General features: G+C 37.3%; 2 protein-coding genes across 4 annotated transcripts; one reads left to right on the plus strand and one right to left on the minus strand.

The window, feature by feature from the left end:
* Window positions 1-8,210: 8,210 nt before the first annotated feature.
* On the minus strand, window positions 8,211-219,825 carry SLC9A9 (solute carrier family 9 member A9). 2 transcript variants are annotated; one of them, XM_074912504.1, is made up of 17 exons: window positions 219,530-219,825; window positions 210,185-210,387; window positions 206,096-206,173; window positions 205,414-205,490; window positions 170,508-170,623; window positions 162,472-162,577; window positions 136,080-136,218; window positions 135,133-135,238; window positions 125,079-125,167; window positions 104,906-105,019; window positions 103,480-103,591; window positions 98,071-98,224; window positions 69,680-69,728; window positions 64,756-64,763; window positions 64,189-64,266; window positions 11,847-11,952; window positions 8,211-11,352 (listed from the first exon to the last, which is right to left on the minus strand). In XM_074912504.1, the coding sequence occupies exons 1-17, from the start codon at window positions 219,699-219,701 to the stop codon at window positions 11,131-11,133; spliced, it is 1,929 nt and encodes a 642-aa protein (XP_074768605.1). In that variant the 5' UTR covers window positions 219,702-219,825; the 3' UTR covers window positions 8,211-11,130. The 2 variants fall into 2 exon arrangements, with proteins under 2 accessions (XP_074768605.1, XP_074768604.1); XM_074912503.1 differs by lacking the exon at window positions 64,756-64,763 and having other exon boundaries at window positions 64,189-64,268.
* A 34,871-nt stretch (window positions 219,826-254,696) lies between these two features.
* Window positions 254,697-275,510, plus strand: DIPK2A (divergent protein kinase domain 2A). 2 transcript variants are annotated; one of them, XM_074912600.1, is made up of 3 exons: window positions 254,697-255,373; window positions 269,421-269,724; window positions 272,335-275,510. In XM_074912600.1, the coding sequence occupies exons 1-3, from the start codon at window positions 254,720-254,722 to the stop codon at window positions 272,664-272,666; spliced, it is 1,290 nt and encodes a 429-aa protein (XP_074768701.1). In that variant the 5' UTR covers window positions 254,697-254,719; the 3' UTR covers window positions 272,667-275,510. The 2 variants fall into 2 exon arrangements, with proteins under 2 accessions (XP_074768701.1, XP_074768702.1); XM_074912601.1 differs by lacking the exon at window positions 254,697-255,373 and adding an exon at window positions 268,961-269,018.
* The last annotated feature ends 12,848 nt before the right edge of the window (window positions 275,511-288,358 follow it).

A 288,358-nucleotide genomic window follows, 5' to 3' on the forward strand; every position in this document is an offset into this window, starting at 1 on the left:
CCATTTTCTCTGTAAGGGGATAAAATGAATGTGCTTGCCAAATGAACAGCTTATATGAATGACTTATGATTTTAATTTTTTTCTACAAATCTGCCAGCTATGTGCAGCTGGGTGTTTAATTCATACTGAATAATTTTATGCAAGAAATTTCTCGTTTTTGTATTCAAACTCTTAACATAATCTTAATTTCAGGCTTAACTCCAGTTTAACAGATGCTTTTGCCCATGAGCATATTAATAGACAGTTGTCCTTCCTTTAACTAGTGTGAGTTTCCTGGCTTTGTCGTCATGTTCCTATTTAAACCTCTGGAGGTTTTGAGGCCTTGTCATGGAAAAAGATTACTGTTATGGGATGGAGCTTATTTGGGTGAAGCCTACAGGGAGCCAGTGAAGAGAGGAAGTGAGCTGGTTTGAGAGTGCTGGAGTTCATGAGATAAATGACATTCTTTACTACCCTGTCACTGCTGGAGCAGAGAGATACTTTTCTAATCTGGGAAGCCCTGTGCATGTTCTGTGTCCCCGGTGGGGCTGTTGGCCATAGTGGTTGGGATCTGGGCCTGGAAGAAGCATAAAAAGACTCTGTTAGCGAATCGAGGAGACACGCTGGTGTTTTTATAACAGCTAATCTTGGGGGTGAACACACACACACACAAGATCCTTCTATCTGAAATCTTTTCCTCCTTCTGAACTAGAATGAAAACCTGAAATTTCTTATGAGACCTGAACTGATATTTTTCTCATAACTTTAATCTTTTTAAAATTACTTTTGAATTTGGGTATAGTCTACACTGTCAAATATCCCTCCGTGCTAAGGATATCCCTCTGTGTAGTAAGGATATAAATGTGCAAAATTTTAACCAAAACAAAATAACAATCGACATGATTAATACAGACGTCTGTTCCAAGGAGCTTTTGGTAAAATCAGCACAGTATTTTGCAATGTTTAATTTTGATGTGAAAATGTTTTTTTTCTTGTGAAACATTTGAGCAGTATTTTTGATCAATTCTACAGCAAGTGTCCTGCGACAATGAGAACTAATTTAACTGTGCCTGAGTCACTCAGAATTCTGTAGCTTATGGATGGCACTGCAGTGGAACAGCAAAGGTAAAGACTGTCTGAGGGGAAATGAAATAATAAGGTGCAGAAAATAGTCCATCAATGAATGTCAGACCAGAGGACTCTGTCCTGTGAACTCTTGCACTGGCTTTGCCAGTTGTCTGCATTATTGAGACAAGAAAGAATATTTATATATCGAGGGGAAAAAAGGATATGACTGATTCTGAGGGCAAGAGGGTTTATGGCTACCTTCAAAGGGGTGATGCTTGCTGACCTTCATATGCATACAGTATTTTTCAAAAGTTTTGAGGCAGATCTGCCCCTTCTGAACACACCAGGGAGAGTGGACCATTGCAGGAGGACAGTTTGCCATCTGCAGGGAAGCATCAGCATAACATCGTGACAGGCACTGGGGATAAGTGCTGGGAATATGTGCTTTGTTTCTCCAGTCTTCAGTGGTGGTGTCATCTTTTCAAACCAGTTTACCCTGGAGGAAAACATGGAAATGCAAGTCCCTGCAGGAGCAGAGTGGGAAGGGTGTGTTTCTTCTCTGCCTAGGATAGCTGTTGTCCATGTAGGTGCAGCCAGGGTCTGGACAGGCTCCTGCACCCTTGGGAGCTGATAGAGCAGGTCATCTTTGGGAGAGGCCTTCACAGAAGCCTACTCTAGGGAAGCTCCAATGCCTTCTCTCCAGCACAGTTACAGGAAACTGGTACCTAAAATGTTTGGGGAACTGGGTCAGAGTTTGAGGCATGGTGTCGGTTCATTTCCACCTACTTGACAAGAGTCAGGAATAAGGGCTGGGAGCTGTACTTTCAGGGAGGTAGATATTCATGCATTTTCTTCATGTGGCTGTCTTGAAACTGTTTAATTTATCTTGTATCTGTAGCTTAACTTGCTAATTATTTGGATATAAATTTCTAGATAGTACAAAACCTCTTTTAAGGACTATGTGAAAGTAGGTGATAAACTAGCCAACTTCACTAATATATCTTTAATTAGTAAAGTCTTATAAGCCACCTTAGTTTCAAAGAATTTGGGCCTTCACTTAATACTGTGTCGCTCTGTAATGGCAAATTCATGTAAACCAGAGAATTGTTTCACTGTGGTGCAAAATTAAAGCACTAGAGCTTCAATCCTCAATTTGTGCTTGAGGGAGAAACCTCATAGATCTTATGAACTGTTTTCCCTGTATGCAGTATATCCCAATATAAATTGCAGAGCTCATCTGTGTTTGTAGCTGCTTCTGGAGCATATTCTCTTCATGTTTTCAGAATCTGGAAGAACAGATGGTGGAAGCTTAGTCTAAATAAACTGAGTCCCAACCAAGGCTCTCAACATGAGTAAATTCTGGGTGTTAAAACCACAAAGAAGCCAAGAGCTTCAGGCATTACTTAGCTCTAACAACCGCATCTCTTGCCTTCCCCTACTGTGTCCTGAAGTGATACCTTTCTGTATGGGAAGTTTCTGAGAAAATCCCTGTCAACTAAGGCTGTTATGAGCAAGAGACCAATTCATGTAGAAGGCATATGCTGAAGCAGCTGTGGAGAAGTAAGCTGCAACACTCTGGGCTTTCACACAAATCCTGGTTCTCCTGAGAAGTTTTACAGACTGCTCCCCAATGCCTTGGCTGGGAGGATGAACAAGAGATGAGGTCACTGCTCCTTGTGCTTGTGCAGGTCTTAGTCTGGTCTTCCCTGGGTAGCTTCAACTTCAAAAAAGAACAAGGAAAAAACCACATCCAGCAGCAATGGCCTAAAGGGGGTCAGTACTGTCTAGGTCTCCAAATTATTCCTTACACAGTAGCTGGTCATGCTGCGATGGGAATAAAATCCATCGTTGGATTGTGGAGCTTATTGTGCTGATCAAAGTAAGATGTGCTTTATGCTGCGCTTTGTCCTACAAACCCTGCTGGCGGCAATGAGCGTTTTGGCACTTCCTATGAGATAATTTCAGTGTGACTTTAAGGCTGCAATAGCTTTCAGTCTGAGCTGCTGGGTATTCATCACTTTCAAAAAATTAAATTATTTAATTAGGAGCTCATGAATTTTAGGGGCTTAAGTTTAGACTCACTTTTAAAAATCATGTCTCAGTTTAACGTGAAGCAAATCTTTGGACAACCTTGGACTTTTAAAAAATTAATTAGGTAATGGAGATGTACTGGGTGCTTTGCTGATTCAACCTATCCTTGATCAGGTTCCTCTAGGAAATGAAGAAGTTGAGTAAGGGGAGGCTGTGCACTGCTGACAGCATCTGATCTCCCCTGCCCCAATAACTGAGACTGGAGCAATGTGACTGCACAGACATTTTGCTGGTTCAGGTCCTCCACTTAGCATTGTGGTTAGTGCAGCAGATTGAGGGGTACTGAAATAACTTTCTAAGTAATAAGAAGACATTGATCGGTCTAGAAATCATCTGGAAAGCCCTAAAGACAAGATTCCTTTCTGTAGTGGTGGTCTTTACTCCCATTGCATACTACATTGACTTTTTTTCTTAAGAAAACACCTAATGAAAGTCTTTGAGGTCATTTAGACAATACTCATGATACAACTATTTCTAAATTTTTTTGAAGAATGAAGACATTAAATCAGTGATGAGCTGTAGCTATTTTAAAGGGCACCAGTGGATCTGTTTCTGTTTTTCTTTATTAAACCTTGTTAGCCAGGGTTTAAGTGGTTTCAAAAAAGGGTGTCTGTGAAATAAACCAGTTTTCATCAGACTTCTGATTACGGTGAAATGTAAAACTTAAAAGTATATTATTATTACTTCATGTAACTGCATTCAAACTGTGTTTTGGACTGCATATTAATGGTACACACTGTGTCACCATTTGTTCACTGTGGATGTTGCACAAGCATAAAGGAATATTCCAAGTGACTTCAGTTGTATATACAGAAGATGAAAGCTTCTGTAAAATGACCAAAGTGTTATTTCTTGGGAAGTTTAGCTGGAATACCTGCCTCTGGTTATGAACATATGCAGATAGTGCCTCTTATGTGGGGTTTTTCTTGAAGTGAAAGTTAGTTGTTGGCAAAGGTGGCTTACAGTTACTCTCCCAGAGCTACCTGAACTACGCTGAGTCAGGGGATCTGCATCCATTTCCCTGCCTGTATACTGAAATCCTCTTCCAGTGCTTTAAAATTTCAGTTTAGGGGTAGACCATTGCATTCTCCAATATACCAGATCAGTGTGAAACCCTGTCAGATGGGGGGGCTTGTGCAGAGGGGAGGATGTTTGTTCTGAGCCAAATTTAGGGAGTTTGAGCATCCATGGCAGATTTCCCATTACTGGTGTTCAGGCTTGTAAATGTCAGGGTCTTGGTGTCTGCAGACAGATCCTTGCAGTAAACCAAACATTTAACAGTGAATTTATATATATATTTTTATATATATATATATATATATTTTTTTTTTTTCTTTAAAAGGCCTGATTGTTCATTCAGCAGAAACTAGAATACTCTCAAGTGCCCACTTCACTTTAGCTTCCATCAAAAAAGGTGCTCTAGTCACTTCTCAAATCAACAGCGGTAGCAAGGCTCTTGGAGTACCAGGAGGCAAACGTGCCTGGAGCACAAAATGGTAAGAGAGCAACACTGCTTTCCCTACTCTGCCAGCTGGTTTGTTAGTTGCAGGTAAATATGAGCTTTCCTATGGTGAGGGAGCTTTCCCTCCAGGAGCTGCCTCAGGCTGTGGGAGTATGCACAAAGGAAGAAAAGGCAGTGGGTTTGCATTTAGGGTGTGCATTGGTGCTCTGCAGCTACTGTTTGTGTGCTGGCACCCCCCGGCAGTGGGTGTAAGCTAGTGTGCCCTTGCTTTTGAAGGCCTCATCCTTACTGTAAGAAAAAGAACATGAGGATTGTATGTTATTGCTCTCTGGCTCTGATACCATGTCATGTCTGCCTTGCTGAGAATGGATCCTGTGGCTTTTCTTAAGCTTTTTTTCCTGTTGTTTTTTTGTAGTTAAAACGTGTGAGCACTTAACTCTCTACTTCGCTAGCCATAGTGAAGTGCCTAAAGGATATTGCAGTGTGCTTGACACACCTGTCTTTGGGCGTGATCTGGACTTGGGGTAGAAGTTATATAGTTCACACTCTCTTTTATCATATTGGTTTCTTTTTGAAGAACTATTGAAATTGTGTTGGGTGTGCGTATCATGCAAAGGCTGAAAAGGACTTTACTTTCCCCACCCCTTGGGCTAGAAACATTTAAGTTTTCACGTTAAAATAAAGGTAAAACAGAGAAGGTGAAAGAGACAATTTGGTGAAAAAAATGAATAGCTGGTGAGGGAGGGAGATAAGAAATAAGGAAAACTGAAGAATTTATATCTTCAGTTGATTTTTCCACACTTCTGCAAATATCAGGCTTGTGTTGCTTTTTATTGCTTAGGAAACAGTGCTGTTGAAGGAGTAGCCTTTCACCTTGGGTCCTTTTTCTTCATTTTCTTTAAATCTGGTCAACCTTCCTCTGGCAGCAGTGGGTCCCTTTAGGCCCGTGGAATGCCCAAGTGGAGTAGTAGTGTCAGGGATATGGCTCTAGCAAAGTTTTTAGGAGTGTTCTTCAAGCTAATTCTTAGTTTCTCACGCTACTGGCAAATACTTAATTTGGGTTTTAGTCTGCAGTTGCTATGAATATCATTCTGATCTTTTTCAATTTGATATCTTCTTTGGCACTGATTTCTCCCCCCTTTCCTTCCTTCATCATTCATTTATTCATTTCCTTTTCTTATATTTTCATTTCCAGTCAGGCATGTATTCTGAAGTGCTGGGTTATATTTAGAAAGTACTGTACCTCTAGAATAAGAAATCTCATTATGCTTATGGGATATTATCCTATTTCAACTTGCTTGTGTATAACTTGTCCTAGACTTGCATAATGCCTGATATCATGCCATAAGGTTATTTCTTTCAGTGTTTAAATTGTTAGGCATAGTGCTCTCTTTAGTTTCAAATCCTTATTAAATAAAGTACTAATATTTTCTTTATGTCCATCTGCCTTTGCTGTAGCACTCCAGAAGCAGACAGCTATGTGGTAAAGAATGATGTAGAACAGTATCTGGAAAACACTCCTGGGTATTTTCTGCTGCTTCTGGCACCAGAATTTCAAGCTCTGCCAGGTCCTCAGAAGGATGATGTTAATTTGACTTGCTCAGTTTTGTGGTCCTCTGAGGCCTGAAATGATATTTGTTCTTCCATATCTCAGATCTGACTTTTTGTAGGGAATCATGTTGACCAGTGACAATGAATTAGGCGAGGAAAATGTTGCCTCTGTTCTGACTCTGGTGCAAAAAGTTTATTTGTGGGCAGAATAATTCCTGTTACCCATGTTGTGCAGCAGAACTTATGCAGCTTTTGCTGTCTTGTCAGGTGTGCGGAGGGAAGACTGCCCAGAGCCAGGGTGGGCCAGTGTGGGAGGAAGCCAGTGTGGTGGTTAGCAGTGGGAAAGCTGGAAGGGTAAAGTTGGAAACGTGAAGACTGGGTTTTTCCTGCAGAATTCCATGGAAGTATGAGATAGTCTTTGCCAGTGGGCTTTCTAACAGTGTAGCTGCAGTGGCTCCATGTTGATGGTGCCAAGGGGCTGTTAGGAGCAAAGATGGAGATGGAGATTTGACACACCTTGGGTTAACTGCAGCAAAGTCCCTGTGCTTTTCATATGGGAAGGACAAACCTGGGCCATTGATTGGCACCATGGAGCTGACAGGCGTTACTCTGCTTTTTGAAGAATTTGTGCTTCTTAACACACACCAGGATGGCCAGTAGGTTGTTTTAAATCTGGAAGTGTGACTTGCACCACCAGGCTATTGAAGGGGATGTTCATGGGGGGATGTCTATCATTGCACTATACTGTCCTAATCCTTTAATCACTTAAAAGGGACGAATAAAGAGAAACACAAGTACTGCATTGTCCAACAAAGTTTTCTTTCATGCTGTTCAGAAACTTGCACTCCTGTATGTGATTATGATATAAAAAAATGTATATGTAAAAAACCCCGACATCTCCCCCAACAAACCAGTATTCAGGGAAAAATGTTTAGGTGTTTTGTCTAACTCTCCTGAACAGTAATATCTACCATAGCAAATAATCATTGAACTAAAGGAGGGGAGGGGATTCTATGATCTGAAAATTGACTTTTATTGGGACCAAGGCTGTGGGTTAAACTAACATTTGCTTAGGGAATTGGGATCAACTGGAGATTTTTCAAGTTCTGAAAAACTGTTTATAAAATAAAAATGTTGACAAGTCTTTTACAGTTCACTGAGCAGAACTTGTGTCTGTTGGGATTATATTGCCAGAGATGAGCTTTCTTGTTCTAAGATATTTAAAATGATCAGAACTGGTTTGCTTTAAGATGTTGAAAAGGGCTATTTTCCATTTTGCAAGAAGGAAGTGGGGGGAAAAACAACTTTGTCTTTAGAAGTAGCTTCCAAACTCTTCAGTGGTTATTCAGGATATTTCCTTTGTTCTCTGAAGTCCATAACTATATCTGTGAAAATGAAGAATTTTGAAAGCACGTGTGTAATGCTCATGTGTATCTGAAATAGTTATCTATATTTCTGCATTTGTTGTACGCAAATGTACACTGCAATCTGGATTTTACAAGCTCAGTGTTACTTGATGGCTGACAGCAAAATACAGACCAGCTTTCAAAAGGAAAGAGACCTATTGTACAGACTATTCTCAGCACAGCAAGGAATGTAAATAAATTGCTAGGTGGAACGGGTGTGAACTGCTCTCATGGCTTCAATCCAATTAGTTTAGCAGCTTAAATTATGCACAGGGTTAATAAATTTGCGGAAGATAGCCCTAACGTGGTTATTGTGGAAAAACTTGTTTTTAACGCAGCAACATAAATATTTGCTTCCAATTGCCTCTGCTTTCAGTGAGGTTACCAAATGTTAACACTTCTGTGTAGAAGTTATCATAGTGACCTGATATTGTTAGTACAGTGTCTTTCTGGACTGGCTTTGCTGTATAGTCAGGATTCATTCTGCAGCTTCCAACCTAAGCCCAAACACTCTCTAGTTCAGTATGAAATTTCAGTTATTACTTCTGGAATCTGAAGGTTTAGCAATATTGCAGATTTCCATCTTTCCTAACATTTTGGCCTTTGTACTGAGCATGCAGTCACTACATTTTGACAATATATTTTGCATTTCATTTTCCAAGCAATATTTTATTAGATTAACTCAAATAGGAGGAATAGCTTCACATTTATCAGGAGAGTGACTTGTAAGTTCAGTCAAACACTGTGATATTGAGTAGTTTAAATCTCCAGTGTATGAACTGTAAATTAACATTAAAGGTCTCTCTTAACATCCATTGCTCTGTTTAAACAGTCATGCAGAATTACTAGTTGCTAGTAATTTCTCCTTGAGTACAAATATATCATCTGTTCTAACGTTGTTTTAACTCTTTTGATCTGCATGTCATGAAAAGAATATCTTAAAATTAGGAAATGGCAAGGCTGAATAGTGTAATAGATAATTGAGACTTTTATTACTATTTAGCAGAAGCTTAAGGTTTGCTTGCAGCTCAAATTACCAATTTTCCTGAAATCCAGTGATACTTTAGTTGCTGAGCATGGTCGCAGAGGATAAATACCCATCCTGCTGGGACTACTGATTCAGCCTCTTGATAGTCTTAGCATAAAAATCACACCTGTGAAAGATTTGAAGTATGCACTCTTCTGTTGCAAGGGATGACTTTCCTTACCGAGTAGCACTTTAAGGCATCCAGGCAGAACAGTACTCACTACAGACTTCTTTTTGATAAACAGAGAATTTCAGACTCCAGAGCTCCCCATTTATCACATTGCACAGGTGTGAGACATTTGGACACAGGCACAATAAATAAATTGGTAAAACCCCCGTAGAGTATGCTGCAGGATGCATTTCAGAGTAGAATCTAAGAGCAGAACTGTTGGTGAAGAGTTTGTCATTTCCAGTTCATGTAGCAGTTGTGAAAAACAGCTTTGCATCTTCATAATACTGTAGCACGGTATTGATTTGTACTACAATCTAAGGACAGGGATCTGTGCTTCCCAAGAAATTTAGGAAGCCTGGTAACATGCACTCAATACTTCTGAAGACTGAAATCAGAAACTTTGGCTACTGAAATCAGGACTGTGTTAGCACCCATCCATGGTAATACCTTCTCACTGTGTTACCACATATTTACCTCACTGCAGTGTGTCTCTGCCTGGCTATCCTGCTTTCTGTCATCTTTGTTATCTCCTGCTGCATGTTGTAGGGTGGATGGCACTACGCCATAAAACTTTACTTCCTCATCCATTCTCCATCCTTTCTTGCTACCTGCTGTGCATCTTTTCCTACCTCATGTGGCTAAGCAAGGCAAAGCAGGGAGCTGGAAATTGATTAGTCCTTCTCAAAACTTGTTATCATGCCTGAATATTATTTGTTTTAAACCATATGGGGATTAAGATCCTTTGAAGTTCCTTGATTAATGTTTAGGGGAAAATAAAATGCCAGTTCAAGCTTATGATCTTTTGTAATGGCATGTAGAACTCCAGTGTTTAAATTTATGCTTGAAACAGCTGTTCTATAGTCACATTTAACCAGAAATTAATTAGCCTGTAAAAGAATGACTAATACTTGATTATATTTAAGTTTGTATTTCAGCTTCCATCTGTGGTGAAATCAAGATCTATTCAGCTTTATGATCATTCATGGAAACGGCTTGATTTTTATTCTTAGACATTATAAATTTCTTGCTTGCTCATTGTCTTTGTATAGTAGAAATGACCTTATTTAAAAACTACTCATGATTTAACTTTCTTAGGAACCTTACGATGCACAGTTAGTGGAAACTTCTGCGGTGAGAAAAGGCATGTGCTCTGACAACAAAAGCCTGGCTCTATCCCTGTGTTTGCACTACTTAACTGATAGCGTAAAAGCTGATCTGTGCTAATGCTTGATAATAGTATATGACAGCTAGCTGTGTATGGTTGACCAGTTGTTTATCCAGTCACTGTGCGTATGCAGGCAATTACTACTTTCATACTGAAGAGCACTCTTTTTTTTTTTATCTAACCACCACTGTCCTCATCACTAGTGTGATAGTGTGTTTGCTAGAGTGCCCAGCACAAATAGAGATGGACAAGATTACCCTTGGAGCAGCTAGTCTTAAGATACAGCTGTTATGCAGAAATATTTGATTAAAAATAACTCACTTTCCTTGAACAATACAAAATGAAACAGTTGACTTCTTAAAGCATACACTCAGAATGATCTTGCAAAACAACAAAATTTCTCCTAGCATGTAAGCTTTGTGTGCTGTGAAGCTGTAATGACTAATGTCTTGTGGAATAACTGCAGTTTAAATAGTGGTCATGCCCATTCAGTGCTGCAATAAAAGGGGGTCTGTTGCTGATTTCATAGACCTCAATATCTGCTGTTGATTTTCAGTTTGTGGCAGCCTGGTGTGACCCTATATAGAGTAGGTTATAAGATGCATTTAGAAAGCAAATGTTGGGCTGGTTGTCAGGAAAAATCTATACAGTGAGCATGAAGGAGCTTGATCTATGAAGACTGTGGTGCTGCAATGTGTGTTTTAAGTACTAGATCACATGCTTATTGGACAAAGAATCTTCTGCTTCATTCTTATAAACATAATAGCTACTGGAGTAGTAGCTAGCTATCTGTGGATGTGTTCAGGATCAGCTGTATGCAAAGTGCTGTCATCATCTGAGCAGGTCTGTTAGGACGGTATTTCTCTCTGTTCTAGCTGACTGAAGGCTACAAGCAACATCTGAAGACCTGTGAGGTGCATGGTACAGTCAAGCACTATCTGAGACAACATGTGACTGCGATAGATTCAGTGAACTGGCAGTGCCCTATACCTTTACTAAAAACTACTGCAGTCAGAAAACCTGCATACTGTTGTTAGGTATATGGAAGATGCTAGTAAGCTCTTTCCTGGGGGGAACAGGCATTTACTTGGTAAAATCTAAGTTTTCTTTGATTTCTGTGCTTAGTACATTTTCTAACCTCTTGTTCGCATAATAGTATCTTTTATTTCTTTGTTTTAGTCTTATTTCTTGTGATTAACATTACACTGTTCATGCCAATGAATTCACATGGGGTTGACCTGTGGTGTGTTCAAGCTGGAGTTTGTACCCTCCTAATCCTAGGTCTCCTTCGTGAATATCTTCCTTGCCTGTAGTCTGGGTGGAGCCTGTTCTGTCCTGTGCTGGCACTGGTATGTGAGCAGACGACTCATAGTTTTCAGTCAGTTCATCATTATTTATGATATAATCTGTGTCATCATCCTTCAGTTGATCCTGTATTCAAACAAAGAGAAAGATTGGTGGAAGAGAGACTACTGAGGAGGATTTTTGTTGAAGCTTAGATGAAGAACATGTCTGCAATTCCACTTTCATTTTATTTCATTATTTGCTTATTTTTTCAGGTGTTAATTTACCATCTTGATGTCAGTTAAAGCAAATAGTTACTGTGTTCTGCTCTTTAGTAGAGTTGAGAAACATAACCTACCCTTCTGATCTTTAAGATAATTTCAGTGCTTAACTATCACTGATGGGTAGTCAATGCTTTCAGCATCTGGCTGAATTTTTTAGAACATGACATTCATATTGGAAGATCACAGTATTAATGGCTATTCTTGAAGATGTAGCACTGCATGTGCTGAGACCTCTTCTCCACAACCCCAACAAAATTGTATAATTCTTAGCCTTAAAAATAATAAGCTTTGGAAAAAGGACTTTTAGTAAAGTGTTGGATTGCACCTTAAATACAATTAACCAAGCTAGGTACTTACGCCATATGCACTGGGGCTGGTCAGGAGCCTGGCAACAGGATTACACCATTCAGGTAATGTTGTTGTGAGAGGTGGACCAGCATGGGTTAAGATAGGTTTTAGGTATCTGAAGTCTGTTAAAGAATATTTCCCATACAGATATTGATACTAACATGCTTTTCTATTATGGAAAGAAACTTCAGTTAGATGATTCCCTTATGCTTTAAAATGAATGGAAACATAGAAAATACCATCTCTTTACCCACCCATTACTGCATAGATTCACCTGTCATCAGTCTTCTCTAATGTTTTTCATTAACAACAAAAAAAAACTCAAGCCCCAAAAAACAAAACCCAAAACGATGCTCAAAATCTGTCTTGAAGGGTGCTAGAGAAGGGGATGTGTCATGTGATACATAAATGGAGTAGGATCTGGAAGAGAATAAATGTGTACTCGAGTATCCTCTTTACTATTCTCATTTACTGTTTGCTGTAAGTGCAATCTCTTATGCAATTTGAACAGGAAACAATTCAAGATGCAACTGTATCGGCTACCTCATGTAAGAACAGTCATGAATCCTTTCTTAAACACACTCAAGCCTTCTGTAAAATGAGTGCATTTCTTCAATAGGCAAAGTGTATTTCATCAAATAATACTAAGTTTCTTTATTGCTGGGAGTGTACATTAGTTCTTCTCTGTAATACTTTTTCAGCATTCAATGCATTTGTTCTACACCTCATACACCAATGCTCCTTTATATAAAATTATGTAAATAAGTTAGGAGCAGGTTTTATGGTATTGTCTCGCGCCTGTCTTTCCAATCTTTTCATCCGAAAGTGCTTTACTGAGATAAAAGGAGAACCTGCTCATCTCGAGCAATTATTATTATCCTTGTATCTGTCAATAACAGCTCTCCCATGAGTCCTTCAAGTTGACTTATCTGCTCTGCTACTTTTACTCGCAAAGTAATTTTCAGTGTTCTTTGGGAAGCAGGTCTGTCAGCTGGTTTTGCTGCTAGGGAACACTTTGCTTTATTGTTTGTTGTCCCACTCTCTCCCCCCTGCTCCTTTCTCTTGCATTCTTGCTTATGCTCCCTCACTTTCTTTCTGCCTCCTTAAAGAAGCAAGGAACAAATGTAAAACTGAATAGTGATTTGAGCTCTGCAGCAATGTTGTAGAAATACTAAGTAACTGACTCTTAAATTAACCATTCCAGTGCCTCCTTTTCTTTCATTATTGGTTGTTTATGTTAACACTGGTTTACAGGCAAAGTACAAATTTTGTATGCTTGAAGAAAGTGTTATGTAAAACATTCTTATCTGTTACAGATTGAAAGGCTTAAATAACCTGCTCTGCTGTCCTCTATTCTACAGCCATGAAAGTTGTTCTATATATGAGTTTTGTGTGTGCATGTTAGTGTTTTTTAAAAAAAATTAAAATGCATCTGTCAGATTGTTGTTCCTTCATCCAATGTCATATCCTGAGTTAGTGTGAAAAACTGAGTCTACTTCAAAAAAGATTATAAGAATTTATATTAAAATCTTATCAGAACCATGAACAAGGTGGGAATCTAATGAGATCAAATTGTGCAGGGAAAGTTTTGATCCTCTTGCTTCTGTAAGAGTAAAATAAACCCAAACAATCCTTTTCTGATCAACTCCCAATCTTATTTGAAACCTCAAAAGCATCAAGCAGTTAAGAGCTATTATTAAAAAGCTGTGTATAAAAGCCCTCAATTAGAGTTGTGTTGTTTTTCAGCACTTCAGAAAAACCTAATTAAAAGGCCAGAAATGGAAGTCAGAGGCTGATTCTAGGTTTTTAATCTTTGGAAATATTGGCTTTGTTATTACAAACAACTTGAATTGTTTGAACCGAGTTGTCAAATCTCACATGAAAAATACTGGCTTGTAATGGAAGTTGTATTTGATTATACTGAATTCTGTCTACTCTGTTCTTTTATTCCTTTCCAGAACAAGTAACCGTAGATGAATATTACTCTAGTTTCCTTCTTAATCTGATGATCTCTGAGCTAGACCCTATTTCTAAGCAGCCTTTGAACTTTATAATGAGCTTTTATGCTTCTGAGTAAAAATGGGTACTGTTTTCCTCCCATGCTTGCATATGAAGCCAGCACCATGTCAGATAGGAATAGGGGGTGCAGGCTCAAACACGCAATCTACTTGGCCACCACAGTCTTCAGTCTTTTGTGCCACCATTACTTTTAAGATAACCTTTTTGTCTGGCGTGTTTAACTGGTTGGTATGTTTGTACACTTATGTCTTTAAGTTGAGTGGCTTCATTTTGGGCTGCAATGGGTCTTCTAGGTCCCTTTCCTTTTGTGTTTGCTCTAACATGTTCATTGTCCATGCTTCTGCTTTCAAGACTCTTGAGTGCAGTTTAAAGACAATTTCTTGTGCTTGTTGTGATGCTTCCGATTCTCTAATACATGACTTCTCTTTGTTTCTTACTTGTTTATTATTCAGCCCTCTAAAGGAACTTAAATTGCACTAGCCTATTTTTCATTGTTTTAATAACTTATGCCATAAATGTTTCCTCTTTATTGTTGACACAGTTGCTTCATAGTATTGCAGACATAATCACATTGTTCAGTGCAGCATGAAAGAGGAATTCTAATCCACGTGCAGTGCTGGCATTTGAAAAGTATATCAGACATGGGTGTATAGCATTTTAAGGCTGGCAAGTAGTCTCATCACACTCCAGCTGCTCTGGTTGCATCTCCAGGGAGAAATAATTTAAATAGCGTAATAGAAAAAGGTAGATTTTGCACTAAGGCTGCTTTAAAAATTGGAACAAACTAAGTGTAAACCTCTTAGCATAACTCAGAAATTATTGCTGAACCAAATTCGTGTCTGCCTAGTTCAGGGATAAGGAAAATATAGCAGGAAAATATTGTATCAATCAGTGCACTTCTAGATTGGCACTTCAGTCCTCCATGGGCAGAACAGTCCAACTGCATGTCTCAGATTCTACGCCATACAATATACTGTGTTAAAGAATGTTATTAATATTGTAACGGTGGTAACTTTAAGAAACTGAATTCAGGATGCCTGTATATGCAAGTATATAGAATTTAAATCCGTATACAGTGCTGGCACATTAGCATACCTTACTTTCATAATCAAATACCAGTTTTTTCCAATGATTCCCTACATCTCCAGGCTTCTACTCAGTTCACATGCCCAGAAATGTTTACCCTGGGTCTCCTTATTGATATTTTGAACATCTCTTTGTTTAGGCCGTTCTGGTCTTCCCTTGCCACTAGCCAGGCACAGTTCCTCTCACTGACACCAGACTCAACATCTAAATCTGTAAATCTTCCTGGTTCAGCTTCTCTCTTCTGAGTTTGACTTATATGATGTCCTCTTCTGTACTGCCCAGCAATAAGCAAAGAAGGCAATGTCATTGTGACAAGATTTGGCAAGTGCCTGAACAGTGCAGTCTAAAGTTGAACCACAGAGAGGTTTGGTGGGGCTGAGGATGAGCCACTCAAATGAGGGTTGTGGGAGAGTACAGCATGCTCAGTAGCAACAGGACCAGAATTTAGCTCTTGAGACTGAAGAGTTTGTGGGTTGGGTTTTTTTGGTGGGTTTTTTTTGTGTTTTTTTTTTTTTTTTTTTTTTTTTTTTTTGTTTTTGTTTTGTTTTGTTTTTGTTTTTTTTGGAAAGTGTGTGAATAGCCAACTTTGCAACATTTCACAATGTGATCTAGTTTAGCCTGGAGTTTCAAACAAATGGTAAAAGGCATCTCCAGGGTGGAATATGAAGTCTTTGCTCTGAGTACAGTGCATTTAAAAATATCACGAAGACTTATCAGGAACAAAACAATGGAACTGTGTCAATTCTACACCACCCCCCCCCCCACCCCTGCCAACATTACACCCGAGACAAATATCTATTATGGAAATTTTCCTCCTATATAGTTACTGTTTAATACTGCCACTAGCCATATTGCAGAACATATAGGATTTTCATTATGCAGAAAACTCTGAGATTTCAAAGTAGCGTTTGTATCATATCAGGGTGAAAAAACGGAATCTCAAAATTCCTGTTCTTTTAGCCAATAGCCATCAAATGGCCTCAATTTGTTGTTAAAATGACATGTTCTGTCCAAATCTTGAGAATGTTAATAATCACGATTTTTTTCATAAAGTAGTATTAGCATGTTCAAATAGAGAAAAAAATTTTGTCAGACATGCTGTAGCTGTTTGACTCCGACTTAAAGGAGTCTCATTCTTCTTTTGTGGGAGGAACAGAGTCCTAGTCCAACTGTGGCTCTGCTGAAAAGCATAATAGTAAGAGAAATATAGTTTGGAAGGGTGGGGCACAGGACAAAAACCAGCCACAAATAAACTACAGCAACAAAAAAATCCTAAAATCACTCATCCTCCCACCCCTGAAACACAAGATGAGACCAAAGTTAGATATACCTACGGCAACTCTGTTTCAGGCCTGTGAAGCCCAGATGGTGTTTTGTCTTTTGCCTCATGTAACATGGACTCTGTAACTCAAGGTAGTCCCATCCTCCCCAAAGGCAAATATGCTCTTGGTATAATAATTACTGTTAAAAAGACCCAAAGTACAGGAACTCTTATGTCACTAGTCAAAATTACATATAGCAATTTTTCCAGACTGCTATATTAAACTGTGCTATAAATACACATTTGCTGAAAGCATGTTGTTTAATATTCTAATGCTAGGTGCTGTATTTCTGCTGTAGACACATCTCTAGGTGTAAATGTCACCACTCCCAGAATCCATCCTTTGTGCAATGTTTTTAAGGTTTCTTGAAGTTTGCAGCCTTTTAATTTAAAGTGTCCCTTTAATGAATATTTTTATTTGAGTCTGAGTTTAAATTAGTTATGTCATAAATATAATATTACTCTGTTGTATTTATGAAGAAACATACATAAGAAAGGTATTAAAGAAAAGATGACACTTCTGTTCATTCAATCTATTTTCTGTATTAAGGACAAATGATGTTTTGTTCCTTGGTAGAGTTTACTTATTAAAAAAAGTGGTTTTGATGTTAGCTATGTGATAGCCTGAAGAGCAAACATTTTTGGTAGTGTTTGAGCAGGAGCCGGCAAACCATGAAACTCTGATTATCTGGCTAAGATCTGCACGTGGCTGATTCCCGCTAACAGCTGACTGAGATTATTTGATTACTTCACAACAGCTTGTGTGCATGACTGAGCTGGTGAGGCACAGAGACATCTCCAGGTTTTAAGTGCATGAATAGCACAATAAAATCGCCCAAAGGAGAGTTTTTTTTTTTTTTTAGAAGGGTCTCTTGTCCTGACTCTTGCAAGAAACGATGATGTTTTCTCATGTACCATGGAATTATCTTCAGAGGATGGGAAATTATCAGTGTAGACTGGTTAAAAAGTGCAGGGCATGGTTATGTTAAATTTAATTGTTAGAATAACATGTATGCTTTTGAAAAGACCATGAGATCTACAGTGATTTAACATGTAAAGATAGCTTAATCTGCACTGTGGAGAAAGCTGAGAAGGAATTATTAAATCTGGTATAAATGATGTTTTAAATTATAGTTGTTAATGATTTCTGCTCAAGTTCGTTGACTTTTTTCTCTTATTATGGAGTGGTTTAAAAAAAATCTTCCTACTTTTGTAACTTAAAATAGTAAACAACTGAGGATAAATAGAATCATACTGTAGTTCTGCAAATCAAATCATCAGGTCTCTATTTTTAAAAAGATTAATTCTTTCTGTCTTTGTCTTATGTCTGAGAGCAGTGAGAGGGGATGAAAGATGGTGCTAATAAAAAACAGTTCAATGCATCCTTACAGGAAAGTCTGCCTGATTGTCAGATCCTAGAGCCAGATGTAGCGTTAAAAGAATTAATTCTGGATTTTATGAAGAATATGGCTTAAAATTTACTGCTTACAACTTTGCAACTGGAAGTATTGCAGAGGTGTGGACAAAATGGAGGGAGTTAGAATTTTTCTTAGTTGGGTCTTTTCACACATAAGTAGCTGCAGACTGAGAAGTGGATTGTTCTCTATGCACTGAGTAAAATGTCTGGGATATTTGTAGACCATGGGCTGCTAGTTGTGAGCTCACTGAAGCAGAGAGAAAAATTGAGACAACTTAAGTTATTTGAGGCCTATTATATCCCAAATATAACAACTCCATGCAAGGAAAAAACCAAAGACCTAAAAGATTTGCTTATATAATAGATAAGTGGGTAATACAGCTACTCTTGAAAACAGAATGGTTGGGCATGCAAAAGGATAGAAGAGTACTCATAAAATTCAAAAGGAAAATATGAACAGGCATTGATGTCAGACAAATTAACACTAGAATGAATTTGGGAAGATGCAGACTACCTGAGGCTGCTAAAGAGAAGAAGAAAAAAAAACGTTCCTGACATCAGTTGTATAATCAGGAAATGACCTTCCATCTAACAAAAAAAAAAAAAACCCAACCAAAATACAATTGACTACAAAAAATGGACCAACAGGGATTCATAGGAGTCAGCTACACACAATGAAGAGAACTGTTGCACTAGTGACATCAGTATTGATGACAGCCATGTCATTTTTCAGAAAAATGTGTGTGATTCAAAGTTGACATAACTGGTAGGATTTGCTGCCCCCCCCCCCCCCCCCCCCTTATAGTAGGATATCTGAGAGAAATGTAAACTACCAGTCTGTCTTTTTCATCAATAAAGAGAAATGGCTGAATCACAAGGCAGTTAGTCTCATCCTGCAGTGCTGGAGTTAATTGGAATGAATAGGAACTAGAATGAGTTTCTTTACCTCTATTGACTATAAAAGAGTCTGAACAACTATATTAGATGTAGATGGATAACAATTAAGTATCAAAAGTTTGGTGAGGTGAATCTCACTTCAGGACATAAGAAAATAGAGCCCCTGAGGCAAAATATAAGAAACCAGACACAACATACTCCATACCAAGGAAACCAGGAGTGCATGAATGGCATCCATTGTCATAATTAGGAAATACTATATTAAATGCATTTAGAAGAAAAAAATGTAAGAAATATGTAATAAATATGGCATCAAAGCCAGCAGCAGAAATAAAACCTTTACAATCATTAAGCTTGTAAAACCCTGAATGACCATGGAATTCATAAAAGAAATTTTACCTCAGAGAAAGCTTAAAGCTTTCCTAGCATGCTTGAAGGCATGGAAAATTTCTCAGGACATTGCAAAACTGATCTACTCATGGCTTGGCAATAGGTTTTCTTTTCCTGCAGAAAAGGAATTTCTGCATATGGTACATCTTCAGTGTGGTTGCAGAACTAGAGATACTACTGGCATGAGTAAGCTGAATTATTGCATTAGAAAGGATGGACACTGGTGTGACCTGGCTGTGCGTAGACCCTTAAGGCTTTAAAAAGACTCTGATGCCAGCTGCCTCAGATGAGATCACTTTCAAGCTCTTCACATGAAGTGCACGCGTTGTAATAAAATGCCTCAGCCCTGGTATTGTCAGAGGGAACAAATGTAGAAGAGTAAGCAAGTTAGCCAGGATTTCCACACTGTGTGGAAGATTGTTTTCATGAGAATATCCTTGGCATTACTATCTGCTGGAGGAATAGTCTAGAAAAGAGCTGTGTGAAGAATGAGGACTGGCAGTGGTTACACATCTTGCTAATGACAGTCTAATACCAGTAGCACCACAAACCTAATCATTTGTAAGATGCAGGGAGAGTAAATTTTAAATGTAGTGAAGTACAAGTACAAATTGGTTTTGATCAAATGAATTACTTAAATTGCATCCTGGAGGAAGAGAGAAGAGGCTTGATCCAAATAAAGTGAAAGCTATAAAGCTTTTAAAAACCTGTCATCAATAAACTGTATCTGATACGATGAACTCGCACCTACTAAGGTAGGTGCTGAGGGTAGCAATGGTTGTAGTGTCTCTACTCTAGGAGAAAAGATCTTGGGGGCCAGGAGGGTGGTGGAAGGAGAAGGTAGCAATAGAGTAATGTGAACAAGACTTTCCAAACAAGATGGGCATCATTCTGCTCAAACCAAACTACTACAGTGAAACCAAGGCAATAAAATGGCTGCTAGTACTTTAGCTCTTGGTTACAATATTCTTGCTATGGCCCTCTTGACATGGATTGAGAGCTAAAGCCAGTGCACCAAAACTATACTCAAATAAGGAAATAATTATTTGGCATTTTGTCAGGAAGTCAGATCAGATATTTCATCATTACACAGATATAGTTGCACAATAACGGTTAAAATATTTTGCAGCTTTGTGGGGACTTGTTTTTGACAACCTCCAGCTTCTGCACTGCTAAGATTCAGAGGATGCTCTCACAGTTGTAAAGGTATCACTTAAAGGGAAATATGGTCTCCTGTGAGAAAAGCCTGTAAAGAACTGTTGCACAATTTGGTTGAAGGGTGAGCTGTGGACATGGAGGAAGTCTTGGAGGAACAGTATGTCTTATTCTGATGCTTGATTGTGTTTGTGAAGATGCTAACAAAAACAAACAAGTGATATGTCACTGTGTCTTTTAGAAAAAAATAATAGGATAATCTGTATAAGAACAGAATCTCTCTTCCTCTATCGGCAGACTGTAGAATAAAGAGTAAATACAGGTGTCAAGCCAGAAGGGAAGAGAACAGTGGCTTCAAAGAAAATGAAAGTACTGAAAAAGTTTTCTGAGGACTGGGTGGTATAGTAGCAAAGATAGACCAGAGAGCTGTTTTCCTGGCCCAGTATGAGTGCACAAAGGGAACTGTGATCAGGGATGTGTGTATCCCTATAGAACATAAGAGTGGAGCATGAAGGTGACCTGTGTGGGGTGAAGACCATGCTAAAGCTGACAGCAACAGGATAATATACAATGTATTAATGAAAACGTATTATTGCTTATTTGTACAGTTATGAGAAGACATAGTAATTCTATATATGGAAGTAGGTTCAAAACCCATGTGATAAAATCAGGACATGGTTTAGCACTTTTGCAGGAGAGTATTTTACTCAGAAATGCGTTGTACTTCTGGCACATGTACTGTGGTAATGGGTAAGACTTTAAAAAGTGCAGTCTTTTAATCTCCCTATGCTGAGCTGAGCCACTGAGAGCAGGATAGCCTTTTTAAAGCCTTGTTAATAGAAAGCTTGTTTAGTTTAATATATCCGTTGAGAATCTCTAATCCTGTGAGCAGATTGGTCCAAAGATTATGTCTTCAGATTCTCCAGCAGCTTTTTCCGATGTGTAACCCATGTTGTATGCACAGTTAACTAGCTAGATGAAGTTGGAAGGCTCTAATATCTTTGTGAAGAAAGCACATTAAGAAGTGGAGGGCTCAGTGTTGAGGAAGGGACAACATACTGCACAGGAATAGGTTCTGTTGTAATCCAAAGAAAGCAGCCTCCTGGCAAGCCCAATCTTTGCTTTTGTAAAGGTATTTTAAAACAGAGAAAGACCTGTTAGAAAACCCTCTAAAAGAGGTATGCAAATTTTAATGCAAAGAACAATTGAGGATAACGAATTATGACAGATATCCCAGGAAAAAAAATAATTACTGAACAAGAATGAGATCAGTTTTTATACTGCTAGGAGTGAAAGAAATGTAAGGTATTTAACTTAATATTACAGTTTAAAGTTCTAAATGGGTAAAATGATACTCTGTTTAGGAACAGTGGCAGATTACAATAACAGTACAGAGGATGCATATTAAGAGACCAGCCTTTTGATCAGCAGAGAAGCTTATCAAATATGAAACAGAAATAGGAAAACCTAACACTAGATTTCCAGTTGGGATAGTTCACCTCACTGCTCCTATCACTATAACAATCTTGAGCAGTATAACCAAGCTCTTAATATCTGTCTGCACAAAAGGCTTTCCTGTGAGCCTGTGAATGCTAGAGAAAAGTATGTTGAGTGAGGACCATGTGCTGTGATGGAGAAACTGAGATGTGGGGTGGGAAAAAAATAGATTTGTACAAGTGTGACAAGTGACTTTTATGGTTTAGTTAGAAATATAGTTGGGCAAAGGTGGAAAAATAAGATTATTTATGCTAGAGTGCAAATTTGAAGAGGATATAGTTTTGCAAAGCTGTGGTAATCCAGATAAGAAGCTGCAATGAGAATTTGTAAGCCTGTTGTCTGTTTTACCACATTTCTAAGGAAATGTGGGAATTTAATGAAATTAAGCACACTCACTTTCAGGCAAACAGAAGGATGTATGATTTTTACAGCGGGCATTCAAGGTGTGACAATCATTGCCTGAAGCAATCATGGAGCCTGTGATAAAGGGAAGCATAATCTGATACTGTAACACAAGGATAGCTGTGCAGGCCAAGGCAACAGCAGGTGCCAGGTCTTAGGTCTCAGGGGGGTGAGGAGAGGGAATTCCCCCACTTCTTTCTGTACCACCCACAAGGGAGGGTTTTGCTGTTTCCATTTGCTGCTGGAACATCAACATGATGGTGAATAATGGATCTGCTACAGAATGAGGAAATCTGCCCTGGTAATGTTGTCATTGCTGTGTTTGGCTGAAGTATATAAAATGCTTTTGTAATTCTTTTTAATGGATTATTTTGACGTGTTATTAGAGATGTTGCAGGTATTAGTTCAGGCATCAGTTTTGGAGAGGTTACGCCAGTCTCTTAAATCTTGCCTGCCTCATGTCTGACAGTTCATTTTGTTTCCAGTGAAAGATTTTGGAAAGAAATTATGAAAGATATTTTTGTTTTAATTTGGCATCATTCCCTTCTATGTATTGGCACAATACACTGCACATACATACTAATGCTGGCACTGACCCAAATACAGGCAATAACAAAGATGGGGAAAAGTACAGAGCAGCATGAATGAGCATGAGGTTTTCTCATTCTCAGTGTTTCATTACAGGTGGAGAGGTCAAGCTATTGGGGTTTCAGTCACAGGTTGTTCATAACACAAGCCAGCTATACTGTGCATTAGCATGTGTAGCTGTTCTGTGAATGTGATCTGGTTAAGATACACACTCATTGAAATCACTGCTTTTCTTTTTCTTTTCCCATCTCTGACAACTCCTGCACTCAACTCCTAATCCAGACATTATTTCAAAACTGTTTGCCACTCAGATTTCACTCTAATAGCTTGTTTCCAAATACTTTGACATTTTAATTGATTTAGAGCTAGATTTGTGTTCAGAAGCCTAACTCTGTGTCAACTTATGTTCAGTTTATTTCCTTTTCACAGCTATTTTTTCCTCCCACTGAACTGATGTAGTCACTTGCTTGTCTCTCTCTTTTTTTTTTTTTTTTTTTTTTTAATAGAGGTATGGCCTGTTCTGATCGAACTTTAAAATTATTGCCTGGCTATTCATGACAGCTTGATTGGATGACAGCATTTGGATACCTAAGTCCATTGATCTGTTTCATCCCTGTGAGAAAGAACAAGAAGGAATTTGGTCATTTGGAGGCACTTGACTTCTCCAAGTTCTTCCAAAATCTTATTGCATGCAGAGGGGACCTGTTTTCAGCACTGCGGTTAACTCTCTCCAGTATGTTTACATAGCCCTGCTGTGGAATGGAGGCAAAGCATGGTCTTTTCTTCTCTGGGGCTTCAGCTTTCAGGATTTATGTTAGCAGCCTTGCTTGCTTTGGTTTTAAGGAATGCCTGTGACTAAGACCTGGCAGATATCAAAATGGCTTCTAAGTTTGTGAGAGGAGCATGGATAGCCTAGCCCTATAAATAACCAGTTTTCTGCAATGGCATGGCTAGAACTAATTCCGTAACAACCAGAGCGCTCTAGTGTAGAGGACAGAAGATCAAGCAAAGATCTGAAATCTTGTCTGGACCTGTGTTTCAAAGTGTGAAAGTGCTTTGAGCAGCAGCAAGGTATGATATGCATCCTGCTTTGCTGTATGAGCTAAGGCAACAGACCAAACTCACTGTGTGCTAACTGAAGTCCTTTAATGTGTTTGGAAACTGTAAATCTGAATAGGATGTAGGTCAGTTTGATTTGCCCTTCTAACAGAGGTGGTGCTAGTTATATGTGGTCTAAGGACTGAATTGTTTATGTTAAATAAGCTCTTGCCTCGAGCTTCACAGTTATGGCTTGCTTTGGGAGTCTTTCCTTGGCATGTAAACCAGAGACTGGGGTCACATAGTCCTCTGACCTCCTGTCAGAGGCATGCGATACTGCCACAGCACCTGAATTAGCAAGGCTTAACAGTATTCTGGTATGGACAACTACATGTAGATTTCTGTCATCTTAATAATCCAAATTTAAGGTTGCATTACTTATTAGGAGGGTGATAACCTCTAATAGTTTTTCTTAATCAAAAATCCATGATGGTACCTTAAAATAACCAAACAAACCCCCCCAAAAAATCCCCTTTCAGAAAAAACAGGCCCAACCTCCTGAAAAACCTGTAGAAAGTGGGGGAACTTAAAACATATTGTGAAGCTCACAGCGTATCTTATAGTAGCAGTCATATTTTTGAGTACTTAATGAATTTTATGTAACACTGCAGTATAGAAATGACTGGCATCAAGGTACTCTCTTAGAAGACACAGGGCTTGCAGTGCTGTGCCAGGAAATGAGCTGCCTGAGAGGTTAAAGTCAAATTCTTCTAGAAAAAAAAAAGAAAAAAAATAAGGAAAAGGGTCAAATGTTTTTGGTTTTGCCGAAATTGGAAATTGTTACTATCTTGTACTAGACATTATTTAAATATTCAAGAAATTATTTTGATCTAGACTACATTTATCTTCACCCTATTTACTGTGGAATCTGGGGGCTAAGTATCAAATAGGCTTGATATTGCAAATTGTAAAATAATATAGAAAAAAAGACCAGCCTAGTGTTAGTGAATCAGAATTAGTTTAAAATCACATAATATAAATTTTAAAAATAAACTCCTATTTTATAGTGTTAGGTACTAAAAACCTTTTCCAACCTCTGTGATATAGCCCTTGGAGATAGATCATTTTAGGCTGTATTTGGAACACTTTTCCTGTGTCTTTCAAGGGAGAAGAGAACTGTAACACAGTGACAATAATGTCTATTTGACCTACATATAAGGCTGTTGAGAATGTTTATAGAAAATAGATCTTGTCAGACAAATCTAATTTTATCCTTGGGTGAAATTACAAGTCTGATAACAATGACCTGTTTTTAATAAGCTTTGTTAAGGCATTTGAAATAGCATTATGTTTAAAAATTAGCTCTCTACAGCATCAATAAGACATGCATTACATTGATTAAGAATTGGCTGGTTGATAGAACTGAAATAGTAATTGCCAGTGGAGAACTGCTATGAATTAGTGAGTGTTTCAATGCAGGTTTTAGAGGGGTCAACAGAAAATTTGATATTCAATAATTTCACCACTATGAAGTCACTGATTATAAAACACATGGATGATGCAGACTAAATCACAATAAGGACAAAGCAGTCATGCAGACATACCTTGATTGCCTAGTAAGCGGGTCTCTTTCAAATATATTTCCTCTAATAGCATTCCTGAAAGCAAATAAGCAAGGAGGGCCAAACTCCCCTGCAGTTTTGTGGGTTGTAGTGTCAAATCTTTTCATGAGCTCTGAGGTAAGTGATGCATGCAAACAGTGAGAGGAGATTAAAGCTAGTGTCCCAATACCTCTGTATTAAACATAGTGAGACTAGTGCTGGAATTCCATGCCCAATGTGGTGGTCCATGTTTTAAAATGGTTTTCAAAAAGTTGGGAAGGATGTAAGAAAGAAAGAGCCCCTTAATTCTTCCCACAAAATACTTAAAAAAACCCCAAACAAACAAACAAAAACCCCTTAATGAACTCTTCAAGTATCTCTTAATGAAAAAATACATGGTACTAGAATGTTTATTTTTTAAAAAATAAATTCAGGTAATATGCTAAATATCTGCTAAAATATACAAACCAGATGTTTTAACAGCAACCAGCCAGTGGAAAATACTCCTAAAAGAATTAATGAACTTTCCATTGCTGTTATTTTTTGATTAGCAATGGATACTTTCCTGATACCTGGTATTCTTTAGCTCACACAAGTTTCTGGAATCAATGCAAGATGAAATTTTGGTGTCTGATGTCCCGGAGTTCAGACCTGATAATGTAAAAGGCCCTATGCAGCCTAAAATTTAAGCTTTATGAATTTAATTAGTTAACACCTTAAAAGCCCTTTGACACTAGGGAAGAGCTAGAAGTGCTCACTCAAGTTAATTCCCTCTGGAAAGGTAGTTGCTGTAGTATCTTCAAGTCCAGCATTTTTTAATTTTAAAATTTATGGGCCTAGTTGTCCCAGGTTATGTCTGTGTGACTACACTTACTAAACCCTGTTTTTCTAGTTATCTCTGCTTTGTTTAGCTTGCTAACAGATGATGTGTCTCCATAGAATAAGCTTCTCTTTGTTCTCTACCAGTGGAATAAGTATTTAATTATCTTTGTGTGTGAGCCTGTAGTTCTTGAATGAGTTTTAGAATATTGTATTGGCTTTGTACTCAATTATAATAATTAGCTTCAAGTTTGTCAACAACAGACTTTAGAGGATGCTTAACTTATTTAGCATGTTGAGAAAATTGCTATGTGCAAGGTATTCAGACTTAAAGTAATTTTGACTTTTTTAAAAAAACCAAATCTGACATATATGAATGTAATTATAGTAATGGATTATTTTCTCATTCTGAAAGAGTATCTTTGGAGATGTTAGGGAAATTGAAACCAATTCAAAGATTTGTCTACCTTTTTGCAGAACTGTTGCAGTTAGTTTGCTGTGGCAAGGCATTTAACAGGCAGGCAAGGCATAGAGAAAGCACTATCCCAGCCAGTATATGATTAGTATATGGACAGAATCATCTAGGTTGGAAAAGACCTTGTAGATCATCCAGCCCAACCATTAGCCTAACACTGACAGTTCCCAACTACAAATCTGACAGCTTTCAAAGTGTCAAATATTTATTTTGCAACAGGTGTCCCAGGCAATAGATACCTTCAGTACTGTTACAGAAGCTGATGTTAAAGCTGTGTTAACTAGACAATCTTCACGAACATCACGATGACAAATGTCTATGACTGAACAGTAGTAAGATTTACCAGGTTGTGGCTGTATCTACAATACAAGTTTTGTGTGGAGCCCCATACCACCCCGGATAGCTTGGGACCATCCTCTGTCCCTGCTGTGTCCTTCACTCCTGTGCTATCCAGTTCTCATATTAGTATTTTGCACAGCTTTTGTTTCTCCTGGAGAAGGGCTGCTTTCTGCCTGGCCAGTGGTGCTGCTGAGTCTGCTCCCTAAAGAGCCAGAGCAGATATGTGTGTGTGATCAGCTGAGGATGTGTGGACCTAGGAAAACAACAGCAAAGGAGGAAGCTGTGTTAGGACAGGGTGTTCCCTGTGCCTCTGCCCATGACAGTTTCTCTCCCAGGGACAGACAGATGCTCATTTTCTGGGGAGTTAGTGCGATTAGAGAGATAGTAGGTACAGTCTCCAGAAACCTAATTAGAGATTTGTGGGTATCAGTGTCATAGAAGACTTAAATGAGGTTGCCTCTCCTCAGTTTGACTTCAGCAATGCTAAGGAACCCCTTGAGGATACAATTTCCTTTCGTCCATTTGGATCACAGGCAATACCATGATCCAGGTGAGGAATTGACACCTTTACAGAAAAAACATTTTTTTAAAAAAATCTATAGCTAATATTTTTCTTCCAGAGCACGATTGGAGCAGCACTCTGCTATTTTTGGCATACACACCTCTAGACTGCAGACAAGAGCTCTCTGTCTGCCCCTTCCTAAATTATGATTTTCTGTATCTGAGTGTGATGCTGGGTGTCATTCTGGATTCTGTCACAGCAGTTCTCAACCACTGCACATCCAGGAAAGCTCTATTTGAGAATAAGGGACTCAAAGTACATTTTCTATGAGATGCTAAATTAACATTTATAATAGAAATATCTTTGTTTTTTTAGATGAAAATGTTTCTGGGTTTAGATGCCTGACTTCTAAATGAAATGTCAGAATTTTTCAAGGGCATTTTCATTCAATTGAAAGCTGTTTTTTCTGTTGAAAACAGTTTTGAAGGAAAATATTTGACCAGCACAGTTAAGGCCCAACTATATATACAAATACAGCTTTGTCTGACCTAGGATAGTAGTCAAGGACAGAAGATTAGAAGTAATTTGGGGTTGAAGATGACTATGTAAGGCTGACCTCAGTACTTAGCAAAGTCTTTGAACACCTTTTGAAGGAAAAGGGTAATCCAAGGACATGAAGTTAACTGGAAAATTGGATAAAGTACAATGTGTTTTTAACAAAAGCCAGTTGTGTCAAATAGACCAGTATCTATCTTTGATAAGATAACTAATTTACTAAAGTTGAAGTAACAGATCAACTATATATGTAGATTTAAACAAAACATATAAGGTACATTGCCTCGTGGAAAATATTATTCAAGAGAGACAAAAAGTAATAATACACATTAGAAGAGAGATAAGAAATTAATTGCCCATTTATCCAGCTTGGGTCATCTTATAAAGGGCATTTAAGAATGGAGAGAGGCTGTATGAGGTGTGCTTCAGGCCCCAGTCTTGGTAACAGTCCTGTTACACATAACTGAGGTGGTTGCATGAAGTAGTGTGCGTAAGTAGATTTCATAAACAAGTTCAAACCAAAATCAGGATGGTGTCACCAATACTGAGGAGGATTAGATTACTTGAGCAAAGAGATAATATTGAGGACAGCAGTAATAGAAAGGAAAGAGACTTAATAGTATAAAATACAGTCAGGCACCTAGTGACAAATGAAATGAGAACACACTACAAAACATTTAGTCCGTTTCCTTAGCTGGCAAGCCCTTATTTTTATATAACCAGTAATGTCACCTTAATGCAATGAGAGCTTCTTAGTAGTTGCAGTGCAAAAGGAGCATGGCTTTGAGTGTCAGTAAACAGATGCAATTTGCTCAAGAAATGCTTAGAGAAATTACGTAGGCACATGGAGATTTGTCGTACCTCAAGAACTGCTTTTCATGCTGTTGCGTTTAGTTTTATAATTTTTTTTAGGTGAAGATGCCACTTTAACAATATGGACTTACATTTGTTTGTAACCCTGTGGATGTGTGTACAAATATTCAGAAATTATTTTCAGTGGGAGCCATCAAGCATTAGAGTGGAGAAATTGAATTAATTTCATTTAAGCTTGTGACACATTTTAAAAAGCAAAAGCATGTAAAAAAAATGTCTGTTTAAAAGCATTTGACAACAAGGTTTTCCTGTTTCCAGTTTGATTCTTAAATGTTTGGCTTTAATATTATTTTATTTGGACAAATTTGCCAAGTGTTTAATTCCTAGCTGCTCCTTGCATACTTTTTACTAGAAACTATACTCATGAGGTATAATCATAATTTACATTTCTCTCAGGCACCATATTTCAGTGCTCCACAAATATTACTTGAACTTTATAAAAATATACCATGTTCTCAGTTCAGGAGACAGGCATCCTAGTTCAGCCAATCGTTTGCCTTGTAAATGCATTTTTCAGTTTATCACTCTATAAAACAGGATTACTAATGTGATATTTGACCTACTTGACAGGTATGTTGTAATCTGCTCTGTTTCTGAGAATTTATTGACACAGCGCTCTGGTTGATTTCAGTATCTTTCAAATATCTTCAAAGAGCTACCATTTGAAAAGTGGAGGCTTTAATATTAAACTCTAGGTAAGCAGACACATTTTCAAAAGAGCATGACTTCTTATTGAGTATTGTGGCCTGTTAACTATTTTTAATTCACACTGTGATTGTCCAACAAATGAGATTTGGGGGGGGGGGGGGGGGCACTAGATTTTTCAAACCTTGCTATTATGTATTTTTGAAACTGAAATAAATTCAAAAAAATAAAATAGGGTGACTTTTAATAAAAACATAAGGTACTCTACCATTGGAGTGACTTATTTCCATCTTGAATGCCAAGCTTTTAATATCAACATCAGTTGGGCTGTTTTACAAAGTAGACAGAGGTAAAATAAGGCAATTAGCTTAACATTCTGGCAGTCTCAATCTGAGACAGCATTTGAAATGAATATGTTTTTAGACGACAGATTCACATGCAGAGTATGGTGATTTGTGTCTTTATCTGTGGTAATGCCGTCAACCTAAAACTTGAAATTTACCTGTCTCACTTTACTCAACTCTTTAAATTCACTTTATTCGTCTGACATGCAATAATGGGCCTCAAATAGCTTAATCCTCAACCAATCTATTGAGAACATGGTAAGAGGCACTTTCTGTTAAAACCTCTAGAAAATGTCATTGGCACAAGTAAGCGTTATCTGATTAGATCTTTTTCGTGAAATAAACTCTGACAGCAAATTAAGCTGCATGTCATAAGGTTGTTTTCATTTAAAAAAGAAAATCTTCCCTCTTTTTGAACTGTGTGGTCTTGTGTATTTGTGTGGTGGTATAAAAAAAATTGCACAATACTAGAAGTATGAAATTGGCAGTGGTGGATAGGTACCTAAAGCGAAAGGGTAGGAAAGGAATCATAATGCAATGTGAACTCTTGTTTGTCATAATTATATGTCAACTTCCTTATTGTAAGAGTTAATCCATATGGCCATTGATCCTGCTTGTTCTTAAGTGACATAAGCGGTACTTGGATATCTACGCTATTATTGTTTCATCCATTGTTGGCAACAGGTTGTGTGTACAAAGTGAGGAATGGTATTTGATACATCTGTGTTGGAATTAGGAAACAATTAGTTTGAGCCTTCAGTAAAAGCTAGCTATCTTTAGCTTTAAATCGTTTGGCCTGTTTGCAGATGTCTGTGTTGTTTCCTAGTATTTGTGTTCATGTGCTTATGCAATGGACAAAAGCATCTTTCATGTGCCTTACAGCAACAAAAATAAGAGCAGCTACACAGCCAACAATTAACATAGTTTTAAGGATACTCTAGAAGTTATCCATCTGAACTACTTCGCTGGTTTTTGTTTTTGCTCTCTTCTTTAAGAATGGATGCATAGTATGTGGAATTTACAGACTTCCACATTTTTTTATGGATCATGGAAAAGAGTCATTAATCTTAGTTAATGTGGATTTATGTATATACCAGGTAGGTTTTATACCAACTAGGTTTTATGCAGCAATTTTCTTTCAAATGTCTGATACTCTTTGTAGGGTTGTGTATAAGATACTTTTTTGGACCTACTAGAAATTCTATGAGACTTCTCAACTTTTGTTAGTGTATGTCCTAAGAAACAAAGTCCTGAGTTGCTGTAAAGTACTTGATTTGATTTTTTTTTTTAATCCTCTTTACTCACTGGCTCCTGAATGAATTCATGCAAGCTTGTTTAAGTTAATGGTATTATTGCAAATGAGTAGACACAAATCATTATATGCAACATATGAATCTATAATCTAAACATACTTTCATTTTAAATGCTGTCTCAGATTAAGACTGCTGAATTGCTATACTGCCTGCCTTATTTTACTATTATCTACTTTGCAAATACTTTTACAGGATGCTCAAATATTTACCAGTTACGTGTTAGCTTTTTTTTCATGCTGCAAATGAATTTTCTTACCAGGACAAAGATGAAAAAGGCAAAATTAATAATTGATCTGCAGTTGTAAATGACAAATTCCAGAAAAGTGTGTTTAAAAAGAAATTAAAATGAAAGGGCTGTCCCTTAAAATTCAAACTTCTTCCAGCCAAGTTACTGTTCAGTGATGCTGCCTAGCAGGAGGAGAAATTGATTCTCTAAAAATCTGTAGACTATGCTCAGTAATCATAAGTTGGTGGTTTTAACCGGTTTTGCTAGTAAGGTAATGAAAACAATACTGGAATGACAGTAGAAACTATGGCAATAAACTGTCTGTTAAACTATTTGAGGTAGTTACTGGGGTAATATGACCCTGTGTTAATACCATGAGATGATATTTTGGTGTCCTGTGGTAAACTGGTGAACTCACATGTTTTCCAAGATGACAGGTCTGCCACATTAAAAATAAAACAATTTGACTTTCATATGGTTCACAAGGCAGGCAGTGAAGTGTGTTGGGAAGTGTATGATACAAGACACTAAAAGGTCTATGTTCTTCCTAGTCTTCTACTGTCTTTGTTTCTGATATCTGACATGACACCTAACTTTAACTATCTTCTCTTTTTTGGTCTCTGATATTAGTGGTAGAGACAGTTGTCTCATCAAGCACTTTGAAATTTATGGGTAAAAAATTTGTTTCATATGATTCATAGGTATTGTTTTTGAAAGGTATTTGTGGAGGAGTTCATGGGCTGAACTGGAGGGGGGTGGTGGTGTGTGTATGTGGAACTAAGCCACTCTTGCTGCCAAACATGTTCCAAGTCAGAGCTGAACACAGGAAGGTGGTGGTGGTGTACTGTAACAACGTATAGCTGTCCTTTGTTGTGTTTGTATCAGTTACTATAAATATAAGTTACACTGATTTTTTTTTTATTTTTTTTTTTTTAAATTTATTTCTAGTTATTTCTCTCATAGTATCAGGCTGATTTCCCTTACAGTGAAGCACTCTGGCAATGTGAGAGAGATGCCTGAGAAGTGCATGTTTCCACTCCTGTCACTCTGGGACACAGAGGTGTCCTGTGACCCTTGTCAGGTGAGCAAACTGAAAGGTGTCTGTGTCATATGAAGTGGAAGGAACTTAAGACACAAGTTTAATAACAGAGCACTCTTCTGACCTCACAGTTTTGACAAACTCTCACAACACTCTCTTATCTTGAGAGGCAAGTGGAAGCCTTCTTTTCTGAAACAAAAGATGACAGTAGATTATCTCTTATGGTCGCAGTAACATTGTCTGAATGGGTGAATCAGGCTCCCGTGTTTGTTTAAGGATGAGACAGAACTTTGAACAGACCTATCATCATTTTGAGATGCTGTGTGTCAGGCAGTTTTATTTGACTGCATCTGAGTTCTATCACTAAGGAAACTGAGACAACTCATTCAGTCTTTAGCCATACCCTGCTGAGCTGCATCAACTTCAAGTTCTGTCCCTAGCGTCAACAATGTACAGAAAATACACTTCAGTTTTCTTGAGGAATTGAGACTGGCAGGTCCCAACTCCCAGGTAGTATTTGTGGCCCTGCTGTATGAAGTCATTCTGTTTTACTCTATATTGCACGGTCTTTACATGCGGAGTTTGACTTTCACTTATGATCTTAGTAGTATGTCCCTGTGTGTGTGTAAATGGGATAGCATTATGGGATGGCCTAACAAAGGGTGGAAAATTCAGGTACTCAATACCAGTACTAATATTATTTTGATTTTCTGATTGGTAGTTTAGTGTTACCTAAAAGCTCCCTACTCAGACTAGACTGTGTTCTAATCTAAATAGTAAGCATTATAAAACACCTCATGATCAAGTGAAACACTGTTTCAAGGAAACATTCATAATGGTCATAAATTAGTTCTGTAGTACTCATTACAGTTTCTAGTAAGTTTTACTTCGTGGAACTCCTGTGACAATAGGAGAGCAGCTAAATTATTTGAACTCATGTAAACATTTCTGTTTTGAACACATTTTCAATAACCAGGGGATGATTGTTTTAGGAAAGATTTGTGGTTCACTTTCCTCCCTCCTCCAGTTCCGGACCTGTCCTAATGATCTTTGTGTCTCAGATGCCAAGATAAACTATTGTACATGTGCATTTGCGCTTACACAATAAAAATTACTGGGAGCTTGAAGGGATTGGGAGGTACTAATAAGGGATGAGGAATAGTGTAATTGGATGACTTTTGCATTTGGGTGTCTGTCAGGCAAGCTAGATGGAGGGTTGGGGGGAAGAGGCTCATCAACATAGTTGTCTTTACGCTTGCTACTTATTGGAGAATCAGGAGGTGAGCAAAGTCTTGCAATGGGAAGGTGAATGGAAAAAAGGACTAGCATGTCTACTGATCACAAACATGAATGAAAGAGGTTTGAGAAAAAAATGGATTTTGTGTAAAAAATAAAAAAAATAGTTTGTATCATAGTGTGCACAGCATACACAAAGGGCTGAATGACAATAGTAGAGATATTTTTCCAACTTTTGAAGTTGTAATACTGCAGCTTTAAAAAGAGCAAAGCATTTTGGTGTGCTGCTGTCAGTAACAGTGAGATAGATCCTGCTAAGGGGTTGCTGACTTATCTACTAGATTTCAGAGTTGGTGATGACTAGTCATGCTAAATCCCAGGGGTGTTTGCGTACACAGTCTGTCCTTTTTTTTTTCTTTTTTTTTTTTCCTGTTCCTTTGGATTTTGTTTCCCCAGATTTTCCAATTGACATAATCTTAATGGATTTGCCACACCCCATGGTTCGTCTCTCACTCCGGACTGAGTTGTTCTTCCACCTCTGTCAGTATCTTTGCTCACATTACCTATTAAATTTTCCAGAAAGCATATTCTTTATTTTGTGTCGCCCCTGACACTTCCACTGAGTTTCCTCATTAAAAAATAAAAAATTTAGAATGAATTTTAACTATTTAAATTTCCTTTAAATATTTTCCTAAAACTCTGCTGCTGTTACATCACAGACACCAATCTCCACCACGTTCTCTCCAAAATCAAACAAATCCTATACCTAAATGCCCAAGTAAATGCAATGATTGTTAATTATCAATGTTTCAATACCCCAATCTATTCTACTGTTACATACTGTCTGATAGCTTCCTTCTACATCTTTGTCTGTATCTTTATCTGATATTATGTCTTGCAGGTTGTTATCCTGTAGGATGTGGGGGAGCTTTCTGTTCAGTTTCTGTGCAGTGTAGAGCACAGTGGAGCCTCCAGTTAGTTACTGAAGGTTCTGAGAACAAATACTATAGAAATAATAATAAAAATAAACTTATGATTTTGCAGTTATATTGTGCAGGCATTTTCTATCACGATGTTTATACACATGCTCTCCTTCACACCACACCCCCTAGATTTTAGGTATGAGATTTTAAAAATAAAATGGTGCCCACTCGTACAATTTTAGATGGTTCAGTAAAAGAGCAAAATTAAAACTAGAAAAAGTAAAAAAAAAAAACCCCACCAAACCCTAAGAAATAGCAAAGAAACAATGTTTTTGTTTTTAAATTTTGTTGTATTTCAGCTTGCTCTTACTCAGTACCCTTCTACAGTGCAGGAGTGATGTCGTCAAAATGACTTTCCCTCTGGCTTTTGGGCGTTAATTCACTCATTTTCTTTCTACTACTGAATATTATCTGATCCTGCTGACAACGAATTATAGAAAATTCCTGTCAATTGCAGATGTTTATCTGAGTCTTACTGGGGCTGAAATTGAAAATTCCTTAATAGTGTGGTGTTGGAGCATAGGTATTCTCTAACAAGGGCCAAACTGTGCTCCCTACCTCCTTGCCCCTCTGTATGCATTGCACCCGTGACCAGCTGCAGTGGTTATAATCTCATGCAAAGTGTTGGGGTGAGTCTGTGTGTGCATTTCATCTTGTAAAATGTGAGGGATGCAATGGTATGAAGCAGGTGTTAGTTGGGGTTGGGAAGTAGCTGACTTCATCAGCTATTGATAAGCACTGCAGCACCACTGTTGATGCAGCAGTTGCTGAAAGGTGGGGCTATTGCTGCCATATAATGCATGAAGGAAGATTCGGACCCAACGTACACAGCCTTTTCTGGGTTTTTCTGGGATACTGCTTTCTTCTCCTCTACCTGCCCAACTCCTAGGAGATGTTAGAGTAACATAATATTCAGATATCTGTTCCTAAACTAACAACTGCCATTAATAATTTATAATTTTGTTTGTAAGCAAGGTTTGCATTTACAAGGGCACTATAACTTTAAATCATGAGCAAAATTTAATGAGAACTGTACTGGGAAAAAAAAAATAGAAAGGTTTTAAAGTGATGGTAGGAAAAGAATTTATAAAAAAAGAAACTGAAACAAAATGCAGTTGTGAAGTATGGAAAAAAACTTGACACACTAAATCCACCATTTTCCTTAACCTATATGACAGAGCTGAGTAAGGGTAGTATTCATTTTTTTCTATTTAATCTGTGTGCATGGTGCATAACATTAAGTCTAATTTCTGTCCAACTAAACTATTGATCTCTGCTTCGTCAAAAAACCTCATAAAGATAAAATATCCTTTTTTAAGTTTTCATGCACCTTCTGTTGTATATTTTGAAATAAGTAGTCTGTGTCATACTTTGTGGAAAATTTGGTTCAAATTGATGAAATGTAGCATAAGCCAAAGTAGTCATGTGACTTCTAGCACAGCACACTCTTGCTGTTTAGGAAGTGTCAGAGTTAGCAAAAAGGCAAGATTCAAAAAAGTTGTAACGGGGAAATAGTCTGCCTCAGATTTTCAGACTCACTTCACTGTTTGCATTTTTGAGTAAATAAAACATCTTAGGAAAATAAGTAGGCAAAGAACCTCTATGTGTTAATGAAAGTGTGATAACACATTAGCACAGCTGAGCGCAGTACTTTCTCATGAGACTGTAGGTTTGTGCTGGAGGCACCTGAGAGGTGCCTGGAAAATAAAAGGTCTTGCAACTGTCTGTCATGGTCTAAAGACAGAAGGTAGTTATTGATAAACACCTGTCAAACAGTCTCTGTGAAGGGAGATTACCTTGTGTTACAGGCAGAGTTCACTCTTTCATCCTTTGGAGCACTGATAACTTTTTTTAATTAGATTTTTTAAAGTGGAGTAAAATCCTTCCTTATTTGCAGCCAAAATGACTAAATGTCACCTAGTCTCAAAAGTCTTTAAAAAAATTCTTAATCTGGGTAATTAAACTTAATTTATGTGATTAAAGGATTAATGAAGCCTTGTAAGCTTTGCTTACAGGAATGGAAAGATTGCAAAAATATTACTGAAACCACAGGAACATTTCCACACTTTGACTCTAAGGATTTAGTCAATTTATTCCTATTAAACAGTTTGCAAAACAGGTTAAGTAATTGTCCAGTTAGCTTCAGAGGAACTTTTGGAGTCCTGTTCACATTAGAGTTTTTGATGTAGGTATAGGATGCTGATGGGTATTTGACAGAATCCCCATTAGTCTACTTGTATGTGTGCACAGATTAATCTATTCACACCAGCAGCCAGTGCAAAGCAGATATGATCTTTGAAAAATTGATTTGTTCATAAAGTTTATTTATTCTGTTTGGGTTATTAAATATTGACATCTCTCCAAAGAACTACTAGAATGCTCAGACTTTTGTTGTGTTTTGCTACTTGCTGGTTTATGGCACATTTATATTCAGAGCTGCACTACTGAAACTTAAGTAATTCAACCATAAATTAGGTATGTTGAGGGTCTAGTGCACTAAAGGTGTCCACTCAAGGTTTTGCACCACTTTGAATCAGTTTTAAAATACCACTACTGAGCCAGCATGACTTTGAATAAAGATTGGGTGTAAGTTCTGGGTAATGCTGAGAACAGGGAAAAAGATTTTTTTCAGAAGTAATGCTAGCAGACCAGCAGTCACATAAAATGAACTGCCAGCTGAAAATACTTAGCAAGCTTATGCAGCACAGTCCTCCAAAGACGTATTGCTACTCTTTTCTCTTATCCTGTCTAGCCAGTGTGATAGGGTGGGACCTTCTGTTCTGAAACAGGAATACCCTGTGGGACTACCTAGGCTGGAAACATCTCTCTTGAGAACAGAAAAGGAAGTAACTCATTTTTGTAATCAGCTGTAAACCAAATGTGGTGGTAGCTACATACTAACTTAAAATCATGTTAACGAAGATTTACATGTAGTTGTGACACTACTTTGTTATAACAGGTCAAGGGATTCAGTTCTATAGCTTTTGCTGATAATCCATTTTCTCACCAACCCCCCTGACACTACTCACTTGTGTAGGTGCCACATAGCATGCACAGGAGTTACAGAACTGCATCTCCTGAGGTACTGTATAATCCTTATCAAAGCTGTTTCTTAAACTCATTCTTTCGGGTACTGGCATGTTCTAACACTCAGCACTGCACCACCAAACTCCAGGATCCTGAAGTGCTTGCTGGAATCATGAGCTTTGCACTCTGTAGTAACAAGATTTAGGCATCCATAGTCCAGAAGAATGAGAAGCCACTGAAGCTGCAGAGAAATGAGATGCCAAGGGAGGATGGAAATCATAAGCATCTGTTTAGTTCTCTGCTCTGGCAGGCACTCCCCCTTAGTGAATGTCTCTACCTTGGTATCTTGATCTGGAATCTGGTGTTAGGCATCCTCTGGGAAAGTAACGCTTCCTTCTCATGACTCCAGACACCTAATGACCTGGCGACTGGAGCACATTCAAAGGACTTGATTCAGGTTTGCTCTGATCCAGACTTGCAAGCTGAACCATAGCCAGAACTACATGGCATTCTGTGGTCAATCTCTTGGTGTGCCCCTTCTATTAATACTATTAATATTTACCCATCTGGACATGGCCTTAAGCCTTTTTTCTTTACATGAAGCACAGACAGACTTTAGAGTCCATTCTTTTATTTGCCTTATGGAGTATTTAATTACTTAAACAAGATAAAGTATCTGGAGTAACTGGAGAGAGATCTGTACCTGAAGGGATTTCCAGAATTCTTTTAAAACCTGAGATTTGGTCTCTGGTGTAAGTATGTGGCTCTTCATACCTTACATAGCCAGTGAGCTCTGCTGGGATGGGGAAGAGTTGCACTCAAATGGTCTTATCATCCAAGCTTGCCTAAAGAACTGGAGCAGACTAGCAAGATAGGCAGGGCATGCTGGCTTTGTGACTCACACTCTAGGATGACAGCATCAGTTGGGTTGCATGATTTTTCCCATTTGGTGGAGAAACAGACATCTAGGGCAGAAATTTAGCCACCACAAAATCTAGGTGCTTCTGGGGGTAGTTCACAAATGAACAGTATCATGTTTGCTGCTTAGGTTGATAAGCGTCAGCATGTACAAAAGCTTGTAAACTGCTAACTTGTTTTGGACACTGTTTTGGGAATCATAGGACTCTCTGGCATGCTGCTTCTCATGCCCGTATATTTGAATATACTGAGAGCGTGTCCTTGAATTCAAGGGTTTTGTTCCTTTAGGTTTATCCTATAAATTATGCTAGAGCTATATGAATCAAGATTAGAGCCCTAAATATAACAGGAGTGTTATATATGTGTATTTTAGCTCAGGACTGCAACCATTTGATAAAATTATTTATACAGAGAAACAAAATAATAGAAGTAGTAACTCAGGCAAGTCATCTATGCAAATTAAGTCTGCATATATTAAAAAGCAACAGGTAATTGATATCCTTGGGTGACACACTAAAAAGGAAATAGAAAAGCAAGAAATATTGTACTAAATCTAAGAACTGTTAGAATTGGAAAGTCTGTTTAGGACATCTGCCTGAAAAGTGGAAGAATAATTTATTGAATTTCATTTACACTAGTTAACCAAGACAACTATTTACTGTGAAAAATACTAGCTATTCTTTAACTTTGGATTGGTCTTCTCTGCTTCCAAATGCAGCACAGACCAGTGCTGAGATACATGGCTTTCTGCAGGCTTAGATGCTTATCCAGAAGATTATTGTCTAGTCACGCTAAGGATTTCCTGTACTGAAAAAGACAGGTGTGGGGGGCATAGTATTTTCTAATAAAGTGGGCTCTTTTCTAGGGTTATAACAGCTTTTATTTTAGTATCCAGATGGACACATCCTCTGTGTGTTTGAAGCTGAACACCAATAAAAAGAGGCTGGTGGAGTCAGTAAGAAAGGTGTTGATAGCAAACACATACAGGAAAAACAGTTAAATGAGTATTTTGGAAAAAAATCAGCCTAACCACTAGGTTTTGCCCACACTAGGCAGTTCTGCTGTAGGACTATCTTTGTGTAATCTTAATGTCACTTTAAAATCTTAAGCAAAATAAGCACACCTTAGTGTTGAAAGAGGTGAAAAAAAATCAAATGTACCTGTCCTCCCAAAATGTTCTTTCTCTGTAAGTCCTCTTGGGCCATTCCTTCACCAACTAAATGTCATCTGCCTCCTCTGCTTGGGACCCTGATTCCCCAGTAGCTGGGACTATGGAAAGATACTTGTCCTAAGTGGATCAAGACACCAAGAAAAGCAGAAGGAAGACAGCTGGTAGTGTGGGAGGCTTTCAGTGGGAACCCATAGAGAAGGGGGAAGACTGTACAACTGGCTAATTTCCTTCCTTGATCCATCTGTTAGATTTGACTAATATTCCTATCTTACTGCTGAACTGAGGTAAGGCTGTTTGTGTATTGTCAAGTCACCATTTCTGTCAGTCATAGATAAAACAAACACCCTGCAATCTCAAGTGATCCTCCTCCCCACTAGTTTTTTGCCTTTTTATATCTTCTGTTCCAGGTATTGTTCTCTTTTCCTATGACTCGCTTATTAATATACATGTAATAACTTATCTTTTCCCACATTCAGAACTACATTCAGAATTTCTGCTTTTAATATACTACATTGTAATTCAGTGTCAGTAACAGCTGTCTTAGTGTGTTTTCACTTTTCTTTGTATCTAGACCCATAAATACTTTAAAAATAACTATAATGTTTGACCTCCATGAGTACTGTCTGAAATTTGATTTTGATGTTTTAGCTTTATGCTTTTCTGTGTCAGCTGAACATTATGATTGAATTAGGTTTGTGGATTACAGTGCAGATTTCTTGTATAGTACTGAATATAGGTTGTTTGTGTGGATTAGTTATAATTTACTGTAACTTTTAGAAAAGCAAGAACTGATGGCACTGCTTGATACCTGTCCAAAGAACAGCAGGAAACATTCAAGTTTCTACTCTTGAATCTAAACACACACTTTAGTTGTGAGCTGAAACATTTACTAATTTATTGCTCTGCTGAAAGCACACTCTCCATTGAGGGAAAAAAGCTCCTTCATGTTGTTTGACACTTACTACAGTATGAGTAAAGCATGAAGATCTATTTTATTTTTCATTCTAGCTTGGATTTGTTATCAGGTGTTAGATTTAATATTAGGGATTGAATAGTTTGTACATTAGCCAGTATACAGTACAGTATCCCATTTTTGTGGGATATTATACATTTATCATGTAATTTGATGGCATAAGAGGCACATTCTGGCTGTCCTATGAGGATCACCTCTATTCAGTAGAGAGATTAAATTAGTACAGTAGTTTATCTACATATTCATTAAAAAACCGAGCTTTTAAATAGAAAAATGATTGCTTGACACTTTATGTGGAATGATACTACTTACACATCTCATGAACTTCAGAGGATGTATGTCATTCACACCTATCAAAACAAGAGAGGCTTGTTCCTCTGTATATGGCAGATATTATTGCAGCTACAGATGTGCCATAATGGTGCAGTGTAAGGACACAGTGACCTTAAACTTAAAAGAAAAATAAGCTTGTCTTCAAGAAAATCTTCTTAATCTGATTGGTAAATGTTACTAGATCAACATCGCTGATGGCAGTTTGTTTTAGATTGGCAGACAGTGTTATCTGCTTCACAGAAATATGACAAAGGGCAGATGAGGAAGACATCACTCACTTTGGTATTCTTATTGTGATCGTTCATGAAATTCAGAGCCACATCAGAAACTTAAAAATAAGTAAACTAAATCTAGCCTATAATAAAGGTACCTGAAAGTGTCATGATATAGGTATATTACCCTATTGGTGAACATATAGTTTTCTTAGACAAGATTCAAAGATAGCAAAATAGAGAAATTTTCATAAAATATAGATTAAGATGATACATCCCTAAATATAGGGCTGTGCCACACACTAGAATTTTTTCTAAGTCTAGGGATGCTAGTTAGGAACCAGGGCTTGTATTCATTCACTTAAACTCAGAAGCCTCTATGTATCAGCTTGATGTGAAATAAATCAGATTCTCAGAGAGCAGCATTCTGCATAAACTTCAATCTGTTTCAAAGTTGTCAACTACTGAAGACAAAACATAGTTAAGATTTTTAGTCATCCGAACAGTGCAAAAAGGTGCACTTTAGTCCCATTGTTACCACTTGTGGTATTTTAGAACTATTTTCCCTAAAACCGATTACTGCAAAGGTAAATAATATCACCTGGTAACAGCTGAAGACCACTTCTTAAGTAACCATATGTGCTCATCTGGGTTTTCCAAGAACAGCTAAGGTTGGCACTCCAGCTGCAGAAACTAGTGAATCATTCCCCTCAGAAAACATATCTATCACTTTTTCCTCTGTCACGGGGAAAGAAGGGTGAGAAGAAAAACGAAACAATCCATGTAAACGGGAGAAAAACTACCGTTTGAAAAGTCATGTTAGACAAATGGTTCTGTCAATTTTGGGGAATCTATATATTTTTATTTACTGTAAGGTGTGTCTCTGCATAATATTAAAATGTATTTTGTATTTGTGGTGGATAGGAAAATAAGGATATAGATCTTGTAATGTTGGCAAGTGTGTGCATTTTGGAAAGGACAGATGCTATTAGATTTCTTCCCAGTAGGAAGTTCTCTGAAACCATCAGGCTTCCGCATATAAGTAGGTCAAGGAAGACTACTTCCAAAACTTGTCCTTTTTAGCTGCAAATAGGAAAGTATTCCTTATTTTCATGTCCAAAAGGCCGTGTTAAAGCTGACCTTGAGCTTATGTACAGTTTTGCTTGACCTTTATTTAGAATTCCTTCTGCTAGAAAATTGCATTTTGCTGTCACTTAAAATGTATTTCACTGTCAGTGTTGGTCAGTATTCAAAGAGAAGAGCTTTCAGTACAGAAGTACAGTGGAATCCTGACTTCACAGATGTCAGTAGAAATGTTTCCACCTATTCTGATGGCACTAAGATTTTTTTCCATCTATGTTACTATATCAATTGCTTTCATTAATTATTTTTTTCCCTCTATTTTTCCTCTGGATTACAAAAAAAGTATTCTTTTGATAGAGCAGCATATGTGTTTCTATATATGTAAGCATCTATTTCTGCAATGACAGTTACATTTGCATAACGGGCATTTTTGTTTTCATCACTCATCTTTATGAAAGAAATGGTATTTCTTTTGCTTCTCTTCAGTTGCATAACATCTGCACAAAAGCAGAATTCTCAAACATGCTGCTTGTTCTTTTATTTCTCCTAAATATCAACCTACGTTTTTTTTTAGCAAGAACAGTGACCCTGCCTGCAGACAGAATGCTGATAGCATAAGAAATGCTCACTAGCCAGTTTTGTGGCTGGTTTCTCTCATGACACCAAGTCTGAGAAAGTTTTGGTATGAGCTGAAACAATAGCAAAATAGGGATCTACTAAGCTACTGTTTCCTCCTTCTTCCACCAATTTTAAACATTCTTGTTTCTCACTCTAGACTGTCTACCATAACACAAGCAGTTTTCCCATCTCTTGGCAAGTACTGTAATATCCACAACTTGTGGAAAGAAAAAAATCCTTATAAAATGTGTGAATCATCTTTGAATGTGAAGTTACAGGCACAGTTTATTGTTACTGCATCTGTAGAAATAGACATCTGTGTCAACAACTGGTACCTTAACTACTGTGTATTGTGGTTTATTCAGCTGCAAAAAGGAACAGTAATATTTATATAATAGTTTCTTTTGAAAGAATAAATATTGTAAGGTGCTTTGAGTCCTGTGCTGACACTGATGCATGCATTACAGACCTTTAGTTTGAAAGTTGGGCCAAAAAGCACACAAATCTGCATGTATTAAAATGGATGGAAAAACTCCCCTTGACTTCAGTGGTGCTCATCGTGGCTCATGCAACTTCTCTTGAAGCTACACAGTGAAACTGTTGTGAACCTGTGAATGGAAGCTTAAGATCCTTTAACTTGCAAACCTTTGCCATATACTTAAATAGGTAGTAAAGTAAGGGCTTAAGTTTTTTCTTAAAACTTCAGGGCTTTCTAATTCAGAAGTTCTTGAATATTTTGTATATTTTGTGAAATTTACCTCCTAAAATTAGAGCCATTTTTAAGGAGAGAAAAAAAAGTTGTGCAATATCCTTGGGTTTTATGTCTAAGCAGTATTTACAAATTAAGACATACAGCAGCAGCATGAAAACAAACATGCATACTGTTTTGACATGTGCATCTCATAGAAGGACTGCTAATTGGTGAAAATGCCAATCGTACAGAAAGTGATTTGTTCTCAGGAGTGGATGATATCTACTGATGGCACATGGCATAGAATCAATGGTGTGGGAACCAGTCATGACCAATATTTAAACCACTGGGGAGAGACTTCAGTCTTCAAAGGTCTCTCACAGAAAAAAATTGCACTTTTACCCTTTAAGCACACAAAAAGAAGAACTGCTTTTAGGGGAACACTGGAGTAAAAAATAAGAAATTGCTGAAGGGAAAAAAAAAAAATCCATATTTTAAATTTTGATAAAAAGGAAGTATAGTGCCTCTCACTCACTCCATGCTTGCATAGTGGTATGGAGAATGTTGATAGTCATCATAGGAGTGACCTGGTCTGAGCACTGAGTCTAGGTGGGTTTTACTGAAGCCCAGGGAGTGGGGTGGTGCTGCCTCTGGGGATGCTTAGCCACAGGGCACAGCTGCTGGGGTTTCCCTATCCACACGTGCTGCAATGAGAGAGGGTAGAAAAAGGAATGGGGGTGAGCTGTACCTCTAGTCTGCCCCATTCTTCCTAGATTCTTCCTTGAATGTTCCTCTGTGCTCTCAGCAGTGAAAGATCTTACCATGCATCTTATAAAAATCATGTAGTTTTTGCCCATTCTTGCCTTTCAAGACTGGAGACATACCTTTCCTCAGCATCTGAAAAGCTGTCAGCTCTGTGAGCTGGGATATTGTTTTGTTTATGAAATGCCAAAGTTCATTCTTCTGATTTGTCACTTATCCTCTAGATGCAATGGTATACTTGGTACTACTGTCAGAAGTGCAACTGCAGCTTGTGCAGTTCCATTAGCTAGCTTGGGCTCTGGTGGCAATGCAACAGCAGGAGCAGCGTGGCTTAGTGTGGGCCAAGTGTTAGGGAATTTAGTTTTCAGGACAGCCGTTGCACTGCTAGAAGCAAAGAGGCAAGAGTTGTCATAGTCATTAGTCAGATTTAGTAAGATAGAGAATGTGCTTTCATCTGTCAGGAATAAAGAATAAGTTAAGTTTCATTAACAGGGCATTATTGAATGCTTATGAAAATCAGAAAATAGGCTTCCATTCACATAAGGTTATCAATTTACCTTCTCTGGTGACTGTTGGTTACAACCTGTTGGCATTATAGTTTACAATTTCCTGAGCAGTGGATATGATGGTGGTATATCTAAGTGAAGAATGAGAAACCTCCAGAGACTTGCACTTGAATTGTGAAGAACAACATCTTTTAAAAGTCTCTAAACAAAAGATAAGCTATTAAATGTATTGCAGCAATGAAGTGCTGATTTTCAAATGGAGGACAACTCAGTCCTTTCATCAGAAAAAAAACAAAGGCAAGGATTTGTAGCTGCTTTGGAGTTGCACAGATTACCAAGAAGCAATTTTGTTAATGGAGCAGTGGGCAGCACCACTTCTTTTCCTGCTGTATCAAAACAACCATTGCAAAGAAAGGCATTTTATTTTCTGCTATGGAGATTTCTCCACATACTGGAGAAAATGCCACATGGGCTTTTCTGAATCCCAGATGTGCTGGCTAGCAATTTTAAGGCTCAAGGTGGAGAGCTACATTTAAATATGCGATCTTGTATTTCTCCCCTTATAGATCAGTTCAAAACACAGCAATTGGTCCTTATGTGGAAGAACAGGGATAAATAAAGTGGTGGTAGGCTGTGCGTAATTATGGAAATTGCCTTACCACAGTACATGGAGAGGTTTTAAATGCTTTGGTTTGGAGTTATATTTTATTGTATATGGCTTAACTAATATATATAAAAAGAGTTGTGCTTGATTTTTGCATGTAGCTAATTCATGTCATTTAGCACACAATTATATATGAAGAAATTTTAAAATACAGATCGTACTATGCATGTATGGTAAAATCTGTATGTAGCTCTTTGGAAACCAGTCATAAGGCATCTTTAGTCTGAAAATGTCATGCTTAATGCCTTGACTTGAGAAAATGGATGATTTCAGTAAAAACAATGAATCTATGGAAACAATACTGGTTGATTCATGGAGATCTTCTAACTTAGAGATTGGAGGTCATCAAAATACTGTTTCTTCTATGCAGGTGGAGTTATTAAATAATGGTTGACATGCAATTTAGATCAATCAAACCCTGTAAGATGATCAAAATGAAAGGTTCTTACAGCTTGCTTTTTTTTACCAGCCTACTAAGGAAGCATGACTTATGACGTTTACCAAAGTTTCAGTTTTTCAGTTTTTACTAAACTCCCTTCAGACTTTTCAGAGAAAAATTATTGCCCGCAGATAGTAGTTGAGAGTCCTATGGAGGCTGAAAATAGTAGATATGGTGTCAAGTAGTTTTGTTGCAATATCAGTAGTCTTAGTAGCAATTTCTTAATTAACCTATGGTCAGATATTTTAGGCCCAAAGGATTCTGAAAAGATGGTTTTTACAAGTATGTTCATAGAGGATTAGTATTTATTGGAAGCCTACTATATCTATAGAATACTAGACAAGTGCTTAATAGATAGTAGAATGGCAGCTCAAAACCATCCACTTACAACAAAGTGCATGTGTTTTTTTTTCTACTGTGCACAGATGTAGGGGGATCTAAAAGGCCCAGGACTCTGTGCCTTGTTGACTCTTCTGACCTTTGGTGTGTGCTATGATTATTTTTTTTCCTTTTCTTGTCTCTGCTCAGTAAAGCCTCATTTTGACTTTCAAATTCCTTTATAGCTACCATGATTGACCAGGGTTTCATCATATGGAGAGCATGTAAAGTCCCTTTGTAGACTTACTATAGCTTACCCTTGTTCTATTGTGTATGCCACAAGTGCATCTTACCAAATAGTGAGAGATAATCTGAATTTTCATTTTCTATACTACTTCTTTTGATACCACCAATAAAAATGTTATCTTAGAATGTCACAGGCATTCTGTAAGATTGAAGGTGTGCACAAAGAAACTTAGATCTTATGAGATAGCAAAGCAAATGATGAAGTTCTCATCTGATCTTTTGCTGCTATTTTTTCTGTATTTAGCTATGCATGTCCTCTATCCCAAATGCAACAGCATATTGAGTAGACTGTCTTAACAATAGCTATAGTCTTTGTTTTGAAGATTTATTAGGTCATTGGGGAAGAAAGTAGGTATATTTTCAGACAAATATCTTAAAATTTGGCTGTCCTGTGAAAAGGCTAGTGCCATGATGAATGCAGAAATAGTGCTAATCAGCCTCTTAGAACTGAAGGAAATTTTGAACACATTAAGGTGTGTGGATTTTGGCTACATACTCAGACTCACTAAATGACTAATCTTAAATCAATCAGTGTGAAGAAATAAGCATGACAAAGAGAAATGTTACATTCCTTAGCAGGAGCGAAAATCAGTCCAGAGGGAACTAGAAGAGGTTAACTTCAATTCTGCAAATGCCAGCATGGGAAGGATAAAGTGAAATGATGGTTAATGATTTTTCAAAGCTTGATCCATCATTCCTGACTTCTATGGAGATCTACAAATCATGATCAGCTGTTTACTTCTAACTGACCAATGTCCTCTTCCTTTGGAAATTGCAGTAGGAAGGCTCTAGAATGAACTTCCTGCTAAAAGGTGGCTGTTCCCGTTTCATACAGTTAATTGTTGCATTGGTTGGTCTTGGTTTGTAATTTGCAGGTTAAGTCTGAAGCCATACATGTCCTAAGCTTCCCAATTGCTGTAAATTAGTATGGTCTGGCACTTTGGAGAGAGAGTTGAGTCATATATTATTTTAAAATGCCATCATATTTGTGAGTAGAGCAACTATAAATGAACAAATATAGCTTTAAATGTAGGCTGCTTTTTCCCCCCTATATATCAGTAATAACTTGCCTTAGATTTTTGTAGTGATATATTATTTAATAATGTAGGAATCTTAAGGGAATACTGAAGTTGAGAGAAGTTTTTACTTGTATTCTTATCAACTACATATGTTTTATGTGCACACCTGATGAAATGTGTCTCCTTAATATCTGCCTGGTCCCCTTGTATTGCCTGATTTCTCTTCTGCTTGTTCTTACAATTTATAAATAGTGTATGTACATTAGATTAAAAACTTGAGATACTCTTATAAGCGTATGCTATCATGTAGCTCTACTTGGGATACAGATCTTGAAAATGGTCCTTCTGCTGTGTAATGACTCGGGTAAAGTTGTGCTCCTGCTTTGCACAACTCTGTAGGGAAGGATGGTAGTGTATGCTGGGTGCACTGATGCTTTCAGATTCCTGTGCCCAGTTTGGGCTTACTCTGGCTTTCACAGCAGACAGTCAAAAAAGCATCTCAGCTTTCAGTAGGAATGAACAGCAAACATCATTCCTAGTCATTTCAGTGCCAGATCATCTTGTTTAAGCTTAGTTTCTATGATTTTTATTGCATCCTGGGGAAAAAGGGATCAGGAGTAGTTTTTTTTCAGTACCTGCACATGAAGGATTACTACACTGTCAGGTATGCAAGATCTACACAAGATTTTGCATACCTGACAGCTCAGGTATCTACCCTTTCACTTGTCAGTGCACAGGGTACTTGTAACCTTGGCTCTCCTTCCCAGTTAGTGATAGTTATTGATAAACACTGAAGTGTATGCTGGACCAAGCACCCTTCCAGACTGGCTGTTCTTGCCTGGTACCACCATTACATCAGTCTTCACAACCCAATGAAACAATGGGAAGGAGTCACCAAGGAAAATTCTGCCCTCATTTACAGCAGTGCTTAATGCAGAATAACTGACTCCATTTGTGCTGGATTTAGCACTTGAAGCAAGACCTGAGTTATGTCAGGAGTCATATAAATTCCATTCATGCCAAGGGGCTTATTTTTGATTTAGTTTTTCATTGGGTTGTTTGTAGTTATATTGACACTAATACAAGGTGGCAGTAAATGTGTGTGCTATTTTTGCATGTAATTCATCAATATACTTTTCCTGTATGTTACTTTCACAACAGTTTGTGTAACTGTAGTTTTAAAATATAAAATAGGTAGCATAAGCACAGAACAAAGAAAATGAGTCACCTCTATGCTCAGATAATGCAACTTTTACAAATGTGATTAATGCATAGTCTAAGACGACTAGCTGAAATTCTGTGCAGAATCATTATACTCCCTGACCTTCCAAGCTCTCTATCATTTACTGTGAAATTTATTGCTAGAAGATTTCTCTCTCTCATCTTTTGCTTTTATTTCCCCAAAATGTGTGTATTCTAGCAGCAGTCATGAAAACTGCAGGTATTAAGACCTAGGGTACAGAAGCATAAGAATCCAATAATCTCCTGACTCTGTGTGATAGATTGTAGCTCTTTAGAATTAGTCTTGAGCATTGTTTGATAGTTTTAGTTTTGCACACAGTAGCTCTAAAAAATGTTCATTGCAGAGGAGCTTACACCCATCTCTGTAAGCAACTAGAATCCAAATCAATGATAATGAGAATTGTTCATACATCAGAAGAAGAAAAGAATGCAATAGAAATAATTTGTCTCCTGAAGCAGCTTGTCTCTGTCAGGAGAAGGAATGCATACCTTAGGAAATCAGTCTTCTCTTGTTAATTCCACCTGAAATGTCTCAAAAAGGTTTCTTGCAAGTGTTTTGACAGAAAGTACAGAGAAGGATAAGAGGCCTATTCCTCTGGTACTTCAGCTGGAACTAACACTGGAAGACTTTTAAAAAAGAATATAGTGAAGGGGCTCCACAGTCAAAGTGGGAGCTTATGCATTAGTAACCAAGTTACAGGAGTTTTACTTTATCTGAAAAATTAAAAACCAAACAGGATAAAAAGCAGGAAAACCTTACTGAAAACCAGAAACCTATTAGTTGATCAAAAATATTTAATAAATGGAAATAAGGACTTAGTCCTTTTTCCCAAGTCCAAAAGAAAAAGTGCTCACAAAGGCTGGTGCTGACAGCATATAATCTTAGGAGAGGAAGTCAGGAAGGGCACATCAAATGCAAAGCAAATAAACATTTTAATTCAATCTGTCAAAATTAATTAGAAACAAGATTAAAACCCCCCTCACAATCAGATGAAGCATTAGCTTGTTAATGTTAATTCCTGTTCTGTTATTGTTTGTGATAAACTGAGTCATAGCTATTTGCTTTGCAGCTGACGAACTGCTCTATGGAATCTGAATTTTCTTTCTATTTACCTTTGAAAGTTTGAACATCTATCTGTAGTGACAAGCTCATAGCCTATCACCCCAGCTGTGGGGAGGAAGGTTTTGGGGACAAGGTCTTGCTGAAGCTTCTGCAAGAAGAAACTGCACTCGGGAACTGCACACCTTTCAGGGAAGGGTTACGGGAGTGGGTCCCACATGTATTTTGCGAGATGCTCCTGGGAAAGCATTTGTTATATATTTGCGCTGAGCTTCCAATCTGGTCTGATCTGTAGCTATTTGCTACAGCTTCCTGGCTGTATTTCATAGTATGCCTACTTGGCCTTTTCCTATCATGTGTGCTCAGGATATAGTAGCTCTGCTTGGCACTGCTCTCATGTGCTGTAGCTTTCAGATTGCAATTACCTTGCGCACAGAGGCAAAGCAAGCATATGGCTGCTTGTTGGTGAATGTGTAGCCATTTTTGCTTATTTGCATTGATTAGATCTGCCACTCTGTGCATGAAATCACACCCCAAAATTTCTTTATACCTTGTGTCAAGTTTGATCTGACCAGTTCAGTAGGGATATTGCTGTAAACCCCATTGTGTGATGAAGAGGTGCTGTACACCCTTGGAAGAACTGCTGTGTGTCTGGACTGAGTGTGGTAAGGTTTGGTCTAGGAGGTGTTTATTTTGGTCAGACACATCTGATGTTAGAAAAACAAGAGGAAGATTGAGAAAGCAGTCCAAGACATAATGCTCATTTTGTAGTTGCATCCATAATGTAAGCTTCCATGTGTTTATGCTTAAAAAATAGGATCTAGCTCTTCTATGTGCAAAAGTAAAAATACCACATGGTTGTCTTGTTGAATCTGTAGCCACAGAGCCTAAAGCAAAATACAGAAATGTAGATGTATTTATTACTATTTAAGAAACTAAAATAAAAATGTAATTTTCAGCTGTCCTTTGTGTTCTCGGAAATATTGGTGAAGAAGCATAGACCAATAAAAAGAGAAAATTTGGCATTTTACACTGTTAAGAACAACCCACAAGCTAGCTGCATTATTAACTACAAATCTTCTTAGGTTTCTAATCGTATCCCTATGTGTGCTAAGAAGAAACCTATTCTGGGAAGTGAGGCATCAAAGAGGTAGACACCTCAGTATCACTGTAATTTGGAGAGGGTTATGTAGATATTTCATTTCTGCCTTATTTCCTGGAGTGGCATGATAAGTTAGGTGTCCCTGTACCATCCCTAACTCACTGAGACAGCAGTGAACTCAACCAAAAAATCTCAGCTCCCAGGTGAGTTACTGGCAATTTTTTATGTAATAGCCTGGGTATTAAACCACTGATCTGGGAAGTGAAAGATCAGGATTTTTGGTGGTTCTTAGCCTAAGAGGGTTTGAATCAACTGTTTGTATTTCATAAAAGAATATACAAGGAGGCAAGACAGACTGGCCTGTGTGGAGGCTATGCTTTCCCTACTGAATCCTGCTGCTGAGGCTGCACCATTGTGTCAGTGAGAATGGAAGTGGGGGAAAGAACAGTTGAAAAATACTATTATATTCAATATGGGTTACATATGGATATATACACATATATTTTTAATATAATTTTTACTCTTATATTTTAAGATTTAAGGTATTATTGAATTGAGTATCACAGATAAACTTAAAAACTGTGTCTTTATATTACTCTGTTAAATATGTGTAGCAACCTGTAGAACAATCAGGTCCAGAGTTGCTTTATCTGCATTTTCATGGATCATTGAGAAACAGCACTTTCTGCATAGCACAAAGTATAAATCTCTAGTTTAGCTGGAAGGACTAAGCACTAAAGACCAATTGCATCTTTATGCACTCCAGTTCCCACTGATACTGGCCATGATACAAAGTATCAATAGCAGTTTAACTATGTTTTAGCAAACTGTATCAGTATTTTTTTTTTACATCTGAGTTTTAATTAAATGTGAATGAACCTGATACATAGTCATTTGTGCAGCAAGTGTAATCATATTTTATGCATTTGAAACTTCTGGATGCCTGCAGTGCATGAAAAGCACTTTATGGGTACTTGCATTATTGCATATTTCATTCTAATGTAATTCTAGATTGGATATTCTATTTATGCAGAATCCAAAAATAGTTTGTGCTGTGTAGCAATGCAAATTTCAGTGAATAATCCACAAAGACTTTCAAAGCCTTAACCATTTGTGACATGCACTATTCTGCATCTTTAATGAGGACTCCAACCTTTGAATAAATCATACTTGGCTTTTTATGAGTAAAACCCATTTCTGTGCTTCCGCATTAAAAAATGGTCTATCACTTCTTACCTTAATCACACTGAAAATATTAGGGTTTATCATTAACTATTCAAGATTTCTCAAACTGGTTTTAGATGTTCTGTTAACAGTTAAAGTGTAAGTCAGGTTTCTGTACTCAGGCTGTGCTCCCCTTCCCTCCTGATGGCTGAAGGATTTCCATTGCTGGAGAATAAGAAAGCATAAGCAGTTTTGAGACTATAGCTACATAGGATAGTGCAATAGCTGAGGAAAAATCCCCTTTCACCATACTTTCTTCGCAAGGAATCCAACTTAAAATGATGCAGAATGGAGGAAACATTTTTCCCACTAGTTTGGGGGACAGTAGATGTGAATAAGGATGCTTTGTGTTACCTAGTGTAACTGAGGCTCTTAAAACACTAAAGCCAAAGATGTGTCTAATGAAAGGCTTGAAGGTTGTATGCATTGGCAGCTTCTCTTGTACTGGTGTAAACTAAGACTAAGGGACTACACTTAATGATATTACACGGGTGTAACAATTGCAGTTCAAGTAATCGCTGAGTTTAGACCACAGGTCCCTAGCAGTGTACCAAACACAAAATGAAACAAAGGAACCTCTTCTTGAACTGCTTATAGATGTTGCAAATCTGGGGCTTTCCATTCTTTAAAATAGGTATTACTGAGCAGAAGTTTGGCTAATGAGGGTATAATAATTTACTGTTTAAATTTAAAGATTATGGGCAATGTCAGTGGGTTATTTTAAGAAATTCCATATTTCAGAAAGTGTAGAGAAATGTTTCATTTTTCAACTGATTTTCCTTATTTATCCAAAATTAAATATTTAGAGTACCATAATGTGGTAAAACAATCAGTTCAGAAAATCACCAGGTTGCTTTTATAAATTAAGTAAAACACTCCTTATAAATTTCCAGTGAATGGACAGCAAAACGTCAAAGTCTATCAGCACTGTCTAGGAACTTTATGGAATTTGAGATTTTACCATTCATAGCACAACTGTGTTCTCAGTACATAGTTTTACAGTTTGGGTTTTTTTTGATCTTCTGTATAAATCATCTATTTAATATGTCCTTTGTAATAGTTTTAAAATAAGTGTTTAACAGATTAAACTTTTTTTTTTAATTAGGTATAATAGCATAAGATCAAAAAAAATTGATCAAAAGCATCAGACCAAAATACTTATTTGTTCATGTAATTAAGTATGCATTTCCTAACCTTCGGTGACAGTATTTCTTGCTTTTTGAAATAGCAGCTCCAGGTTGTCCAACTCACAAAATTTTGGTATTATTTTGATGATCTTTTAGGAAAACTATATACACTTTGTCAGAGTTATTATTTTACCATCAATATATTATTTCTGTCCCTCTGTGCACCTATATGACCAATTGTGATCAAGCCACAAACGAAGCATCTGAAAATGGTCTGTGCTGCCACCTATTCCTCTACTGTTCACCTTTAGGAATGGCTCCTTTTTCTAAAAGTAGAAGTAACAAAGTTCATAAAATATTGGTGTTGTCACAGACCAAACCTTCTTAAGTTATAACATCTTCCTATGCCCCTCTGTCGCTAAGAATGGAGAGTAACAGCTTTCATGGTTATGATGCTGGTATCAGAGTAGTAGAACTGTTGCCATGATTGGAACTGTGGCTCATTTTCTATGTGAACATTAAACTGGACATTTATGACAACTAGATGCACACTGATAAAATTCAAAAAATACTGTCACCAAAATTTCTTCAGCTTCTGGGCCTATAGGACAAAACTATATAAATATGAATGCTGTATTTACAATGAGTTACTAAGTAGGTAACACTGTGCAAAGAAGGTCAGGATGTTAATTTCTTGCAAACAGCCTTTGCTGAGAAGCTCACAAACATGTCCAGCTGAAAGGAATGTTGCTAGCTTTACAGAAAGAAACTCTGCTAGGATGACTTCAATCTACAGAAATTAAGAGGTTTCTGAGTTCTAGGTCTATATTTAAGAAAAATAAAGGGCCATGACCTCAATTTTCACAAGTGCTCTGCTGATTTTTTTTTTTTTTTTAGGCATCTAAATTAACAGACTCTGTTTCTATGGGCACTATAATCTGATGTCCATTGTACTTGAAACTTGTAGTGCAGTGCAAGATGAAAGGCAGCCTTTTGTTTCCCCTGTTCAGGACTTTTGTGTTCTCTAACATTAGTTACAAGTGAGCTCGTAAGATGTGGTGATCTGCTGCAATACCTCAAGCAAACCTGTAGTCAGCCCTAAGTTAGTATTTTCATTGTTCTGATTTATCCTCTCCACCTTCCTTTAGCATCCCCTTGAGAAGAAGTGCTGAATTAAGAACTGGTGCTAAGATTGGTTGATTGACAATATATTTAAATGAGTGATGATGCACATGTTCTAGTGAACCAGGCAGCTATTTCAATATCAGAAAATAGAAAATGGCTTGAGTTTCGCTGCTGCCAAGAACTGCATTATTTTGTATCACTCATTGACAGTGTGTTCTTAAAATCAGAGGCAAGCATTTTATCTTTTTTTTCTTCACACATTTTCATGTTAGCCTTAGCCTTATTGGTGGTTCTGTATTAGGCTGTGCTAAAGTAGCTTAACTCAAAACTTTTGTAGCTAATGCTAAGGGATACCAACAGTGCTTTTTCCAGAGCAACCACCATCCCAAAATGGGATGAATGCCAATATACAGACCAAGCTTCCAAACAAGATCTGTATTGAGGGCCTCATCCATGCCCACTGAAGGCACTAGAACATGTCAGTGACTTTAAGAGTTTTGCATCCAGACATCAGCTTGCTGTAAAAGAGTTCAAGAATACTTTCTAATGGAAAATCATTGATGTGCCCTTTGGCATTCCTGGTAATAACCTCAACTATACTGAATTCCTTTAGTCTCACAGCTTTTACAGGAATATCACTGTAATTTAACATTAATAACAGACCCTTACTAGGAAGTATTACCAATGTTTTGCTTAGGTGATGTTATAATTAGCAATATCTTGCTGTGACAATTGCTGCTGAAAAAAGTGCCATTTATAGATGGTATTACATATGCAGCTTGTGCTGCATGCATGTCCAAGCATTCTGATATTTGCTAAGTGACTGGAAAGGCAACAGTGAAAGATATACATGCAGAAGAACATGAAAAAACACTTTAGATGTAATGCAAAAAGTAATGCACATACAGGGCTGTAAATGAAATTAGAGACTTAAAACCTTCTTTTAAGTTATGCTTGATTAAATCTGTGTTTTAAGTTTCCAGTACTCTTATCATACTTAAGTCTCTTGGGTGCTGTTAAGTATTGTCAGCCAACAAACTATAATTTCATGCTTGAGTGGACTAATACAAGCCTAGGCTTCTGTTTCTTTGTATGTTCAGACTACAGTATGCTGTAATAAAGTGAGAAGGGGAGGAAAAAATAAAGCAAAATAAAAAATTGTCACATGGAGTAATAATTAGTACTTATCAGTAAAATCAGATGCTAAAATGGCTTGAGCTATAATTTGTTGAGGTCAATAAACTGAGTCCATTTACTTCACTTGGCTTTAGATCAGCTCTTTCAAGTTCTGTATTATAATTTGCCACGTACTGTAACAGATAGCTCTGCCGGTAGAAATAAGCTGCAGAACTGAAAGGTGTTTTCCTAAATGCAGCAATTTTTCTAGTTGTGTCTTTTGTCCATGCCAGAACATTTGGTTCTTGGTCAATAGCTATTAATATAGCATCTCTGTATAAAATATAAGAGGAATCCTCTGTACTGAGTTCTGTCTTAGTGTATGTGCTGAATTTCTCTTATGCTAAAGTGTAAATCTTGACACTGTCTAGTTTTAATGTGTAACAGATGTATATGTTGGCTTTGTACAGCTGAAAATAAGAGTAAAAATGAAAATGGTTCTGTAAACTGGATTGCCTGACTGAGGCCTTGGTTACATCAAGTGCTACATGCTCTTGGTGGGACTTGTTAGGCATCCATTGGTCTGCTGAATAGCTTCAGAAATGGCCCTTGGAAAATCTGGGAGGAATGGCTTGGTTATTTCAGCTCTTGGGAGTAGTGCAAAAGTTCCTCATATCAGGGGGACTGACAACTTGCCCACAGGGATGAAGTATGTAGCGGAGCTTTGTAGGCGAAAGGGCTGCTTTAATGCTAGCTTCTAAAACACACTGAAGGGAATTAGCCATAGCCAGTCAAAACTTTTCAGATGTGTTCTCTCTGTGTCTAAAGTGTGGGTTTGCTGAAAAAAAAGGTCACTTTCAGCAGTGTTGTAGACAGAAGCTTTACGTGCCCTCTTCCCATTTACTCCCCTGGCTTGGGTAAATCATGTGGAAGGCACATTTAACAGCCTTTGCTGAGAGCCCTGCAAAAGCCAGATTTCTTAGGGGTCCAGAAGTTTCAGTTCCACTTCTCTACCTTTTTACCCACTTTCTGACCTACTTGGTGGGCTCCCAGACAACTATAGAGTTGATGAACCTCAGAAACACTTCAGGTGATCAGTTCCAGTATGTCCCACAGCAGAGGCAGGGATTGGGACCCAGAAAACAACTGTATCCTGGGCTGCATCAAGAGCAGTGTGGCCAGAGGTTGAGGGAGGGGATCCTCCCCCTCTACTCCACACTTGTGAGCCCCTCCCTGCAGGGCTGTGTCCAGCTCTGGGGCCACCAGTATCAGAAGGACACTGACCCGCTCAAGCGGGTCCAGAGGAGGCCACGAAGATGATGAGGCGGGGGGGTTGGAGCACTTCCCTTGTGAGGACAGGCTGAGAGAGTTGGGGGTGTTCAGCCTGGAGAAGAGAAGGTTCTGGGGAGACCTTATAGCGGCCTCCCAGTACTTAAAGGGGGCCGCAGGAAAGGTGGGGAGGGACTCTTGATTAGGGAGTGTAGGGGTAGGATGAGGGATAAGAGTTTTAAACTGAAACAGGGTAGATTTAGATTAGATGTAAGGAAGAAATTCTTTTCTGTGAGGGTGGTGAGACACTGGCACAGGTTGCCCAGAAAGGGAGGGGGCAGCCACAGCCTGGCAGTGTTCAAGGCCAGGCTGGACGGGACTTTGAGCAACCTGGTCTAAGTTGAAGGTGTCCCTGCCCATGGCAGGAGGTTGGAACTAGATGATCTTTAAGGTTCCTTCCAACTTAAACCATTCTGTGATTATATGACGCTTTTTTTAAAAGTCATGGATTTGGTTTGTACTGGAAAGATTAAAATGTTGTTATATATTTTTTCTGTGAACAATTTTACTTTAAAATTTTAGAACTCTTTGTGGGATTAGGATTTTAGTTTCTAGCTATGTCAGATTTTAATGCATTTTAATATATTTTTACATGGAAGAAAGTGACATAGTTGCATAAAGACCTATGTCTTTATATTGGGGCTGATAGGGTCTGTGAAATAGTCTTTATATTCAGTTGTGGTCCTTGTTATCAGAAATTGAGAGAATGCCTTGAACAGCACAAACAATAGGTATGCTATGTCAAATGAGCTAGATTAAGCAGGAAAGCTGGTGATTCTCCACTAAGTTGTCTAAAATAGCCTGTAGGCCAGGTTCTGCCTTAGATGCCATGCAAAACTCTTACAAAAATCAATGACCATTCGACGCGAAGAACAGAAAATAGAACCTAGTTCAGCATGTCTCTGATGGATAACAACAAGGTTCCAAAAATAGCTTAGAAAATCTTTTGTTTGGATTTTTTTGACTTTGCTGTGAATCTCTTTTCACATTAAAGCACTTCCCCTTTTCTCAGATTGCAACAATAATAACATGCTCTCCTTCTCTTGTCTCATGCCTGCACTGTTTAACCACTATTTTAAACATTATTATTTTTAAGATCCCATAAAATTTCCCCCATATGTGTCTCGATTACTTCCTTTGAAGTCAAAGGCACTGCATACTACTATGAAGATTTTAAAGAAATCAAGAAATTTGATACAATGGCTTTGCTGCCAGCAAAGTAATACCTTTGGCAAAAAAAAAATCCTCTTCCAGAATGACTTAGTTTTTGCATTATTTTATATAAACTGTTAGAGATAAAATTAGACTTTGAAAACCAATCTGATCTTTCTACTGTCTTCCCCTGTCAGTTCCTTTTCTCCTTGTCTTCATATTTATTTTTTTTAAACATGTAAATAGACTTTTCTGGGATGTACTGAATCTTAGTGTCAGGATGAAAAATCTAAACAGTAAAAAATTCAAATTTTATCTCATTTTGATTATATTTTGTGGAACAAAAATTCCTGTTTCTCCCTTCTTCCTTCAGGATCATGGTGGGGAAAGGGTGGGTTCAAAGTTTTATATTTTGCAATAAAATTACCAAGAAACTATCACAAATAATCTTTACACATATGCCTACACAACTGAAGGGTGAAAAGTATCGTATGTCAGGTATTGTAAAAGAACCAGAGACTTTTCATTTAACACTTTGTATTTAATTTTGCATTTGTACTTGTTATTTAACACATGTTTAGTAATTTTTTTCTTCTAAAAATACTTGGACATGAACAAGATTTTCAAATAATTGACATGAGAGAAACTTTAAAAATGAGAATGATTTTACTTGCATATTCAGTGTGAAATTGTTTAAGAATTATATATCCAGGTTTCTTCCTGTGAATAGAGGACAAACTGAGGTAACTTATTATTCTGGTTAATCTTTAGCCATGTTTATTTGTTAGGTTAATTTGCAGAGTTTCAACAATCTTGTGTCCTTGGAAAGGGTCAGGAAATCGCATCAACTCAGATATACTGATTATCTGTGCTGTAAAAAGAACAATGAGGTTTTCCTAGATCATGTGCTTAGAGATGTGTTTGAGTTTTGAACCAAGTTCAGGCAATTGTTGCTAATAAACTACCTTCTGGGGACCCTGTACTGCTCAGTGTTGCAGTATTCAAAAAAGTCTTATGATATAGTCAGCTGCTCTTGTGTTATGTTCATGTTAATGATATCCACTATAATTCGAAGGTTTGTGCTTTCCTCTCAGCTTTTATTATAATCTGTTTGTAACACCTACAAAACTGATTCTTGTGCTCTACTGGTATATCTATTCTATGATGTCTACCTTTTCTGATAGCCAATTCTACATTATTCTGTGTATGTACCTGAATTTGCTTACATTGCATTATCTGATGCTTCTTTGATTCACAAAGAGACCAAAGTCCCTCTGAGATGAGATTCTTTCCTCTGTTTGAAAACTGTCTAGCAAAACGAGGTTCTGGTCCAAAACTAGGACAATGTGTACTATTTTGCTGTTGTCAAAGTGATAAAGAATACCAAATCAAAATATTAGCAATCAAGAACCTTTTAATTCTCCAGCAGCTAAAAGAAAATCATATACATGTGCATGTTTACAGCCTATTGTCTTTTCCTTCCAAAGATGTCTGTCTGTGATATGAGTGGCAAGTCATCCCATAAGAAAAATTCAGCTGAAGACCACAAAATGCTGAATTTTTCTTTGATTGTCAGTTCACCCTGGAATGCACTTTCACTTTTAGTAGCTTTTCCATTTTCTCACAGGCACTGAACAGTACTTATCTTACTTCATAGGCAGCCATTATGTCTGTTTTATCCATGTACAAAGCACAGTAGACATAAAATGATAGGTGCCCTGATAAGTTAAGGAGAATAAACTTTTGAAGTCTACAAATTCCTTTTGGCTGATTGATTTCAGGTAAGTGCAAAGGACACAAACAATTTATTTTTTTTTTTTTTTTTTAAGGAGTGCATCTGAATGATGGATAACTGCAGTTCAAGTAGAAACACTTTTGCAAGTTGCTTTACGGAGAATTGTCTCTCTGTCCCAGACTCCTGCTTCTATTCAGTACAACTGAATGTTAGTTCCTCCGATTGAAAAGAATCTGTGAAGGAGAAATCTCTCCTCCTACTACTCTATTGGTGGCAGTGTGCATGTGAGCCACTCAAAAAGCAAAGCTCTGAAAGTGAGCTACATTACTATTTGGTAGCTTGGAATGGTATGAATGAGGCAGTAGTACGCCTGTCATTGCAATACTTGTAACACCATACTAGCCAGCTAACAACAATCATTGTATCTCTCTTGCTCCCACTCAGCCCTGACATGTGCCAGAGATAGGCAGCATTAGTGCTCTGCTCATGTTTTTAGTCTTGAAGGACCACATCACATGCAATCTCATCTTCACCCCCTTACCAGAAAAAAAACCACGACTAGACTTGGCTGCAGGTGGGCCCAAGGCCTGTGTCTTGCAAACTAACACTTATTAAGTATTCAAAGAAACTTACTGTGCATTTGAAGTCTTTGTCCTTCCTTCCGTTCTTGCTTTCTTCTATTGTTACCTTGCATAAGTTTTCCTGTCATGCAGCATCTGTCTTTTTCTCAATGCAAGTTTCAGTGTGCACTATTAAAATAGATATCCTGCAACATAATGCAGCTGCTTCTTATGAAGATGGTGAGCATTTATGGATGGAAACATCTTAGCACATACATTATACCCTTTTTTCACCTTCAGTTTCAGTTATTTTTGCACTTTTGTGTTTTAGTGCAGCAATCTCAAATCTTTCCTTCTCGTCTCAGTATACAGCATGAGAAGCTGGGAGTGTAGTCATCTTCCTGACTGATGCTACAGAACAGCCAGCAAGAGCAAAATGCCTCTCCATGAGTGGAGAATTATTTAAATACAGAGATAGAAATGAGCCTTAGTGGGCAAAAAGCCTTGTATAGATCATGTTAAACCAGAATTGATTGCAGTGGTTTGGTCTAAAGTAGCTGGAAAAACAGGTGAAGATTGTTTGCAAGACACATTTGTTATGAATTTAACCTTCATTTTTAGTGGTAGATTGTAACTAAGAACACAGGCCTTTGTAGAGGAGGAATTCTAACTTTAGTCAGGTACACAATGTCTTGGGACTAGGCAGGCAAAACCTAGTGATACTTGTTGGGGTAAGCAAGTAAAGAGGTTTGGGACTGAGGAGAGTTAAAAGCAAATTGGTCCCTAACTAGCTGGGAGCAAAGTTATAATTTTGTTGTGGGATGCTCTGGAATAGGACAACTTTGCTCACTGTTTGTTTGAGCTCTGCACTTAAATACACAGGTTTTTGTCCTTGTAGTATGAAATTTCCACCTACTTTTATTTGCTAGCTAAACTTGGCTACATCTGTCTTGAAAAAACGCAACAATATAAAGCCATGTCTACAGTGCTGGATTATATATCTTGGTTTTTTTCTCTGATAAATTCTTGAAACATCTTTGTTTATTCCCTCACTTTCCACTAGCCTTAAGTAGGATATTACAGCTTCAAATGGTAATGCATTGTAAACTGTTAAAGAAGTTGAAATAAATTAACTGGAATTTACCCACTGTCAGATACCAAGTAGTTTATTTTGCATTTTCCTTATTTAAATTATCAAGATGAAAATCCAAGCAGATATCTCTAAATACTTAAATAATCTGCTCTTCATTTTTATTATTCCAATAGTAACATTCCTTAGCCTAGATTTTAGAGAATGGTATGTGTTTCTTAGGTGTCAATACCTGATTCAAAGATACTTGCTTAAAGAAAACAACACTTATTGAATCCATATGTCTCTGGATCAAACTCCTACTGTTTCTTTCAGAATAAAAACTAAATTTGGTTCCCAAACAGAACGTCAGGGGTATTTTTGTACAGTTCTGTTCTAGGGTGGCGTGTTGCCATTGCCTAAGACCACTGGACTAAGTGCAAATCATTCATAAGGAACAGCACAACTTTTTGATTTCATTCCTCTTGCATTTCCCTTGTGAAATAAATAGACGTATGAGATGTTATTCCCAGAAGAATGGTTATATTTGTGTTAATGCCTAAGAGCAAATGTCAAACTATAGAAATGTTGGTCTTGTATGCTTTCGAAGTATATAACCAGATTATTATTTTGCTGTATTTTTTTCTTTGAAAACTTTATCAGAATCCTCTATGCAATCTTGTGTTGGGCACAAATACTGTTCTACATGATAATTTATTCTAAATTTAGCAGCACAGCTTTGTAACATTAGGCAGGGAAAGACAGAGGAAAGTTTGGGTGGATAATTTCTTTCTCCCTGAAAAGAATGTCTTTCAGAAATAGTCATACCAAAGAAACGCTCAGAGCTCTGAGTCAGAGTATTAGTGGGTGGAACCATTATTCTGTGCAGGTATATGGACATACATTTTCAAGATTAGTAAAATGTAGAAGTATTACTTGTAATAAAAATATGTTTTAGCATAATGGTAGGGCTATAATCCCTGAAAATCTGAATTCTAAAGAAAGATGATGACTTGACTGGACAAGAGATTTGACATATGAATAAATTTGTTCTTTTTAAGAATATTTTTTTTAAATCACTTAAAATATTTTCTTGAAATGCAAAAGACATGGAAACTAGACCTTCTAGAATAAAGAATCAGATACCCATATTCAAGATCTCTACCACACAGATACTACCTGAGAAGTGGTTCTTCCAGTACTGTTGTCTGACTCTTTCATATTGATTTTTCTTTCCTTTCTGTTTCTGTCCCTTGTTTTCTAACTCTACCTTTATTGTCTTTTCCATGTCTTTAACTCATGGCTCTCTCCTGTCCTTGCCTTCTACATTTTTTTGCTGTCTTTTTCTTTTCTTCAGAGCAATCCCTCCTCCCCCCCCCCCCCCCCCCTTCACTGGTTTGTTCTGATTTATAGCTTCTAAGATACAGCACAGGCTATTCCTTCTGAAAAAGAAGTGGAACTGGGTGGTACTTAAAGCCAGTTTTGCTGGTACTCAGCATTAACATTTAAACATTTTCCCCCTTTATACAGCATTCACCTATTTTTAAATATTCTTGAAGAATTATCCTAGGGAAACATTTTACTGCTAAGTGCTTTTTGGCCCTTAAAGCTGTTCTGGCAGATGAATTGGGGCAATCATTTTTTACCAAAAATATGTTTTTTCCATCAAAAGTCTCTTTGAAGGATAACTTCACTTAAACTCTCCAAGGAAGCTGTATTCCTGAAAAGTTATATTTTATCAGCTGAAATATTTCATCCTAGTTTGTTGCAGCTAGTATCAGAAAAACATACATGTAGCCTGAACGTTAATCTCTACTCAGTAGTGCAGGGTGATGGACTAATAGATGTGCTGTTGAATAATGGAGACTACTGGTAGAGCTTTGCTGTTCAGCTCCTGAGCTAGCGTGCATGGAAATTAGCAGATGGGCTTCTCTTATATTCATCGTGTACCTCTGTTAAAGGCTTAAGGCATGATTGTTATTGTGGGATCTCACTGACAGCTATGCAAAGCCTTTTCAGAGTCAATTTAAAATGACAATAAATTACAGTGGTAGCTTTTACCATCTTTGCATAGGCATTAGTGACAGCATGGGTGTCAAAGCATGTATGTTCTCCCTTGGCTTTAGGAGGATGTTCTTTTTAAGAACACTTTTAAAAAAATAACTTAAAATATTTTCTTGAAATGTAAAAGATATGGCAACCAGACTTTCTAGAATAAACCATCAGATGCACGTACTGAAGGTCTCTACCATACACACTTCAGTAGGAATGTGAATAGAAGCACAAAGGCTCAGGAATCCACGGAATAGGAAGTTTGAGTTCCATGGAAGTCCTGGGACCTAAATCTTAACAATCGGTGCATCTTTCTCGGTTTAAGAGGTGTGGGTTAAACCAGTGTTGTCTTATATTACTTTCATTTGGGTAGCTGCGACTATCTGAATATGTGGGCAGGCAGCAACCATGGGCCTGCTTCAGTTTATAACCTCTTGGTTTCCCAAAAGTAGAATTTGCACCCTCAATCAGGAATGTATTACCAATGTACTGCCCAACCTCTCTAGACCTTCTTTGAAATTTCAATTTTTTTTAATCTTACTAAACACATTAACATAAATTATACTTTTGTTTTTAAAAGTATAATAATTTTTCAAATATTTTGAAGGTCCTAGTTGTAATGCAACTACCATTTATGGCTTATAACAGAAAAGGATACTTGTGGTCAAAGCCATACCATATTCTGAACAGCCATGCACTTTCAGCTTTGGTTGTATTTTTATCCATGTTAGATGCACTCTGCAAAATAAACAAATGAATAAAGTGAAAAGCATTTTTATAATACAAATAAAATATGGAGTTCCAATATTAAAAATACACGTCAAACAAAATTACAATTAACTACACTTTTTTTTTTTTAAATATAAAATGCTGCTTTGGTGCACAAATGCCATCTCTGTGAATCAGTTCAGGAGCAAATTGGCTCATATAGCACATTTTTCATTCCTATATACTCATTGGAAGAGTGCAGCATTTACTTTTATTAATGATTCCAATTTTATTAAGCAGCTGAGAAGCACTATATTCTGAGATCAATAAAATGATATTTCGATTTAATTGCCATTGTGGGATTACTTCAGTTTACTCCTACAAGATCAGATGCTATTTGCGTTTGTCTAACAAAATGTCATTCCCAAAGGGATCATGATATTCTAAAATTATGACACTACTTTCCTTTCTGTGCTTATTTCCAAGGGGAGAGGAACATGGCTTGAGTCAACAAGACTCAAAATGCTGCTTTCCATTTTGCAAGCTAAATCTAGGGCATGCTGCACAAGTAGATAGATAGACTGTCCTTTTACTCAGGGTTGTAATTTTGAATAATACATTAGAAACAGTCATCTGTACAAAGAGAGCTGGTTTGGTTGTACTCTGGGCATTATATCAGTACTAGCAGAACAATTAATGGCAGGATGGAATCAGGAATGGGATTGTAAGTTCTCTAAGGAAACTTCATTATTGTCTTGTTTGTGTTTTGCTGTAAATTAGATTTTTTTTTTTTAAATGGGAATGTTTTTCTTTATGCAATTTTAAACCAATTTATCTAGTTTGTATGTTTTAATTTCCTGTTGTACATTAACATACATGTAAATTGGCTGATGATAATGTCAATGGTCTGATGCTCGAAACTGTAAGGTCTAGTTCTAAGCCAACTTGTACATGGGAACTTTTGATTTAACTGAGTTTTTAGTAAGGTTATATGGACACAGAAACTATATTGTTGCTGTTATGATTTTGCTAATGTCAAAGGTGGTCACAGTGAACTTACAAATGCACCAAATAGGCCAAATATTCTTGAGATTTATTTCCTTGTTACCAAATTGGGTATTTTGGTAAATCCCCCTAGCACTAGGGGGAGGCTGGAGGGGGAAAGAAGGTACTAATCTCTAACCAAGCAGCAGAACACTATTTTAAGCCCCTTAATACCTAATAGTGCATTTTGACAAGAGGGGTATAGATTGGGAAAAGGGTTGAAACATTTAAGCAGGAAGTGTGATGGCAGGTAATGTCTATATTAGGTCAGAACAACAACACTGAAAGAGAGAGGGTGAAGGTCCAGGGTGGCCAGGGATAGAGGTGAGAGAGACAAGGACAGGAATGGAACTAGATACATCATGGAGTGGGCTGGAGCAAGCAGCCAATGAGTGCAACACAGAGGAAGGCCAGTTAAAAGCACAGAGCTCTGTAAATGTACTGAGCGTTCTTGATTTGACTGCTAATGTTTCCAGAAGCCAGAGTGTTGTTGGTTAATTCCTCTTTCCAAACTCATTGTTTAGCTATCTTACTCTTGTGGGAACAGGATTCCTCATCCAGGAACAGGAACTGTTCCGGAATGACAGCAGTGGACAAAAAAGTCTACACCAGAGTATAATTCTCCAAGAATTTACTGATCTTGACCTAGGACTGCTCTTATTTTTTACAATAATGTTTATTGCTGCATTGTTCCACACCCACTCTGGTGGTCTGTAACCTTTGGCTTGTTTGAGCTTTGAGTCTGACATGTGTTGCACCTTTTTCTTTTGTATATGAAATCTCTGCTGTGTTACCAGCCTTTGTGTTAATGGGAATCTGGGTAGTTATCTGTAGCGCGGCTTCTGCATAAACAGTGCAGTCAAGGGATGGCAGATGTTGGTGTGAATGCTTTTGGCCTGTTGCAGATCCTTGGATCCTATGATCTTAAAAAGTAACTTTCCATTTTCCCTACAATTTGGTGAGGTAGAAGTAGGGTGGAGACAGTCTACTACCTCTTCCAGACAATATTTTTCTCTCTGGGAAGTGAGAATGCCAATGTTTCTCATCTCTTACTTGGGAATTACCCATATGGAGATTAATCTCATTAGTCACTTGCAATAAATTCACCAGACAGCTGGCAGATGAAACTGATAGTGGAACGTATAAATAATTTCCTTATTATACTAATAAAGATACAGGGATGGTTATATGAACTATGAACGTTAGTTTGACAGATTATAATGATTGTTGTTTTGCAGGCTATTTAGTTTTCTCCTGAGATCAATACTACATCTACAACATTTTTCCAAAATGCTTGTCGAAAATATATTCTTATGCTATCTCGATAGAGATTAACATAGAATTTCTGAGATACATAACCCATCTGAATAAAATATGTTATTGATTGTCTTTGTTTATGGAAAGTTAGTTAAAAAGACCACTGCTGTAAAAACTTCTGCCTTTTTTTAATAGATCAACTTTGTAACTGCTTAGTGTTCATGTATTCTGCATCCTGCTTATCAGAGTTAGCTTTTGGTGTTTATACTCTGAATATGTGATATGCAGCAAATGTTTTTTGTTTGTTTTTATATATAATATTTCATACAATAATATATATGATCTGTAGTATGTATTATGTAAATCGGTTCTTTCAGAACTGATTTATGACAGTCCATCAATAAATAAATGGATATGAATATGAAGCTATTCTTTCTTCTCTTTATGCTTATGTTGTGATAATGATTTAATGATAAACACATTTAAGGGAAAGTAAGGCAGAACTGACACAAGCTGAGACATACTTCTGATGGATGAGGTCACAGTATGGTGAAGTCTAGATGGTAATTATACATTAAAAGGCTCTACACCTTTACTATGGAAGGAGCCCCAGGTTCCAGGTCTTAAAACTCTAACTGGAATTTTTTGCTATCTGGCTGCCAAAATTACTGATTGAGCCAGTCCGGAATAAAGCACAATCAGAAGTCCAGAAACAACCATGTATATGGAAGTCATGTCTAAATTAGTCTAATTCCTTCAGAGAAGAGAAAATTTAATCTGGGAAGGGAAGAAGGCAGATCAGAGATAGGAAAGAAAATGGTTATGCAGACATATATGCATATGCTGTTGCTATTGCCTCTAACATAGTACTCATGAGGTGGAAGGTGTTTAAGGCTTTTTTCTGCCCCTGAAAAATTCAGGTCTGGTTACAGATACGGATTGAGAGGTTCCCACAGCAAGACACCCTGTGTCCTGGTAGTTAGAGTGATCACAGAGGAGACAGATTCAAATTTCTGCAGCAGACCTTGTGGCTTCCCCATTCTGGCTGAGTACTCTGGCTGAGAAGGGAGGAGTGTAAATGCTTATTTTTCACTGACTTTCCTGGTTTATTCTTAGGAAGATATGCCATTCTTATTTCTGGTAGAGTCCTCCTGAAGCTTCACTAAACAGCTCTGAGAGTTGCTACATGATTTAAAGTTTATCTGGGTGACAGATTTAACTGGTGGTGGGAGATACTGATACTTGATATGTTATTTGTCCAGGGCTATATGCAAGAAAAACAACTGCTTTCACTGTGAGGACAACTAACATAGGAGGAAAATTAAAAATAGGTAAACTAAATAAAATCACCATGTTAGAAAGAAAGGGAAAGAAAAAACACAAAGGGAAAGAGAGAGATGAGAGAAAATTCAAAGAAATAACATGACAAATTGAGTAACTGTGATAGGTACTGAGTTAAAGCAAAGAGGGCTACAGAGAATGCAGCAAAGGTCTGAATTAGTAAAAGATTGAGATGAAATAGAAAAAAGTCAGACAAATGAAAATAGAATACCCCAGGGGGAAGAAGAATAATCAGAGCAGCAAAGCTATCTTCCAAGGTAAAATTTACTACTGTAAGGAATGCTGACTTAGACCTGATAGGGCATGAAAGGTGTTATGTTTATTTACACCTTTTGTGTTGTATTGCTGAGTTTTGTCAACAGAGATAGGTGTTAATTCACAGGTCACAGCTGGGACAGTGGATGTCTTATTGTTATTCATAAATGTGATTATTTTAGTTTTTAATAAAAGGAGGAGAAAATTAGATGCCTATTGACTTCTGAAGAAATAAGGTTTTCACAAAACATGCATTCAGGCAATCTTATACTGCATTCAGCATTCTCTCATCTTTGCTAATTCACGAGTGCTACAAAGTAGAAACATTCTGAAATGATATAACTTTAAAATCCAATCAAGAATAGATTAAGGCTGGGCAGAATTTGGGCAGACATTGCAGGAATTCCTACCAAGATGCTTAGGAAAGTGGTATTAGTGATTAGTCCCCTCAGACTCAGAATAAACCAGTATCTTGATATGGTGCAAGGGAGTGTTATGCTAGTGCTTTTAATAGTGACTGAGTTATAAAACTAAGGATATGGTCAGATATGAATGCTATTATTTTGCCTTTTTTTTCAAAGAAACATTAGGACAGTTAGGCACCTGAGCTGCATTCCATTTCAGTGAAAGCTGATACCCTAAATGCCTTCAGATATGTGCAAATGTGTAAAAGTTAAGAATACTCAGTATGTAAGATAAATTAAAATTCTGCCTAATGAGATCTTTAATGTATTCATGTCTTGCCCTAACTTATTTTCTACATTTATATCACTGTTGGGTGATTTTGATTGCAGGTCCAGTTGTGCAGTCTGAGAGTGCATGGGATGGTGTTACCTAGAAACAGGAACACATTATTAGGCACTTTCTTGCTTTTGGCAACTTGTGTTGCTTCTCCCTAGTTGTACTGCTGTTCCATTTACCATGCTGAAGCACATGTTATGGCTCTGTGTATTGACTTGATAGGTTTCTGCTGTTGTTACAGGCAGTGCTGCATTTGAAACCATGCCATACATGTATGACAAAAAAGGGAAGGTGACAGATGAACAGCTGGAACTTGTTAAATAGCCTCCTTTAGTTTAAAGTTTTTAACTTCACAATGTTACTTAGGTTTCCATATGAAAAGTAACTGAAAAATATTTTCAGAAACCTACTAGAATTGAACATTACTCATTCTTCATTTTTCCAAGGGATTCAACATTGTTCTGAGATGTCTCATTTCCATAAATACAGCACTTGGAAGGTGATTAATATTTGGATTTATCAAAGAAACACTTCCATTATTTTGTTTATTAAACCTCTCAGGATATCTCTGCATTTCTTTATAATTTCCTTCAAACTCTATAACATTTTTAGTTACAAAATTTTCATGAGTGCATATCTTCTTTCTTTCTACTTGTACAATAAAGATACTTTGCACCTTCTTTTTATTTTCAAACTGCCTGTTTTAAGCGTTTTCAGCTATAACACTATTTTTGACAAATGTATTCTGCTAACAGTTGAACAGTTTTTTTAATTCAGCATTTATGTCTTAAATCTTGACGTACCTGGCTTGCAACTTCTGCTTTCAGATCTTCATCTGGATCTACGCCAACTCTGTTAAAAAACCCCAAAACCAAAGACATATAGTAATGATCTGATGTATATTAGAGAGCTTTGAAGGTAGAAATGTTTCTCTTGTGCCACTCTAAGTGAGAAGTGTGGAGAAGAGATGGTGAAACATTAAGATCACTTTTTTTTTAATTGAGGAGTTCCATAATTTTTTAGGTAAACTTGAGATTCTTTTTAACTGCCGCTTATAATACCTGAGAAGTGCTTTACCCTGACTCTGATCCATATCTGGGGAGATAAGTTATTAACCTGTGGTATGAAATCCTTGATTATTGGCAGAAGAGAGGTGTTGAGGAAGAACTGGAATTAGGTATGTGAAGGATAGGACTGCAGGACTCTAGTATTTCTTGACTGTGCTGCATTATGGATAGCTTGTGGCATTTGAAGGGGCTTTACATGGTGCACAAGGTATGGGGAAGCAAACTGCAGGGGAGAAGAGACTGCAGTGGGTGATGTGCAAGATGATGAAAACCTGGGTGGTATTTTACTAATATGGACAGGAAAAAAAATTGAATTGACTGGTAGAAGTGATGTGGTCTAAGAACTGACATATTTTGAATATGGCTGATATTCAGATCTGAGGAGAAATGCAACTGAGAAATGTTATGAGTTGAATGACAGAGGCTTGTGCTGATGTTCACACCAAGAAATGAAGGAGAGCAGTGAGGCATGATGAATAATGAATCTTCTTATCACTGGAATCTGAAGCCCATGGCTAAGGTGATCAACAGCCCCTTAATGCCTCACAAGCTCTCACATAGTATTACGTCCACTGAGATAATACAGACTTTACTGATGTAAAGAAAATGTTCTCTTTCACTAGATGTTAATTTAAGGCCATTTTTTTTTTTTTTGACAGTCTTCCTTCTTGAGTATGGTTTTGGTAATAACACATCAAAATAGATTTTAAAATACTATTTAATATTAACAATTACATACCTTAGCATTATTTCCTGTAAATATTATGCATACACTCTTATTCAGAGACAGGATCTCTATGGAAAGTAGATGCTTTTTATATGTAAATACTGAACGGAAGAGAAAAAAGATATTGCTTCTATCATAGCTCTTGAGCTTCGACAAATCTGAGTCCTCTGGGCATAAATATTTCTATCTTTTTATTAAAAATAATGATCCTGGTGCTGACTCAACAAGGAGAATGAATAGCTGTTTCTTTTTTTTTTTTTTTTTTTGTTCTCTTGTTCTTTAAATTGCTAGAAAAAGCTTCTGATGGCACTAACCTATTCCTTAGTTTTGAGTAAAGCAAGTTAGGTATTTTCAATTTCATTAAAATGGAAACATTTATATGCGAAAAGAAAAAGAAGCATTACACAGAGGTTTAACCATCTATCTGACATTGGATTTGTTGTTGTCATGTACAGAACAGTGGGTTCTAGGGCCTTATCTGTGCTTGGCATTGTAAAACTAAGCAGTGTGAGACAGTCCTGCACCATAGAGTGTACTTACAGTGTAAGTACAGCAGGATGGGAAGCCTGAAAGAATAGCACAAATGCAGGTGCAATGGTCCCAAACTTCTAGAACAGGTCAGAATCAGAAAGAGAATCCCAGTCACCTGAATGCAATTATATGCCCTGTTTATTTAGATTATGCTTATTAGCTAAATGTGTTCACCACTAACACTGCTTTGCCAATACAGGAAAAAATAACCAGTACAATAGCTAAAGTTCTACACAGTTCTGGAAATAAAAAAATTCAAAGCATTTATGCATGATGGGTGCAGCTGAAAGGCAAGGCTACAGCACAAACTTCCCCACACTTCTTAATGAGCTTGACTTGACCTCAAAGAATCAGTCTCCTGGGACAGAAGTAATTTAGCCTTCATGCAGTTCTGAACTTACTGGAGTTGAGAAACTGCCAGTTCTGACTGACTGTGTGTGGGAGTTGTGCTGCGTTTATTATAGAATGAGCTAAGACAACAAAAAACATTTCACCCAGTACTAAAGGACTGTAATAGTAAGTGTGAAAAAGGGTAGGCAATGGGGCCAATAGGAACAAGAGTTTCTGGCTGTGATATCGTTTCAGTAACAGTGATACAACCACTAACTGATCATATTGACAACAAGAATTCACTGGCTTGGAAGAAAAATCTGGATTTACACATTTTCTCAGAATTTGTGGTATGCTTATGATTCTCTGCACGTATAATTTCTAATCCGTATAGTTACAGAGAAAACTTGCCATTTTGCCTTGTTTATTCTGCAGACAATAGATTATTATAATATGACACATGCAAAGATACTCACTGAAATCTTAACCAGAAGTATTAAAGTCAGAAAAAACTAGCGAGAAATATCTAATGAAATCACACTACTTAGTTTTTTCACATATGAAAAAGAAAAGGCTTCTATGCTGTGTGAAACTCACAGAGCAACAGCTAATGCTTTCTCTTGGTCTGGTCTCTACTCTCAGTTAAAACCCAGGGTCAGATGCTATTGTTGGGTTTTTTTCGTAATATAGTGTCTCGCTACTGGAAATTATGGATAACATGATCTTATCTATTGATTTAAAATCCCTTGGGAAAAGGACCAGATCATTCTTTGTGTTCTATGGGAGTCATTTTTAACATACTAAAATAGCAATATATTTTTGTAATTATTTGAACATTAACAATTTTATTAAATATGCACTAAGCAGACTCAGTTCAGTCAGTTCTGAAATTGAGGCTAATTATTTCACACCCAAACATAGGCTTGGGAGCCTAACATCAGGCACCTAGCTTTGAAAACCATGGTCTGCTATAATTAACTCTGATATAGTTGCCATGAACTAGAATGCTATTTATAAATTGCAAATGTCGAAAAAACAAAGCATAACAAACTACATGAGACAGTCAAGACAACTGAAATTAAGCACAGATATTCAGTTCAAGTTTACATCCTTGCACTTCCTCAAAAGACCTGTTATATCTAATACTATCGCCCCTAGAATTTGCAAACTTAAAATTTGTATGAATTACTGTGAAGCCCTCTAAGAAACACTCTATTATTAATATCTGTATAAACATCTTCTCCCTTTTAACCCTCTCAGTTTTCCGTTTCTATGAGAAGATTTAATGGATGATCAGAAAAATATTTTCTTAGTATTTTTTTTTCCTTGCTGTCAACCTTGTCTCTTTTCTCCTGTTATCTTGTTTTACTTCTTCCAGTCTACTTTTTCCATCCTCTATCTCACCTTCCTGGTTGTGCTCTATTCCTTGTTCATGTTGTCATGGCTCTTCTAAATATTGTATGCTTTTATTTCTATTTTTGTATCTCTTTATACAGTAAACATTTAGGATGATTTATCTCCCATAAAAACAAATTCATTGACTTGTTAATCAGATCTATATTGCTCTATGTATTTAGATAGGCTTTAGTAATGTCTTAGATTTAAATGCCTTAGATATGAAGGAATTCAAAATCCTGGAAGTTGCTCTGTTTTTACTTTGGGTCTTTTGGTTTTTTTTCTTTTAGGGGAGTGGGGTGGGATGTTGGGGTGTGTGTGTGTGTGTGCGTGTGTGTTATTGAATAATGGCTGGATCGAAACATGGATTCAGAGGTTGTTTGCAGTTGCTATATTCAAAATCTGGAAGTGAAGCTTGTGATTTCAGCCAGTCTCTAGCAATTAGGCCTAAGCATTGCTGGGAACTGTGCATTAGTCTGCAGAAGTACCCTTTACAGTTGACAGTATTTAAATCCCCGTGTGCTATCAAGTGCATCATTTTTTTAGCAACAGTCAGAATGCATTTGGTAATAAGAGGAGGAATTTGTCACTGAATACAAAGCAGTCGATAACATCTTTTCTTATGTGGTTTGAAATGAAAATGGATGGAAAGATAAATCTGAAATTGTCAGGGGAACCAGTAGTAAAAAATACAAAATGAATCCATAGGAATACTGAGTAGTAAATCACTATTCAAGCATTGCAAACTTTTAATTCTCTCATTTCAAATCACCACAAAGTCAATACTGTAGGATAAATTCTCTTCTTTCTGTAGTGAAGCACAGAAAAATATATAGACTCATATCTTCATGAGGATCTAGGCATGCAGAGCAGAACTTCTAGTGTCTATACTTACAAGTGTGATTCTCAATCCTCCCTCACTTTAGGTGCCAAGAAATCTGTAAATAGAGACATTTCTCTGAAATCTGAAATCTAATTACTGAAATTCTACTTCTGGTCCTGTTAGGCTTTCTGTATTTGCAGAACAGAACCTGCAAGTTGAACCTTGCTTGCAGTCCCACCTAGTCTAATTTGCACCTACCATATACTCACACTGGTTGGCTGTGCTCTAGATGAAGCAGCCAGGACTGCTTTTATTTGAAAACATGTCCTGAGAGAATGTACTTGATTCCATTCCCTTTTTATTTAATGACTGATCAGTTTGAGTGCACTGCAAAGAACTGCAAAGACTGGTTTCAGTCGTCACCTCAAACTGATGTGATTCCATGCCACACCTCTCTGAAGTGCCATAAATACTGGCCTGAGAATGATATGGGTGGTGGCACTATCCACCGTCCTGCTGATGTTGTCCTGTTGTACCAAACGTCTCAACTTCAAGTACTAATGAAGTCCCAAGGAGTGGTTGTTTATATATATATATATATATATGTATAATTTAATGAACAAAGTATCAAGCTTGGGAAAATTTACAAGAGAAATTTCTCCTAATGTAACAATCTTTCCTGATTTAAGTGTATGATGGTGAATGCGGTTATCTGATGGAAAATGATATTACAGAGCTGTCAGATAAGGAGGATCAGAATTAGCTATGTCTCCTCTACATTTCTAGGTCAATGGGGAATCAAAGACAATTCAAGAGGTGAAAAGTCTGGCACCTCTTTCCATTTCTGGCCTCATACTATAAAATGGGGATAATAATACTTCCTCCACCCCATTGCTTATCTGTTTTGTGTATTTAGCTTGTAAGTGCACATCCTTCATTATGTTTGTACAAAATCTAGCTTAGAGATATGATTCAGGTTAGAGCCCTAGGAATGCTCCTGTAAAATAATAATGATACTGGGTTCTTTGCTTGTCAGAGGTTTTACTGGAAGAATTCATCTTCTCAGTGCAATTGCCTCAGCCTTCCACTGCCTGTCTCACTGTAACTAAAACAGTCTTTAAGCCTCAGCTTATATCTCAAAAACTGCACATACGAGGAAGGGTTTTTTGAGTAAGTGATTTATAACCCAATTTTCAAAGATGGCCATTAAACAGCATTTGCAACAGGAATCTTGAATATTTTTGCATGAATAAATTTGAAGCTTGTAGCTATCCATCATCAGCATATTGCGTTCAGTACAGAATTATTAACTGTAAAGACTAAGAAACATGAGCAAAATCCAAAAAAGATTGTTTCACCATCTCTAATAAATCATTACAATTGAAATTAAATAACCTTCAGGATAAATAATGATTGTTCAGGCTGTTATTCTTGTCCATGTGGCAGTAAGTGTGATGTGTGTTCCTAACAAGCTGACACCTAAAATCTGCTTTTGCTTCTAGATTGCTGTATTACTACTAGATATTGCTACTGCTGTGGACTGATGCTGTCAGAAACATCTGCTTTCTTATAGTACAATATTTTGATTGATGTAAACCCCATGGAGAATTATGGCATGAGTATACATCTCCAAAGCTCAGCTCAAGCTGATTTTGTTAATAAATGAAAACACTTTAGTTCAAGTTTAAGGCAAGAATAATCACTTGTGTCTCACAGCAGAAAGAACAAATCAGTTTAATTTCATGCTGAGAAGGATTAAAATAAATTATCAGGTAAACGATGCTTCCTAAATGGTTATGACAGCTGTTTGTCATGTGGTGAATGTTTTCTATCTTATATAAATAACATACTGGACGAGGATAAAGAGTATGATTTTAAACCCGTAGAATCATGTAAGAGATAAGTGTACCATAGTTTGAATTTCGAACTTGTAATTTCATAAAACCGGTAAGACAATTTTTTGGTAAATGCTACTGCAAAACATTAGGCCTACAGTCGGAGTTTATGGACGTGTATAAATGCTTTCCAAGTAAAGGAGGGCTGCAATGCATGGAGATAATACATAAATGCAAATAGAAGACAAGGCTGAAGAAGGAACTGTAGTGGTCTATAAGAGGTCCACAAGTTATAGTCTCTAAATGTGACCTTAAGTATCAAAAAGGTTGTGAAATTGTTCATACTGTCACTGCATAAAATTTTACCAATCACTTCCCTACATCTATGCAGCTGTGTGAAGTAAAATGCTAAAATTTAAAAATAGATGTTGGCTTACATTTACGTTTATATCATGCACTTATGTAGATAGTAACCAAAATGATGAACTGGATCTTTAGATATCTGGTATCTGATTCTTTATTCTGTTAATCCTATTTTATCTTTATATGGCAGGAGGCTTGGTCACTTTGAAGTAACAAGGTATATCTGTGTGGAAGAATGCAATATCACCTGTCTTACAATCATGACAGCATGGCACTCCAGCTCAGGAGTTCTGAGTAGCAGTGATTTACAGCCCTATAATGCTTCTGGCACATGCAGTAGATTATGAATGTCATTGTGCTATATGAATATACCTGTAGTGAGGAATCAGGCCTCTTGCTTAAAAATGTGAATCAAGGTTGACTAAAATGAGCATCATTTAACTTCTGTGGAATTTTTAGAAATCATCATTGATAGTATTATCAGTGCATGTGAATAGAAACGGAATAAAATCAGCATGAAGGTTGGCAGCAATGAAAATAATGTGAACTTCTGTGAGGCAACAGTGTAAGGACTGGCACTTGTTTTCAGATTTTGGGAAAGATCGTTGTAGTAGATTTTCAGTTTAGAATAAGAGGTGTTTATTGTTCATTGCATTACGACATGCAGATGTTACACCAAAGATTAGCAAATCTAGCAGGGTGAGAAACGCAAGCTGTATTTATGTCTATGGACACAATAATTGCATGAATGACACTGAATTCCATGTCAAACTGGAAAAATAGCAGCTACGGACTTTGCCAAATCTACTCTGCACACTTATTTTGCCCTTATGGCCTGCTGCGTATAGCTAACTAAGCGGATCTAACTTGCAGCACATTGTTTCCGTATTCAGGCAGTGGGCTGCATGTGATAACCATTTTAAAGCTTGATTCTGAGAAATGTAGAACAAGGCCTCTCTACGTTCGTGTGTATATATGTATGTGTGCAGTCTTTAGGGATTCAAAGTTCCTGCCTGTGATACCGAGTGTGTGAGAAATTCGATTTCTGTGCTTTGTCTAGAACTGTTTTCTTGGGCTTCACAAGAATTGCCCAGTTAAAGATGTGTGGTCCATAGCTAGTGAAACCCACAGACCCTTGGCAGCAATCTTGATCATCTACTCAGGACATCATCTGTTCAGCACTATTGTGCTTCTTTGCTGCACTGATGTCTCTTCTGTGAAACTCCCTCACTTTTTCACCCCTTCATTTTTGGTCTTCCTGTTTATATATGCTTATAGTCATATGTTGTTCCTGTACATTTCATTGCACTGTGGTATGTGATCCAGCTATCACCTTCTGTTTTGCTGTTTATAGCTCTGCTTTGCCAAGTAACAATTCACTTGTATGTTTTGTTTTTGTACTTGTGCCTTAGGGAGAAGAAAAGCCTTTCATAAAATGGTATTTTTAGTAGTCCAAATTTAGATCAATAAACTTTCTGTTTTAAAGTATGTGGAAAACGCCACCATTTTTCCCTCTTTATTAATAGTCTTATCTGGAAAACATATATCTTGGATGCACTTGTTTATTTAGGAACAGCAATGTTCAGATCCCTTTGGCAGTCTGTCAAAGCTTTGTGCAGTTCCCCATTCCTTAGTAAGGACTGGACTGTATGTTGTGTGCTTTGTGTCAGCCATTCCCTTCCCCCTGCCTCAAAAGAGCAGTTTTTCTTCATCCTTCCTTTTTCTGAAATACACCCCATGTTTTTCATGCAGGCTCTGAATTGCAGTGTGAAGGAGGTTTCCACAAGGTGCCCAGCATGGGCCTAACTGCTCCTTTCCAAGCCAGTGTCACTGGTGCCATTGACTTCAAAAGGAGCAAAGTTAGACCAGCACCAACTGCTTCCGAAGAGCCTTTCCTTAATATTTCTTGCCATCTCACAACATTCCTGAGCTATATGGTGATGTGGTGGTCATTTTAATTTTACACTTATCATAATACTGGCATCACTCATCCAAGGTAGATTTAATTAACAAACTTGTGAATGTCACTCCTGGTATTACTGTCATTTGCTATTTTCTCAGTGAAAGAAATAGTTTCATGAAGATCATTTCCGTAAAAACTGAGACCTACAGAGCAAAGTAAGCACATTACTGCTTGCTTTTCAAGCATTTAAATTCTGTCTATAAATTATCTCTTGTTTGAAAGAGCAAGAAGAGCAGAAAGTTCAGGACAGTCATAAGCTTACATGGTTTCAGTCATTATAGTCAGCCCTTCTCAGTTACACTCTTTACTTATTGAACTTATTGAATGTGCTTACTTGTAGGCAACCAGATATAGATTTATGGGCAAAGGATGGGAAAGTTTGAAAGGATTGTAATCCTCCTACACTTTTATTTTTAATCTCAGCTACAGAAAAACCCAAACCTCCAGCAAATCTAAAATTTGGGATAACTCCATTGCTACTAGAAGCCTTTTAAAATGAAACTTAACAGTAGAATCTTCAGTATTAAGATGGTACATTGGGTTTGTCCTAAACTGGAGAAAATCTGTTCAGACTCAATTTCGGTGCAGCTACCTCTGGAGAAAAAAATGTGATTACAAGGTCACATCACTCAGGAATACTACATTGCAATCGAAGAAACTGAAAAATAGTAACACATGAAAAATAATGTAACCTGAATAATTTTCTAAAACTGTGAGAGAAGGTTCGACATGAGAAATGGGCATGATTAACTGGGATATATAGTGCAATTTTCACTTTCTCAGTGAGGTTGCATTTTGCTATTTAGTTTTCACCTGAGTTTTAGGTCTTGGATGAGAGATGGGACTCCTAGAATAAGAGGATCCCTTGATATCATATTATAGCATTGATGCAGCATTGACTTAGGAAAAAAGATGGGACGTGGTACTTCTTTTGGTAGTTTTGGTACTTCTTTCGGTAGTAATGAGGCTACTTCTTCTGAGTGCCAACCCAGTAAATCCCAACAAAGTTGAGCTTTTGAAATATTATTGGATCACAGCACAGAGCAGCATGGCTGTCGTGAGGTGACTCTGATGCCTCCCATCCACACTCTTTAACTGAATTTTTTTGGAGGGAAAGGCATATCTTGATCTCCCTCACTTTAAGCAAAATGATCTCGTGTTCTGAAAAGCACCTGTTGGGACTGATATCCGCCTATGTGCATTAAAGACAAGTGATCATGTAGAGACAAGGATCTACTGGTGATGGCAGGTGCTTTTTTGTTTTAATTTAAGATGTTGTATAAGAGAGAGGTATAGACACACAAATGCATCTCTGTATCATTCTTTCAGTAAGAGGCAGTATACAAACCCCAATATTGATCAGTCTCCATATGTTTTAAGAAATTAATTATTATTACCATACCTCTTTCCATGCTGTGGGAAGTCTATAGATCAAATGCTCTGTACACAATTTTGAAACAGTATTAATAAAAAAATCCCCTGGAACATTATTAAAAATGCATTTTCAGTTAATGCAAAAAGACAGAAACACCACTGCATTATGAGAAGTATTATTTTTGCACATAGCAAATGTCCTAATTACTACTTTTGTGAACTATATACAGATGAATACAGCTTTCAAAAAACAAAAAAAAGTCAGGATTTTGGCCATTTTGCTGGCATTTTAATTAGACTACTAATGAGCTTTCCCAGCCAGAAAAAATGAGAACTGATTTTACAAAAGATCTGTATGAGGAAAAGAAACTGTGCTCGGATGTATTTTGACAATTTCCTGCAGATGAGGCTAGTTAATTCTTGGCTCAGAAATAACAGTTCCCTCCAGTGAATTATGTCAACGATTTTTAGAGCAGTAAAATGTTTGTACTGTGAATCACTTTAGGTGTCTGTTCCTTTATTTTCCTTGAACATAAACAGCACAGTTTTGGAAAGAAGCCCAGGCCATTGTAGATGCATTACATTATTGCTAATGTGATTAACCTAAAGTAAAACATTAAATGCTCCTGAGGCATTAGTCTGAATAATGAGATGACCGATTCTAAGTTCCCTGAGCTCACAGCATGGGGAAAAACGCATCATGCACTTCATCTTTTGCACTGACATTTCAAATTTATCATATAAAGCTGTTACTGGGAGCAATTCTTTGCATAGCCATTGTAAGTGAAGAGTAATGCTGGTCAAGCTAAATGTATGCTGTGAGAAAGAAGCAGGATGCTACAGCTAAAACACACTGAGTAAATGTTACTGGCTCTGCTGCTGAGAACTGGTAACAAGGTGCCTGGCACAAAAGCTGTCACTGATCTTTCCATTTAGATTGCTCTTTTCACAAGCAGTTTGTGAATCAGCTGTGTTGCTTAAGTTCCTGTTTAATTTGTGGTTTGAAATATGTTCACCTAAGTTCTATCTGAAATGCTCAGAACAGCAGGAAATGATAGTAAGGGCTTGTATGAATTGATTGACTCCAGGCTGTATAAACCATATATATGGTATATTGGAGAATATACCTTCAAAGATATGCTATACAGTTGTTTTATCAAAGGGTAAATCAAAATGGTATTTCTAATTCTTGAAATGGTCTTAACCATGCAGTATAATGACCCTTAGAGCTGAGGTCACTACATTCATGAGCAGGTACACTGCAGCTGGTAATCTGAGTAAGCATTGGTAAGATTTTTTGATGTTTCCTCATCTAGAAGTAATATTTGTAGGACAGTTCTCAGCTGTAACTTAGTCATGTAAATGGAGAAAAAAACCTGCTATGAAATTAAAAAAGCTTTTATTTTAATTTGTTACCTCTTTTCAGATCAGATGAATCCTCATTAAATTCTGCCAAATCTAGACATTCATCTTCTTTTTACATTTGAAATTATAAATCAAGATTTATAATGGAAGAACCTAGGGAAAAGTCTGAGACTGAGTAAAATGTTATGTACTAAAATGGACGAGTTTTGCCTAAGTTTTCATTGTCTGATGTGTGCAGTGTCAACAATTATTAACCTTTCAGTTTTAATGGCAGAGAAACACCTCTGCACATGTGTCAAAACACTCTTTAAAGCCACTCTAAATACAACAGGATAAACAGTAGTGTCATTTGTAAAGACAATGTACTAAAACTGCTTAATGGAAAATTTAACTTTTTCTTTTACCACACTGCTTCTCAACAACAATGAATAAAAAGAGACTCAAAAAGATAGTAATTTTATTTAATTTTGTTACTCTACCATTAACCCCCCCCCCCCCACACACACATAGATTATATGCTTCTGATATAGTAAATATCAATTAAGGCATAATAGTCTTTTTGACAGAGAGTGGCTATATGGAAGTGCTGGAAAAGTATGCTCCCCTTCATCATCTAGTGTTTATCTCATTCCATGTTGTTTTGAATTCATGAATTGTTTTATTCCACTATAATCTTGGTCTGATAATTACACTGTTTAGTTTAGTGTAGATTTCAGTTGATTTTAAATTTGCCTTTGCAGTATAATCCTTCCTTCAGAAACTTGGCCATCTTTACCAGTTTCAGGCAATACATTTAGATCTCGCCTGCTGTTTCAAATAATATTTAGGCTGTTCATATAAAAACTTATTGTCTCCAAAATAGATACTGATCTGTAGTCACACTGTTTACAATGCTAGACAATGAAAGAACTATTATTGATGTAAATGTGCATGTGTGCATGTTCACAGACTCTCTAACTCTTTGTACTACAGAGGTTCCAGAGGGAAAAAATATTTTCTAGTGCAGTTGGCAAATTTGGACCAGATGTCATCCATGATAGTGTTAAGTTCTGCTAGTCACACAGGGATCATCAAGCAGTATAAAACCTTGATAGAATGTTATTCAGTTTGGTTTTTTTATTTTTTTGGTTTGCAGGAGAGTTTTACTTGTACAACAGCGGCAATATAAACACTTTTACTATACAGTTGCTGTATTTATGTAGAACTTATTCTAGATAAATACAGTTCCTAACTGTATTCTAGAGGAATACCGTTGGTGTATTTATCTAGAACTATAGGAAGTCTTGATTTCACAGTATACAAAGTCCTTTTCTAGAGTTCAGAAAGTATACTGAATACATTTGAGGCTTGTTTTTTTACTCTTGAATTTAGTAGTCTCACATTTTTAAATCTACATGACTGGTAATAAATTCATTCATTTAGAGAGAATAAGAGCTTAAGTGCAATGTAAATGATCCAGAAGCCCAGGTCAGGTGCCCTAACATAAAAGTGAATCTCAATTTACATACATACCTTTGCATCACATCATGTTGTATTCAGAAGAATTTAGGAAACTTCAGGCACTTATTTTGTATTTGCAAATACTTATTCTGGGAAAGTAAAGGTTTCAAATGTCAGTGCTAGCTTTTTCTTTGGTGTCAGCAACTCAGCTGTGGCTACAAATCTCTTGATTCTGCTAATTCCATCCATTTCAAATAAAAAAATACTTTTTTTTTTTTTTTTAAACGGAATAAACTGAATTAGTATTCTTGTCTGGTTTGCTGGGGGCTCTCTCCTAAACATGTGCTGTTCTGAGATTCTTATGCTGCCTGCACCAGTCCTTGCAAGCATTTTATGAACATGAAGGAGGGAGGGTTAGTCACCTTCTTGTTGAATAGTACATATTAACTGTGACACTGTAGTTAAGGTTGATAAAACACTTTAATTAATTGAAGCCTTTATCTTTTTACCAGGACCTTTTGAGACACTCTTCAAAGCTTCTAGGTTTTATTTTTACTTTTTTTCTTCTCCTTATAACCATATACAGCTCAAGCATAAAGCCTGAAACACTCAGTTGAAGTTGGCTGCCATCAAAATGAGTGCAGTGGAAAAGGAGTTCTGGGAGGATGAGATAGGAGTGTGCTATAAAGATTCATAGTTTTATTTATGCTTCTTGTATTGCTTTTCTCTGTGTTGGAAGGTGTTTGCTGCATTATGATTAAGAAAGGGACTCTATTCCATTGTGGTTTTGCCTTCTTGTAAAAATAAGAATAAACTACTGTATGTAGCAACTATGAGCCAGCATCTGAATTCAAGTAGTGATGACAATGAAAGCAATAGCTTGCATGAGATAATGAAGAGTAGAGTGAGCAATTGCCTCAATCGGGGATCCCCAAAGCATATTATACTTCTGCCTACAGGCCGGGAAAAGAAATGAATGTTAGGACAGTCTGCACCAGCTGAGGATCTGTCCCCATTTATCCGTTGCCACTCATCTTCCCTGCGGCTCTAAGTAATTCTCTGTGGCTAGTAACTTCAGGCATATGTGATAGTTCTGTCGGTGTTTTCATAAATATATGATACTTTGACATTGGCTTCAGGTTCCTACCTCACTGAACACAGCAAGAAAACTTGACAGATGAAAGGCAAGTCTAATGCTTAAAGCTCCACATGCCCTGCACCCTAATGAATCAGTAAATACTGTTAGACAGTACTTAAATCTAAAGGATTTGCCTTGTGTTTGAGGTATAACACTAGGATCCAAAGAGATTATATATATGAGTTGAGTTGTAAACCACAAAAGCTGTTTTAATTCTTTAGAAGCCCTGTAAAATATAACTTTTCCTCTTGCCAAGAAAGAAAACTTATTGACAAAATAATCAATAAATTAGGCTTTTAAAAAAGGATTTGGTGTAGTTTTTGGTTAGGATGATGTCTGACAGTCTGTTTGGTACAACTCAGTGTGGTAGAAAATACCTCAGGGAGCTTGCTATCCAAAAGACAAAACTGGGAATGCAAGAGACACTGTGAAACTCAGAACAGATTAATTTTACATTTAAATGTATTACTGCTCCTTTCTGGGACATGCATCTTCTTTCTCTCTTATGTAAGTGTAGCGCAATTTGAGGTATATGTAATAAATTGGATTGAGAGCTGTGACATTTGCTTAATCTAAATTGGAGAACTTGTCACTTGTTTATAATTCAGATTTTTAATGTAAGTGATAACAAAATGGCACACAACCATTATGAGCTAGATTTCAAAGGACAATACAAAGAAATGCTCTGACAGACTCCCATACACTATCTCTTTTTCCAGTATTGCACTGGGTGTCAGTAAATACAGGATGCAGGCTGCAGACTGTCTTTTGCAATTAAGTTGGACAAATGGATGAATTTATTACTTATCAATCTGAAAACTTTAAAATAGTATTTCTGAAGAGGGGAAAAAATGAAATAATGCCATTTTCTGGTCGGTAGACTAAGACATAGCAATTGAACCAGATTTGGCAACACATTTTAGGGGCTGAGAAGTTTTCTTAATACTTTCAGAATCAGTGAAACATAAAACCATGCCCAAGCATCAGTTTCAAAAGGAACATAAGCCCTGAGGAGGCCAAATGATGCTCATTTAAAATGGGAGCCAGTCACACAGAGCCCGAGATCTTCAGATCAATAAAGGACAGTCAGATTAATGTGAGATAACGTAGTTCCACTAATTTTAGGAGGAAAAAATGATGATCTTTTGTCTTTTTAAAAACCTCAATCTTATAAAATTCAAATATATGTATATGTAAGGGTTACTAGGTCAGAAAGCATATGAGCAATCATTCTTCTGTAGACTACAGAATAGTGTACTGAAAGAACTGGATTCTGATCTTTATGACACATAAGATTACTGTATTTTAGTTGATGACTCATTTTACATGAAACAAACTTATTTGGACAGGAGTTGAAACCTCTCTAGTGAACACATTAACTGATAGTCTACAGAGTAATTTTATCTCATTTTCTGTTTCATTTAATTATTTCCTGACTTTTCTGCTTTCCTTATCTCATGGATACATATGCATGCAGGTGCAGTACTGGTGAGGTTTAGGCTAGAATTCCTCCAGAAGGGTTGAAGAAACACATGAACTGAATGAAGCAGAGGAAGCAAACCATCAAGTCCACGCCACTAGTTGATGCAGAGGGCAAGAGGGAGAGCAAGGTCTCTTGCTGTGTCTAAATGAAAACAGAGGCTGCTGCAGTGTTTGTAGGAATCCCTTTGGGTGGAGATTAGAAAAGCTCAGGGACTGATCAAGATACAGGAGATTTGGGCAGACTACCTGAACCTACACTGTGATTCCTGACCAGGCTTAATGCACGTGGATAAGTGAACAGCAAAGGCAACTGGGAATTTTCAAGGACACAGTGTACAACACCTTTTCTACTTTTAGGATTAGTTCAGCTTAGTTCGGCAAAGCATGGATCTTTAGGATTGCTGTTTTTAGGGTATTTTTCAAAACCAATATATATAGACTCTTATATAAACAGCTGTTCTATATATTTATTTACATAGAAAATATCTTGGATTTCTAAAACCAGAATTTTATGTACAATTTCAAGATTCCTTTATATATTATTTGTCATTATGTAATAAAACGGTGTATCTCTTTGAAGAAATGAAAAAATGGAGAAACTGATAATATATTTTTAAGTACATCGAAATCAATTACTTCTTGCTGAGATAAGAGGTAATTCTCTCATTTAAATCTCATAGATGTACCGACTAGCAAATCACTGTTGGGCTGTTTCTGCACTGATAATTCACTATAAAAAGCCTGTATGATAGTGTAATTAGCTGTTTACTAAGTGCTAAAATCCCATACTGCTACACAGAGCCTGGGTTATTTAATATCTGCTTTAATTAACCTTTCACGTTCAACTAATTCTGAAACAATTCGATAGGTTTGTTATCAAGGGTGCCAGAGCTTTTCTTTCACTTTACATTTTAAAAATGAACAGAAAGCTCAGAATATCTGGAGAAACATTTCATGAGAGATGAAAGTTGAAGTCACACAGTTCTCTGCCACTAAGTTCCTCTGCAAAACCCAGATACATCCAGTTATACTAATGTATGTTTTTATTTGTTTCAACTTACAAGAGTATTTCTATCACAGCCCATATACTGTGTAAGACCATTAAGGCCTAATTCTCTTCCCAGTTAGCACCTTTTTTCTTGTTGGAGGACGAAAGATATGGGTTTTCTTTTCTACACTTCATGTATAGTTTAAAAATTAGGTGTTCTTGTACTGTGTGAGGTAGTCGATAGCAGAAAGGAAAACTGTAGGAAAACTTAAAAAAATCTGAGACTGAGAAATTTTGTTTTTTTTTTCAGACTGAAATGATATTTTCAGTTAAAATGAAGTGAAAACTTTCATTCCTTCAAAATGAAACATGCATTTAATCTTCTCTTGCTGAAGAAATTCCAGTATTCTTTGTTAAGCAAAATAAGAGAAGAATAAACATATGCATTTTGGAAATTAAGCAAGCTAACAAATGTGAAGAATATATTAATTTCATAACCTTCTATTCTGAGCCAGCTGTGACAGTATTACACAGTTCTTAAAATATGAAAGTTCAGTGAGTTTCCAGAGAAATTATTTTGCCAAAAATTAACAGTATCTGATCTGAGAGTGTTAAGAGGTATCTTGATCAATACCTACAAAGCAGGGATATAAGATTCATCTAAGTAAATATAATTATTTTTTCTAGATCCAGGTTTTCATACCACGTATTTATCTCAAACTTGTAAAGGCTCAAATTTTTCCCTACCTTCTATTTATCATCAAACACAGTTTTGACATATGCTTGTAGTCAACTGGGTTTATGCTTGCACCAAATTAATTTTGGCAGACTAGAGATAGAGGTCCAAATTAATTTGGCATAGTAATAAATCATCAGTTTTGTTCTGAAGTCCCAGGTAATTAAGATGTTCCCTAGCAGTATTTCCAGATAGCTTTGTTTGATTCCTTATCTGTAGTTTGAACAACCTCATCGTGTTGACTGCTGCATAGCAGCTACCTTTTGTATGACAGAGATACATTTTAATGGAAGAAAAAAATGATTGCATGAAATGGAAGAAAACTTTTGCATACTCAGACATATCAAAGCAACAGTATTTTAAAATATAATAGAGAAATATTTTAATTGACACATATCCTGCTGGATGGATTCTATTCCAAGCTATAGGTTTGTTTAGAATTTTCTGGGAAGATCTATAAACTGTTCTGGGTTTTTTGCATGTGGAAAATTCATCCTATCATTTACTCCTAGTAAACTGAAAGGCATGAATCTATCTTATTGCTGTGTAAATTTTTCCCTCTCCTGTACCAAATATTCTAGCAATAAAAGCATATCTTTAATTTCTTCTTTCGTTTTCTGTTTTTAATAACTATGTGGAGCTAGAAATACGAGGTATGTAAGGTGCGATTTAACTGTCTGCCATGTTAGGACACTGTGCCCAAAATGAGACCTCTTTGGCCATTAAAGACCAACAGAGTTGACAACAGGAGTCAGGTACTTGTCATGCATAAGTCACAACTGCAATCCAAAATCTCCTATTCAAGAGCTGCCCAGAGGACTGCCTTTCACAGTTCGAGTCAGAAAGCCCAAGTCCTCTGTATTTGGTTTTTTTATTTTGTTATGAAGCACAAATGTTTATAAACCTTTTTTAGTATCATTCAGGCAAAATGCCATGGTGAATAACTCTGAGAGATCAAATGCACACCTTATCTTAGCAGAAAAGTACCTTGCAAATAAATGATAGGCATTTCAGGAGATCACTGAGATTCATTACCTGGATGATTTCTCATTTTCAGATAGAAATGAAAGGAAATTATCCAATTGCTCTTTTTATAATAACATCCAATACATTTAATGTCCAATTTCATACTGCTTCTTGATTTATAGTATTTAGCAGGCTAATCGTGCTCTAGCTACTATTAGAAAAGCAGCTATTATATTAACCCTTTCAGCATAGGTGTGTTCCAAGAAGCATTTTCTTTGCTCACAGATAATTTCATGTGTGATGCTGAACATCTCGGGGTTTGAAGCAGAATGTGTTTCCCTAATGAGTCTTCAGTCAGGAACACCAGACCATATCCTCTTTCTTGTAGATACTACATACACACTATGGGTATACATACCCACAAATCCAGAGCTGGTGGCAAGGACCACCAGGCAAAGGGAAAGTATTGCATCAAGAAATATTTTTATATTAAAAAAATCTTTAACTAGGATCTAAACCAATATTTGAGTCTGTGCTACTATGGGAGATCAAAGGGAATGAAGTGCTAAACCAGAATGTGACCTTATGCTCTCTGTGACTGATGTCACAAGTAATCAATAGATTACTGTGCAAATTACTCAAACATTTAATTACAGTGAACTCTAATGTGCTTGACCAAACCCAAAAGTGCTGATAGTTATTTATAGTGGCTAAATGTCTGATCGATGAAGCTAAAACTCTGCCTCTTCCTCTGTCTTCTGGGATCATTTGTAACCCACCTACTGGTGGACAGAGTGACCGACAGCCATGCAGTTCCCTAAGTCAACCCTAAACTATTATTTTTTTGTCATAACCAGAGTCCTGCATGGGAGCAAGGATGGGGCTCATCAGCAAAACTCTGTGTCTTCTCTGAGCCGTTGTTTCAGACTGTCCATGGACTCACCCAGAAGCTTCCTTGTTAGTTTAATTTGAATAATTATGAAGGTGTTCTTTGCAATTGTGAAACTTGCTTTTCAAATAACAATGTAGATTTTGTGACCTAAGAGTCTGCACATAAATCAGTAATATCCTAATGCTGAGGACAGCCTAAAGAGTCAGCAACATATTTTCTCTTATATATGTATTTAGTTTTGTCATCACAGGAACATTCAAACTATCATCACTATAAAAGATCTAGGTAAAATGCTGTCCCTTAGATGTTCACAGGTGCAGACAGCTGGCCAACTGAGGACAGTAGTAATTTTAAAATAACTGCAGTGTTAATGGTTAGACTTGTTGCATTAAATTGTAGGTGTTTCTGGATTTCAGAGGGTTTTTGTAGGATTTAAAAGACTTTCTAGGCAAAGACTGTATGATCTCTGTTGAAAGTGTGTCTGGGTTAAAAGGAACTCAGTGGGCTGAAGAGGCTTGACTGAAACTGGTTTCTCAACAAGAGTGTTTATTGCAGTATGATTTAAAATACTTGTACTATGGCTAAAGAGGAATATGACCCTGGAAACAAAGAACGATCTTTGTTTATTGGAGCTATTTCTGTTACTGAGAGGGAATACCAGTTAGAGTGATTATGAGTATTCTAAAAACAAATCAAAATAATGAACAGTACAAAGTGCACAGAAAAATAACAGTACTTGAAAACATACTGCCTTTAATTGAACTGTTCACCTCTGTGTTGTGGTCACTCACAAATTACAGTTGAAGATACTTAGAATGACATTCTATTTTCAATAGTGAATCAACAGATCCTTCACTTTAACCAAATTGTTTTCCAGGACTCTAGAGGAAATATGACCCAAAGGAATATGGTTATAGAAGAGAGAATGTGCCAAGGCCAGGAGAAAACATTTAATCAAACCTCCTTTTCTAAACTGACTTTCCTTCCTTGTGACAAATAGTGAAAGGAAAATGTCTTCAAAGGGATACAAGTGAAACAGTTAAGAAGGTTCATAATAATTTGCAACTACTGAATTTTGGATCATCTGAAGATATGAATATATGCTCTTGGCTGTTGCACTCGAGAGTATCTCAAGGACTAGCTATGTTTCAGGAGGAATAATCCTTGTGCACCTATGTGAGGGTGAAAAAGGAAAGCTAAATTGCATCTACTCAGAGTAAACCTTCCATTTAATTTAGGAATAAATGAGAGGCAGTAGAGATCAAACTCCTACATGAATCTAGTTCATAACAAATGACTGAAGGAGCTGTACTATCTCTCTTAGCAGAGGGGATTTCAGCAATGAAGTACAATATTCCAGTGTGGCTTTTAACTAAGCAACAGGATTGCTCCTCCTTGCCTCATCTGACTGCAGCCTCTTTGCCTAGATCAGCTGTCAAGACACCATTCTTTCCAGTGCCATAGTCATGTCTCACCCCAGTAAGATTAGAGAAGGCATTGCTCCACTTAGCATTACATCAAAGTGTCTAAATCAAACTTTTGAGAGTGACTTAGGAGCTTCACCTACATTGAATTTCAATGTACTTAAAGTTTCTATGCCACTTTTGACTATGGGACTTCGCAATTCAGCACAGAACGTGTGTTTAAGAATGTTAATTCTTTGTTTTACTGTTGGGGAATTTACAGGAAATTGTTTATCACTCTGAAAATTTTAACACAGAAGAGTCTCAAGATTCTCACTACTTACATTTACAGTAAGAGATAGTGTCTTAGGAGCTGAGGGGGCTCAGTCACCTTCTGGGAAGCAACAAAAAGGGTCCAGTACAGTTTGCTCATAAAGCTTCGGGGCAAGAGGTTGTCAGGCATATGCAACTGCTTTCAGGTCAGTGGAAGGCTGAGACCAATGTGATCTCTGTGTGAGTTTGCTGTGTTTGACAATCTTCTTAAAGCTCCAAATACCAGACAGGTCCTGCCTGTACATTACCCACACAGCAGACTACTGCAGGTTGTGTCTGTTCTCAGTATCTGAAAGGCTTCTTCCTCATTATCAGGTAAAGATGTAGAACTCTAACCTGGGTAGTGGTGAAAGAAGCCCTACATGAGAGCAATTTCCTGTCAAGTTAAAGATGAACAGTTTCTGGTGATGGCTTGATTGCTGAGTACGGTGCTGAGTAATACACAATTTTAAGCTTATGCCCACAGCACACCAGATGCTGCAAATAGAGGCCAATATGAAAATCATGAGTTTTAACGTAGCTTATGTCTTATTTAGATCACTTTTAAGCCAATTTGTGTCCAAAGACTTCTGCTTAGCAAACACTGTGGAATTAAGCATGGTAACATATGAGTTCAGTTATATCACCATTTGTCCCATAGATCCATTCATTCAGATTTCTACAAATGTGGTCTTGAAGATGACAATTTTTCTCTTATGGCTGATTTAACAAAGAAGAGTGTATAAAGCTGTCCAGATGCTACAACTATATGATGGCAAATCAGGACCTACATCTGGCAGAATTTAGAAATAAGTAGATTTTTAATAAGACCTGTATGTCATTATGAAAAAAAAAACCCCAAACAAACAACAAAACAAAACAAGGAGGAAAATATCCATTTTTCTGTATAACTTGAAAAATATAGTAATGTAAGCAGCACCTTCCGCCTTGTCTAAAACAATATATTAATCCTTTGACTGCAAGTGCGTCCTTCTTTGTTCTCAGGCTGTGGAAAAGGAAGCTTCGTGCTCAGCACCTCCTGTTCGGGAGCCCTGAGGCTCAGTCATATTTTTACCATCATCTCAGCCCTTGAGATTTCTTACCACAATGGTTGCCTTTCTAGAAAAAGCAGAACTTTTTCCAAGCCTACAATATTGGGTTTTTTGTTTGGGTTTTTTTTTTTTTATTCTTTAATTTGAAGGACCTCTTTTGGGAAGCAGAAAGAACAACTTTGAGAGTGTAAAGTACAGACCAAACCTGATCAAAGCTTCCTACTTGGCAGTGATGAGCACTACCACTGTGGCATTGTAAACGGTCTTTTTGCAGCATGTCTTTGAACACAGGGAATACTACTAGCGAGTTTGGGAATAATGTAACCATTACTTATGTGACTGAAACAGTAGTGTTATAATACTGGCTAAGGTCAGGTTGCTAATCTAGTTGCTCTGTGATAGAGATTTTTCAGCAGTCTATAGCAAGTTGATAAAGGGCTGGGATAAGCACATAATTTTATTTTGGTAGACAGAAATGGTCACACGCAGTCAAGCCACAGTATTTAGCCACGCTGCCCACCTGCATCCCTAATACAGTATTCTGATAAACATATACACTGCCTTAGTCTTTGATATTGGAGCAATGGCTTAAAGTGTCAGATACTAAAGGAACCAAAATCTTGACTTCTTGAAATAATAGTTTATCTATGAAACATTGTTATTGTGAAGAGATATACTAACATTCTCAATGATACTGAACTCTGCTAGCTCATGACTTCTGGGTGCTCATGTCTGCTGAATGCTCATTTCCTATTGTATTCAAAGAAATTGCAATCTGGAAATAGGTGGGAGTTTAGGAGTAAGCAATGTTTTGATCTTCTAACTTTTACACTGTAACACTGAATAATGTTATAATTTTTTGTTTCAGATGTGATATAGTCAAATAGTTGGCTTTATTTCAAAAGCATTGACAGCTAAGCCAGTTTCTCAAAATGTTTTGGATACAGCCCTATCATGTTTTTTCCATTTTCATTTAGAAAACAGTATTGTAGCCATACCACAAGGAAACCCCTACAAAAGAATGTGTTCTGTTTGTTTTATGTTGGAACTGCAAAATGGTGATACATTATATGAGCTCACAAGAAGTCCTTCAATAGGTCTTTCTGAAACTTTTAGTCTGAATTCTTATGTTCTGTGAGTATTATTCAATGCAGGTTTACTGTCAAAATAGATACAGGTAACCCTGTATAAGGAGTATATATTTGGGTTGCTTGAATGATTCAGCCTACGAAGAATAAATAGAAGGACCCTTGAGATAACTCTCTTCACTTTGGTGGCTTATATCAGTGATAGTGATATATCTGCGTGTAGCCTGTAAATGATTTTTATTTTCCTTCATTGCAGTAGATCTGGATAGGGCGTTACTGCATACTTGACCCTTGCAAAATGCTGATTTTTTTTTTTTCATGCCGATAACAATATTGCTCCCAGTTTACCTGTGCTCTCTTTCTAGCCAGTCAGCATCATTTCCCATACAAAATAGAAAAGCATCTCCACAGCAATGATATCCCTTTTGCTTATGTACTCATTTCAAACAGATCTGAGGACTCTTAATTTATAGGGTGTGATTCTTCTCCTCTTCTTCTTGTTACATGCATAAGATAAGTAGTTGTATCAGTTATATTTTATATATGTAGTTATATATCAATTATATTTTTTACACTTGATGCATTTCTATGTTTTGTGTTCTCAGAGATCATTGACTATATTAAGGTATGCTGTGTTTATGCCAGTGTGCTGTGAATGAATGACTAGCTGCTGTTCACCATCAGAGACCTTCTGGCTCCATTGATACAAAGAAAGCTTTGGAAATGTATAACCTTGACATTTTTAGGTTTAGTTTTGCCTTGATGGGCAAAGAGAAACAGTTGTCTGGAGTTACAAAACTGGAATCTGAACAGTGAAGAATAAGCAGAGCTCTGGGAAACCTCTGGAAGTGAATCCAAAAGTTTAGGTCAATTATAAGTTAGGGAAGGCAACAGATGATTTAATTATTTTCCTGGATGGGTGCTTTTTCATAAAGTGTGCAATGAGGAGACACTCCTGTTGAGAATATGAGTTCAGACAGCCTTGGTAATCCCTCAAAAATGTTGCTAGGCCTCTGGCATTAGTATTTAGAGAAGGTTGGAGGTTTGGAACTTAAGTTTTAGGTGAACTAGTGATTGCATGTTTTTAAAGGCAGCCTGGCACATAGACATAGCCAGTTTCTAAAATATGTAGCAAAGGCAATGGCTAGAAAGGCACAATATTAAAAGTTATTATTCAATGCAGCTTAGTATTTATTTAGAACATGGAATAAAAATCTCCTTACTCATTGAAGAACTGCTGCAAAGAGATGCACAGAGTCTGGAAATCCCTTGACAAACATTTACACAGGAGGTGATGATAAACAAACAGGACCTAATGCCTAGCACAATGCTTTTATAGGACATGTTTTATTAACAGCTTTGTATTTTTGCTCTGCCTGTCAGGAGAATCCTTTATCCCCAAACCTCTCATTGCAGATTTACTGTAAAATGTAGCTCTCTATTTTTAATCAGAGTATGGGGAATGAAGGGAGATATATATCCAAAAGCATTAGGAGGTAATACTCAACATCTCTGAAGGCACATTTATTGAATACTTCAATTTGACTGTGAACTCATGCTTAAATGGCTATCTTTGTTTTGCCATTGATGTATCATGATATTGTTCTCATACACTGATGCAGGTTTATTCATTGTCTGCAAAGAGCGGTATATTGTAGTCTTTTCACATGGGGAGTAAAGGCAATTTTCTTCTAGCTATAACTCTCAGATAATCCAAAAGACAATGTTTTATTTAGGAATGTGGTGCAACCAACTCTGCTCTCAGAATGACAACTGATAACACTGTAACAAGACTGTGCATATGCTTCTATCTCAGAAATGTTATGTCACTGTGCCAGACAACTGGCAACATTTAAATAGGACCCCATCTTCGAAAGGGAACACTCAAATTTTCCTGAAATGTTGAGTTTCAGGTGGCTAAAAAAGGATACAGCTAAAATAAATAAGACATTACTGAAAATATATGTCTCATTCTTTTAGAAAAATTTTTTTAAATATTCAGATTTTGCCATGAATTTTAAGACTAATTTTGAATCCTACTCTTTATGGGTAAACAAACATACTAGTAAAATGTCGAGAATGATTAGTATGGATTTCTCTTAAAACTGTATTTTAATATATAGAGACATGTAGACATAAATTTTGCCACTAGCAGGTCAGATTTCCAAGGCTTTAAGAACTTTTCCTAGATTCAAGCTGTAGTTTAAGTAGGAGCATATGTTTCAATACAGTGTGTTTGTTAACTGAGGGGACCTGGAATTGTGGACTTTAATAAACTTGGGTGAACCCCTGGCATTTATTTAAGCTTCTTTTTACAAAAGCTTTGAGCACAGCTGGCCTCTGCAACTTTGTGAGATAGTTAAGTGACATTGCTGCATTAAATGGGAGATGGAAATGGAGCCTTTTTCAGCAACTCATGGTTAGTTTTGATAATATATCTTACTATATGTTTTGGTAACAATTTGCAAGTGTTGTATAAGCCATACATAATCCTGGAATGAATCAGATGGTAGTTATCTCTGAGGACACATCTTCATCTTTTCTCTAAAAATAGAGTGACAGATTATATTTACATTAGGTTGAATTTTAACTGGAAAAAAAAAAAAGAGAAGCAGATCTGATGCTACTGCTGTGAGGAGAGGTGTAAGATTATGGAAATTCCAGTTATTGTGGAAACAAAGATTGATTTTTTTCAGAAGACTATTACTACTATTATTTAAAAATTGTTTTTGTTCTATTCCCTCATACTCTGTTGATATATGAGGAGTCTTAGTCACCATTATGAGAATTTCGTAATGTAAATTACAAAAAGTACAATAAATCATTGAAATTTAGTATACTATGTAGATAATAATATACAATAAGAAGGCTGTACAGATCTTGAATACTGTCTTTTACCTTGATTAACACTGTAATGCTTTATGGTAGAGCAAATGCTAAATATGTTAGTGTTAGTTATTTGTAATTTATGTTATTTTTACATATCTTCAACTTAATGGATGATAGATTTATTTATGTTTTAAAACCAAAATGTGGATAGGTTGCTCTGTAACATACAAACTCAAGCAATTATCTATAGGATAGGACTGACTTGATCAACTTTAAGGAGTTAAGAGCTTCATCTTCTGAACTATTCCATAGGAACTGTAGCCTATTCCACATAGCTAGAGGGGGCACCAATTAAAATGTATGTGAATAAGACTCAATTCATCCAAACAGTCTCAGAAATCACATGTTCCTCTCTGCTATCTTCTGAATGCCTCCAGTTCAATGAAATACATTACCTGCTGGATAATAATTTTATAATGAGTTGGTTAATGATAAAAAAAAAGCACACTCAGCTTTGGACTGTTATTTGCTTAATCACTGTATTTTTGACAGTTCCTGTCTCCTGAGAAGGTTTACCTATACAGTGACTCATAGGTTACATAGGGAAATCCAGTATAACCTGTGACCTTAAAGCAGCCATTCATCTATTTTTCATTTCTTGTGAGTACTTAATTTTGATAATGTGAATAACTTTATTTCTAGTTCTTTAGATTAACTGATCTAGCACTGTGCTTTGGATTTGAACAACAGTGGTGGTGCCTGATGTAAGTTCATATTAGTTGAACACTTAAGGGCTGATGTGAGACCAATCTCCCTCTTACGCACATAGTTGCAGCATTTCACTGGCTTCATCCCCTTTTTTGTAACTGATGACATACCAAACCATTCCAGTGAGTCTCTTCACAGGTAGTCATAATTTTTGTACTCATAATACAGTTTTCCTTGGCTTTGTGAGCTGAACCCTCCAAACTATCATGAGAAATACAATCTCTTCTAATTTTATTTAAAAAAATGTGATAGATGCAGCTCAGAGTTGCCATTCAGGCACAACTGCAAGCATACTGGGGGCAGCACACCAAGCAAGGTTGTGTAATTTGGAGCAGCCCCATAACTCTCTCAGTAAACCCAAGTCTGTTAGAATCCATACAAGTATCAACTGGGATGAACTACCACCACTTTTAAATACAATCACTCAGCAAAATTACTTAAGACTAAATTGACAAATGCTGGTAGCTAAGAAAAAAAAAAATCTATATTGAGGTGTAATAAAGACAGTTAAATATATTCACTACAAAGAGAAATCAGAGATTCAGGATATGTTTGCAATTAAAGATGTCTATTTAAAGTTTTATCTCAGTTTGACCACATATTCATAATTTATGAAGCTGTATGTTCTGAAGTCAAGAAAGTGGGAATTGTGAACCTAATCGCTTTATTAGTAAGTAAAATCTATATCCCAGTTACAAACACTGGCAGATCTGCTGGGATTCAGAGAAGATCCCCAAAGAGATAAGCTTTTCAGACCAGTAATGATTGTCAACTTTCAGTGTCTTTGGTAGACTCTGTTGTACAGGTGGGTAAAGAAAGAAGCACATGCTTGCATTGAACAGTGTAAATAGTTAAGATGAGAGTCAGCTCCTCTCTTGTGGGCCTTCCCACCTCTGGATAGTACTATGTAGCAGAAGAAATGCTGTTGCATCCAATTAAATTGCTTGTGTTAGTGAAAGCACTTGACAATGTTCATTTAAAAATTACCTAGAGAGCTAGACCAGGACAGGCATCTAGTGACCTAAGTCTTTAGACTAGACACATAACTAATGCCCATCTCCTTTTTCTCTACTGTGTTCTCCAAATTATTCCTTAATCTCCTATTTTAGTAATCAAAACTGATTTGGTCCACAAGATCTAATTGAGTATATTCCTTCTCACCCACATTTCTGTTGCCATATAAAGCCACTCTATTGCTGACTGACAGTGAATAAGTGGCAAATCTCAGAAAGATGGCTAACAGTGGTGGACTATATCCAAACTGTAATGAACTTGATTGACATTATGGGATGTAAGAAAGATGTAATGAAAAAGAATCAAACTGTCACAGAAATAGAAAGCCCCCAGATTGCATATGGATGCCTGCTTTTTATGTTTATACAGTACATTTGTACGCTAGTCCTTATTTTGTCTGCAAGCTTTTATCTATACTCTTTGTTAAAGCTCCAATTTAGTTATCTTCAGCTGGTATTTTATAGCAACAGTCTGACACAAAGACTTGTTAATTAGACATCATTTTGTAAACAAGGAAAGTGTATGCTATATATAGAATAAATTATAAGGAATTATGAAATACAAGCCTATTGTGATACTGAGGTTTCCTTTGGTGACCTTACAAACCACAACAGTGAGTTCTAAATGGATTAAGAAGTAACCAGAACTCAAAAATAGCATTATATTTTTACTGTTAATAGTGGAGTTTCAGAAATCACGCTTGGTAGGACACTACATTTAAATTAAACACTCTTTATTCCAGCTTCCTATTTCCCTCCCTTTTCTCATTTAACCTACCTTGACATTCATTGCTGTACATGAATACAAGTGACTATGAAGTAATTAGAAAAATAATATAGTGAAGGAGCATAAATAAACCAGTGAGTAAGAAATTAATGGCCAAATGATACACCAATGCAAGTAGATTTTCTAGTATGTTCACATTATAGTCAGAAATACATTACTTATTATATGTTTGTGTAATAAATACACATTTTTTAGATGAGGGCAAGATCTACCCTTATAGCTTGCTCTTCAACAGTGAAGAGGACACTATGAACACTTATTCCCAGTGTTTAAAAGGACCAGTAGTGAAACAAACTCTTAGGAAATAAGGATGGGTTTGACCTAGGTCCAAGCCTGTAATGAACTTGTGGAGAACCTGTTCCTTGTGGTCTGGAGACTCAACCAGGTAGCCAAATACTTCCTTTGTGCTTGTAAACCGCTATTAAAAAGCATATAAGTAAGCCTTAGAAAGCTGTAGGTATTTAGTGATTTGATCCGTAATGGTTGCATTCTATTTTGATGTTTAATATTGTAAAGAGAGTACTAACCTGATCTGAAGCCATGTGAGCATTGGTGTTGTGCCCCCACCAAATACCCAGACTGTGAAAAACACAATAAGCAGTGCTGTTGTAAACATCATTTGTTTGGGTTGGGATTCTGTGTCTCGAATAGCCAATGCAAATGCTATTGCACCACGTAAACCTAAAAAAAAAAAACAAAAAACAACAACCCACAAGAATGATGAATCTAATGTGGTGGAGAAATGGAATTTTACTTTTTTCAGCCCAAACCTAATTCCAAGGGCAGAAGAAATTTTCAGACTGTGATCATGCTTGTAAAATGCTGAATTGTGCTAAGTGAAAGGTTGCTGTTTAACACAATGTAAGCAACTTTGTGGGAGTGGACAATGAAACTACTCTCATATTCACATGATAATCACACATTTGGTTTGGATCCACTGAATTTCTTCTCTTGAATAGTTGCAAGTTAAATAGTAATCTGGACTTTATGCATGTTAAAAAAGAAATCTATTCTCTGTGTTATTTTACTGCCTTCAGTGGGACTAAGCATGAAAGCAGGTACAAGTGAGAAAAAGGGTCATCGGCGTTAAAATCTGTACCCAAATAGGCTACCCATTTCTTGATTGAAAAAGTAGAAAATTTATTTAAAATTCCTTTAAAATCTTTGTGTGCTAAGAAGTCAGAAAAATTATGACTTAAAAAGAATGAAGTTTTAAAAAAATTATTTTAAGTATCTAAAAAAGGGATGCAGAATAAATGTAGATTTTTAGCCCTTAGTGTACTTGAAATATTATAATAGTTGTAAAATTCTACACCTACAGAGACAGAATAAACAAAAACTTGCAAATGTAGTGAAAACAGCTAATAGTAAGCTTTAAAAAAAGCTCCATAGGTAGTAATAAGCTAACTAAATACGTCCTTGCTGAGTGACACATTTAAAAAAGGAGAGAATAAAAATCCCTCTAGTGCCTCCAGCCCTCAGCATGCGTAATACAAATAATACTCTATATTTTCTAATGCTTTTCATTTATCTATTTAAATTTACTTTATTGTTTTCTTAAAAAAATCCACAAGTAAGCATAGAGAGTAAAGCCATTACACATACACAATACACACATCAAAAACATTCTTTGCAAGTATCAAGAGATTAAAATCTAATAATTAAACCTCTTGTAAGGTACATGCAGAATCTTTTAATCAGCTGCTAAATGTAGCTATTTTTTGAGTAGAACTCTAAAGCTCTTTAAGTTTATATAGCTAGAAAGTGAAGTATTTGGTATAGAAGATGGATGGTTTCTCCAGAGAACAACACAAAGCCATTTCTGCAAGGAAGTACCAGACTGTAGCTACAATAGCTGAAAATGGTCAGTGGCAGCAGGTTTAAAATCTCCACTTTTATGAAAATAACACTGCAGTCAATAAGTGGGCTTGTCCTTTGTTTTTATGTAAAATACATCTCTAACGATGCACATGTTTTGCTATTTTCTTACAGGAAAAAAAATATCAGCTCATTGTAAACATGTATCTGAGGAGGGAGTCAGCCACCACTGAAATGGTCTTTTTCTGGTGGTTATAGTGGTAATCTAGATGACTAGTATAGATGAAATGCTTAAATAATTGGTGGTTATGTTTTGTGGAAAACAGTGCTGCATTCCACAACTGCATCACAATGGCACATGCAATATTAAATCTAGAACATGTCTTTTAGTAAGAGAGATTATTTTAAAAAATTATTAATTAATATGTCATTAAGACTCTACTTCTTGAGCACTGGACTAGATATTTCTTGAGTTTAGAGGAACAGTGAGTGCCTTCACTGCATTTTTCATTTATAAAAGGCTCAAAGTGTCCTGTAAAAGCTAATTCAGTTTCAACCGAAAGAAATGTAAAATAAATAATCAAAGAATTTGCTTCCAACTAAAGCAGTGGGAAGCAGATGAATATAACCTAAAATGCAAACGCTCAATGAGAAGCAAGGAACACTATATATCAAAATACATTTCAAGTAAAAATGCAAATGAAGAAGGGGAATTTTAACAACCTCAGACGATGGTAAGGTATTGAAATAGACTGAAGACAAGGAAGGTTAGGTTTTCTGTAACACCTCAGGAAAAAATACAACAAAGCACAATGGAATTATTTGCTCCAGTGGACCTTGGTACCTTAGCTACACTTGGAGAGAGTGGCATGGTAGAAGGAAAGTGCTCGGATGAACCATTAGCAGAGATCCTCTCCCCTCATCTTTCAGTGTGTGCGCTGACAGCAGCTCCACTCCTGTGCTGTGATCCATTGATCCTTTGGGCTCTATCACAGATTTCCTACCAGATTTTTCTGCTAGCTGTGTCAGCCGTTACAGATACATCTTTAAGAGATACTCTTTAATGTGTCAGAGCTTCCAAAGGAAACCACCCCCGCGGTGTGTCCTACTGGGCTGTTATCCATCCTTTGCTCACACTCCACACACACACACACATCACTCCAGACCCATTACTCTGAAGAGCCGTTGAGGGCAGTAGTGTTTGTGGGTAGTGTGGAGAGAATCTGCCAGGAAAGGAGACTTTCTGTACGTAGATCTGGGGTTTTGCTTTCAATCGCAGTCATCTGCTCTTTTCTTCCTTGCTTTCTTTTTTCTTTAGCTGATTTATTTTCATATCTATTTTCCTAGAAAAGTTCACTTTGACACTTCCCGCCACCATGTATGAGTGTGCAGATGTAAATGCCTGTAGAACAGCTGCCTGCATGCAGGCATTCTTTTTTGGTTTTTTTCTGCATTTGTGTTCCACCTTTCCAGACTCCACTGCTGCTGTAATGTCTTACATTAACAGCAAACACCCCTGTAGCACTGTGTCCCACAAGCCCCTCTCTGAAATGAGGCATTTTTCATGCAGCATAGACCCCTAGTGTATAGTGATATCTCCCTTACAATTTAAGACATTAAAATATTTCTTTTTCATGTGAGCAAAGAATGCTGACCTGCTCATTTTAGCTGATGTTGAACTTAATTTGGGAAGCTCAGGCTTAATTAAACAAGGACTAATCTAGTTTTGATTTATAAGGGAATATCATCAGGAATCACAATTAAACATAGTTGTAAAAGTGATTCCACCCTCTGTAACGTGTTGTTAGATGAGTGGCAGAAGCAGATGAAGAATGTAATAAATCACAGTGCTACGTACTCCACTTCCAAGCCTAACTCTTTCACATTTCTCAAATGTATTAAGACTCCTCAAAAGGTAGAACTTAATGACTTCAGTAGAATTCTTTGCAGAGTAAGGTATATGCAAATTCTAATCAACAATGGACTTACTTGACCTCAACTGGTTTTCTAGGACTTTGATATTTGTGGTGATTATGGCAGTAAGACTCAGTAAAGAAAGCAGTAAATGTTTGGTACATTTGGTAATGATAAGATGGAAAACAAAATTAACCCCAAATTAATTTTTTTCTACATCTGAGTGTGTGACGCTGTGGTGAGTGAAGTTCAGTTTTCCCTGCGATTGACTAGAACTTGATGCTATACCAGAATATTGCTGCTGATCTTGTGAGGCAATAAGCATCTTCCTCCAAACTCAAATTCAATGCCTTGTTTACTCATATCAGAAATGTGTCTTCTGGCAGTCATTGTCTTCTCTATCACTATATACAGCATGATTAGTTTATAGTAAATAAGGATGTTATTGGTAACTAAGCAGAAATCTTAGTGCATATTAAAAAGTACAATTACACAGAAAATCCACATATCCTAAGTGTTCTGTGGGGTGTGAAGCTGCTGGCAGTGTGAAAGGCAGTGAGTGTCTTTATTGCTGTATTTGCAGATGATGCCATTTACTTTTTTATAGTGTTGTAAAGACATTTATCTCCACAAAATACAGTGTTTCTATGAAAACAGTTAAAAATTACTTTTAGGAGTATTATAAGATTTACATTTTAGAAGTTTTCAATACTAGTATTTTCAGTTCCCAGCTGCCAGGTTGAACTGGAAAGCTAATGTGTGAGTTCTCACGTTCAGTTGTTGGCTGCAGGCTACTTTCTGCTCCTGGTTCTGTGGAGAATGAAATTTGACTGGGGAAAATGAGGACAGAAAAGCTGAAGAATAAGATATATTTTAGAAGATTTTTAATTCTGTATCCGATGAAAAATAAAAGCAAAAATGGAGCCCAGAAACTAGGCAACTAATGATATGAAGCTATTATTCATGCTGTTGTCTAGCTGTCCACCTGCTAGCTTTACTAGAGTGATCTACATATGCATCATAGCTAGCAATTGTAGGTGAGCAAGTGGTCTGAAAGCCAGTTCCTAATGGGTGTGTCATCATCTTTCACTACAATCTAGCTGGTATTAACTGACACTTTCAGTTGCAGCTTTTAGCAGAAGGGTTGAATGGATAAAGAAATGAGCTACTGTGTTGCTGTCTAGAGAGATGGAATTATATAGGCCTAAATAAGGCACCCTGATGTGGAGTTCTCCTGATGAGGGAGCGTGAAATGTGGCACATTGTATTTTACTTGTTACATGGCTAAGTAAATCAGTGTACATCAAGACTGTCAATCAAGGACTTTTAACCATAAAAATTTGGAATTGCTTTTTGTGTAAAAAGCAGGAAAATTAAGAAAAAAGAAAAAAAAAAGTGCTGACTTTCTAATTTTAGAAAATTATTTCATAAATGGTATTGGAGGATTTGTGTTTCTGTCTTTTACTGAACAAATATTCTTAGCTTGTAAGTGAGTTTTTCCGAAATAGCATCAGAAACTCAAGTGGATATTTCTAGCTTGTGCAAGTCCAAAAATACAGAATCCAGCTGAGATTTTAACAGTTCAGGGGATGATGCACAAGTCAGAGCAGAACATGGCTCCCTCTTCTGGATTTTTTTTTTTTTAAATTCTTCAGTGTTAACTGGAGTTAAAAATTAATAAAATCTGAATTTGGAAAATAAAGTACTCAACTATCAGGCTGGAATACATACGAAAAAGGCTGTGGAATTAAAGTCTCCTAGTCTCATGTTTTGAAGTAAAACTGTTCCTGAAGTTAAAGGAATTGCCAAAGACTGTGTCTGACTTGAGTATCAGTACTAACACCTTCAAAGTTGGATATTTCTCTACTGGTACATAAGCACACTGTCAGGTATACTACAGGTGCCTCTAAAACAACACAGGAAAACATGATATTCCCAAATTGTTATGCAAGTGTAGAGAGATGGGGGACAGAGGGTTTGGAAGACTGACTTCCTGGGTGGTAGGTATCCAAAAAGTTAATTAAAATAGGTCCAGAGCACAGTGAAGCTGACAATACGTACATTTGTTTCAGTAGCTTTGAAGAGACTATCTTGACTTTTAAGATAATGACTTCTTTGTGATAGATGTGGCTTCTTCTAGTAATAGATGCCTATCTTTGTCAGTTATTAAATGTGTTCAGGAAAAATACCAAAATAGCACTTACCTGAAAACATCATCATGTGCTGAAAGTTCCTGGGAATCTTTTGTTTTCGACCCAGATTCAAAAGGAAAGAAAGCGGGTATATGTTGCAAGCTCTTGCTACGAGAACTGCCACCTAAAATGTAGGACGTTGAGGAAAATGGTGGAGGAACTACTGACAAAACCAGAGTTAAACCCAATATGTTTCCCACTTCCTTTTAAAAGTGTAATTAAAATGAATGTGAGATTATCTTCCTTCATATTTTACATGTCAGATCCTTCTGGTTCCAATTTCATTATAAAACTGTGCAGTGGCAGAGATTGTCTTCCCCAGACATCCTAGTTTTATATTCATCATTATATATCCCACTTCAATCACTTCTACTCATCACATTTGTATCACATGTGACTTCATCTTCAGTCCTTCAGTAAAATGCCTCACATCAATTGCAGAGATGGCATTATCTCTTTGAGCAGCAATTTTCAAAGAATAAATGTGCTTTCGGACATGATTACTTTCTTATTTCCTGACAATTCATATTGTCTATATCCAGCGCTCTTTGCTTTTTTTTCTCTTTTTTTTTCTTTGGAGATTTTGCTAAAGGAGTTCTTTATTACTCCTCTGTGGAACGATCACAAAAGTTGCATTAATTAGAAAATGAGGCTATTTCAGATTTAAAAAAAAAAAGACAATCAGAGGACCTTATACCTGCTTTTAGCAGGTTCCATCCTCCCCTTGTCTTGTGACTTTTAGCGCTCAATTATGTCACTCTTAGTCTGAGACATGCTGTGGACTGTAGAATAGACGTAGTCCTTGTATGTGTCTTCTGCTGGGCCAAGAGCTGCTTAAAGCTCCTATAGGTTTGGGAGAACATGCATTAGCATCTTAGGCACATGGTGTAAATACATCCATGTACACTACAGATATCAAATACAAAGAAGGAAAGATTTGAGCAATGCAGAACTGTTTGCTTTTTAAGGACAATATAATTTCAGTAGCTTTGGGGAAGTTCTACTTATGCAACATACCTGTCTGGAAGCAGCTCTACAGTTTGTGGATCTGCACTGGGTTTGAAAAGGCAAAAAGATTTTGTGTGCCTGTACCTGCCCCCTCAGAGAGATCCCAATACACATCTCAATTTTCCATCCCACTTGTAAACCAGCGGTACAAGTTCCCCAGCTTGTTTAATACAATTTGCTTTGTAGCAGATCTGCAAAACAGCTGTCAAAAGACCATGTGCTCACATGCATCGAACCAGTTATTGAGATATACATAATAAAGACGACTGATTACCTTTGGACCCGACAACAAATTGATTTTTAGTATTTAAGAAACTAATTGTTTTGCTTGTTGACTTTTTTTTTCTTCACATGGAGCAGTCATTCTTCAGATATAAATAAAAAAAATATACATGTACATAGATATATACTTCTTTAAAGTAAAGGATACAAATGCACCAAATATAAAAAGAGGATTGAAGATATGGTTTTGAAACGTGAATAGTGCAAGTCCCATGTAGCAGAAGATGACATTCTCAGCCAAAAAATTCATGAACTCGAACAACTTAAATGAGAGAGAAAGAACATAATTATGATTCATGTCTGTAACGAACTGTTTATCACTAGGTTCCCTTGGAATACAGAACTGTTTAATTGAAAGGAACAGAAATCCTAGCCATTTCAAGGGTGGATTTTAAAACTGTCTGATTTGCTGTACAGTATATACGGTGTCTTTTAGCTTCAAAAATCTTACTTGCTTGCATGTTTTTCTCTGATTTTTGTATGAAAGCTTGACATAGACAACTGATTAAATACATAAACAGCAAGTTAGTTATACAAGCTTCAATGAAAGCTGAAAGGAAGCTGAGGGAATTTAACTTCACTCATGTTTACACAGGTGAGCCTGGGAAATGGCTCCTGGTTCCACAAGGGGCTATGCATAATACAGTACTGGATATGGGTACACTAATGCCAAGAGAAAAAAAAAAAAAAATCTAAATGGAGTTTTAAGATCCTCTGCTTTTAAAATATAACACCTTTTTTTTTTTTTTTTAATTACCATGAATATTATCTTGCAGATGAAAAATTTTATTGAGCTTTATGGACATCAATATAAATTATTAATTTCAAACCAAACTATTTAAGTTATCATTTAAACACAATATAAAATAAGCTTAAAATACATGATTATGGTAAGGATTTCTTCTTTGAAAAAAACAAGCAAAATTAAAATATTTATCTTCCTTGAGGGGATGTTCTTGATTGCATTTGCAGCTGATTTATATAAAAAACTAATAAAATAAATTTTCATCTTTATCCACATCTGGAAAAAAATCAATCCTTGCTGCCAAATAACTACAGAAGAGAGGAGAGGAGGTCTTTTTACTTCTGAAGTCATTTTTGGGCTCAGTAGACTATGCTAACAAATCCTGATGCAGAATTAGGGCCGAAGTTTGTCAATCTGTCTACAAGCAGCCATACATCACTATCTGGAATGTTACTGTGGAGATATTTTATTCATCTTCAACGGGTTTATATATTATTTGTGCTTCTAAAAATAAATATCCAATGATAGTCACTAAGATCTAACAAAGCAAAAATGAGAGCTGTCAGAATCATTATTTTTAACAAATTTCAGAGGCAGAATGGCATAAAACCCAGTAGTATATGGAAAGATACTTCAGACCTCATGGCAGCACCATTAATTAGCCCAAGCACACATTCCATAGTCCCCATTTATGCTGCAATGCTGAACAGCATGAAAACAAACACAAGAAATATTTGTATGTTTGTAAACTTAAATTATTTAAATTAAATGAGAGAAACCAGCTGTCAAAAACACTCAACGTATGGGATCTTGCAACCCATAGAAATTATTATGACAGATCTTTGTATTTCCATTTTGGGAGCAATCATGATCCCACTTCTTTGTGGGAATGTCACTTGAGACATTTTTCTAATTCTTTAAACAATGTATCAGGAATGTCATGACAGAATCTGTATATATAAAAACATATATTTGTGTATATATAAAAATCTTTTGAGGGAAGGGTACTGCTATGAGGAATATGCATGTTTAGGTTGCTGGGATAAAAGTGCTCCTGAGATTTTAAAGTTGAATGATATTTCATTCTTAATTTACAAAATCTCATTCAAGACTTAAAGAAGTGTAAAGTACATCTGCTACTGATGTATTTCAGAAACACAGCTTCTGAAACTGAAGTTCCTTTCTTATATTTTCCAAAGTTCTATTGACATATTTTTTGAAGGAAAACAGATTTTGCTATATCATTGCTTTTGCTGTATATTCTTTCTTCAACAGTAAATTCAAACTTTTACTCTTGCCTGAAGTGCTTTCATGACATTACTGCTTTTAAATTTCTCACCCCTTGCCTCCCAGCAATCTGGTCAAGATGCAGTCTTTATGTATTTCTTGTAAATTCAGTTTAGTGCATCTTCTACATCTCCCTGTAACTTTACCTCCTTTTCTGGCTACATGCTTCCTGTTTCTTCCTACTTCAATGCAGCTTCACACCTGAAGAGTCAATTCAGTAAGTGATTCTTAAAAAGAAAAATCTCTAATTCTTGACAATGTGTTTTCAATCAACATAAACAATATATACTCCCTACACTCACTGGGTCAATGTTTCCTGTGCCACCAGCATAGGCCTCTTAATTTTTTGAGCCTATATTGACAGTGTGTGTATTACTACTTAGCCACATCATCTATGTCAGATATATGCAACACTGTAATCTGTTGCAGTTCTTGAATCATATTGCTGGATATCAGCTGGTTTGTTTGCAACAGCAAATGCAATCCAAATCCCTTTTTTTATTTCCTGTAAATTTTGGTGCTGATCTGTGCTGGTTTTTCTCCCTCTCTTATCAATAGTTCCTTCGTATTTTGGTCTTCCACTGTCAGAGCACTGCATACTTGCTAGAAGATTAAATCCAAACTAGTTTTCTTCCTTCGTATAGCAAAAATCCAGGTGCTATTTCAATAGCTAATTCAGAATAGGCTCCTTCCTATTCCACGCACAGCCATGATATGGTCTCTTCTGAAAGATTCAGCTCTGTAGAATGTTAAAACTAGCTCGTTAACTTCATTCAGAGTCTTCTGTATGCCCTATATTTCCCCATAAAGTATATCACTCATATGACACATTTATTCGTGAATTGCAGCCTATTCAAATTTCTCACTCTGAGTTAACAAAAAAAAATCAAAAGTATTAGCTGCTGCAGAACTAGTTACTGTCATAAAAGAAGTGATATCTGAATGCCTCTTCCTGGAACACGATGCCTGTAGGTGTAACAAGAAACTTATCCACTGTCCTCCAGACTTCCTTTTATTCCTGTATTCAGCATAGTGTTTTATTTAGTGTTTCTTCAACTTCTGTGTTTTGTTCAACAGTAATACAGAACCCATGCAGATACTCCATTAAGCACTTAACTGTCAGCACTGTGCAGGATAAATCCTGTCAGAATATAACAATTTATTCTAAAGAGATCTTTTAAAAATGATGTTAAGGAACAGCTTCTATAGAAGCATTTTCCTAAATTGTCATGCCTTTCACACAAACGTTTCTGTCATTATTTTAAAGATGAGATGTCAGGACCTTTTGATGAGAAGCAGAATAGGAGGAAGAGGTTTCCATCTGGAATTTATAATTTCCTGGGACGCCCAAGATGTTCCAAGAAGAGTTGCACCACACATACTAGTCTCTAAAAAGCATCCTTTTTTTTGTCTGAGTAGCCATATTCCAGGTCTATGCTATGGTCCATGGTCTGCTTAAATGCCACACAAAAATTTTCCTTATTTGTAATATATGTACTTGTATGTGGGATTACTTGCATTGAAAAAAAAAAAAAATAGGATTAGAATCCTAGATATTGAGTCCTTGGAATTATTTTGTCTATAACCATGAATTCCCTTCCCTTGCCTCCTGCACAAACAACTGGCCTCTTTCTACTCTAAATTAAATTGGCATTAAATTGCTCATATGCTGCAATTAGCTTCCCCAAGACTACCAGAAAATTATAATGAAACCATTTTAATATACACAGTAGTAAGACATCTTTTAAGTATAAAACTAAAAAAATCTAATTTGTAATGTGCCATTTTTACTCCTCTACAAATCTGTAAGTCTGCTTATAGCTTTTAAGTAAGAGCTGTAATAAATCACCAGTGTCAACACATTGCAGAATAGAGTATTAATTACAAAGACACTGGTTCAGAACCAATCCAGGCACTTGGTTGAGATGTTTAGCTCAGTGAGATACTGGAATGGGTATTTGCTTTGCTTTGGTTATTTCATCTGTAAAAAGTGGATATTACAAAAGATTTATATTAAAAATGTGTATTAAAATTGGTATATTATCTATATATTTAAAACCACATCATTCACCAAAAATGCTTAGTTTTTCAATTACTTTCAGCCATTGTAAGTACTAAGAGTGATGTGGAAAAAATCAGCTTTAAGTTGGGACATTCTTCTGGAAAATGCTGCTTGCAGTGGAGTTCTCACTGGCAGAGGAAGGAATCAGCCCAGGTTATCTACACCTTAAACCTTGCTGTAACTACTAAGTTTATCTGATTCCCATGTTTTATTTTAACTCAAGTGAAAAATTTTATATGATATAAAAACTGTATTAGTTCTATCTTTTGAGTGAGATAAGGAAAGTCCTTTCTTTTTTTCTGCTGCTTCCTTCCCTCCACCCCCACAGTTAAGTTCAAGCTAATTAGAGAAACAAGCTATGCCAAAACGGGTTTTGCAACTTGATCCATTTTATAGAACTACTTAAATTTTCACTGAGTGTTAGAGAGGTTATCTAGGTAAGTAATTAGTGCACCTGGAAGATGGGACACACTAAATTCCAATCTCGGCTGCAATGAAAATAGAATTCTTTAAAGGAGCATCAAAAGGAGAAAATGAACATGTTCTATGCCACAGTCTGCTTGTGCTTGGGGAGATGCAAAATGTAAGATTCCTCAAATCCTAATATTTTAGACAACATTTTTCATCTCAAGGGAATAAAGTTAGTATGAGAGTACTGGGTAAGGACAGAATTACAAATAGAATTCTGTCATCTTAAGGGAATAATGCTAATATGAGGGTATTAGGTAAAAGCTGAATTACATCCAGAACTTATTGCCAGCAAAATTCAGTGAACTTCACTCACTGATGGCAATATTACATTATTTCACTTGATTTAATATCTGCTGAAGGAATGTCATCCACCTCTTACAGGTACCTGCAAGCCTTCTCTAGTTGCATTGATTTTGCTAGCAACATGAAGGAATGCCACCTGTCTAGGGGTTACATCTTAATGATATATTCTTGCATGACATCAAAATAGGGAGTTTCAGCAGTCCAACAGCAGCTAGGAAGCTTGGATGTAAAACTGATTATAATTTTTAAAAGAGATTTGAAGGTGATGGAGAGCTATTAAAATCCCAAGCAGTCAATGTTAAGTGATGGTTATAAATTTTATTATATTTGCATAATGCTATTTAATTAGAACACAGCTATCAAAAATGTTCCATGAAGTCAAGGATATTGATAAATCAATAGTTGATGAAAATCGCTTTTTCCTAACTATTTTGAATTAAAATGCAGTGAGAATTCAGACTACCATGATTTTTCTGAGATTGTAGAAGCCTTTATTATAGCCTGTTTTATTTAATATTTCTTTTTTGATTAGAGGTTTCCAAATCAGAAAAAGGACGTTCATATTTGAATATCTTGCCTGAAATCCTTTATAAAGCTATAATGAATGTTCAGAGCATAGTGGTATAATGCTCATTTCTGGAATAACATGCTTAGATGAAAGAATCAGCAAAAGTGATTCAAATTCAAACTCAAAACTTGTTTATGGTACTAATTTTGATATCCAAGCATATTTGCCTGTAAACTTACAGACACAGTAGCAGAGACAGATTCTTACAAGATCTTTTACATCCTGGGGCAAAATTCTGGTCTTTTTTATCAGTAGGCTTTGCTACTGCATTCAATGAATTTCACCCCTACAGATTTATGGAAGGCACACAATAACTTTCTATTTCCCTATAGAGCTGGGAGGTTTATAAGATTCGTAAGGCCTGAGGAAGAACTGGGAAAATAAAAGGAAAAAGAAATAAAGAAGACAGCAGCACCGACGGAGAGGAAAGGCCAGCAATATTTTGCATTTACACAGTATGGATTATTCTTTCTTGGCATAATCTACACACCACTACCAAAATTCAGCTTGTGAGAAGCTGGATAAACTACTAGCACAGAATACATTTCTGACTAGCAACGGCAAAGGAAAAATGTTGGTCACAGACTTCAAGGCAAATCTTTTCTATTATTAAAAATGCCGTAAATCTTGAATGGCTTTGCTGGTCAAAAGTTTAAACCAAAAATGTGAAAAATTGGGCAGCTAAATTAGAGTCTTTTTCTTGTAAACTACTTGAGGCAATGAAAATTGGAGGGAGAATGATTTAAAAAGTAAAAACTTTAAAAAAATCAAAACTTCCAAGATGGTTTGACCTCAGGGGTGAATGGAAGCTTAGTTTGGTTTGTATTTACAATGAACCCATCAACATCATTAGTTATAGGATTCAAATTAACCCTTAGAAAGAACTTTATTATTTGATTTTATCATTTAATTGACAAGTTAAAAATCTTAGACTCGGTATGCTCATTTCTTCAATGTGTTAAGGCATGGAGAGCAGTAGAAACTTTGGTTTACACTTGTGGTAGTATAATCAGATTCAGAGCCTCATGATAATTTATATGTTGCGTTCAATAGACTGCATCTAGCTGTAGAAAAAATAATTATTCTATCATTAGTCTTGCTAAATTGCCTAGGAAAGGCAGTTTCTGCAAACTTTGTTGGGGTTTTTTTGTTTGTTTTTTAAGCATGGATCAGTTTGTAAGAGAGGGAACCTTTTTAGATGACTATCTCCCTTTCCTGCAGCACAACCAACTTTTGCTATTACACATCAGGCATTATTAATTTGTACCTAAAAATAACCCAAGAATGACACCTTAATGGAAGGTATCACCAAAACAGCGAGGATGGTGCTGTTGTTCTTACAGCTTGTCATCTGTGATGTTACTTGGTTCACAAACCAGAAACAACCATTTTGAAAGGGTTTATTTATCTTAAATTCCTGAACTGAGATGTTGCAGGCACAAAGGAAGGAGGAATCATCAGTGCTCTGTTGTATCAAGATAATGTGCTCAGGGATTACTGCAGTTAAAGCTCTCTACGTTTACTTCAGCAGTAATGTACTTACTACTCTGTATTCAGGAGGGGTTCTGTTCAAGATGGGCAATAACAGAGTGTAGCTGAAAAATTGTTTGAAGGGATGTAAAGAATTTCTGACTGATCAGTAATTAATGGTGGTACTAGAATCGCTGTGTTTAGGGATGTTTGGAAATTTTTGGGAACATGGATGGCTGTTCCATTTGCTGATAGAGGGATAATTATGGTAATGGAAAATGAAGAGGCTATGAACAGCCTGTGCGGTCTAGGATTAAGCTAGTATTCTTATAAAGCTGAAATCGGAGAATAAACTCTGTGTAGAGAAAAAGAATAATAATAAAAAAAAAAAGCTGTAAAATAATAATAATATCAGTTGAAATAAAACTTAAGTTTCTGACTGATTCTGAACAACTTGAAAGATACTTTCTTGGAAGGCACCTTTCTGGGGCAGTAAATCACCAGTCAGGTGGAAGCAGGGACATTATGCGCTGACAGTTAAGAGCTATATAGAACAATGGTTAAGAAAATAAACAAAAGAAAGAACGAATTTGTGGCTTTGCCAAAGACAATTTCAACTAACAAGGGAGACTTAGAGGCTTTAAAACATGACTGTTCTTCTGGTCAAAGGAAAACAGTAATGTCATCAATTTAACCCAATTGTCTTTAAAATTGCAATGAAATAATATATCTTTTGTGTTTCTGCATTTATGTTAGAATTAGAGGAACTGCTGCTGATTTTTCAGAAGTAAAACATAAAATCAATCTCATCTCCCTCTTTTCATCCCTCTCGAGTGTTTTTTTTTTTTTTCTGTGACTTGCCATCACAGTCCTAACCTCAAGCGATCAATTCAATTTCTAAGGAGGACAAATGCAATTTATTCCGTTTCAATTTGCTGAGAGGAAATACTCTCTAATATTAATTCTTGAAGTGAGTTCATAAAAACAATTTCCTTCCTTTCCAAGTTTTGGATGTTGGAAAGAAATTCAGTTAGTCTTTGACATACTAGGAACTAGTAACAGATATGAGGGCCTTTAACCTATCAGGAAGTAAAAAAAAGGATTCTTATGAAGTCTGTGGTCTCTTTTCTTCATGCTTTCCAGCAAGAATTAAGACTGCAAAAAATTACCTGATGCTCATGACTATAAGATTTCCATTTCACTGCAAATCCAACACACTACAGGACAAATATTTTCTCTTTGCATCTGTTTTATAGAAATTATATTGCAGCTTCTACCTACCCATACTGATATTTCCCTTTACTGTTTGTAAAACTACCGTATCAGGAAAGTCTCTATTTTACCTTAATCCAGAAAACAGTAGCAGCATTTGCATGTGTTTTTCTGATGACATGGTATTTTGTTTTTATTTGGTGCCTAATCTAAGATAAAAGAGTATTTACTAAATATCTTCTTTCTTTGCCACAGTTATTTGTTTAGTGCTTTCTATATATATACTGTTTTATTATAAGTCTACAGAGGCTGGAGGGGAATAGATGCAAAACCTTACCTCTTTCTAACCTAGGGAGAGCATCTTCCCTCTGAGAACTGTTCTTGCTCTACCTGGTGTGGAATACCATGAGATCCTGATGCTATTAAGCTCCATTTATTATTCTTAATGACCTATTACTGATAAGCCCAACTTTTAACTACATTACCTTGGCAGAATGATACCCTATAGTTATTTTTGGCAGTATTATTTGTAATTACTCTTCAGATTCTAGTACTAGTTTCTGAAGCAGGATGCTGCATTAGTAGGTTCACTCATCTGCTCTTACATGTTTAGGATGGGAATTGGGGGAATTCTTTTGTTTCATTTCTACAATCGTCTTTAAACAGCTTCCTTGCCTCTTGATGTAGGCTACTATTCAAGAATTGATGATTCATTTGGACAAAAAGACAGAGAAATGTGAATAGCAACTATGCATTGTGTGTCACATTTTTTTCTTAAGTATTAGAGTACATGACTTTTCTCATCTAACAGTCTTCTACACTTGAAGATATAATCTAGAGTGCAGTCTGTAGGGAGGTGAGATAAATGAGGCATAGAATATGATTTGCTTGAACATTAAGTGTGAAAGGTCCAGTTTCTTAAATACAGGAAATGTCAGATACTTGCTGGTGGCATACTTTTAGAAAACTGTGCAAAGGCCCATCTTGTGGATAAAGCACAAGAAAACTGCCACTGAATACAGGTTAGCTTCGAAGTGGTTGCATCCTTGGTACTTCTGCTGTGGGTAAATAATTGCCTGTGGTGAAGGGCTGCCTAATACCCTGCACTTGTATCTATGAAATACATCAAAACATTGCAGATGAAGGATAATTGGAGAAAATTAGAGGAAAGTGCTGTTTATATGTGTCCTTTACATAGCACAGACTGTATGTGTATACGTGTGTATGTGTCTGCATACACTAATAGTATGTGTAAAGGCCAGTGGAGATGAATATGTAGTATTAAGCACGAACAGGGTAAGGATCAATAATGTCAAAACTACAAAAGCTACAGAAGTTGGATGTGTTAGGGTACAAAGACTGAAAAGTGAAATCTTGCCTTCAAAGTAAATGTACAGAAACCCAAAGTGGGCCCATGGCTATTTAAATGACAGTTTCATAATTCATTTCAACGGGGCAGGTTTGCGTCTCCCTATAATGTGTTTCTGGCTGAAATCAGCAGCCATTTAGAGAAAGTATTGTAGAGATTTCCAGTGTTCTCAGGTCTACTAAGTTACATCCTTGCTGATGTTTCACTAATCCCACAACTGATATCAGCCAAAAAAAAAAAAAAAAAAAAAAAAGGCAAAGTCAAACATGTGAAGATTAAAAATTCTAAACTAAGATACACCTTCAAATATACTTAAATCTGTAACCTCAGGACACTATATTTTATATAAAATTAAGTATTTGTAGTGAAAATATACAGCTAGTCGTTCTTCAATGCACCTTAAAAATAACTCCTGATCTGTAGAAAAGCAGAAAGTGGGTGGACTGGGGAAGTGTCATCTGGCACCTCACACAGAGAAATGCTTTTTCAAGAAAAGTATTAGTCACTACATGAGCATGTTCTTCTGAGGATGCTGAAAGTCTGTTCAAATTCTCAAACACTCAGAACTCTTCTCAAGTTAACTGGAGACAAATGGGGGGGTCAACACCCCCCCTAAATTACTGTGAGTGAAGCAGAATTAAAAGTCAATAGCTTGAAACAGATGCTCCTACTTGCATGCTATTTTCATTATTTTAGGTGAATGAAAGTAGGTACCAAAACGTGTGGAAAGACAGGGCCCTTATTTGAATCATGGTCGTTATTTAGACATTTAATGTGAAAGATTTTGACAAAAGGGGTTTTTAGCCTTTAATTATTTCCACGGCACCAGGAGAAAGAGACGAGTTATAGTCAGCTGTTTAGTATTTGTACAAATGTCTCTTTTGAAGGTAGAAAATCCATTAATCGTGTAATGGAAACACAGCTGTGCAGTCACTATAAAGATGGGATGTTGGCAAGTGCTTTAGACTATTATAGTGCCTTATTTACATGTATTTAAGTGAGTATTGTGTGAGAATTTATTGTTAGCTACATACTTCTAAAAAGTTTTAACTGAGGCTTTTGTGATTTTTTTTAGCTGATATGGAATTTTGCAGATGATATCCCTAGAAAGAGTTGTGAGGGAGCAGCAGTCATGCAAGAATCGCATAAGTTAAAAAAGAGAGATAAACAAAACAGTTCAGAAATTCTTTGACAACAGCAGTTTGGTTATGTCAGAAATCACACAATAGCTCAGATTCCTTAAGGCCTTCCATTGCCCCAAGATTCTCTGGGCAAGGCAAAGCATTGCCGTTTGCAGGGGAAGCAGAAGCCTCAAAATGTCAGTAAAACTGCGAGCTCCCAGACCACGCGGGCTTCTTTTAGTGAGGTCTGTGCACATTTGTGACAGGATGCTTGATGCTCTGTAAAGATCACAATGTAACCTATCTAACCGTGCAATAAATAGCTATCTTAATTTCTTTACCAAACACAATGTCCCTGCAGTAAGAGCAGCTATGAGCACACTGACACATACTCATGCAAATGCAAGGCAACAAAGGAACATATTAATAATATACTCAACATCAAAAACTATGTATACCTATATGCTTAATAATTTTGCTGCATTCCAGTTTAGCAGTATAATGTATTATGCATATAAATACAAAACAGATGATGCTTTCTAGAGGTTCATATCATAATCGGAGAATTTATTGATAAATCCTGTACTAAAATCGCCTAACGAAATAATGTGAAGTGTCAATATTTCAGACAAAGTTAGAGAAAATTATTACCATTAGGACATAACTATTTTAAGAAAGAATATGAGTGGTTTTACTTATATTATCATGATATTTTGAACCTCTTAATTTATAGCATTAGCCAAATCTCATTAAAGTCAAGGCCTTTGGTTCATGACATAAAGCTATTAAATGAGTTTATCTGTATGAAAAATGAAGAAAGGCTTAAATGAAGACTCTTACCTTTATTTTTTAATCTCTGTCAAAAGTTCTCAAATGAGAGGGTTGTGACTGACTACATGTTTAAGGGATCATTGTAATTGTCAACTTCTACAAAATGTGAAACTGAATAAGATATAATTTAAACTAAAGGTAACCATATATACTCTAAGTATATGATGTTAAACTGCACTCTGCTCTGTTTCAGCTCTCCATTGTGATGATGCAAGAGAATATGTTCTGAGCCCAGGATTAGGCTGATTTTGGTTTGCTTTTTCTCCCTGTGCATTTCACAGTTTCAGTGATGAAGAGGATGGCAATAATTAGGAAGGAACTTGATTTGCCAGTCTGCATGCTTAGAGGAAGTTCTCTTCACGGAACTAGATATGCTTTACAGAGGTGGGGAACGAGGCTGGATGTTTGCAGACTTAAAAACTAGGGAAAAATGCCTAGCTACCCACACTAAGGAGAAACGTTTCAGAGGTCACTCTTCAAACCTCTTGTGCGAAGAGTGAGACACAGTAACATGATCTGTATAGTTATATAAACCAGCTTTTTGATTCTGCGGTAGCTTACGCAGCCCCATACAGTTTGACTCCACTGCACAGATGAAGACATAGTCTCATCTGTGATTCAGGGCACCTTTCAAAGAAACTGCAGCATGTGTCTCAGTTTGGAATTTCATTACATATTTCTCCATATGCCAATGAGATTTTGGCCTATAGATTTTAATTCCAGTCAGTATATGTTAGCTAACTGCTGGCATCTGCTACTGTTCTGTAAAGAGTAAACTATAACCTTAACAATCAAAGAACTTTATTAATATTTAAAGAAAATGTTTAATGTTTAAACAGATTGTAAAAACTTTAATGAAGCCATTTGGAAACTAGTTTGCTATGGCATTATGCTCCTTAGCCTACCAGCATCAAAAATGACAGTTTTTCAACAAGATGAGCTTCTGTCTAGAAATATTTGCTATAGTTCTGGATTTCTTCAGGGTATGAATTACACTGAAGCATGTCTATTTTCCAGTTCTAAGCTTAAGCAAAATGAAGGATTGTTTGGTTTTGTTTTTCAAGGTTAGTTCTGTTTTTCATAGGTCCAAAATACTATTTTTATTCACAAGTGTGTGTGTGTATGATCCTAGAGTATAGTATTCCTTACAAAATGCTGATGGCAGAGACACATATGCTTTGATGGGGACTAATGAGGCCAGAATAAATCTGCACATCCTCAGTTCAAGAATCACTGAAGCAGGTATGCAAAACCAAGGAAAATGGAGATTAAATAATGAAGTACAGAACTGAATAATAAGATTTCTGTATTGTGGACACCTTATATTTTCAGTATTATGGATGGAATAGTAGCTAATTTATTACATAAATCATAAATGATGCATCTAATTACTGATATATCATAGTTATAATGTCTACTGTGATCAGTTTATTTGTGGCAGTGTTTCCTAGCTGTTTACCATCCATCATGTAGCTCAGGGCTAAAAGAGAAGAAACAATTACCGCATAAGGAGCATTTCCACATAAATTTAAGGGGAGCTGCACTTAAAGAGACTACAGATTAACATTCTTTTAGCATGGTTAAGTAATCAGGAACATCAGTCAGATAATGAGGGATTTTGTTAAAAAATTCAGATTGAAAGACATGGTAGTATAATTCCTTTTGCAGAAATCAAGATTTTCTTGTGTTATGATTCTTCTTGTTAAACCCATACAGTAAGCAGCTTTAGTTTTCTTTATAGCATTATACTATTCTACAGGGTTCCATAAGATCTTATGGTGCATCTGGTCAAACAATGGACCTGGCATGTTTCCAATCTTCAGCTTTTTCTGCTAAACACAGAAAATAGCTGTGTAGAGAACTGGGATTCATTGTACACTTCCTGTCAATTGCAATCCATTTTCAAGGTAATAATTATTACAAGCACTACGCATGTGGTGCATATTCAATTAGAGATAAGAAGGCAATTTATAAATGAGGGCAGCCTGTTTGTAACAAACCCAGTGGCTCTGTAGAGATGCATTGAGTTAGCAAGCTACGCTGGTCCAGCTCAGGAATACAGGGTTTAGCCAGCACGCCTGGGATGCAGCTGGAGCTCACTAGTGCCTCAGGAGGGAAAACTGGAAGTTATACGGGAAAGTGCAGGACAAGAATGAGGGGTTGCTTCTCTTCAGGATACTTAGGCTAGAGCTGTAATGTTAGCTAGTGTGTAGAGACATGTGAGCTTCTGGACTTTTAAAAGGGTCTAAGACTGTGATTTCTGTTATTTTCAATATAAGTTAGGCATCTCAAAGTTAGCAGAAATTTCTACCTACAATTTCAGGTATCTACTCTTAACAAGCTATATGCTAAATACAGCATAAGCCATTCTAACTCTGTGCTCACAACCTTTTTATGTTTTATTATTTTCTTCTCTCAGAAAGAAAAAGGAACATTTCTCTGTCCTCCCTGATCATTTTGAGCAGCTGCAAAACAAAGGTTTTGCTACAGGCCTTGTGTCAAAAAAAAAAAAAAGGTCAAATATAAGAAAACAAAAGCAAGTGTTTTCCCTAATTAACTCTTTTCCAGTGTTTACTTCAAGCAAAACTGGCTAAAACAAGGGCAAAACTATCCTAATACTATTCCAATACAAATAAATCTTTCCAAATGCTATTTTATTTTCTTATTGTTGTTACCAGAGGTAGATGCTTCTTCAGACCGTTCTATCAACCACTGTAAATTGGTCACCTGGACTCTTTCCTGAGCAGCACTGCCTGAAGCCCTAGGCTTTATTGCTTTTGAGTCTGAATTTGCAGGGGTTCAAGAAGAAAGTTAGGGGTTTTTTGTTCAGCTCTAGAAAGGGAACTATCAGACAGAAGGAGACAGTGCCCATCAGTGCTGACTTTTATGTGCAGTTTCCACTTTAAATGGAAGAACTTCATGCATGCAACATGTTTAATGCTAACTAGGAACTTGGACTTTATTGCGTCCTTTAGGCAAGGACCTCTTGTACACATTTTGAAGAGTGCCAGTCCTGAGTGACATGTATTAGTTAAAAAGAATTTCCAGTTTATCCTCAGACAGACTATTAGCCATCAAATATGTTATCTTATATCAGACAGAAAATGGTGCTATATATCTCAAAAGATAATGAAAAAAGCCCATTGTGGTATGAAATTTTCCTGCAGGCACTCTGATTGTGGCATGCTGGAAGAACAGATTCCTCCTGCACAGCACATATGCAAAAAGGATTAGAATCTGGTACTGGTGGTAATCTTGTTTGAAAGATAACTTTCTTTTCTTTCAGTCTTTCTCTCTGCCAGTCATTTATGTAGAAACATCTGACCTCTTGCAGTGCCTTAAAGGTCATTTTTATCCTAAGTAGAGCTCCTGAACAAATCACAACAGCTACCAATTAGGCTGCTCATTTCAAAAGGATGAGAATTATGTTTTGTGGTGGTTGCTGCTTGCTAATTATCAAGGACATTTTGCTGCAAGTAGGGTTTTCCTCAGTCTAGAAATACTCAAAATTTTTAAAAGTCAAGAGACTGAATTGAAAGAGCCATTATATCCTGACATTTCTGTGGCCTTTTCTTCCTAGAAGTGTAAGCTAATTATCTCTAAACAATCCAATGTCTAATAACAGAAAATAGACATCAACTAGAGATAAATTAATATAGGCTATGTGCTTCAAAAATAAGTACAGCTCTGGTCTCTTAAACGCTCATACAAATAGCAGGACCAAAGCCACAGGGCGCACACATGTCCCGTGTGCCTGTGAAGGGTTCAAGATGAGGGCACTAAACCCATTTCATTTAGTGCTGTTGCTTCCTCTGATTTTAGAGGGCTCCTTCTCCCAAATACAATGTGAGTGCTAGGTATCTGGAGTGGGACCCCTCACAAACAGCAGATTGACACAAATTTGGCAGTAATAGTACACAGCAGTCTCTACTCAGCCACTCCCCTTCTCTCACAGAAAGATAAAAACAGGAGCTGCAGTTGCTGGCATGTGCTTTTAACAACAAACTTGTGAGAAATCATTCTGCTACTGGCGCGGAATTTGCAGTACATTGTTTCTTTTCTTATGAAAAGATAGCTGACTGAAGAATCCTATAAGATAGCCATTGTATCATGTATCTAGAAAAAGGAAATTTTTTGTTTTAATTCTGAGTGTAGGTCTGCTTGTAACTTCTTTACAAGATCTTTAGGCCAGCAGAAAAGCAGTAGAATGACTAGATCACAGTGATTGTGCTTCATTTGGATATAGTGAGCCAAAAACTGACTTCAGCCACCTCTTTGCCTTTAGTCCTACAATGCTCTTTTTACTAAACATTGTCTAATACTGTTCAGAAACACTCCTTTGATTCACTGATTATTTTTTTTCCCCCTTTCAGTAGATTTGGACATCTCCATTGCATAATTTTTAAGTTATACTCTTGGGTTTTGATTTGCTTCAGAAGTGAGTCTATAATTATGGATGGAACAGCATCAAGTCTAAAGTCCATATTGAGGCTATTTGATGATATATCAGGGTCAAGAGACTATAATGATTTCATTTACAGTTTTTGAGGAATTAAAATATATGTTTCATGACTGTTTTGCCAGTCTATTCAATTAATATAATTAATTAGCAATAAATTGATATGCTTATAAATACAATCCTTTTATGCCAAATTGTCTTTGAAATACAGCTCAATTTATGATCAAGCAATCAGCTGATTGATTGCTAGCCTGTTTCTTTGTTGGAAAATATATAGCTATATCATAAATGAGCTAAGCAAGTTTTGAAAACTTAATGTATTTTCAAGGGATTTCCAGGAGATATTAGCTGTTCCTCTGCAAAGTGATGACTTCTAATTATCAGAGATAAGCGTATCTGCTTTATAGTCTGGAGATTAAGATTTGAAGCAATCAGTACTATGTCCATCAGTGAGCAAAGCCCAAAGACCGGTCTGAACTTTCAGTCCTCCAGTGCAAGTTAATTTGATTAAGAAGTCCTAGTAAGACTACATGCTTTGGTAAAGTTACTTAGAAGTTATGCAGCACTGAATTCTCTTGTTTAACCTTTACCCTATTCTCAAGCTTGTGTAAAAACCTTGGAGGTGAAGGGCTGCTGAAATCTTAATGCGACATCTTGTGCATACTGCACGCCCAGTGCAGCTGAACAATCAGTCCGGTAGCTTTAGTCTATAAGGCAGGTGTTCTCTAATGGGTTTGCTATCAGGATCAGCAAAAAATGTAACTGTTTAACTTGTAATGTGGTTAGAAAGGCTATTACACGGAATTTGAGAAAGAAACCCTCAGGAGCTTGTTAGACGCAGCTCTTTCAGAGGTGACAATGCAAACAAGGGTTAGATTGGTGGAATGAATGGCAGTGTGTGATGTACTCCCTTGCGGGCTTGACATGCTTTCCTGTGCCTTCTAGTAATTCCCTGGCTCTACTTCCATAGGAGATGCATTTCAAAATTTCCTTGCAGAATTTATAACCTGCTGGCACTGTATTTTGCCTGATAGTGGAATTCTGCATACCCTTGTGCACCTAACCAAAGAGAGGTATTGACCTGTTCCCCGGTCTCTTTGTTGTGGCTATTCCCTGGAGTCAAAGGAATGTAACCAGATAATGTAACTCATAAGTATGATGAATAACATTTATAGCCATTAGAGAAAGTGAGAAGCCTTTCTTAATACTCCATCACTAGAAAACTATGCTGGTCTTAGCTTGGCATTTGAGTGAAACAGAGAGGGCAGAGAGAAAAAAGGAGCAAGAAATGTCTTCTCTTCCTGTAGAAAACAGTATTGTCCATGCATCCCATTCTAAGAGCTGATCTGTAGGGATTTACAGTCTGCCTGCGTTCAATGAACCAGTAATTTCTATCTATCTAGCAACACCTTGCCCAGCCACTGATTTAATTGTAGCTGAGCAAATCAACCCAACCCAACTGTACATCTGAAGAATGTAACATAAAATCTGAACTATAATGTCCCGAGATTTAGGAGCAACTGTTGTTTGCCTGTACTATAACGTGAGGTTATGCTAGCAGTTGTAAATAATTCTACAGAAAGCTGCACAGAATCAAATAGCTTTCGATCAGGTCCTTGCAGTTTCATCTTCTCCTTCACTAAAGATATATTGGATAAATTAAACTTTAAATGTGTGAAACTCAGAAGCACTCTGTTTGACCTAACCTTGTTGCCGTGGATAACAGTGTCAATTTTAATGTTAAAATCACTATGATCATAGGTCAATGATGATGACTTAAAAATACTGCCATAAAACATAATTCATATTACAAACAAACAATAAAAACACACAGAATGTTTATAAATACTTAGTGAGAACTGGGATAATTAGATTGAATGAAAACTCTCTCAAGCCTTCACTTTCACTAAATCTTTATTATCTTCCTTTTCTTATGAGAGTGTCAAAATAATCCATTGTTTATGACAAGATTTGTGTTACTTTATACTTTCAGATTATGTAAGTTTCAGGTGCTTGTAATCTAATATTTCTCTTTCATGGACTGTTAAACAGTGATTGACTGGATAATATAGAATACATGGGGACTAATAATTACATGGCATCTTTTAACAGGCATTCTTAATAGAGGTTCTTAAATTTTCATTTAAGAACTGTAGATAAATTTTAATTTTATATCAATATCTAAAAAAAAGTCATACCAGTCTTCTTTTTTTTTTTTTTTTACTTATTTTTTAGAGTAAATGATGAGGTATTATGAGAAATGCAGAACTCGACATCATGGCCAGGTATACCACCACTATCATTGTATACTGAATTTTACCATCAAGCTATGAAATTTTAACAGCCAGTAAAAATGTAAAGAAAATTATGCAAAGCAGCAGAGAGAAAGCATTTGTTTAAAAACAGATGACACAATTTCACAATCTGATTTACAGCTTTAAATCTAATTTCCAGGGGTTTTGTTAGCTTTAGCTTCAGCCTTAACTCAACTGTTTTGTCAGTGTGCATTACAGTTCACCAGTCCTTATTGAAAGATTTGTCATATAGCAACAAAAGAGACTGCTTTAGAAAATTTCTATAAATGAACTGAAAAGCTCTTGATTTTGGCCAGTAATGAGTAACAAAAATGAGTTAGATTGGAAGTGAAGATGTCTGTCTGAGCAACAATATTAATTTAAAATGCACTGAAGTCATATGTGATTATGAGAATGCCAAGTGTGTGGCTTAGTAAATTTGCTTGAAGAGAATTCTTGGGGGGATAGAAAGAAGAGGCAGTAGAGGTCTCGCTGAAACAGCTGCATATGAAAGGGTAATCTTTGGATTAGAAAAATAAATTAGAAGAATTCAAAGGAATTTAACAACAATTTTTGAACCATATCGTAAGGGAGGATGAGGATTAAGAGCTTATGGGGTAAGAGAAAAACAGAATAGAAGGGGTGCATAAAGCTCATAGCTCCATAGAGAAACATAATCCCTTTTCCATGTGTTCAAGGGTAAATTCAGTTTATTTTCACTATTTTCTTTTGAACTGTTGAATGGGAGGGAACAAGAGTAAACATGAACAAACCCAGTATGCATTTAAAATAAATGTTAGTTAATTCTGTAGTTGAAAAAGGTTCATATATAATCAAAAATACCATGGCCTGTCTTTTTCTCTCTCTGAGGCTATGCATCACTAAACCATACAGATGAATCCCTGAAAAAACCTTGTATTCAAAATGTAAGAGTTGTATGCAAGAGTAGTAATGGCATATGCAATTCAGTATTTCTGCAAAATAGAAACAATCCTATAGTGGCTAGAAATGTTACTCTCTTATGATACAGTTATCAGTGAAAGGTTCTCTTCTCTGATGGAGTACTTTTTGAAAGCAACAGCCTCTGCTGGTATGAAGAAATGCTATGAGAAGACTTATCCTATTCAGTAGCTCAGACTATTCTGGAAGTACTGACCAGGAACTTTTTTGTGATTTAAAATCTAAGAGAGTTTGACAGTTGAACTGATACTGTGGCCAGTATTTTTTCTATCAAACTTTTTTGGATAGAAAATTGGATTTTTGATTAAATTGAGATGCGCAACAGTCGAGATCTTCTACATAAAATTCCCAAATGCTTAAAACAGAGGAATTGCTGAAAAAGGTACCAGACCGAATCATGAAAATTATAGTCTTTGACCATATGTTTCCCTTTTGTTCTAAGAGATAGATTTTCTACAACCTGGGGTTTTTGGGACGTATGAGTCAACATTAAAAGGGAAGAAAACAGCATTTAAATGGCTACTCACGGGATAGTGGTAAGGTAGTCTAAAATTACTCCTTGTGCTGAAAAGTATTTGAACATTGCAATGCCATATATCTAGTACTGAGAACATCCCCAAGTTTTAAAACAGAATTAAAATTGTACTAGTCACCTGTTCAAACAAAAAACAGATGTCCAGATTTCTCTTGTCTCTAAACTCTAACATAATGCAAAAAAAATCACTATCTTTCTAATTTTGTCAGACTTTTAATGAGGCAGAAATGAAACGTCATTGCTCAAGTCTGTGATTCATACTGCAGTTTACACAGTCCCTTTGCAAAAATCCACATGGATCCATTCTCTTAGACCACTTCTCTCTTATTTACCAGAGCTCTTTGATTGCCTTAACTTCATAGCATTTTTGTATGAAGTTAGCGTAAACTGCTATCTCCTTACCCTTCATCTCCCTGACTGACATTTCAGGTCTCTTGGGAAGAACAGATTCTTACATTTTTTGCTTATCCAGAGGATTGTTATTGTCTTCCTAGCAAAATCCCCAGTCTTTCCTCTAATGAAGATATAAGCCTCTTCCTTTGCATTAATGAAATCCCATCCAGCTATATTGCAGTACCTCTGGACATTCCTTACACCAGTTGAAGACACAAAGTCAGTTATTTCCAAGCCCTACCTGTTTAGTTCTCATTTTGGAATCTGGTGACAGATTGTTGTAGGTATAATGGGCCTGTGTGACTCCACAGAAAAGGACTGCAACAATACCTGAAATTCAAAGAAAAACCAGTTAGCTGCTTCTGTTTTCTTAGCTTTGTCAAAAGGCTGCATAAAAAAGCTAATTAGACTGTCAACAGCATTTTATAACAAAAGAACTTTAAGATATGTTTTATAAGAGCATCTTTCAAACAAACTTGCATTTTTTTTCTTTGCTAAATATCATAAAGGTCTTGAACCTTCTACCTGGTCCATCATGCATTCATAGCATTACCACTGTTGTGTATTTGGCCCCAAACTGTAGAAAATTTGTTTGAATTAATACGTGGTAACATCTGACCATAATCTGACTGACAGTAAAGCAAAGCTAACATAATTGTGATATGAAGGACTTCAGACTATTTTGTCAGAAACTGAACTGGAAAGGAAAAAAATAATTTTATTACATTTAAATTATTTGAGAACACTTGGTACTGAATTACTGCGACAGGGGAAAGTCTTTTCAGTCTGTGCCTGATTGTTAGCATTACCATAATCAGTGTGTAACAATGTGCAAGGTGGACAGTAGTACATTGCTTAAAAGTGATGCTCTGGCAGGTGCAAGCTGCATTGTCCAGAATGACTAGGTCAATGACTGTAGCCATGTTGCAAGTAATTATATTTCCTAGCTCACTAGAATCATTGGATATAGTCACTGTAATGCAGTATTATAATTAAAGTAGCTGATAAGATTGCAACTGCAATTTCCTGTCAGCTCTGCACACCAATAAAGCAGAAGGAACACAGGGAGGAACACCCAGGGAGAAAATGGAAAACCAAAAATAACTGTCCACCAGTAGTCATATGTAAAAGCTCATGGAGGAAGAAAGCTCTATGCTTTTCTTAAACTTGGGGCATGTCTACATAGATAATTTATTAAGCAACAGCTCAGGGCTTGTTCATGTCCATTCTGATCATCATTCCCCTGAAAACCTCCACTCACACTTCCTGAAGCGTGTGGAACATGCAAGTTCTGCTGTGTTTCTAGATGCACACCGCATGAGTAACAACCGGTTTTGCACAAAGCCACCTTGCAATGTGGTCACCACATGCCTGTGGTCTCTGGGGTCCACATACAGGCAGTTTTCCACCGTACACTCCACACTGCTTTAGTTCTTGTGCCTTTCAGCCCTTCTACCCACTGTCTCCTGTCTAAGAGCTACAACATGCTCTAATTAGCATTTTAGTTCTGATTCCTCATGGGCTGCTCTGCAAATTGTTAGGTAATTTTTAGCTCACAGGCTGCTCACATATACTGAAATAACACTAATGAATCCAAGGAAACACACTGAGTCAACAAAGCAAGCAATAGGATACCTGTCCAGGTTTAGGCAATAGCCATCCTTGCAGGGTGTCTGTGCAGCAGCTTTCTAGGCATTTATTGGGTTAGACTAACGTGCAGTGAAACATATAAACCAGTTCTACTGGAAGCAAAGAGCTTGAAGTGGAATTGTGAAAGTAATCCCAGCTTGTACTTTCAGTCCTGAATTTGAAACAGGATAAGGCTTCTTCTATCTTCTCTAGGATGGTTACTCCTGAATTTACGAAGGCCAGCAAGAAGAGGCTCAGTAAGGGGGCAGAATCCACAGGGCTGCAGGCTTTAGCATGGCAAACACAATATAGAACTCTCTGCTACTTAAAAAGTATTAATAAAAGCAGGTCAGGCTTCCACAGCCCCGGAGGTAGGTGAAATATGTCCTTCCCCTGAAGCATGGGGTGGATAAGCAAACATGGCAATGTAAAAATTTAGACAATGCTGAAACTATTTCATCTGAGTGAGTGTGAGTGTGTGGGAACAGCACATTGTCACATACCAGCTAAACTAATTATTACCTTACCATGTCTTTCTCAAGTTTCTGACTCTCTTTGGATTGTTAACTGTGAAAATGTTGTCCAACAAAATCCAACTTTTTTTTACTTGTAAGCCCCTCTTGTTTCTGAGAGGAACTGAGGCCTGACAGTAATAAGCATTTGATGGAAGAAAAAGTATGGAGTAAAAAATTCTGAGATTAATTTGGCACAAGGGATAACTGCCACCAGAAAGAAAATGAGAAAGTGAATCTTTTTTACCTACAAGCCACTGTGGACATTTTCTTTCTTTCTGGGTTCTCTTTATATTGCAAATTTATCTGTACTGCTTCTACAGGACACAGTCTTTGTAGTCAAGAGAAATTCCACTTTGCTTTAACTGCTGTTTCTTTGTTTTTAAATATTTATTTTATGTCTGTTTTGATATTTATTCTTTTCTAACTATGCTAAGACTTTTCTTCAGAATGTGGGGAGTAGTGAGATTATTGTTACTGCCTAAAATACATTCCAGGAAGTTCATGTTTTTGTTAGGTCAAATTATTCTCTTAAATGTGTCTAAGTCTTTTTTCTCAGTAACTGTTTTTGATTGTGCAGAACTGATCCGGGGTGTTTAAAAATTCTCAAGGCATTAATAATATGCAATGAGACGCTCAAACAATAAAATTTCAGTTAAAAAATATAACCAATCAGTAATGTTGCTAAGTATCACTAGCTCCAGGCTCTGTAACAGAAATGGAGATAAGAGTTCCTGATTCACTTTTTTCTACATGAATCACCATCATGCCATCTTGCATTTTAAAAATTGACTATTAAATTCAACCATGATTACAAAATGCTTTTTGATTGCTAAGAAACTGTTAATTATGGGTAGTGGGAGAACTGAATGACATGAGGAATAAAATGGCCTAAATCTGATTTTACAATAGGAATAAATTATTTTAACCATGCAATTATGAAAGTGTAGAAACCAGATACCCTGTTTCCAGGGAAGACTGGGGGAATGCAGTGGAATATTTCAATTGCTACAATTGAAGGCTTAATATGTACCAGCCATGCCTCTCGCAATGAATGGTTCATTAAAAGGCTTGGAGAAAATTGTTTGTAATGCATTTCCATAAAAATGATTGCTTAAGAGTAATGACCAATTACATGTTAATGCAACTACAAAGGAAAGAGAAGTACTGAAAGAGGCAAACAGAACTTTTTAGTTAGAAGGAAAAAGCAATCTGGATTTCTTTGTAAGACTATTAATGCTGAATTTTGAAGTTAGCTGAGCAGCCAAATACTGTATGAACTGTGTATGGCACATAAATTGGGTTGCTAAATTTTTGCAGGCTTTCTTTCTCAGAGAAACAGGTAAGACCAATATCATAATACTGGAATTGTAAACAAAAAGTATTAGATGCAGGGAGGCAGACGAAGTGAGATGGTCCTTAGTGCTCAGTGTTTTAATTTCATGATTTTGGAGATTCACCTCACTTTTTCAGTGCCATTGCATTGTTTCATTTTTAAGTGGCAAATTTAGCAATTATGGAGATACATAGTACTACAATTGCTGAACAAAACACTAACCTAAAGTAAACAGGGAGGTTGGGAGTTGAAATGGGTCATCAGTTGTTATATGCAGTACAGCTGTATATGTTTATTAATAAAGTTACTGAAATTTTTCACTTAATATAAAAATGAGAAACATCACAGTAAAATGTTTATAGTCACTAGTAAACTTTCAGATGCAGCTTGGCCTCTTTGAAGAGGTTTTGTTAGAAATGAAATTCTACCATTTTAACTGTTGGTTTTTTTCTCCTTATATAACAGAGAAATAGTGGTAGCTTGTTATCTGTTAATAGAATTAGAAAACTTACTCTTACATTAGTTTTGCTGAATACTTGTAGTTGAAATTGTTGTTAAGACAAAAGCTAGCAATATCAAAAGATAATAGAGGATAAAGGAGTAACATCTTCTGAAATATTTTGCTGATAGTGTGAGCATTAATTTAGAAGTGTTAATCTAAAGATAATTCTTATTGTCACTGAAAGACAAAAATCTTTTTTTGGATCATTTCAAAAATATGCAAAAGGAAATGGACCCTTGCTTTTCAATATCTGGTGCTAAGAGAAAAACAGGGGAAAAAAGTCTTCTTTTGTCAGAGAAAGGCAGCATGTGCAGTGTGCTTTTATTGCAAACCTGGAAGCGACTGGCCACAAATTAAACTTCAGATTTTTCTAATCTGAGAGAATAAAACTGACATTATGTCTCTAGCTGTCAGGTCTTCTAGTGGTAAAAAAGGAATTTAGAAAAAAACACCCCAAACCTCTACATTCTGGGGAAACAAGGGAGTGGATAAAACGTGTAACTTCATTTGAAAAAATCTATAGGTAAACTGATTAATTTTAATCCCAGCTTTGAAACATTCCAGAGCTTCAGGGATGCCTCTCTAATGATGCACAAGATACTGCAAATTCCACAGTAAAACAAGCAACAGGAACTGGTCTTTTATCAGGCAGTGAAATTGTGGAAAAGAGAACAATGAGGACTGGGTAATAGAGAAATTATTTAAATCAGATAGCATTTACTTTCGAGTCTTATTTATGGCGGAATATTTCCACAGCACCTACTGGGCACATCCCAGTGCAGACAGAAAATGTGAGTGGTAGGAAATGAGGCACTGTCTTCTGCATCAAATAGTTGCAGTAATGAGGCTATAAACCCAGTAGCAACAATATCCCTATTCAGTCTGTTTTCGCTGAGAGTATGAAGGTGACTAATAATTTTCTTGATACTAAAGCAAAGATTTAAGGCCTCTTTCACCAGACCTGCACCAATGTCGAACGAAGGCTGGTGCTTTGTTCATGAAGCTTTCATCTCTGGAGTTGTCTGAGGTCGATTTTATGTTGAAGTGACAGAAAGCAACAAAGGACAGAGCTGAGGGAATTTTTTAGTCCCTCATCTGAGGACTTATCATTGGTATTGCACCTGGCTGCTTCAGGTGAGATCTGCTTCAGTCTTGTACTTTTGTCACTCCAAATGAATTGCTGAATTCAATTCAGATTAGAACTCCTATGGTGAGACATAACAGGTTTTATTCTAGACATGCTGAGTGCTTACCCTGTTTATCCTGAACCTATTCAATAGTAGTAAGACTCCACTATTCCCATTTTATGCAACTGATCATTGATCTCAGCCTAATGCCATGCTGGAATGTGTACTTTTCTCTAAAAGCAATCACCTCTCTCTTCTTCCCTTACTGTCTTAAAAGGCTGTACCTAGAACAGGACCTAAATGCGCTAGGCCCAAGCACTGACCCAAGTGTGTGCATAGTCTGGTCAAGTGCTGCTGTTGAAAGGGTGAATGGGTAGCTGAATCTGCACAGAGTATCGCATCTGGCTTATAGGTCACCAGAGTATGTCTAGAACTTCCTCTAAAGTACAGGATCTACCTGAAATTCCCCATCTTAGAATAGTACATAGATCATCCAGAGCCATTTATGAAGTCCTACAGCCAAGTAATGGATTAGTAATTTGTAGCAAACTATCACAGTTGTCATCCATCTCTGCACAGCAGTGCAAATGCCATCTTCTTATATATGAAGAGCCTGTCTTCCTAATTAGACCCAAATTTTTTCCTAGGAGTGGCAGAACTACAGCTTAAGAGAGTTAAGATCTCTTTCCTTTTGACCTAGAAGCCAAGATATCCTTTCTCCCTCATTACTGGGGGGAGTCTGCCTACTTCTCTGCATGACACAACATGGCACAATACTTATGAATAAAGCAAAGAAAACCACAAAGTTTAGAATCTAAAGCTCAGAATAACTTCCTTTTATAGAATAATGTCAGCTCAGTGAACTAAAGCCAATCATGTACCAGCCTGCATTGTGCTCACAGTGCTCAAGAAATATTTTGGTAGATAGATCCCTTCTGATTAAAGAAGAACTGGTCACAACATTTTATAAAAGCAATGAGGTAGATGATGGATCCAGGAAAAATTACAGCAAATGGACAGGAACAGTGAACAACCACAAGAATAAATGAACTTTTTGGTCAGTACTAAAGGAACTAGAAGTTGGTGGCATTTGTTTTTACTATGTGCTAAATAGAAAGGTAGCACAGAAGTGTCCCAGTGAGAGACCAGATTTTTGGACTTGTCCGGGTACATCAGTCATAATAAACTGCTTATTTATTTTTGGAGGAAAAGCTTTCTCACCAGGTAGACTGTTCTCTCCTGTGAGCCCTTGAATAAGGCAGGTGTCAGACATATGAAATGTTCAGACAACAGTTGCTCAGGGTAAGGAAGCAGCAGTAATTTATTATCGCAAGCTATTTTCTTTATAATAATCAGAAAACAATAATTTTGAGCTGGGTTCTGAAAACCAGTAAAGAAAGAAAGATGACCCCCTCCAACATTTTTTCCTTCCAGGTGTATTATCTTAGCTTCATAGCACAGGTCTTTGGCATGTAAAAATCAGAGGCGATTTGCTGTAATTTTGATGCTTTTACACTGATAAATTCTGTATGACTTTGAAGTATGTGTTAATTGAATGCATACGTGCAAATGAATTAATATACATATATTTGTGTGCATTTTTGCAGGTATATTAATCTCTTTATTTGAATATCTACTTAGTTCATACAGCTGTAGATAGAGAGGGTCTAACTGAGGTGAACATTAAATGCCCAATACATCATGGAATCTTTCACAGACTAATGACTGAGTGATCATTTAAAACCTAGCAAATTTTGTTAATTATGAAGCAAGAGAACAAGCAGTTAATAAATGCAAAATGTACTTTCCTCATTTATTTTGACAAGTATTTAATTTTTTATGATTTTTTTTAATAGCCTACTAGTAAATACTCTGTAATGAAGTTTGAAAATGAAAGCAACTATATTAACACTGACCTTACTATAGTTCTCTGTTATTACATCTTTGCTTAGCAGTCAGGACTGATACACTTCAGGGCAAATCAGAAAGTGATTCTACAGTTTAAGAATCAATTTATCATGCACATGTCACAGCTTGATGATATATCTTATAAGATTAATAACCGTAACACTGATTTATAATTTACAGTTATCAGCATAACAAGAATTTTGTAGTCATCCCAGATTATTTAGATTTGCTGGTTTGATCACATCTATTTTTCAACCAGGGTCAGGCCCATATATTGTTTGTTATGTATCTTGAGTTAGAGGAAAAAAAAATATAAAATGTTGACCTGTACTACTCTCCATTTACATTTTCTTTAAAAAAATCTGCAAGCTGAACAAGTGAGCTCTATTACCTACTATACCTACACAAAACCAGTATAGCATGTTATTTATAAATTATGACATATTTCAATATTAGATTTTAAAAGGCTCATAGTGATTGAAGAACTAGTGTAAAAAGCATTATATGAATAAAATGATTTTGCAATTACATTACTTAATAGCTACAGGGAAATACTGATGTCTAGTGCTAATCCTCTGAGGTTCATTTAGAATGAATGAACAGAGGAGACACAATATCCAAGGAAAGTGAAGATGAATATAGGCATAAATGTACAATGGACTGAGTTAACTTTTGAAGCAAGTCTGCTGAAGTCAAAGACTTCAAACTAGCAGTTTAGTTCATTGAATGGAGTGGTCCAGCAGTGTCATTGCATGATTTTGATGCTCTCTTCAATGCTAATGATGGAGGATAGACGTACTTGACTGTGATGTATGCATTAAGACAGACAAAGGGCAAAGCAAGTAAGCTGGTAAAGACTGGAAATGATAAATAATGGATTAAGAGCTGAGTGTGTTCGGACAGATGACTGACTTTTTCCCTGGGATCCCAGCGCCTTCTGCAACACAATATGCTTTGTACATAACATGCCCATGTGGGACACTGCACCCAATAACTGCGTTTTACACAGATTTCATTAGCGTGGGTATGAGAAATCAGAGCCACCTCTGAAATCTATACCTGCAACAGAACCTAAGTCAGCAGAAAGTTTCTTAGCCAATACAGTAATTCTCCTGCTGCACTGGATGTTTAAAGTCGTATTTTGAAAGGAGGGAAGTTGGAGCTGTTTCAGAGGAGTCTGAGAGAAGATGAAAGCAACATCAAAACTAGTTAAACCAAGTAACTAAAAATATCCACTCTAAACTGTAATGTTAGTGCAATACTAATAAAGTCAATGTATTTACAAAACACAGCACTGAACTTCTGAAGCTACAAGAAAGGCTCCATGAGTTTCACTCTAACAGTTTCTGCCACAAGTCTTTCACAGAAACTAAATGACAGACTCAACTGATTAAACTTTGCCTCCACGCAACAGTTTAAACAGTTTCCACCCAAAACTCGGAATACACCCATGAAAAGAAAGGCTAGTGAGAGACCTGAAAGGGCTTGATGTGTTTTCCTTGGAATTTGTGTGTTGGCCGAGCAGTTTTCTTTTATATGCTGATATAATTTCCTTTATTTATAAGAAATAGCTAAATTTCCCAACAATTTTCTATTTTTTCCCTTAAATTGGAACCTTACTTTGGTTCCACTCTCTTTCTCTGGGTCTCCTTCTGTCCATCTAAAATTCCTTAACACGGCTACTGTAAAAATCATCTGTGGTGTTCAATAATTAAGTCTTTTATTTCAGATATTTTATATATTGCAAAAGAAAAGAGAAACACTCTTCAGAGTGACTATCAGGAGACACTATGCTGTCTGTCATCACATTTGCTGTATGCAAAAAGGACATATGCCAATTATTTTTTTTCCTGGAGATACAGTCTGTTCCTATGCTCAAGAAATGGAAATTACCTTTGGTGCAGCACCTGAGGCTCTGAAAGATATTAGGGTTTCCCTTACAAATCCACTTTTTGGGTATAATGTATAATTTATCAGTTGTGCATTTGCTGAAAAATAGCATTCTTGTTCTCGGCTAGGAATATATTTTCTTGGAAGTCATTGGATTAGGAAATCAGTACCTCCAGTAGGAAGCAAGTGATTAACAATCATCCTTCTTTGCTTCCATTTCTACGTAGTAATCATGTCACATTTTTAAGAGCTGTTAAGACATAAAATGGACTATTATTCCAGCTCGTATCTGATTTTGTCCATGTGATGGAATACCACCCTTTTGTTCAGTTCATGTGTCCCTCTTTTTATTCAGTGACCTGAAAATTTTTTGTCAGTAAGCAGGGTGCAAGATTGTATATTTAACAAGGCAAAGATGCTGGAAGATGCAGATATTAATGCTCATTTGGAAATAGTTTGATTGGCTAATATTAAAAAAGTAACATGCTGGCTCCACAGAAGTTAGTAAAAATATAACGACTTCAAAAGGCTTTGAACAATTTTGCAAACAAAACAGCATGAGCTGCATTAACATTCCATTAAGGAGCTTTCTTTTCCTGATGTTCTCTGACATTAATTAGATTACTAGATTTCAGAGGTGACAGCATCGAGAACATTAAAACAATCAGGGTCTTACAAACTTTGTTCTTTCAAATCACACTATATAATAGGTTGCTGTCTAGGTAAACTGTATCCATTTACAATTTTTGCCTGAACTTCTGTGGACTCTTTAATGCAGTCCCCAGGTACGTACTTGACTGTGACTGTACATTTTCTTTCTCAGTGTTAACAAAAAACCAATCAGATCACACATCTTTCTACCTGACATGACTGTTGCAAAAGGTGTTTATGTAGTTGCACTAAACAAGATGAATTTTAAAAAAATATCCAGAGGTGGCTGCAACCCACTGACAATGTTGAGAGTCACCCTGTCCTCTGTTTAATCATTGATAGTTGGGAAAAAGGAGGAGGGACCGGGACATGCAGTGCAGGCAGTGGAACACACAGTCTCTGATCATCACATGACACTGTATATTTGCTTCCTCATACCTACTGTCATCTTTGATCCCATAGCTGGGCAGAAAATAGCAGGATTAATAATGGGACTAATAGGGATGGGACAATGTAGGGGAAGGTAGGGAAGAAAGACTGAGTATTTTAGCCTGATCTAATAGGTCTTTGGCAGAACTCTTCAATGTCTTCACATGTTTGTTCTTAATGATAAAACCATATCCAATATACCAACAGGCTTTTAGAAGCTTTATATATGTTGTCATGCCCAAAATGAACAATTTTCCCATACTAGAGATATATGCTAAAACTGCTTTTATTCAATAAAATGCAACACTTACCTGTAAGACCAGCGGCTTCTGCTGATAAGAAGGCACTCCAGGATAGGAGGAAAAACAGACCAGTCTCCAACATAGGAAACTCACACAGCTTTGTAAATTTTGTCAAGTGCTAAAAGATTACTAAGGAAAAATAAAAACTGAACTGATTTTTAAGCTAAAATTGTCCCCAACCTGATAAAGGATGAAAGATAGAAAGCTCCCCCACCATACTCATCTATACAAGTTGAATTCAGGAAAAACTGCACAGCTTCTAAAGTATGTCAAAGAGGAAAATCCAGCGCAGGTTTTAAACAGGTGAATTCTACAAGTTGGCTATTTCAAGTACATCTGCAGTTTTTGAAATAATGCCTAACTGATTGCATTTGATATTATTTTCCCAGAAAAAAGGGAAAAGAAAGTCAGTTTGTCTAGTTTTGTGAATAAACTGGCATTTGTTTACAATTGCATCAGTGCAAGAAAGATGGAAATCGCTGCCCGTTCTACAACAGCATTTTACATGAGGAACTGTAAAACGCAATAAAAAATGCAGGGCAACAGATATGCCTTTTATTTCTAGTTTAGATAAACTGACTGACTTTATTTGTAGTCTAGTGTTTGCCTTGTATTTTTGTGTAATTGCTGCTAGTTCATAAATAAGTTGCTCTAGTTCATAAATTCATGTTTTAACCTCAAAATACTTCAGAACACTTTCCTAAAAATGTAGTAATTTATAAATAGTAAAATAAAGACCAGAGTCTTACCTAATGTTAAAAATAAATTTGCATATTAAGTTCTTTGTGGCTTCTGACAAGTGAAATTCCCTATCCATTTATGATTTATCTGTTTTCAAAGTCTTGAATCAACATTGAGAAAGTTCAAGCTAAAACTAAAGATGGTCGGTCTCAGATACCATATATTTTTTCCAACATATATAGTTTTCCTCTCTGAAAACAAACCATGAAGGATATTAAAGCTGTGACAACAGCATAAGAGGATCCCATGGCAAATGATCCAGCAAAGATCCCCAGGAAATTTCCCACTGACTGGAAGAAAGCAGCAGCATCAAATGCATTAGGATTCTCCTTAGGACTGTAAATGGATATAGAGCTGAAAAGGAAAACAAAAGGGATGGGAGAGAGGGAGAGAAAAAGGAATAATAAATTCAACGACATTGTTATGTTTTTGGAATCAATAATTGAAAATGGACATTTTTAGGGAATCAAAATGCAAAACAATGCTTCTCTGGGCTGATAGCAGATGGGAGAGCTAAGCAGATGGAGACGGGGGGGTAACGGTTTATTTTCAGGGTATCACACTGGAAATCAATAGTCTACTGCCAGTCAGTAAACATTTTTATACTGGAAGTGTCATAAAGAATATAGTTTCCAGGCCAACTGAACATTAAAAGGTGGTAGGTGTATAAGAAAACTGCAGGGAAGATAGATAACTTTGAATTATTTATTGCTCATATGTCTTCAGAGCTGTTATATATTCACAAATATTCTTGATAAAAAGTGCAGCTTTATGGCTGAGGCTCAAATGAGTAACACAAATCACACAAGGTACCAAATTTGCAGGAGCAAGCTTGTCATAAACCACCTAGTGGTTCCCTTCCTGGTGTAACACTACTTAAATAGAGCTGAAATGGTATATCAAGAGCTCAACAATAGCAAACCTTGTGGACAGAATGAATATTGTCCCACAGAAAAAAACCGCTGCAGTTGTCAAAGATCATCTCCTGTATCCAACCTCTGTGTACAGCCACCAAGAGTATCTTTGAATGGGGAATGATGCCACAAGGCCATTCACTAAAGTATTTTTGAGAGTTTCAGGGTTGCTATTTGCCACTAGTCAGTTATTGCCTGGGACATTAGTAACACCAAGTATGTATGACTTTTTCCTTGTTGAAACAATAAATTTAACAGATACAAAATAGCTGTAAGCCTCCCGAACTAACTAAGCAACGTTTTAGATCTTTGTGGTTCTGTTGCTTTCACTACTGTAGGTCTTTTATGTTCATTGTCAAAGAAGATGTATTGAGCTTGGCATTGGATTCCAGAAAAAAAACTTGGATTGCTGGAAAATGATTGGTATTTTAAGCATTAAATACCAGAATTTTTAATATGTTTCAATATTTTAAGCTCTCGCATGTTAAGAAAGCGATCCCTGCAGTCTGATGTCTTCCATCTGGAGATGAGGCTTAGGCTTCATTTGCAGCTCTGTATGGATGATTTTCTAAACAGTTGCATTTGGTTAGGGATCTCCAAATAACATGAAGACACATGAAAACAGATCTCATGCTTTTAGTCTGTAGAAAAGGCACAAGGATTCTAAAGTCATATGGTGGAGCAACACTAAATACAAGTAGTGAATACTTATCCACTACATCAGAAATTACTAAGCACCAACATCTGATATCTCTAGTAGTGCTGATTAGCACCACTACAGAACTAGTGACATGATTTGTAGTGGAAAGTGCTATTAATAGAAGTACACAAAATACTGTTCCCAGAGGAAAGGATATCCAAATTTTCAGTCCTCTTTCAACTGTGACTCTCTTAGACGAGGGGTCAGCTATAATTCGTTTCTTCTCTTGCCTTCAGATGATACTTGAAATGTTTATTATCTCTGGCCTACTCAAAATTTATTATTTTAGAGCCCATATGAAATAAAGAACTATATTAAGCCACAGATACATCCTCTAAACTGACAGAATAGTTCTATTAAAGGAAATCCTACCAGCTGTGATACTGTAGGTTTATAATCTAATTTACTAAGTGTATTTTATATACTTAGGAAGGGCTTCAGTTTAGTTATTCAAAGTTGAAATTATTTGGTAATGTAACTGGAACTGTTACATCTAAAACTTTTAGGTGTGTGTTGACAGGAAAGCAGCTGCTTGGTTCTCTGGTATTTGCCCCAAATAAGTATACAGAGACTGCAACTGCCATTCTGTACTGCTTAGTGAATTATAAATCAGGAAATGACCTTTTGTGCCACTGGTGCTGCTGCACACATTGAGTAAAGTCAGAGAGGTCAGCCTGACTACACCCTAAAATCAAGGAAAGTAGTTCTACTATACTGATGGGCTCTGCCCATGGAAGGGATGTTCAGTAATAAAAAGTAAAACAAAAAATCTTAACATGGAGTGAAAGTTTAGTAGTCAAATGTAAGCTATAGACATTAACTGACTTTTTATTAAGTATGTTAACCTTAAGGCAATAAAAGTTGACTTTGTTAAGACCAGTTAGGGTTCCAGTTTGCCCTCCAATTTACCAACAAATTTCAGGTATGGAGAAAACCAGAAGGAAGCATCCTATTCTTCATGCGGTTATTTCAGGAACAAATACGGAGTGACTCATTCTCACTGGGAAATTTTTCTACTCAATATGCCCCCCAAACCCCATGATTTTTTAAAAGCACCATAACACAACATATGCTCATTATGCTAACTATGTGGTTTCTGGTCTAAATCTTTCCAGAGCTCAGGTTTCCCTGCAGCTCAAAGAGTATTTAGTTCTATTTTTTATTTTACATTATTTTGTAGTACAGCTATTACTTCTTTTTCTGAATATTCTGCTTCTTCAACACTAACTTTTAACCCCCTTAAGCATTTAAAATACATACCGATTTACCTGATAATTTTTCTATATAAGCTGTATTTCAAAATAACAGGATTTTATCCTGTTTATTGCAATACTTCCTGCCAAGTCAATTCTTTCACCTAAATAAAAATTGCAAAATTTAACACTGGAGAGAACCATAATTAAACTTTCAGTGCCTCTACTCTTCTTCCTTTTCCTCAGAGAGCAATTCAAGAAACGTGCTGGCATTGACTTGCCATTTCTGCTATCTGCTCTCTGTGCCTGATACAAAAGTTCATTAACAAGCAGTGTGTGAGAGTCTGATGTTAAATGTGAAACTGTCTTTAGTTTTTAAATATTAGAGGCTTTCTAATTGTTGAACTAGTGTAAGAAAAAAATTGGTTTATTTCTGTAAATTTGTGTTAGAGGTGGATTAAGCAATTCCTGAAAATGAATGCAGTAAAAAAAACTGTTTTCAGAGACTGATAAATGAATAGAACTAATTGTGAAGATATGCTTTATCTGCCACCAATAATGAGATAGAGTGGAGTGATAGGAATAAAAGATTTTAATTGGGTCCTCACTGAATGCTTGATAGACATGTCTCACAAATACCCGCCCCAGTCCCTCCTGTCTGTCTGTCTATCTATCTATAAGTTTGGCAATCTCTGGCTCTCCTTTAGGATGGAGCTAAGAATAATACATGGCTTCCTTGCTGATTCTTATAAGGATTAGCCAGCACTTTCTATATTAGAAAACTATTGAACAGATACCTTTTTCTTTCCAGTTGTTCTGTGCTTCCTTGACCAAATAACAATGGGCAAGGTCAAGTGCACTCACAGCTTTCAAAAAGGAAATGTTGGTAATTATTTATTTAGATAATAAATCACAAGCTAGAGTTGCAGATTTTGCTTGAAACATAACGAAGGATAAACAGTTTGTGCCAGTTGTACCATGGTGATCATTTTGCTTCTTCCCTCCCCTCATCTGTTAAGATCATTTTAGGATGAAAGTTTAGCATGATGAAGAATGTTTCTTTCTATGGACTTACACAGGTACATAATACTAAAGGCCTCCATGACAAGCAGAAGTGCTATTGCAGTAGAAACTGTACAGTCACATTTCCAGTTACATCTTAATTGATTACTTTTTACACCTTCAGTTATTCTCAAGGAAAATCTCATTTATTAAAACCCTTTTCTTCCTGTAAGTTTTCCCATCCTGTGAATAGAGCACAGTGTATTTTCCTTTTAAAATACATTGAAAGCATTTAGGATCAGAGCAAAGACTTCAGTAAGTCATGGAAGTTTTTTGAGGAAAAATCTGTAGGTGAGGTTAAGTTTTGTATCCCACCTTTTGTTCCTATCAAGGCCTGATGCGCCTAGGGCTTATGTGGCAGCATCGGATATAGAGATGTTAATCAGCTGTAACTAATGGGAACAACACAAAGATTCTTGGTTTTGATATAAGCCAAAGTGATGCAACACATGCATCAGATGAATTTCGGATAAAGGCAATATGCTGAAGAAAATACACTCAAGTATCAGAAGGAAAACGTGCAAACAGCAGAAAATTTAAAATAGAATGATATAGAATCAGTGATTAAAAATGACCAGTAAACAAACTGGTTTATCCCTTTCTTCCCCCTGTCGACTTGACTGACATGAAAACAGACAGCTTATTATCTTTGAAGAGGAAGATTTCTTTCCACTTGCTAAGTCAAAGGGCTTCCCCTTGCCCAGTGGCCACCTCCTTATTTGCTGCACTATCATACACCACGTAATACTGCACAGAATAGGATCAGGAACAATCTAAAGCAAAAAAAGAAAAAAATCATACCTGAAAATACAGGAGGGTCAGATATTTATTAAAATACCTTCACTGAATGAAGTGGGATCTCCCTCAGGTGATAAATAATTATATAACTACATTGTGATTTCACCAGCTGCTAATTAAAAAAAATAAAACAGGCCAGGAAAAAAAAAAATATTCTAGAGTTCAAGGTTGTTTTTAAGAGGGTTATTTAAGAAGGCTATTTTTTTTTCTGACATTATACAGAAAAAGGTAGGTCACTATATTGTGTTAGAAAACTTTGAGCTTTCAGAGAAGAGGATTGAACCAAACAATTTCTGTTCCCATGCAACTTTTTAACTATGTAGTTTTCTTAAGTGTTTGAAGAAAGCTGAAAAGACAGAACTGTAATTTTCCCACAGTGTGTTTGAACTAGAAGCTCGATGCAAAAGCGCATGCATAGCACCAGACACCTACACCTTCTCTTGGCAAGTTTTATGTTGGCAAAGACTTCTAGGCTTCCTTATAAAATAGCTCCTCACACAGTAATAGTAAGTAGATGAACTATAAAAATGAAAACAAATGAGATAAGATTGGGATATGAGCATGCTAAGCCAACAAAAGCACATACGAAGTAGAGAAGGTTTGAAGACAAATAAGGGAGAGCAAAGACACACCATTGCAGGAAGACTTTAGGACTATCAAAAGCAGCCAATTGTAACAGTAGTTTGAGGCAAATATATAAAGATCCTCTAGATGAAAATTTCCAACAATAAACAAACCTGCTGTATTTTTTCAGACATGTTTTAAAAAGTGATCAGTAAGCAACACAAATGCACAGAAGGTGCATTAAAAGAACATAGATGAGTCTTCTGTACATACTTCTGTATAAAGAAACCTGTCTCCCTGGAATTTATCCCTGACAATATTTGCAAATGTTTAGAGAATTAATGCTCCAGAAACATGGATTTCACAGAAATATACATATTAAGCTTTCTATTTATATGTGTAAGATCTGCAATAACCCAAAAGTTACTGGTGGCTCAGTTACTGCTCAATGGCTAGCATTTGAACCTTCCTTTTTCTGTTTATCCAAAACTTTATTCTCCTTGGCAATATATCACATTGTGGTTTTTATTCCACTCAAAACCTGTTTTCAGCACACTACAAGTTTTTAATTCTAGAAAAAAGGTCTAGCAGTTATTTTGGAAGCTATCTTCTAGCTGGGATTACACTGTTTCTTCTCTGTGTCATGGCATGTTTGCTTCCTCTTTTCTGCCCTTACTTTTGTTCCTTTCTAGGCTTTTTCAGACTTCCTAAACTATTATAGGACATTTTATTTTGGTTACTTTAAACCAAACTAACACTTGCTGTTGTCATATATAAGGCTTTTACTGTTTATGGAAACCTTTCTCTAAATGGATTTGTTATCAGTTCCAAAGTGGCTAGCTGATGGCAGATGTCAAAGCACTGGCCATGCTGGAAAGGTGAAGCTGTAACAGATTTTATGGAAAATGTAAGTTTTCCCATTTATGAGGAAAAGCAATACCTGCATGAAAACAAAAAAAGAAAATCAGTTTCTCTATTAGATTTTCACAACATAAAATATGATAGTCTAGTTCTATGGATAGACTCCCGTTCCTTTCTAGGTGACACAAAGCATTCTCAGACCTGATCTTACTGGATAGCTTACTACATTTGTCAGCTGTATTACAAAGCACCTGTAGGAATTGAGTGACTCTGTCCCTTAACAGGGCAGTCAGAAATCAGTTTAGCTGATCAGGGGTCATCTTTGGCAGCTAACAATAAATATTTTCTACCCTGGTAACTATTTCAGTTTTCATCTGTGTTCAGGCCTGAGCTGACACACGGCAGCAGCTTGCAGTAGTCACAGGAAATAATGAATAGTTTGTGTTGTTCTAGGTAGACTTTCTGTAGTGCAGATTTTAGTTCTCATCTACCCTCAAACATCAGGGACTGCAGAAAATCTGTCATTCTCCCTCCTCCTCTGCCTCCCTAGCCCTTACCCTCAGGAAGCCTGCTCTAACTCCTTAGGGAGCTTTGGAAACCATCTCTTTATCATGGTGATCCCATTCTTGACCTGGAAATTCCATCACCTTTGCCTTAAAAGGACCTGGTAGCTTGCTCACCTCGATCAGGTGGGGTTGAACACAGTATCCCAGTGTCCAGGAAAACTCTCTGCAAGTCCCTCCTGACAGAGGTGCTGGGAACACCCCTCCTTCTGATCCTGATCAGAACTTGGTCACTACAGACCTGTAGTCACTACAGACATGTAGAAGGGAGCTGTGAGATGATAGTTTTGACAATAAGTAATGACCTCGTGCACCTGCAGGCTGAGCAATTTCAAGTCTGAAGTCCCATCTGATCTGGTGTGGAGCTTCTCTACCTCTGCATCTGAGAAATGGTATGTGCTGTCCTAATGTATCTCTACAAGTGTCTTAACTTTTCATTACCTCATTCTAGGCAAATACTACCCTGTTTTTATCTTTGACAGAAAGAAATCCTGATGAACAGCAACCTGGACTTAAAATTCTTTGTAAAAGAAAGCCAAGGCTTTAATAGTAAATTATGTTTGCGTTTATCTGAGGTTTGGTAGAGGAATGTTTCATTCTTAAATGACTGCTATTGCATCTACATGTCTAATTTTCATAAATCTATTTGAAAATATCACAGTAATTTTCCAGTGACAACTCTCTTCCAAAAAGCCTGTCCCATATCTTTGAGAGGAACGAAGCACATCAGCAGAAAACAGATGGCTGATAGTGGGTCGTCTGTGACAGCATGTGCTGCATTCTGTGTTATGCTATTACCAGTGTCTGACTGTCCTTACTTATGAGCTGATCATATCAAAAGGCACATAACTTGCAGATTTCTGTGTCTGCAACTATGATCTTTTCTCATTTGGATACCACAAGTGTAATCCAACTCAGTGTTTAATTTCCATTCTTTTCAAATGTTACATAAAGAGAAATGGCCTGTGTCTCTAGAGCAGCCTGACATCTGCCCTCCTAGTTAGGGAATTCTTAGTGGCTTCATCAACTGTGAAGATGCATATAGTGCAAAGAAATTAGAAAAAAGAATCAGCCACCAAGGAACAGATATATATATATATATATATAATTATTGTATTAATATGACAAGCTGGATTTCTCCTCTGCTTTGCACCTCTCTGTAATCATGTATGCCTACGCAAAATAGAAATTATAAATTAGAACAGTATTGTAAAAAAGATGCAGTTTTTCTGCATAGTAAACATGACTGTAAAAGTTACAAACCAGTGATGTATCAAACCACCAGTTAACAAGAAAAAATGAATGAGGAAAAAATTCTCCAATCAGTATCTGGAGGAAAAACCAAATACGTTCCTTTATGTTATTTGAACCAAATATGCTGCATGATGCTAATTAAACAACCCAGGCAGAACATATCCAATGAATAATAGTACCTCATACTTTGTGAAAGCATCTTCAGGCACCCAAGAAATGCAGTAGTCCCCAAGATATGTTTCAGCTAAAACTGTTTCCTGAACAAAAAGAAAACGGTAAAAAACAAAGAGAGAACCTAAAATTTAACCATATATATTGTGCCGTTAAGGGAATTAGATGTGCTCTATGCGTTAACACTGATACTAACATTTGCCTATGATCCTGAACTATCTTTTTGCCTCCTGACTCCTGATACCAGAGTTGAGAGCTACTGTCCACTCCCAGCTCTCACATTTTTAGACCCAACTATCCAAACTTGTAAAATGATCCTAATGATTTGTATTTCTTTAATAAAATAGTGTGCAGCACTTACTTCATATATGGCTAGATCTTTGTCTCATATCATCTTTACATTATATTACTTCATTATAGCATTGTTTGCTTTGTATTACCCTTCAATTTCTTGTCTGTGAGCCACTAGCCTCCAAAGTTACTCAGAGCATAGTTGATAAATATTTATCAGAAACATTTACACAATCTTCCATTTATGTGACAGTTCTTACCATTAGTCCAGGGTGATGAGACCCTGGAATATGGATTTTCAGTGAAAATAATCTCTCTTTTGAAAGGCAAAAATTGAATTAGTGTGTAATTCTAATGTGCCAATTCTATTAGCATAGGAAAAAGAGATTAATGTGCTCTTGGAGGCCTAATTCCATCCACAGCTCAGGTTTATTTATACAAAAGTGGCAAAATGAGGTACTATGGGACATAATTTACTCTATACACATGGAGCACAAAGAATAAAACATCAGAGTACAGTAACAAGCCACTAACTGATGTGTCCATAAGAGGTAGGGAAGGTGATTACTGGAAGGATAGGTGGTCTTAATTAACCCCCCCCTTTCATACTAAAATTGTTGGGATAACTCCGGGATAAGATAATGAAGCCTTTTAACTATCCTTGTCTTTTGCAGTGACTGCACTGTTGCAAATAAATGTGACATTTATCTATGTCAATTGAATTCTTCCTCCCTGTTGATAAAATGATGTAGCCTGATGGTTGCCTGCACTGGGTGATACATGTTAGAATGCTGCAGCAGATTACCAGTAAATGACTATGATTTACTGTCATTCTGTTTGAGCACTCTAGATGAGAAACTGCCTCAAACTACTGTTACAATGATCAGTATTTGAAGTAACTCCACTGATTCAATGTAACTGGTGTTACAAAAAAAGTAGTATATGACCCAACCACTTTAAGGAACATTTCAAGGAGCTTGGTTAGCCATGAAAAATCCTTTGCCCTTATGGGCAACTCGTAGACATTAAGCAGAAACAGTTTGCACTAAACCTTTATTGAGTTGTAATTTTCGTAGAATCACAGAGCCCATTATTTTGCTCAGGAGAAGCTTAAGACTGAAATAACAGAAAATTATGTATATTTTATGCTGGGCAGTACTCCCTTCACTTAGGGTTTGACTCATCATCATAATGTAGCAGAGCTCACTATACATGTCTGCAGTGTGAAATACTGAGGGATGAATAGCAGCCTTCCATTTGTAATAATAGTTAATCCTTATCCTTCACAAATGCATGGCCCTACTCACATCACCCTCCTATGGAGTTTAAATCAACTTCTCCCCACGAGTTAGATGGTTAAATAGTACTACAGTACACTATAATCTTCTCTGAAATCCCCTTGAGTGAATCTGAATGAAGGGCTGGAGGAGCAATACCAGACTGTTTAGCTGATCAGTGAAGGAACATATACGGCAAGTTCTTATTTAATATTCAAAGAGCTTTTATCTTCTGTGTCCTCTGCTTATGAAGATCCTGAGACTGATGTGTTCAAGGGTGGTGTGCCCAATTTCTGTTCACAGGCAGCATTCCAAATTCACAGGGGGCCTGTCTGTAGACAGCTCAATACACCCAGAGACAGCATGAGGAAGCTCTAAGTGCCCAGGCTTCCTCATCTGGAGCAAAAACCAAATAGCCTGTTCTTTCACTGCTTCTTTCCTCTTCATCAGTAAAACAGGAAAAAACCCCATTCTTATGACTCGTCTGCCAAGCCTCAACTGTTCCATGTAATTACCTTGCTTTAAGTGTAACAGGGGATGTGAAGCTTACCTATGAATGTCGAAGAGGAAGGACAGAACTGAGAGCATGCTACTGGTGATACGCTACAAAGAATTCAAAGCATTAAGTGAGGGAGCAGGAGAAACTGAAAGGAGACTAGATCTTTGTGATTTCTACCGGATCTCAGGCTCTAAAAATATAATATATGAACGACATGCTTTCGTAGATTTTTCTAAGGCACAACAGAAGTAGTTTTGGTTTTTCTTCTGTATTTCCTGTTACCTCCCTGAAATAAACTGTCCATGACACAAAATGTAATGAAGCTGGACTAAATGATACTCTTTTTCTCAGAACGAACCTAGAGTTTAGGAAGTAGTCAATGAAGTATGGGTACTCTTTGTCTGTTAAGAGATCTGTAAACTACTGTTTGTGTTTAAAATATATCTTAGATTGAGCTAAGTCTGCTGCTAGAGGATGTAGGTAGTTGCTGGAGTGGATGAGTAGTCTATTGTCAATACTAAAGTGCTGTGCCAAATTTCTGGCCTATCAACAACCTTTTTACTTCCAGAATGTTTTCTGTAAGAGATTAAGAAAGGAGCTCCCAGTCTCTTTTCACACAACTTCAGTAACTTTAGAAACTTGTGAACACAGTAGTTCACTGAGGGGCCTGACACTGAATGCAACTGATGAAGATGAACTACATTAAATCCCATAAAAATTAGAGTGAAAGGAGTCTGAAAGTCTATCTAAAGTTTTTCTTATTTCAATGTTCTCCCTCACTCCTGCCTAAGACTGCCTAATGTGTAATAAATAGAAAGAAATATGATCCTTGCTATGTGTCCACAACATGGTATGTGGTCCATGCACAGCCTGTGCTTGCAAGACACATTTTATTACAGTCAGAGGGGTTTAAATAGGAAAACAGTTTAACGTTTCACGTATTTTACATTTCATACACCTAGAGTACAGTTTATTGGTCCTTCTACCCAGATTCTTGTGAAGATTTTAAAACAAAATATTTAATGCTCTGAGAAATATTGGAAACATGCTAACAAAACGGGCCACATGGTTTCTAATGTACCTGGACCTTACATTGGATGACCCTACCTCAATCCTGCCTTGGAACAGCATTGTTGACCTTGAGGTCAGCGCAAAACTTACCTCTTCAGCCACATTATAATAGGGAAAATAGTACACTGTTTTCTAAGGTAACATAATGTGTTGCAAGTGATATGAAACAAAATCTTAAGGGAAGGATCATTCATTTTGAACTGGTTTGTGTTAGCTTTGCAAACTGCCTGTGAATTCTGCCTTTGCATTAGAACTTTTCAAGGATGGGTTACTTTTTTGTCCTAGTGAAGCCACACTCAGTGTACTCAGTTTGCTGTCTCTGTGCTTTAGTTGAGAACATAGCTAGTATGGGAATGAGATTTTCAAATCTCTGTACCCCTATCAATTTTTTTCATGTGCCCACCAAACAGATAATAATTTTTGCCTCATGCTAATCTGGATTTGAGATGAGCCAGTAATCTAAAGAAGAAAATCTTTTTAATCTCCTGAGCTGTTCAATCCCACCTACTTTTCATTACTGAAAATATTTTCTATATTTTTCTTCTAAAAAATGGAAAGGCTAGAAAAAAATGACTGGCATTGTCTGAATGAAATACTATACTGATAACAGAGCTTCTCTCACAAATATTAGTTCCACTTCTATTGCTTTATAATAAATGGTTTCAGCTGTTGCCATGGCAATTTTCATTTTAAAAAATGTATCCAAGTGAAGACAAGAAATGCAGCTGTTATCACGAGAAAGTCTAAAATAAATCCAGATGTGAATTGTACGCTCTAGTGTTGGCAGTAATAATGTCAGAAACAAAACATGTTACGTGTTTTGTCTTTTTGATGTACTGGAGCTGAGGATGGGGATTGAAGGATATTCTGAATTGCAGGTCTCTGTTCCTGATCCAAATATAGCAAATGAGCAGAATGAAATTTCACCTTGGGGAGAGGCACTTCACTTGCTAGAAAAGCTGGTCAGCCTTGCATACAGAATGGCAGTAATATTCCTGTAGGAGCAAGGTAGGCCTGAAGCTCTCATCATTTATGTTTCTGATAATACACTAACATTTTGGTTTTTACAGCTTATAAAAAGAAAAATCCAGGCCATGGTAGAAATTTTAAAATTGCAATCTTACCTATTGCTTGTTACCTTATCACTTTGTAGCCTGAAGTTCTTTAAAATTGCTGCTATACTTTTTAACGTTAGACGCAGAACATTAAAATAAAATTACTGGGCAGTGCTCTACAAAGAAGATGTAATTCAGCAAGTCCCAACACATGTACTAATAGTCATCTGCTGGAAAAATGCATTGTGTTGGGAAGGTACAGTCCGTTTAAGTCACTTTAGAGAAAAAAAACTATGTAAAGAGAGAATTTCTGAGAAGGTAATAGAGGAATATCTCTGGATTTATTTCAAAGTGAGAAAATGAGTTTGGAGTTATATCTCTAGCAAATGCTGGCTGAGAAGCAATTGCCCAAAGCATGAACAACAGAGGTGTTCAGAGACAGACTGTGTAGTCTGACAGAGTATGGGACCTGTGCGGGGTGGTAGATGGGTTGAAAGGTGGCTTTGCATCCATCTTGTACTTTTTCTTCTTGCCTAGGAGCTGCAAAAGACTACTTTGGCTGAAGCCATTCTAAACTGTAGCTGGCTATCTACAGCGTCAGTGGTTCATTTCAGCAGCCTGGGGCTGCTGAAAACAACAGAGTTGTAGCTGCTGACCCTTGTGGAAATTGTTTTGCTCAAGTGTTGAGTCAGTGGTGATTGTGACACCTGCAAATACCCTTTACTCTGGAGGATTCCTCAACGTCACTCAGTAAAACAGAACAAAGAGGAGGAATCCCAGTTAGGCAGTGAAGTTGCCATGGATAGAATTTCAGTCCCAAACTCTAAGGCAATCACAGTGGTAAAAATTCTTGTTATCCTTAAATATTATAGCAAGAAGAGAAACACTAGAACATGCACGTTCCATATTTCTGTCTTCTATCATCAGGAATATTTTTCTCAAAACTCTTGGTACAGTCTTTATTTCCCTATCCCTGGTACAGGAGTTTCAAATGACAACCCAACTTTAAGAAGTACAACATAAACACATGCCACTCTTGAAGAACAATCTAGAAGCTAATTGGAATCTTGAAAATAATCTGCATAATAAAATCCTAAAAAACTTACACAGTTTCCTAAATATACTGCAAATCACTTAATCAAAGAGACCTTATACCAAATATATTGATGGGAGTTCTTGCTTTGATAAGAATTCATTATTCGTAAGTACATATGCTAAGGTTATTTATTGGACAAAGAACTGGCAGCCCCTTGTGAACTATTCCTCAATAGTAAGATTAAAAGAGTTAAGTAAGATCTTCCTTTGTTTAAAATTAAGGTATTTGCTATTACCTGTGCAATTCAATTCAATGCACAGAGGAAAATCTCACAGAAATGACAGGCAGCCAAACAGACAATTTTTCATTCTGGATTTGCGAAGACTCCACTGGTTCATGGATAAATATTTAGTATAATGCACTAATTTCCACCACTTAGTTTAAAAATAGATACTTTCCCTGGATAGGTAGTTCCATGAGGCTTAAACACAGCTATTAATAAAATGAAAATAATTCTGACTAGCTTCATTACCCTCATAATTACTAGAATGAAGGAGTCTTGCCTCACGAGCCTTTGCATTCACCTCGCTCTGACAACGTGCAATGAAAGCACTCTCCTAGCTATGGGCTAAGTCCTGCTAAATCTAGAAACAGAACGTAAAATTATGAACATCCTAAAATGATGGTTTAGAAAGATCTTTAACATTACTCTGTAGGAATGAAAATACTGTAATAAAGAGGTACACTGTTAAATGGTACAGGAGGCTGAAATATTTTCTTCAGGAATATTTTAATCTAGCTATAACCCCTTCTCAGTGTGTCTGAGGCAAAGAACAACAGGCTGTTAGGCACTCTATTATTCTCATCTCTCTCACTATCATTTCTGGTGTGCTTGCTACAGATCGGTAGAAAGGAAGAACTGTTTGATTTCTTTTAAGTGAGTGTAAATAGGCAATGAATGGGGATATAAAATGAAAATGCTGTATGTTTTAAAATAATTTCACTTTTATGAGATTTTGTAATGGAGAAATCACTAAGAGCAAATTATGAACATCAGATTATTCAGTATATTGTTGGGATTTTAATCATATTTAAACCTTCATTTTCAACATCAAAATTCTGATATCACTAGGTCTTCCCAGAAAGGTACTGAAACTTCATTTATGAATCCAAATAACATACACATATGCATATTAAATTCAGAATATGTAGATCATTATAATTAGCAATTAGTTAGCAAACATCAAAGTACCAAGCACATTAAGAGGAAACCGATAACAAGACTGGATATTTTTCTTTGGTACAATGGTCTTTACAGGAAATGTTCATAAGTCACATTTCCCTAAATGCACAGGAATGAACATGCTTTGCCACACGGTCTTCTCTCAGAGTGACTCACACAACTGCTGCCCTGGGTGTTTCCTGTCCTTCAGACTAACTCATACCTGCAGCATGCCAGATTTTATTTGGGTGTTGATTTTTCATGGTTTTTGACTTTACCAAAATGACACCATTTGGACTACATTTCCATGTTGCATTTGCATTTGCACTTCTTGTGAAGACTTTCTTTTTTGTTTTTTTTTTTTTTAAATCTAGCTATTTTGCAGGACCAGTATAGAGAGAATACATTTTTACTTATCTTGGACAGAAACCTTACAACCACATAATTATAAGGCTTTCTCACTGTACACTTTGAAATTCAGACTTGCCACTTCTAAGGGGAGCAAAAAGGAAAGTACCCATCTGTTACTCATGTGTGTTTCACCCTTGTGAAAATGTGCCAAAGTCAAGCAATTTTTTAAGGTTTCCGAAATGTTTAGTTCATAAATCTCAGCCGAGATCTGATAAACTTCATCAGCTAAAAGTCTTTTAAGATATCATTTGTATTAGGCATGTGCCATCTAAAACTTAAATACGGATTTTTTACTGCAATTGCCGCTCCCCAAACTCTGCCATATAGTTTCACCAGCTTTTGGAACAAACCAGCAGCATCACTCTCTTGTCCTCATCATCTCCTCTGTTGGTCGCAATGTAATAAGGAGGGGCATCTATCAGAAATAAAGACAGGTACCTCTTGGCTTTAGGGAATGAAGGAGATTGGATTAAGAGTTACAGTCCTAGTTTATCTTTAGAAATAAGTTCTTTCCATCTCAGATGAGAGAAAAATGGACTGGTGACTCAAACAGAAGTGAAGGAGTTGGTCATGCAATTCAGGGGAATGGGTAGAGAAAGATAGAGATGGTGACCCTTGTCTATTGATAGAGAAGGAGTGAGATTGAGATCAAAACAAAAGCAGGTGGAAACCATGAGAGTGGAGCTCTATAACCACTGGCATAAATTCCAAGAATAGAAATTAGCTGAGTCTCACCATTTAGGTAGCTATGAGACATAGTAGCTAAAGGTGTGCAGTCTCTCCTCCTGCTGTGCCTGGCACTCCGGGAAGGCAGCTGAATGTTACTGTTATCAATTATTCTCTTTGCTCAAGTGACAAAAGTATGTTCTGAAAACATTAAAGTTGCTAATCCAAAAGGTAAAACATGCTCACTGAGATAATGTCTTGGGTATGGAGAGAGAGAGGTTTCTGTGATGAAAAAATAAACCTAAAATTACATTTGATTAAAATGTTTACAGAAGGTGCCTCTCAGCTCCTCTTCTGAGCATCTTCTTGGGGCATTAGGTAACTTATGAGTACTTGATAACCTTTACATTAGTTTGATGTGTGTTATGGATGATTCCCCATGCACACGTAAGTATATATGTACACCATGTGCACACACAAAATAATTTCATGTAGACTTATGTTGGTTCACTCTAACAGACTCAGTAGCTTAAGGATTTGAGTCTTAAAAGATCAAGGCTTGCAGGGGGAACCAGTTTACCTGATCTTGCTGTTAGTAAAAAGAAAAGGACTTAGAGCAGGTTAGAATGATGAAATTCAAATTAAATTGTATAAAGAGCACATAGCTTCTGGAGGGGTTCACAGAGGGATCACTAGAGTCTTTCCTAGCACTCCTGGGTAGCCACTGGAAATACGCAGCCCGTTCTCCAAAAGTGTGAATAGGTTCTTTCATGTAATCGCAACCTGATCTCCAAAGAATAAAAGATTTTTGATAGGAGTTTATCCTGTTGTAACAAAACCTCTGTCTTTTTGAGATAGCTGTACTCTCCAATACTGCATTTCTGGAAAGGATTTGAACAGTGAACAGCTATTGGTGAGTATCCAGTAAATGAAATGGCAATCTCTCTCTCACCTTTCCGATACATACTCCTCTTCTGCTTTCCCTGCCAAGAAGACTTGAAAAATATGTTGATCTACTGCAAGTACCAGACAGAGTCTTATGTACAGTATCTCAGTCAGAGAGGATGAAATAAGCCTTTTTTTTGGAACACTTCAAGGGAAATAGTATCAGTACATTCATTTTAAACTAAAAGTGAGTTGTCTCTGTAAGTAGAATTAGACTCTGTATGTAATTATCTTCCTCTCAGAAAATCTGTCTTATTCACTAGAGAAAGGTTATTTGGATAAGAAAAAACATCTGGAAGAGCTCAAAAAACAAGCTGACTCGTACCAGGGTGTACTTCAGTTCTGAAGAGTTCCCAATAGAAATCTTTGAAATGAAGAAGCTTTGATGCCAATTCGGTCATTTGTACAGAAAATGTAGCTAAATAATTGCCTCTTAGATGTCATTTACAACTGCAAGCAGTGTTCTTAATTCTGAACTTGCATTTCATATTTTTAAATGTTACCAGTTTGTTTGTGTATGAGTGGACAGAAATACCTGCAGCTAGTCTGATTTGATTGGATATGACAAGTACAGCCATTCCCAGCTGATTTGAGCTAAGCTACATTTTCATACATCCCTGAGGGCAATCTCCATAACAGTACTCACTGAAATCTATTCTAGCTTAGCAGACTGCAACTGAAGGCTGCCTATTCAAATAAATTGCATAAACAAACCAGAGCCAATTAGATAACATAGCTAGAAAGACTGTTAGCATGTATTAACTAGAAGCTAAGCAGAATTTTAATGTGGAGCTGATATTGGAAAAAGGGATATGGAATATTAAAAAGTGAAAAAAACATAGTGATGAGAATTACCTCCTGAAAAGAATACTGTTCCAAGTCTCCATTTTCATACTGAAATTCCAGCTATAACAAGCATTACAGAAATTCCATAGCATTTTCCCCCCTGATTTAAGCACAGCACTGGTCTGTACAGTAATGCTCATGGAGAAAAAAGAATGGAAGTTTTATCAAGCAAGGACACCATCATTTTGTGCGGGATTTTCTCTATTCTGGGAAAGAAGCTTTTTTAAAGTTCCTGCTAATAGCAAGTTTGGTTAGTTTCCCAGTGCTCACATCTCCTGTTCCAGATGGTCAGTGACGTGAAAGTCTAATTATCATCAGTAAAATAAGCTGGGACTAAACCCTTCCTCAAAGGTAAAAAGAGCAGATGGACAACCATAATTTCATTATTGTAGAAATAATAGATGGAAACTATTCCTCATCCATCTTTTAAAATGACTCACTAACCTGTTGCACAATTAACTCCTTGCTCTATTAATTTATAAAAGTTACTCTCTTATTTGACTGGTTGAATGGCTGCTTGGTACATAAGCCTTTTTTAACAATATCAGACATATTAGCCAAATTTATCTTGCCTAAGGGGAACTAAGAAGTGAAATGTTTGGGCTGAGTTTCCATCCAGCATTTTTCTTTCTTTCAGGTAATTCTGTTTTATTCCTCTCCACAGTGTTACAGTCATCCCTCCTCAGGAATCTTCATGGGAATAAAATCACAAATAGTATTTATCTGGAATGAGGCAATGTCTGACTCTAGTGCTCCAGTTAGTAATTTGACCAGATCTGCAGCTCACAGGCATTGAAATACCTAAATCTTTGCCAAGGTCATTCAAGCCAGTACCATGGAACAACTCTTCCTATTCCTGTTGTGGTCCAGTGCTGGTCTTACTTTGATCTGCAAGTTCTAGGTCAGGTTTTGCAAAGGCAACCACCCATCTAAGCCTGCCACTGCTCAAACTGAGCTCATACAAGCCTCAGCTCCTCCAATTCTGCCAAATTAATTTATGTAAAGACAGCTACAAAGAAACGGAGGCAACTCCCTGTGTTTCTGGCAGAAAGTCATTCCTTTTCTAAATTCAGATTCATTAGCTGATTGCAGCGCACCACTCTAGAACTTTAGAACTTTACAGTTCAGGAGCACCATTTTGATGCAGTACTTCAGGATTTCAAACATAGATATTTGTAACAAAACAACATAAAACTGCAAAATTGTACCAGAGAAAAATAATCAGTTCTTCTGCATCCTTATGAGTAAACAAGTAGTTCTTCCCTCTAAAAAGTCCTCACTACAGGTTTATGTGTCACTGTCATAATCTGTATTTATACAGTATACCTTATCTTTTTTTCTTATCATGTCTTTTCTCGCTCTGGCTTCTTTCTTCTAGCCATGTCCTCAACAATCTCCATTTATTGCTTTCACCAGTTGAACTTCTTACTTTCATCTCCATTTCACCACCTCTTCCTACCCATAGAAATCTGTATGCCACCTGTTTTCTTGAAGCAGGAAAATGTTGCATTTGTTAATCCTTGTTACCTTTTTGGCATCTGTCTGGTGGCACAGGTGCTTCTAGTTCTCTTTTTTCTTCCTTGGCTGGAAGCATGTCTCTGTGGACACTTTGAACAGTAGTTGGCAAGGAATGAGGCTTATATACTTTTGAAAAAGAAGTACCTAGGCTGAGCAGTTTTATGTGTAGGCACACTAAAGCTATTAACTGTGTGCATATAAGGGCCCACTTATGAATAGAAGTGGTTTTTTACACTATTACTTACATAGTGATATGCCTAGGATGTGTGAAAAACATCTTGTCTGCACTCAGATACATGTTAGAAATAAATAGAACTTAAATGAGTTTCTTTTTCCAGTGGCTGAAATTGCATGAATATGTGGTTTAAAAAAGGGCTAAAAATAAAGGGCAACAGAGAAACAAACATTTTTTTTTCGTATGTGATGATAGTACTGAAGCAATCACATTATTTTGCCATTTGCTAACAGTACCTAATAAATCTCAGCAGGAGGAATGGTATGTAGGCTGACAGACTTCACTGTGCTCTTCACTGAATGAACTCCCAGTTACGTACAGTTGAGGAGGAAACTGAAACAAAGTATTGGCTGATAGAAAAGTCTTTGTTTCTTAACTCATTACACATGATATAAAAGGGTTTGGGACAGTACATATGGAAGCCCACAATGTCACTTTTAAAGGCCACTTTCTGACTATAACTGCAGTTTAAGGGAAAAATAAGACATGAGAACATTCAGTTGTCTTTCCTCTGCAAAATTTGTTATTCAGTGGGTCCAGGGATCAAAGTGTGGCAAAATCTATACAGAATAATGCTTCAAAAATGGAAGGGCAAAGGATACAAATTAGAGACAGTTCATGACAAAAGAAGAAAGCTTAAAATAATCATAAAGGGAGCTTCACATCTACTGAGATATGCATCAAGGAGACACCCATCATAGCTTTCAAAGCGGGTATTATTTCCTGCAAATCCCAGCTCCTCACTTCATTTTTCGGCAGCATAGTTACAATATCTTTTCAAATCCTTTATGGAACTGCTGATTTTAATATATAATACACAAGGAATCATGATTAGAAATAGTGAAAAGTAAAAAAGTAACCCTTGCAGATAATGGGTAGTTACCTCACCAGGCTAATGACCAAGTGAAACAGAAACTGAATATTTGTACTTCTATTTGGTGTTTGTCAGATGTCTGCTTCTTCAGTCTCTGATTACATTTTCCTCCTATGTAAACTGCCTTCAAGTTCAATGACATAATCACTGAATTAAAAGCACAGAAGTAAAAAACTGCAGGTAAACAAATAACTAAAACCACCAAGGTTTAAAGGTTCTTACTCATTTTCTATTTGAGGTCCATTTGATCAAAAGAGTTTCTGATATTTTGAAGAGATCTGAGCTGAACTAAAATTAGTAATATCATGACTGTACCTATCAGTAAGACTCACCAGTGTGACAGAAAGAATTCTCTTGACTTCCTAAGGCAATTATAGGGATCACTGTCTGAGAAATGTCAACTTCAGAGGATGCTCAGCACAAACTGAGCTGAACTCTGGCTTCTGAGTTATTTCCCCTGGAAATGGATACCGTTTTTCAATAAATTTGTCTGTTACCTTTGTCGTGTTATTTTAGAAAGCCCCATACAAGCCTCCAGGAGAAGTTCTGCCAAGAAAGAATGGTTTAAGTGTGATATTAGCTTGTATAAGGTACTACTAGACTAGAATGAAAGTATTTTTTGAGCAGAGAAGAGGTATGCTATGACAAGTGTTGGCACATGTCTATCATGAAAATATTTAGAAGGAGGCAAAGAACTACTTTTACAAGGGATTTCCTCACTTAGTAAAGCTGAGCATCATCTTTATCAATTTGCTCTTCCCCTTTTCCTCTCAATACTACTCCCTGGTATCACAAACACATTCAATAATTAGAGTTCCTCTTTTACACTTTATCCTGCTGTAACAGATAAGCTCTGTTTATACTAAAGAAGGAAAGACAAAAGCAAGATGAAATTAGCAATCTTCAAACTCTTTGTCATAAATTTCAAGTTTTTGGAACTATTTAAAAGGGATCTGGATTCTATGGACAATTAATTTGTCAAGCACAGATATGGTATCATAGGTTCTAGCTAGATCACGAAACATGGACTTGAAATATATCTATTGTTAGAGAGAAATTGTATTCCAAGAAGTCTGGAAAATGAAATTTCTTCGTCATGGTAAAATGCTTGGTAAATCTTTGAACCAATCCATAGAAGCTTATTAGGTAGAAGGCTGTTGCAGAACCCTTCTACTAGCACAGATTGGGGGGGGGGGGGGGGGAAGACAAAAAAGCAATGTTACCTATTTATTCCAGACCATCTTATCTGACCAATAGAGGCTCACTGAATTCCTGGAACAATATTGCATTTGTGGGCATCAGTGGAAATAAGCATCTCGCCAACAAATACTGTTCTTATAAGCAAGGAGTCATACAATAATGGGGTCTGTTACACCTCCAGTTCTCGCCTAGTTCTAAGAGTTTATTTAGCCTTTAGTGCTGGTCCTTGGCTTTTGCAAAAGGAGCTTTACAGCCTGACTGTGTCAAAATCTGGGCCTTTCATTGCCTAACTTTTGCTAATAGGCATGAACAAACTTTGTGGAATCTATACAACCAGTAGATACTTTACAAAAGGGGCAGGATATCCATTTCAAAACAACCCATTATTTTTTGTTTACTTTCCTCTTCACCACTTTCTGAACCTCCAAGGTTATAATCTCTTCCTTTACATACTGTTTAAGATACTTAAAAACAACAAGCCAAACTTCACTAGAAAACTATGCTTGCAGTATTACTTTCCTCTCTGCCTAGAAATACCTATAATTCTAAGCCTTCTAGGGCAATTCGCATTTTGACATGGGAACTCTTAATTTCATATGTCAGCTAGTTTCTGGGTTCTCTGGCTTCACTGCCATGTGATCCTCACCCATGTTTTTTATCTCCAGGATTTCCACTTCATTCATGTATCAAACTGTTCTTGATTGCATATAACAGAACTAGTAAATCCATTCCTTGCCACATGTCATTCATGTCACAATGTCACATGTCCTGTACCCCCTGGCTGCCCCTCACTTGTGAAAGACACTGTCATATGTTGAAGTCCCTGCTGCCCATGTGACTTCCACACGATCAACTCTTCTAGGAAAGGGATGAAACTCATCAGCCCCACTGAGCAATGGTACAGAGCCAGCGGAGAAATGAAGTCATGTCTTTTGCATAATGATGATACAAACACTTCTGACATTGGCTACAATGGAAACATCTCTCATGTAATGTTCTCTTAGATAATTTGTTAACAGGGAACACGTATCAGTATTCATTACTGCTTTCCACATTCTGCACTCACTGAGCACTCAGCATGAGAAAGATTAAATAGCTCTGCTAAATATACTGTCTCAATGCTAATGACCTGTTCAGCTACTTTTCAGTCACATCTCAAGCTATTAAATGCTTTTTCTACATCTTCTTCCACACATTCTTCATCAAACTTCTCTGCAAAAGTGCAAAACCCCTGCCAAACCTACAGCAGGTGCACTCAAAATATATGTGGATATTTTCTTCAACAAGTGATAATATTGTATGAAGACAGAACAATGAAAAGGGAATGAAAGTTAAATAAGAGATTAATCTTATTTGTTCAAAAATATTCCAAAATTATTAATTTTCAGCCAGATTCTACAGTCTTTATCACACACAACTCCAACTGAAGTTATATTTCTCAATTTTGATCTTTAGAATGTGTTCCACAGCAAGTAAGCACATGAGTACACAGACAGTTCATTTTATTTGTCTGTAAAATGCTATCTACAAACCTAAGCAATGATAAACATTCCTGGGTCTGAAATCTGTGAATGAAATAGATCACCTTGAATGTTGTGTCCTATAGCATGAATGCCTATCTGAAGCTGAACAAACTGCTGCTTTATGATCAGGGAATTGTATGGCAGAAGGTTAAATTTAAAGCTAAGAGAACAGCTTCATGTGGGCTGGAACATTCGTAAGCTAAATTTTGTTGCTAATATTTTTGAAAAAAATCCTGGGAGTTAGAGGACACAAACAGTGGTAAAACATCTATCGTATGGAATCTTTTATGAAAGTATTTGCTACCTCACAGACCAACCCCCAAGAAAGCAAATGAAGTCATTCTTTACAGTACATATTATGATACAGCAATACAAGAAACAATCTTAAATGATATTCTTTCATTTTAGAAGCTACAGAATAAACTCAGGTAAACTTCTTGGTGATAAAGTACAATATATCTGAAGAACTGAGAACAATTTCTCACTTAAAAAATTTAACAAAAGTATAATTGGAAAGATCTTTTCATAAAAGTCTGCCATAATCTGTTGTCTAAAATTAAATTCCAAATAGTGAAACAATCCCTAATCATAAAAACTATAAGCATATTCAAACACACTTAGAAGAAGTTCAAATACCTTATTTTTCCTATATATATTTTCTTTATTTTAATGTTAGCATAAATAAAATACTTCTACAGGTAAAGCTCATGCAGAAAATAGACATTGGAAGTGGACATGGGTGCCGAGTCAATCTGGAAAACAAAGTATGTAGGAAATATTTACGCCATAATTAGTCATATAGGTTTTTCTGGGCAAAAGCAGATATGTTAGTCATCTAATAAGTATTGTAGGAATCTGTTATTGTTTTTCTTAAATATCTTGAATCCTTGATATAAAACAGGCTCAAAAATAATTAGTTTTGAATATTTAAATCCTTGTTTTCTTCCTAAATGTTTATTTTCTGTGAGAATTCTCAGTTTTGATTAAATGGGGACTTTTGTCATAATAGTAAAAATTTATAAGCAACTCTCTAAGTTATATAGGAGAAAATTCTTGTTGCATCTACAACACCCTTGCTTATAGAGGCCCCCGTGTGTACGAGCTCTCTCAGAGGCACAACAGCTTGTCAGCCTTTCTGCAGCCCCTACTGCCAATTTGATTCACAGTGATCTCTCCTGCATGGATTATCTTAAAATAGCACAGTATAAATGAAATCTTGCAATTATCACAAACACCCAGGTGTTTGGGATGGCAAGATGGCCTACAGGAGAGTTGCTAATTTGGCCTCAAGAACTTGTGTGCTTGATCAGTATTTTCTGTGGGCAACTGGCCACAGTGTGTACTTACTGTTGCAGCAACACACAACTCATGTGGTTTACTAAATCCGCATGAAAAATGTAGGGGTAGCTGGTCCTGCTGCTGTCCTTAAACTAAATGATAAAGAGCACTGGAGAAATAGAGGTTGGAGAGAGAGGCTGAAGGAAAAGAGAGCCATCGCTATAAAGCTTTGTTGGCAGACGGCCGTACTACCTTCACCATGCCAAATTGCCACAGCCAGCCATAAGGGCCTTCTCTCTTTTCTCTCCCTCCCTTTCCTGCGGTGAGTCACTCCTGCAGACATTAACTTGGTTATTCTGTTAGCTGATGAAAGACACCATGTATTCTCTTATTCTGTTTTCTGTTTACCATTACAGAGCGTACAAAATGACTTATTATTGCTTTTCCAGATTTGTAAACGTTATTTTCACACCTTTTTAAATAGTACCCTATTACTGTAATTATGAACATATTGTGTTTGCACCATCCTGAAAAGTGGTATGTGTTACAGAGCTGTTCTTTTGTAGTGACAGAAAAATAATATTCTTCATTTAAATTTGGTTTAGTTTAGTGGGTTGTTAATGCACTGAATCTGACATTATTAACAGCATATCTTTACTTAAAAAGCTACAGGAAAGAAGATCGTGTTAGGTTGCAGAAACATTGTATTTGTGCAGAAGCCAATTATTTCAGCCAGAAATTAATGAAATGTGAAACTAATGATGCCATATATTCTCTTCAGACTCTACAAATGACTAAACGTATTAGAGAAATCAAAGTATCGGTCATGCTGAATATACAGAAAAATACACTAGTTTTCCAGTGACAAGAGATTCTATAGTAAAAGAGCCGTAATCTCCCATGTACAGCAAAGAAAACACAAAAGGAGACAGCATTTGCATCAGGAATCCTTCCTATGGGTTTCTGTGTCCATGTGCACGCTGAGGGTCATAGCCTAGACTTGAGTACTGGGAAGAGCAAAGGTTAGGAACTCATGGATCATGTAGTATCTGATAGCAGTTTTCTTTCTAGCTTTGCCTTGCAGTTGAGTTGCACTTCTGAAGAGATCCACGTGCTTTGACATCACAGCGACTGAAAAGTAGAGACATTTAAAATACTCTGGGTCACCTTGAGTTGCTTGTAGCCTAACTACACTCTATAGGAACCTTGCAGTAACAGATGCAGAGTCTAAATGAGCTATAAATGCCTGGGCCTTTGTTAAACAAAGCCGAGTAAGAGAGAAAAAAATCTCAGACTTATTGTCACCTACATGCTTCTTTCTAATAGCCGCTTTAATGCTTTTCTATCTGTTCTCTCTGCTGACGTTTCTATTCTTTGCTTAGTTTTCCTTCTGTGCATTTTATTATCTGATGTATTAGATGCTCTCCTAAGTGACACATTCCAACCACAGTCACTGGATGTGACAGCTGTGCTGTATCTTATCATGAAATGCTGTGCTTAGACAGCGTTTGGACTTGTCAAACTTGACAGCGTTTGAAAATATTACTGTTGCTTTAAAAACAGTGTGAGGAGTTTAGTGTAGGTGAATGTAACTAGACTGATAATTGGAGAATCATAAATTAAATAAGAATACTATTTTTTTGTATTGTGAAATAATTTTGTTTGGGTTTCTTTGCAATTCAACTACTGTAAGCTTCTTCATTATCTTAGACAAAATATAAAGCATTTTTAAATTACTGTAAACTCTGTAAAAGTCTGTTTTTCTGAAGGATAAGATAAATCTTAGTTTGAGGAACTGTATTTTTAGGAGAAAAGTGGCACTGAATTGAGGTTCACTGTGAAGCATCTTCAAGCATCCCAGAAAACTGAATTTGATTTTGCAGAATCCTGTTACTTTTAAGATTATCTGAGAGGATTATTTGTATTTCTAGCAAAGCTCCAGCAAGCATGTAATACATGTAGAGCAGAGTTAATGTGAGATCCTGTTAATCATGTAGTTAGCGTCTGTGTTTTTAGGACAGCACATACTTGTGTCATTTTGGTACATCACTTGTGATCTGTTTGAGGATTCCTGAGAATAAAAAAGCTGTATATAAATTTAAGATAATATTATCAGCTGAAGCTCTGTCAGATTTAATAGGTAGAAAGAAGTAGATAAACTGAGCTGCTGTGTACCACTTCGTGGTTTTCATCTTGGAAAACAATAGACTGCAAAAATTAAAAAGAACCTGTCTCTAATTTTATAGTTGCTCTATATTCTAGGTGCTTATTCAGCATTATTTTTTCAAGATATCTTGTTTAGATGAGAAAATAAATCATATTAAATTAAATATACACATTTTGAATGTACTGCTTTTTAGGTTGAAAAAAATGAACCAAAATTGCATTCTGGATACGCAGTTACTATTAACAGCACTGGAATTCTGGTGTTTAACAAACCAAGAACAACTCCAGAACTCTCTGTAATGGAATCTTCAAATGTTATATCTGTACTTGCAAAACTATATCAGTGAGAATTATATCAGCAATTAAAGCTTGTAATTATCTCACCAAGTAAAGAATGGAGGTGGGTGTACTTACTATGTCAGCACGATAGCCACAGCATCATTTAGAACACTCTCTCCAAACAGGAGTGTGTACAAATCTGTATCCACATGCAGTTCATGGAAAATAGCAAGGACTGTCACTGTATGGAGACAAAGCAAAGTGAGTTTGTTATTTTCATATTCCTCTGGCAGTTCAAGAGATAAAGCAATGTTAGAATATGGCTTTTGAGAAGTCCAGTCTTATTTATTACCTATGTGGCTAATAGTGAAGTTAAAAGGAATCAGTGGAAGTATTTAAGATCCTTAAATCCAGCAAGTCTGAGTTTTGGTGCTTCAGCTAAGTTAGGAAGACACTTTCCCTCTCATACAGAGAATCATGCATAAATGAAAATGTCACAGCATATTTTACTGTGCATAAAGGAACTTGTGACTAAGGAGAAGTAAGGTGGCTGAGGGAACTGAGGGTGTTTAGTCTGGGGAAGAGGAGGCTGAGGGGAGACCTCATCGCCCTCTACAGCTACCTGAAAGGAGGGTGCAGATTGCTGGGGATGAGTCTCTTTAACCAAGTAATAAGAGATAGGACAAGAGGGAATGGCCTCAAGTTGTGCCAGGGAAGGTTTAGACTAGATGTTAGGAAGTATTTCTTTCCAGAACAGGTTGTTGGGCGTTGGAATGGGCTGCCCAGGGAGGTGGTGGAGTCCCCATCCCTGGAGGGGTTTAAGAGTCAGGTCGACTTAGCGCTGAGAGATCTGGTGTAGTTGGGAACTGTCAGTGTGAGGTTAATGGTTGGACTGGATGATCTTCAAGGTCTTTTCCAACCTAGATAATTCTGTGATCATGTGAAGGGGGCTGAAAAGACAGGTTTTACCATGAACTTTGTGTGTGATGAGAGTAGCAGTTTACCTGTTTTAAGAAAGATATGATAATGCTTATCCACCTGTTATGCATGCTTGTTGAGGAACATGCATAACCTTATACCCTGTCCCTCCAGCAGCATAACCACTTTCACCTCAAGTGTAGCTTATCTGCAGTCATGAAGCCCTCTCATCCAGATCAGGATATCTGATGCTTGTAATCCGTTTTAAGGATCCTTCAGCATATCATTAAGTCCCTTCCTTCTCCCTGAGTTATACGCTATATTTGATTTTTAGCTTACCGGTGCAATAGAAAAAAAATAGATGTGTTTAATTTAAATTGAAGCTGGGCAAATCATTTACACACACACCCTTGAGGGCATATAGACACTTGGCTCATATTCAGATAATTAAGTCCTATAGATATTAAAAGACATCTTAGCTGTTTTACGCTCAGTTTCCTTACCTGTATACAGGGGATCACAGTCCTTCCCAAGATCTACCTAGCACTTCATAATCTCCAACTGAAGAAGGCTATCTATGTTCTGTGTTGATATCGTTATTCTCTCTTTGCTTGGACAAAGCAGAGCTTTCTATTTTCAAACAGAATTTAATATAAAGTCACCCAATTATTTGTACAGTTAAAAATTACTTGGTAACTCACTGCTTCACTGGTGCTCATTCTAGTACATAATTGTGCAGTTGACTCAATTTTCATAGCCTAGGAATCCCAAAGATTAGGAGTGCCTCTGGCATGCTATGTTAACGTCTGACACTCAGAAATCAAAATTATATACTTCTACATTGAGATGACTGCTGATAATTCACACAAAAAGATCAACAGGTGATCATGCTTAGTGTTAAAAACACTTCTTGGAATTTTGAAATCATTACTAATAAGATTTTCTAAATGGTACTTTAATATCTGTGTAATCTAAAAATCTGTTTATAAACCCAAAATAGACTCTCAGTTATCCTGTGAGATTTTATGTCAAAGTGATCTCTGTTGATGTGTTATCTCTGAAGAATTTTGTAAGTGTTATTCTACAGAAGACAATTTAGGAGATGTGCGTAGCTGAACATTTGCTGATATAGCTATATTTAAATTAGCTAGTTATACTTATCCATTCTGGTAACCTCACCCATCTACTTCCAGCACAGTTATAATTTGAACTAGGGAAAGAGTTATTTCCTCAGAACGGCTCAAAGGTGTAGGAAGAAGTTTTATTGCCAAAAGAGATTTTCTTGGTTCACCAATATCCATGTTCAGGTTTTTGCTTGATTAGCAATGCTGCCTTAATGTGTTAAATGTAGACCCAATTTAGTCTCTCATTCTTTGATGTCATTGGCATAACAACAGACTTGTTTTCTAAAATTATTTGCCACTTCCAGCTTTTGCTCATTAGCTAATTAGTTTGGGCTTACATTAATAGCTCCTGCGATAATGATAGAAGGAAAATAGTAATCAAAGTCCAATGCACTGTCGGTATGTATGTGTAGCAGGCCAAGCTAATTACACAGATGCCTACACACTCCTCTCCCTCCTCTTGCCTCCTAAGAACACAACTTTATCTTCTTGCTTTCTCTCCCAACTCTACCCCAAAAATCTGACTTACAATCTTTTCAAATGGAAGCAAAATAATAAATCAGGTAACATAATAATGTATCAATTGCCTCTCCTTGGAGAGACTCCTCAGTTCACGCCTTTCTCAGAAAGTACCTTTGATTTTTAATGTTTCTCCCATTCCCAGTGGAGGTTACCGGCTCTTCTTTACAGCATTGCCTGTCCCCGACTGAAGAATTCTGGTCTCTGCTCTGGCCCAAGACACAGCAAGCTTCAGCCATACCACTGCTGACAGATCTTTATCTGATCTGTTTTTAAAGTACTGAAGTGATGCTGGTTCCATAAATCCCAAGGGAGACTGACTTGCTATTCAGTATTCATACAATCTATAAATGCAGTTATTCCTGAGTGTCTAACCTAAATCTCCCCTTCTGCTTTTCAAGTCTGTAATTTCCCTTCCCAGCCTAATGAGACACAAATAACTTGTCACATCTATTCCCTTTCTCTTTCCAGCAACATTTTGCCTATTCAAAGACTCATTTCAGACATCTCCTCCCTAAACTGACTCACTTCTTTCAATCTCCTCCTTTCAGTGATGTTTTCTAGCCCTCTAATCACTTCTAATTAGTCCATAGCTTTCTTGAAAGACAGTGCCCAAAATCAGATCCAAGTACTGTAGTTGACACTTGCTGTCAAGAAATAGAGTGAAAAGATGCTGTACAACATGTTAATAAATTCTGTTTTCCTTTTTTTGCTATGTATTGGTACTGATGACTCATTTTCAGGTTGTAAATGAAATCCTTTTCAGCAGTGAATGCTCATTTCTTATCTTCTATCTATGAAGTTGATTATTTCTAAGTGTAGCATTTATCCTTGTTGATTTTAAATTATTGTAAGAATCATATGAGTTCTAATCATGTCCTTCAGAGTGTTTGCAGTCTCCTCTCAGCATAGTATTATACATCAAAGAAGCATTCTCTATTGCATTAGCCAACTCATTGTTAAAATAGTATCTGCATAAGAACAGAGAACTGCATTATTTTCAGCACATCCACCCTATATAAGAGGTCAATAAAACATTTTCACCTTGTTTTGCCAACCACCATCTGGTCATTTTCTCAAGATCACATTTTCCTTCATTAATTATGAGAGAATCTACGGACATAGTTCAGAATGGGCATATTAAAAGGGATGTGATACTCTGCTATGGAAGACAGTTAATTTAAACTACTCTCAGGATGGAATAATACTCTATGAATAGTCACCATTGTCCAAAGCATGATATCATGTTTTGTTTGATGGGTGACTTTAAAACTCAAGGGAATGAATTTAAACATTTGGTATTTGCTATCATATACCACAGTAACATATCTAATCTGTGAGAACTTTCATATCTAAATAAAGACCATAGATGCTACATTGCAGTAAGTAATTTCTGAATGGCTTTCTGAAGGCACTTTTGAGAAACAGTAAGTAGGGTTTGTTTTTTGTGTGGTATCTACTCAGACTTGTATAATTCATTAGATACAATATGTATTATAAAAATACCAAACTACTTTTCATACAGCATCTCTTCATCTTTTATTTCAGTCTAGGCATATGAGGATAGAGATAGGTAAACTAGATGGCTAGAAGGACAGGTAATTGGGGGACAGTAAACAAACATCTTTTGTGTCAGAAGAAAACTGATAGAACTAGAAATGACAGGTATCAGAGCTCCTGACTCAGAAAGGGTTGTGAGCTTCATTAAAAAATTCGGTGATGGGAAGCATGCAGTGGTGAAGCATCTAAGATTTTCACAGTGCTTGTGCCAACAGAAATCTGATTCATTTCTTCCTTGACTTCATGGACTGAGGTAACATCCATTTGATGCTAAGCTTAGCATGATTTGGGTTGTACCCAAGTCAGAACAAGTGTCTGTGGAGCTGGTTTGTGAAAGATATCTTTTGACGTATGTAGAAACAAATTGGCTTGTTATTAATTCCTGTAAAAAGTATGTATAACTGGAATATCAGCAAACTACAACAATCCCTAAGCTAACTGTATCTAATACTTCTTTGCTGTTATGTTTGAAAAGAAGACTCAGAGAATAAATTAGACCATTATATAAAGGACTGGTATTACTGTACCTCAATCTTCTGACTAGAACTATTAACAACTTTCATAGCTCATGGGCCTGAATTCTTTTAGGAGGGCAGTATCAAATGGGAACAAAAGAAGATGAAAGAAATCTCATAATTCCTACCTATTTTTCTCTAAAAAATAACAATCCAAATTTTAATTATAGTCTCCTTTCCCTACTAATTGGTCACGTCACTCCCATATTACTTCAATGGTAAGAAGAAAGCATAAAAATATATTAATTAAAACCACATCTATGAACAGACATACAGTCAGTATATAGACTGTATTACCGTGCTGTATTTATAAATTATGCTTCTTAATGCAAAAATTTTGAATTTATGAGAGACAGAAAGTGCTTTTTCTGATAAATATCCAATTTTATCAATAACAGCAGCAGTGCAACTCACATCTCCAGTTCAGCTGTAACCATAGTAACTTCAAATAGAGAAGAGCCTTGTGATTATCAATATGACCAAAGGTAAGGCAGTTCATATAGCTTAGAAATAGCTGTGCTTCAGCAAACCTTATGAAGGTAAATCTGTTTTCTATGCTTGAAATGTCAAAAGTTAAAAGAAAAAAAAAAAAGAAGTGCTAAAGATATATGAAATGTTTTTTGGACTGGAAGGTCATTGCACAGAATGTGTTAATAACAACAGCTAAGGCAAACTGCCAAAGTTGTACTTTCCAGTTATTTTTTGGTGGCTGAGGCAGAGGTCAAATCTTTTTGTTCATGTTCCAGTTTTGTTCTGTCATTCACCTTATTCCATTATAACCACTGGTACCCAGAAGCAGCCTATTGCTGGGGCTTATTGCTGTGCCTGCCTTTCAGCCACAGAGGACAGTTTCATTTTGCAGGTCTCTGATGCTCACGGACTGAGAGCTGGGTGCTCCACTCCCCACATCAGCACCTTTTCCTCAGTCTCTTTGCTGCTCTTGATGAGTGACAAGTGTACCAGAAAACAGGGAGGAACAGCTCCATCCCCTTTGAAGGGATCACACCAAAAAACCTCCAGAGTCAAACCACAATACTAACACAAGGGAAATCCTTTCAACAACGGAACAGTTGAAATCTGTGCTGTTTTATGCAGATGAAATAACAAGAAGAGATGATTTCCCCAACTACATGATAAACAATATTTATTGATCAGAATAAAGGAAAACATAAATACTGGTCTGATGTTTTAAATCAAAGACTAATGAAGATAAAATTCAGGAATTTAAAAATTCTGTTTCTTAGAAATCAAACCTCTCACCTGAAGTCTTGAAATGAGAAACTTTTTCTGCTAGAAATGATAAATTATTGGAAGGAGATATTTCCTGTAAAATGAATGATTCACTTTAAAGTAGCCTTTATTTGTCCCTAAAGTTTCTACCTTTTCTGTCTAGAGATGTGGGAGTTTTTTGAGGGATCCCTAAGTATAGTATCACAGATGTTTACGGATGAAGTCTATAATGCAAAACAGTCCCAAGTATGTCCAGTCATAAATCCATTTCCTAATCTTAGTTCAAGTGCTAGTTTGCTATATAAAGGAACCCATGGCATAAAAGAGTAATTCTGAACCAATTTTATGCAAAAATCTCTGTATTAAATATCTTCAAATACCCTTCAAAACTAAAACCTACAGAGTTCTATAACATTATTTCCTCCTTCTTAACAATATTAGCAACTTTTAGCTGGCATACATTTGTTTACTGCCCTGGTAGTAAAATTCTTCATTTAACATAAAAACATCTACCAGTCATCTTTATTCTTACAAATAAGGAACTCAATCAAAACAACTTCTGTCAAGTCAACATATCAGTTTTTAACATCTTTTGAGACTTAATTGCTTCCACACCAAGGGAAATTAATTTTTTGCAATGAGCTTATAATCCTTCACAGCAAAGAATTAAATGGAAGAACAGGTAGCAAATATGACAGGAATTAATTATTTAATCTCAGGACAGACATTTATTATTCTATCCTACTTCTATAACACGAAAATTTTACGAGAGATTTCTTTTTTTTTTTTCCTTTTTCTTTTTTAAGCTAGATATCACATATGAAATCATTAGACATTATTTTATGCCCTGGTATGTATTGGTCCTCCATGGGACTATTTTTTAACTGATTTTGGAATTCCAATGAGCTCTTTACATGGTTTGAGATTATAATTGATTAGTAAATACTGTAACACAATGACATTTTTTCAGCAATGTCTACCATTTAATTAAGCAAAAATTTCATTCAAAATTGTCTTAAGTCTTTGAGGGACTGAAATTTACAGGTAATTATTAAAAACATGAAACAGCCTAGAATTTTGTGAATAGATGACAGAGAGAGCAAGACTGAACATATAAAAAAACCTCTTGGACATGCACAGACACTCTACATAAGCAGAACATTAATTACAAACAGTAGTAATCAACTATAGTTTGTCACACTGAAAGTAGTTTTCTCAACTGCAGTGTTAGTTTTTTAAGCCTATTTAAAAATCTGGGAAAAGTAATCCTTGTCACTTCTTATTCCTTCCAGTGCAAGAGGAGATTATCTTTTTTTTTTTTTTTTTTCCTCACAATTGTTCCACATTAATCAGTGTGATTATATACTATTTTAATCAAAATCAGTGCATTTGTCTTATATATTTCTCCTCATAAGTCAACACATTCAATTGTCAAACAAAATAGCATTGGACTGGAAAACAGGAAAAGAAATTAAGCCAAGTGCAAAACTCTATGCATAGTTTTCATTGATTGTACAAGAATCGTGCTTGGAAGCTGTAAGCAACCTTCATTCTGTAAGCAATTTCACTATTGTCCCAAGATGCAAAAAGCAATACTTTCCTTTTAATATCAGAGTACTCTTATTACCATTTTCACGTAACAAAACCTGGACAAGTCTATGAAACCTAGAATAACTTTGTTTTGATTAGGAGGTTGGACTAGAAGGCCTCCCAGACATCCTGTCAAATCTAAATCATTCTGTATTTCTGTGATTCCAAAATTCATTGAGCCTGTTTCCTAGACTTGGCTGTTTACTGTAACTTTAGGCTCACATCTGCAAGTTCAAGTCAACTTGTTCGTATCTGTCTTTTTAGAGTTGCATTTATCACAAAATACGGCATTCAAATTGTAAACACTATATGGCCAAATCAGAAAGCTGCGTTCCCCATATATTTACACTGGGTTAGATCACAGATGAATGCAATGTCTAAATTATTAACCATGAGGCTCCAGCATTACAGCAGTTCTCATATCAGCAATGAACAGGTAGATGTCCTGAAGACCGGAGAACAACATTTTTCCAGTCTCCCCAGCAAATACATTTATAAAGTTTGTGAGCTAAACATAGGTAAACCAGCTACTGGAATAAACACAAGGGATCTCCAGAGCCAATTTGACTTGTGATTATCAGAGTTTCAGACATTTAATGGCTAAGGGAAAAAAAAAATCAAGAACAGAGACTTTGAATGTTTCTATGGGACATGCAGTTGATATGTTCTTATTTCCTCTTCTGACTTTTGAAAAAGTAATTTATTTTAAAGTTACCTGGATCTGTGGCAGACATCAGCGATCCAAAAAATAAACAGTCCGTGAAGTGGAATTCCCATCCTTTTAACTGGCCAATGTGTACCATTGCCTTCACAAACCCATACATTATCAACCTGTCAGGGAAAAGATAAGATGGGCATTCAGACAGAGTATATAACACTGATGCTTAATTTACAGTACTAAGCAGGTTCTTATTCTGTGCAGTTTCTTTTAAATAAATGTATCCCATGAATACTGAACATACACTGCTATCATATAATATAAAAATTCCATTTCCTGTTCAACTGTTCAAGTATCATATTGAAATGTCAAAGACAATTCCAAAGCAAAGACTTTTCTGAATAATTGTCATCTGCTGGTAACAAATGACAATGCTTTTAGCTGTTTATTTTTCAGAAGGAAAGATAACGTAAGCTAAGAAGACATTATTAAAACTAATTTGTCTAATGTTATAGAACATTTAAACAAAGCCAGTTCTGCTATCAGCTCTGTGGCTTGCTCTATTATTTCTAAATTAATTGTTTTATTCTATCAGCTTTTAAATGTTAGCTTTATTCAAAGTTCCAGATAAGGTCTCCAAATGAGACAGATACTTAACAACTCACAATGACAGTGAGGCAACAAAGTCACACTTCAAAATGCTCCCTGGTTTCACAGGAAATGTTATCATTGGTTTAATGCTATGTGAGATGTGTATTCTAACAAGAATCTTAGGCATTCACTTGTTGTTAGAACCTGGAGTAGATGTTTTAAATTTTTGTACATTTCCAATTTATTTAATAAAAAACCGCATTGCATTCAATACCTTTTCCATCAATACAACACAGGAATTGACAACTGTGCTCTTCTGAATATACACTTTAAAAAAATCACTTAAAGAGAGCTACATGCATTCACATATTGAGCTACATTTTGCTCTCAGCTATACTCCTAAGATGTTTCCGAAGTTACCAAAGTACAGAAAATCTGAGTGACACATGAAGTGCTACTAAGCTTAAACCAACCCAAATTAATTACAAATTCTTTTCAGATACTTTACCAAGCTGTAGATTTTCTGTAATAACCTTATCACATTAAGAGGGAAGCAGATAGGTCACCAAAGAATTCCCCAATGGTCCTAAGTATTTGTGTATGAATTTACATAACCTGCCTAGCAGTCATCCACCAATCCACCAATTATAAAAGAATTTATACAGCTGTGGGTCTTCTGGATTGAGGAGCTCACTTTCTCTCCATTCCCAAAGAATAACGATTCAAGACCCTGCAGTGAAGTTAGTCTTTTTATCCCTAGCGCAAATACATCTCCTTTAAGGAATGAGTTCTTCAAAAACTCGCTGTGGTGCTGCTGTCTTGATTTGCAGTGGTCTCAAAAGTCAACTGTAATGGAAGTGGACATATGCATGCCTTTTAGAAATAACTGCCCAAAACTGACTGTACTTTTGACCAGAGATACTCTTCTGACTCAGTTAAAAATATTTAAAAATAAATAAACTTAAGTTTTGGCAAATTTAGTCATGGTAATTCTTTAAATACCCAGCGTAGGCATCATCCTGGTCTTTAGCATTGTTTTTTATATTACTAAATATTTTCAGAATTTTTCTGCTTACTGTCTGTACAAAGTTGCAGATGAACTTGGATTCAGGAGTCTTTCACTGACATAGGAGATCTAAATTTGTCGTAAAGTTTAGTACGGTAGAAGATGTACAGAACCCAGTCTCAGTTCACATACCATTCAATTCTTGACTGCACTGAAAAGGGAATTGAGACTGAAGACTGGACTAATCAGTGCTGCTGGTTTAATCACTGAGATGTTAACCCTCATCCAGCAAAGAGAACAGCAAACTCAGATTATTATGCTGCTTTTTTTTTAAAAAAAAAAATCATTAATGAACTACTTAATACATTTTGGTAATGCTACAATGGCAAAGGTCCAATTTTTCAAATATAAACCCAGTTAAGCGCAGACATACATTGGTTTAAATAAACCACAAGAATCTGTACTTGTACGTCCTCCAACACATATGAAAACACGCATAGAAATAACTTCCTGCTGTACATTATCTTTAAAACACACAGGTTTATCTTTTCTTTAAAAGCTGTATATTTTTAATGAAGGTAATATATTAAAGTGATCATTAATCATCTGTGATTTCTTATGAGATGCAGCCATACGAAATGCAACTCCCTGGTTCACTTTAACTTTACAATAACTTTGAAATAACTTTAAATAACTTTGAACAAGAAATATTTTATTTCATTTTCAGTTATAATCTTCTAATCATTTCAAATTTTTTTTTTTGTCATCTCCAAACTATGCAAATAGTTCATCTGGTGGCCAATTTGAAAAATAGAAATTAAAGGGCAGTTCTGAATCAGAATAAATTCTCTGGTATTTGTAAAATTAACAGAACTATGGCAGGTTATACTAGCTGAGAGTTTGCTCTCAGGGAAATAATTTAATAAATTCATTGTAATACAGGATATACTCACACATCCACTAAAAAAAAAGGAATTTATTGTATTTCTCTAGATAGATCACAAACTGAGTATGTTACATGTTTAGTATTTTTTAAATTTACATTTTAAACAAAATTGCTGTTAGCCTGCACATCAGATCCTGTTCTCATTTTTACAGATTAGAACTAATAGTTCTAGTTGTAAATCACAGGAGTTACTCTGCATTTTAGACTGGTAAAACTGAGATCAGGCCCTAACCCTGTGTATTCCAGCTTGTTATTTTTTATTATTCAAAAACATCACTCTAGCTTTACCATCATCTTCAGTGACAGATATTATTCAGGTGACATGGTCTAATATATAGTCAAATTGATACAATAAAGCAATTTATCTATGAGAAATGTTAATAACAGCTCTTTTTAGAGTACTAGTTGATGATGTAGCGTGACTTTTCTGCTACGTATTGAAAAGTTGGATCTCAGCTGGACATCTGAGCTTCCAGTGGCAGTGATATTAAACACCATTCAGTATTGTACAATGTAACTGTCAATGGCAATCCAGTGAGGAAAGCATACTGCAATGACAGCAGGACATTAAGCCCAAGGAAACACCCTCACCAATGCCCCTATTGCTATTATAGAGTGGAATTGAAAAAAAAAGTCTTACTGATTTTTAGGGCCGCTGTCATTTAATCTGATATATCTAGGTTATTTTTAGCAAGTTTACACCCACCAAGATTCAGTAAATCTAATTGCTTTATTCATCTTCAACAATCCATTTAATATACATGTTAAAAAATATTATTGAAATATCTGTTAAAAAGTTGTAAAGAAGTCAAGCTGTCAGTGATTCTGAATTTCCTCCAGAATGTTCCTGTGCCACTCGAATGCATTCCCAACCCAGTGCTCACTGTTGACAGAGTAGGCTATTGTCACAAATCAAGTCAACAATATTAGGAGCTCTGAATCTGTTTAGTAGGATGGTACTTTCATCTTTCCAGTTCCTGTCTGTGAAATCAACTTGTTCACTTTTTACATTTTTACTAATCTAGAATATTATTTAATTTTTTTTAGCATATCAGTGCTGAGATCTTCAAGTCTGCATAAAGGAAATAGAAGCTGAGTTGCAAATCAGTGTAACTCTAATTTCCAATGTGGCTTTGAAAAATCTTAAATTTAAAATACACCTGCAAAGTAATTTTATTTCATATACTTTTTCTAATCTTGTTTTTTATGTGTATTGTAAGTTCTTAAGGGAAGTTTTTGTCCCTTAGAATATGGGACCTTTTTCTCTGTGTTCTATGTGATACTGCTCTGATAATAAACATTATAAAGTCACTGCTATTTTCTCTACGTCTAGATTTTGCATTTATACTGTGAAGTATGCATCATTTAGAATATTACATTAGCCACTTGAGATAGGGTCTTTTGCCCAAAATGAAGTGTCAAGTAGTATTCTGTAGAAGAAAATGAATGAGGCACAGATCTGTGAAAGGACTCAGGAGATTTCTACTTATGTTGAAAATCTGAATCCTCTGAGCTGCTGCCTTAGAGCCCTACTACAATTAATTTTCATCCATAAAGCTTCTTAACGCCTAACAGGTCTTTTCTGGGAGGCTTGTCCAACACTATGTAATGCGTGTACTGGTTGTCTAAAGATCCTTTGGGATTCACTAACTAGTGAATGACCTGTCTTGCCAGTGAGGTCTGCTAGAGAGATGCTGAGACCTGGCCCTCACAAACCCCAAAGCTAAATGAAAAAGAGGTGGTCCCACTTTGCAGTCCCTTTTCACTCAACTCTAATAGAGGAAGACATGTGAACCTCATATTGAAAACCCTGCTTCACCTCATTCACCTTCACTTTTCCTAGATACTAAGAACATGCTAAAGAGAGACTCTAGGTTCCCGGTGCCCCACCTTGCCTGTCATTACCCATTATTCATGAAACTAAACAGCTGGAAAGTGCATGAATGTGAAGGTGTGAAGTAGTGTCACGTGATTTGGGCCCTCATCCTGGGTGATGGAATTCCAAGCTTGAGTCTACACTTTGAAGTTTAATTCTTTTCCCCTCTGTCTGTCTAGCTTTGTATAGCTAACCTGAAGCTGTGGATTCTGCAAGGTGACCAAATGTTCCAAACCACGTCTTTTTTTGCTTCTAGGAATATATGAGTGTTCAAAAAGCTACATGCAATCAGTACAGAGCATGGAATTCATTTGGGGTTGCCCTGCCTCCTTATCAACTTCTTATTGTCATGAATAAATATGAAAATTCAGCAATTTATTTGTGTGATCAGAAACTAGATGATTAGAAATATTATACTTTAGAAAGAAATGTCAACTAAACTGATCGCTCATAAACAGTGGCTGCAGACTTCTCAATTGGACTTAGTGATGGTTCAGTACTGTAAATAATATTTGTGAATAACTGAATTGGCCATCAATTTGGAACATTAATAAAGTAACACAATAGAAGATTAAAATTCAGATTAGCTTTGCTGCAGGAGAGCTGGCATTTTCTACATCCAAAAAAATTTTTTTTCGAAAGTGTGGGGAGGAGCCCATCAAGCTAGAGAAAGTATTTTGCCATTTCAACAGGAAAAAAAACCAAACAGTAATGTAATGAAACACAGGAGAATACAAAATTTTCCAGATTATGCAAATCTGGCATTTACAAAGTGCCTCATCTCTAAAAAATGCTACACACAGTGCTGTTATTACACAGTAGAGGAGATACCATGTAAATATTTGACTTGCTGAAGTAAGAATCATCTTCTGGGAAACTGAGCTTTAACTACCATAATTTCCAGTATGAATCATCAAGTAGACCACATAAAAATCTCAGTACAACACCGCAAAATAAAGTTTAGATTGACAAAAATTCAAAGTAAATAACAGGCACTGAAGAACCAGAACAAAAACTCTACAAGGCTTTAATGATTCTGAGCATTGGGTTGTCCTTACAGTTTTGAAGCTGGACTGAATTAAAGCTTGCCTGTGTGAAAAAAGAGGCAAGAATCTCCATATGTAAAAGGTCCAGGTTTTTTATTACCACTGTTCTGCTGCTACTAACTTTTTATTGTCATGCATTGAGGAAAAGAGTTTGGAAAGCATATTGACTGTCTGGGTACTGCTGCTGGAGGTTTCCAGTGAATTTATTTATAAAGCTGCTCTCTAGGAAGGCTACTCCGGGATTGGGATATTCTTGAACTCTAGCTGCTGTTTAAATGTAGAAGAAAAAAAAGAGCCCTCTCCTAAGGATTTTACAGAGTAATTACTCCACAAGAAACTATCTAAATGCCCAGGAAGAGCTTTAGATACAGCTCAACAGAAGCCTATTTTTTGCAAGAGTTTCCTTTAGCAACAACTGGTTTTAAAAAAGGATCTAGAAAGAGATAGTGAAATTGCTTTGAGGGTTTCTGGGAAGCTCTTGTCAGAAGGTTCTAAATAGTAAAACTTCTATCCACTGCTAGTAGAAAAGAAATAATTTCTCATTTTAAAGTAGAGGCAAGCAGGGGGCTGAAGGAAAGATGCAAAGAAAGGAGCTGTCGAGGGACTGGGAGAATGATTTTAAGAGAAGCATTGTGAATAGCCACAAATAGGATCAGACCACATCTGTGAAGGAAAAAGATATTGGAGTCATCACCTGGCAAGAGTTTTAGCCATATAGGTAGATGAGAAGGGCCGTATAAGAAATGTGTCAGTAAGCAGCATCTAAACATACAACAGAACGCTGTCCTATACCAAAATGCAGTGGGTAAAAAACCACCTCAAGTTACCAGCGTTTCTGGGAATGCAAGACTTGAGACTTTTGGACTGAATGTCCAAAACTGTTGAGAGGGGCTATATATGCATGAACAGTGAACAAACTGGGGCAAGATGACAATGACAAGCAGGCTACCTTTGCATAAAGTAGCTTAGCTACATGTGAGATGAGTCAAATATAAGATGAAATAAATCCTACAAATCTCTCATGGTAAAAATATGCCAGAACAGTGCAGGCAGGTGAGAAAACTTGTGCTGAGCTTTGCTTCCTAAAAAATACTGGCCGATTCTTCGGCTTGCAGAAACTGGCATCACAGCACCTATCCCTCTGCATTAGAGCAAACTGAAAAAAATATGGCAATACATACATTTTTGTAGGTTGGTTTGTAGGATGTGCTGCTTTGCTAAGTAACGGCATTCTTGCATGCAAGCTAATGGGAAAACCTATCAGTTCTAAAAAGATCTACTCTTTATTTAAAGCTGTAGGGGACATAATTAGAGTGTAACAGAAACTACTAAGTGAAGATGTACAATACACGTACCATATCCCCAATACAGACAGCCCCATCTGCCTGATGATTTTATTAGCAGTTGTATTTTTCTCATTTTTGTATTTTTGTTATTCATTGCAACATCACTGCTAAGGGTCTTTATTGTGTTAAAGGTTTAAAAAGCATAATTCCAGATTTAAAGTGTTTGTGCAGTTATGCTATGTAGCATGAGTGAGACTTGTAATTTAAATTTTTCTTGCCAAATGTTTTCTAATCTGAGTAGAATTCTTCATCTCATATTCTAACTCCCTAAATAATTGTACTTTATCTAGACATGATTATCTTGTAGCCTGAAGCCAGTTGAACATAGCTACAGATTGTAATCATGCAAGCAAAAGATGAAAAAAGCTCATGTTGCATTTCTTTCTTTTCACAAGGAATAGCAATATTAATAAGCCAACAATAGGAAAAGTAGATGATTTTATTCTTGCTTGTGTATGAAGTAACATAGTGATTTGACTGATCACTATCACAACAATAATGAAAAGTCACTAGTCAGAATTTAAAATGTACGCTGAAAAACTTAAATAATAGAGATAAAATGAAATACTCAATCCTTTATCTTTCTACCATGCCAATATACTCCGATAACTTTTTCTATACAATGGAATGCTTCACATAATGTTTTGGGCTACAGCGATTCGTTATTTCAAAGTGCTCTATGTACTATTATATTCTTCTTTTTGTCATCTTTCAAATCAGTTCTGTCACTAGGAAGGGTATTATCATGGGTTTTTCTTCAATAAATCATTTGCTAACGAATCAAAGCAAGTGAAAAACCTCAGTGAAGTGTCTTGGGTAACAATAAACCAATAATAAATGTACCTTAAGCTATTCTGTATAAATCGCACAAGAAGAAAACCCCTTTGGCTATAGAAATAACTGTAAGAACAGAAAAGAAACTGGCTTTACAAATCTGCTGCATACCTAGTTACCTGGGGCACACTGACTGTTCAACAGCTGAGTATTAGAACTATATGCATAGCTTTAGCGTCTATAGATCTGACAAGCAGTTCAAGTGAGCACAGCTGTGCTCCTGACAGGACATTAGGTGATCTAAGAAGTGCTTTTGCTTAGCATTTCCCAATGAGCAATGGAAAAGATCTACCACCAGGATTTTTGTAGTAGACACAGATTATCTTCTGTTTGTTTCTTAAATAAGAAGTTTTGATGGGAAGGCCTAATGGACAGAAACACACTTTACGCCTCACAGATATGATGTATATGGGTGTGTATGGGTAAAAAAGGTTGGGTTTCAGTAATCGTGGTGCTGTAGGTGGCTTAGCTTGTCAGATATTCCTGTGGTATTGGACTTTTGGGAAAGTGATGACTGACTGTTCAGACTTATTCAAACAATCAAGCAAACAGATACTGAATGTGGATGAAAAAAATCCAGCCCAGGATTCTGTATCAGTCAACTTGGAGGCCACTGGTAACTGAAAAAGTGAAGAGATCTGAAATATGTCAAAATATTTATGTTAGGTTCTACAACATAAGTTGTACAGGTACAGGACCAAAGCAAGAGACTGTCCTTATGCTGAAACTGGGAGAGACCAATTGAAACACATGCAAATAAATCCAGTCATTGGCTTCAGCAAGGTGTGAGTATGCAAGGTGGTAGCAGAGGCCTGTGCTAATCTGTCCTCACTGTATCACTGAAAGCAAGCTCAGAGGTCACTGTGTGTGCTCTGTCTGCACCCTTCGCCATATCTCTACCTAACTGCAAGGCTGTCATGTGCGAGTAAGCAAAGTCCTTTATCTTTAGGAAAGGCCAACCATATTTGTGTTTGATGCTTTAGGACTGGCTTGAATGAGTCTATGCAGGATGCCCAAGTGGTCAGAAAGCCTGAATGTCTGAGCCTTTGCTTACTTAAAAACGATCTCCTATGAAGTCATGCTCAAGAAAGTAAAGAATGGCTACATGTCAGTATGAATTTTATTTTGGTTAGTTTTCTGTAGTGCATTTGACCATGGCAAATATCTATGGAGATACAGAGAAGCATTCCTTTCAAATGGAAAAAACATTTTGCTCAGGTTCAAAATTTCAAGATGCAATCATAGATTTTGCTAAATAATGCTAACAGTGTAGCAAAAGTAAGTAAGGAGTGAAAAGAGGGGAATATGGTGTGGGCCTACATGAGCTGAGAAGTTTGTTACGTCACCAAACATCTGGAAACTGTCAATAAATGGTATTTCCCATAGGTTTTATAAAAAAACAAACCTTTTTTTCAGACTGACTTTCAAACAGCCGTTACTCTACTATAGTTTTGCAGCATTTTGCATCAAAGACGTATAAACCAATTCAGTGCAGCTTACAACTGCACCATATTATTTAATGTGGTTTTAATATTCTTCTAATGAGTATAACACAGCTTCAGGATCCCTGTGTTTCTGAGCTCCATTGAAATCAGAGTCATTATGCATTATATACATAAAAACCTGAACCTCTTTGCAATGAAAAAGCTGCACTTGATCTTTCAGTGATGACTAAAATCTCATAATTACTTGGACAAATGAGCCATGAAACACTGTCAGCTGCACTGTGTCCAAATCATAGCGCCACTGAATATTTTATTGCACTACAAAGATTTAAACATTGCATCAAGATTTACTTTGCTCAGTATTATTAATTGAGAGAACTTCCAATAGATAATGAATAATTGACAATCATACACATATTTTGAGACAGCCTCATAACAGTAAAAATAAAATCTAAAAAAATCAGACATAAGTATAAAGCTTTCCAGATACATTAATGGTAGATTATTTTAGAAATACCAAAATGATCATTGTATAGAAGGTTGTGGAATCCTAAGAAAAATATTAGCAACACTAGAAGACTCCCATATGGAAAGAGAATGGCTGAAAATACCTAGTTTACAGAGGGAAAATAAGATGGTGATGGCATTACCTACAGGAGTTGAAAACATTGTAATTAAATGTCAATAATTCTGAGTCCTCAGATAAAGTCAGTTAGGATGTCAAGTAAATCAGTTTCACTAATTAATTGGCTAATTCATTCAGTCAGCAATGAATTCAGTTCACCAATGAGTTATTTCAATGATTATCATTATTATAGCAATCATAACATGCAAGGTTCTTTCTTTACCTACAAAATATCAATATCCTGAAGAATTTAGCCTCATCAGAACATTCAAGAGTTTTTTAAGTACAAGAAAACCTGTTGCAGCCAATTATAAAATTGCCTTCTACAAAAGAAGTTTCTTTCTGGTTCTCAGATGAGTGGGTGCTTTGTATTCTGAAATGTGAAGACCCTTAATCCCGTCTAATTATCAATATAAATGTCTGACTTTTTTTTAAAGACTCTGCTAAATCCATAGCTTTAACAACATCTGATAGCATTAAGTATCACAGATTAGCTATGGAGCAAGAACAGAAGTTTGTATCTGTTTTCTTCACCTTTGAAGATTTAAATGTGCTAACCTTTAATATCATGGAGTATCACCTCATTATTATATTGACAGAGGGATATATGAGGATCATTTTGTCTTTTCAACCTCAACATTTCCTGTGTCAAAAAAACTTTTATATGAGTTTTCTTCAGAACTCCATGTAACAGCAAAATCCTACTTTCATAAACAGGTTTCAGTACAGTTGAGAATGTTAGGATAAAAGATCTCTCTAGGGAAAGTCTTCAAAACTCATGGACCTGATTGATTAGAAGGAAAAAAAAAAGTCTCATTCAGCAGAAATTCAGAAGAAAAGTATTTTGAGTCAAGAAAGCAAGAACCAATAATGTTTCGAACTCCCTCTCCAAGAATAGAAAAATTGCTAGATACTACCCTGCTATCAATCTATGTGGAAGACAGACTTATGCTTCTGGTTATTATTCACACTGAACTAATTAATGAATAATTCGGCTATTCTCTAAATTTCAGAATAAAAACACCCCAAAGATTCTGAAACAGCAATATTTTTGTCCTGTATTTCAACATACAGTGTAAATATAGAATTCGACATATAAAGTATGAAAATATTTAAAATCAGTGTTTCCTATCAAATACTAATAATCTTAGTATGATCCCATCAAAAACCCTATGACCTTATTTGGAAGGACCTGTTACAGCAGGTTTTCACTGGAGCACATGATGTTCCCTTTAAATGAGTTTGTATTACCATTAAAAGATAATTACAATCAGTTTGTGATTTCAGAATAACATAAATTAGATTAGAGAATAACCTGCTGTAAAACAAGGCATGAAATGAGCTATAGAGAAACAAGTTTGAAACCATTTTAGCATTTTTATTGGATTAATTCAGTCAAACAGTGATACAAGTGCTCAAGAACAAAGAAAAGAGGAATTCATGCCCATACCGTAAGTGGAGATTGTCAGCTACCTTAGATGGACATTCAGTTTATAGTGCAGTTATAAAATGGAAAATATATTGGTTGATGAAACAGTTGAATGTTTTTAGGACAGACAGGGACCTTGCTAAGGCTCAAGAGTTTTCAGATATCTACCTGGGCTTAGTCCAATCTCTCATAGAAATAAGGGGCACTTAAGAATATCAACCCTGTGTTTCATATTTTTAAATTAGGGTGTGGTTACCTCTTGGGATATGGTTCAGTCTTGTGCCAGATTTTCTTCCTTAGTAACAAATCCAAAAATTATACCTCTGAAAGTCTGAGAATCTCTTTAAGTGTGTAGACAGGAAAAGAAATCCATCCAACATTTAACATATTAATTTTGGGTTGATTTTTTAAACAGCATCCTTGCTATAGCAAACAAGGACAGAGGAGAATGACAAGATTTCTTGTGTCCAGGTTAGTTCCTGTTTCTAGGGATATAAGAATATTAATGTGCAATGATGTTCATTGGTCAAGTGAAAACCCTGATTCTTTTTCTTGGAAAAAAAAAATAAAAATTAACAGAATGACAGGCATACAGACAGGTCTAAAGTGACACAAAATTAGTGTGATAAACTTTCAGAAATAGGAACCTTCTAGGGTGGTAAATAACTTCTTAGGGTGAAAGCATTTGTCCTGATATGATTCAGAATGCGTCAGCAGGACACGAGCTTCAAAACAGTTACTTAACTTACAGCAAACAGGTTATCTCCTGCTAATATTGCTATCCTTAATTGGTGTGCTGGACAGAAATGTTCTTTTAATACATTAAATATAACAGTAGAGTCCCAAAGAAGCCCCCTATTGTGCTACTGTATTCTTTTTAAAAACTATTTAATAGGTCTGTGACTTCTGAAGTTGTAATAATAAACAGTTTGACAAGTATCAGTGTCCTATAAAGCAGCTGAGTCTACAGTTATGAGCCTGTAATATTATGAGTTGTGTCTTCCCCAACCTGATTGTGTTACTATATCATACAGATTACATTGTTCAGTAGATGCACAAATAGTTTAATCAGATCCTTCACACAGTGCTGTTGGTTCTGCTCCATAGAACACAGCTATTTCTTCATTGTAGTTTTGTTATTTTTATATCAAAACCCATCAAATAAGCATCTGTTAAAACATTTATTTAATTATGGCTAATTATGATTATAATCTTGTGCTGAGATTTGACTTTTTTTTCTCTGATGCAACAAAACATCTATGCCAAAGATAGCTCAGTGAGTAACTATACCTGAGGAGCACTGGGAATGGGGAAACAGTGGATACTGGGCAGCTAGATAGAAATAAGCAGCCTTGTGTTTCTATATTCACTGTCCGTTCCAGTCCCTACTCCTCAGGCGGCCTCAGGAAATGGTTTATGCCAGTGACTGGCCTGAGAGAAGGTCCCAAAATCTTCCACCAGATTGATTGTCAAAAAATCTACCTTGAGCCTCAAGAGGACTTTAAACTAACTTGCTCCAGCCTTTTCACAGAAAACTCCTTGGGGCAAATGCTAGTAGTAACCAAACACACTGCCCGTTAGGCAACTGCTCTTTGTGAAGAGTGTGAGGGATGGGATTAGAGATGTCATTTCCTAATCTTCTGCTTTTAAGTATGTTTAAAAGCACATGACAAATTCAGGGTAATAAATGACAATGCAAATGAAAACCTCTAAGAATATACTAGATATTCAGTATGCATGCTGCTTTTTGTCAGATCTGGACCATACCAGAGTGACCCATGAACTTCTGCCTCATAGGTTTTAGCCCTGTAAAAAGCACTGTGTAGATTTTTTTTTTTTTTCTTCTTTTAATGGAGTTCATACCACATGAACCCCAGTCACACAGCAGCATGTTCTGTTGCTCTATCCTATACCCATGCTCCTCACTGGCAACAATCAAGGACAGGTCCCATATAAGCTTAGAAATTGCCAGGAAATTTGGTTAGTTATGGCTAGTAGAAGGCAGTAGGTGGAAGTTATTGCTTATTCTTTTTGGTTTGTAGGATATAAACCTATAGGATCCTGTAGGATATATGACTGAACCTCTAGCATAAATCTACAGATGCGGCAAGATCTACTTCGCTCTCTCCAGTTTTTATTTCCTTTCCACTGAAGGTAGAACAACCTTCTAAAGACTTGTATTTTATTTTACTAGCACTATGATCCGATTAAGGAGATTTACATAGGCACAAGTCAGATGTATAAAAGAGAGTTTTACCACAGCATTTCTGAACAGTTTGTGGAAGTAACCTCTTTAGGACAGATTGGCTCGATGCATCTCCTGAAGGGCACGTTTCTAAACTCCAAGGCTTGCACATGCCCAGTTACAGGACACGCCATTCCCATTATGTGGTCTTCATAATGCTTGCTTGTCTTGTTTAACAGATAAAATTTCCCATTCTACAGGATGAGGTTTGACAGTCTTTAAAATCTAAAGCTACTACTGTAGCTTTTAGTTGAAATGATTAAGTGGAAAATTGCCTTAAATGTTTCCTGGGTGAGGCAAATGAATGATAATTAAATTGATTAAATGGAAACGCAGTTCTATTGGTTGCTTTTGCATGGAAAATTTACTTTTTAAATATATGAAGAATAAAGGGGTTTGATGAGAGAAGATTGAGTTAGTTGTATAAAAGATTTTGACACTGGAACAGCTCTAACATAGTAACAGTGAATTACAGGGGATATAATTCTTATATACGTATGTAAAAACGTAATGGCTAGCTGAAAATAACCCTGAAAAACTGTTGTGTCTCCTTTTCTTCACTTGCTCAGATTGAATATCACTCCTAGACATTGATTCCTGTCAATAGGGTGTAAATGTGGAGTAACTGCACAAGTAACTTGGGACTTACATTGCTATTCACTAGGCATGACTGTCAGTCAGTCCCTGACATTGCCCTGAACACGTTTTGTCTGTTTTATTGATCTTTGAGTATTTAAAGAGCCTGCAGAAAGAGTCCCCCAGTTTCTAGGCATGAACTATTCTGTCAGGTGAATCGTACAGACATTTCCCTATCAGTAAACCAAATCCATGTGATACAAGCTTTATAAGATACAGTGTTTACTAACATAAATTAACTGTTAATAAAAAGGCAGAAAGTAAACTCAACTTCCCCTGTAAGAACAAGTTGATTACTTCATTGCAAGTTACACTTTCTGGGTTTTTTCCCCCAAGTCTATGACAACTGACTGAATGACATTTTCCCTTTATGTGGCATATTAGGGCTTCTTCAGCTGAATCGGGTCTATCAAGGAGCAAGCAGAGATGGAATTTAGGAGTAATGAATGATCTGTCCTCACCGCTAGCATTCTGTGCTGTTCCAGCCACCTCCTTTTCCTATAGGGATCTTTAACCTGGCTGGGTTACAACACTTCTGTGCTGGGTGATGGGAACAAAGAGGCTATATCAGACCTGAGAACTGCTTACTAAGCTTAAACTGACTTCAAATTTCCAGGTATGTGAAGGCATAACAACACTGCTGGTTGGTAGAAATGCAGATGCAACTTACTCAGATTCAGGGTAAATGAATAAATATGTGTTACATTGTACAGTTATGTTTGCATTAGTATATAGCAGTTGTTCAATAGCGCTTATCCCTCTGATAAAACATGTAGAACAGGGAATGAGAAATACAGCCTACAATCAAAACTGCAGGGGAAGTCTGAGTGAGAAAAATTTAATGTAATTATTATGGCTGAAGCTAGTAAGGACACTGGGGCAAATTCCATATTCCTGCAGAAATGTGCAACGGGATCTTTATACATGTATTATTCAGAGTTTACAGTTCTAGAAGCACAGCTATCCTTGGATGTTATGCTGAGCAGTATTCTAATAGAGGTGAAAGAAGTATTTACTGAACCACTGATACTGCTATGTTATGCTTCATACACACCAGCATTGGCTTCAAAAATTCTCACCACAGCCCTCTACTGATGTGGGCCAGGACACGGGTGGAGTTAAGTGGCTATGCAGTAATGCACTGCAATCAGACACAGATTTGACAAGAGGCTGGAAAATATTTTTCCAGCAATAGGACTGATTAGGCATTCACAGCTAGAGCTGAAGCACTGTAGAAATGCAAATAGATTTGTTCTCTATAATGGCAGCAATTACTGCTTTGCTTCATCCTATAGCTGGATCAAAGCAGAGAAAAGGACTGACATTTGTGCACACTAGAATTCCTCCTTCATTATTTCCATGCTCCCAGTTTTTTATGTATACTGGACAAAGTACCCAAGAATGGACTGCAGAGTAGCCTTTTAGGGGTGGAATAATGAGCTATGTGGTCTAATAGCCCTTTTCTTGCTCTAATTTCTATGCCTCCATGGTCTACTCCTTCACTTCATCACTTCAAAGATCAGAGAAATATTATATTCCTTAACAAGCAAAACTGAAGAACATTCCCTTCTTGGGAGGACACTGACATAAATTGACTGATATTACCTCACTGAGCATTGCCTACTACAAACTATCGTAACTTTTGTGTTTGATATTATATGGCAGCTGCAGCCAAATGGTTCAACGCTGTATTGGATTTGCATGGCAAGGTTTTGGTAGCAGGGAGCTACAGGGGCAGCTTCTGTAAGAAGCTGCTAGAAGCTTCCCCGATGTCTGACAGCCAGTGCTATCTGGCACCAGGATGGACCCACCACTAGCCAAGGCCAAGCCCATCAGCGATGGTGGTAGTGCTGCTGGGATGACTTGTTTAAGAAGTGGGGGGGAACCAACTGAGCAATTGCTGCAGCTGGAGAGAGAAATGAGAATATGAGAGAAACAACTCTGCAGACACTAAGGGCAGTGCAGAAGGAGGGGCAGGAGGTGCTCCAGGTGCCAGAGCAGAGATTCCCCTGCAGCCCGTGGAGGTCCACAGTGAAGCAGATCTCCACCTGCAGCCTGTGGAGGTCCCCATGCCAGAGCAGATGGATGCCCGAAGGCATCTGTGACCCCGTGGGAGGGACCCAGGCTGAAGCAGTTACTGAAGAACTGCAGTCTGTGGGAAGGACTCATCAGAGAAGTTCATGGAGGACTGTCCCCCGTGGGAGCGACCCCACGCTGGAGCAGGGGAGGAGTGTGAGGAGTCTCCCCCTGAGGGGGAAGGAGAGGTGGAAACAGTGTGTGATGAACTGACCACAACCCCCACTCCCTGTCCCCCTGCGCTGCTGCTCAAGGGGGAGGAAGTAGAGAAAATTGGGAATAAAGTTAAGCCAGGGAAAAAGGGAGGGGTGGGGGAAAGTAATTTTAAGATTTGATTTTATTTCTCATTATCCTACTCTGATTTTATTGGTAATAAATGAAATTCATTTTCCCCAAGTTGAGTCTGTTTCGCCCGTGACAGTAATTGGTGAGTGATCTCACCCTGTCCTTATCTCAACCCATGAGGCTTTCATTATATTTTTTCTCCCCTCTCCAGCTGAGGAGGGGAGTCATAGAGCACCTCTGGTGGGCACCTGGCATCCAGCCAGGGTCAACCCACCACAAACAGTTTACAGAGTATTTAGACTTCACTGTAAACTGGAAATTGTATAAATTTTGTTGTTGTTGTTGTTGAACTCATATGGACAATCAGTTACTCAAAATGCTTGCTCGTAGCAGTTTGTACCATAGGTTGAACAACAGTGCATGAGATATTATTGTTCATATCACATTAGAGAAGTCTCTCTTAAATCAGGCTGGGCCTCCACATATGGAAAAAACTTTTGAGACTACTCACAATGTTAAAAAGTGCTTCAGAAATAAGTAAACATTAATTGTTTTAGGCTGCCTGTTGGTGTATAGCTCCAAGTAATTAAGTTAGTATTTCTGAAATTTCTGAATTGGCCTTAAAATCTCTACTTCCTTCAGTTTGGAGTTCTTGCTATGTTTACTGATATATTATACTTTTTGTATTACGTTTTAGTTTCCTATACACAGGAACACATGCAGCTTTACTTTTTCAGATATTTTTCTTGTACATTAATCACTGGTCTATGTTTTGGAGCTTTGAAAGAGTCAGAGATGTTACAGAATTACACTCGTCAAACACCTACTGAAGTCCACAGCTGTTTGGGCTGTACAAGGAAATAATGATACAATGTTAATTGTAGTAACTGAATCTATGGTAAAAACCAAACAGAATATGAAAGACAAAAGAGAAGAGCACAAGCAGAGCTGTCTGCACTTAAGCAGTAGCACTAGCAACAAGAGATCTGGGAATAAATCCTGATCCCACATGATAGATGAGGAAGCCTCAAGAGTGGAAATGAATGTTCAATGCCCGGTCAGTCGCCCGGGCTGCAGCGGGGAGCACCAGCGCCCAGCAGCACCCTCGTCCCTCTGTGCACTGCGCTTTGCCACCCTCTGCTGTCCAACGCCGACCCAAGCAGCAGTTACTCATTTTGCCGAGTTAAAACCTTATTTAAAGCAGCTTGTGTTTTCTGAGATACATAACTAAAAGAGTGGGTCTAATTACTTTCCAGTAGCTTTTTACTTCACAGAATGTTACATGAGCTTGGTTCTGGGGTGTTCCAGGTCCCAGTACAAACCCCGAAAAGGAACTCTAAGTATATATTCGATACGTTTTGTTTGCCACATCTTTTTCAAATACTTCAACTGACTGCAGTTGGGACGAGACACAGCATCAAAAGGACAGGCAGGATTCTGCACCAACGCTTCTGGCCCAGAAGCCTGTCTCTCACCACCATGCAGTGTATGACTTTGACCTGGCCTAAGGAGTCCCCTAGGATGGATTGTTCCCAGTTTTCTTGCTCTTCCCCATCCTGTTGCAGCTTGAGCCTGAAGACTACCTGAGCCTTTTTTGTCCTAGAAAGACTGTTTGTACCTGCTTTTGCTGACTGTAAATATTTTCAATCTCAAATCAATTTTAGTGTCTGTTAGAACTTCTAAAGGATAAAAAACAGATCCAGGAGCTCCATTTACATTCACTGAAGCTTGAATCTATTTGGTGGCATAGAAAGCTGAAGTGGCTGCAACACCTTGCCAGGAGAAAAAGCACAGGTGAAAGGAGGAACCACGGCACTAAGGATTTTACATTTCCATTGCACTTTGATGTTCAGCTCTCGCTACCCTCCCTACCTGAAGCAAGCTAACATCACGGTGTGTGACTACACACCTCTAAGTGGTTGAATCTGCCTCCAGGCACTCTCCTAGTCTTCCCTGCTACCTCTGAAAGATCATCTGCCTCCCCAGCATCTCTTCATGAGTGATGATGATCAATGCTAAAGGAAAAGGCATCCTAACAGCAATTCTATCAACTGGATACATGAGGCTTTTGAATGGGCTAGCAAGAGGAAATTAAGAATAGGTTAGATTATAATGATCAAGCAGAACAAAGAAGTGAGAGAAAGAGGGGAAAGTAACTCAGATGTTTTTACAGGCAGAAAGCCCTGCAGAAAAGGAAGTATGAAGGCACAAATATCTGAGCACAGCGTCTTGGCACTGCTCTGTTACACATTCCCTTGAGATAGGGGCTTATATAGTATCCCTATGGAAAGAAGAGAGCATTCCAGCAGGGATATTGGCTGAATAACACAACAGTGTTTCCATCCCCAACATGTTAAAAAACCACTGAAAGCTAAATAATAAGTCCTCAAACAAGATTTTTATTAAATTACATCGTTTGTATTCTTTGGATTGTTCAACTTTTAGTTTGCAGTTGGATCATGTTTTCCAGTTTTCCTTCATAATGAAACATTAAAAATAATGGAATGTGAGGTTTTTGAACAACAAGAATATCCTTAAGTGTTGCACTTCAATTAAAATATCAAAGACAATGAGGTTTGCCAATAAACCAGGTTTGATAACAACAGAGGCGTGGCACACCTCTGAAATGTGTTGCCTGGCTTCAGCCATCTGTCCTGGCTGTCACCAAAGGTTTTTGTCCTTGTAACACAATGAGGTTAGTTGTTGCTGAAAAGAGATATGTAGGAAGAGTTTGAATAATTAATTCTTTCACAGCAGAAGCCACCCAGAGGCCAGTATCTAATGAACAGAGGAGAAATAGTTTTGAGCCATGTGGCTACAGATGCCTTGTTTACAGCCCATGACAAGCTAACCTCATGGAGTGGCATTTTTTCCTCCTCAGCAGAGAAACCCTTCCTGAGGGCCTTTAATCAGGAGAATATTAGCTGAGAAGCTTTGTGGAACTTTGTCCTTCAAAAAGCGTTTGTGGGCAATTATTGGGAAATGTGTTAAACTGCTACCAGTGTGCTCTGCTGATGTGGAAGCAGCCTGCTTGGATGCACCACAGCTTTCCCAGGTCAACCTAAGGAAAAAACAGCCTGATTTAAAGAATCTATGAGAAAAGTTGGAACTTGTCCTTACTTTATATTGAACGTTTTTACCTTTAGAACCCGATGGCTGTTTGTCTCTACCCTGAACTGAAAGCTTATGAATTGACAATTCAGCCAGAGAATGAGGGTGAATACTCTGAAGGAATGAAGTCTGAACATCTTAGGAACCTTGGGTGACCATTGCTATCTGTCCTGTTAGGCTGTGTTTTCTCCTGCCCAGATCCTAACATGCATGGACATGTATCTGAGCCCTAGAGATTTTGCTAAAAGACACCTGAAACCAAAGGCACCCCTTCCCTCACAGTGAGCTTTGAAAACCAGCTCATGATGCTCTCCTTGCTACTCTAATAGCACATTGGTTTGTTATCCTGGCTTTGTTACTCTTGTCTCTTTTTTTTTTTCTTTCCCCTACTCAAACACTCCACCAGCAGAGGAAAAGTCTTACTGCCTTCTTAGCTTCCAGACACAATTAAGAGACAATAATGCTCCTTTGCTACATGCATCACACATGATTTCATCTAGACTGTGGTGTGAGGGTCACATGAGAGAGTGCTTGTGGACACTTGTGGCAGACCTATTCCTAATTATATAAATTTCTTGTATTAGTGGAGTACATGAACAGGACCACCTATACTGCCTGTCTGATAACAACTAATATTGCCCTATAATAACGTTAACGTATTGCAGGTCAATATGTCATTAATAGGTTAATCTATTCTTTCATTTAAAAAAAATTATACACATCATGCTTGTCATATATAAGAATTATATAAAACATCCACACCACTGAAGAGAGTTTTGCGGGGAGAGGATGTTACTTTATGTGTCTTGGCTCACTGGGAAAATATGACCAAATTTATGTGCTTACGATTATCATTAGATGTTAATTTTTGGCAGGTTTAACTACTACTTTCTCTTCCCATTTAAAGTGAGTTGTGTGTTCGTGAATGCGCCATTTTGATAGCCCCAAAGACAGAGAACATCTGTTTGCCTATAAAGGAAATATATTTACAACATTCTCTTCCACAAACTACTCCCGAAAGAGCGCTTCAGTCACACACTTGAGGGGCTAACAAGAGGATCGGTAATGTAAAACCCCCGTCATCTTGCCAAGATTACTAATGAGGCTGCAATTTGCCAGTGAGAGGTTGCAACTGTAATGGGTTTTGCAGTCTATTCCTTTTACTAGAAGGGCATTGTAAAAAGGAGTTCAGGCTTCCAAGTAATTTCCAATCCTTTAAGTGTTCCCATAACTAATGTGATTTTGTTAGTGATGTCCTTAAATCATTGTGTCGTGATTCTAGTAACTAAGTCTATACTTAGAAAACTAAATGAAAACATTTGAAAATCAGGATGGTTATCAACATTCTGACATTTAGGCATACGGGACAATAATTTTAGCTAAAAGGCTCTCTCATATGCTTGACACCCCTAGTTTTCTACTCAGAATTGTTTCATCAGCTGTGTTACTCTGAATCCTTGGGTAAGATGAGTGTTTGGAGAGTGACACGTAAAGGATGATGCCAGTTTGGTAACTTGAAGTATACCCTTACAATCAGTGCTCAATGCTGGAGAAAAGCGAGGTGTGTCCTGGCTGCTGCCGACTTTGGAAGCAATTCCCGCCGCACAATAAACAAGAGTGCTGGCATGGCTCTGCCTGCTTTGGAAACTGCCTCACTCCAGCTACCCTGAATCTGGGTGCCCCCAAACCAGCCCCACCGTGAGGAGAGGTGCCCCCCAGTAACCGAGAGAAGTGCTTTGCATAGAAACCAGGCACTTGAAAAAAAGTTTTGTTTGAGATAAAAAGTTTCTTTCCCTTCTTTATATTTTTATTTAATCATCTGAAATCTGACGCAAAATCTGTCTTTGGATCAGTTTGTCGTTTCTCCCACCGGCTTTCCCCGCCCAGCCCTGTTCGTGCGTTCACGGGGGTGCCGAGGAAACTCAGGCTCCGAAGCGCAGCTAAACCGCGCAGGGCCGCCCCGCAAACACGGCACACGGCCATGGGGAAGGGAGGAGCGGCGGGAAGGCCGCGGGGCGCGGGAAGCCCTCTCTTGCTGACCGGCTCTCGGCCCGGCTGGCGGGGTGGCAGCCCGGGCAGGCGGAGCGCGGCCGCCATCTGCTGGCTGCCGCCGGGCGCGGCCCGGGCCCTGCTGCCGCCGGGGGGGAGCCCTGCTGCCGTCGGGGGGGAGCCCTGCTGCCGTCGGGGGGGGGCCCTGCGGCCGGGCCCTGTGTCCAGGCGCTGCCGCCGGCGCTGGAGTGAGGTCCGGGTGGTGCCCGTGTGACAGGAACCGGACCCCCGGTACTGGTGAGCGAGGGCTCCCCAGGCAGCCGTCCCGCTCACCAAAGCCTGCGTTATTTTAGTTCTTTCTCACTGCAGGACTGGGTGCTCTCGTTAAATACCTCCATTTGCTGTTCCTCTCATTGTTTATTTGTGTTTTAAAAGGGGTTAAGGTGCTTTTTTTCTCCTCTCTGACACAAGTGGAAAGAAATGCTGTGGCCTGTATCTTGAACAGAGAGAAGGGCTCACCATCAGCACCACCACACCTGCTGCACGTTAAACACAGGACAAAGTTCAACAGCAAAATGGGACCATTTGGAGTCTTAATAAAACTGAGAGTAAGGCTCTTGCGCTGAGTGGCTGATCCAGGATCAAACACAAATGTTTCTTTAGGGCACAGCAGAGGGCTGTTTTGGACAGGTGCCCAAACGGGATGGTGATTTGGACAGGAAACCAGGTCCTGACTAGCCCAGCTGCATCAGTGCTCTTCGACCTGGCCTTACCGAGGCTGTTCTCTCTTCCATTGTACATGAATTTTTCAGCCACCTGAATGGTGATGGCAAAAAAGGGCTTTTCAGATACAGTGGTCCAGCAAATAGTGTACCACAGCCCAGTGATGAGAGCAGGCATGGGGTGTCAGAGTTTTCTCCCAGCTCTGTCGCTGACGCTGTCTGAACAGTCACATCCCTTAACCCATCAGCAAGTGCATTCTTCCACACCTAAAGTGAGAGCAAAGTTCTGCTTCCTAGAAATCAAGCCATACTTAAAAAGGTATTTAATATCTTTGAATGAGAAGGTTTATATAACAGACCATTTCAAGAGGCAATAAAGTTATGCTATGGCCCCAAATTGCGTATCTCTGTATGGGCCAGGTAAGATAACGTTAATGGGAAGATTACTGAAAACTTAAATCAAGTTACTTATCATGGAAGGACTTGTGGGTGGAAATCCCATTCTCCTGCTGGGCTCAAAAAGGAATGATCATTGGTTTGAAATCCACCTGGCACTTGGTTACTAATGCTATTCCTCAGAGATGGATACGGAGATGCATTCAGATTTTGACCAGACAAAGCTCAGAGCAATCTGCTCTAACTTTTGAAGTTGGCCTTGTTTTCATCAGGGGATTGGACCCGAGGTCAATGGCACCCTAAATTATTTGATGACTGTGACAAAACAGCGCCGAAGAGCAATCTCACTCAGAGTGTTTGAAGGGACAGGAACTGAAGTCAGATGTATTCATATCCCAATGAACAATGGTGGGCAACTGCATAACCAGATGGCATGATTTGCAGGAGTAACATCAGATAGGTTCTGCAGCTTTCCTTATTTTATCTTATGATACTTATGTTCCATAGAGATTGCATAAATACATACTCTTTGCCCTCCTAAAATCAAATAAATGAAGGTCATTCTCGGGTAACACACGTAATGTTTTTATGTGCAGTCTCAATTGGATTAAATCAAATAGGCAAACAGAACTCTGAAAATAATTCCTATTCCTCAGCAAAATGAGCCTTTCCTTACTTTCACCACTGAGTGTGTTGTAAGGCTGGGTGAAAGGAAGGTGAACAATCAAAAAAAATTTTGTTTTTTATTTTCAGTCTGAGTAACAGCAGTCTGCTCATACAACATAAGTAGGCTACAAAAAGGTGTCAGTGGTGCAGTATCTAGGTCAGTCAGTGTGCCTATATATGATCTTACATCCTTGTTGCAGAGTTTCACTGTTAGTCATTGTCTTTTTACAGATCAAAGGTTTTTTTACAACTGACATCATCCTGCTCAAAATTTGCAACATGCACACAAATACCACATAACAGATTAAAGCACCCCTGCTCCCCCAATAAGGGAGAGGTCAAAAAGTAGTGGAGATTGTGGTCTTCTAACATTTCAATTTTGGTTGCTGCTAGGCTTCAGAGAGAGGGTGGTTATCTGGGGAGAGGTGATGGTGCAAAGCGTAAGCGAGCACCCAATCAGTATATTACAGAAATGAAAGTGACTTTTCCTTTTTAAGGTACGGAGCTGGCTATGAACAGCAGCTAATTAGTATTTTAAGAGCCACCTTCATGCATAAAGTCCTTGCTGCAGCAGGAAGTGAAATAGTCCTAGTCATTTTTCTTCAATAACACTTTTTTACTGCAGACTCCATATTTCAAAAAAAAAGGTGAGGAGAAAGAAAAATTGCTTGGGAAGGTAACTATTAGGTATAGGATGATAGGGACCAAGGTAAAAGAATCAAACAGAAAGTTACAGAATAGCTTAAAGGAATGGACTAGGGGCAGAATATGTTCTGCTGTAATGTGTGTTGTTTATAGCATCACAGAATTGTAGACTATCTTAGGTTGGAAGGGACCACAGGACATCTCTAGTCCAAATTCCTACTCAAAGCAGGGTCAGCTATGAGATCAAACCAGAGTGCTCAGAGCTTTAGACACTTAGGTCTTGAAAACCTTCAAGGTTTTCAAGATGCTCACATGTCTGGACAACCTGTTCCAGTGCTTGATTGTCCTTATGGTGAAAAATTTTTTGCTTGTATTAAGTCAGACCTTTTTACAATTACAATTTATGCCTGTGACTTTGTCCTCCCACCATGCACTGCTGTGAAAGAGTCTTTGTCTTCTTGAAAATCTCCCCTTAAATCCTCTCTTATCTAGGCTAAACAAGCTCAATTTCTCCAGCTTCTTCTTATAGGGCAAATATCCCAGCCCCTGTCCATCTTGGTGGCCATCCACTGAACTTGCTGCAGTTATCAACATAGTCAAATGTCTGGAGTATGGAGTCAAATGTAATGCAGTTCTTCTCAGGCGGAAAGTATTAAGAGGAGAGCCAAGACTAGGGAAACACCTTAGATGGTTCACTGTCATTTTAATAATCAGAAACAACCAGGAGATGCAGAAAAGCTATGTATGCTATTTAAATGTCATCTATCTATCACTGTGGAGAATCTGACTATCTGATCAGACCAGCTTTTGTAGGTTCTGTATCCACTGAGCATGGCATCTATCCCAGAGCCATTATGAAAGCTGACGTGTTTACAAAACACTTCAGCCTGGCAGTTGTGCTCCATAAAAGATTTATCAGATGCAAGTGCACTGTTTGATCAGCCAAATCAGAAGAGGGGTACATGAAATGGTGGTGGATGTGTGAACAAAGCACCCTTTGAGTTGGTGTAGTATGAAATTTTCAAGGTAACGGGTAGATCTGCGTCACCCTCTCCCTTGCTGCTCCAAGTCAAGCACACCAGTGAGCTGCTGCTGGTACACTTCTAAATGTTCATCAGCATTTTGTCTGCCTGAAGCAAACAGGTCAGTTTGAAGAGCCTAAAGGTTGCAGGCATCTCCATGCTACTGTAGTAGAATAGGATTTTCCTCCTCTGTTTTAAATTTCTGTTACACCTTTCACCCTGAAGCAGCTCAAAGCACTTTGCAACCATTTCACAAATTCCTGTGTACATGATAAAAGTCATGTCATTGCCCATCTTGATTCAGAAGGAAGCATAGCATGGCTTACTGCCTAGCTGAAGTAGAGATACCTTCCACAGTCATATGCTTTGTGTGCAGGTTTCTCATGCAGTGTGGAAGAACATCTGTAGGAGATGGAAAAAGAACAAATACACCGGAGTCAGTATACCTCCTTCTCCTCTGTAGCCTGGAATTCTGGGAAGTGGATATGCCATTCTCAGAAGTAAATGGCAGTGTGCTGTGAAGACATGGGGCCAGAAGGGACGCGTGTTTTCCATTTCAACAGCTCTGTAAAGATGTTTTCGCTGAAAGTTAATATAGAGACTGCGAGAGTAGTGTCACAAAGTTGAGACTTCCCAATGATGCTGCAGCCAAGGAAGCTGGGTTGCACAGGTGTATGGTGGTCTGTAGGCAGTGAAATAGGGGATGACAGTCTTGGGATACCACATTGGGTGTCAGTTCTTAAAGGATCCATGAAGATCAGGGAAGAAGACATTAGGAGATCTATCCAAAAGTATTCATTCCTGCAGTAAAAAACTTGAACTTCCAACGCAACTGGGAAGAAGCTTTGCAAACTAACCCCAAAAAAACAACCAAACCAACTTCAAACAAACTCTTCCCTCCAGTGTGGGGTTTCTTCTTGGGAAATATCTGGACTTGAGTGTTTTTCCTATTTTGCAACAAATGCTGTTTGCATGTTTTTCAGAAGAGTGCATGATATGTTTTTTGCTGGACTCCTGGAAAACCTACTGGGTATCAAATACCAGATTAAACATCCTTTTGATTGTAGATCCTGGTATTACAGGTTCTGTTTGGCTCTGCAGTCCCACACCTTTTGGTGTTCCCTAGATAACATTGCTTTCAATATCCTTAGTATGCTGAGGGGTTCTTCTGGAAGATACAAATAATTACATCCTGCTGTTCACCACATCTGTTTATGAGAAGAAAAACTGTGTTTTCTGCACGATCAGCTCTGCTGCAGTAAATAATGCCAGATGTTTATTGCGAAATAGCTACAAATTCTGACTGAACTTGCAGCAGTGCACATACTTGAATGCATCAAAGTACTCTTGGAAGAACTTTCAGCTCTGTGTGGGTGTTAGTGGTCTGGGAAACACTATTTTATATCAGTGTCTTGATTTAACACAGCTTCTTATCTGTAAGTTGACAAGTCATGCAAATTAGAGGGTTTTTTTACTGCTTTATAACTTTTAGAACTCCTAGAACTTTCTGAGAGTTGTGTCTATGAGAAAGACTCTTCCCTTTTTTACTCCCTTTGCAAAATTCCTGTTCCCAGATACCATAGCAGCTGTGTATTTTCGAGGGTCTCTGAACTCATACTTTAGTAACCCATTTTGGATTCACTAAACACCTTTAAACAAAAGTGATAAGCAGGAATTAACCTTTGCAACTGCAGCTGTGAGTTGCAGTTTGCTACTCCAAGACTGCAACAGAATTATTTTAGATTTGGATTGACCAAAGAATCAAAGCTACTGCACTGGAGCACTGAGCTGCACATTAACAACTAAACACGCCAATTCTTTTCCTGCTGGGGTTCAGTGTTAGGCTGCCTTCTTTGGAGAACTCTGGAGAGATTTATCTCAATTTTCAGCTAAATCATGCCTGTTGAGTTTCCTCAAGTCAGTGCAAAAATGATGCAGTACTGCCTCATGACTGAAAGAAGATGCCTGCATTCACTCCAAGATGGGACATGAAAGCAGTCGAAAAACCAAAAGAGGGTACCAACACATGTACTGTACTCTCACATAAGTTATACTACATTCAGATGAAAGTCTGCTTACTAGTTTTATCTTTATTTCCAGTTATAGGCTGAATATGTCTTCAAAAGATTAATAGAAATTACTAAAGCTGATTATCTGATGTTCAGGGGGTTTTATCACTGAGGAGGGCAAATGATCTGTATGTATCTTTTCCCTCATTCTCTCTCAGTTAATCTGTATAGCACCAAGATACTTTAACACACCCCCTCACCAGTTTCTCTTTCCACCAAAAATAGAACTTTTATTCTTGCCTGCAGTGAGGTTAAGCATTTGCTATTTACAGGTGGTGTGTGGAGGAAAGGTGGACCTTGGGTTTTTTTGCATCATTTGGTGGGAACATGCAGTACAAAACAAGATTTTAATTAGAAAAAAATACTCCTTTCCTTGTACATTAATGAATTCTGAGTTAATACAAAAATGATCATCTGACAAGGCAAGAGCTTAGTTGGTGTAGCAGCAGATAATCCTTGTAAAGGTATTTGCTTATTTTATGAAGAGCTCTTTAACAGAGATTTTTTTTTTTCCTGTTACCCTTAACCTGGCCCCATTTTTCCTTGCAGAAACAGTTTCCAAAATCTGGAAAAATCCCATAGCACTGTACAGTAGATTCACGCCAAACAACATTTGGTTTTGCTCTGCTGAAGCACACAGCTACAAGTGTTTAGTTTCCAAGTTGTAAAGTCTATCTATAGCCCTCAGATGAGAAAGAACAGTCAGATTATAAACTCAATACAGTTCAACATCAACAGACCCCTTTTCTATATTCTATTACGCTTCACTTAGAAAGTAACATCGAACACACCAATAACATAACTAAACCACCTAGCATTTGCCAAACTACTGAGACATCTATGAAACTAAAAAAAATATAGAAGCAGAAAATCCCAGAGTCATGAAGTGCTCAGTAAACATAGCTACTGCATGCTGAACCTCTCAGGCATGCTCTGCTCTCTTAGTGAGAGATGCAACCTGAGTCTACTGAGAATATGTCAATATATCAGTATATCAGTAGTCCTGTCTCATGTTCCTATGAGGCTAGAGCAAGCTACTTGTTGAGAAAAAATGTTGTAAAATAAGCTAACTTTTCAGGAGGAAATCACACCACACACACACAAAGACACGCGCTTTTTAAAAAAAAAAAAATTTTGAAAGCCTGTTTTCTATTAGAAGTGATAAAGTGTAAATAATCTGTCTAAATGGTATGCCAGTGGAAGGAATTTGTCTCCTAACCTTTAGAAATACATTTGGATGGGTACACTGATGGAAGAACTAAATCTTTGTACAGTTCTGTCTGGATGCATCATACCCATGTAAACTGTGTAAAGAAAAGTTGAACATTTCTTGCTACTGCTGCTTTTTCAGCAACAGTGTTATTAATTCAGCCCATTCCTTCCTCCATTAGGAGGCACAAAGAGGGGCTGTTAAAAGTGTGCAGCTGACAGTGAAGAAAAAACATTTTCATGTGATGATGGAATCTCAATACAACAGACATCTGAATGGAAAAAACTTACTTTCATAGAAAGGCTGTGATGGAAAGGTGAATCTCATGCCTTTTTCTTTTTTTTTTTTCCTCAGAAATGTCTGGAGTAGTATTTGATATTTCTTGATATTTTTTTCCTTCTCTCTTAGAAATTTATATTTATTTATGTCTATGCCTGTGTATAGGAACAGTTTTGTTTCTATACACAAAACACATTTAAGATTCAGTTTTTGAAAGAAATAATTTTAAAAGTTCTATTCTGTTCTCAGATTTTAGCAATCATGTGCAACAAGCATTTGAATATTCATTTGTGGAATGGCAAGGGAAAGGATTATTGATTGCCTGTGAGAATCAAATATGGTGATTTGTTCCTTACACTTTAATTTAAATGTCAGAAGATATTTTGTCCAAACTGTTAGTCACTGCAATTAAAAGCAGATGCACAAAAGAAATATTTTGATCCTATGTGGGTTCTTTAATTATAAGTTCAGTTTTAAGCACTGATTACCATGAAACAATCTGATATGCTTACTCTAAAGCAAGCATCCATGCGCTCACAGACTTGTACTAGAATTAATCAGGCCAAACTAACTGACTTTGGCTCTAGTTGGAATATGGAGAAGTCCTATCCCTCCAGCCAGAGAAGGCTATGCAAACTGAGTAGCTAATATAAACACCTATATCTTTCCCCTTTAAATAGTGATGATCTTGGAATAACTGTTCCTAACACCTCTATTATCAGCTGTTTGTATTTCATAACTTCACTAATGTGAAACTACAATTACTTTTTTTTTTTTTTTTTTTAATCCAAACCCTTTTTTTACATCTCAGTTTTATTCAAGCAAAATTCTCAGTGCAGCCACAAAGACAGATCAAACTTGGCCTACGTTGTCTGCAAATACGTTTGTTATTTGAGTTACACACCTAGAGAGCTTTAAATTCCAGAAAAATCAGGTCTTGCCAAACATACTAGGCAGGCTGGAAAAATATGAGTAAGTGACTACAAACACACTGCATTCTGAATAACTAAAATGTAGTTTTGGCATTGCAATTCGAGAGAACCCGAGTGAAACTGAATCAAAAATCACAGATAAGGCCAACTTTATGATGTCAGTGCTCCTGTGCATAGGCATCTTGGCCCTAGCTGGCACTGAGAATGCTCATCTAAGAAGTCAAGGAGGGGGGAATATGCAAATCTTTCTACTCCACCTGCCCCTCGGTACCTCATATGTTGGTCTGATAGTTGTTACCATAGTGTCAAGGTTTTTCCAAATATTTGAGCACTCACTCTTCCAGTATCAAAATTGAAAATATCTCACAGGCATCAATTCTGGAAGATGCATCCCATCAGAAGCACAGTTTATTAAAAATAAAATCTAAGGGAAGAGAACACTATTCCTTGCAGAAGCCCAGGTTAGGTCCTTCCCCCTGCTTCTTCCTAAAAAGTTAAAAAAATATAAAAAACAAGAGGGGCAAATGTTCATTTAATTTTTCAGCAGCCCGTTTTTCATGTGTTTACTGAGTAGCATCAGCTCAGTGCTGCTTCAACTTACAGTTAGTCATCAGTACTCAGCTAATATCCAGATACATACTGCTAAGAGAGAATAGCCCCATGCAACAGCCACAGAGGAGCATAGCTGGCTATATAGCTATGTGCAGAACACCCCTGGAGTCCTGGAGTCAAGTTGAGCGTGAGTCAGAAGCAGACTTCGTAATTGCAGCTATGAAAGCTAACTGCAAACCACACTGCGTGCACTGAAGTGTAGTGAGCAAGTCAAGAGAAGTGATTAGTGTCTTCTTGGCACTTGTGAGGTGGCATCTGGAACAATGCGTTCAGTTTTGGATCCCCAATACAAGAAAGACTGATAGGAGACAGTCCAGCAGAGAACACCAAGAGGGCTGGCAGGCATGATGCGTGAGAAGAGGCAAAGGGCTGAGTTAGTTCGGCCTGGAGAAAAGCAGCTTGGCTTTCTCTTGTAACTAGGAGGCGAGGTAACTGCTGTCTGCAGCTAATAGGTGGTTGTAGAGAAGGTGAAGCCACCTTCTAGGAGTGCATAGTGAAAGGATGGGAGGCAATGGTTACAAGGTAAATCACAGGAAATTCCAACTGGATATGCAGAAAACCAGTATATCGTAGTGAGGGTGGATAAGGCTGGAACAGGTTTCCAGACAGCCAGTGGAATTCGCATTCTTGGAGATACTCTAGACACAGCTGGACAGGGCCCTAAGCAACTGGATTTAAATTTGAAGCCAGTCATGCATTTATTGTGAGGGTGGCCTGCAGACATCCAGACACTGCTTCCAACCTAAATTATTCCCTGAGTCTATGAAACTCAAGTAGTCTGCGACAGCAAGAGACTGCCTGCCCTGTATCAGAGAAAGCCTCAGAGAGACAATCTGTATGATTTTTCTTAGGAGTAAAGAGCAGTCTCACTGATGATCCCACACTGTTCTTCAGGAGATGGGAAGCTGGAACCGTGGAGAGGAGATCCAGTGAGAGACTGGTCCTATACGATCTTATATCATGCACACCTCGAGTCACCATGAAGGGACAACTTCAGCAATTCTGCAAAGTCAGTGTGGCTTGGAGTGGGGGAATTTCTCCTTTCCCTCAGGGGATCTCTCTGCATGGATCCTTGCTAGTCAGACTCGGTGCAAAGGGCATAATTTGGCCTAGCTGGGAGAGCTTATGTATTACTGTAACTTGTAGGTGTGTTAAGTGGCTGAGGACAGTATTACAGCTAATATGGGCAGGCATTCCTTAGAGCAGTATTTGGTTGAAAGCAATTGTGTTTCACTACTGCCTTCGCTAAAAAAAAAGCAACCTCTCCTACCCCTCCTTCCCTTGCCCTCAGTGGGAATATCTGATTATAGCCTTTTAACAAAAATTCTACACGGTTCCTCTTTCTTGATGCCAGAAGACAGCCATTTACACAAAAGCAAAGATTTATAAAGAGGAGACAGGCACCATTGTATCAGTGTGTTCCATGGCAACTTTTTAGCACTCTGAGAGTTTGCAACCATCCAAATGATGTTCCTGTTCTTTATTAATGATATTTCCCAGCTGTTTCTGGTTTACAAAGAGAGGTCTGGCCCTTCTTTGTAATAGGCTGTACCCTGTCGCTCCAGCAAGCCCCACAGGAGGAGGTCACAATGGGGCGCTTTGTAATTCAGTCAGGCAGGAAGAGCACAGACCCTATGAGAAGCTGCAGATACGTGGCGTCGAAGCCTATATATATCGATGTACTGATATATGTGGTGTGAATATATAATAAAAAGTAAGCACACATTTAATCATACCTACGCATAAAATATTTGTCTACAGCAATGTAATTTAGAAGTACCTCAGGGTTCTGTCCTTTCTTTTGTAACAACTATAGCTCTCTATCCCTTCTCTCTTAGGACATGTTTTTATTTTAGGACTTATTTTTAGTTCCATTCAGTAAAGTTTTTATATTGTCTTTCTTCTTCATAAATTCATTATCTCATTCGTACTCTGATGTGTACACGATGCAAACATGCTTCACATTCACATAAGCCCTGTTCTGAATATTGTCTTCTCTGCAGTAATTTCAGTGGGGATTGTGGGTTTGTGTGGAACACAGCATAAGGCCCAGTGCTGCTCAGTTCTTACTTCTCTACCTTAGGGTTTCCTCTGGATCTTTATCCCTGACTATGGGGTTGAACTCTGACTTGCTAGTAGGAATTGTTCCTAGTAGGAACTTTCCTTAGTAGATTCTACCTGCATTTATTCTGTTTCAGAAAAAATAACATGGATACAGAAATTACAGTATTTGTAATTTAGGTTAAACTCAATATATTATGTTTCTTTTAACAAGCTTGTCAAAGCTGCTCTGTCATTTTCCATTTACAAAGGGCATGACACATGTCAGAGCTCATAAACCAAATGCATGTTTAAGAGCATCACTGGGCTGGACAAGTCCTACTGCTTTTCTGCCATCTCACAGAGCTATTAGCAATTGGTTTACAGGACAGAAACATTCCTTGGCTAAGATAAGTGAAAGGAAATAGAGGAAGAGCCCTAATGAGATCCAGGATCACTGTTACCCCAGTAATGAGCTAGCATTTAGCTCAAACTGTTATCAGGATGTGGATTTTTTACTGTGGATTTATAATTCCAAATTTAGGATGATATTTGCCACATAAATGGCTATGAAAAGAAACAGCTCCAAGAGCTAGGGCCATATGGAGGTGTATATTACTGCAAATAAAGACAGAGGAAAAATATGAGTGGTGTAGCTGTCCAAGCTGTGATCTTCATGGATCTCTGAGCAAGCATTCACCCCCCAAGTGATGATGCTGTGATGCTGAAGTTTCTATTTCATGTGGGTAAGTGCTTCCAGAGCTCTATCACAAGCTGTAGAGCCTCACACAGAAATCAATAGAGACATACCCATATTCTGGGTTGATAAAACTCCATGCCTGTTCCCATTAAAACAGAAGGATCCCCAACATCAAGAGTTTTCTGCCTCATATAATTCTCTAGAGGACAGCAAGCAATAACGAGTGAGAGGATGAGGTGCCATTTCTCAAGGAAAGCAAATTTTCAGAAAGAAAAGCAGGATTAAGTTTTTCCTCTCCAATAAGTGAGACACATGGCACACTGTCTCCTGGAGTTACAGATTTGTGTCAGAGTTTGAAGATATCCTTTCTCCTTAGCTCATAGCTGTTCAGCAGTTTTTCTCACATGAAGGGGAAACAGCCACATACAGAACTTACACTCCTTTGTACTTCAGCACAGAAGGTGATCATACTTTGAATGTGGCTTTTCGTTGTGGACTCTAAAATTTCCTGACATTGGGAGTGACCATAGCTTGCAAAACATTTAATAGCCACAGTGCCTCAGGTACGTTATACTTACTAAGCTACTTGATTATTAGGAATCTAGGATGTCAAGATAGATGAGATGACATATCCATAAAAAACCAGTTTTAAAATTATTCAACTCTAAGTTGTAGATCATTCATGTGTTTTACTATTATCAAAATGACATTGAAGGAGAAAGATCCATGTCAAAATAATGCCAGCAAGGAACTTACACCTTGATGCAGTACATACATCTTTACTTAAAGGTCCATTATAAAGAAAGGGAAAAGACAGAAGTAAAAAACTAATTGCTTCTATAATTTGAAAGTGCTGTTCATAGGCACAGAATTTTGACCAGTTTTAAATTCAAGCACTCCCACAAAACCTGAAACGTTTCCATAAATCTTTCCATATCATGCAGAGATATGAATGGTACATTTCAGAGTTCTACAGCCCAGGACCTCAAGGAAGTCCTACAAGATGCATTATGCTGCCTAGTCTAAAGCCTGAACACCAGAAAGTTCCATGAATTTTTCCTATTTTGTCTCTGCACAATCCCAGCAAGATGAAGGCCTCTCAGCAAGACTTACTTGCTTACATGCAACACTGCTCCATCACCTCCAGAGGCCACACAGACTCAGATAGTTCTGCTCTCTGCACCACTCTGTAGCACAAAAATGCCAGGGGCTGCCTAGTGATGCCAAGATGAAACTGTGAACAGGGCATCGCTCTTCTCAGTAAGGCTCTGTGCAGTCACAGATACCCACTCACTGCAGAATCCAACTCTGGTCATTTGTTTTCACCTGCATCAGGAATTTTCCCAGAACCTAAGAGCTGAAGTGTCTGTGTGGTATTCATAAATATTGTGAAACACATGCACTTTTAAGATCTAAAAGGATTTTTAAACGGTTTGTTTAATTTTGACTGAGCTAATCAAACAGACAAATGAAAGTTTCATATCATGCCAGCCTGGAAATATATAATCCATTTCTGACTAGCAAATCTTATATTTAATTAGGCAAATTTTGAAACAAAATTAGAAACTTCTGACTAAAGAGGTATAGAAATAAAACAGGATTTTTTACTCTTTTGCTTTTTTCCTTTCCTCTTTTTCTGCAGAAGACATTTAGTCATATCCTGGCTAAATTCATACATAGTTCCAGACTGAGACTTTTCATGTGATCTTCAATTAAAAGTTTCCCTTAGCCTTTGAAATTACTCCAGTTATTTTACATATATGCCACTAGGTATCTGTTCCTCCCCCTTTTGATATTTAAAGTCCTTCCTTTTCTCATAGAGATCTGCTGTCCTCTAGAAAGAATACTGGTTAGAAGCACAGAATTTCAGTCAAGAGTATGGTTCTGTTGCTCAAGACAGATGGTTAAGCTACAGGGCTGTAAAAAGCAGTTCATGCTTACTTCAGTCACAGACCAGAAGTGAAGGACACAATTTTCTGAATGCCCTTGGTTCTTACTATCCCAGAGTTTCGCCTTTTCCATCTCAGCATTCTGTGATAAGGAATTACTTTATCTGTTACAGAAATTGTAAAGTATATTGACCATGCAGGGTCCACAGTTCTTTTTGCAGTGTAGTTTTTAAGTAAAAAAAATACCAAGCATTAATAATGACTTCACTAATAATAGCAGAAGGCATTCACTTACCCTATAACAATGCAGGAAATGGCAGTTCCCAAAAAGGCATAGGTTAAAATCGATCCTAAGTTACGAAAAAAATGTCTCTGAGGAGAAAAGTTTGAAAAAAAGTCCTTTGTAATACAGTCAATGAAAGAACATTCAGACAAAGTTGAAACTGCATCTAAAAGCACCATTTGTTATAACCCATATCTCAAATATATGATTAAACAATATAGGCTACATTAGTTATTTTGGAAAATACAATTTAAGGTTATTATTTTTTTTTGTCTGGTGGAATGCTATTGAATTTCTCTCTTTTACGTATCTGGCCAAATGCTTCACGATCATAACAGAAGTTCACATTGAAAGTGAATGCAAACAGTATCACGACCCCATCCCTTGAACAAAGTCCTGACCATGCAGTGCATAAACCGCAGACAGGCTGCTGCCTACATGCACTGTCACCAGATTCTGAGTGGTCTCTTCTGAAAACAGGAATGCCGAAGTGTTATAAACTGCACAATCAAATCTTTGCACAGATGCAGAAAGGGAGCAGATTGAGGTCCATGCACCTTTCATTTTCTTCCACTCCTGTCAAGTTCTTCCCATGCAATATAATTAACTGACTTTTTTCTGTCACTAGCCTGTTGGATCTAGGAAGTAGCAATCACATTCAGTCACTTTTGTAATACAAGAAAGAGGCACATACCTTCTTTAAACTATATCCAGCATGAAATATAATGGGTGGCAGCAAAATATTGAAGAAGATGGAAGGATCAAACGTCATCTACCAGAAAGGCCAAAAGAGTCAGGGTAAGGACAAGTAAAGTAGCATTTAATTTGATTTGATAGAATATGTTTTAATTATAACTTCTTATCAGGGTTAATCTTAGGATCTGCAGGCCAGAATGTTATTCTGAGTTGTTTTCTTAAAAGTATTAATGTGTAGCTCATTACTGATTATATATGTAGACTACATGAAAAGTATTCCTTAAAGAAGGAAATCAGTCATGCACTGTTTTACAGGGAACACATACAAGCAGTGTTACCTGTGATAGTATCTGCACTACCAGACATCCAAATTGGCAGTCCCATGGCTTAATTCCTGGTTCAGACATGGACTCTATCCAGTTTCAGGAAAGACATGTCATCAGTGTTGTGTCTCAGTTCCCCATGTACAGAATGGTGATAAAAGGCCTACACTGCTAAAAGCAGTGTAATATTTCCTTATAGCATATCTATTTAGGTACAGACAGACTTGTTAATGTTGTTTAATGAACTACTGGCTGTCAGCTAGTATGTGCTTTCTTGAACTACTGCACATGAAAACCGTGCACACTTTTACCCTTTTCATTATTTCACTTGAGTTAACCTAAAAGGGATCAAAAATGTATTTTACCTCATATTTTCAGCAGGCAAGGAACATTCATGTGGCTTGGTAATGTAGCTCAGATGCAATGTAACTCATTAAACTATGATTATATAAACAGTTCTGCTAAGCTGACAGCACAGGTTTCTGTTGTCCTAAGGTTTCTCAGTAAATCTGCTGACTGCTTCTCTGGCATCATTTCCATTGTAATAAATAAAATCACTCCAATCCAGTCAATCAGTTTTGGCCTGACTGTAACAAAACAAGGTCTCCACAGTAACTAGCTATTTCTACTTCCTAAAAAAAAAAAAGTATGTTTAGCAAAGCACAAACTGGCCTTTTTGGCAAAAGGACTGCCTACACGGATGCGAAATTCACAAATGACATAAGCCTTTTCTTCCAGATTTTGATTTAAGTGTTTTGTGATGGCCTTAATATCAACTCAGTTAATTTACCATTAACATCCTCAGTTCCTTGCTGGTTTTTGTATTTCTATATATGCTGATATTGTAGGTCATACTTTCAAGGCCATGAAACTGTAATTTGTTTCTGGTGACAGTTATCTGTCTCTGTTACTGAAGATGCAACATATCACTGTGTTATGAAACCTGAGAGGGACTGATGCTGTCCTATTACCTACGAATCTTGTATCTGTTTTATAGGCAAATGGGTTTCCTTATGCCCTCAATAAGCCAAGGACTAGATTCAGCCATTCTACGAAGACTGACTGGATTTTCTGCAAAGACATAGCTAAGGTGCAACTTGCTTTCAGAACTAAATGTGTGCTATGGGGTTAGTCCTTTGTGGTTCCCGTTCCAAGCCACTGGCTAACACAGCAGCAGACATCACTTCGTCCTCTGTTAAGCAGTTTGTTACACTCAAATACCTGTGTAATGTCAGCCCCACCCATGTGAAACATAACATTTTTGTTCCTACAACAGCCAGTAAGAGTTTATAAAATACCCATTAAAATTTTTGAAGTAATGCTAGAATGAGGACAATGTTAGGCAAGGCAAAAGGTTCTTATACAAGCTGTCATCGGTACACTGCTCATAATTGCCTTCAACTTCAGGCACAGAGAGAGAGAGACCAAGGATACTCTTCAGCCACTGCGATTCATTACCAGTAACTTTCAATGAAATAGAATCCTGTTTAGAACTATAGAATTGCTGGAGAAAAAATATTTTAATAAGTCTGTGTGCTGTTTACTGTTCTGTCAGCGGGCTATTTTATACCAATACTTTTAAAACAGACGGGATGGAATTAGCACAAAGCTTCTTTGTTCAGAAGATATTTTAAGGCTACAGTATTCTAGATTAATTATTTAGCTTTAAAAGAATAGGACCTGCCTACAAAATTACTTCTGTCTTCTAACAGATAGCTTGATTTGACAAACAGGAAGTGAGAGCTCAGCCTTTTTTTCCATTCTGCTTACTTTGAATTATAAAGCTGAAAAAAACCCTATCTGGCAAATAATGTGCCAGTAACTTTGGCTATGGTGGTACTTTCATTGAAAACATGATAAAGGATTTTCTTCACTTATGAATTAACAGCCTCAGATGTTATTTTTGTAATTAATTCTGCAAATGTGTTAAAATACGTTTTCCACAGGCATCAGAAATCCTGACTGTGTGTTTTAGTATTCAAAACCGTGTTCTAAATACATGTCTGTAAGTCATGGCACAGACTATTCTTTCTGATAAATGCACTTAGTAGACCCTTATACCGAGGTCAAAAGGGAATTACACTTGTATGAAAAACAGAGCATGGTGTGATCGTGTTTTCTGTTCTTTATGTTAGTGCTTCTGCCAGTCAGGAAAGCTGCCAGGCATTGTTACTGTCTCCTAAATATTGCTGAATTCCTCCCTCTTTCTTTTTTCATTTATTTTCTTTTTAAGAGGGCATCTCCCAGATCATTTTAAAGGAAAAAGGAGTGAAAATCCAGGCAGGCTGAGGTTTCTCCAGTAACCCACAACTCACAGTTGAGACTTTTAAGAATCTTCCAGCAAAATGAGACTATGGAAAGAAGATTGGGCAATCTCCTGTAAGGGCAGCAGAAACTTCTCTGAGAGTTAGTGCTTATCCTTCCTCATAACACAAGTCGGCTTCATCATACCAAGTTTGATGAAGATGTTAAAATGTAATGGATTAGTATATATGCCCTGGAAACTAAACATACACTTTTGCTAAGACAAACCTCTTGCAACCAACTAGCAGGAAAAAGGATGAAGATTCAGCAAAATCTGACAAGTCTGCCACAGTATTTTCCTGTCTCCACCCACCACTGCTCTAATAGTCCTTGATAGTCTAGTTCTGTCTGAGAATGGCAGGAGTCTGGCAGTAATGACAAACAGGCACACAATGGTGCTGCATCAGCACAGAATTTGAGCAGATGGTTAAATCCTAATGCTGCTGAGTTCCCCAGTGTACTTTCTAAGCATAACTTAACAGTTTTTGTAATGATAACCACTACAATACACAGGAAAATGTATTACTGTGCTAGATAAACAGTGATACTTGGAAAAAAGCAAAATAATATATTGCAGTATTATAAAAACAAATAACTGGTAAGGGCTTAGAAGCTTCATATGAATATGTGATGTCTTTGAGCATAAAATCCGGGTTTTAAAAAATCCCTCTGTACTCATGAGTTCTTTAATTTGTTGTCATTTTTTAAGAAAGTGAACATCACAAGAAGTAAATATTGCAAGGGTGGGGAAAGAATGTATTAATAAAGTAAAATATTTTAATACTTGTATACTGGAAAACAGAAAAGTCCATGACATTGTAAAAATACACTGTAAACTTCCTCCCACACTTCCCTTTTTGCATCCAGCCTCAATTGCCACAATGCTGTCCCTCCAGGGATAGCCAGTGAAATCCCTTCTGAGGACCACTGCAGTAGTGCATGAACGTACGAGAACATTGGAATGCGTTTAAGTGTTATAACCCCCCCCACTTATCTATGGAAGTTTACCTATTTACAAGTTTAGATTTTGTAAAATGGTCAGAGGTTGTAGTTACCTCTGCTGCATACAGGAGGTAAACCTCCCTTGCATTATGCTGCCAGAGCAAGCTGCTTTTAAGACAGAGGATGAATGAAGACATCAGTGGGTTTTACAAAGTTCTGGTGGCAATGAATCCAAGATAACGGATGTATCTGCAAGTGAACTCAGTGTCTGCAGGAGGTGGGACTGTTACCTAAAAGAGTTTGGGCAGCCAGCTGTATGCTAAATGATGGTCAGGTTTTTACTGCACATTATTTCCATTCCTGTTCTCCTTCCTCAGTTACCCTTCTAACCCTCAATTCAGAATAGTCTCTCTCTCTTTCTGTGTCACATTTTAGCTTGAAACTAGTTTTGCTCTCTTAAGGGTGTAAATAAAAGAAATATGTTAAACGGTTTAGAACAAAAATAATATAGATTTTACCTTCTGAAGCATTGCATTGCCCTGGTGGCCATTGACATTGTGGTGGCTGATTTCTCTTTTGTATTGATATTCATAGACCTGATTGGTTATATTAATAAGTAGAGTGGATGGCCCAGATTTCAGTTTTTCACATTCATAAACAGTTCCACTTTCAACATCTGATGCTTTTGTTGCGTATCGTATAATTAATCCCATTACAAGGCCTGGAGAGTTAAAAAAACAAAACAAAACAAACAACAAAAAACAAACATAAACAAACCCAAAGAGATTCAGGTACTTTGAAGTATCTGATGCTACACAATTACTGATTTGGAGAAAAATGAACTCTATTAAAGCTAGGACACAGCCTTCTCAGTATTTCCAACTTCATGGAGGTACACGTCACTCAACACTTCATGGATGACCATAAAATATTCTTCCAAAATGGTGATTTCATTAGAATACAGATGTGGGTTTGACATATGCCCAGTTGTACTCCAAGTTTTGTGATGCAGTTGCTGGAATCATTCTGATATAGTAATTAACCGAGTTGCTTATCCACTGCAATTTCAATAGATATTTAGAAAAGGGGGATGCCTGCATAACTAGTGTGCTGTACTGAGCATATAAAAATCTGCTGTGATTTTACACACTTCTTTTGTGGGGGCAAAACTCCGACACAAGTATCCTCAAGCACATTCTGCTTTCTGTAGAAGACTATTTTTGAGACTGTATAAACATGGGAAAATAAAAGGAAGAAGGAAAGGAAGATTAAGACTAGATTAGTTGATTTGATTATGTACAATTTAGGCCTCTTATCTAAGACAGACATTTTGGCTCCCTTTACAGTTAACGGAGAGGAAAATGTACTTCTGCAATTGTCCTCTGGAAAGTACACTTCTTTCTGTAGGCTCTAGTGGGAGCTTCCATGATGATTTCAGGAGAGGTGACTGATATTTAGCTAGATAACGTTATTGAGATTATTTCCACTCTCAGAGACTTGGATTTGGTTTCAAATTTAATTTCCATGCTTCTTTTATGTCCTGTATGCTCTAAGTCCTATATATATGATGGAGAGCTTTATAGTTACTAATTATGAACAGATTAATAAAAAGCTAAGAATACTCAGATTAAACATTGATGGAAGACATCTAAACATCTAGCTAGGTATACTTATGAAAGATAAGAAAGAAATTCAATTACAAGAAATAGCTGATAAGCATCTGAAAAATATGTTTAAGTTTTATCCAGTAATCAGATGCCATGGTGATAAAAGTGATCATAAATGCATAGAGAGATAAATAGGATATCTTTGCTATTGTCACATTTTCCTGTAACAGAGACTCTCGGAAATGCAGATTTCTAGCATACATGTAAGGCAAGTTTGTAGCTTCCTGGACTGATGCTACAAGAGACTAACAGCTGTATTGCTTGTTTAGGATGGATATGCTTTTATGCCTGTTTTGTATCTATTGTCTAGTATGGTTGGTTTCTTTAAATGATAGAGAATTTAGATAAGTAGTAGGAAATCCCAAGGCCACTTTATTAAATTATACAGTATTTGTGCAATAAATCAGATAATAAATAAATAAATAGTTATTTTTATATAATAAACACAAGACATAATTCCTCAAAATTTTAGTGGAAAGCACATATGGGAAAAGGGAAGAAAGTACTGCATGTGCTACTGTGAAATATGACTTCTATAATGATCAGCCCGGGTGTCCAAAGTCATGAGTCAGAACTCAGAAAACCATTAATTAGTTAAAAAAGTAATGGGTTTCATCTTATTTTTGTTAGATTTCCTCTAGAAGAACCACATATTTAATTTTTAAATTCAATTTCAAATACATTAAAAATTCAACTTAATTTGATGCTTGAACAAGACTTGATGTTTTCTTCTCATTCTCTGGAATAGAAGACTTAGTTTTTCCTTTCTCATTTTTGTTCCTATCACTCGATGTTTTAAACCATAGCCTCTGTTGCACTTCTGCTATCAGGTATTACATAGACTTAATCAGCTCAGGTAACAAATATTTTGCAGACATCCACCAATGCCTGTACAAGGACAGTGGCAGAAAAAGACTGTTCAAGAACAGAAATATTTGGCAACACAGTTCTCTAGAATCAGTATTATGTCACAAAATGGAATAGATTTCGAATAGTGAGGAGAAAGAAGTGTTTGGTTAAATTAATGTGCAGTTACAACTTGTTCACCCATCCCATCGTCTCAACTTTCATTTCCCTTTTCCTTCCTTCTGCATTCTCTCTGTTTGCTTGCCAAATTTCCCTGTATGTCCCTCATTATCCTTCCCAGACGCGATTCTTCTGTGCTTGCCCAACTTCTTGTCTTGCTGCATCTCCTGGTCTCTAACATTTACCTGTTTGTTTACTGCATCTGTCATGCCAAACTGCCTTTTCTGGATAGTTTTGTCTAGACCCTCATGCTATGTCTTCCTAAACTACATAGAACAGTAATCTTTTTTTCTACTAGCCTTGTTTCTGTTCTATTGGCAACAATGACCATCATGCTTATTTGTACAAGTAACAGTCTTCTTGCTGCATACAGACTTCAAGGAAATAGTGCTATTTTTAACTGAGAGCTCTAAAATCATGAATGAAGCATAAAAACATGAAAATTATTTTAAAAATAAGAGTTTCAATCTTACTAGTCAGAATTATTCTTCTGATTTATTTTTTTAGCCTTTGAAGTTTATTTACATGGCTTGTACATGTAATAACTTTCAGAATGTCAACATGGGACTGCTCAAGGGAGATCAGTGGAGACTGGCTGACATTGCCTTTACCGTCTCTACTGTACAGGGCAGGTGGACTACTGTGTCATACATCATTCTGAGATTCCTAGTACGTGTGTTATATTGGCTAATACAGCATATACTTTGAACCAAAATCTGTTTGATTGTTTTAAAAATGAAAATTAATGTTCTCAATTACAGTAATGAAATGGCATTGAATTGTTCAAGGGCAAACTACTTGAACCTGTAGCGTCAAGTTTAAACTAGGAGTAGAGGACTGTTCTTCTTCTATATTCTGGGAAGATATGTTATCTTCAGCTGTAGTCTCAAACTGCCTCTGTAGGAATTTTATGGAATGGAAACAAATGCAAATATTGTAGATCCTAGTCCTGCAAGACAGCTCTTGAGTATAAATAAATCCATTTGCAGAAAAGGAATGTTTTAAAAATATGATCACAGTAGCTGTAGAGAAATAAAGATCAACGCTGACTGGATTTACAACTGAATTCATGTTTGCCTTTTGGGTTTTCTTCTAACAGCTTTAGATCTTATCCTCTGATGGAGTCCAGATCTGGGCAATGTACAGAGTCACACAAATAATGACATTATAACGAAAGAAGGAAATTGTGAGAGTATCCAATAGCATACACATGTTGGAGAAATTACATTAGAGAAGATTCTAATAATCAATATTCTCGGGGCATCAATGGGGCTTTCAGGTCCTTGTGGCTCTTAAGGAAATTCTATAATGTATTAAATTTGAGCAAAATGTGGATGGTATCCATAATGATGGGTTGATTCAGAATATTCTCAAATGTTCTATGGAAGGCTCAGACAAAGACAATTGCTACCACTACACTATATTGCAAAAGTTGATAATGAGATTGTATTCTTCCTTCAGTAATAATAAATGTGCCAAAGACCCTACATAAAACCCCCAGTGAATTAAAAATCTGGGCAGAGTGTATTTAATATTTTAGTAGGTGTATCATTTATGGAATGCACTTTCTGCTTTAAATCATTATATAACATTTCTTTTATGACAGAATTCAGGAGCCCAGATAATAGTCTAATGTAAATAATTCATTTTAAAATAGGTGTATAATGTACTCTTCTTTCCACTACTCCCAACTGAAATCATGCTTTTGTAATGTATCTTCTGAAACATTCTTTATCATTCATTTGGAGAAAAAACCCAAACATTTGGGAAATATCATATGGATGTATCCACTATGAAAAAAGGCTAATAATTTCTAGTTTCCTTGCAATCCATGTTTCATGGCAGATGAATTAAACATGAAAATTTTCTCAAAAAGTTCTATGAACTTTGGTATGTAAAAATACGCCTTTTTTACAAATAGTTCTGATTTTGTAGTGGTATGCACAGAAAGCTTGGGTTTACTTTCTAAGTAAACTTTGGTTTACTTTCTAAGTCTAGAAATTCAGCACTTAAAACTCCCTGAAGATCAGTCAGAAATGATGCTGCATCTGTTACCTGACATCACAAGTAGGTATTATGTTAAAGTACTGGTTAGCATGAATAAAAATTTCAAATCATATTACGGCAGTTAAGGATGTAGGTAATTGTAAATGCAGGCTCTTATGTCAGGCTAAACTAGAGGGTACTAGCACAGAGTACCTATCTTGTATTCCAGGAGTCCAAATCAAATGATAAATGTTTTCAGCTCAGCTTCCCCTTAAGACATTTTCCTTCAAAACTAGTAGCAAGGCTTCATTTAATTGATGTTTTAAACACATCTATTTAAATAGTGGATTGAAACAGAAAAGGGTGTAACTAATGTAACAGATTTATTTTTAAAAGTCTCAGCTGTCCTTTGAAGTAAGATCTTGCAACAAAATCTCACTCTCACTAAAACTCAGTCATGTTTCAACTGAATGCAATGCAGGTTTTGCAGCTTCTGCAGTGGAAGCAGGATAAAATCCGTAATCATAAATGAGAGTATTGGAAGGGATTTCTCAAGTCACTCGTGCCAAACTCCTGAGCTAAACAGGACTGTTCGTTCCCCAGGATTTTATCTAGTCAGCTGTTAAATGTATTCCTTAATAGTGATACTCAAGGATGCAGTTCTAGCCATTCCTTGATTTTTCCAAACATTTTAGAATTTCTTCCAAATTTCATTTGCCTCAAGAATGCTATTCCTTTCTTCACCTACCCACTGCAAAATGTCAGTTTCTGCCTTCATCATGATTTTCCCATGCTTTCCTCTGAATACTGACAATCTCTCTTCATTATGAATGTTGTAGTCAGGAAGACAATGAAGTACTCTATTGAGGGCTAGAGATTCCTCTTTCTGGGACTTGTTACATCCATTGCTGCCTTTAAGAAATAGGGGTGCTCAGAACACACAAACAGAAGGAAACTACAGTTGTTTCACATAAGAGGCATAATGGATTTAGGATGTGTAAGAATCATATTGCCTAATCATTAGCCACCTCCCCCAAAGTTGAACCAAGAACTTGGATTGTGCCTCACTTCCAAACATGCTGCATGGGATCCTAAGAAGAGGCTGAGGAAGGGCTACTGTGAGTCAGCATTCCCACGGCACACCTGCCAAGAACCGAACATTGGAAGGGAAAATAAAAGGTGGTAGACCTCCAATCGCCTCAAATTTCAGGAAGCATCTCTAACCAATACAACACAAAGTCATTTCTTGTGTGTGCTACAATGACTGTCTTCTGTCGTTCGTCCTTTTTATGTTTTCCTTCCAGTCTGATCAAGTAGTCCCACAGAGCACAACTCTGAAGGCAGGTACATCTTCACTCAGCCTCACCTCCACCCTCATGGCTATCACACATTCCCTAGAGCTGACAACTATTCGAGCTGGGAACAATTTCAACTAAAGTTGCTAATTAGCTTTGCAGATAAAAGGCCCAGATTGGATTGGTGGGTTGGTTGTGAGGTTTGGTTTTGTTTGTTTGGTAGGTTTTTTTATTAAAGTTTAATTCTGGCTGCCTACCTGCAGGAGTGCTTTAGCCTCTTAATCAGAGGTCATTAGTGGCACCTGTATGTAGCCCTAAATTCTTACATTCAGTTTTTCATTGTGTTAGCTTTGGGCTACTCCTCTGTTGATGTGGAGGGCCATGACTTATGTATTATACGGGGAATTTGGCACCTAACGTTTTATGACGGAGGTATCTGAAGATACCAGGCCCTGCAGGAGCTGGCTAACGGGCACTTTTACAGTCTAGTTGACCATTTTCTAGTACTAAGAGGCCCTCTTCAGGGGTCTGGTGCTAAAAGAGAGGCCACCTACTCTTGTCTGAGAGAAGTGAGGTTCAGTTTTCTTTACTGCTTGTGTAAGTAATCTATCACACTAATTCCAACTGTGCTGTTGTATAGAAAATTGGGCTGTTATTGTATATAAAGGATGCTCTTCCCTTTCTGGGTGACACAAAGTTACTCTGTCATATCCACCTGCCCCCTTGATATGCAGAAATCTGGAGGTAAGTTAAATTCGCTATTTGAGGTTGGTCTGCCAAACCAAGCCACAGGGTGTAGAGAAATGTGTTCTCTGAGATACTGGAAACCAAAGGAGTGAATGAATAAACAGGTAAATCTGTATTTTTCTTCACTGTCATTGGTGTTAAAACAATCTGAGTGTTTAAATACTTTCAAGCTAAGTGCCTTGAAATGTATATATACATATATATGTACACATAACTTTTTCTTTTTTGCAAAATAATGTTGAATTCTTGTGAATTAATTCTCGGTTATGCTAAATGCTTTGTAGTTTGTTTTTTTTTTTCTTTGCAACAGCAGAAAGCTTTTAAATTTAAATATACTAATACTTAGTGTTGAACCATTGCTTTGATTGAAAAAAAAATCTCAATTTTTAAAGCTTCTAAATGGACAGTTATCCAATATGGGCTTTTTTTTTAGCTGGAACTATTAATCCTAAAACTGCATTTTCCTACAAAGCTTATGTAAAGAAAACCTAAACCAACCCTTTTATTTCCTCTATACTTTAAATAGAACTCTGTCAGGCTGTTCCTAGTGTTCAATTTGTGGCTGTTCAGCACTTTGCAGTAACTGTAAAACTTCTTCCTGTTTTTGTACTTTTGTTTGTTTTTCTTTTCCCTCTGGTCTTCCTCATATTTCATTTTATCCTTTCCACTGCTATACCCATAATGGCACACTGTCTTGATAAGGAATGCAGACCCTTCTATCATACTGTGGGACACAGTCTGCAAGTAAGTGGCCATATTCTCCTATCACTTGAAGCAAAATTATCGATTGCCTGTGCTGCTCTTCCTGTATCTAGCTCAATGGCCTGGAGACAAGCAAGCTGTAGGGCAAAGACTTTTGTTTTTTACATAAAAGGTATAAACCAGGATTGTTCTGATAATGAAGGCAAAAAATAAGTGAGGGCAGGGTTTAGCTCACTGACAGTGCTTGGTGCCATGAAGACTTTCTCCTGAAGCTGCTGCCTGTTGATCTAACACCTCTGTCATGACCTCTAAAATTCTATTTTCTTTTCATTGTTGCTAGTCCACAGTGCTGAAGTTACCTAGACCCATATCCAAAAATTCTAAGGATAAAAAGGACATGATCAGCTTTTTGGAACCTACAAATAAGCTTTTTTCCCTATTTGAAGGTTGCCATAAATAATGCAAGACTAAATAGATAGTTTATTTACAATCATGAAGAGTGTTTCCTTTGTTCAATAATGTTTTAATAATTCAGAAGCTCTCTCCTGCTGGGGCACTGATCTCTTAACTGATCAAAAGAATATCATGAACTGGTTATCCTCATGATGTGCAGATTATGTTCTGGGCAGGCAGCAAAACGGAACCAAAAGACAGATAAAACTCTAATTAACCACTGATTTATTTGTGTAATGTTGTATCCACCCATATTTAATTTCTATTTTGATAGGCTTTTGTCTAAATCTTCAACAAATGTCGTCAGCCACTCATGGGAAACAGCACAATATTGTAAAGGAAGCTACTATGTAAGTCACCCATGTAATTAGAAAAACATTGTCACAATTTACAAGTTGATCATAATGAATATATTGCTTTCATGTCATGGCTTTCCTTTTGAGAAATGGTAACAGAAATGCAACAAACAAATGTATTCTCAGTGATACTATGTAGCTTGTACCCCCTAAAACTGTTTAACACCAATCTAGGTGATGTCTGACAATGGAACCATTGCATTTCACTAAGTATTGTGAGATGTGTATTTCAGTCTCAACCAATTCAGTTAAAGTGTGTTTTCTATATGCAACAGATTTCAACATTATAGGACGGGCATATTATCAAATAAATACTTTTTTCTCTTTAAAATAAATGCAAGGCAGATAAATGAGAGTTAAGAGATCCCAAAGACCCAGGTGTCAGGGGCTCAGTGACTGGCTTAATACAAGCGTTTCTTGTTTACCTGCTGTCCTTCAAAGTATCAAGTTGCTTGTGAAGACAGTAAGTGAACCAAGAAGAGGAAATATCCTGTGTTGTTGAAATTTCATACAGTTAATTTCTTTAAATAGTTTGAAAGGGATAGACTGTGATCTTCAGCAGCAGTCCTCCTGTAGAACTGAGATAATCTTAAAATGCTTGATATAGAATGAGCAAATGAAGCTTTTATGTCAAAACGTAGGGTCAGTTGCCCTTCCTGTTGCGGGCTTGCAGTTGAACCTCCACAGAGGTTTTGCATGCAGTGTGCCATGCTAAACAAATATTCTTCAACATATGCAATCTTAACAAAACTAGTTTGGGGTATTACACTGCTAGAGTATGTGATGTGCACAGAATGAGTCTGAGTCAAAACAGGCTGGCATCTAGATATGTAACGACTGAACTGTTGATTTACATCTTCCACTTTGACAGTGTTACCCTCCTATATGTGTTTTATGGTAACAGAAATGGCAGTGTCACACTCCACTCAAAATGAAACAACAGTAAGAGAGAATGACAAGAGAAATCATTATACATTTGAATGTATGCCATTAAATTAGTGAGTACTTATCAGTGGACAGTGCAGAATGTTCTGCATGAAAGTGATACACAGGATTGCAAAACTTCATAAAACAAGATTAGAACTAGATAGGCAAACTGAAATTACAGTACCATGACAGCATTCAGAGAAGACTTGAGAGAAGCATTCTTCACAGTGTGTTTTTCAAAGGCACAGAAAAAAAAACCCACAAAAGAAAAATCTCAAGATCACGTAAACTTTAATAGACAACATGGCTGTATCCACAAGGCTCCTTAGTCTATTATCTTTGAATGTTATAGCAAACAAGAATAGAAAAATGAGCAAATTAATATCTTTCACTGAGGGCATCTAGTTCTTTTGAAAAAAGAGAACTTCCTAACTCCCAAAGTGTCACGCAGTGGCTGTCTGTCCACAGAAGAACGTAATGTGCACATTATCAGGATAACCAGCTCGTGATCGCTGCTCCCTTTACAAGTCAGCCTCTAGCTACTTCATGAGATGCTGTTACATTATTATTTTACTGTACAGTTATGGCACTGATATCACTAATTTGGCACATTTTTCTGAGCTTTGTCAGCACTTGATCTCAAGTGCCTGATCATAAATATGCAAGTAGTCCCATGTTAAGCTGACAATTGAATTTATACTCACCATAAAGCATAGCTCCTCCAGTTTCATGCAGAAAGCGGAATCGATGGTTTTTAAACAACCAAATTGTTAATATTGTAAGAATGAGCAGAAAGTTAAAGACCAGCAACTCCACAGCTCCCTGATGATAAAACTGATCATCTTTCACTGATACATATTTCTTCAACTTCTCCATTTCATTCCCTTTATGGAAAATATGTGCAAAATAAGAGGGGAAAAAAAAAAATCACAGGAAGGAAAGTGTTACCACCTTTGGTACAAAAAAGTCCAGATACAACAGAAACTCACAGCAAGCACATCTGTTTCATTTGCAGCCTCATAGTAAAGTGCCCCAGCTCAGAATTCAGCTGGATTCTAGTTACAGCTTCCTGTTTCTCTCTTAAAGCTGCCCGGTCTCATTTTTAATGTTACAGTTGCATCGCTGGGCTGTGCTTGCTCCTGCTGTAGATGCAGAAATCACCTCCAAGGCTCAGCCCTGTCATTTTCTAAAATTCTGTTGTAAACCTCAGTTTGTGTTTGTAATGTTTCTTCCTGTAGTTTACAACACAATCTGAATCCTAAAAATCATATTTTGTCTTGATAATTAAGATGGAAAAAATTTTCTACATTTTGGAAGTATAAAAATCTGTCCTTTCCCACTTCTAAACATAAGCAACTTAGAATAAGGGTGGCACTTTACTATGGTGCAAAGACAGAAGCAGAAAACAAAACAATGAATAAGGATTTCAATATTTAGGCCTTGAACTTGTATTAATCCTGCAGGAAGACTGAGATCTCTGTAAAAGCAAGGGTCCAGTTACCTAGAATCAAAAGCACTTAAACCCTATCAATCTGAATAAAATGCAGTAGAATTTACTTTCCATCTTTTCTGTTATTTGCATGTTTTTATTTACATTATTCAAGCCAGGGAACAGTAGAAATTGTCTTACTATTCATAGCTAATACTCATGGAAGATTTTTTTGCTCGAGCCCAAGGCTCCAATTCATGTGTTATAATGGAGAATTCCAAATAAACTCTCATTTTCATCAGAAAAAAAAACCCTGATTCTCATTAAAAAAGGAAAGTTTTCTCACTTTTGGATGAAATCTCATAAAATTAATTTTTAAAAAACATTTTAGGCCAAACTAATCTGTAGAGAATCCATTCCAAGTCAGGTATTTGTCAAAGGTGTATAATCCAGAAATACCTAGATATCCATATTCTCAGTAATTTTGGGGCTGTAGCTGATACTAGTATGAGTGTTTCTAAGGAGGCTCTGTTGCTTCAATCTATGATGTTTTTAAAATAGCTTGATAAACAGTTCTGTTCTCTGTGTAAATTAATTTAATCACATTTTAAAGGTTTTCATTTTTTCTTTCACTTTGTATGAAAAGCAGTTTCCTTCTAGTTATTTTCTTTGCTTACCAGGTATTTTTTTTTTCAATCTCCTACACTAGTCTTACTCTGTCCTCTCCACTGTATCACTACCTTCTCTCCATTGTGTTTTCCTCATTTTCTCTTTCTTTCTTTTTGTAATTTTAAGTGATAATTTGCAGATATAGTCAGGATTATTTAAGTCAAAACTGTATTTCTGAACTGGTTATTAATGGGAGTTTCTGTGAGATGAAAAGTTGGCAAAAACCAGCTGATACTTCCCAAATCAGTGAACCATGCAACTCAATTTCAAGTAACGATAGAACTTTGATGTTAACTTGTATTTTCTGAGAATTATTTACTACTGTATTTTGAATGACAAAATAATGTATAAGGGAATAAGATATAGCAATTTCATTATACAACTGATGCAACTCCTTAATGTTAATCACATAGCCAAGGCTTAAACTTTTATAAAGGAGAAAAATAAAAATGACTTGATTTGGATATCATATTCATAGTTTAGAAATTACAGTGACCTTAACATGGTGAAACTGATCATCCGTCTCCAATGTGGAAGTATCAAAAGCAAAACAAAAATAATTTGGAAATAACCGTATTCATTATCTATCACAATGAAAACCAAAGATTTACTTGTGAAAACCAGAGTTCTTTGCTGCCCTTGTCAAATAAGTAATTTTCAGATGCTTACAATAAAATCAATGGAAAAGAAGCACAAAACACTGAAAGGAGGTAATTTTATACCAAGAATCCCAGTGATTAGATTATTCACCTCAGATCTGGGAGACCAGATTCAATTCCCTTTTCTGTTTGAATTTACCTGAACCCATATTTCTCACCAGACAATAAGTAGTTCTGCAGTCTTACTGCTAGAGCAGTTACAGAACGAAATATTTGAAATGTGTAAGTGTTAATTTCCCAAAGCTGCATTTCCCCTTTTGCAAAATAGGGTTATGAACAATCACAGATTACAGCAGTTTGCATCATGCCAGAGCTTACATGAAAACAAATAATTTTAGCTTTATTATCAGATTTGGATAATTAACATTTTAATTTACTGAGCCATAAACAGGAGATGGAAATGATGGAAATTTCTGAGTTATTTGTTCTTGGTGTCCTATCCATTTGCATACTGGTCACATCAGTTACATTAAAAAAGCCAGTATGTGATCACATGAATAAAAGGTATATTGCTTAGGAGCAAAGGGGAAAGAATTTAGGTTGTGTCAACAACTTGAATTCTTTATTGCCCAGTCTTTTGCACTCTCTCTTTTAATATGAAGTACTTTAGAGTGTCCTGAGACAAATATTAAGAATAATATCCTATCATATATACAGTACAGATTGCTAGACAATATATTAGTGGTCAAAAGGTAGTACAGTTTCCCTGGATTTCATTCCCCAGTAAAGAATTTGACATAGAGCCTTTAAGTGTGCAGTTTCACTTTTGTTAATTTATTTGCTTGTTTGTATGGAAAAGTATAATTCAAGGACAAGAAACAAAAATCTAACATACATGGTCATTAGGTAACTGAAGACCAGACTTTGTTCAGGAGGAATTTTCTAAAAAATAGATGCATGGTGAAAATAATTGAATTGTGTAGTGGTCGATCAGTCATGTTTCTGTCTGTGAAGCTGTTTTATAACTGTTTTAGAACTATAAGGTTGTCAGAGAGAATGGTGGGGTTTTATTGTTTTGTTTTGTTTTTTGTTTTTGTTTTTTTTTTTTTAGAGAAGCATTGAAGGCATTTTCAGACTTCTTTTATGTAAGTAAAGACATCTGTGTCAGGAAAAGCTTTACTCAAAAAACATTATTATCCTTAAGAATGAGAATTTAGACTAGTAGTCTTGCTTCAGACTTCACAAAAACCTTGCCCTTCTTGGGAAAATGTTGGGGGTTTTACATTTGTTAAACTGGTTTTATTTGTTCTTTTCTTTCTACTGAACTAAAAATCACAAGTTTGTTCCAATATGTACTTTTTTGGTAGGTTATGAGTTTCTGGAATTTGAATCTTAATAACGTAAGGACTTCAAAAAAGACTGTACATGAAAAGTAAGACCAAGTGTCCCAGCTCTACAAACTTTTCAGCATGTGCTTAAGTCAGTTAAGATTCAAGCCTCACTTACTGGATAGGTTTTGGATGTAACAAATGAATCTACACACATATCAAATTTTCTCTTTACTGCTAGTTAGATGGTTATGTTTCCTTAATGTTGGCATAATAAAAAGATGCTTATAATTCAAGAGCTTATTGCTGTAATGGATGAGGGATAAATTATGTATTTTATTACTTTTAACTGCTTCCACATTTTGGGTTGCACAGAAGCGAACTATTGTAGAAGGAAAAAACCACACCTCTACAGAAAAGAGATAAATATTTCAAGACAGCATTTAAGGATATATAACCATAGTTTTGGATCATGAGTCCAAACCTGTCTTTTCTTTAGATTATTGGAATATCTGTGATAGCCAGAAAAAAGGTTGCCAGAGGTTATGTGAATCAGGTTTTTACCTCTTGCAGATAATGGCTTTAAACACTAGGCTAAACAGTTTTGTTCCTACATACACTCGGAGTTTGGCAAGTGCTTTTTTTTTAAATGCTTTCCTTCATGCACAGAAGCCTGACACTAGCCACTGGGGAAACATTATAATCAGTTTTCTGTTAGCTGAATCAAAGTCTTAGGCTTGCAGGTGTTGGACTTGGAGCTTAAATTCTGCCAGAGACTCAGCACAGCTCCTTAAATAATTTTGGGGAGATCTGGTTCTAAATAGCATTCATCGTGCTACAAGATTGGGGTTTTAGGTACCGCTTTCTTCTCAGAGATGCAAGGCAACTTTAAATTGGCTTTCCAGACGTAGCAAGCCATTATAGTTGCTGCTTATGTGGAATCCAGAAATAGCATCCAAAACTGTTGTTTTTCTGTGCTTTCTCAAACATTGTATTAATCCTCCACAGAGCCATGTTTACTTGTCTAATCCCATAATTGTCTGCAACTGGCACTAATAGAATTTTTAGCTTGCGTGTTCATTATGTTAAACAAGTGTTTTCTTTTTATTTAAAGGTAGATTCTGATTGTTTGAAATGAAACATTTATCTTCCACAAAAAAAAAGGATAAAAATCTACTTTTGTAACTCCATGTGTTTGGTTTTTTTCCTTGTTAGAGTCTTAATTTCCTCAAATGGCTTTTTTTGTCAGCATTTTTCATCTTCCATTTCATTTGGGTGCATAGAGCATTCTCTGTGAATTCCAACCAACACATAAGATTTCTGATTCCTGGGCAAAGGTATTTCTCCAAATTAGGTATTAAGGGTTTTTTTCTTTCTAAATTAAATTCATAATTTATGTGGATTCATTCTATCTTGATGAAAGATTTAGCATAGATATTTATTTTCCAGAGACTTTGTCCTAATGATTTTAACAAAATTCTGTTCCCCTCCAACCAGAACAATTTAGCATTCTCAGTTTGTATTTGTACTGTGGTTTTCTAAAGAAATTAATGCAGATTTGTAGCAGTGGACCTCTCTTCCACATACTGAGTTAATGTTACATTTTTGGGGAAGGAGAGAGGCTCATAGGTGAACTTATTGCTGCTACTAATGTTCTTGAAGCTTCTAGAGAATCAGGTATTTAAAATGGCCATGTTGAAGTGGTAGAAGCTTATCCACAGGTAGATCTTGGAGGAAGTCCTTGTGAAGTGCTAGCAAGTAGAAAGCTGATGTTGCAGACTCTTCTAGTGACTGAGTAATAGAGACTGAAACATGCAAATACTTTTCATCAGGTGATCTGTGCTAAGGGCCTGGGCTCGAAAAGAAAACTTTGATTTTTTTTTTTTTTAAATACAGTGAAAAATTTCTCTGTGTATATAACTGACAGATGTCACATGACTCACATGGTGGTTTCCTGTTTCACAACATGTTTGCAAAAATTGTCCATTTTTCTTTTTAATCTTTCTAATTTAATGTCATCATTCATTCACTATGAAGAAGTGCTATAAAACAAGAGGTAGTATGGGTTTTTTTCTACAAAACACAGGATACTTGTTTTTAGCTAACTGCTGCAATTTATCTACATCGGTAGAATACCATGCTTTCTAATTTTAAGATTAGGAATAGCAATATTTACATCATTCACAAGGCTTTTTAAGAATTCATTAATACTTGTAAATGGTCTGAGATCACTGAGCAAAAATTGCTATCTGAATAAAAAGTAATCTTAATATCAGTTTTTGGCATTCATTTAGTTATCTTAAGTTTCCTTTACAAATAGAAACTCGTGCTTATTTCCTATTCCTTCTGTATCAGACACGACATTTTAAAAATATCACAGAATTGTCTAGCTTGGAAAAGACCTTGAAGATCATCCAGTCCAACCATTAACTTAACACTGATGGTTCCCAACTACACCAGATCCCTCAGCGCTAAGTCAACCTGACTCTTGAACACCTCCAGGGATGGGGACTCCACCACCTCCCTGGGCAGCCCATTCCAACATCTAACAACCCCTTCTGGAAAGAAATGCTTCCTAATATCTAGTCTAAACCTTCCCTGGTGCAATTTGAGGCCATTACCTCTTGTCTTATTGCTTGTTACTTTGCAGGAGAGCTGAACACGCACACGACCAATGTGATCAGGCAATGCCCGTTTATTACAACTAAGAAAGCCCTTTTATAATGTTCTCCCGCACACGTGAGTAACATGCAGTACAAGTCCTCAAGATTGGACAGTTAACTTAGCCCGCGCTTTAAACCTTCTTATGATTGGATAAAAAGTGCCCCATCAGCCTTGCCAGGCACCTGCCTTGTGTAACTTCCTTGTCTGTTCCAACCCCTTCCGGGGGTTGTTTGTCTCGTCGAGTTTCCCCCCCCTCATTCAGGGTCACATCCTTATCGCATTCTTGCTCAGGCTGAGGCTCTTATCAGTCTTGTTCTCACACAGCATTGCTCACATGTCCATTCTCTCGCAGAAAGTCCTCTAGAATCCCAACAGTTACTTGGTTTAAGAGGCTCTCTGCCACCTCCTTCCTCAGCCACTCCCCATCAGACCTGTGCTCCAGACCCTGCACCAGCTCCTTTGCCCTTCTCTGGACACGCTCGAGTCATTCAATGTCCTTTTTGTAGTGAGGGGCCCAAAACTGAACACAGGAATCGAGGTGTACAGGGGTGAGATCCCTTCCCTGTCCCTGCTGGCCACGCTATTGCTGACACAAGCCAGGATGCCATTGGCCTTCTTGGCCACCTGGGCACACTGCTGGCTCCTGTTCAGCCAGCTGTCAATCAACACCCCCAGGTCCCTCTCTGACTGGCAGCTCTCCAGCCACTCCTCCCCAAGCCTGTAGCGCTGCTGGGGGTTGTTGTGGCCCAAGGGCAGCCCCCGGCATTTGGCCTTATTGAAACTCCCCCAGTTGGGCTCAGCCCATGGCTCCAGCCTGTCCAGGTCTCTCTGCAGAGCCTCCCCACCCTCGAGCAGATCAACACTCCCACCCAACTGGGTGTCATCGGCAAACTTACTGAGGGTGCACTCGATCCCCTTGTCCAGATCATCAATAAAGATGTTAAACAGGAGTGGCCCCAAAACTGAGCCCTGGGGGACACCACTCAAGACTGACTGCCAACTGGATTTAACTCTGTTCACCACAACTCTTTGGGCCCGGCCATCCAGCCAGTTTTTTACCCATATCATAATGGTTGAGGGCACAGAGAAGCAAAATTACTAGTTACTAATTAAATTACAACGTTATTAATATTTTCTAAGGGGCCCAGATGTTTAACTGCAGCAATCCACATGAGAGTTGAGTACTATATTATTGCTATACACTATCTGAAATATGCAAAAAAAATGAAGATATGAATATTAAGGCAAGCTACCACCTATTTGATGCAACATGTTTGCAAGTGGGTATTTTATACATACGTTACTGGGGGAAATATACAGGAACTAACTTGTACAGGACCTTAAGAATGCTTTTGCTCTCAATCTGATGACACTTGGCATGTATAGTCTACTCAGAAGGATACCCCAAATGTTCAGGGTCATACATGGAGAATAGCTAATGTGAAACCTGTAAGTAATAAAGAACCCTGTATAAAAAGTTTCAATCCAGTTAGCTTTGTTATATTTTGTGATGGTGTGACTGTGTTATTGCTCTCTGTATGCCATATTATTTTATTGGAAATATAAGTACAGAGAACCAGGTACCTCTTGAGCTAAATTAAACCAATACACCTCTCCAATGTTTCTTCAGGAATGTTTGCTACGTGTGGTTTTGGAAAAAAGAATGAGTTTGGGTAGATGAGAATGCATGAAATACACACAGTATGGCCTCAGAAAACCTTATCAGTGTCTGAAGTAAGATCTCATTTGAAAAATTTTTGGCAGTGTGATCAGATAATCAGTTCGATTCTTTCTGTCTTCAGGTCTTTCCACATTCTTATATGTAACCACATTTTCAGTGCTATCCGGGCCCCTCATCATTCCCTTCCTAACTGAAATAACTCCTCTCCATGTTTTTGTTGGTTTGCAGGTCAGATAGAGCAACAATGTTTTGCAGCAGCTGCGTCATATTTGCAATATTGATAACAGATTATAAACCAAGTAGGAAGGGATCTGGATGAAATAAAAAGTTAATTTTGGTTTTTGCAACAGGCTACCAGGTGAACGAAGAAATTTTTCACTGGGGATATATTTGGAATGCTGTTTAACAGGCCAAAGAGCCCAAATAAGAAAGTTTCTGTTGGAAGGTAGTATGTCAAATGATTCTCATACCACCATGCTCTTACTACAAGTAATATTTGCTTCATCTCCCTTGGCAAGTCATTTTTATGAACAGTATATAGTAGTCTTGCTTATTTTCTACGTTCAACCTTATCAACCCTACTTTATGAATTTCACAGAACAGTAATCCTTTTCTCCCTTAGCTTGGCAGATGTAGAAGTATGCTCTTACAGAAACTATCAAGACTGAATAGAAAGCAAGAGGTGTCTTGTAAATCAGTTAGAGAGATTCTTGTCTTGGAAAATACAAAGTCATAAAAGGGACACAATGTAAAAACTGTAATTAATTATAGTAATTATAGTTAGTGGGAATTCTGAGCAAAGAGACAGTGCTTTAGCGATGCTGGCAATTATGCAAGCATAGGAAACGTAGAGTCAAAAGTAAAAACAAACATTGAAAACAAGTGCATCTATATATGTAAATAAAAAACCAAGCAAAACCAACTCTGAAACTGAGAAATCAACCACATTGCCAGTGCACAGATAACAGATGTTCGGCCACAGCTTGCTTGCCTAAAATCCCCAGACAGACTGGAACAGGATTAGTGGGATCACAACTGGTTATCCTTCTCTAATCCATTCCAGCCAAGAAGATCTGTGTTGCTAGCTCCTGTTCTTATACACAACTGCCTATGAAATACTGTGGGCTAAGGCCACTTAAGGCCACTAAGCCCATAGTGGTGGGCTAAGTGTCAGTTTATAACTGCCAGGCCTCAGTGTATTTTTTGAAATCTGCTCTACTGCTTAGAAGAGCCTCCCTAGGAAATCAGTGTATTTGCTGGTTGTTATCAATCTTGTCCTCTCTTTTTTTCTTGAGGTCAGACTCTGGTTTTACTATTGCTTATTTGGTATTGCTGGTATTCTATCTACGTGGGTCACAGTCTCTAGTGACAGAAATAAATCCACATAATCTATATATCTAGTAAGTTACAGCTATTACTCTTAGCCAAAAAATAGCCTTAAAAATAATTTCTGCTTACTGGAATACATCTTTCTATCCATAAGGCAAAGTCCATTTCCCCCCCCACCCCCCACCACTTCTTGGTTCAGAGCCTGTTTTACTGCCTAATCAAAATACAATACTATTTATAATGAATATTGAGTTGAGTGGAATTGGACTTTTAATCTCCCAAGAGAGTTGTGATATTTCTGCTCATATGTCACTGTCTCCAGGCATTGTATCAACACAGGAAAAATCTTTTCTCCCATTTGAGCACCAATGAGTTCAATGTGCCCTGTGATGTAACGACCAGCTCACCACACTGTAATCATCATGCTGCAACTAACTCTTACAGACCACTTTCTGTTAAGAAAGAGTTAACATGCTCATGTGCATTTTTCTCTCTGACGGAAATGCCAGCACTCCTGGAGAAATTAAAGCACTGAAAGAGAACAGTTTGCTTCCATGAGTTATCAAAGTACGGTTGATGTGCTCTGGTTTAGAGTTTTAGCCAAAAGGTTCAGAACTAAGATGAATTCTTATGAAATTCCGAGAAACTAGTATTACCTGTTTATATAGTTTAAATTGATCCACGCTGTTAAATTTCAGGATCATGAAGATATTTCCATGTTTACTTCTGTGGGTTTAACGCTTGAACTGCTGCCCTGCAGTATTTTTTTTTTTTTTTTCATATTTTAATACACTGAAAAACAGTCTAGATAGCAAGATTTAACTTAGATGCTAAGTGTAAAGAAAATTTTAAAATTATAGTCTCCTGGTGGGAGACTACTATGGGGGAGAGGGGTTCACTATGAAATGTAATGTTCATCCACTAAAATCTCAGCACACAAAAAGGCTGATTTGTTTCTTATGTCAGGCAGTCCATTTCTGGAAGGACTGTAGCACACTGCTGACTCATGTTCAACTTGTGGAGCCATGGACTTGTGCATCTCCAGTGGTCTATAGTTTAGTTTCCTATAAAGCAGGTGATGTATCCGTCCCACAGACTCTGCTGCAGGCTGGGAGGTGTAAAGCCAAACCTTACCAGTAAAAACTGAGGCAAAAATGTCATTGAATACTTTTGTCTTTTCCATGTCTTTTGTCACTAGTTTCTCTGCCCCGCTGAGCTGTGGGTCTGCATTTTCAATAGCCACTTTTGCTGCCTTTTCCTTAACTCTAGCGAGCTTTAACTCTAACTGTTTAAAAATTTCTCTGTGTGCTCAGGTGATGTCTCTATTTCTCCTGGGTTGCCCATTCCTGCTTCCACCTTCTTTGTGCTTCCTTTTCCCATTTGAGCTCAGGTGTTCCTTCTTCATTCACATTGGCCTTCTGCCATGCTTGCTTGACATTCTGCATGTTGGGAGGTTCTTGTGCTTTGAGGAAGCTACCTTTGAAAATCGGTCAGGTCTCCGGGGCTGTTGACATTAATAATACCCCACTCTTCCATATGAACAGTGATATCACATCACTGGCTCCGTTGTGTTGGGTGTACAGCAACTACAGAAATGCAGCTGAATCCATGGCTGCCATGCCACAGCAGCAAACATACTGACTGAGGCTGATGATTTAAATCTTAAAAAGAAAAAGAAAAAAAGGAAAAAAAAAAAAGGAAAAAAAAAAAAAAAAAAAAAGGCTGACAAGGTATGTTACTACAGTCCTTTTTGTTTTTCTCAGGTACAGTGTTCAACAGTATGTCATTTGGTGACTTCTGTTTCAGATACAAGTTATATTACACTGTACTGTGTTGTATCAAAATGCTAAGGAAAGTGGGAAAAATACCTGATTTAACTGACTTACGTGACATGGACTATTGAGTCCAATCTGCGAGTGTATCCCACTAGAGGGCTCTCTTTACACGTGAAATGAAAATCTGACTTTGAGCAGTACTGGATCTTCTCTCAGTTCTTTCGATTAAAGACGGATTTTGGTTTATGTAAGAAACGTATTGTAGTGCATCAGTATACTGGATAGAACCCCGTTTGGAATATATAATTAGTTTTGTGATTGCATTTTCAAAGGAAGCATGCTGGTCCAACTAAATTATTTTTAGTCTGTGAACATGAACGTTTTGGATAACTCCTAATTAAATTAAACATCTTGTCCAAATTCATATCTCCCTGAGATCCATAGGAATGAGGTTAGGCCCAGATTGGTGTTAACTTTATGGGTTATTCCACTACAGTTAAAGTATTTTTTGGCAGGGATTTATGTTTACATATGCTGTGGCCTTTTTCACGTGAAGATAACTGGGCTGTCTTCCTACCTGAGAGCCTAAAAACATACTTTACTAAAATAGACCTATGATGAGCAATGCTGTTTTCATCTTTATCAGTATCCAAACAACATCTGTTCCTTTTTTTTTTTTTTTCACTTGAACACTGTTTAACAACTTGTAAATAAGAAACATTAAGAATAGTTAACCATTGTTTTTACGCAATTGTACCATGCTATCAGTAGCAGCATTTCAAGAACACAGGTTGTGTTCTTTCATACTGAAGATAAATGGGCTTTCATACTGAAGAGAAATGGGTTTGTAAAGAAATGTATGTGCAAGAGGTGTGGGCAGGTGCTTTTGAAAATCCCAGTGGATTTAAACTTCTATTGCAGACAAGGTCTAGCCCTAATTCTTTCCTGTAGTAACTAATCTTTCTTTTGAGAATTATGTCCAAAACATAACTAATTTAGGTCTGGAGTACCCTATTTCTTCCCTTAACCAAGGGAAAGCCTGAACTGCTCCCTCTCTTTTTTCCAGTCTAGTCCTTAGCCTGTGCTCTCTCTTCCTTTGCCATTGTCTGCGTAGGTTCTGGACAACCATTTCTTTTCACCCTGAGCCATGTTTTAACTTTCTGTTGCTTTTGGTTCCAATCTTCTTATTCACAGACCTCTTTTCTTCCAACTGACAGTTTTCAAATATTTTTCTCTTGTTCTTTGGAAACTCTAGTTGCTATAGAGACACCTGATGATTACAGAGACAGTGACTTACCTTTGTTAGAGCACCAGTTGCTATAGCAATGACTACTGGCTATGGGTTCAATGAAATCTGCTACACGGTTCATGCCCTTTTACACAGCAATCCAGCTTGCCAAATCTTCTTTTAATTGTTATTTTCAGTAATGAGACTGTGAGCCAAATTCTGTTCTAATTGAAGTCAGTGGGAGTTTTGCCATTAACTTCAGTGAGACCACAGTTTGGTCCTAAACTCCCATGTGCATAAATAACAAAAGGAACCTACTTTCAGCACAGCGGCAAACCGAGTATGGTTTCATTCAGTTAGTAACATCTGAACCCTGTAACAAGACTTGGATGTCTGTGACTGTATTTTAGTAAAAACTGAGATAAATTTATAATCTCTCTTGGAATATTATAGAAATAGTCAATTCTCAGATCAAAAGTGTCACAGTCCTTGTGGGTGTGTGTGTGTTCTTTTAAAGAGGTGAATTGCAAAACAAAAATGTAATCTTTAAAATTCTTAGATAATTTGTTTTTCTTCAAGGATAAATACTTACCTATTGTTGCTTTGTGGAAATAGTGATGAGAGAGTAAACATTTTCAAGGAGATATCTTCATCTCACAGAAGGGGTATCCCTACTGAAAAGGTAGCTATAATGCCGTTCCAAAGGCCATTAATTCTTGGCAGTCTCCCTGAATTATTTTTTTCACACTATGGGAATGACCTCTGAAGAATGTCTTAAAGCCAACTTTGCCTTTGAGCTATTTTTGTTCTATTTAAGGTATCCTGGAGATAGTTTTAAAATTGTGAGAATCCAATTCAAGTACAAGTTGAGATTGGAAAGCACTGTATTTGATGTGTCCTTCCATTTATGTTTGTTCTGTTAGGTTATACCCAAATTATCATATATTGTGACTGTTGTAGTCACTTGTTCCTTCATGTAGTTGTCTTTTCAGGAACTTATTACTGTCCTCCTGTTTATTCAGTTTTTTTGAAGCTATGTGGAAATCTGATATGAGTTTGTGTCAGAAGAACAGAATTTATTTGCCTTGATCCCCTTGATAGGTCTAAGTTACAGACAAGATTATAAAATGTCTAATTTTCAGCATGCTCAGAATAAAACCTTTGCCATGTTCACTTCAACAGCTGCTGCAAAATTAAAAAAACTTAGAAGTCCTCTTACAGACTTTTACTATGCATATTTTGTATGAAAATCTGCTCATGTTAAGCAGTCAGGAATAGATGAAAGAAAATCATGAAAGTACCTGAAATAACTAAAGAAAATATTCTAAAGATCTAGGCCAAAATGATCACAGTGGAGTCTTTCCTCTGATTAAGGGTAAAGTATGGAATGGAGAAACAATGCCATTACATCAGAAAAATGGGAGTCTTCAGTAAATCACACTTTGTATCAGCACATATTTTGTACAGGTTTCAAGTAGAGTCACTCCCCAGGTACTGTCAGATGTATGCAGGGCACTAGAACTCTGTACGTACTCCCATGCTTTTGGTGTGCTTTGCTGCTCTCTAGCATTTTTTTGGACCCAAGCCAAGACTGAGGGAATCCAGAATCACTTATCTTTCCTCTCCCTCCATATAATTTCCCCAAAATTTGGCATTTCTTCTTGCTGCTGTAGTCTCTTCTGTTTCTTTCTTCTGCTCTCCAAAGATAAGGTGTGGAAGACTCCTAAAATAAATCATGGGAAAAATCCTCTCATGAATTCTGCTCTCCTCTGGTGATCAGTCTCATCTGATGATCAAAGTCCATATTAGGCATTTCTTTGTTTTGATACTAGCCTGTTGGGCAAACTGGTTGTTCTTGCTGTTTATGTCTGCTAGATTTTCTGTGAATAGAGGCTTATGAATTGTTAACAACTGTCTGTTATGAATCCTGTGCAATTATCTTTTGGAATTTCTGATTGATTTAGCATCATAAAATCAGAATGAAGGAATAATTCTGGTTTGAAGGAATTTACAGGCGTCATCTGGTCCAAAGTCTGAGCCAGTTTAGATCAGGCTCCAAATTGCTCAGTGCTTTGCTGTTTGGTTTGTTGTTTCTTTTTCTGGGTCTTTAACCGTCAGGTAAAGAAGGGAGGAAGCAAACAAGTACTGCATTCAAATTAAGTTTGCCATTTGAAGAAGTTATATGCACAATTTATACACATTTATAATGTAGAGCTGAAATTCAAAAGCTATGCATAAATTCCATTGTACTCAAAGCATCATATGGTGACTCCTGCATCTTCATTCCTATCAGTCTGGTCACAGAGTAACATTAGAGCTATTGTTTTTGTTGCTGAAGTTTCACTTTCTTAGGCATTACATTAACATTTTCCAGCAATCTGTTACGGGAGACACAGGAGACTGAGATATTGAAAATTCTTGGGGACCACTAATTTTGTTGAGACGTTCTGCTGTGCAGGAAAAAGCTTTATGAATTATGTACTGACTAATCTGTCGTTTCTGAGGCATATGAAGAATCCTGTCCTGTCTTCTAACATGCACACACCATGTATTTTGGATTATTCACATACTCTGCTTGGATGCCTATTGCAGTCCTGTATGATTTATGGACAAACTATAATCTGGTACTTCAAAGAGATGTATTATTTTCCATAACCTTCTAGTAAGAATACACTATCTGAAATGAGCAACAAACAAACTTAAAGGGATGTCCATCGTAATCTGAGGGAGAACAGATACTAATTCCCTGCTTGTGGATGTTCTTTCCATCCATGAACCACATTAAAACATACAGCAGTTCTCTGATACTGGTAGGGGGAGGAACTAGAGGGGCTCACCATCCCAGTTTACTAAAGGCTTGAAACAAAGCTAGATTTGTATGTCTCCAAATCACACATGTTCTGGCAAGTGCTCCTTAAGTGCTTAACTGATTAACCAATGCACTTTTAGGATACTGAGACTTTTGTTGATATTCATGTCTCTCACAGCTTAGGGACTTAGGAAAAACAGTGTATCTTCTCAACAACCTTAAAAATGAAAGGAAATAATTTTAGGAGAAATCAGAAAATTATCCCAGATAGAAAGTGTCAGGAAGTTATTCAAGCCAAACCAGCCCTTGCGGAGCCAGCACTTGCAGTATTACTGCTTTGTTCTCAGACTTGCTGTTAAGTGCTCTTTACCCACCCTGTTGTCCTCTCTCTTGACAGTTGTCTTCCATTTCCATAGTTGTTGTTGCTTGACTTCTCTGGATCACAGCTTGAATTCTTCTTCTCTTCACCATGTCTGATAGTCTGAACCTGGCAACACTCTAGGTGCTGAATACAGCCCTCCAGGACTATAGAAGATAGCAGGACAGGTCCTCACCTACCAGAACCAAGATTCTCTAAAACGAGAAGAGCCATAAATAAGAGATTTCTAGGTCAGTGTCTTGCAGCTGTCCTTTTTTGTTTAGTAGCAGCAAACCCCAGAACTTCTGTGTGTCCACATATTCTGTCACTCCAAAGTGGAGTGAATTGAACTGGTCTTGGAAAAGAGGAAAAACTGCAGCTTCCTGGCCAGCTAGATTTTACTGGATTTGGAGACACAACACTCATAAAGATTCAGCACTACTCTTGTTGCTTCCATATTCTTTCCACCTTCTAAATTTATAGAGAAATAGCCTTTGAATGTAGCTCTTCATATATTCCTCATGGGAAAAAAACATGGTCTTATCGGGGTGTTAAATGGGATATATTACATCATGAAACATGTTTGCCAGGTAGACTTAATGTGCAGGCTTAAAGGTTCTTTTTGTGACTCTGGAAGACTTGGGCTAGTGAAGTCCAGCTATTTTGTTTATTTGTCAAGTCTGGTTTTGAATGTGGCCTTTTGTTGAAAGACACATTATGTGTGAGTAAAACCTCAGTTATTGGCTCTGAAAGAAAGTAATTTCTTGGGTTACATTTGCATCTTGCATAATAATTAATTTTTAGGGATTTAAAAGAAGTAAGACTGAAAATACCATTATCTGTCTTTGTGAGTTGTTCTCTTATCTAGGAATTTTTTAAAAATTAACACTAAATATTTGAAATGTGGATATTGTAGTGTTTTGTAAAGGTAGGTATTTTTCGTGTCTTAAGGTGGTAGATGTCGGAGTATGTTAGTATTCTGATAATACAAAGGGTTGCATTTTCCCAATGAAAATTCAGATTTTAAAGTCTCCTCCTAAATCCCCCATAGAAGTCAGATCCATGGAATTTAATAATTCATGTCTCATGTAACAGATTTTTTAGAAAAAAGTCAGTAAAAATGTGTTCATATCTAATTCTATGTCATTTAGCATATCCCTAAAATGGAATATTATACCCTGAGCAATACCTTTTACTGCCCTGCTTTTTTTTTTTTTTTTAAAAAAAAGTGTGTCACGTAACATTTCATGTGACATTTCAAAAGATATGTGGCATTTTAAAAGATACGATAAGAGCACATCTTAAACTGAATTGCAGTCATAGTAGGCAAATAGAGGAATATTTGTATACCAAATGGGAATTGGCAAATTTATACGTACTTCCCTAACATTTTTAGAATTTCTATTAAAATGGTAATTTTGTAAAGGAAAATAGTACAATTTTTGATATTGAAAGAATGCCTTTGAGACAATTCTCAGATTTATCACTCATTTGAAAGGAATGGGAGGGACCATAAGAATAGCTAGTCAGATAAACAATGTATTTTAAACAGAATTTCTGCTCAGGAATCAAATCTAGAGTTAGCCTGAATAGTCATCTGCTCAGCCATGAATTATTGTTTTCCTGCTTCAGCTTGACTTTTCCTTTCTATGCAATCTAAATCTAATGCAGACACATTTGTTTTGCAGTTCATAAAGGTGATATTACCATAAAAACAAGCAATTCACTATTTGTTACTTGCATTCTGCCATTCTACTTGGATTCATTATAAAAAATAAATCCCATTTCATATTTTTACATATGAATGTAGACACTTTAGGCCTCTATTTCTGAAAATACTAGCAAAGATGATTAAATAGAGTATATGCTTTGTCCCAAGGAAGCATTGCAATTACTTTAAATTGTCCAAACATCTTCATTTAAGTGAGATAACATTTTCAAAAGCAGTGTAGATAATGGATTTTTTGTTTCTGGCATTCATATCAGTAAGCAAAATTTGCAGGCAATGCCATTCTTTGAGGTTCTGTTGCAAAGCAAATAGAAGTCAATACAGTGTTATTTAATGGGGAAAGAGAAATTTATTTCTTAAATAATACTAAAAAAAAAGTTGTTGTTTTTTTAAAATAGGAATTCTTTTTTTTCCCCTCCCATCCTTTTCATATGATCTTCTCAGGGTGAGCAAAATAGGGGGATCTTCTTAAAAACCCAATGTGCCAAACAAAAAAGAGCAACAAAAAACAGTCAGTGATTAAGAAATCTTGAAGGAAAATGTAAATGGGCTTCTGAAATGAAACTGTTCTTGAAGAAGTCACCATGTATTTTTCGATCTTGTTGTTCTTGAGACATTGGACAACTGTTTCAGCTCACGGTAGTAAATCTAGAAAGAAACTGAGAATTGGCCCCATGCCTCTTTCATGAAGAGGCAGAAACCTTTTCCTCCAGGACAATCATTTTGTCTTGTAAGAAAACTCACATAGGAAGGACAGGCAAATTTGGCTAGTGTGTAGAATCAAGGGAGAACTCTGAGCCCTCAATATCAAGACTAGTGTTGAGATGGAATCAGGAGAAGGCAGCATCGTTCAAATGTACGGATCCTGTAAACAGAGAGAAAATACTATCCCAAACCACAAAGGTATTAGGAAGCCCCTTCTCAAAACCTCCTTTGGGGTTTTTGTTTCCTTTTTAAACCTAGCAGGACTATCTTGGGGGCTATGATGCTTTCTTTTCAGAAATTGATCTTTTTGGTATGACAAACTCAGAGTGAAAATTGCTAATAAAAAAAAGTAGAATTGATGAAGTCTACTTCTAAAGGCCAGATCTGAGAGACGGGACATCTGAATTCCTTACCTTACTTTGCCATGCACTTCCTGTAGGCATGTTATCATTTATATCTTCTTGAGTAAATTAAATCTCACATGTTTCTGAATGATTTGGGGATCTCTGAATGGTTACTGTAAAAGTGGTCAGTAGTGTTGTGATGAATTGACAATAATTCAGGCATTTTCCTAAAGGAACACATTCAGCTATACCAGGGGCTTAATATTTTGATGCCACCATGCACAGTTCTTTATCTGAACATGCTACTGAAGAAAAGCTGCCAATATCTATACAGAAGCAGCATGTCTTTTTTTCAACTCTGACCTCCATTTCAATCCCATTTACAGAAAACTCATGTGTCTTTGTTCCTTATGCACTAAACTACGGAGTGGAACTCATGGGCCTCCATTTTTAAGTTACTTCCACAGTGCACAGAAGTTTCCACGGGAGAATGACATTTCTCAAACTTCAGAATCACAGAAAGCTGGAATCCTGCCAGTCATGCAACCTAAACAGTAAAGGATTACAGTGGCATACCAAAAAATATCTGTTCAGGTATGGTATTTGTCACTTCTGCAAAACTATGACATATGTTTGTAATCTTCTGGGAAATTAAAAATCCCGTGCTATAATCAATGCTTTGGGTGATGTTTCCCATTTGTCCTGTAAATCTGCAGTAACAATTGCCTTTGCTTCAGTTTAAGACAGAGTAGGTAAATCACAAACACATGAAAGCTTTCTCTGTTTTTTTCAAAAGTGTTTTGAACACTGTTCAACTGTCGTACAGTTCATCTGTAGAGTAAAAAATTATGGTTGTTAAATGTGAGTGTATACAAATTTTTTGTGTACTTCTACAGTGTGAAATGTATATTGACTCCACTGAACAATATTACATCATAAATAGGTTGAAGGAGAACCTTCTGCTAACTTGAACACTGAATAGTGTACTGAGGAAGATGGAAACAACACCATTTAGTGCCATACATAACACAAACATTCCATCATATTTTTCCACGCTTATTTAGAAGATATTTTTCAGAACTGCAGGCCTGGCTATTCAGCATATCTGAATACATGGTGCTCTTACTATAAACTCTGCAGACTTTTTTAACTTGTAGCATTAATGTCTAGGAAACAAGATTTTCATCAGTAACAGCAGCATTTAGCCAGACCTTTAAAAATTTCACTGAAAGAAAAAAACCTGTCACAGTGAGTTGGTTTACTGTCCTGTCCCTGCTGGAGACCTAAGGTTGAATTCTGAGTTGGGTCACAAATGAAAGAGTAATTTTATGCCAGTCACCATCTGTGCAGCATCACAACGTTACCACTCATTCTAGCCTCATTCAGAATGCTATGAAATCAAAGTTACAAAGACACGCATCCTTGCCTCAGTAGTAAGATGTACTGATAGTGCTGCTTGGGAACGCTTAAACAGCACTACTGCATGATGGTTCATTCTGTTACTTACTGCTTCACTTATTAAAAGCAGATTCTCATCTCTCTTGCATCTGAGGAAATGAGATCACAATTTGGCCCTGTAACAGTGAAATAACTCATTTGCTACCTAATGTGTTATTCCATTAAACGCCAATATACCAACCAGTCACAGACATAATTCCCTGCTTCTTGTTTTAATCCTGCTACACTTTCAAATGTACTTCTAATGTTGAAGAAGTCTTCTGTATGGAAATATAATTACATCTTTAAGTTGGGACAGTGAAACATTTGCGTCTGGCAATGGTGATTCTGGTATCTACAGATAGATTGCATTAAGCTACCTTTGCTACTGAAAACTGACAGGGCTTACAATTATGCTGTCACTAGATCTGCAGAAGCAGAGCAGGGAAGCAGCGTTTGTAAGACTGCTTTGTGCCAGATGGCACACCATGTCAGAAGAATCTATTTGAGCCCTTGTGTTCTTGCATTATAACCAGCAGATTGTCAGCTGGAGTAAAGTACAGAAAGTATGTAATTTAACTGACCTTGTCTCTGCAGGAATTGATTCAGAATCAGAGGATGAAACTATTCATGTTTTGACTTAGCCCATTTCCGTTATTCTTCTCTTATATGAGATGTATCAGTGATTGATAAGGACTGCTGCAAAACTTGCTCTGAAATGTGAATGATCTGTGAACTTGAAAGACGTGCCATTTTAATAAAATAATACTGCTTCTCAATACCTAGAATTAAGTTTCTTTGGACTGCAAATTACAAAATACAACTCTATTTATTTTCATGGTTACATGCTAGAAATCATATATTTTCAGATTGTGATCTTGAAGTCAAACACAAAATCAGGCTGCTCTGTAATTGATCTGCAAACTTCCCTGGATAAACCGCTTCAGTCTGAAGACCCAAAGCACAGTGAGGCTTGTAAGCACCAACCTTTGAGTTACCTTCAGGTTCTGTCATTAACTTTCAGTCAATTACAAAACATCGGGTAGTGCACTCACAGGGGAAGTGTTTGAGAACCCTCATGGCTGGGTAGTAGGGAGGGAATAAAGCAGCTTGCTCCCTCTCCACCAGCACAGTTGCTTGGGTGCACACTCTTCATCGCTTTAGCTCGTAACAGGGAAAGGTGCTCAGACTTTCCACTGCTGTCATGGCTGCACCCTGATAGGGTTCTGAGAGAGCCCTACCTGGGATTGAGCATAAGTTAGTTGAACCCAAGATATCTAAATCAGAATCAATGAACCAATGTTTTCTAACTATATACCTAGCAACGTATTATGGTCTTTTATGGAACAAAGTTAAAAAAAATGTAGGGTCATCTGTTGAACCAGTCACTAATGTTTGTTCCTGAAAACTACTCATTTTTCAAGCAAAATGAGTGAAAACAAAATTTGAAAGAAGTGAAAATGAAATAAAAAGTGCTACCTTAATTGTATGTCCTCATTTCTTCTAGTGCTTTAATTTAAAAAAAAATCAGCCAGACTCTTGCTTTCCAGGAAATATGTGGCACCTTTTCATTTTTTTATCTCACTGTTTATGACTAGAATAACACTGCAAACATTTTTAAGCTGCATTTGAGCCTGGCAAATGTTCAAGGCTAATGAAACTTATGAAGTCAAAGTGGAGGTATAGCTGTCTCCTGAACAGAAGGCAGGTAAATACTGAAAATCCAGCCTTGAACTTACATCTTTTTGAGTGCTTTACAGTACAAACAAGAAAAGTGTTTATTAGGATAGAAACTTCAAAATATATATTATTGACATTGCTGTCTTCATTGTTGTCCAAATGTTTCACCTTGTTAAGCAATTTTCCTGTCATTTTTATTTTATTAAGCAGTTAAACAAGAAGTGAATAATGGTTTTTTAAAATATATTTGTTTGTCCTAGGTCTCTAGACCTTTTCCAGTTAATGAAAGTCTAGATCATGCACTGAATTAATGAGTAGGAAAAAAAAAAAACAACCTCCACCTCTGCACACTGTTATCCTGCAGGCAAAGCCAGACTGAAGGATATTAATTTCAACTCGCTTTGGGTTAAGTTTACACTTTGTAGTTTTGTAGTTGTAATATTTAAACTGTAGTAAGTAAAATGATTATAATGGGAGTTCTGATCATGGCACACTTGTAGGCACCTGTATTTGAACACAAGTGATTACATTTTGCTCACCATCATAGTACTAAGGTGATTAATAGATACGATGACAAAATTTTGCCTTGCCTTTTTTTTTTTTACTATCGTCTAATTTATGTTCCCAAAATCATATTTAAAAATAATTAACTTTCATGGCTGTTATATTCCTAGTCCTTTAGTTCTCATTTACTGTAAGTGAATTAAAATGAAACAAGTTTTTTTGTTTTCATTCTATCTGGCTATTTTTTGTCTTTAGATCGGTGTTATCATTAGCGAATCTAAGCTTACTCATTTCTGTTGTTCTTTCCACTATGATAGGTTTATAATTCAATCCATATGCCGGTTTTTCCACTTTTAGACTACGGTTTCTATTTCTGCGAGAGTGTATCTTAACATTCTTGCTTATTTTGTATATGCTACTGTATCCATGTTATCCAAGAAGAAACTATGCCCATGTAGCACTTTTGAGGTCCATTTAAAAAATATTTCTAGTTACACAAACCAAAACTGTGTATTGATTCTGTAGACAAATGCATCTCAAAAGTCATAAATGTACTTTGGAGCACCATAACAACACCTACAGAAGGAAAAGATCATTTCTAATATCACCGAGTTCCAAGCTTGGCTAAAATCTTGCACTGGGATTCTATACATACTTTCAAGATGCTAAGCTCCCAAGTTTTTCCTGACCATTCAGCTCTGAAAACAGTTGTGGTTTTGCTCCCTAATTTTTTAAAGATACAAATTCAATACTTTCCCCCTTTTTAGTATCTTTGCCTGTTAACTTTCTGTGACTAGAGAATTTTAATTAGCTGCCCGTTAACAGATGAATCAGTGAACTTGACTTTAATTACTGAGTGGTTAAACCCATTTCTCTCGTAATGAATTTTCTGATTATTTTTAGTGATTTTTTTCTCAGTATTTTCGCTAGGTTGTTGGTTTTTCTTTTTCCTTTTAATTCTCTGCTCCCCATTCATTCGTTTTTATCTTACTTAGGTCTGTAGCCACCTTACTGAGCACTGAAGCAACACTTTTTCACTTAGTTGTGCATCTTATAATAAAAGAAACATATCCTTCTGGACTATTTCAGCTGAATTTGCTGTGATTAATATAAACCACATTTGCGTGGACATAATCAACTTTCCTGAAGGTCTGGGACATGATTAACCATGATACTCCTCATTCTAGTCATCTTTATTATGAGGTTTGCAAACATGTAGGCCTTGTTACAGTGTTCATCTGCAAAGCAGGGTAAGCACTGTATGTTTTTCCATATGTGAAACTCTTGGCTGAAGAAAAAACTAGCTAGAACTGGCTTTTAAGTTATGCCAGCTAGACAGTAATTTGTTATTTATCTCTCAACAAAGCTTCAGTAGAGTGTTAAGCAGGTGACTATACATATCAAATCAATTTTTCTACTTGTGGTATATCTAATATTGTAACATTAAAAGATGATTGCATTTTTATGAACTTCATAGTTTTCTAGATCAGAAAGGACTATTGAATCATCAAGTCTGGTTTCTTACACATTGCATACAATTACATTTCAGACAGTTACCCCTTTACTAAGTTAAATCCATTGCTTCACCAACCAACGCTTTATTCTGTAATTCTGAATTGGAAAAATCACGGAATCACAGACTGATTTAGGTTGCAAAGGATGTCTAAAGATCATCTAGTCCATTTTCCTGATGAAAGTACATCCAGCTTGGGCTGCCTTCAGTGAATTTCACAAGGCCCCGGTCCTGCCCTGCTAGGCTTGTTATCAACTTGTTTATAAGTCCTTGGGACAGCAGCGGTATGGCTCTGTGGTACTTTACAGGTAGATAGGAATGAACTATGCCTCGTTGCTCAGAGCTGATGTCAGCTCTGAATGAACAGTCATTGGCTGCAGTTAGTAGGTGCTGACTGTGACACAGTGTATTCTGCCTCTTGGCAAGATTTTTTACAAACTTGTAAAACAGCCTCCAATATTGAAAGAGAATTCTGCTTCCAAGACATTTTGGTTGTTTTATTGATTTTTTAGGAATCCTCAGTGGTTGCTTGAACAAGAAGAAATAAAAAACTGCCTGCATAAGCCAATGTAACATTGTTCTAGAGAAGTATTTCTTTGCCGGAGGTAAGAGCAAGTTTCTCTTTTGTTAGACAAATACTTTAGGAGAGATTTGTTCCTAAACTAAACTAATCCCTCTCACTGGACAATCTGGAAATTTTCATAGCTCCTATATGGTCATAGTGCTGATTCTGGACTAAATAACTTTTTTAACAGTTATGAAAAAAGTTACATTATTTTTTGAATTGTATTTTTTTGGGAAGAGACGGACTACATTCTAATGTGGTTGGACTTTGAAAGCATGACCCTTACAAAACATCTGTGTTTGCTGGTGTGGTTGGTTATTCTCCAGGTTGTGCTTTTAAGTGTTCTCTTTCATATAAGAGTAATGAAACTAGTTTGGTCTTATCCACTATTATAAGATGTAAAAGCCTCATAATCACCTTTTGGGGATTTTCTCCATTCCATAAAAATGAAACGTTTATATAAGACTTAGTGTTGAAGCAGAAGAAAGTATCTCAACTCTCTTTAGCAGTCTTGTTCTTATTGAGTCAGAGACCCTCCCACACCTTTTAAAAAACCCTCTACTGTTTGTTGCTTTAGCATATACTTCCTTGATGTTCTTACTTATTAGATATAATTGTGTTTAAAATGAGTGGTTCATTTATTATTTACACTTGAACCTGTACGGAATTCATATTGGTGCATCTGGAACACTGTGGTAGTTCTGACGACAACTGAGACATCTGTGACTTTAGTTCTGACCTAGGTAGGATAAAACAAGGTGGGAAGAGTCCCCACAGGCAAAACAAATCTGTAGTTATGGAAGGCCATGTAGGCAATTAGTGGATCTTGGCAAGACTTTCAGTGTTTAGTCCTTTACTTAGCCTAATCTTGACTGCAGTGTTTTTCTAATCAGAAGCCAATTGCAAATCTTTACTTCCTTAGCAAAAATTCTTAAAATGGTGCGATCTCTTGATTATAATTATTCATTCAGTACCTTGATTATAATAATTTACAATAGAGATTCTGTGTTGTATTACACAAGGCCTCCTTAAAGACACGGTTATATTGGCAGCCCTATTAAAACCATTTGAAGACAAAAAGTGTACCTTTTCTTACCTTGTTCAAGACTTGCTTTTTAAATTATTTTGATAAACTTCTTGATATTTAAGAGATTCCTTTATGTTAAATCTTCATTTAGGAAATTGAGAAAAACCAAAAAACCTGCTGGGCCAAGTTCCCAGACTTTTTCATTCAGCAGAGTCTGAAGGAAGGTCTTAGGGTTGTTGTGGCTGTTCACAAAAGGCACCACTACAGGGAATGCTTCATACTGCTTTTCAGCTCTTGACCCTCAAAGTGGAATCTAAAATATTTTGTCAGGGCCTACAGAATGCAAAGACAGGATGACAAGTAAGCATATTTGCTTGATGGATAGATGTGTCCTTGAAATGCTGGGGTTTCAACCCCAAGCCCCAAATTAAGGTTGACATATGGGTGATTCCCACAGCCCTTCCCAAAGGGGGGGTGAGTTTGCCTTTAGGCTTCCCTCCAGGGTGGGGCCGGCCTGGCAGACAGAGCCATTGGGTAAATGAGCCCAGGTGTCTGCATTCAGTAACCCAAGGTCAGGTGTCCACTGAGGGATAAAAGCTGGGACCACTTGCAGGCAGGGGCAGTGTCTGTCTGTGAGGGGGATGCCCTGTGCAGAGTTCCCTGTCAGGGAAGGACCTCCCGCCTCCCTGGGACTGGGCTCCAGTCAGGTCTGGCTCTTGTAAACGTGGGCTGTGTAGAGATTCAGTGTGTGGCTTCCTTGGTCTTACGTGTTTGGCTTGTTGACTCGGTTGTCTCCCGTCCCTTCTATGGGAGACTGCATTTCACCATTTATTCCCCCCCTTGTTGGTTGTGGGGTGTCGTTGTTAGGGTCAGTGGGATTGATGTCAATTATGTATAACCTGACTGACTTGTTTGTACCCCCAGCGCTCACCCGTGTACTGACCCTTTTGTATCAAATACAATTTGGTTATTGGTTCATCTTTATGCTGGCTGTGTCCTTTATGCTAGGCCTGATAATTGGCAAAACAGTCCTTCATGCTGTTGAATTAAGCCACTCAGGTGACACTGGCCAAGGATTGCTTGCAGTTGTTTACAAGTTTGAAGAGACTAATGCTTGGAAGAGATGTTCAGCCCTTCTGAACAGAGCAGAACTTCAAGCACACAAGTATTTTTGCTAGCAAAATGTGTCTCTGTGGTTAGATGGCATTGGAACACTTTAAGATTTGGAGATGCTAAGGCTTGAACTTATCCACCAATTCTTACCTGTGTTATATCTTTTCTACATTTAACCTTAATTATTAAACATATTTATTGCCATACAGTATGTTCTGTCTTCTTTGTATTTTGCTTTCCTTACTAAAACTTAATTGTTGTTATCATAGTTTAGAATTTAGTTTTATATTTCTTATTACTACCGTTCTCATTAGTTGTCATAAACAGTTCTAGCACATACTCTGTATGACAGTAAAATTTATTTCAATTCTCTTCTCCTTTTGAGTAGTTATTCATTTGCCAGGTGGACCTTTAAGATTGTTGGGCAAGTATAGCATATTCAAAATATTTATTTTCCTCCAAGATGTCCATATTTAGTTTGTGGCAAGGCTTTGGTAGTGGGGGCTGCAGAGGTGGTATGAACGCACATTAAGCTTTATTCATAAAGGAATAGGAAAAAACCTCAACTATTAAAAGTAGTGTCCTTTGTGGCAGCAATTTCTAAGTCAAGTTCTAAATTTCATTACTGTGGTAAGTACTTTCAGAGACAACAACTGTTTCTTTGTTTCTTCCAGTATGACTTAATTTTAATGAGCCTGGTGATTTCATATTATGTTCCCTACTCTTGAAAGTTAGCAAAATGCAGTTAAAAACTTCTGCATCCTTTAGAACATTCGTCCCAGTGGCAGGAAACTTTCAGTTAGGCTTTAACAAATATGTCAATAAATGGACATGAAAGCAAGTGTTTAAGCCCTTCAGCTTACACTGAAGATCAAGCGTTTAAAAAGGCAATGTTTTATAGACGGAATAATAATGGACCTACTATCAAACAGTTGATCCACCAACAACTTTCAAATATGTGCGTTTGTTTCATGTCTGAAAACCAAATATAGGAAGACTGAATTCCTGACTGTTTTATATTTTGAAAGGCAATGATGTTTACAGGGTACGGACATTTAAGGACAAGCCAGATAGCCATGTAGACCACTATCCTGTCACTAACTGTATCCCTGAAGTGGATGCCTAGGAAGCATGAGGAATAGGGGGACACGAGCAATCCTTTTCAGCTCAGGGACTTCCAAAGTCAGATACAGTTTCTGTGTACCCAGCCTCAATGTGCTTCTCTTTCATGAACCTGCCCAGTCTTCCTTAGAACCAGTATGAACCCTGAGCGTCTGCAATGCCTTTTGGCAAGGAGTTCTACAGCTCTGTTACCCTTTGCAGTACTCATTTTATTGCTCTGAAATGGGATCCCACGAGCTTAATTTGTGGGTTTTTTTTAATTGGTTCTTGCTGTGAAAAAGATGATGAACATCTGAGATGTATCCACCCTTCCCATTACACTCACCATCTTGTACTTCTATCATATCCCCCATATCTTTTTCTCAGACTGAACAGTTCTAGTTTATTTAATCACTCAGAGTAAGGAAGTTATATTTTTGATCACCCCTCAGCTCTTCTCCGAAACTTTTCCAGCCCTAGTTTACATTTCTTGATACAGCAGATAACAGGACCAGCATGGTGAATTGTAACATAGGATTTTACTTCTTTTGACCCTTTTCCATGCCGAGTAATGTTCTACTTCTAGAAGTAATACTAGAGATTTCAATCTGACTTGTAATCTTTCTGTGTTATGTTTTCTTCATCTTTAAAGTAGGGATAATGTAAAATACTTCCCTTACAAGATTGTTAAGAAGATTAATGGGATTATTTTACTCTTACTGACGTAAACTGATACACTGTTTAGGAAGCATATAAATGGCATAGCAGAGTGGCATAGCTTAGATCTAAATGCATCTCTGAAAATGTAAAATAGAGTATGGTGTAGAATTGGAGGACAACTGACTGGATTTTAGTTTTTAGATTATGGGACATTTAAAAAAAAAGGAGGCCTACTAGAACAGAAGCCCCAATTATCTATTCCTCCTGAAAAGACTGGTAAGGGACAAAAACTTCTTCGTAACAATTGATTGTAATTACTATAAGTATTGATAATAGAGACATTTTCTGAAACTGAATAACTGGAAAATCTCATCTTTTGAATTTGACAAAACAGTGTGGAAGGGAATTTGTTGTGTCATCCTTTGTGCAGTAATTTCTCATGGCACAAAATCACATCAAAGCTAAAGTTTTAGATAATCTTCAACAACTCTAAGACTGAAAATGAAAGTCTAAATAAACCTAACTCAGACTTGCTTCATTTGACATTAGATGTGTAGCTTTTGAAATGCTGATGTCTTTTTTTCAGGTTAAACACATTAGAATTGAAAAAAGAGACATTGTCGTCTTTAACGTATATACGCAACAGCAATGAAAAGCAAGCAGCTGCTGTTGTGGATCATAGTTACCATAGCAATGCATTCCCATAGCCACTTAGAGATTCATTTATAATAATAGCGGCTTTAGTAAAGAAAAATGCAAAAGTTGCCAATAGCACTCATGTGGTTTCCTGTATTACAGATTTTTGCTGTTTGCAATAAGATAACTTTATTAACAGATGGACAGTCACTGCTGAAGGAACATGAAGGAACCGATGTCATCTATCTGGACTTGGGAAAAGCATCTAACACTGTCTTCCATGATATCCTTGTCTCTAAATTGGAGATTGATGGATGGGTCACTCGGTGCGTAAGGAATTGGCTGGACAATAGCACTGAAAGAGCTGCAGTCAGCAGCTGAATGTCCAAGTGGAGAGCAGCGATGAGTGGCGTTCCTCAGGGATTGGTGCTGTTTAACATCCTTGTCAGTGACATGGACAGTAGGATTGAATGCACCTTCAGCACATTTGCTGATGACACCAAGCTGTGTGGTGCGGTCAACACGCTGGAGGGAAGGTATGAACCATCCAGAGGGACCTGGACAGGTTGGAGAGGTGGGCCTGTGTAAATCTCATGACATTCAGTAAGGCCAAGTGCAGGGTCCTGCCCATGGGTCGGGGCAATCCCAAACACAAATCCAGGCTGGGTGAGGAGTGGACTGAGAGCAGCCCTGCGGAGAAGGACTTGGGGTGTTGGTGGATAGAAATCTGACTATGAGCCAGCAATGTGAGCTCGCAGCCCGAAAACCAACCGTGTCCTGGGCTGCATCAAGAGCAGTGTGGCCAGCAGGTCAAGGGAGGGGGTTCTCCCCCTCTACTCCACTCTCATGAGACCCCCCCTGCAGGGCTGTGTCCAGCTCTGGGGGCACCAGCATCAGAAGGACATGGACCTGCTTGAGTGGATCCAGAGGAGGATTATGAAGATGATGAGGGTGCTGGAGCACCTCCCTTATGAGGACAGGCTGAGAGAGTTGGGGGTGTTCAGCCTGGAGAAGGGAAGGCTCTGAGGAGACCTTATAGCGGCCTCCCAGTACTTAAAGGGGGCTATGGGAAAGGTGGGGAGGGACTCTTCATCAGGGGGTGTAGGGCTAGGACAAGGGGTAACTGTTTTAAACTGCAGGAGGGTAGATTTAGATTACATATAAGGAAGAAACTCTTCCCTGTGAGGGGGTGAGACACTGGAACAGGTTGCTGTGGCTGCCCCCTCCCTGGCAGTGTTCAAGGCCAGGTTGGACGGGGCTGTGAGCAACCTGGGCTAGTGGAAGGTGTCCCTGGCCATGGCAGGGGGCCAAAACTAGATGATCTTTAAGGTCCCTTCCAACCCAAACTGTTCTATGATTCTATGATAAAGTAAATTAGAGTCGGTTTTCAGTTCCTTTTTTCCAATCAGAAAAATTACTTGTAAATAATCCTTTGAAATCAGTAACATCAGACGCAGGACAACTCACTAAAAGTCCAAGCCTATGTCCAGTTAATGATCTTCTATTAAATTGGGTGCAGTCTTATCAGGTTCATGCTTAAATAAAATAATATGAAAGGAATAACTTTCAGGAGCCCACAGTTTCCATGCCATGAAAATTCTTATTACTGTGAAACTTGAAGACTGAAAATTCGTATAAGCAATGATACATTAAAATAAACAGATGCATCAAATGCTATATAATACACATAGAACTAATTGAACAAACTCAAGCTACACAAATGTAGAAAAATTCTGCACTGAAAGAAAAGATCTTATGCATTTATGGTGAAAGTATTGTGTTAAGTTTGAAGATGAAAACAAATCATTGTTTTCATTGAGAAATTTCAACATTTCCATGAGAAACAAATTAAATAGACTGCACAAGATGACATAAGCACCATCACCTTATTGTTACACCCGTATAAAGAACATACTGCAGGAAATCAGAATAAAAATAGATGTTAACTTTAAAGAACAAAACTAATGACCATCCTTAATCTATATTTGAAGATGAGAGGAAAGAGAAAGGGGAACTTACAAATGCTTTTGATATTCAGGTTCAGTGCTATAATCAGCAAGTGTGCGTATCATGATGATAAAGCATATTTGCTAAGATGCTGATTCAGCGAAAGAACTTCTAACATTATTTAACTGCTCAAACCTTACAATACTTAGCAGTTAAAAGGAAGAAGAAATTGACAAAACCCACCAAATTACTTAAGGCAAAAATTCTACAGAGCCAGAATTTTCTGTTACGCTGTATCGTGTACAGTATGTTAAGTGCATGAAATTCTACCCTATTAAAAATGTGATGATTATTTATTAAAAATGTAACCTTGTTGCTTTTTTTTCATGTTTCCTTGCACTGTAAGCAGGAATTAGTATTGTACATAGACAAACACCAATTACTGCTATTGGTTAAAGAAGGATGCTCCCTCCTGCTTCTCATATGACAGATTAACCTAAACCATCTTTTTAGGTGTTACTGTTCCAGAACCACAATACTACATTCATTTTGCTGTACAGTAAGAGGTACAATAGTACCTGAACAGGAGCCAGCAGTGTGCCCAGGTGGCCAAGAAGGCCAATGGCATCCTGGCTTGTGTCAGCAATAGCGTGGCCAGCAGGGACAGGGAAGGGATCTCACCCCTGTACTCGACACTAGTGAGGCCACCCCTTGATTCCTGTGTTCAGTTTTGGGCCCCTCACTGCAAAAAGGCCATTGAATGACTCAAGCGTGTCCAGAGAAGGGCAACGGAGCTGGTGAGGGCCTGGAGCACAGGTTGTACGAGGAGCGGCTGAGGGAACTGGGGGTGTTTAGTCTGGAGAAGAGGAGGCTGAGGGGAGACCTCATCGCCCTCTACAGCTACCTGAAAGGAGGGTGCAGAGAGCTGGGGATGAGTCTCTTTAACCAAGTAATAAGAGATAGGACAAGAGGGAATGTCATCAAATTGTGCCAGGGAAGGTTTAGACTAGATATTAGGAAGTATTTCTTTCCAGAACGGGTTGTTAAGCATTAGAATGGGCTGCCCAGGGAGGTGGTGGAGTCCCCATCCCTGGAGGGGTTTAAGAGTCGGGTTGAGTTAGCGCTGAGGGATCTGGTGTAGTTGGGAACCGTCAGTGTGAGGTTAATGGTTGGACTGGATGATCTTCAAGGTCCTTTCCAAGCTAGACAATTCTGTGATTCTGTGTAAACCATGCCCCTCCTTCTTGGTCTCTAAGATGACTGGGATAGATGGTGGGCTGGATAGATAGTTTACACAGCCCAGCTGTATATCCAGATTTGTTCAGATATATTCTCTTTTCTGTCAGTAGATCAAATTTGAAAGATGTCTGAGGATACTGAACATTTGTCCAATCTGTGGATATCCCCCAACATAAAAAGGCAAAATATTCAGAAACCTCAGGCATGCCCACTACAGCCATAACTGTGACACAAGCTTCAGTCGGTCTGATGCATGTGGACAGAAATATGTAAACTCTTGATTATAAAGGTACAGAACTTAGAATTGTTCTTTTTTGCACATTGTTCAGATTTGCCTGGTTAATGTGACAGTGATCCCTATCTAGAAAGTGGCAATGTGATACTGTGATTGAATGTGGCAATGAGTGTAGACAATTTAAAAAAACCCCAAACAACCAACAGATAAAAACCAAAATAAGGATACTTCCGACTGTTTTGCAGTATCTGCAAGGATTTTGAGCTAGCTGTCATTTTGGACAGCTGCTCGTTCTGTAGTTTGAAATAGAAAAGCTCAGAATGAAGTGCCCTAGTAAGCCAGAGTCTGTTATCAGACCTTTACATAGAGTTGCTGGATTATCTTTTCATTCTAAACCGTTTAAATTCTGGGTGGTTGTCTGCTTTCTTGTTATAGAGAGAAAAGGCTTGGATCTATTAAAGTCTTCTTTCAAATCAATATACTAGATAATTTAATGTTGTAACCACACAGTCTGTGATTTTCATGAAGCCTCTGAAAACAGGGGAAATATATCCACTTATATTAAAGGTCTGTGCATAACTCCAACACAACATTGTTATGGGAGATGTAAAAAATCCATATATGGAGCCAGCAGTAATGGGTAACTGTTAGGATGACACTTCATAATATACAGCAAACAGAGCCTATTGCTGAGCCCTCTGCAACTAAACTAATTTTCTGTGTATCAGAGAACTTCATGCACTTGCACTGCACTGATGGTCTGTATTTTCATTACAGTCGCTGGAATCTTTGGTGAATTACGTTGTCATATATAATGAAGTAATCACAGGAAAACTACTGTAGTTTTTTTTTAAGCAGGCAGAAGGAGGAAACTCTAGAAAAACAGGAAATGCATACATTATAGTGTATTATCTACTTTACTTTGCATCCCCCTGCACCTTAAAATGGATTCCCCTTTCCCCTTGAAATGGACTGTTCACAACTCATGCTTTTCAAGAGTTACAAGATACATTTGTCATTCTTGCAGAACTAATCATTTTTACACAGTTGCTCTCCCACTTTTGTTTTTACTTACCAACTCTACCTCAACGTTTTTCTTTTCACTTTTCAGCTCCCAAATGGAATCAGTTGCATCTTTCTTTCAGTCTCCTTCTTTTCCTAAATCTATGAAACCAAATTACAGCTACATTGTATAAAAAGGCAGCCTCCACCTTCCTTTATCACTCAGAAACAACCCCCAAAGTCTCCGATGAGTAACAATGAAACCAGAAATAACAGCAACTTTTAAGTCAGAACAAGTTTTCTGATCTGCTTAGAAAGAGCAGGTTTATTTATTTATTTGCAATGTCAAATGCTTTAAGAACACTAAATTGTTGTTGGAAAAGCATGTTAATCTATTTTAAAGTGTCTTTCTACTTTAAAATGATGTTTTCATTTAGTAAAGATTATAATATTCTGTTCATATTCAGAAAGATCAAGCTGTTTCAAACTGAGCAAAGGAGAAAGATTGAGAAATAAGCAATGTAGAATATAAATGTTAATACAATATATGTGTTTAGATGTGGATTTGTTAGTGACAATATATTACGGATTAAATAGTTAGATGAAAAAACATTACCAGCATGTAAAGATGACCAAACATGTTTGGCTAGTGACTTTGAAGAAATCCAGGAAAAAAAAAAAAAAAAAAAAAATCAGTTCATCTTTCAGGATCTGTTATTATTGTTATTTGAAATGTGGCCTCAAGCAGTGTTCCACAAATGAAGATTTAAGGAAAACTATCTATATTTGTTATGTATCTATATTTATTTTCTAGTAAAACCAGTGGTTTGTGGCTTAGAACTTGCTGATTGGATGATTTGACCCCACAAACAGCATTTAACAAAGTGTGTTGAATGAGATACGGTCACGCCAAATATACACCAAGAGGTGCAAGTTCACTGTATGCATTCGACAGTGTCAAAATCTCAGTATGAGGGATTCTGTAAGCTGTTTTTACACGTATGTCAAAACACAGTACACAGAGAGATAAGTACGTGCTAATATAAGAAGACATGCATTTCCAATATTCTAGATACCAAGCACTTAAATTTATCTATCATGGAAATGAAATAACTGGAAATTATCCAGTCTGCTACACATCTTCTCTCAGTGATGATATGCCGGTTGCACTTGTGAGACTGAACAGGCAATATGAAGGTTGTCTTTTACTTGGGTGAGTACAAGCTCACTTTATGAAAAGCAGTATTGAAAAAATTAAATTTCACCCTTTTTTCTTCTTAATCGCTTTTTCTCTGTTCTGTGTTAGTTTTACAGAATGGTTCTTAAACTGTGGCCGGCAACATCGACCCGGATTGCCCGTGAGGGCAGCCTGCGCACTGCTGCCTTCCTCATTCGGCCGACTCGCTGGCTACACCGGTCCGGTTCATCCCTCCCGGTTCGGGACGGGCTGTACCGCTCCCACCAGACCGCCCAGACATTCTCAGAGCCGTGACCTGCCCGTGCCAGCACCGGGAAACCCGCCCTGTGGCCCCAGCAAACCCGGCTGGTTCGTGCAGCCGGCTGACTGGGTCTCGGGTTTGTGAACTCCAGTTGTAGGAGGGGTTTTGCACCAAGGCCAGCTCCGCGCTGCCAGCCCGAGGGACGGTTCCCGCCCCGGAGCGCGGGGCCGGCTCCCGCCGCGCCCGCCCGGCTCCCGCCGCGCCCGCCCGTCCCGGCGCGTGCCAACCGAGCAGCCGCTTAGCGGCGGGCCTGAGCCGCGCTCGCGCCATGCGACAGCGGCGGGACGGCGGCGGCGACCCTCGAGGGCAGGCGGCGGGCAACGTGAGGGGCGGGCGGGGCCGCACGGCGTGGTGGAAACCGCACCGGCAGCAACGAGGCCGGGCCGGGCCGGCTGCGGGCAGGCCGCTTCCCGCCGGCACCTAGCGAGCGCCTCTGCCGCGGGGCGGCGGGCAGGCAACATGGCGGCGGCGGCGGACCCCCTCCGCCCCCTGCCCGGGCGGCGCGAGGGTGCGGGATGAGGGGGCGGGCAGGGCGTCTCGCCCCGCCCCCCCGGCTGCCCGCCTCCCGCCCCGCCCCTCCCGTGGCGCGCGCGGCACGGGCCGCCCCCAGCCCCGCCCCCCGCGCCCGCCCCGCGAGCGTGGCGGGGCCCCGCCCCCCGGCCCCGGGCGGGCCGGGCCGCACGCGACCGCGCGCGTCACGGGCAGCCAACGGCCTTGGCCCGCGGGAGTCGCGCGGGGCCCCGCCCGGGAGGAGGAGGCGGCACGGACACACGGACAGACGGACACGGGCACTCCCCCCTCCCCCGGGGGTGGGGCGGGCGGCTCGCGCCCACCTCCGCGGCGGCGGCGGCGGCGGGAGCGGCGGGAGCGGCGGCGGCGCCCCTCCCCCGGGGGCGGGGCCGCCCGGGCCGGCGGGCTGCTGGCGCCTCCCCCCCTCCCCTCCCCTCCCCCTCCCCGCCGTCCCCTCAGTAACTTGGCCGCCTTTTATCGGGCGGGCGGCGAGGCGCAGAGTTTATTGGTGCCGGAGCGGCGGCGCGGCCGGGGCGGGGAAGCGAGCGCGGCGGAGGGCGGGGGGCCCGGCCCGGGACGATGCTGCGGCTGGTGTCGCTGAAGTTGGGGCGGCTGTACCGCTACGTGAAGCTGGCGGTGCTGGGCAGCCTGGCGGCGGCGCTGGTGCTGAACACGCACTCGCTGCTGGCCTCGCTGCAGCGCAACGAGCTGTCGGAGCGGCGCTTCCTGCAGCTCAATAAGTGCCCGGCCTGCTGGGGCACCAGCTGGTGCCGCAAGTTCCTCAACGGGCAGCTGCGGCTGGAGAGCTGGGGCCGCCTGCGCCTCCTGGACTTCTTCAACGTCAAGAACGTCTACTTCGCGCGCTACGGGGAGCCCCGCGAGGGCAGCCGCCGCGTCGTCCTCAAGCGCCTCGGCTCCGCGCAGGAGCTCGCCGACATCGACACCAAGATCTGCCGCCGCGCCACCGGCAGGGGCCGCTGCGACCTCCTCCAGGCCCTGCACGCCACCGAGTTCGCCAGCCTCAACGGCGACGTGCGGCTCCTCACCCCCGACGCCGTGGAGGGCTGGTCGGACCTGGTGCACTGCCCCTCGCAGCGCCTGCTCGACCGCCTGGTCCGCCGCTACGCCGAGACCAAGGACTCGGGCAGCTTCCTGCTGCGTAACCTGAAGGACTCGGAGCGCATGCAGCTCCTCATCACCCTCGCCTTCAACCCCGAGCCGCTGGTGCTGCAGGTAAGCGCGCCCGGGGGGGCCCGCCCGGCCCCGCCTGCTCTCTCCTTGGTGCTGCACAGCCGCCCCCACCCCGGCCCCGCTAGCCCGGCCCGGGCAGGCCCGCCCGGCCCCTTGCTGGAAGCCCCGTCCCAGCCCGGCGCCCGCCGCGGCCCCTTTTCTCCCGCCGCCGCCCGCAGCGGTGTCCCGGTGCGGGGCGAGTGGGGCGGCGGGGGCGAGCTGCCTGCCCGGACGGCGCCAAACGCCGGGGTCCCCACGCTGGGCCTTTTCCCCAACGGGGACTCTTAGAGCGAGTGGGTGGGCTGAGGAGTGGGTCCCTGTTCCCCCTCTGGGCGGGAGGCCTTTCTCTACTTCACTCGGTCTCACAGTTTTGATTTCTTCCTCAAAGACTTTGTGCGTTTTCCTGATTTGGCTTTCTCCTCGGTGCCACCGTGCCTCAAGGCTCTCTGTCCTTCTCGCCGCTCCCATCGAGGCAGGGAACTTGCCTTTCCCCTCGGTACCGAGCGGTGAGAGCAAGCAGCTGTTCTGCAGGAGGCACGGCAGCGTGGCGTGCTGTAAGGCGGACGCTTTCTGGTGGGCTGATGCCTTTCTCACAGTTAAGCGTTAGGCTTATGGCATATCCCATAATACATGTACTCCTAGGCGCCTCTGGGACTCAGGAATTCTTAGGGTCTAGGTTAGTAAGATAGCGAGTAGAGGCTTTGCTGTAACGCTGTTGTGCTTTCCTCGTCAAAAACTGACTTGGGTGCTATGCCGTGCTCTTATGTGAGCTAAATAGAATTTTTGTTTTTGTGTTGGTAAAAATTAGAAATAGGTATTTCGTAGCCTGAACATGGAGCATCAGATAAAGGGACGGTATTGTCTTTTCAGCAGTTACGTATCTTACATTCTTTAATTAAGAGGACGGGTTACGTGCACAAAACAGAAATTTGTGCTTTAGCGTGATATGTAAATTTTTAAGTGAAAAATCTGTAGGAAAACGTTTTAATCGGTGGCACAACTCAGTTGCTTCTATTTCTTATCTGTTTGGATGGCGAGCTTTGCATTTCAGCTCTTAACACTACCGAGGGAACTCCAAGTGTGTCTTCAGTGTGTAAGCTGGGACTTGGAATTGTTTCCTCTAACTACTGAACTGTCCTTGCCTTTATCTGATGCACGATAAAAAGAGTATTTGCAAATGCTTTTGGAAGCATCACTGCATGATTGTTGTTAGAAACATCTGCTGTTTCTCTAGTGAGAGGCCAAGAAATAGCTAACGCTCAAAAAGCAGTGCTGCAGACTTTACCCTCCAGCAAATTTGCCTACTGATTAATTTCTAGAGAATGCATTTATGAACTCTACCTAATTTAAAATACGTTTTTGGGTAGTATGCCTTCTGCCCTTCAGTCTCTCCACGTACAGCTCTTGGGTTTTATTTTCAAAGTAAGTTTCCAGTTTGCTTCTCAGCGGATTTAGGGTACAGTATGTCTCTTCCCTTTTGCTGTAAAGTTGCTCCTGAGTGCAGTGAAAAAGGAAACTCCACTTAGAGTAAGAAAATCAAAACTGCTTTGCTTTGCTGAGTATATTTGGAAATTCTTTGAGAATTGATTTGTTTTGGCTGCATTTCATACAACTTATTAGTTCTGGTTTTGAACACTGGTTCCAACATATGGAGCATAGACCTAGATGGCCAGAAAACAGCTCTGTCTGTTTCTTCTTAATTTGTGGGGCCAATGTATTCTTTACAGACAAAGGATATGGCACAGTGACAGCATTTACTGTTGTGGGGTGGAGCAAAGGCGGTGGGCAGCACTGGTTGATTTAAGAGCCTTGATTCCTGTCAGCTTCTTAATAAGCTGTGGATGAGCCCTGAGGCCATCAAGCAAATCTGTCAAAGGTATTAAAATCCTTGGACATGAACTTAACAAGCACTTTGCTCACCATTTATCTTAGCAAAAGTGCGGCTGAGAGCAGAGCAGGTCAAATCAGTGGGAAGCAAGGCAGCTTTTACCAGTCCAGAGCGTGGTAAAGTTGTCTGTCACCTCTTATCAGATCAAAAGTATTTTGCAGAGTCTTTTAAATTTTGATGAACAGGCATATCCTGGAAAATATTTCTGGGGAACTTAAGGCCAGCTTTGTGTGTTGAAATGCTCTTCATGTATTCTCCAGAAGAGTATTTATCAACTTTGGTAATGGGTACGGGAGGTTTGTGTACCTTCCCTCAGTTGGAAATGAGATATCTTAAATGTATGAATCTGAATGAACTCTTCTCATTCCTGTAACATGTCACATTCCACTCCATTCTCAGCCTCTACCGCAGGAACACGGAAGGAATGGAGAATTCTGTGTTACGCAGCTGTTCAACAGCAAGATGCAGGGCCCTTGTTGTGAGGGGTGAAGTTGCTTTCCAGAAGTGTAACTGACTACTGAGAAGTTTGTTTGTATTTATTCATAAGATATGTAAAACATTTTCTGGTATAGTTTTTGCAGCATTGATGAGGGCAGATACTGGCAAGGGAATGAAACTTGTAGTCTTGATCAAAAAATCAGCTGCTTCCAAGAAAGGAAACGTGCATGACGTCATGTGAAGAATCAGATTTTACTTCTAAATAAAAAAGTAATCAGTGCATTTAACTCATGCTGTCTGTCACCAGAAAGCACAAGGAAAAGTGTTGCTGTTTTTTGCATTGAGCTTTTCATGGAACACTACTGTGACTGTTTAAAACACTGTCATGAATAACAGTTTTGATTTAGGAGCGGAGGTAACTTCTAAACTGTCAGTTCAGTGCACTAAAGTTCTGTGTTGTCTAATTAAGTTATAGGAGCAGCCAAATGTAAATAGTCACTGAATTTAAAGCTTGATTTAAAATAGAAAATTCACTGTAATCTTCTACTAAAGCTAGTAATTTGTGGGTTGTAAAACTTCTTATCAGAAACTGGGATTTTAGCTCAAAACCTATTTGGTGTATGGATTATTTATAAAGTGGCAATGTTTACAAACTGCATATTGTCACAACTGACTGACAGCTTTTGATGTAGGAAGTTTTCAGGTAGGGCTTTAACCCATAGCACGATATACTTTTATTACAAGTCTCTGAACAGTAGTAAACCAGCACAGTTTTGTATATATTACTTACTGTAATCCTAACTCAGTATTTGTATTTTTTATGGCTTCTGTGTTAACCTTCTTTATCCACATTTGTTAAACAGTTGCATAGGTGTACTCAGGGAAGAATTCAGCCCCTTTTGCCATTTTACTTCATGAAGCAAATGGACAGCTGCATTATTATTCGGTACAGTTTACATCTTTTCTGGGTATTAAGTATTATTTTTACATTATAGAATGCAGCTAAACTAGTCAGTAATTAAATCCTCTCAACATTTTTTATCTGAATTCTCATTTGAATGAAACAACCTATATGCAAGGGTTGAAGAGAGAATTGTTTAACTTGAAGTGTACGTGTTTAAGGTTTAACTTCTGGTAAGTTTGCGTTTTTTCCTTCCTCTTTCTAATAGTCTTTTTCTGCAATAAAGGCAAATAGTTTTCAGTAAAATAAGTTCTGATCTATAATCAAACTTTGCTACATCTAAACCAATATTTTCTATAAACATGAACAGTTTATTCAGACAAAGGCAACAACAAAACTTGCTGCTGTTCCCTACAACTCATTTAATGGAAAACAGAGTATTTTAAATAGGAATCACCTGGAGGATAGGATCTATGCATGGCATCTGATTCATAATTGAATATGATGACTATGTGCGTCAAACACTTGCAAAGATAGGTTGGCCAAAGTTGCCTTGTGAAGAAATAACAAAATTTTTAAAATAAATTGGATTACAGACTGAGTGCAGTGTGAATATTCACTTCTTGCAGAATTCATAGAACCAGCATGGATGTAACTAGATTTATCCTCACCCTACGACTTTTTATAAACCACCCACCTTCTAGTTTGTCTTTTAAAAATAGCTGTAGTGGAGAAAATTGCTTCATTTTTTTAACCATGACGTGTGCTCAAATAATGGATGTTATTCAACTTTATGAAGTGACAAGAACAATTTTTATCTTCACTGGCAAATAGAAACATAAATTTACTGTTATAGAACCAAAAATGTTTGCTGTCTATTGTTAATTTCCATAGAGACTCTTACACAAATTATTCTTCTTCCCATACCCTTCCCTCCCCAGTTCCTGACAGGATTTGTTCCAAACCCAAGGCAGTTCAACAGAATGATTTGGGGAAATAGTTAAGCTTTCTCTAGACATACCTCTTATTTTTCATAGACCTTCTGTACTAATCTCTACCAGCCTCCAGATTTCCTATTTAGAGTCACTGTGGCTTTCTCTTAACAGTCATTGAGCTGCTGTCGTTTTGCCACTGTAGCTGCCATGCTGTGACCCGTGGAATGCTACATGCATTGGCTAATGCGTTAAGGCCTGTGGCAAAGTTTTAAGTTTTATACTTAAACACAAAAAAAACCACCAACAAACAGAATGCCCCAAAAAGTGGAAGGCAAAGTGGAGAAGCCCATGTTATGAGAGTTGGGAGAACTACAGTATAACTACTACTGCTGAAGTAAGAAATTGTTTCTAGATAAGAAAATTGTGTTTTTCAGTAAAGTGGTTGTATTTCTCTTAAGATCTTATGATTAGCCGAAAAGACAGTTTACCTCTGTCCTGGTGAAACTGAAACATAGGTTCTGTAAATTGTGGCAAAAGTGCATCTAGAGCTGGTCTTGCAATACTCAGTCGTTGTGCTGCCTATTGGACTAGTATACAGTACTGCCAGATGCACTATTAAAATGACAGTACATTTGCTTTATTTTCAAAGCAAGCTTGAAGTTTGCACGCAAACTTTGCTATTAAAATAAAAGTAAATAAAATGCTTGCACATAATCTGTGGTGTTTGTGTTTTGTGGTTTTTTTCAAACCATAGAAGGTGTCTGTGATTTCTATCGGGAGCACATTAATGCAACTTTGTCTCGAGCTGTAGCTTTTAACAACCTGTTTAAAATGGAGATTCTTCGAAGAATGATGGGGAACGTTTGTATCTTGTATGTAAATTACAAGTCTCAAAGACTTTAAGAAAAATTCTAGTATCTATATGGAAAACAGTAGTATTTCAGCATTTCTTAATAGATTGTGTAAATCATTGCTCTTCCCTCAGATATGCATTTAGCTTTCTAAAGACTTAAGCTTAATGGCTTTATTATTCTCACAACTTCTGATCATTGTTATTCCTTGTGGGAAAAAAACCAACCTTCAAAACCCAACAGCTGTATCTCTATTCCTAGTATAATTACTCTGCATGAACAGTCTGTTGCCACATAACCTAAAATTCTTCTGGTTTCTCTTCATGTCATCATTGGGGTTTCTGTTTGGTTTTGTTACGGGAAGAACGATAATTGACATCTGGTAAACATATATTAAAACATTAACTGTGATCTCTTTGAAACAATTTCTCTTGCTGAATTCACTCAAAGTAGCAATTTAGCCAAATGTTTTACAGAATTATTTTGCTGATCTGTACATAACTCAGTAAGAAGTAAATGGGCAAGTTTCATTGCCTGGGATTTCTGTTTTTTTATTGTACACACTGTTCTAGTCATAGGTTATTTTCTGTATTCTAAATATATTGGTAGAATGCCATCCAGTTTTAATACTTGGTGCCTTTTAAACTTTCTTCCTTACTTAATTTGGTGTTTCTAATACATCATTCCTATGCCAAATACCAAGTAGTGGATTTAAGGCAGTTATCTGCACTACCTAATATGTCCTCTAGTGGACTTGTATTATTTAATTTCTTGGCTCATACAGATACTGGCATTTTGATATACTGAGTAGTATTTAGTGTGTAGTATTTAGTCATGTTGTCTCCAGTTGCTTTGAGGCTTTTTGATTATCTGCAATTTCATATGTTATGTCATTTTAAAGTTTCACTGTAGTCTACTGCAGATGAATATAAATCATGACTTCCCACACCCCCAGATTACTCCCATGCTGTTGGACTATTTTTTTTGTTTGAAAGCTATTTTTTGTTTTTGCAGTAGACGTAAACTAGGCTTAAGGAGTGTGTCTCTACAAGTGCTACTTTATGGGTAAATTTTTCTTTTCAGGTATTTTCTTAAAATTCTTTTTTACACATATAGGTTAACTGTTACCTGTAGAAAAGATAATTCAGAAAGCAAACGATTCAAATTTTCAATGTTGAAGTGAGGCTTTATTTTTTCTTAATTTCTGTTTTATATACTTGTAAGTATTGTGGAGAAAGGAGATGAATTTGTTGTGCATCCTTGAAATTCCACTGTCCACATTTTCAAAAAGAAACGAAAAATTATTGTTTTGTTGAATTAAAATTGAGTAGCCTCATGTTACACGAATATTCCACTGATTTGATTGTATTGAAAACCGAAGAGTTATTTTTTGCAGTGACATATGAGCATACATAGTAGGCCAGAACTGGATCGTCCTTGTTGTGTTGCCATATTTAATTATGTTCCTTAAATGATCAAAACTATTTTCATCCTTCTTCCTGGCAAAACTTCCCTAAAGTGAAGACATACAATTGAAGTATAAGGAATGTTTTAGAACAGTCTAGAAACTCTTGAAGCTGTTGTGGGCTATGTATTATGATGAAAGCCTGTCTTAATCTAGAGGTTGCTGAAAAATCACTATACACAGTTAAGTAGAAGTCCTCCTGATTAACTCTTTATCGGTTTTCAGTAACACAAAAAAAGTGTGTCACCCAACATTCCAAACCTTGAAATACCGATATTGTCCAGTTGCTTTTGGTGTGTCTGATGTAGAGGGGGATCTGTTTTTTACTTCCCTGAATTAAGTAATTGAGGCTTTGTTTTAGTCTCTTTAATTTTGCAAATTAACTTTCAGAAATAAGAGTAGGCCATCTCTGCTAGGACTTATTTATAGCGATATATTCCAAACTCATAACTGATGAGAGGTAGGTAGTGGCCAATTTCATCTGCTGCAAATTTAATATGAACAAACTTTTATGAACTACAAACTAATTTGAACAGGGAACAACCAATGCGATGTTAAATTTTCTTATTTGTTAATTTGTTTGGAGAAACTCCATAGCTCTGCTAACATTGTGAAATATAACTTTTACAGTTCAAGTGTTCAACTTAATCATTGAGCAACTTCTCATTCTGAGTATTTAGAGTTGTCTGGATTTTTGTCCTGTGGTGTGTCAATTAAGGCTGGTATGAATTGTATGTAGTAACTGATTGAAATGAAGTAAAACTGAACAAAAGTTAAATAAATAAAAGAAATGTAGTTTCAATGGGAACTAAGATTTGGAATATTCAGTGAAATCCACTCTTCACTGTGTATGTGTAGGCTATATATACGTATGTGCTGCTTCTGTGGGAGTTCTAGTTGGATGTCAAATGATTTGGCATATAGTTGACAATTAAACTGTTTTCATTATACTCACTAGCATTCACAAATACATGTGAATACGTATCTTCTAGAATGTAGATCAGTTCCTGACAAAAGAATGCATCTGTGTTTAGACTTTGCTTTTTAATCTTTGATCTGAAAAGTTTAATTGTAAAATCTGATTTCCAGCTTTTCGTGGTTGTAGAGTTTTACTTATTTGCCTGGGTGACTTAACACAAGTGCTACTTCTGTTTACACTGCAGAATCAACAGTACTGTATGAGAGAGAGCAATTTTTTTTCCTTTTGAGGAAGAGCATATTATTTAAATTCTACTTGCCATGCCAGTTCGTGCCTGACCAAACACAGCTTAGTAGAAAGATTTTAGTGAAGGTGTCACAAAGTGTAATTTTGCCATGGTCTTCAAGGTCGTAAGGAGTAGGAAGAAAAGTCCCCACTCTATTTTCAGTATGTTTTTAAATTTTGTCATGTTTAAAGTATAGCTCTTGGTTTGGTTTTTGGTCTGTTTTTTAGATGGAACTCACTTTATACAAAAATTGGTAGTGACATGTAGCATCTTTTAGAGTAGTTTTGAAAATGAAAATCATATTTTTTTAATGGTACAGTGGGACAGTAGCTCAGTGATGTCAGTTGTTACTTGGACTGGTTTGTCTTTTTTTCTGGACTTGATTATTAGGATGAATTATATGCTTGATTATGATAAACTAATATTCTTGAAAGTGTTTAATTCAAAGGGGATTTGTGTTACTGCAGACTACAATAGGCCTTATCGGCTTCAAGCTGGCGAGTCTTCACAGCATGATCTAATTCACAGCTCTGAACATTCAAAACCAGTGGCAGATTTGTATTATCTTCTCGTATTTAGACAGATGGAAGTGAGGAAGACAAATGCACCGATAGTGTGTTTTATGCTCCAGTGAAATGATAAATTCACCCTCTTAATTCTCAATATTTATTCTGAGACTACAGTGTATTTTTTTTGAGACATAAATGTAGTAGTATTCTTTTAGGAACAAAATGTCCATTGTCCCTTTGACAGGGTTTGTTTAGGTTTTTAAGCCTTGTGCTAATTAAGGAATCTAAAATATTTTTTTGATGTGTCACAGGGAATGGAGGTAGCGGAAGTTTTTGTCATATTTACTGTTTTTTCTCTTCCTGTTAGAAGATCATACATATTCTCTGTGAATAGAGAAAGATTACAACTTCAGTGAGGGAAAACTTGCTAAGCTACCTGTTTGTAGTTTTTCATATGCATTACTGTATTTTAAAACACTTTTAAAAGCTTAATTGTCTGTGGTTTCCATGGCATTTCTGTGTATATTCACAGATAAAATATGAGTGAATGCATCAGAATTGCAGAATCTTTTGTCAGATAGCTGTTTCTGGTTTTGCACAAGAGCTTAGTTTTTAATTTAATTGTCAAATGCACATTTTCAAGTCTTCAAATAGCATACTCACAAAAGTATTCTAATTAAATATTAATACTACTCATAATTTGAGAAAATTAAAACTAATGTTATGCATTGCTCTACAGAAATCAGAGATTTTTGGTCACTATCTACTGAGCTTTTTGTTTGTAAATGCAACTTGTTCATGGAAGATGTGTTTAATGACCATACAAATTTGTGTTCATGTCTTACTGGCTTTCAAAAATTATATACATGACTCAAAAAACAATCCTCAAGTTAGCTGCAACTTCACCTAGAAAGATGCTTGCAAAACAAAATAGTACAAAAAGTTACCAATCTCTGCTTGCAAAGACAACAGATCTGCACTTCAATTAATATTCTTGTCAAATTTACTGAGTGAATATAAAACTGCTGAATGAGGCACTTGTACATACTTTTATCCCCTTCTCCGGCTACTGACTTGGGTAATGAAGTGTAGATGTGGCTGTTACATGCCAGTTGGAAGGGAGCCAAAACAGAGATGTTGTTTATACATGTGCAGATGTTGGCAGGATTCCCTGCACTCCTGTTGTCAAAAGATCTTTTTATTGCTACAGAGTTATAAATATATCTGTGTTACAGTATGGCATGCAGATATTTTACTAGTAATGTCTTGGATGTTCACTTTGTAATAAACCAAACTGCTCCTAGTATTTCTTGTGTGAAATGAAATTCAGAAACACAATGCAGGGAAGCGTAATAGCTGTGTTTTGAAGATCAGTGTACCATTGTGACTAACACTGTACTTTCAAAATCAGTTTAATCCATTACATAAATCCCTGCTGCTGCTGGAAAGGAAAGGTCCTCTTAGCTCCTTTCCTCTGTGCTGCACCTGGCTGTTCAGGCCTTCTCCCATCCTTTTGTCAGTACTGGCATGATGTGCTGATGCAGGTGAGCTGGATTAGGCTCCAGATCCAACTGAACGCCAGCCCAGCAAGTACCAGCTGCGTTGCTTTCCTAATGACAGGAAGGAGGGGATTGAAATGAGTGTGGTTGATGAGTTGGGAGGGATGGACACCTTTGCCTCCAGTGATAGCGTGGCCTTTGGCAGGTTCAGCTGTTTGTGGTTAATTTATATTTGGGAATGAAATGCATAAGCAAAGCAGGACTGGAATATAGGAAAGGAAAGGGGTGGAAAATAAAAGAAGTGGGGTGGTCCAAAGACATACTTAAATAAAAATATTTAGGCATCATTTCTGTAGCAATTGAATATATTGCACTGAGTGCTGATAAAATGCAGCAGTACAAAAATGTTATGCACAGTTGGTGAAATCAGTTAAACCTGCGTTTATCAGAAAATGTAATCAGGCAAATTTTCTCCAATTTAAGATATAAATTTGGTTTATAAGATACAGATATAATAGACTTGCATGGGTGCAGGACTGATAGGTACACACATTTGGACTTCCCCAATACTAAGCAGTATGGCTTTTTCCTGATAGATAGGTAGGCAGTATTTTGAATTCTCCCGTATGCCCCTTGATCCCACTCACTGGAATGAAAACTTTTTGCTTGTCCAGAGTTGTCTGAAGGTTATACCTAAGCACCAACTCCCGCTTGCTTCTTTTTGAGTGAAATGATGGGTTTCCTTTTTAAATCGCTAATTTCATTTGATGGACAACAGTCATTCACTTATTGGTTTCTTTTGATCCAGGACTGAATACGGTAATGATAAATATGCATAAAATCTCATTTTGGTGGCGTTTATTGATGCCACAGGCATGAGTTTTGATTATATTGGTCTGTTTGTAGAGTAAGTCAGGAACATGGAATTAGCACATATTTCGTTTGTTGGAGGGTTATCTTGCAAACCACAAAACAAGCAAAAAGAACCCAGCCAGCTTCTTAACCGTGGAATGTTAACGCTTTACTTGCCCTGAACTAGTGGATATTTGCCTGTACTTATCGCCTTCATAAATTGACCTGAAGCCTACAGATAAAAAAACTAAAGACTGGATAATGTCATCCTTATTGCATAGTAGATGCAGTTAGTGAGAAAGATTTAGTTCTGCTCAATTATATGGTATTAAAGCTTGAAAATATACTGATCTGAATCCCATCAAATTAGTTCTGTATGATCAGGATTTTTCATGACCATATTCACCTATGTGGGTAGATCAGGTGATCAAAATAGAGTTGAAGTCCAGGCTCTTAGGCACCCCAAAACCTTTGAACCTATTCTATTAATATGGGTCTTACATCCTTTCAACCAACCAGGAAAGGCTCCTCTTTGCAATGGTAAACACAGTTATTTCCCCTAAAATTGTCTTCTGCACTTGCCGTGTTAGAGCTTAGCATAATGGCATTTGCCATAAAGATGGCAAACTATGTCAACAATATATATGATTTTAATTTCTTCACATGTACTATATAGACAAGATTTGCTATGTAGAAGCTTTGAAGAGTCCTTGAATATTCCATAGAGGACATCTTGAGCCAGAATAGTCTGGGATGTATGCTCAGCTTCCAGTAGGATCAACTTATCAATTAGTGTTAACACATAAACAAATGGGTATTTTTACTGTCTCAAAATTATATTTAAAATATTAAATAATTTTAACACTGTAGATGAACAAATTGTGATGTTCTTAAGTGCTCCAAGCAAGGACTGCTGGAAGCTACGTACAAGTTAACCTGGTACTCAGCCTTCGCTTTCATGGGCTCAATTAGGGCCTCCATAACATTTTATTAAATGGTTTATTTATACCAAACAAAGTATTTCAATGACCATTAAGTCACTCCCTTTTAACAAAAGCCACTTAAGTGTGAAAGTGGGCATTTTCATTTGTGCAAACTGGAAAGCTTATCTTCCTGGTGAGAGTAGCTAGATAACATTAAACAGTGTGTCCTAACATCATAAGGCTGTATTCATGATGGAAATCTTAAAATGGTAATCTTGTATGCTCTGATGCTACCTTCTGTTAAGTGTTTCATGGTTTTGGTAATACTTGCTTTAAGCTTTTGTGTTCTTTATCAAAATAAAAATTTAGTAAAGGCTGCCCTTATACTGGAGGATTAATTACTTCAGGTTCTCTCCTGCCATGTGATCAGAAGTACCTTGATTCCTTCTTAGTTGCCAGATACATATTGGAATAGGATATATAAACAATTGTTACTTGACATTATGAAAACAAGGAAGGGCTCTGAGTCACTTACCATAGAAGTTGGCAAGGGGCTTGCTCCCATAGCAGAAGCTTTGATCCTTGAATCTTCTCTCTCTGTCTGAAAGGCCTTTAGAAGAAGGATGGAAGGTAGGTGAGCTGGTTTGCTGGGCTGGAGTCTCTCCAAAGTGAAAGCTGCACGGAGTGTTAGACACTTGCAGTGCCAAGCAAGTGTTCCTGTTTTCTTCCTGTTTACCAGCAGCATCTTTTGAAAGGTGTAGAACACAACTAAAAGAACTTTCCTTTTGGATATTGCTAGAGGATTCATTGATCCAATGACCTTTTGGGTCTGAGGCCAGTTAGTGGTCTTTTTAATGAAACTTGATTCATGCCATGGGAGCGTGCTTACACAGAAAGCAACTTGTGAAATATGCAAGCAACTTTTGTGAGTAAAAACTGGAGTGTGTATTGGTGATTTATATTACTGTTTTGACTATTGTGATCTAAACAATTTTTTTTTCCAGGGCTTTTTTAGTACTAAATTTGAAGTCTTAGTGTGTGAATCGAATATAGCTTTAACTTTGCTGTTTGCCTTTCAAGAATAAGTATTCACCCTTGGGAGTAGATGTGTCTTGCAGTTCCTTGTGTATTACAGAGCTTCTAGTGTTTCTGGCCAAAATCAGTATTCCATCATTGCCTTAGGGTCAGCTGATGCCCAGTGCCCAAGAGAAAACAATAAAACCTTTGTTACCAAAGGAAGCACAAACATAGGTAAAACTAAGGATTGTTGTAGGGGATGTATGGGTTCTAGGGCTATGGTGACTGGGTTTGTAAGCACTCTAACTTTTGTAAATTTTGTTTTTAAAGTGGGATACATACACAGATGGGTGAGTGCCGGACACCTCTTTCCTGACTGATCTTGTAGTTCAGATCTGTCCTACATGTGTTTCTCTTTTCTCAATTTACTGTAAATGTAAATGTTTTCTGCCATCATGGATTCCAGGAGGTATAAAGCTTCCATTCAAACTGAAACCCACCATGCCGTGCAACCCAAGCATGGTAAAACCTTTGGTACATCACCACTGCAGAATTGATTATAAGTTGCTTCTGGTCACACGACAGCAAGGTAGTGCACAAGGAAGGAGCATGTGCACACAGTGGTATGTCCTAATTGTTAAAATAAGTGTACTTTACATTCTTGAAGAGTGCTAACTTCTATGCATTTGGGGCTTCTTAATTTAATATTTTTATGGTTTCTTCATGATGCATAGTGTGGAGGATACCTTTTAAATGCTTGCCTGTTCATATTGAAGTCTTAGGGCACATTCAGCACAACTGAAGTAGGAGAAATATGCTGGTGTGTTTTGGGTTTTTTTTGTAATTGCTTGTAGTATGTTATTACTATTCAGTCTTTTATGTTAAAATCCAAGAAATCTACTATTTGGAAACAGATTTTACTTTTGATAAACATGTTACGTGGCTGTGTGTAATAAATGTAGAGAGTATGTATGTAGCAATTAATCAAGAGTTAGATTGTTAAGGCGTACTAGAGGCATAAGAAACCCTAAGCTTTCTTTTATACCTTAATCTGTTCTGTAATCCTTTCTGTGACAGATCTTCAAGTGAGAGGATCCTCAAAGGAATCCAATCAACTGTGGAAAATGGAAAGGGGGGTGGAGAGAAGAGTTGTCACTTTTTAAAGGTTTTTCCTTTAGGTTATTATAATTGGTTTTAATTAAAAATTTCAGATGCAAAATTATCTTGGTGGGAAGTATACTTCTATTAGTATGACAGATGTGTATAAAACACCAACAGAAAAAGGTAGTTGGTGGAACTGTGCATGTGAATATGTATGTAATATATGGAAAGCTAGATATTGGTTGTGTATTATTTCAGGTCCTCCAACTCTTTCCCTTCAGTGGTCCAGCAGGGCCTCTTACTCACATTTTTTGTTGGGTTTTTTTCCCTTCAAAACTTAGAAGTATATGGAAATGTAGTGTTGGTGGGTATTTACAGGTGTCTATTCTAAATTTTATTGAATAGCCTTTTAAAATCTAAGCTGGTTTGTATTAATGAAAATTTTAAAAAATCTTTTTACATACAGAGTTTTCCATCCGATGAGGGCTGGCCATTCGCAAAGTACTTAGGAGCATGCGGAAGAATGGTGGCTGTCAATTACGTTGGAGAAGAGCTGTGGAGTTATTTTAATGCACCATGGGAGAAACGAGTTGATCTGGCCTGGCAATTAATGGAAATAGCTGAGCAGCTGACAAATAATGATTTTGAATTTGCACTCTACCTCCTTGATGTCAGCTTTGACAACTTTGCAGTTGGACCGAGAGATGGGAAAGTTATCATTGTAGATGCAGAAAATGTTCTGGTAGCAGACAAAAGGTTAATCAGACAGAGTAAGTGTCTTCTTTCTCTCCTCTCCCCTCCCCTCACCCCATGTCTTTTGCTTCTTTCTCGGAAAGCACAATATTTAAAGTATGTGTGGCTGCTAAATACTCATTTTGTTGGCTTTATAACTAGACTACTAATTAACAAACTAATTAGCTTTCTTCTGCAATTAGACTACTAATTAACTTGACCAATTTGTCAATTTTATGAAGTGTTGAGTCTACCTGAACTTGATTTACATATGCTTTTCATCTCTGTAATCCTGCTTAAATGGAGAGGTGGGGTGGTAAGAGAGGGTTTGGAGATTGGAGGGGTTTGTACAGATGGATGGGCAGATAGACAGGTAGGCTGGCTGATGGACTTGTCTACCTTTGCTAAAAGAGGGAGGTTGCTCCCATGTTTTCCAGATGTCTGTATGGATGGAAGTCTTGGCATTCTGTTTTCTGTGAATGACAAGACAGTCTTACTGCTCCCTTTGCCTTAGTTACATAGCCTGCCTCTTGTTCAGCTGTGCAGGTTGGTGCTCTGTAATAACGGAACTGAAGGAATGGGAAATTTTAGTGCTGTTTCCAAATGAGAATGGTGAAAATTTCTTCATCTTTCTGTCAACTGTAAAAGCTCAAAGCAGCAGGAGAGATGTTTGACAAAGTGGTATTACATGGGTTTATATTCCTTTTGAGCTTGTAAGGAAAAGTTTACAGACCCAAGGGCTGGACACATGAAACCCTAGATTCTGCAGAACTTCATGGCAATAGGCCAAGTGATTCCAGTTTACTTCGGGTGAATGGATTTTTTTTTGTTGTTTTTTTTTAAGTTTTGCAAATAGACTTCATATGCTGTGCTGCTGAATTAACTTGAAGACCATATTTTCTATCCACGTACTTTCCTACAAGGAAGTATGTTTGGGGTTTTTTTGGTGGTGTGGGGTTTTGGGTTTTTGTTTGTTTTTGTTAATAAGATTTATTATATATTCTCAAGGATTTTAGATTAAAATTATCTGAGCCTAACAAGTAAACTTTTTAAAGTATTGGATATCCGGTACATTTACTTTAGTACTTATGGGCCACACAAATTTTATTTTTCTTTTTTTATTTCTTTTTCCACCTTTTTAAAGTAATATTACTTAGAACTTTGAATTTTGGAGCATGTCTGAATTGCTCAGTCACAAAGATAACCAAATGAACTCTGAAAAACTTGATGTGTACATGGAATAGAAGCAAGTGGCTTCTTGCAGAAGCTGAATGCTGAGTGTGTCATGCTTACATCTGGTCTATAGTTTTCAGACTAATTTGGATCTAACTAGGATTTTGCTGCATGATTTGTAATCTAATAATTAATCAAGAACACAAATTAAGTTCTCAATCTTTGTATAAACTTGACATTTAATACTGATTTAATTAATCTGGAAAGTTTCATTAAACAATCTCTGTCTGGAGTGGTTAATATGGCTGTTTATTCATTTGAATATGTCCGTTCTGTCCAATTGCACTGTACAGTAATATCTAATTGTACTCTGTGTGGGATATCATATTTGAGTTTGCTGTAGTCCTTTTTTCCCATTCTCCTTTGGCTTTTTTCCCATTTTGAGGTCGCTGTACATTGTACAAATTTTGCATCATATTTTTATAGTTTTAGCAGTCATTCTTCGGTATGCTTTCTTTTTTCTAGACTGGCTTGCAGGGCACTGTAAATGAGTAGACCAATAGTCACACAGATAATTTTTTTCTTGCATTGCTAAAAGAGATCCACACAACTCCATGACAAGGACCACTTTTCAAAGCTAGCAGTAATCTAGAAACTTAAGATGAATGTTTTCTAACAAAAAGTAGTAAGAACTCAGGAGATGTCACACTCAGTAACCTTTTTACATATTATTGTATAAGGTATTTTCTGTAATTCAAGTTTTAAGTTAGAGACCAGGCCACTAGATGCACCTTGAAATTATGGTAACTTGTAAAATATACATAAAGAAGGGTTTATACATGTATGTAAATGCCATTTGTTTTGTTGAATTTTTTCTTTCTTCAAAGGTTTTATGTAATGCATCTGCTTTTTTATACACACTTCTTAGTTACTACCATGTCTGAAGAAGGAAGTTGAAAGATAATGTTTCAGAAGTTCATGACAGTTACTTTGCAGTGGGTTTTTTTGTTCTTTGGTAGACCACTTCTCAGTGTTAGTTCCCAGGGCAACCAGAGAAACCAAATCTATGTTGCTAAAATAAATCATGTCGCTTGTTTGTTTTTCTCTCAGCTTCAGCTGTGGGTCTTCCTCTTGTACTTGTTTGTGCCACTTTTTTCCTGGGTGAGGTATGTGTGTGAATGTAGATTTCATGTGTTGTATGCTGGTTTTTCTGCTTCCCTCTTTTTTGCTATTTATTTTACCCTCTTTTTTTCTTCCCCTTACTTTATGTACTGCCAAGACCATTTCAGCAGAAGGGTATATCAAGCTGTCGGATGCAGTCTTAGAGTAGAACATTTCAGAGTTCATCTAAATAATATTGGTTTATAGTTTAAGTATTACCAGTTTGTGTACTGAGCTTCTGATTGTATTCAGACACGAATATGCTCTTTCCTCCTCTCTCTCACTTTTTTTTTTAATGTCTCCTTATTTCACAGATAAACCTGAAAACTGGGATGTATGGTATGAAAGCAAATTTGATGACTGTGATAAAGAAGCCTGTCTGTCCTTCTCAAAAGAGATTCTTTGTGCTCGTGTCACTGTGGACCACAATTATTATGCTGTTTGTCAGAACCTTTTATCAAGACACGCCACATGGCGTGGCACTTCTGGAGGACTACTTCATGACCCCCCAGCTGAAATTGCCAAAGATGGCCGACTTGAGGCCTTGCTGGATGAGTGTGCCAACCCAAAGAAGCGATATGGTAGATTCCAAGCTGCAAAAGAACTGCGTGAATACCTTGCACAATTGAGTAACAATGTGAGGTAGTCCACAGTGAAAATTTTTTGCAACACTGGCTGAAATACTATTGCAAAGACACATAGAAAATGAAGTTTTGAACTTATGTATTAAAAAGAGAAAATTAAAAAAAATTAGTTTGTTTTCAAAATACCATAAAAATATAATTTTATGGTGTTATAATGTTCCTTTGCAAACAGACAAGGTACTTCCTGAATTAAAACTTGAGCTACTACTGACTCTCCTCCCTAACTATTTAAAAGGGAGTAGGTCAAAAAAGACTGTGATAGCTTAATTGACAGCTTGTGTGTCAAAGGGTACTTTACATAAAACTGCATTAGTGTCACAGTTCTGTGAAACTGATGTTCTTACTTGGAAAGTCAAGTTAGACTGATGGCCTGTTTTAAAGGCCCTTTTCCTGACATCATTGTCTCATTTTTGTGTTTGTTTAAACACCCTGAAGTGGCATTTACATCCAGGTAAATCTAACTGTCTGCATTGTTTTAAATTTAACGGGCTTTCATGTTAATGCTGTGCAGTACATTCCTACTGTGAGTGCAGGATTCCCGGGTTTACTGTCTAATTTTAGGGGGTTTTACACTGTATTTTACTACGCTTAGACAATGTGGTTTAGTTTTTTTTTTAATATCATCATAAATTTAAATGTCATTTGAACTAACAATCATTTGATGTGTTTTGTAGTTCTGCCATTGGAAATATCACTTAATGTAATTATTGTACAAAACTTTTACCCTTCATGCCAGTAGATACACATGACTGTTTAGGAGGAAATCATGGTATGAACGAACTCTTATTTTTAGCAGAGACAATTTGAGAATTGGAGAGAGACTACAATAAAAATATCTGTATTCTTTAAATTGGGGATAGAAGCTTGACTAAAAAAAAAATTCACTAGTCCATGTAGTTAAGCATAAACCAAAGAAAATGGTTTTGTTTATTAGTTTCTAAACAAATAGTAAAGAAAAAATGCTATACTGTAGTGAAGTGAATAATTATCAAAATTCAAGTTTCAGTGGTCCTTGGTTACTCTTCGAAGAGCTTCTAAAACTATGTGCTTATGCTAGAAGAAAACCCTAATTTGAATAATAATGTCTAGAAAGTTAACAATTTGGTTTACATCCTTCCCAATTCTGTTGAATTCAAGTGTAATGTAGTTTACTGAATATTCATCTTTTGGTTTACTAGCTAAATTGATCAAGCTGTAGACACTTACTTGAACTAAGTTTGACTATTCCCAATGAAGTTAAAATTAACTTTTGTGAGGTCTGGGTAAATCTGGAGTTCTCATAAATTACAGTTTTTATAAAAACCTCAGTTACTGCTATAAGAACTCACTTCAAAGCTTGCTCCTAATTTTTTTTTTTTTTGCAACTACTATAATGCTTTGTTTTCCTGAAGTCTTATTCATAAACAATACACTTAGAAAATGTATGCATATTACTTCTTGTGACAGTAATGAAGGAAACTAGTATTTCTTAAATACATGTATAAAAAAATATTTCATACAAGCTAAAAAGATTTCTGAGCAAGGTAGTATGTGCTGCTTTCAAGAGCAAAGTTAGTATGCCTCTCACACTGCATCAAAAGACTGATGGAAGCTGTTGCTTTACCAAATTGCTGCGAGGGCAAGGTGAGGAAAATGTGTCTCACTGTCTGGCCCTTCTTTCTCAAAGCTCAAGAAGTGGAGCCATGTAAAGATGCAGAGTGCTTTCTGATTTCCTAGATGACTATTATTAGGGGTATTTTAGAATTCAAAATTCTCACTTAAAGTCATCTTTGCCTATGTAGTCCTAATTTGCTCCCAATCCCTTGTCTTGTTTTCTGAAGTTAAAATACCCAATGCAGCTTTTAATTTTCATTTCTCCCCTCCCCTTATTTGAATATGATTTTACATGCTTGCTCTGGCACAAGCTGTCAGAGAAGGTTCATGTTATTTTTCATTGTAAAATCCACTTATTTGAAGAAAATAGACTAACCCTCAGACTAGGTAATACTACCCTACCATAAAAGCCTTGACTTATCACTAAAGTTTTTTTTTAAACATCTACGACATTTCCCAGTGAGCGAGTGGAGTATGATTGTTAAAGTTGTAAAAGAAACAAACACTGCCAGTTTGGTTACTACTCAAGGCAGTTCTGTAACTGTCAGAATGTCCTATCAGATTTGATTTGGGGTTTAGTTCCCTCAGTAGTAAGCTACTAAAGCCGATTATAAAAGGAATTTGGAACTTTAAGCAAAGAAAAACACTACAGGGAAAACATTGTGGAGAGCAATAAATCTTGTTCTGTTTGCACCTATCAGATATTTATTGTACAATAACAATTTATATTTTTAGTCATTGCCCATTATTATTGATGAACACGGTGAAATATTTTTGAATGAGATGTTTGGGGTTTGTATGTGCATTACAATTGTCCTTTTGTACTGTAAGTTACTGTTTAATTGGAATATTTTATCAAAACTGTCTCCCTGTGCCTTTATATTACAAGAAAGTTGTTTCTGCAACTTCTAATGATATTAATAAAGAATACTTTAAGAACCTCATCTCAGATACTCATTTTCAGGTCAGTAAATCTTTTAAGATTGACTTAGTCTAGGATGCATTAAAATATATGTACAACTAGTTTTTGTTGTTTGCAGAATGCACTATTGTCAAAAGTGACAGATAGGAACTTTTTCCCCCCTCCTTTCTAGTAGACTGTTTGATCCAAAGTATGAATGACCTGTCAGGAGTCTTTTTGGTTTGGAGATTATCACAAGTGGGATTCATTTTCATAAAAACAACTTGATGAAGCTATATCTTTCTGTTCTGTTAACTGAAAGAAAATATTTTCAAATTAAACAAGTTGATATATTCTCTCTTTATTGTTTGAGAAACTTATTTTTCCTTGTATTTAGAGTAATTTATATTGCTAGTACCACTGTGTCTTCAGTACAATATTCTAGCAGTTGATGTAATATAAATACATAATGACTTTTGATGTTGCTCCTTTACTCTGGATTTTTGAGTGAGCATTTGTATTTGAAACAAAGTCCTGCAGTTACACTAAAGCATATATTCCCTTCTGACTTTCTGAGCCTGTGTAAATATTAGGAAAAATTTGTCTCAAAACCACCTGGATTAAAAAATTTTTTTAGTTGCACTCCTGCTGCTTCAATTTACATCTTCAGGAACTGCAAACATGCAGATTGAAACTTGTAAACTTTCCAGTGTGCCTCAGATGTCAAGATCATTATGATCTAAAGAAGAAACTAGCATGAGTAACTGCTGCATCTTTTCTTTCAACAGTTTCCAGAGTATAGCGTAGTCTGATCCTGGTTGCCTTGAAGTTTGAGACGTGGTATTTCTGGTACTTTCTTACCAGGTACTTTTTCATTGTGAGAGCTACTCTTATGAGACACTTCAAATATGTATGCTACTCTGATTTACCACAAAGACTGGGTTAAATGCAACTTTCTTTACATTTATTAGAGTGGAGACCTTGGCTAACTTTAAAGGAACTAAAATGTTTTGGTTCTCTACAGTCAGTCTAATGTTTTTGTAGAATCCAGCAGCAGTGCTGTCATGGATTCCTGTTTTTCCATGTGACATGTCTGTTTTCAGTACTAACTTTTAAGCTCCTTTGTTAGTTATTTATATTGTTTGAAACCTGTGTTTTGGAGATTAGGATAGATAGGACTGTTAAACCTCTGTAAAATGCTGTGTCTAGTGACTATCAGAGAAGCGTTCTGTTTGGGAAGTAGATTTCTCAATTTGAAAATTTGCTGTGCAGCCTGCTTAAAACGCTTTTGAAGTTCCTCATGGTTTCTTTCTATCTTGGTCTTCCCAAGCCCTTAAAAATCCAGTCCATCAAATGGAAACATCATTAGTCTTGATTTCACCTACTTTTTTTTTTTTTAAGTTGCAGAGTACAGACCTGCTACTTTATTTGTTAGCCTTCATCTGACTAGGTCACTCATTATTAGCATCACTGTTATTTCTACTTTAAAAGTCAAGTTTTTTGTTTTCTGTTTCCTTACTTCCAGAGGAAATAATGTATTCAAAGAGGTACAGTGAGTTTAAATAGACCTTTATCTTCTAGTTTAATTTTAGGGTGTTTTTAAAAAAAATGACAAATCAGCATAGGAAAAATTGTTTTAATGTGACTCTCCCGATCTGACAGGTGTCAGTTTGCCTGAGGTAATTCTAAGCATCAGATTCTTTTTGTATTTCATACCAAGTTTTATGAACATATTTCACTATTCTTCCAGGCAAAAGTCTCTGGTAGTCTGACTTGTACTGTACATTACACTAATGAGCTTTTGCTAGATTCAGAAAGGCCCTGTGACTTCTAGATGTCTTTGTAGAGTGTGCATGTGATGTTAGGACAATGAAGAGTCTGTTGTTTTGGCAGCAGATGGATCTGTCGTTGCCATGCTAGAAGTATGAGAATATACCTTCCTGTGTGGTTCAAAACCTAGAGAAATTTCAGGAGTGTTAGTAATGAACATTTCCTACAAATACTGGCTTGCATGTTCAGGTCAGAGCAGGAAAGTTCTGACTGTAAAAGAAAAAAAAAAATCTAAGGCTGTTTTTTATATTTAGTGGGTTAACTCCAGTCTTCTGAGAACAGAAATGTGAAAGCAGAATATACTTCAAAGCAAAATAGACTGTTTAATATATAGCTTGTCTTCAGATAGAAGGAAGAGCTTTTTTGGGGGGTCAGTGTTTTCCATAGCTTGTCTGTTAGTTTTAATACATATCTTTCTATTCTGAACATGATGCTTTTGTATATGTTTAATGTTTACTATAGATTCTAGCTTTTGATATTAATGGAGGCTGAGTGCATCCATTTAATGTGCCCTTGGTATAACTACAGATTCCCAAATAGATGCCCTGTATCTTTTTAAAGGATCAGGGTTTTCAACATTTAGTGCATTTTTGTTTTGTGCCTTTTTTTTTTTTTCCTCCAAAAATAGTTCTGAAACTCCTCAGAATAGTTGAGCTGCTGATTTCTTTGCTGCCAACCATTAATGCAGTTTAATTTTGACTTGAAAATTCTTATCTTCTTTGGTTGTTCAGGCTGGAGTAGGGATGTCTGGTTTTTCTGTAAAAGCTGCATGCTGAGAACTGCTAGATATGTCACCTGGACCTTATTAGATATTTTTTTTTTACAAGCAAAGTTTTCTTATTTTGTAGGGATTTTGCACAGTTTCATATATTAAAAATTTTTCTTACTGTTCCAAATTAACTTGTAGTTTGACTGTGGGAAGAAGAGTTTACCTCCATCTGGAGAGAGCATGAAAATAATGATCAGAATTCTGAGGAAACAAAAAATCAGGGGAATACTTTGAACTTGCTGACTTCAGTGCCTCAAAGTAGAAAATTAGTACACCAATAATGGGCCTAATTATTTAACTTCTTGTAGAATATCGAGAGCAGTTCTAGTTGTTTATTTAGATACACTCATTTTAGAAACTATATGTTGAGATGGTTGAGCTTAATATGCTCATGTTTGCTTTCCTAAGGGTAAATTTAGGGCTCTGGCAGAAAGCAGATGTAGTTGTCAACAACATTTAAGAATTGCTCTCTTTAAGGGAGCTCTTTCTTTATCAACAGTCAGCACACTCGGTGAATGAGCAGAGAATATTTGTACAGTGAATGCACAAAGTTACATGAATATGGCAAAGCACGCTTTGGGTTTTAGTTTCTTGAAACTCATCTCCCACTTGTTATCTGGTTCTAATATGGAGCATTAATCAATATACTTTTTAAAATATATATTTCTTTTAATTTGCTTACTGTTTTATAAATGCTTTACGTGTCAATACCTGCCTTCTTTTAAAGTCTGGCAGCTGTCAATTTGTTTTAGAGGAAGATTAGACTTGATGAAGAATGGAAAAATGTTTCTTTCTCAGACTGCAGTCTTACATTCTTTGACTTACAGGCTGTTGACTGTGTTTGTTTTTGTTGGTGGTAATGTTTTGTTTAAAAGCTTCCTAGTTTACAAAGGAGGAGAACTTGACAGGGAAGATAAAAACAGTTTAATAGCCATCCTGTCAGCTGTTCACCTTCTAGTCCTTTTCAGCTGTACACACTGTTACAGTTCTCCACAGTCTTTTTTTGCAGATACTGTCAGCTAGTCTACTACAGTATTTTTCTAATTATTTTTCTAATTACTTGGAATACTGCATTTTTTTCACAAAGGCATTATACAGAACTTAATATTAGAGTTTTTGTTAACATCTGAGTTAGAAGAGGTGGTATTTTGTCACAGCCAAGGAGTAAAATTATGTATACAAATGATCTTAAATGATGTTTTTCTTTCTTCTTTTTATATTCTGTTTATTTTCAGCATAATTATGAAGTACAATCATAATAGAAATAGATTTGATTTGCTTTCTACAAGCTTTGTATTTTTTCCTTAGTAACTGGCAATCGAAACAAAGAATTAGAGTCATGTCATTCTCCATTCCTTTCAGGAAAGTGGGAATTGAGTAAAAAAACTTGGGTAATGTAAGCATGGTGGTGTTCACTGTTTAAAATGTGAAAAATTGTGCTATACTACAACAGTTTTATATGGCATATACTTGCTATGATGTACACCTGTCCCATGACCAAATACATACATTATCAGAAACCTTTTTTAATCAATTTTGTAGAAATGCTTTGCTTCTGGACAGAGCCGTCTGCGTTTATAAAGGTTTATCATGTAAATGACTGCATTATCCAGATACTTTAACAGAAAGTACAGTAGGAAGAAAACAAAGACTTAGGAGGTCTTTGTCCCCTGAGCATAACTGTTCTTCCCCTGGTACTGTCTTCTGCTGTGTGTCTGCTACTGTGGGGTTATGTCTTTCCTAGGGAGGGGTTCAGTGCAGTAGGAGCTGCTCAGCAGACTCTAGTGTTGGTACCAAAGCCTCTACATCTTTGCTGTGTACATGTCTGAGATTTTGCTTCAGCCTAAATGGACACTTGTCTCCTCGACTGAACACCTCCAGTATGTTTGTGCTCAATTAGCAGCTTGAACTTGTGTGTGTCTGTTTGGGCTTGGAAGACATTTGTCATGCACATTGGTAAGAGCTTCTGGCTTAGTTTTTTTCTCTGCAAGGAACCTGTTCATGTGCATCGACACTGCTCTGCAACCAAACCAACACCTAGAAGCGGGAAGATGATTGATTCACTTCAAATCTGCCTTACTTCTCTGAAACAAATGGTAATGTAAACCCAGATGCTAATACCTAAATGTGTTCATCGCTAGACAGAATGAGGACGCTGCATTGACTGAACTTCCTCTGAGTTCTTAAGTTTATATATCATTTATCTATTATTTTTTACAAATATCCTATTTAAATATTATCAATCTATACAAATGTATATACATGTATCTACATATATACACAAATTTTACTTATATAAATATTTAAAAATGAAATTTGTATATACACACATGTAGCATAAGCTGCTATCGCAAAATTATGATTGGACTCCCAAGTTCTCAACTAAGACTGATGTTTTACTTAATGGAAGTGTGTTACTTGTAAAAAGTCATAACCTCATTTGCCTGCTTTGTTGTCTTTTTCTAAGTAACTGATCAACAGATCAGATATCTTAACTACCTGAAAACCAGTCTTACACTGATGTTAATCTGTAAGCAGCTATTATTTGGAACTGACTAATGGTCTTCGTATTCGTATTTTAAGTCATTCCTCAGTAAGTTTTTTGATTTCTCATGTGATATCTGAACTTACATTCCACTGTTGTATTTCTGTTTCAGTGCCTTACTGATAAAGAACTGTGATTTCTCATTATTTTCATAATTACAAACAGGTTCATGTTGTCTCAATTTGGAATACTAGTCTTAGAGACTTTTAGATGTTTTGTCAGTAATGTAAGAGAAGGATTGCAATTTTTACTTGTAGATGTCCAGTGGTTCTCAACAGAGCCCATCATAGGAATTCTGAAATTCACCTACAAGGACCCCATCTCTTGTCATTCACTATATGCAGAATTGGGGCAGACTGTTTCTTTTAATGCCTGGATTTTGGAGGCATGAGAATATTCCTGTGTGGAGCAACTGTAAACACTGCCCCCCCCCCCTCCCCCCCCCCCCCCCCCCTTAAGGCTAAAACCTTGCCTAAAGGAGAAAATATATTCTTCTAGAGGATTTTTTGTTACATCTTTTTTTGTTCTGTATTATTCCATGCTTATCTGGAATTTATCTGATCACAATTCATCAGTTGCATCTAATTATGCTGCCTTTATAATGTTAAAATCTTGGAAACATAACTTTTTAGATAATTGGTGCTTTTTAAAGTAGAATTTTGTAATTTTAATGTGATGTATTTCCCTAAATAAGCTGTAATTGCAAACACTTGTTACCAAGTGTAACCACATTTTTATATTATGATTGTTTCTAGACACTTTTTTTTGTATTTGGTCTAGCAGTCTATTTTGTGCGTTGAATGTGGCTGCCCACCAAAACCATCACTACTATCAGATTTGGATTTACCCCCGAGGCACTCCCTTTCCTGGCTGTTATCACTAAAATTGATGTGTGGCATGGATACAATTGCAGTTACCCTTGTCCTGTCCTGGTTGGAGTAATACCTGTCCTTGGTCTCTAGCACTGCTCTTTATTAGTGGATTATCAGAAATTCTCTATTATGCAAACAAATAAACAAACAAAAGTATTATATTGCTTAGGTACCATTACATTAGCCACAATACGAGGTATATTTGTGTGAATTAAAAGTACCTGGAAATGCAAGCAATAGCTACATTGGAAGTTTTACATAGATGCATTGCCGTCAATCTCATTTTTAGCAAATATTAAAATATCACAAAGATATTCATATGATAGTTGATTTGGAGAGATAACAGTTCACCAGCCCTAGACTACAACCTAGCAGAATTCCAGAAATTAGAACTAGGTTTGAGGAGTGAAACAATGAACGGTATTGCTGCATGGAAGAAGCAAGCACAACGTGGGTAAGTAAAGCATCACAAACTATGTTGGAATTTATCCAGTACACAATTTTTTCTCACTCAGAGAAATGCTATATCCAGGATTTCTGAGTTTCAGTGGACAAGGAGCATTGCAGGAGTTGAGGGTGCTGAAAAGCTGTGCTGTAACGTGGCCTCGGCTCAGCAGCAGAGAAGCCTTTACCACCACTGCTCCTGTGGACTCCCTCACTGCTCTGGATTTATTACTATTCCTGTGAGATGCCAAAGGCCCAACCATACTAGAATTTGTATCTAAGCAATGAGCCATTCTGTTGATTCATCTGCTGTTGCTGTACAGCAAATCGCTTGGGTATGTTTTAGCTGTGACGAGGGTTTCTGTTAGTATTTGTATAGCTCCCACCACAGATGATGGTAAGCTACCATGTCATGTCAGACTCGTGATCATGACAAGCAGACAGGTCGAACATCAGATAAAGGAAAGAAAAGAAAAATATGCACTGGAAAAATGGAAAATATCTTTTTCTTTTCTGATGGAGAAAACAGCAGATCTTTTATAGATGTGGAAAGAAATAATTTTTTTAAATGATAACTTTGTTAAGAGGGACATGGTTTTCATCCTAGAGATTTTTACAAAATGCAGAAAAAGTAATCACAAATTGTTAAAACTTCTTTCTCTCTTTCTAATTAAGTCTATGTTAGATACAGAATAATGTTTAATGGATTGCACGTAACAAATCTTTTGTAGCTCAGACACATTGATCCGGATATGATTTTTTACTACTTCTTGAATAAGTGTATATTGTATGGTGTACTGCACCATACTGCTGTACACTGCAATCAATGTCTTGCCTTAGAATTTTTCTAGAGTGTTTCTCTGTAAAAAAAAAAAAAAAAAAAGGCTGTTAGTTGGGGTCCTGCTTAGCCTGGGCCTTGAGTACCTGCTGAGCAATAACATGTAAATGCAAGTACCCAAGAAAGCACAGCTGTTCCTTAGGGATTCCACACTTACATGTGTATCTGTTGTGAGATGTAGGACTCTTTTCTACCATCCTATTATTGGATACTGTTTCCGGAGACCTGTATGACATTGTCTTTCTCGTTCCTTTTTTTTTTTTTTTAACTCCATCCTCTTTGAAAATGTGATATATAGACAGAGAAGTCAGTCTATATAAAAATGATACCTGAATTCTAACTTGTGTCTCCAACTATATAAACTACTACAAGTGTAGAAGTGACCTTCAGATTCAGTGATCTCTAACCTGAACTAAAGGGGTGAGTACACAGGGAAAAGTGCTTAGTGATTGTGGAGCAATGGTATGTTTGGATTACTGGGCAGTTCCCAGCAAAGTTAATGGTTCAGAGTCAGGTACCTGAACACTGGGATGGCTAATGAACTGCAGATGTGGTTTAAATGGATACTGGAAGTAGTCCACATAAGTAATATTAATAGTGGACTTCTAAGTCGAGGAAGATAACTTTCAATTAAAGATGTATTGTTTTGACTTGAAGACCATCCCTAACAAGATTTCAGATTTGTAGTGTTTAAAGAGTTATTCCAGCAAGAGACAGACCTTGCTATTCTTCGGCTTATAATTAATCTTTCTTAAGTTTTAAGTCTACATTTTGAAAAATTGGGTACCTGTAAGTAGGGAGTTCAGATGATGGAAACATAATTTTATATGGCCATTTATGCTATTAGTTTTTAAAGATTTTATTTTATTTTATTTTTTAAATCTAGCTCAGATTGCCATATTACTTATTTTTTCTTTGAAGCCCGGACAACTGAATTTACATTATTAGATGTCCAGCTCATAGCATTTCACAGTAATCTTAAACACAGTATTTAAAACATGCTTTTGGTCTTGTACATCATGTGATTTGATTTACCTTTTTATGATTTTAGAAGTGAGCAAAATGTATTGAAATAGCTCTGAATTATGCTTTTGATGAACAAAAATGAAGTGTTAAGAGCATACATTTGGTTTTAAAAGAAAAACAAAAGAAAGTGTATCTCTCCCTCCCACTTAATGTTCTTAAGGAAAGCCTGTGATGAAAATACATAAAGGACACAGGATCTCATTAGCAATTTTTTCCTTTGTCTATCTTTTTTTTTAAACAATATATAAAAATCCTACCTAATACTTGGAGATGTAGGAGATAAGAATTTGAAGAGGAACTGTAGCTGACTGTGAATAGCAGTACAAGCACAGTGGGGACACTAAAACTCTGATCAGGGATGTGAGTGTTACAGTCTCTGAGTGCCTAAAGTCTAAGGCCTCGCATATTTTTAAAAGTTGCCATGTTACAAATTTAAATCAGACATCGTCAAGTTGCTCACAGGATAGAGGTGCCTTCTGCAGAAGCGCTTTGCCTTGCTAATGATGTCTCTTTCAAAGGGCAGGGAACAGCCTCAGAAATGATTTCGCACCTGCTTACATTTGGTGGTCTTAGACATTTAAAGTTTTTACTTTTCTTTTATCATTTCCCATCTTCCCCTCCAGAGAAGATGAAACCTTCAAAATATGTGTACATTTAACTCAAGGCTGTTTCTTAATCTTACATTGCGTTTGGAAAGGTAAAGGAAGGAACCCATGTTACTGTTTAGATACATCAGTCATGGAGTGGGCAGGAAGATTTGGGCTGTATAAAAACTGCAATTAATCAATTACCTACAACAAGGTCTTCATTATCTTATTGATAATTCAGACATATTGATAATGCATAGTCTTCCAGGTAGAGAGGTTTTTCCTATTGTGTAAATGTTATTAAAAATCAATATTGAAATTTAATCTTTGGCCAATTCTGACTTGTAGGATGAAATGTCAAGGCATGTGGGAAACTATACTTTGGGGGTATAGGCAGTGACTGGAAGATGTGTGAAAAAATAGGACTTGACTATCTGCTAAAGACATCTGGAATATTTACATATCTACAAAAGACATTTTGGTAATTTAGAGTCACCATGTTATGGTGAGATTAAGAGTCTTTTGATTACTGTGTTACAAGTATCTACTAAAAAGCTCGTTCCTGCTGTAGTTTTAAAATAATATTGAAAACATTTCTCAAGTAATTTCTTTTTTTTACAGCTTTGTGGTGGATTCCCTACAGACAGCGTGCGTGGGGAAGAAGGTGCTGCACAGTCCAAACACAGTACCTTCTTAAATCCACCCATCTCTGTGATGTGTTCTCTACAAAAGTGCTGGGGATAAGTTGAAAATGTTACTGCTAGTATGGTGTCTGTGTGATAAATAGTTTCTAAGTGCATATGGTGATTTAGGAAATATTGCAATAAGCTGAACATAGTTGCTTAGGTTAGAGAAAGTGGGCTAATTGAAAATATACCATGGCAGTGAGGGGTTGTGAGTCAAACTTCTCTTATTTCACATGCATTTCAGGGAGAATGAAGCATGTTTAAAAAAACCCACACAGTGGAAAGTCATCCAGATAGGAGAGATTATGTTTAGAAGAGATTTTGTTCCCAGTGAGCTACATATGGTAATTTGCATCTGGTATACAATGATATCAGCATACTGAATTGCAGGAAGAGCAGGTATTGGGGGGGATCAGCATCTGTTTTTAAGATTTTTTTTTTTTTCTCAACATTTAGCTAAAAGAAAAGTAATATAATTAGAAGACCGTGAACCAGGGTAAGGGTTGTTTCTTCCAAAGAAGAAACAATGAGCGGAGGATGTCTGCTGAAATAGTGCCTCAGTCCAGGCAGCTGAGAGATGTGCACGGAAGGAAATCTGTTCAGCAGACCATAATCACCCTGAGTTCCAGGTAGATCTTGATCTTTTGTTCTACTGATTTCCTTTTGGTGACTGTTTTCTGCTTTGCAGTCAAGAGGCAGAATAAATCCAACTTGGGCTTTTTCTTACCTAGTTACAAAGGAGTCTGAGGCCAAGTGTTGATAGACACTGGTTGCTCTTCAGGGAACTAAATATGTTAGTGCAGCAGCATTCAGGTAGATGCAGAATGCTTCGCCTCCACAATGTTGACTTCAAAGAGCTTGGGATAGATTATTTCGTAGTTCAGTTTGATGCAAAGTAGTAGCTTGCAAAAGGAAGCCTACAGGGGCAGCTGTTAGCCCGTGCACCTTTGTCAGATTCCAGGTGAAGAGAAAACACTGTTTAACTCTGGGAAGAGCCAGATATCTTGGAGATTCCTTTGCAATTACTGTGACTGGGCTGAGTCCAGTTTCTAGGGAACTTATCTTTCACCGATATCTGACTGTCAGTGGATGTAATAAAAAGGGCAGTAATTCACAATGGCTGAAATGTATGTATTCCCCTACATGAAAACTACTTAACATTCACATCATATGTTTGCAATTGAAAGCTCTTTGTTATTTAACGATATATTTAATTGAGGCCCATTCTTCTCTAGCCTTTTGATAAGGCCTTTAGGTTCCTGCTAGTTGTCTTCTTTACAGATAACTCTTAAGTAGCCCTCTCTGTTTGTAGCACTTTGACAAACCATGGAGGAAAATGAGACAACAGTCTACCAATGCCTTACGGCTCTTCTAATTTTGAATAGAGGTCCAGGTTGTCAGAAATGCTTTGAAGTAATTTGGTCTCTTAAGAAAAATGTTCCATGTGTTCAAAGCCATCAAAACCAGGCAGTGTGTCTAAAATTTATATATTTTATAAATTGAGTACAATTTTGAGGTCAAAATGTTCACAGGTACCCTTTTTATTCATCCTGGTTTGTACATCTTCAGGGTTTTTTTTTCCCAGTATGTCTGGGAATGTTTTAATACTTACAGACCACATTTTCAAAGCTGAGTGTGGAAGGTGGTAGCATTTATCTTACTTGCTGCATATGCTGAAGTCCAGTAATATTTGACTACTTTGATAGTGTAAATTTGAGACTGTATCCTCTTAACTGCCAACTTGTTTTCCTAGTGAAAAAAGATAGAATGAAATAATAGGTGTGTTAATTGCCGTTTAAAATAGTAGAGCAGGCTATGGTAAACCTCCCACTTTCTCGTTTGTTGTGCATAAGATCCTTATTTTAGTAATACCATGTGATAGAGGATCTTTTCAGTGCAGTTAACCAACGTACAGTAGTAAGATTTCTGTAAAAAATGAGATTATGATACCACCTTGGTTTTCAGTGGAGCAAAACAATGCCTGGAGAATTTAAAAAGGAAAAAAGAAAGAAAATAATCTGCTCAAGTCAAGCATTGATGTGGCCATGGATCCTTGAAAATTCCTGAAGAGATCTCTCAGAGTAAGTATTGAATTCACTCACTTCCTGACCTCCTATTCCACCTCGTCCCACAGAGAAGTCCTTCCTCCAAAAGTCCTCGTAAGTCAAAGCTATGTTTTGAAGACAGAGAGTCCAGAAAAGCAGGGGAAGGGTTCTGTGACTCTTCTACCAAACCACAGTAAACATACCTAGTTCCTGTCTCCTTTCCCCTAGGCAGCACTTTCCTTTTGCTGCTAACACGTACCACAAAGTGCAGGGCGGGTCACCGGGGCTTAGGCAGAGCCAGACAAGTCAGTCACACAATTATCCCTGCTGAAAAGACATCTACATCTGGGTTTTCCATGAAGTAATATTTGAGTACTAAAACAACACTGTGAAGGCATAGTGTGTCAAGGTTTGTGTAAACTTCTAAAAAATAAAAGGGTTGAATTTCCCTTACTGTTGTGCTACCAGTAGGTGCTGTATGTTACCAGAGACTTTACTAGCTTTTAAAGATTGGTATTTGTAGAGTGCCTTTTCAGAAAAGGGAATATTGATTGCTACTGCACTGAGATCATAAATAGGGGATGCACATAATGTTTAAGTGCTAAGCTTGTATTTTAGTATTGTTATTCAAGAATGGGCTCACATACATCAAAGCAAAGCCTTGACTTGTTTATTGTGATGTTAGAAATCTTTCTCTGTATGACATACATAGTAACATTAATAATGATACCATTATTGGTAGAAGTAATTTATATTAATGGTAATGTCTAGGCACTGCAAGGATGGAGCTTTTCCATGAAAGATCTCTGTAAAGTAGAGAAGCAAGGAAACAGTCTTGACACAGAGAATAACAAATACATGTGGATGGATCAGCAAAAGGTGTGGGAGGAGGTAACAGTAAAACAAACCTGGCCAGCAGTAGAAGCTGCTGTTGTAGTTCACCCCTAACTGTTACCATTTTGTACTGTCCATAGGCATCGTGGCAGCAGGGAACTAGGGAATCTTTTACTGTTTTACAACTCAGCAGGGAAACGGTGGGCTTCTAGCAGTGAAGGACTCAGAAGAAATCACTGCCGTTGTTGTACAACATATGGATTTGAAGTAGAATGTTCTAGGCGAGATCTTTCCCTGAAGGGAACTCTTGAGAGTTGCTGAAACTGTTTAAGCTATCATTGCTAAACAAACTTTTTGGTAAGTGAAGTGCATATTTGGTGTTTTAAGGTGTGGCTGAACTGTGAAAATCTCTCTCACAGAGGAGTGAATGTTCAAGGTTTGTACTACAACACCTATATACTTATTTGTAAGTCATGAAACAGGAAGCATTTTCAAGCCTAGTAGGAGAGGCATAATAATCTTGCAGCCTGTTTCCTACTGGGTTTCACAGACGGGAAATACAGGTGCATGGGCTCAGAGGAGTCCAGGAGCCCTCTGAGAGGTGCGTTTGAAAATACCCTGCAGTTGGTTTAGCAAGGATGTTCAAGGGCAGAAGAGAGGCTGAGAGGTGGCAAAGAATTGGTTAATCCTGAAATGTAAAATACGGGAAAAAACTGGGCTAGAG

This window comes from Athene noctua, chromosome 8 (assembly GCF_965140245.1).
Source record: "Athene noctua chromosome 8, bAthNoc1.hap1.1, whole genome shotgun sequence".
Lineage (NCBI taxonomy): Eukaryota > Metazoa > Chordata > Aves > Strigiformes > Strigidae > Athene > Athene noctua.

Excerpts from the sequence above, each read along its gene's own strand:
- SLC9A9 (XM_074912504.1), bottom strand. The coding sequence starts at position 219,701 with ATGGAGAAGTTGAAGAAATATGTATCAGTGAAAGATGATCAGTTTTAT. Across the intron at positions 210,388-219,529 it reads TGGAGGAGCTATGCTTTATG|GCCTTGTAATGGGATTAATT; the intron begins GTGAGTATAAAT and ends TTAACTCTCCAG. Across the intron at positions 136,219-162,471 it reads GTGGCTATCGTGCTGACATA|CTCTATATCCATTTACAGTC; the intron begins GTAAGTACACCC and ends TTTCCTTTTCAG.
- DIPK2A (XM_074912600.1), top strand. The coding sequence starts at position 254,720 with ATGCTGCGGCTGGTGTCGCTGAAGTTGGGGCGGCTGTACCGCTACGTG. Across the intron at positions 255,374-269,420 it reads CCGAGCCGCTGGTGCTGCAG|AGTTTTCCATCCGATGAGGG; the intron begins GTAAGCGCGCCC and ends TTTTACATACAG. Across the intron at positions 269,725-272,334 it reads CAAAAGGTTAATCAGACAGA|ATAAACCTGAAAACTGGGAT; the intron begins GTAAGTGTCTTC and ends CTTATTTCACAG.